We start from the raw sequence: 273129 nt of genomic DNA on the forward strand, positions 1-273129 counted from the left end.
GACCTTTATAGTGTGGGTCACCTCCACGTCCCTACAACACCTGAGGAGATGTTGGATAATCTCCTTGAGGATCTACTCTTGGACAGTCTGTGGTCCCACGTGGTGGTGGTAGAAGTAACAATATAGGGTCTCCTGGAGGTGCTAGATAGGATTCTGGGAGGCTGGGCAATAGCCACCAGGAACTGCTGACATGTTGAGGGAGAGGGAACTCAGAGTCATTGGCTGCCACTCTCAGACCATTATTACGAAACCATCACCAAACTTTTCACCCTGGAGGTTGCAGCATTTGCAAACCCTAAGTCCATCCATCACATATCAACTGTCTGGACCTGCTCTGGCAATGGGATCATCTCAGCCTATGCTTTACATTGAAGTTCTTGTGTGATGAATCTTCTTTGAAACCTCACAATTTCAGTTCCGTACATTTCATTTTGAAAGAAGCCGGAAGCTCTTATCGACGTAATACTATTTAAATGATGTTAACTTTACACATATTAACCGCATCGCTTCGCCACTTTATATTTTTTATCCAGTTCTCTTTTGATTCTCCCCATTTTCACTGGCAAAGTTTGATTACTTTATTCTAACGCTTCTGTTTCAGCTAATGTCGACGAAAAAAAATCTTTGCACTTTATTTAAAACATCGGTCACGTGTCATCATTCTAAATTGATGAGGGCGGTTGAATAATGGCGACATTTGTGATTGTGTCATTTAGACACAAAACAAATACTTTTAATGATCACAGACCTGCTACACGTGAAAGAGGTGCACACGGGAGGTCAACTTTGACTCTCCCGTGTGCACCTCTCACGCCCGCACACGGAGTCCTCAGCTTTAATATCACAGCGCCACCAAGTGGAAATAAAATACATTTTATTAACTCTGAACTTCAAAATTCGTTTGCCGATATTTGTTCTCTTGCAGAAAATAACATCAATGTTGAAACTTTCTTTAAAAGGTTGCACACCTGTCAAATGCAGTATTTATTATTTGCATTATTTGGGGCTCCAGTGTTCCCATTATCTGGTCACACATCTGTGGCTCTATCTTGTTGATATTTTGGTTGTTAAATGCAGAAAAAACAGTGTTGTGGTCACCTTCAAGGTCAGGAGAACGGCAGCCTCCGCATTTGACACGACTGTCGTCTGACATTGGGCCAATTGGGAAGTAACATTTTGTGTGGAAAAACAAATTAACTTTGAGCAGGTCAGAAAAGGGAAGCCGCTGGTAATTTCACCATCATCGTCTAATAATAAACATTTTACTGGTCCTTCATAATATTGAAACCTTGAAAAGGATGTTTTTTTAGTTACCTCAGAACCATTTTCTGCATTCATCCTGTTTGATAGAATCATTTATATGTTTCACTGCTCAGAGCAGAATCACCTTGCAGGAAGACCTGCAAAATCTTTCTTTAATTTTTGCAACTGTTTGCAACCTATCAGGGATCTTCACACCTTTAAGTGTGGATATTAGACCTGCAGATCCTTCTGAACAAAGATAGGATTTTTCTTTCCACTCCCTTGCACCACATCAGAAAAAGAAAGGGTGAAATGTAATTTCAGTTTTTCTCCCTGTCCTCTTTCCTCTGATGGGGTTTCTCCCGAACTGTAATTTCTTGGGCCAGATGCCGAAGGTCTTCCTGGTCCAGATGTTCAATAATTATCCTTGAACAATCTCACCAATAAACATTTTTATATCCATCTGAGGAAGCTGAAAAATGGAATAAAAACACTCCGGAGGTGGAGCAGCAGGTACAGAAGTGTGTGAAGAGAGAGGGATCATACACACTGAAATGGAGACAACACACACAGAATCTTCAGCAGTTATGTAGCAGTAGCATTAGCAGTAATGGCAAAGGACCACAGATCTCTGTCTATGGGAAGTTGAGATGGGAAATTTGGGAGAAATGTTAAGATTTAGGTTAACCTCAGGGTATTCCAGTTAAATAATCTGGTCAGTGTCAAATTTTTATTCCTTTATAATATCTCTGGTATTGTATTGGCACAGCTCTCCACAACCGCCGAGGTCAAACCTAAGAACCTAATTTCTGGTGAGTTATGTCATGTTCAGTGTTTCCATTCAGAGTTTGTCCCTGGACACCTCATGAAAAAGGCACCAAGCAGACAGAAACACCACCGACTGGTCATGATGGAGATGGTGGTGAGCGCAAATGAGCCGTCCAGATTCAGAGTTACAACCTGATGTAAACTCACTACTGATTTTCTGACATCCGTAACGTTGATATTAACATTTAGTGTTTTGGTGTTGCCAGTTACCACTGAGCTGGGGAGAATTAACATACCATGATGGTTTGAATGTGGTTGCTCTTTTAAACTGTAGGTCTTTCTTACACCACGTGCTGTGAAAAAAAAAGAAGTTTTATTGCACTTTTTTTCTTCACGTTAAAACTGTGGTTAGTCAGAGCAGTGGTGACATTAACATCCAGTCACGCGGTTTAAAAAAAACGCGTGCAAATAAAAATACGCTCACACAAAGCCCTCTTGAGGTGTTAAAGGTTGCTCTTAAGTGCAATTGAAACTGTAGAATTTCTTTAATAAAAAAAGAAGCATCTGAGATAACAGGGCCGCTCATCATGAAATAAAGTCACAGAACAGAATGTTGTGTCTGTTTTCATTCCTTCCCTCACTTCTGCCTAAAGTGGTTGATTAATTAATTCTCCTCCATCTCTGTTTCATGCAGAGCTTCATATTTTGTACACAACCTGACAAGTTCCATCTTCTTCTCGGCTATAAGAGCTTGTAGCTGCTCCGTTTTTGCCTCCCTTTGACTTTGCATTGAATTTAACATGAATTTATCCCGATTGCCTTCTTCTTTTCTCTTTCCACATCTTTGGCTAATTCATTCAGCACCTGAATCTGTTGTCCTGTAATGTTCTGAAACTCTCCAAAATCTTAAAGGAGTACTCTGCATTCTTCATTGAGCTCCACACCTCTCTGAATGACATCAGGGCCTATTATGTGTAGCCCACCAAACTCATTTAAATATAATAATTGGGTCTTTAGCCATAGTCACAGGGGTACAAAGGATACCGGCATTTAATCCACTCCCAAATAACACTGCAGGTCCGCAGTGCAAGCAATAGAAAAATATAACGTTAGAACATGGGGAGGTTGTGGTTCTTAAAAGGGAATACAGTATTCCATTAAAAGAGGTGTTAAGTGCTTCAAGGTGCGAAATGCTACAAAACTCCAGCATATGCTTTTCTTTGGTTCGAGGTTTTCTGCTTCGCTTTTTCATGTATTTATTTAGATCCAGTTAACAACCATATTAACAGATGCACGTTTGTTTAAATTGTTTCAACATCGTTTAATCTTATGTTAATATCTAACTTGAAAAAGTTTATCCTCTAATCGCTCCCCTGCCCTGTAAACCCGGAAGTGATGGACCCGAGGTGGTCAAATATGGGCCTGAATTAAATGATCCACAAAATTGGATTTACTTTTCGTTCTGAAATTAAACATTAAGGAAAAATGAGATCAAAACCCCTTTCAGTATAAAACGTGTTGTTTAAATTAATTGAATCGTATCTTCAAAGGGAATCCTTCTGCTATCAGGTTAATTAAAAACAAAAACGCTTTATTACCGCATTGTCACTTTTTCCCCCGACGAATAATAAAAATCGTCATATGAATGTAATTCCTGACATGCAAATTGCAAAGAGTACTGCTCTTTTTATTTTTACATGTCTTGTACATGACTGAACATTTGTAGAATAAACTTTATTCCATTCCTTTAGTATTTGGTTTTCCTTCTCTCCTCCACGATCGCAGACCTTTTGCTCCCACGAGATCACGTTTGGTATTAGTTTCACCGTTCAACAAAGAGAAAAACGAAACAGAAAATCAACAGCAGAAAAGTTAAATCGCTCCAACGATTGTGACGTCATTGAGCTGAACGGTAGCTGGTCACGTGATGTCGGTGTTCCTCGGATAAATCTCCAGCCTGTCTTCAGTTCAGAAACGGCGAGCTAAAATGTGCTAGTTGAAACGATTGTTTTGATTGTATTTTTTCCACTGACTGGATATCATCTCGACCACATGAGCTGGCCACATAGTTTAAGACCGGAAGTCAATCCGAATCTCACGGAGCTCTCTGGCTAGCCGGCTAGCCTGCGAGCTAGTTGCCTTTACATCCAGCTGGGTCCACCGGCTGACTTTGGGTTAGTAAACTCTGAGCCCGGGGCCTGAACATTTACTTCACCACGAAGCACTAGATTGTCATAAAAAAGACAATGATAAACAATGACCTGACGATGGCAGGATGGGCATTTAGCGAGGTTATAGTGGTAAAGCATCGGCTCCTGTCAGGACTGTACACACTGAAGGATCCTGGTTCGGTACAACCGGATTTGATCAAAATCGGTTTCATTTCAAATGCATAACATTTGAAATGAAATGTTATGGATTGAGAGGGTCTTGCTGTCAGTCCGGCTCCCAATTGTTAAACTAGCCCCTAGTTTCCATCGCAGGAATATTTCATTTAATTTTACATTAATTTAAGAAAGTCAACACTCAAAGCTGGGTACTGGTCAGAGGTGATAAAAATGACTTTCAAAAGTAATAAAATTGCAATAGGTTTAATACATTTCCCCCAAATTGCGTGATTTTTTTCTTTTATTGTTAGAGTGAGATATCATATTACATTGAACTGAAAATTCTAAATCTAATTATCAAGTGGACACATGACTGTGCCACACTGATGGGGTTGGTGAAATTATTTTGTGTCCGTGTATCACTTGGCCGGCTGTGTCTTGTTTCATCAGCATGGACACTCCCTTCAGAATCCCCAAGAAGAAACAGCCGTCTGATTCTGACCCGGCTCACACGCTCATGCAGTCGCCGCTGTCCTGCCTGCAGCCCTCCACTCCCAACGTTAAGGTGGTTCTTCTCCCTCCTTAGAGCACCTGTGTACCTGTTATATGTGGTATAATTAATCCCTCTTGAATTTTCAGTGTGGTTATGGAGAGCCCTCCAACAACGGCAAAGCAGAGAGAAGGCAGTCTGGGAACACTTTTAGCCCCTTGTCTAATAAACAGAGGTTTGTACGCACTTCTGTGTAAATGGCATCCCGACACAGCAAAGAGGTGACCTGAAACGATGCATTTTGTTGCTGTGTTTAGCACACCTTGCAAGCCTTTCTTTGGAGATGTGGTCAAAACGCTGCTGGGCCTCAATAATCTGACCAGAGCAGCACCGTCAGTCAATCAGAGAGCAGCAGGAAGTGGGAGTCAACGAGGGTCCTCCTCGGCTTGTTTCTCAAACGGGTATGTGTTAGAATGATTTTCATCCCTTAAATCAATACAGGAGTCAGTCTATGTGTGGCAGATATTACTTCTCTTAAGTTTTGACCCTTGGTTGAATAGGTTTTTATTGTAAATATTTTTTATCAGAGGAAAACATGAATTGGGCCATGAAACATTAGCAGCACAAATGGTAAACAGCAATTGGTTAAATAAATAGTGGGGAATAATCACAAACACTAGAAAATAATTTTTAGTGATATCATTGGTCCGAGTTTTCCCATACCTGCCTGTCTGCGTGCATTAGATAAATGAGATTTTCGAAGTATTTTTAACATTTGAGGTTGTTACGTTTCTGTTTAAAACTATGTGTCCACCAGGTGGCGCCCTAAGAGAGCGTCTGACCGCCTCCTATCTCCTGGGGTGACCTCGGAGCTGCGCTCTCCACCACTGAAGAGAACTGATCACAGTGGTCAGTTTTAAAACATTCATCAGTTCATATTTCAAATTGCGTTACTATTTAGACGTTTTCGTATTTTTCAGTCCACAAATAAATATTTTCAATATGCATAAATTAGTGTTTTGGGCATTTATTTAAAGTTAGCGATTGAGCAGAAGGGAGAGATAAGACCATAGGAATCCTGTTGTCGTTTAGCCTGTACTTCATTTATCTACTTTTGATCTTTTTCCAGGTTCACAACTGCCTGATAAACACATTTCTGTGGAGTCCTTGGACTCTCTAGCGGCACTCCGAGATGAAAAGCATGCTGGGAGTTTGACGCTTTCAGGATCACAGGGCCCAGCTGATCAAATGGTAAAAACCTTCTTCTGAAATTTTCAGCTTGACTTAGCTGATGTCAGAGTCACATATTTTAATCCAGGAATAGAAGGAGGAGGAAGAATGCAAAAATATCAAATGTACAAAATAATTTATTAATATGATTGTGTTGTTTCCTTCAGAGTAACAGAAGAAACTCCGGTGAACAGTTGAAACAGAAGAATTTGTCTCCATCCACCTCCACTCAGTCATCAGAAGAAGACTTTTTGTCTTCCCCCAGGACCAAGAGCAAACCCTGTGACATCATATGCGCCGTTTCCAAGGCGACCCCAACCAGGAAGCCTCCCAGTGGGAGGGCACGGCCGACTACCAGCAGCGACGTGAGAGACGACCTGAGGGAGGAGGAGAGACAGAAGTGGAGGAAGTTCAGAGAGAAGAAGGTGTCATACAGGTCGGCTGTTTTAAAGGTCCATCCTCGGAAACCCAGACAGAATCCCAGTGAACCGAGTAAGTACAGCGCTCCAACCAAGCTCCACTTCTTCACAATTCTAGGGTCAATGTTCTTCATTCATTCATCATTCAGTTGTGCTGTCCAGTGAAGAGGAAGACGAGGGTGAGGAAGAAGGGGACAGCAGCCGGGAGGAGGTGCCCGGGACCTCTGACCCTGTCCAGGTAGAAGACCTGAGATAGATGTTTTATCCCACTGACAAGGTGTTAACAAAAAGCCCAAGTTTGTCCTAAAACCTAAGAGTTCTGACAAACCTGGACAACAGCAGTAGAGCATAAACTTTCTGGGTCTGGATCAAATACAGATCCAGGACGTTCGATTTTAGCATCCATGAAAACCAGACATAGCCCGCCAACCTTTCAAAATAAAAACATCCTGGTCATTCTTCTGGTCCCCCAGACAGGTTCCGCAAGACTCTTATTTCACTTATTTACATCAATACAAGAAAATGGATGGAACGATCATCTCTTTTAACATTTACTGGTCGAACTTCGCTAAAATCCTCGTAGAAACATAACCTCTGCTGCAGTAGGTTCTGACCGCATTTGTCCCTGCGAAGACTTGTGTCACATGTTTGGAGGATGATGTGTGACCTGGTTTGTTTGGGCTTGTAAACAACAGTCAGACAACCCCCCATTGGGTTTAAGTAGACCCAGACTGGAGCGAGTGTTTAATGTTATTCAGACCAGCTGCATGTCTTTAAATGATTCTTGTCCTGTCGTGTGTGTGTGTGTGTGTGTGTGTGTGTGTGGGGGGGGGGGGTGTTAATGGTTGCCTAGAGCAGGAACTGGTGGATCTTTGTCAGATTCATACAGGTCATGTCTGATTTGTTTTTCCTTCAGCCATTGGAGGTGGTCCTGACTTCATCATCATCATCCTCACTCTGAAATTTTGTCTGATCCTACAGGATCAACAAGCTTCTCCCACAGTTCCAAAATGTGTGCGGTCGCCTTCCTTCCTGCAGCTGGAGTTCACCGCGCTTCATGCTGGTCTGATGAAGGCTGAGGCTAATGGCACGATGATGGTGGGAACTCTAAAATCTTTTATTTCTGAAAACAATCTCTGCATTAGGTTAACTCCCGCAATCAAGAAAAGCTTGGGAACAACATTTGTGTGACTTCTCAGTTTTTAGTTTTCACATTGTCTTCCAACACACAGCGCAACTTCTTTTACTTCTATCATTGTGAGGTCTTTCAGACATATAATGCATTTGTCCAGCCTCTTACCTAACTCAAACCCTCCAAACTAAGCTCCCAACACTAATACTGATCCTGTTCCTAAACCCAAGTCTAAACACAAACCTAAAACCAGGTTTTAACCCTCAAATTGTCCATTGTAGTTGTGAGGACTAGAAAAAATGTCCTCACTTTGCTAGTAGAATGTGCATTTTTGTACTCAATATGTAGCAAGTACAAGAACAGACACACACATACTTCTACATTTGGGGGGTCTTTTGTGGACATAATCCTGCTCCCAGCTCCTCACTTTAAATCTCAACTGTGCCTCTGACCTTTGCATAATTCTTACCTTTAGTTGTGAGGACCAGACAAAATGTCTACTTAAAATGCACATTCTGGTTCTCACTATGTTGTAAGTTCAAGAACACATCAAAACACACACCCACACACACACACACACACATGCTGAATTGATTGGCCCAGACTGAGGTTCTGTAACTTTTTCTGTAGTTACAATTGTTGACATCTGTTTTCCAGAAATTTAGGACACAGCTTTTCTTTTTTCCCCTCGCTGTTTGGTCTTTAAATGTATGCACAGAGAAGGAACGCCAGTGTTTAAACAATGATGCTATTTTTGCAGTTCTGTCAGATGGAATCTGACCCTGGTTCTGGGACCAATTTGGGCTTCATATGAGCGGGGAGAGGTGGTGGTTCATTAGTGCAGAACTCACCACTATACTTTAATCACAGGATGACTGATTAAACGTCACTTTAACAGCGAATGAGTGAACGGCTGCTGACGTTATCTTGGATAATTGACTGATCACAATCATGTGTAACTGTTGATCTGTAAACTTTTATATGTTAACAGAAGTTAAAGCTTTATTGTCCGGTATTATTTTGAAGTTTTTGTCTTCCTCCAGATCACTGAACATGGCATCACTATTCGTCTGAAAGGTAAAACAAATCTCCATTTTTTTTGGTTCCATTATCCACTGTTTTTCTAAGAATGAAATAAATGCATCATCTCAGATTTAAACAGAAAAGAAAATGTTTTCTTTGACTTCTGAAAACCCAACAAAGGTCAAAATGTCACCTAAACATCAGAAATCAATATATTTTCCTGTCAGGAGCGGAGGAGGGGGAGGTTGTGGTGGTGGCGTCTCAGTTACGTGGTTATGGCCTGTGGGACGGGAGTGTTGCTCGAGATGGGTCCCTGTTGGCTGACTGCGAAGGTCCCGCCCCTTCGCTGCTCTTCCTGTGGGTGACTGACGCTCAGGCGAGCCTGCTGCAGATGGAGCTGCGCGCCATCCAGACCTCAGCCACCGCCTCAGGTAACACCTTAAATACATTGTTTGCACTTGTTTGTGTACGTTTGTTTATTGTTTACGCAATAAAATGGTAGTGTTTAAGATTCAGAGCACAGCTTTAAATGAAGCTGTTAGGGTATGACCCCCAGACCTCACAGCCAAACCAGGAACGAGGATTTTGTGACTTGACCAAAGCTTGTCCCTTGTTTCAGCCCCTCCATGCTTCCTCCTCCTACTGGTGTTGGAGAAGCAGCTTCAGGAACTTGAAACAGCGATGCTAGCCTCCATCCTCGACATGACGGAGTACAAGAAGGGCCACTGCTCCTCCTCCTCTTCCTCTTCCTCCTCGTCCTGCCAGCTGTCCTCTCCTCTGAAGTGGACCGATGGTCTTCTGCTGATCCACAGCTGCCCGCCTCCTCTGGACCAACACCTCCTCAGACTGCTGGGATGGTCTGCGGTAAGGCACTTCTCCCAACACCTCCTCTTTCTCCCCTGTTTCTCAAATCATGGCCCTCTAAACCTGAAATCAATCCCCGTAGGAGAAACCCAGTCAGGTGCAAAACAGCCACAGAAGTAAGAAGATCAGCCTGAAATCCCAGAGGCAGCAACAGCAGCAGCAACTTCCTGCCAGGTCAGGGGGGTTTTAGTACCTGAGGTGATATAAATGACCTGAGCTGGGTTTCTGACTAAGAATGTGGGTTTCAGGTTAATCCAGTATCCTCCACCGCCTTGTCGAGGTCGGATCACCGTGACGAAGGAAGACCTGGCCTGTCTGGACGCCGGCGAGTTCCTCAACGATGTCATCATCGACTTCTACCTCAAGTCAGACACCGTCTCATCGAGCAGGCGTCAACGTTTAGACTCCATACGAACAGCCCTGGTTTTGATGAGTTTATATCGTTTTTTGTGTTTACACCTTTTGTGGATCACAGATTTCTGGTCCTGGAAGGAGTCGGCAGCCCCGTGTCCGAGCAGAGTCACGTCTTCAGCAGTTTCTTCTTCAAGCAGCTGAGTAGACGGAAAGCTGCCGGGGAAAACGATGCCCCGGCCGTCCCGTAAGAGCAAGAATTTCGTAATATTTGCAGGCAAAGGCTTTATTTCAGTGCAACGCAGACAAACGGTGGCCAAAATCAGGTGTTAATGGTAAAAAGTGTGTTTAACAGCTAGTTTGAGAAGGAAACTTTTAACAATTGTGATGAGGGAATCAAATGTCTGGGTTTGGTAGAGTCTGCTTGGTACCATGGAGATGAGAACGTTTGTGACGCCACTTTGATCCCTTCTGATGATGGTTCCATTGTTGTCTTTCAGCGATCGTCACATGAGGCACCAGAGGGTGAAGACCTGGACGCGCCACGTGGACATTTTCACCAAAGATTTCCTGTTCGTGCCTGTCAATCAAGAGTGAGTGGGTTTGTTTTCAAAGTTTGCAGCTGATCTGATCTCATGTGCAGGAACTGGTTTTATGACTTTAATGGAGCTGGTCAGCAAGTTAAATCCCTTGAGTCTGGAGTTCCCCGCAGTTTTAATGCTGCCGGATTGGAGTTGTGACCCGGGTCAGGGTATTAAATCCAGGATTCTGTGATGCAGCCTTAAATCAGGCACCTCATCACAGCATCCAGCAGCCAACTGGGTAACAAACTGACTCCAGTTCCCTCAGCTCAGCAGTTTCTGTCTCTTCCCAATGACTCCAGCAGATCTGCTTCTCTCTGCACTGAAATCTCCCAGGATGCATCAGCTGCTTGTCACAGTCACATTTGAAGCTTTGTCGCCAAGCACAACCTCTTTGTTTGTTTAAATCTTACAATGGTTGAAATTTCCAGTTGAATATTAAAGACTGTTTAAATATGGAATGTGTGGTGGCTCTTGTGTAACCTGGTGGGTTTGAGGAGTTTATTGTAGCAGAAGAGTCGGCCACGTTTGTACGATTTCGTTATTTTTCCTCTCAAAATGGTTTTGACTGTTTCAAAGTTTTTGTGCTGCGCTCTCTAAGTGACCTTGCAGATGCTCGGTTGGAGCTGGTGTTGGTAACGGACCGGGCCCAGCTCATTCCAGAACCTCCATCTTGTCATTCCTTTGTTGATTTGAAGGTGTGTTTCAGGTCGTTGTGGTGCTGAAAGGTTGAAATTCCTCCCGGTCTTGAGTTGTTTAACAGAAGCCTTCAGGTCTGTTTCATTGTTGCCACAAAGTTCTGGTTCTTTTGGTTCCAGCTGAAGAAAATCCAAATTTTCTGAATTTCAGCTGGCAGCTGCAGTCAGCTCCTCTCTGCTGTGTCGCCCCTTCTAATGGATTATTTTCCAGCGGTTAATGAAATGAGCCTCATTATGGATTTGACTTGGAAACAGTTTTTAGCAGCAGCTCTGTGCTGAGATCAGACTCAGAAGAAAATGTTCAGCGCCATGATCGGGCTTGATGTTTCTTGATGCTAGATGTCACCATTGATCTCTCCCATTATTTTTAGAGCTCACTGGTTTCTGGTGGTGGTTTGTTTTCCGTCTCTTGAGGACGTTCAGTACGAGAAGTTTCACAGCTCGACAGGTGAGATCTGCAGATCATTAATAAAATAAATAAATAAATAAGAAGAAATGATGTCACGACTCTGTAATTGTAAATCCTTTTTTGCGCTGTGGAGCACATGATGCATCGTTGGGCCCCTTTTCCGATCTCTGTAATACTTGAAGGACATGTTGCTGATCGGTTGATGATGTTTTGATCTGGTGCCTCAGGGCAATTTGAAGGAGCTGAGGGGAAACCAAACGTCAGTCTGAGGTCACAGCAGAAGCCGGTGAATATTCCAGCACCCATCACACCACACTGGCTGGTAAATGGAGAGTTTTGTGCATGTTTTCAGTGGGATCCTGTGTGTGTTCCTCTAGGAATGTCTTCAGCAGGACTGTCGCAGGGACACGGTGCTAAAGAGGTGAGTTGCAAGCAAACTTGTCAAGTCCTTCGGCTCAGCTTTAACAAGATGCTGGTGTATCTGCAGGCCGTGCATACTGGTCATGGACTCTCTGAAACTGTCTTACCACGAGAACGTCTGCAGACTTCTCAGAGAGTGAGTCCAGCTTTAATCTTTCGGATAAAAGCAGCGCCCGCAACCTCCAAGCTAGTTTGATTTTAAAATTAAAAAAAACAGCGTAACTGTCCAGAACTCGTGAAGAACACTTTTAACTTGTCACCTCTTCTGGTAACTGTCGCCCTCTGCTGTTTGATCATTAACTGACGATTGGTTGATGTTCTTTCTTCAGTTACCTGCAGGTAGAGTGGGAGGTCCGCCGGGGGACCCCTCGTCTGTTTACACAGGTCAACATGAGGAGCTCCAACTGTCGGGTTCCTCAGCAGGACAACAGCAGCGACTGCGGTTTGTATCTGCTGCAGTATGCCGAGAGCTTCCTCCAGGTAAACACACGCGTCCGGGCCCATAATAACATTCCTCTCTCGCTCTAAACTCCTAAATCCGTCCCAGAGCCACACAAAAACAGAAGCTCTTCAGAAAACTGATATTAAGGCGAACAATTGCAGGATTTTCTTGAACCGAGATGTCTGCTTGTCTCTGCAGAACCCAGTGGTGCACTTTGAGCTGCCAGTACGCTTGGACAATTGGTTTCCAAGGCAACAGGTGCGGCAAAAGCGGGAGGAGATCCGCAGTCTGATCATGAAGATGCACCAGAGTCAGATTGAAAAACGATGAAGGCTGGGAAGCCGCTGCATTCACGCATTATATTTCTGTTCTTTTTTTGTTGGTATCATCAAAAAAACAGAAGAGCTCAACTAATTCTTAGTTTTTTGGATTCCTGGCATGTAAAAACATTTGTACTTTTGTAAAATAAACAATTTAAATAAATAATTTATTGAAAACATCGTTTCATTTGTCTTTTTCTCCTTAACCATTTGACCTTTGTGAGGTGGAGTCTTCTTGAATGTGTGAATCTGTCCACTGTTATTGAAGGTTTTTTAAAATTTCATATTTAAAAAATAAAATCTTAAATTGCAAAATGAGGAACCTGCAACCAATAATTGTTTTAGCTGGATGCTCTCAAAAGTGCAGTTGCTCCTGAGATGCAAGAAGAGAAAACTAAGAGTTTTTTCTTCACAAATAAAGGTTTGGGGTGAAAATCTCCCCCATCTGATCTCATAAACAGCCCAGCGACGCCTTAAACAAACCTCTAAGAGTGTTTTCCTGTTGGAAACTCTGTCGGTCCCTCGCAGAGAATCAGCGACAGGAAGTGAAATTCCATATTTTCCCCTGATGTTTTCACCTTGACGTTTCAGGGATAAAGCAGCCTGATGGGGTGAGATGGAGGCCATCGTATTTTTAACTAACCAATGTGGTAACGCTCTTACCAGAGCAGGCGTGAAGAGAAATGTTCGAAAACAGGAAGTGAGCAGTTGTCATCCTGATGGTTTGTTGTCAAATACTAAATGAAAACAAAGAATATGTCGTATTAATATAGCCCTTTTCGTTTGTTTTGTCCCTCTCATCCTGACGTGTCCTTGTCTCTGCTGTCCTAGCGAGGCCATCACGGCTATTTCAGCACGAGTGACCTGTTTCTCTAACCTGAGGTCAAAGGTCAGTGGGGTTGTCTTCAGCGTTTGTTGAGCTTCCACACATTCATTTTGATGATATGTCCATGTTTTTTGTGCCTTCCTGTTGATTTGTCTTTCACCTCCGGCGTGCGTGTCTGCCACTGTGTCGGGGTGGCTTTGGTAATCTCGGGGTTAATCAAAGTGCCCCCTGCTGAGGACCAATCAGCTTACAGTTTGCTAACTGGATCAGGTGGGAAGAACAACAGGAGCAGCCCTCTTCATCAATGACGGGTAACATTTGCATCCATTTTTAGACCACATTATGTCATCCAATGCACATTGCACCATTTAATGAGTTTCTGGACACATTTGTTACAGATTTAAAGTGGAGTTTATGCGGGATTTATTACACTGTAAAGATCCGCTCGCGTGGAATCAGGTGCACAATTATATGCGTCATGGCTGTATGATTTACAGCTTTGTTGTGCTGCGTTAACGGGGATCACGTTTACAATCTCTCAACTGTCACCTTTAAACCCTCCCTCCCTGCTTTTATTAATGTAAAAGAAATTATTTATGTCAAATTCCAACTCAAGCTTCAAATCTGTGACAAAAAAAAAAAAAAAATCATTTTTCAATTTTCGGGATATATGTATCCACAGTTGGATTATCGATAGATTACTAAAACAAACCTGTCTGAACCACGTTAATCCAGCACGCCATCCTGGTTATCACATAAAGAAGCTGTTGTGCAAATACAAATCTATACATTGATGCTTTGTAATGATTTAGCAGTTTAATCCTAATCCGGTCCGAGACCAGTCTCGGGAGGGGGTCAGGTTTTTCTCTCAGCGTCGTCGATTTATCTAATTAGAGTACCGGGAGGTTCAGATAAAACAGCCAGAGTCCTTGGTGAATCCTTCCAAAAATAATCCCGGTGATTTCCGAGATACGGAAGAGATCCGACTCACTGCTGGAGACCTCTGTCTGGGACCAGCGGCCCCACCAGTATCACCAGTAAGAACATTGCTGAGATTTAATTAATTACACATTTGTTATGTCTCACAGCCAGTACCAAAGAATTGGTTTAGTGTAGTTTCCAGTCACTCCCCGCCCACACGCACACACGCACGCACGCACACACACACGGTAATGACTTCTCTTGTTCCTGTTAATCTCATTATCCAATAAAAGACGTCTGCTATTGTTGACGGTGTAATGCAGCAATGAAACAGATTAAGAATCCTGTTAGACAACCCTGAGTAAAATAGACCAATATACCTGCAATTACGTAATACAGTATACGTAATATCTGAGTTGTAAATGATAACAATGCAATCAAACTTGACTTATGTTTAATCACATTTTACTGTTCTGATATCAACTATTGAAGTAATCTCATCTCAACTGACGTTTGTGGTTCCATCATGAAAAACATGTGGTTTCTAATTTCTGTCATCGGCATTAACAAATTCAGTTGAAGGGAAAATGTTGAGCAGAATGAGCAAAACGTTTGAGTTGAAGTGGGAGAACTTCACTGTCACCTTTGACCTCTAGCTGCTGGCTCAGCACATCAGCCATGGTCGCTCTGCAGGAACAGCCACCTGGCTGGTTCCGGAGCGAAGAGATCCGAGGATGGAAGAATCTAAATTATAATCACCTCAGTCTCGCTGCAAATTCAACAACAGACTCGTTCAATCTTCTCCGCTGAGGCATCAATTGTTTGGAAGCCCATCAATAAGTGTAAAACCAGGAGGACTGAGTGTGCTTCTGACACTGAAGATCATAGAAAAATGACCTTTCTCAAGGTCCGGTTTGAAGCAAGTCCACCGAAGTTGAGCTTTAATGTCAAGTTTTCTGAATTCCGACGGTTTTGTTTTTCCCTGCGCTGATCAGCATCCTGTCTTGATTTCCACCTACCGGCACTGACCTGTTGCACGGAGGCTCTGACCGTCATCCCCTCCAGCAGCTTAACAAATAAGATTAGAGCGGCTCAGTCCCATCTGCTCACCTGAGAGGAGCAAGTAAGCCCGGCGACGCCACGTCAGGACCGTCCCGAGAAACATCCATCATTCGACCTGCTGGATGGACACATGGAGGGCTGTGAGACGGGAATGCTGATGAGCTGAAGCGGAGGAATTCCAGGCGTTACTGTTTTGAAGGAATGGCCCCAAAGTGGTGGATGGTGCTGTGGGTGTTGGGGACCCTGCTGCTGCTGCCAGGGTTCACCTACATGGAGTCAGGTTTGTGTGGGGCTATGCTGGGACTGTTGTTCCAGGAAATCCTTTGTCTTTGGTTCCGTGTCCTAAAAGGAGGAATTTCTGCTTCTGAAACGCAAACAGGTGAGATGGATTCTGAGCAGCAGGACGGACATTTGGCCGAGCTGTTGGACTCCGATCAGCTTCTATACAGACGACACGCCGTTCTGACCAGGAGAAAAAGGAATCTCTTGTTTCCCAGTGGAGTCAAGCTTTGCACTCAGGAAACCTTTGACCAGGCTGCTGCCAACCACCTCACCTTCTTTAAGCAGAGGGGTAAGTGGCTTTCTGTGGATTTTTAGTTCCTTTACTTTTCCTTCACCCATTTGGCAAAATTTCACTTTTTCCACAATTTCTCCTTTAACACCCGAGGTGTTACTAATCTGATTTACAAGCTTTGACCATCCGTCTACTGTCATTATAGTTAACCCAAAGGCTTAAAGGTCCAGAAGACCCAGATACACTGTAAAAAAAAACCCAAAAAACTTACAAGTTGGTCTGTTTTCTCAAAACAGCTGAATTCAGATGTTCTTCCCAGAAACAATAAGCAGTCAGCTAAAATTTCAATTTCTTTACTTATTATCTTTCCTCCTCCAGAAAGATTTGATCACATGATTGGGAGTAAACAGGTGATGGTCCTAATAACTCAGCTGGATATCTGCTGTTAATTTCTGTGTTTTAGTTTGTCAGGAGACCGTCTGGGAAGCCTTCAGAATCTTCTGGGACCGACTGCCAGAGCGAGATGAGTACCAAGACTGGGTCAGCGGCTGCATGAATGGCACCATCAGCATCAGCGACATTGGCACGTTCTTCAGCCAATCAGAAGAGCACAAACAGCTGATCAGGACTGTGAGTGAATTCTGGCCTTGGCTTTACATTCAAAATATCTGCACCAGTGTTGGAACGCCTGTCAATACTGAGGGATACTAAATACCAATGCTAGCTCTGCACCTTTGTGATGGTGAGTGTGTGTTTCTTTTAGAGAGTTTCCATGGCAGCAGCTGTGAATCGGTGAGTTAAATGTCTGAAATTTGTATCAAGCATGCTGAATTTTAGATTGATGTTCACATTCTTACATATCTTCTATTTAAATTTTTGAAAACTTCAACAATATTCCTTTTTTTCTCTAAACACATCCAATTCCTTTCCTTTTAAAAAAATATTTCTGGACATGAATTTTGTTTCTTCGGTCCAAGTTTATACAGAAAAGCTTTTTTCCATGTGTGTTATTTTGCTCCAGGTGAACATTTTACAAGATGTATAAATTCCATTTCTAATAATGTATGTTGTTGTGCTGTTTCTTTACCTGCTGCAGAGTTGCCGCCACCACCGGCCCTCCTCCATGCAGGTACCCCTGCAAACACAAACTCGTGTATTTAAATACTTTATAGAACACAAAACTATTCAATTTCAGGTTTGAAGAGTTTTGACTTTTTTGACTTAAACAGAAAATGTGTCTCTTGTTGTGAAAGAAGGGAAAACACATATATTTTTGTGTTTTGTACTGTATTTTTTCTGTGTGTGTGAGAGAGAGAGAGAGGCAGGGTTTCATCATAAACATTCGTATGTTTTTTTTCTTAAGCTCATGTAAAAAATATACAGCAGCTGCGGTTTCAATAATTTAAAGAATTTTAGTGTTTGTGAAGCATATTATCAAATATCTAATTTTCCATCTTTACTCTAATTCTAATTACACTAAATTATTGAGTAATTATCTTTATTTTCATGTTTTTCTTCCATATTTCCAGAGGGTCCGTGATGGAAGAGCTAACTCTAAATCCACTAACATTCAGTTTAGTCCACTTTTATTTACCCCTCTAAGCTAAGAGCATCAGTTAGACTGATTCTGTCAGGACCATTTTCACCACTAATGAGGAACCACTTCCTTGGTTTTTGCACTAGTTTTCTGAATTCTTCACTGTGTTTTTTTCATCCCTGCAGCTCTGATGAAGTGGCCATCCATGCTGGAGAATCAGTGGGTATCGAAGGTAAACACGCTCCTGAAGCTCCAGCGCTCAGTGTTATCACGATTCTTTATAGGTATCGATACCTCCCCTGAACTGAAGGGTGGATTCAGCTTCATGTGCCTTTAAAAACATCAAAGAGGTTATTGAACTTTAGATCCCTCATATAAAGCCTTTTTGGACCCAGGGGTGGTGGGGTGTGGGGGCAAACATCAGATCTTCAGTTCTTTCAGGCGTTTATCAAAGTTTGTATATCTGCTGTCTGTGGAGATCCCTGACCTTGCACCTATGTCCATATGTGACGGGTGGGGGGGGGTTGTGGGAGGACGACTGCCGTCACACGCTCTGCTCTCAGAATAGATCTATAAGCCTATTTGCCGACAGCAGTCTGGTCAATGGAGGGAGTTTGGATGAACGTGGAGACGTGGCAGAGTTACTGCAGGACATCTATCAGGGTTAGGGAGATCACAGCCATGGGAGGGGATGAGGGTGGAGCCTTATTAACACAGACCTAAAAAAGGAAAAGGCTAAATATATACACATTTACTTTACAATTAGAATTAAATAATGTCATCACGCATTTACTTTTCCTGTTCATGTCATTTCCCACAAACAGATGCTGTCATCAACACACCAGAAATTATTTTGACTCACATTCCTGAAGTTCCGAATATTTTCGAGGATGAGAACATTCCAGAAGGTCCATCTTCAGCTGACAAAGATGTTCTGGAATCTATATATATTAAAGATACTGAAGAAGACATGGCTGATATTGTGAACCACGAGTCCTTTACAGAGACAGTTGTCATCATCCCAGATACAACTGAAGAGGGCGTCATAATGGAAGCTGACCTAACAGAAAATAATCCAGATGTTCTGGATGTTTCTGAAACTGTGATTGAAGACAATTTCCTTGAAAGGGAGGAACCACCCTCAGAAACTGTGGCTAAAGAGTTCACCATGGGAAGTACCTCTGTGGTCCTTGAAAAGCCCACAATAGTAGCTTCTGAAGAAGCTAACCCAATGGATACAAGAGGACAGGAAGTAACAGAGGCAGCATCAAGAGATGTTATGCACCACATTCAGGACACAGCAGTCACAGGAGAGGAACCCTCAGAGATCACTGAAACAGGACCCGAATCTTCTGATTTGGCTGTTTTAAAAGAATCTGAAAGTGAAATGCCTGCAGAGCCACCTTCAGATTATCCTGCTGTAGAATTCATCCCAGATGAAACCAAACCCAGCCCCTCTGAATTTGACGACAGTGAAATGTTCATACCTGTGACGCAAGTTTCAGTCTTTGAAACAGAAGTTACAATCCAGGATTCTGTTCTGACCACAACAGCGCAGACAGCAAAAGACAGAAACAAGGACAGTGTAGTCGATGACAAACCAACAGTAGTTATCAAGGTTACCTCTGAGCCATCAATACTGATCCCAGAAGATGCTGCAGAGGCCACACCAAAAATCTCAGATGATGAAACTGAAGGAAAGGAAGAAACACCTTTGGAGAGAGAGGACGGAGTTCTTGAAGGTGAGACAACCGAAACTGGTGCTCAAGAGGAGGCTGCAAGTGTAGAAGAAGACAAGGGGACTGTTGTTGAAAATAATGAAGTAACAGAGCATTTAGCAAAAAGCGTTGAAATGCTAGAGCCTTCAGGAAGTGATGCAAAAGAATCATCGGAGGAGACAACACAAACCTTTGGGACACCAGCATATAAACTGGAACCTGAAGAAAAAATGGCAGAAGAAGAGAAAAACATTGAAGAACCAGCAAAAGAAGCAGATAGAATACATGTGGAAGAGTTGGAAGAACCCAGCAGAGAACGTGGAGAAGAGCCAGAGTCTGTTGAAGAGAGTCCCAAAAGGACTGAAAATAAGGTACCAACAGGAGAATCTCAAAAAGGATCTGAGGTCGAAGATGAAAAAGCCCCTGTCATACCATCTGCACCACTGGAGAATCCACAATTGAATCTTGAGGAGATGGATGGAGGTGATGTTGCTGAAACAGAGGAAGAAGGATTTCCTCCAGGTACTTCAGTGAACTCAGAGATGTCTGAGGAAACCACTACAGAGTCTGATGATGCAGTCACTCCAATTATTGAAGAAGTTGAGGGTTCGCTGCCTGGGAGTGGCGTGGAGGACACGTCTGAACCAGAAGAGGAGGTTCAAGTGATCCCTGATGAGGACGTTCAACTAGAAGCTACAGATACAACATCAGTAGTTGAACCTACAAGTGATGTTTTGGAATCCTTCCATGATTCTGAGAAGGAAACCATTCCAGAGGCTTCAAGCCTAGCACCTCCAGATGTTGTCCCTCATCTAGAAGAAACCAATCAGCTTCATGAAATCTCCTCAGATAGTCCACATGACCCGATCCTAACCACCTCACCTGCCAGTTCAATTGAGCTATTTCCCAAAGAAGTGGAGGTTATCTCTCCAGAAGATACCACAGAATATGTAGAAGAACCTGCCACAGTAGAAAGTGCTGAATCTGCTACTGATGACCCCATTGAGGAGTCGATCTCTGTTACTACTCTGGGTGTCACACCCAAATATGTGGTGGAGTACAACAATGGCAACTTTCCTGACCTTGCAGAAGGTCTATTTGGTGAAGATGATGGCCTATTTGGAAACAATGGCTTTGACCGGGACAACGAAGAGGACAACTCGGTAAGACAAATTATTTAGTAGATGCTGATTCAGGCTATGTAACATAATTCTGTCCACAGATTGGAAATGAGATCGATGATAGTTCGTTGTGGCCTCCGAAGTCCCCGAAAGACCAGATTGTGGAGATGACCGTCAAGCTGAGAGGCGAAACCTTCAACGATGCTCTGAGAGACCGAAGCAGCTTCCTCTACCAGCAGTTAGCCAGACACTTCACGCGCAGGGTAAGACGGTCGGTACTGGGTTGAGGTTCCAACCAGTGCCGCAAACAAGAGTTGGGATTAAGTTCGAGTAGATCCGATAAGTAATTCTTAGAAGTTCCTCTTATCCAGAAGGGTTTGTTTCAATTCACTTTCAGATATTCACTATTGTCCCACACGACATTTGTGTTTAGTTTCCTCCATGATCAGATTAATGTTGTTTATCTTGTGAGTCCATCAGCATTAGCAGCATAACCATCCTCCTAAATCAAGACAACATGAATATGCACAACGCAGTTCAAGTATGGAAAAACAGGAAAATGAGGAGCAACCTGAGTTTAAAGACAGAATGACAGAAAGACTTCTGTCTTTTCATTCTTTTGTCATTGAAGATACATGAGCCTGCAATTGTGGGCCAAATGTCTTTAAGAGACACAGATGATTGTTGACGCGGCACAGAGACGTTAATCATTTTTCGTCAGCGCTGTTGTCATCAGCGCCGTGGTTCGTTTGTGATCTCTGCGGTTTTCGGCTTAGACCTCCTTCTCCTCCTCTTCTTCACGCCTTTCTGTCATTTCTTCTATGTAAATCCTCTCTGATGTGCTGGATCCACACTTAATACCAGATTGATTTGGCTTGTGGTTTCATACAAACTGCAGACTCAGGAGTTTGAAGACCTCCCTTGTTTTTGTCATGCATTAAGGATCTTCACGCTTTACCCTTTTCCCTTGTCCTGCCAGCCAATCGGCTGTGCTGAAACAGAGCTGGAAAACATCAGAGAACATACAAAATACGAGCAGTGACTCACTCCACGGTGGAAAAACTAGCTGTGCCAGGAAATGCGAGAGTGTCGGTGTATTCCCTCTCCGCTGGGAGGTTTTCAGGCCCGGCTCCACTGGTAGTGACGTGGGAAGTCGGTTTATGGTTTGAATATCAGGGTCAGGGTTGTTAATGAGGGAATAAGAGGTGGATAACAGGTCTAATCGCAGCAGCAGGAGTTTGAATAAAATAGAAGAGCTCGATCAAGGGCCCTCGAGACCCGAAAAATGTTGATTTCTATTCCAAGTAGAAGCTTTGAGCAGCCACTTCTAACAGAAGAGAAGCTTGCTGTTTTTATTCACTTCACTTTTTATTTCATATGCATTAATCAGCATGACACATTTTAAGTCAGAAAAATCTGGATGTCCCTTGTTATGGGAGGCTCCTCCTCGTGTCAGTCATATCACAAACAGATGCTACAGCTGTGATCAGACAGTTTCCAGATTTTGATTAGTTTCACAACTGCAGCTATTTTTCTACAGAACAGCTCAGAACCATTTGACCTCCAAAAATTAGCTTCCCTGAAATCCAACCACTGGGAATTAAATGTATAACTAAGTGGTGTTCAGGTTGTGTTTCACATTCAATCTTCTGTAGTTTTTGAGCTACAACAATTGTGACCTTCTGGAGCTTCACTGTCCTTTTCATTTCCAGATTGAAGAAGCTTTTGAACGGCTTCCTGGTTTCAAAAATGTGCATGTTATCGAATTCAGGTAAAGTTTCCTTCATGGTTCACTCCAGGAGCTAGAAAATTACATTATGAATCAATAACACAAGTGAAATCTGATGCATTTTGGGTTTTTTTAGGCCACAGAAGGATCTAGAGCGGTGAGTTTCACTTCTTTAATGCTTCAATGCTTCTTCAACATACGCATAGATAAACTTTAGATGATAGATCAGATTTATATTTATATTATCTATTTTTTGAGCATACATTTATGAGACAAAGATTATTATCAGTGTATAATTTAAAATAGAAGTTTTCTCCATTCATGTACAGTGAGTGTTTATTTCAGGAGCTCTCCGTTGTCTCATTAGGAGGTGTCTTATCGCCTATTTGTAGTGTCCTCGCTGACTGTCTCCTCTCAAAGCCCCTTTCACCCGCCTGTCACTGTAAATAAGACCTCCGTTATTCTGTACGCATTTCCACTTAATGTCCTTAACAATACTCAATCACTGCTTAAGTGGGATAAGACGTAGGTTACTCGCCGGCCACCTGCAGCTGCCACAGGATTACCGTTAAAGATTTAAGGCTTGCACCCTCCCCCTCCTCACCCCCGTGTCCAGGAAGTCCCTCCCGCAACATGGTAGTATGTCACCCTGTTAAACTGAACTTTGCAAGCTCACAGGGACCCTGAAAGGCACCCAAAAGTCAATAAGAAGCCTGGAGCACCTATTAAACACGATATGGTCATAAAAGGTTTGAGAGTTTTCGGGTTTAAGCGAGGTCAGAAAGATGTCAAATAACTGACAAAATTAACAGATGTGGGTAGACATGATATTCTGGATATGGATGATATTCTGTGCAAACTGGCTCCTCTGCCAGGTTGCCTGCAGAATAAACAGGATACAATTTAAATGAGACCTTTTCACATTGGTTGCTTTAAAAAAATTGAATGCATTTAAATTCCTTGACCTGCACTTGTAAAACTCACAGCTGTCTGAGGCCATGTTGGACAAACCTTCTTCATGTTATTTATGGCATAATCTGTTGCTTATATCTGTAGGCAGTTTGTTTAACGAATAAAAACAGCCAAATTTCATCACTGGTATACAAAAAAATCATTTGCATAAGCGGACATGTTACTGTATTGGAAAAATACATGATAAAGTTACAATATAATTTTTATTACTGACAGTAAGAACGGCACCTCTTATTTCCTCTCAGGGGATTGGTGGTCCTGGTGCACTATGCCATCACCTTGGAGGTCGACAGTAACGGTATCGCCAACAACACACTGGACTTCATCTCCCGGCAGAACAATCTGGTGGAGAAAAACTACCCTGGAGCTGCAGAACAGCCCACTGTCGTCTACACCATCACAGACTTCCGCAACTACGTCACAGAGGCGCTGCACAAAGATAGTTTCATGACCAACGGTACCCTGGAGCTACAGCCAGACTCCATGCAGCCGGAGAATGGTTAGGACCCGGCCCAGCTTCCATTGTATTGAGTTAATGAATGTCGTAGTTTAAGTGTTCCTTGAATATGTTGTGTTTGATGCTTTGATCTGAGGTCAGAATTTCGGATATTGTTGTGGAAAAGCTCTAAAGCTAACAAACGTTGAATCCATTTTACAGTGGAGAACCAGCTGCCCACTGTGAAACCTACAAGCCAGTCAGCTGACGCCTTTAATGACATGGTTGGTTAAACACAAAGAAACAATTCAATTCCAATTATGGGTACGAAAACATATGGAAATGTTGTCCTTTCAGGGAAATGTCCTTGCTGCAGAAAAACCTCCAGACGCTCCTAGCCACTCCGAGGAAAGTGGCAATGGTTTCCCAAAGAAAGACGACTTCCTCTTTGATGCTTTCGACCAGTGGAAGGTCCCGCAGGACCTGGCTGTGAGTGAAAACGACGTCTTCATGTTTGATGAGAGTGCAGCTTCTCCGTCTGCTGCGGAGGAGAAGGCACTTGACCTGGTGCTGGCAACAGAGAAAAGTGAGTTGGATGATAAGCAAGGCAGATAATTAAAACAGTCAAGTGATATTTTCTATATGGGCAGACAACTCTTGCTCAAAAGTGAAGGTATAAAATAATCTGCATCATCATCATCAGAGCTCTGAAGACTCAACACTGTCCTTTCTGGTCCACAGGCATAGGCACCATTGAAGATGAGGGATTCCTCCTCAATAACACTCATTCAATCAAAGATGATACCCAAGAGGACCATACGTTCTCTCCTGGAGGCTCCACTGTGCTTACAACCCCTCCACCAATGAAACATGAAACAGGCTCAGAGGTTCTCCAGGCACAAGAGGATGAATCTGGCTCTGGGTTCTCTGGAGACAGCCAAGGTAGTGATTCCTGGTTCTGGAAACCAACGGCAAACTCTCACGGGCCCGGTGCCTTTGACAAGAGTGAGAGCAGCTTTGAAGTGCTCCCACCACCTGATCTGGAGGAGGCTGAGGATGAAGATGAGGCAGAGATGGCTACTGGTGTTGAGAAGCCAACCACTGAGGAAAATCTTTTTGGCACAGTGGTAGTTGAGTCCACAAAACCCCTTCCTCTGTGGATGACATCAGTTCCTTCTTCAGATGAGCCATTGTTGGAAGGAAGCCTTGAGGAACCTTTCTTTGATTCAGTGTTGATTGTGCCACACACTACAGACCTTCCATACTCCACCACCAGTGAGGTCCCGGCGTTCTCCTCTGAAGATCTCTCAGACTTCGAACCTTCAGTAGACGCATCCAGTGTTTATGACGTTGACTCTCTGACTCAACCCTCTAATCATCTCACTCATTCCACAGATTCTCCCAGACCTGAAACCTGGAAGTATGAAGCACCTGGTTTTGCAGGACCGACAGACACTGTAGTCAGGGTTCAAGAATCCTCCACAGGGATTGAAATGACTACAAAACCAGGAATAGATTTGTTTACACCTGGGTTTAACTTTGAAGATATCACTAAGACGTCTGCAGGCTACAATGTGCAAGAAGAATCTGAAATTCCACCTTCTTTACCTGAAGATAAGGAGGCTCCTACTTTTGCTGATGTTCAGTCAGTCACAGTTTCCAGCTATGGCACTATGACTGAAGAACCAGCAGAGGTTGAAGAATTCACCGAAGAATCCATATCAGTCCTGCCAGATAATAAAGACCAAGATGAACTCAACATTTTAGAGGAACATCACATTAGCACCACTCCTATGACAACACTGCCATTTGTGGAGCACATAGGAGATCTGGTTGTGAATGAAGTAATGGTTGCCACCACAACCACTGCTGCTCCTGTCTTTGCTTCTTCTGAAAGTCCAGATACCGAGGGCAACATATGGCTTTCCCCTGAGAAGGACTCGCCATTTACTCGGGTTTCAGATTCTGCACCAGAGGATGAGGATTTGGTTTTCCAGGACCATCCAAAACATGAAGACACCGACGATGCCCCAATGCCCAATCAGGCTTCAGAATCTCCTCTTTTAGAGTCACCTGTCATTTCCGTGAACAAAAGTGAGGATGCTCTGGTGGAGACTGCAGAGGAGATGCCTGGTGCACCATTGCAGGAAGAAATCATAGACACCACTTTTAGAAACATCTCAGAGCCTGAATTACCCAATGATCTGCCTAAAACTACAGGTGGAAGTCAAGAGGTCAAGAACAGCTCTGCAGTGGAGATTCAGCCCTTTGAGCAAGATTTTCCTGATGTGTCTGGAATCGATGTTAGCTTTGATCTTTTCCAGTATGGAAATGTGGGAATGGAAGGCGATACCAGTGGTTTCTCCAGTGGGGCACAGGGGTCGGACCTGGAAGCACTTGCACTGCCAACGCGACCTGGCAGAGCCTTGACTGTCTTCTTCAGTCTCAGGGTGACCAACATGCCATTCTCCATGAACCTTTTCAACAAGAGCTCTGATGAGTACAAAGCCCTTGAGCAACAGTTCCTACAGCTGGTGAGAACTCAGAAACCTCATGGTTAATCAGTCTTACCTGTAATTTTGACTAAACAACTGTGTCTTCATCTCAAAGCTGGTTCCATACCTTCAGTCCAACCTGAACAACTTCAAGAACCTGGAGATCCTCAACTTCAGGAATGGGAGCATCGTGGTCAACAGTAGATTGAAGTTTGGAAAGCCCGTTCCAAAAGGGGTCACCAATGTCATCTACCTCATTTTGGAGGACTTTGCCAACACTGCCTACCAGAAAATGAACCTGGCAATTGACAAATACTCATTAGACGTGGAATCAGGTACCAGAACCAAACTAAACAGGACCCTGTGAGCTAATCCCAACCTAAAAACTGATCGCAGGCTTCAAGTTCTCTGCTCGGCGTGTGTATGTGTGTACCTGTGTATATGTGAGGGCAGTATTACTGTAAGGACTCTAATACCAGAGATAATCTGTCTGGGAGGAACGTGAGCAGCAGCAGAAACCGCTCTGACTCACGGCAGTGATGGAAAGCTGCAGCCGTCAGTCAATTTGTGGTTGAAAGCATCAGATAAATCCAGAATGAATGTTCTCCTACTCATTATTTACACAAATACCCATAATACTCCAATTTCAGACTCTTCTGTCTGTACCAAAATGTTTTGAAATGACTGCATTCAATTTTATTTAACTGTGATACTTGGGACTGAGGTGGAAACCATTCACATTTCTTATTGGGGCGGGGGGTGGGGGGTCCTGTTGCCTCTGAGTGTGTTCATGTTTTCACCTTTGACTGAGATGCTGGAGAGGTGGGGTTCCATTAGCAGGGTCCCGTATGCAACTTGAGATTTACTGCAGTTTTTTTTTGACCTGCACGTCTCTGCCGAACTGCGCTCTAATCCGTCTGAGCCAATCAGAGGAGGTTCTCACAGCCGGAAAATGCTAATCTACAGCAGCGGTCAACGCTCTCTGTGAATGTGATAATCAGTTTATGGCTTCCAACTTCACTGTCCTCAGCAGCGTCATTTTCCACTCCCAAGTACCTCCAAACCGCTTTGTTGTTTTTAAGGACGCAACAAGAACCACAACTAATGCAGCGGTTTGCGTGACAACACTTTGTGTTTTATTTTGTGTTTATGGAGTTGATGGTTGGTTAAAAAAAAAAGGTGGGGAAACCATGGTTGAAACCGCCTTTTCCAGTCAAGATTCACAATTCAATCGGTAAGAGTGGTGCGCGTGACGTGAATGGGGGCCAATCAGAGATCGAATCCCTGCTGACATTTCCAACTGCTGACAACATCATTCATCATTGAACGTAGATTCCACTGGTCAAACTCCCTGTGTTTCTGTTATGGTTTTCAGGTGACTGGGCAGATCCGTGCAAGTTCCAGGCCTGTAACGAATTTTCCCAGTGTACAGTGAATCGCTGGTCGGGCGAGGCGGAGTGCGTTTGTGATGCTGGATATCTGAGTGTGGACGGGCTGCCCTGTCAGAGCATCTGTGAAGTACAGAGGGACTTCTGCCTCAACGATGGCAAATGTGACATTCTTCCAGGAAAAGGCGCCATCTGCAGGTGAGTGGAGGTTCACACTCATGCGCCTGAAGTACCAAAAGTATTGTTGATGGTTTTTCTTGGAGTTGACCCTGCCACCTTTGACACAGGTGTCGGGTTGGAGAGAACTGGTGGTACCGGGGCGAGCACTGTGAGGAGTTTGTCTCTGAACCTCTGGTTGTGGGCATCGCTCTTGCCTCAGTGGTGGGTTTTCTTACCATGGCCGTTTTGATCATCTACTTCCTCGTGAGGATGCTACGAGAGCAGTACAACAACGAGGACACAGAGGACCCCTACAGGTGAGTTCCACATCTTTGATCAGGCCATTGTTGCAAGAATAATCATTACAAACCTCAATGTTTTCCACCATCTAGTCAGATCGACCGCGCGCCACCATTACAACACGCAGCAAAGTGCAACGCCGCCTTTGAGAGTGACCCGGTTTCCGGCGAGTACTACCGTCGCTTTGATGACGCCATGCCCCAGTACTTCCCTCAAAGCAGCCAGAGCACCCAGTACAGTGATGGCTTCAAAGAGCTCAGCAATGATGAGATACGGCACATCTACCGCAACACCTCGCTCACCAAAGAGGTACATTTTTTATTTAAAAAAAGGCTGGGTCATAAAAGAGTCACCAGCATTGAGGAGGGTGGTAGTGGGAAGACTTCAGCATCCTGACAGCCTGGTGGGCAAAGCTATTCAGCAGTTTAGTGAAGCAGGCCTGGAGGTTTTGAGATGGGTGAGAGGTGTCGCCAGTGATGCTGATGGTCCTGAGGGCAGAGGAGCACCGATGTTCTTGCTGGTTCTAATTCACTATGTGTTGCAGACTTCATCGGGGGGCAGCAAACAATGATGCAGCTAGTTAGGACTCTCAATGGTGCTCCGGTAGAAGGAGGAGACACTTGTCCTCTCTGTTCAAAAAGGAAGTAGAGGCATTTTTGAGGCTTTTTTGCCAACAATGTAGTGTTGTTAGTCCGGGGGATGGTCCTCAGTGATATGTGCTCAGGAGCTTGGTGCTGCTCACCCTCTCCACAGCACCACCTTGGATGGTCAGCGGGCCATGCTTTGAATGTCCTCTCCTGAAGTTGACGACAATCTCTTTATTTTTCTCCATGTTAATGGGATTGTTGTCTTTGTGCCACTAATGCAGTTGGTTTACCTCCACCACTGTGGTGTCCTCTGAAACTGTGTCGATATGGTCGATGCTGTAGGTTGGTACACAGTCGTAAGTAAGCAGGGCAAAGAGCAGCAGGTGGAGCACGCACCCCTGTGGAGCCCCTGTTCCCAGCATGACGGTGTTGACCGAGTTGTTGCTGACCTTCAAATGATGTGTCCTTCCAGTCAGAGCGTACAGCACCCAGTTGCTTAGTTCAAAATGTCCTCACTGTTGGGCGAGAACTGTGTTAAATGTAAAACTGAAGTCGAGGAACCGCACTAGTACATCGGTAATGCAAGACCAGCCCCTCAGAGCTCATGATGTTGTAAATCAATGATACCCGTCCGTCATTGTAGCTGGACGGGGTTTCTGTCAGACTGGTGTGATCGTTGCAGCTCTGAAACACATGGGCACAACACCTTGGCTCAGTGAAATGTTAAAGACATCAGTGAGGACGTCTTTGAGCTTCTCAGCACAGTCCTTTTGCACACAGCCTGGTATGTTGTCTGGTCCGTCTGCCTTGGGCTCATCTGTCGCTCTTTTCAACTGTTGGCTTCTGAAGACACCGGAAGTATTTATTGAAGCTCTTGACTGTCCTGGAACTGTATTCACTCTACAACTTCTCCACTTTTGACCTCCATCTGTTGCATAAACATTTGTGTCTCTGACCTCTCACTCCAGGAGATCCAGGAGCGCCTGAGGATAATCCAGTTGTGTACCAGAGATCAACACTTTGCAGACTTTGTGCAACAGACTCAAGTGTGAGTATAATGGCAACAAGATATAAATACACACACAGACAGACAGACAGAGAGACAGACACACACACACACACACACACACACACATAGGAAGAGCTTTGTTGACCATCAGTTGAACCAGAATCAGCAGTTTCAAAGTGATTTAAATCCCCATCCACTTTTGTTCAGAGAGAATAAACAAGTAGTTTATTTGGTCCTAGAGGATCAACTATTTTGGACTCTTTTGGTCCTTTGATTGTACTTCAACAAAAATCCTTTCCCATCTTCACGCACAGGTGACATATTTGTGCACCTGTTGCTGAACTCAGATGAATTCTTGTTTGCATACTATGTCTGATATTTCCTGTAACTCAGCTGGTGCTCATAGGCATGCAGGCGGTGTGTGTGTGTGTGTGTGTGTGTGTGTGTGTGTGTGTGCCGCATTCACATCGATAAAAAATACTGCTTGAAAAATACCAGATTCAACAGCATAAGATCTCCAAAATGAATAATAATTTGTCCTATGGATCTGGTTGCTGCAAAGAATCGTGGCTAACATTAGCAGCATTTAGCACAAGATCGATAATACCAACTGGAAGTGGCAGTCAGTCATGATTTAACTCATCTGGCAAGCATACACACTCGTTTCTCCTTTGTTTCTTCGTTTTATCTCTGTTTACAGCCTGGTTCTTCTTCCACAACCCGGCTGTTAACCGTCTGTCTTCTCACAAGTTAGCCAAAGATATTGGTTTGGAAACAACAAACTTTTTCACTGCAGATGTCATTTAGGAGGCTGTGAGGCCTGAGAGCTGCAACTTGTGTGAAAATAACCTCCGAAACTTGTGAAAATGCTCATGCCTCATTAAAAATAACCTGTAGGTTCAGATGTATTTACAGTTCTGATTCAACAGAAAGACATTTCTCTCTTTTTTCACATACGAAGTTCCTCGAGGCTCCATTCTTGGCCCTCTCTGTTTCTTCATCGAGGAACAATTCTCAGGAAATTACGGCATTATATTCCATTTTTATGCTGATGATAGTCAAATACAAGTTCCACTTCCACAGAAAACTACTAGAACCACGTTTTTCATCTCTTGGACACTGGACATGTTTCAAAAAGTGCTGTATTGTACTGTGGAAAACTACAGAAACCACTAAGGCTAAGGCTAAGCTCGTGACTTTACAAACAGGAAACAGGAAATGATTCGTGAATTTGCTAACTTTGTTTTTAACGATGCTTGGTTGCAGAATTGATGGGAAAAACTCTTAAACTTTTAAAAATAGAAGCATTGGAGGCTCAAGGAACCTAACAAAGAGCAGTTTGATGTGAATGGTCCTTCCTCTCCCCTGTTTATGTTTTTAATCTGAGGTTTTTGTGGTTTGGATGTTGCCTGTTTCTACCACATCACATGCCAAGTGAAAGCCACAGACATAATCCAATATTCTCTTGTTCTGTGGAGCAGATACTTGGAGAGGAGAGGAAGCTCCACCACATAGCGACGTCGGAGACAATGACCTCGAGCAACAGGTACTTCTCCTTATGTTGATTTGTTTAAGACAAACCTCATCTGCACTTTTTACACAGAAACCTGGTGAATAAGAGTAATGCAGAGGCTACAGTTGAGTTTGTTGTTGTTCTCCACAGAAACCTGCCTTCATTTTGATCCTCTGGACTTCATCCTCCTGTCGCCTTGCTACTCCTTTTTGATCAGAGGTCAGGGTGACGAGACGCTGAATTTTCTGGAAGCTCTCCTTCACCTTTTTCCAGGACTGAACTTGACTAAATGTTTTATTTTTCTTTGTTCTTTCACCTGCTTTGAAACTACTTCTTGCTGCTGCCGATCTCTGACCTTGTCTTACATATTCTTAGCTTGAACTTTAAAAAAAAAAAAAAAAACTTAAATTCAAAGGCTTCTTTGGACCGATTTTAGCGCACTGAAAGCATAAAAAGGTTTGATAATGAATGTGTATTTCAATCCTGCAGCTATTCGTTTAGTTTGCAGTCTTTTGGTCAGTTCTGCGCTCCTCGTCATCAGTGCCTTCACCTCTCATTAGCTTCTTCTTAGATGTGACACAGAGAAACTCAGAGATCTTGATGTCGGCTTTTCTACAGTAACACTGGATTTTAATTAGTCGTTTATGTCACAGCGATGTTTACATTCCTCTTTCAGCGCTGGACAGCTACAGAAATGTTGCTGGTTATCAGCTCTGCCACTGGGGGTCAGTAATGAGTCGGTTCTTCAGCGTTTATAGTCAGAAGTCGAAAATAACCAAAGGAAAGGAAATTCAGTCAAAGATTTTGTCCAGAGTAGATGTTTAAAGATGCATCCAGAAAAAAGTGAAGCCCAGGACCTCTTTCATCCTCTAGTGGTGGGATGGAGTGGCGTTTGAAGACTTTCCCCCTGTCATCAGAGACGATCATGTCATGATTTTAACTCGGTGTTAGAACAGTGTTCCCGGCCCTGCTCATTTGCTTTGGTATGTCATGACCGACAGCTTTCTTCCCCATGTTGAACGGTCCTTCGTATGGGCTGGGCCTGTGCGGCAACACCTCCTGGTTGATTCCAGTTGATTCCATTTGACGAGCGCAGAGTGAGAAGGAAGCTCATGTTTGCAATGTGGCAAAACCCAAGAGTCACAAACCACAAAATAAAAGGATTTTATTTTCAACACAAAAGGCTTTTAATCAAAGACAGTTCTGAAACATAAGATATGTTGTTATTTGGAGTTGAGCTTCTAGTTGCATGTTTAGATGGTGTGTTTGAGTGTTTGTTTCTTCTTTACACTTTATAACAGTTTAAACCTCCACTGGCTTCCCAAAGTCCACATGCAGCTCTGAAAATACCTTTTTATGGAACTTGTTTGATATTGTTGTGGTGTCTACAGGCTGTCCTCTGAACTGTGTTTGGTGTTGTGTTTTTTTTCTGCTGTTTAGAGACCATGACAACAACAGTGAGATGTAATTGTGAGCTGACGCAGTCACAATTTTCTAAGATACAATAAAAATATTTTTTACGCCACTGTGTGATTCAATAAGTTTGCTGCTTCAACCGGTCAGTGTGGGAGCAATGGAGGATTCTCCAGTGATGGTTTAACTACCGATTCTTGGAAAACTGCTTTCTTGGTGTTTGACATTCCTGACGGAGTCGGACAAACTTCAGAGGCGCCGTGATAGGGAAGGCTGGAGGGGTGAGGCCTGTCAGGTGTGTTGGAACCCTCTGGGTGGTATTTGGGACCCTTAATCCCTGTCTGTATTCCAGGAATTCAGTTACATGGTCTCATCCCGAGGTTGTTTAGTGATCAGCACAGTTCAACACTCGCGGAGTTGCCACGTAATTCAGTCAACAGTATCCTGCCGTTTATTTCTTCTTTCATTATCTCCTTCACCGGGACGGCGTGTTGACAGACACATCTGTCGTCGGACGTCAGACAAAATAAAATCTTTTCTTGGCTTGTCAGCGTTGGAATGTTGGAATGTTGGAGGGTCTGATGTTGACACGGAGGGCTTCTGTTGCATAGCAGCGACAGAGTCGCCGCTCACGTTGACATTGAGCATCATCCAGGAAGACTGTGAGCTGGCGACCATGTGACAGGGACGCCGTAGGCAGCGTGGGCCACCATCAGATGGTCATCCGCCATCATCTCTTCATCCTGAAGATGATGAAAGGAAGCTTCTCTTCGGTTTGTAATGTGCTTAAATCTCCTTCACGTGTCTATTTGTGGGTTTTTCCAGAGTTTTTGGTTGCTGTTGTGAAGGGAAAACCGTCTCCACTTCTGCTTTATGTCCCTCGCTGACTGTTTGACAGCTTCAGTCCAACTCTTCTGTCATGTCTGCTTATTTTAAGTTGCAGCTTCGTCATAGTTTTCCTCAGATGAATATTTTCTGTCTCATAAACATAAAAACACTGACGCCAAATGCTGGCAATCATTGATTGAACATTAGAATAAAAGAATGCAAATAGTTTGAGAGCAGGTTGTTGATAATCTTTGGCTGTTTTTGGCTGTTTTTGATTTTTTTTTTAAAAAGACCAATTATTGCTCTAATAAGGAAACCAAAACACAAACCTGTGCTTAAAGCAGCAGCAGTTGGCATTCCTCAGGGCTTCATTGTTGGTCACCTATTTATTTATCTTCTTCTAAACAGGCAATAAAACCAATACAATCTTTCAACTGTTTAACACTAAAATAAACTATACATCTATCTCTAAAAGCTTGTACTTGTTTTAAAATCCTGTATTTGTAGCCCTGAACATCAGCCTTGTGTTTGCAGCAACGTCATCCGTGTCCACCGAATGTTGCTGCTCTGATTTTTAGAAAAAGTCTCCAGAAGTTGCTCTGAGGACGGCTCATGGAAACATCCATGTTTGTTGTTTCCTGCCTCTGCAGACTGTCGCCCTCCCACTGTTGTTTCTGTTTCTAAGGTGTTCTTGTGCTGTCGAATCCTTCAAGAGACATTAAACCTTGTTGTTTGTTGTCACGATGACAAAGAAAACAGTTCAACGTCCAACATTTGGAGTCAAACTGGGACCAGACACGTTTTCCTTCAAACAGGAAGTGACATCACCTGCAGATGGCGATCCGACAGAAACGTGAGTGAAGCACACAGGAACGAGCGATGAGGTGTCAAACAGAACATCCACAAGGTGGACTTGCCAACGAGACACAGGTGAAGCACATTAGCCACAGAGGGATTCAAAAAAGGTTCAACTGGATGACCTGCAGGCCTGAAGTCGTCCAGGACCTGGAGGAGTTTCTGATACCAGCCGGAAACACTGGCCGGAGGTGCTTCACAGGTCTGAGGTCAACTTAGATCATTGCTCCTCTGTGGTTGAGTTCAATTTTGAGCATTAGAGTTGACCTCTGAACTTTCTCTTTTGCAATAATAATGCAGCATCTGGTTTACTATCCGTTTTATTTCGGGGGGGTTCGATCAGTTTGTTTACTTCCTCTTTCCTCCATTGTTATTTTCTCACGTGTTTCACCTGTGTTTATCCTCTCTGCTGCGATGTTTTACTTCCTCAAATGTTTCTGTCAAACTTTGTGTTCTGAAGTCTTAATTTCTGGATTCTGCTGCTTCCTGGTCTGAAACGGGCGAGTTTCTTCTTCCAGTTGAATCCATTAGAAATGTTCTTCAACATTCCGCCCCTGGAATAACACCTGGGGGTTGTTCCTCTGGGGGTGTTCTGGACTCGATAACCAGAGCCGCTGTCAGACTCGACCGGCCCGTTTGTAGCCTTACGGTTCGTAAATACCATCAGGTTTTTACGTACAGGACGGCAGCTGTGGCAGGAGCCAGGATGCTGCTCGAACGCATCATTTCCAGGAGGAAAAGGATGAAGGTTTTCATTTAGAATGTTCTTCTCTGAAGTCGGACAGGTGCCTCTTTGAGAATCATCTGACAGTGACTGGAAAGTTTCAGGTCTTGGCCAACTGGGACCTTAATGGAAAACACAGTCGGGAGCGAGAACAAGTGCCCCTCAGATGGTGTGCGTCCTCAGTCTGGCTTCAGACCGGAGCTTCCTGTCAGGACTGCTCAGGTTCGGTTGCATAACCGTGCTGTCGAGAAGAGTGTAGAAAACCAAAGGAAGAAGCTCCAGTTTCTAATCTAATGGGAGACTGGTTGGGTTTCATCCCCTGGATCAGTGTCCGGTCAGAGATGGAGGAGCAGCTTGTGGGGGTGCAGCTGGAACATCTGAAGTCCGAAGGAACCTTTACTATCTGCCACCTGAGCTGAACATCACAGAAACCAGAAAATCCCTCAGATCTTCAGTAAAAGCCCTGGGTTAGGAACCATCAGAAGGGCCACAAATGGCCTTTACATCAAATTTTAGCTCCTTTGCACATTGTGAAACTAAAGAGGAGGCTTGAAGGCCTCTTCAGTTCCATCTGACCTTTGGTCCACCGTTTGTCACAGGGATGAGGAGGAGTTGACCTTCAACCCAAATTTATCAAGTTAAAATGACAGCTTAGCGAGACGAGCTCTGTCCTCCCTCGTGTTTCTTCTGAATATAAGACCGCTGTTTTTAGTCCATTTAAATTTGAAGCCCTTATATTGCAGATATACTATAGATATTTTGTATAAAACCAATTTTAGGGAGTCAGGTTTTGAACTAGCTGCTAAATGTTGAACAGTTTACTGTCAATGATGATTTCCTAAATAATTCTTAATTCTCTTCTTTGATCTATACCAATATTCAAGGTTCATTTTACAAGTATTTCAAATTTTTGTCATGCAGGCTGTTTTTCTGCTCCTTCTCCAAACGATGCTAACCCAGATAGCTCCCTGCCCCAATTTAAAGCAATGAAGAAGGCTGCACGTTGCACCCAGAGCTGATTTTAGGGTCCCGACCTGCCAGCTTCATTAACACCTTTCAACTCATTCAGGGAGCTTCATTGGTCAACTGCTCATTTAGAAAGGGAACGAAACTGGTTGTTCGGAGGGTTTCTTGATCCCTTTTGTGTCGTGGACTGAAGAGGATTAGCGTCGGCTCTCTAAGCAGGCGTTGGCTCCTTTGTGGGCCTCCCACAATTCTCTTCATGTAAGTTGGCATGGAAAATCAGCCCTCCGCTTCTCCGCTCAGCGTTCCAAACCTGAGACGTTCCAAGTGGGGGAGCTGACATGGTGGCGTCCAGCCGGCACAGGCGACATCTGCTAACACTTTCCAAATCACTGCTGCAGCGTGAAGGGAGGAAAAAGACAGAAGAGTTTCACGAAGTTCTCAAATTCCTGAAGATTCTGACCACCGTCACGGTCAGTCAATCAGAAGATTGTTTTACCCCGTGTTGTCACTTTCCCCCAGTTAGTGATACGATGGAATTAGCAACAGGCTAATGGCAATGCTGCAAGAGCTAGAAAATCCCTGGGACTTTCTGCTAATTGTTCTCTGTGTTCCATCTGTTTAAACATCACAGAGCTGGTTTGAGTCTTGTTTGGAATTGAGATTAATCTCTTTTTCCAGGATTAACAGTTTTCACCATCGTCATGGTCACATGGGGCCATTTTGTCACACTTGCCGTGATGTTAGCCTACAGCGAACTGCAATTTATGTTGGAAATCACGCAGGACTTAACAGCTTTGGCCAAAAACGTTGGATCAGATCATATTTTTAAATGAGCCCTGATGAAAACACAACAAAAGGGTTTGCATCTTTAGCCTGAGCTCTGAAGATGAGGAACTCATTAAAAATGCTGTTTTAACTCTAAATGCGACACACAGTTCGGACAGAAGCAATGAAATTGTACTAATTTGCTCCACAAAAACAAAAACAAAGGTTCAAAGTGCTGACACACTTTAAAAAAAACTGCTTTTATTCATAAATTGAGTCCTTCTTCATCCTGATTCAGTTAAAAAAACACTATTTGTCTTTTATTTCCAGAAATGAGTTGACATCATTCAAGTGCTCAGAAGTAGCCTTTCTAAATCACTATATTCTCTTTAAGTTTCTCCTGACAGACTATAAATGATGCACCTCAGGTCAGATTATTAATCAAAGTTTACATTTTATCCAGAAAGTCTGGAATTTCCCTCTTGTGCAATTGGAGGAAAACCTGAAATTTCGGCCGACGGCAGCCAAACGCCAGCATAAATTTTAGATTTTTAACCCAGTTGGACAAACATCTAATCTTTTTACAGGCTTTTGACGGAAATATGAAGAATACATGTATTTAAAATGTTTAATCGCCCCGTGAAAATGCATCAGAGGCTAAAGGAGTGAAAAGCTTTTTGTTTTTTTGTTTGTTTTTGTTTTTTTCGCCAGCGTTTCAAACGTGTCGAAGATTTGAAGCAGAAACAAACGTGGGCCATCAAAAGTCCTGAAAACCTGCAGGTCCACCTGGGTCTGAGTCATGGGCTTCGTCAAAGCGCCGCGTGTGTGACAGAACTAAACAAAACTCAAGCGTGGCCGTGACACAAGCCTGAGCTTTGCCAACGGCAGATTGAGGCGTAAACGCCCGTCTCTCTCTCTCGTTCTTTCTTTGCATATTTCTGGCCACTTGCTGCCCAAACAAAGGACACTTCAATGTGAAGAACAATGCAGCTTTGTTTTCCTCAGAGGTATAAACTGATGGAAAGTGTTCTGTCCGTTTATATGGAAAAGTCTTTTTACTGCTAAGCTAATCGCTACTTTCCAAGTTCACTTTCTTCCAGTTTAACTTTATCTAAAGATCTGTTGGCGCTGCTTCAGATCACCAGAAAAGTCTTTAGGGGGAAAAAAAAAGATCTCACCTTCAGATCTGGATGAGAAAAGCGCAGCATCATGACGATGGGCAAGGAAATAAAGCAAAGCTAAACGTGCTAACGGTAAAATTTAATCATGTCTGTCAGAAATGGGTCGCCCTCGTATTTTAGCCTTTTTATTTTATAGGTCAAATTTTAATTGAGGACAACTCCAGCGGGGAGGAAGATGGCTGAATGTTCACATCAGATAATTTCGCCGATCGCCATCCAGATACTTTCGGTTAACCTCAAAAGCCGTCGTCATGGTTTCCCTGCTCCATCTGCCAGATTCCCAGCCGCCCTTGAATGCGTCTCATCTTCCAGTTCATTTCCCCAATCGACTGACAGAAATCCCAGTTTCAGCACAGTCTGGCTCCAGTCCTGCCGCTTCTATAATGGGAACCCGTTCAAGGTTTTCAAGAAGAAAACGCCAAAAGAATCACACGGCTGATTCCTTCGTTTACCCAGCAGACACCTGTGGGTTGTGCTGGCACAATGACCACATGGAAGGGGATACTTCAAGCCACACCACTGTGACCGTGACTGAAGATCTGAAATAGAACAGGCTGAGCTTAGCTTAGCGTTATTTAGGCCTGATCCCACATAACTGAAGCTTGATGGTATTTATGATGAGTCTTTATGAACTGAAGACAGAAGCATCTTAGCAGCACGTCTAAAAATAACATTAAATATTGAAACTGTATTTTGTTATGAGCAGAAGATGGCAAAAACAAATGCTAGCAAGCTAAAGCATAAAACAGCAACTCTGACACGTTTCTGGAGAGAAGATGGAGATAATTGATGGATTAGTTTGGAACCTGTGCACAATATTTAAACGCATCTGCCAAGCGGCCTTCGGTGCCAGCATCTGTCACCTCCATTAATCTCAATGTGTGGATTTTTGGCGAGCAACAAAAGACACTTGCTGATCACCAGTAGTTAACATTGTACCTATCACAAATGCAACTTTTTGTCGAGCTGTAAACAGATCTGCTTATATTAGCTTCAAAATTAGATGATTTGATTAGCCTTTAAGCTAATCTTGGTCTAATCCATGGTCTTGGTTTAAAACAACAACAACTTGGTTTAAAACAACAGTAGGACGTTCAGGACGTTTTCCAGAAAATGCTGAAAATTAGTTCAGAATGAATTCTTGTTTTTGTGCACTGTTGCGTAAAGTTGACTTTGTTGCTAATGGAAATATAGCGTCTTTGTGCAGTTGTTCCATATGAGTAAGTACGTGTTGCATCCCCAAAATTACAATAACTTTCAGAAGGTTTCTGGGCCTTTTTGTAGCGTCGCTTCCACCAGAGTCCCGACCTGAGCTGTCAGCGATATGAGCGGATTTGCGTTGAACATCCGCTTTGAAGAACATTTCTGTTGCCATTTTTAGCTCTTTCTCTTTCCAGGTTAGCATCATGTGATGGTGGAGGTTGTGGGTCGAAGGTGGGACCTGGCAGCTTTGAGACGCTGGAAACAAACTGGTGCTGGCAGCTCAATAACAGTCGCATTGTTTCAGTCTGAGGGAGGAAAACAGCTTCTGGACGTGTGAATGTTTGTTTTTTATATGCTGTAAAACGGTTTAATGCCTGGAGTTTAGTCCTGGAGGAGGCTCCGTCGCTGCTAGCTGATGCTAATCGTGAGTTTTGAGGTGAAACATAATCACATATGTTGATGCTGTAAAAGGAAAATTTTGGATCAAAAATCTTCACCATCAGTATCATGTTGGGGAAAAACCAGTAAGCCCCGAAAGAAAACCTGGATCTTCTCAGATCTTTTCAGCTAAGGTCCTTAAACTTCTGAAATTCCATCCAACCAGAATAAAACCAATGTAGGTTTTCAACAGAACATTTTCCTTCTGACTGTTAAATGACATTAAATGGAAAATCAGCTTGTTCTCATTTGGAGCATTAGCCTAATTGGCTCCTTTAGCCTTGTTAGCCCGATTAGCTGAATGTGTTGGAGGCGTTGTGCTTGGGGCTGTGTGACCTTGATTAGTCCTGGCTCAACGAGCCGCAGCACCGTCTTTTGTGGGCACGTTTGACTTTTATGGGGCGAAGAACGAGGCCGCTCTGCTGCTCTTCGCTAACAAAACAAGCTTTATAAAGGCAGACACACGGAGCCCAAACAAGGGCGAAGATGAATGGGAGCTGATCTTTTCCTTTGCTGCGTGTTCTAGCTTGTTGTAAGCAGCTGTCTGACTTTTTCCTGCCACTGTAAAAGTGTCACTTCTCATGTCAAATAAAGACAAAGATCCTGATGTTATCAGTGCGTCCTCAGGATGGAGATGTTTGTTTCCGACTGTTCTCAAAGGATGCTTGAAATGGACCCCAAAAAAGAGCTGACTGTGCAAAAATGCTAATGATGCTATGAATAGTGTCCTGTTTGGGTCAGAAGGATTGTTGACACCCTTATCTGACAGCTAAATTCACTTATGTCATCAGGATCAAAGCTGGATCCAACCACAAACCTCATCACAGTTTCACTCTTTTACTCTTTACTTTGAGTTTTGTTGTTCAGCCGCTTTATATCTGTTTTTCATTTTAATCCTGTTGTGTACTGAGACGTGAGCGTCCCTGCTGCCAGCAGAACTTCCTCTTCCTGCCCTTTTCCCTCGTGATAACACCCGTTAACCTCCCGTTTCCTCCCAGAGCTGCTCCGCTCCTGGTTTTCCTGCTCTGAACCTCGGGTGCTCTGTTCTTTTCCTACTGGCAGCCCCTCGACTTTCCCCCATCCTGTCGCATGTGTAGGCACGTGCTGGACAGACTTTGGCCCTGCAGTCCGGGACCAGAGCTTTGGGTGTTCCCCTCTGCCCCGCCCCCCCCTCACCTTCCTCCATCATCACATTTTAACTGCAACTCTCTCCAACACGGAGAAAACATGTCAGCACGTTTGGCCTTGTGTGTGTGTGTGTGTGTGTGTGTGTGTGAGAACTGGGTTGGTGTATGTGTGCATTTCATTATCCCCTGTGATGAAATTCAGCCACCACGGACGCTCTGATTTCACAAGCTTTCCTGTGAGCACATGGAACAAACCTCAGTGACCCAAACACACAACACTGTGTGTGTTTGTGTGTATACGTGTGTGCGTGTGTATTTATGTGTGTGCGTGTGTGCATGTTTTTACGAACATTCTACAAATTGAGGACCAAAATATGAATTTCACAAGAAAAACAAGGAGACTTTTGTGTGTGAGAGCGAGAGAGAGTTTGCATGTGTGTGCGTGTGTGGGGGGTGGGTGGGTAACTCTTTATTCTTACTGTATACCCCCCCCACCCCCACGCACACACACACACACACCACAACCCAGCAGCTCTGCTGGCAAACATGTGCGCGGCTGGATTCTAAAGTTTAGGACGGCCACATGTGATTGGAAAACAACACATGAAGAAAAGGGGAGGAGAGAGGGGAGGGAGGGAGGGAAGAGGGGCTGCTGGGGGGGTGATGTCATCGAGGCCTCGCCCACCTGCACTATAGATGCTTCTGTTTTGGTGGTCCACCTCTCCACACTGAGGACGTCCAACGGCTGAACAAGTCCTAAGTCTGCAGGAGGAGACGCTTAGTGAAGTTGTCCAGCTCCCAGTCGATCCTCCTCACCCTCATCTGGAAGCTGCAGCCCCCGAGGTCATGTCGGCCATCGCTGTCCTCCTCCGCATCCTGGTTCTCCTGCACGGAGGGATGTTTCTCCTCAATGCCGGCCCCGCGCAGAGGACCAGAGGCAAGTGCACGGAAACACGCTCGGAAAGACTCTTCTGAGCGTTTCAGTGTTTGCAGAGATGCAAAGTTACAAAAAGGTGTTTTTTTTAACAAAACGATGCAAAACGATTGAGATGCCGACAGATATGCAGCTGGGAAATGTGCACGGTGTCGCGTGTCAGCCTTTGAGCATCACTCCAGCTGAGTTTCTCCAGCTTGGCATGTTCTTCTGGCATCCTGTCTGACACACGCTTGCTCTGGTGCACAGGTTGCGTCCCTCGACCTCCCGTTCTCTCTCTCTCTCTCTGCTGAGTCAGCACTTCTGACTCACGTTGTTCTGCTCTTTTCCTCACATTTTTTCATCCAAAAATTCCCTGGATGAACCCGTAACGCTGGGGTGGATTTCTGGATGTCGTGTTTCATCTGGTGCGTGCTGGCAGAACGTCGAGTCCCGCGGGCAGGTGTGTTTCACCCGCCTGGAGGGGGCAGGGCACTCTCATGATGTAACCTGTAATTTTCTGTGTCATTAAACATCTATAGGGGGGAAAAAGGGTGTAAGATTGACACTGTGGTCTAATACTGCCGCTTGGAGCATGACTAAAGTGAGATGGGAGGATGAGAGACAGCCAAGATCAACAGAGAGAGAGAGAGAGAGAGATTTGAATCTGTTCTTTCTGAGAACTGCAGAAATTAGCTGAAAGCTACGTTTGCTTGAGCACAGAACACGCCCGTATCCAGCTGCGATCGGTTTAATAAGTTCACAGTTGAAGTTGCAGGATGAAAAATAGTTGCACATGGATCCCTGGCTGCTGCGCAGACCTGCAGCTCATCTGCTGGAGCTTTCACAATCACGCTCCACCAAGCTGCTCGTGGCTCCAAATGACGACAGTAACTCAGAATCTGGACAGACGCAGTCTGCAGCCGCCTGTCCTAATGTCTCGAGTCCACTTTATCAGCAAACAGTACCAGACAAAGGTGGCTGGTCTCAGGTTTCTCAGGCTGGTGTTGAGCCACACCTGAAGATTGCTCGACTAAAATGGTGGCACGTGTGTGTGTGTGTGTGTGTTAGAAGAGTTGTTTAAATGTGCAGATGTACCATATAGTCCTCCTCCGGGAGTGAGAAGCATCATATTGAGCAGTGGAACACCATTTTCCCAGTGAAACCTGTAAAATCAGCGCTTTCTTCTCCACCTCTGTGTGATACTGCCATGTGGTGCCCTGTACTCCCTGTTCTCACTGCCAGTGTCTATGAATGCAAATATTATTAACAATAGCGGCTGTTGATGCTTGTCTTCAGTCTGTATGTTGCAGTGGCTGCAGGAACTTCTGACGTTCCACTTGAAGGTTCTTGGCTGTACTTGTTGCAGCCGTTAGTGTTCAGTTGTTTTTGTGCTATCTTATGTTTTCTGTCTCATAAATAGTCTCTTGTCCTATTTTGTGGATCTCTGCTATACTGTGTATGCAGCAGGTCAGCGTTTGACGCTTCGATGGGTGTATTAAAGCGCTTTTTAGTCCCTTTTTCTTGTAATTTTTCTCTTTTGTCCTTTGAGTCCAACGGTTTCGTCTCTGGTGGATGAAACGACGCGTGAACATCGTCCACTGCTGCTTGAACTTGACGCTCCTCAGGCTGTAGGGGATCGATGGGAGGTTCTGCGGGGAGGAGGGGGGGCCCTGAGGAGGGGCCCCGCTGCCTTTCATGTCATCTTTATCCGCTCCTCTTAATCAGCTGCTGCTGGTACGGCTCCGACAAGCTGCGCAGCCCTGCCAAGAATGAGCTGCATGATGACACACGTCCAGCGGATCAGCCTCTCCGCAGGCTTTCCCACACAGGCAGGAAAGAAAACCTGGACGTGACGAATGGATCCGCGACCCGGCGCAAAGTGGGCAATTGGAAAAGAAAAAGAATGTCCAGACTTGCTGAAAAACACAACGTTTTTTGGTGGGGGGGGGGGGGGGGGGGGACTCGCCGGTCGCCGCGGCTGCAGGAGGCCCGAATGCAGAATGAGGGCTGATTATTTTGCCGTGCACGGGCCTGAGGCGGTGCACAAAGCTAATCAGCTAAACAAACACAGGAAAGTGGGAGGAAAATGTTCCTGTGATGGAGTTTATCCATGAAGCGGACTGAAAGCTGCAGGCCATTAAAGTGACAGAGCACTTAAGCCAAGATCTATTTAAGGTTTTGTCCAATTTTAGAGAGTTGAATGGAAAGACTTCAACTCCCTCTTTATCATTAATTCGCTTTATAAAAACAGTCAACGTGGACAAATGTGAGTCAACACTCAGGTCAGCTTCTTTTATTTCACGCCTCACCACACGCAGCACGTGGGGCAGGTCCAGACCAAACTTTCCATGTGATGAATCTGTCCTTCAGGAAAGACGCAGCCTGTTAATAGGCAGAAACCGCCGAGCAGACCCGCGGCCAATGAAACAGCCGGTAGAAGAGCAAATGAAGGATAAAAATACTGTATGTTCACAGGAAAATGAAGATGTGAGATGCAGAAACGTGGTTAGTAAAATACACTTTTCATAGTTGCGCGGTTTATCCATCTCACGCGAATAAAACTGCTAATTCTTCAAAGGCTTGTTTTTTGTTTTTTTTGTTGGCATTTTGTGTTTAATTCAGAGGGCCCATTGTTGCTAAATATTAAAACAAATTTTCCTCTGTGGCTTTTCAGTCCCTGAAACCAGACTTAAATTAGGAGCTGTTGAAAGTTTTATAGAAAACACAAGCGAGCTCGTAAAGCCACATATAGAGCCTTACAATGGCGGTAACGATCGCGAAGCATCAAATATCTGATCATCTCCCAGCGCCAACTGGCTTTTGACGATCTGACAAACGAACTCTTAACAGCTTCATTGTGTTTCTGGGAACGCCGGAGAACAAACGACTCGATTCCTGCTGAATCGGCGAGAATAGCGCTCCTTTGAGGTCAAACGCCTGAATTCACAGATCCCGTAATGCTTTGAGGGATGTAAACAGGAAGTGCTGCTGTGGATTTGTGTGTTCTTCATGGTTGAAAAATCATAAAAGCTTTATAGTTCCTGCAGAAAACCATGCAGGGCTGAAACATTCCGTACTCGTTCAACTTGTAAAAGTTCAACGTGACACTGGGCGCCGAGGCCGTGAGGTCTGTGTTCATGTGCTGTTTGAACATGGTGATTAAAGTTTGGTCCAAATTACAGACGCGACGTGTCGGATACGGACTGTTTGCTTTTGAAGGCAGATACCATCGTGGGAATCGTGCGTTGTCATGAAATCAAACCAGAACTGTTTGTCTTCAGTTTTGCAGATAATCAACTCGGCAGTTTTATCATTGTCTAAATTAATCGTTTGTTTCCTTTGATCCCGAATAAAGGAAGCACAATATCCTCTTTGAAACATCATTATACTCTAAATATAATGGAAACATTGGAGACATTTTTTATGTCCTCCATCACTGCCAGACGCATCCATGACAACCAGATTAATCACCTCCCCGTATTTGATGCTAAAGTGACTTCAGGACAGTTTAACGATCCGTCTCACACACTCCCAAAAGAGACTGCTGGCGTGTCATTTTAGAGATTGTTGCCATGGTTGTGATCGAGTTACCATGCCGATGAGAAGCAAACACAATTCATCCTAATTTAATCTACCAAACAGTCGACGCGTTTCACTTGAACCGCCAAATCGAAACCTGATTCCTCCTCAGGGGAGCACGAATATCAGATGTAATCTTAATCCATCAAGCCAAGTTCTTTCAGTCTGGACCAAAGTGCTCGACTGACTGGACTCTGTAATTGTTGGACGGCCGTTTGGTGGTTTTCAGGCTGGTTTCACTGAACAAGTTTTTGCAAGACTGTAAATTATCCAGGAATTAACAAGAGGTTCCGCTTTAGCTGCAGTACAAACAGTACTTCATATTCTTTTTAAATCTGACTTTTAGTTGCACTTGAAAGCTTCTTTGTGCCAAAACAAACTCCAACGGGAAGAGAAATGTTTCAACAAGTCGAGGATCCAGAGACGCAAATTAAAGGCAAACCGTGGAGAAGTAACCAGAACTGAAATCTAATCTGGCAGATTAGTCTCCTCCTTTATATTCTTTGTTTCCTCTCTAAAGCTTGAAAACTACCTGTAATTATGTTTAATGGGGCCTGAGCGGCTTTAATTTTAGAGAATTTGGCCTGAAATTCAGCGGCAAAACTATATTAGGAAGGACAAGAGTTGGGGACTGAGCTTACCATTCTTATTTTCATCTGAAAGTTTTGACTTTTTTCTGCCCCAGTTGTCTAAAACCTTCCTTTTCTCTCTCCCCCCTCAGTGCGTCGTCAGAACATGAAGGTTCGGATCAACGCCACCGGCGACACCATCGTGATGAAGTTTGTGCGTCCGAGTCCCGATGTGAAGCTGGAGGGCTACATCCTGGGATACGGCAGCAGCATGTTCTCCAAACAGTTCATCCAGCTGCCCGAGAACGGACAACCGTACGAGACGGAGATGGGTACGGAGACACGTGTCGCCTTAAAGACGTCGCTTCAACATTTCAGTGAAGCTTTAGAAGATTCTTAGTGTTCCTCAGGAACTTCCTAGACAGGTTAATAGTATAAAAAAAATCCCCCCTCATCAGTTCAATGGCTAGATTATCTCCTCGTGTAGCACGCCTTAGCGTGTCTAAACCCTCATTTGTCGTGGGAAACAATGAGATCCTGGAGAATTCCAAAGGGGAAAATCCAAAACGTGAGAATATCTGGGAATCAGATAACAACAGCAGGTGGTTCTGATCTGCTTTCTGATTCCTCGCCAACAGTTTTTATCCAATCTGCATGCGGGAAGACAATAAAAAATGCGACGGCACGTTGTGCTGCTGAAAACCTGCTGTGAACCGTCCGTCAGCAGCGTTCCGGACGCACTGATTTTGTTTGCACTGCTGTAAATTATTGGATCAGTTTTATCAACTGTTAGGGCCCGATTTCCTGATGGGGGAGAGACGTGGTTTGTCGTAAACAACCTCAATATTCATAAGATGACAATCCCACACAGGGTCCTTTAGAGAACCTTCAATAGAATTTCACTGGCTTCATGGAAGCCACGCATCATTTTGAATCCAGGAAAAGTTAAATATAAGAACTCTAAGAACTTTGGCAAAGGTTCCCCCAAGAACCCTTTGTTTTGAACCATCTGGCTGAATGTGGAACCAAGAGTCTTCAAATGTTTGAAGGTTTCAATAGTTTGTTTCACCAAAAGACCAAAAAAAATTGTTCTTTTCTGACTGGTGATTCTAAAAGTGGTTGGGATTTTACCCAGAGCCATTTTCTTCTCTTGTTTCCAGGTTACTTCTCCATAAATTTTATATATTAACCGTCGGATCTCAACAAAAACACCTGCTGAAGCTGCTTTTTCACTCATTCAAATATCACATTTCCATCTTTTCTGGCGCGTTGCGTTCGGGTGTAAAAGGAAAATTCAGCAGTCCTGGCCTTCGCGTTGGCTGTACGTTCCACTGTGGTGACTTAATGTAAATCCAAAAGATAGATGATAAAGAGTTCAGCTATAGAAAAGCTTATTTTCCATTTCCAGGCTCTTCGCGGCCCAGCAGTCACCTGTCAGTCATCCTGTGTGGGCGGAGCTTTGATGTCAGGAAACCTCCATGTGGTGTTTTTCTTTCTTGTGAAAAGCTCTCTGTTAAGAACCATCCATCAGCACCTCGGGGAGGACCAACCGCAGTGTCAAATCCTTAAATCCTCCGCTGATCGACATTTCTGGTTCCTAAACCGCACGATTGGCCAACAGGAAATTGATCATTCACAGTTTCCTTGGTTGGTTCGTGTGTACATAGCGAATTATTACACTGTGTATGTTTCATATTGGGGGGGAAAAAAGCCAACAAAAGTTTAACGGTGGTAAAAATAAAAAGCAAAAGTAGAACTAATAGGTTTATAGATTATTTACTACTGAATCTAGTCGTCCCTGTTTGCGTTAATGCTTCCACACCATTAGTGAGTGTTTGTCACTGCCCTCCATACCAACATTGTTGGTGAGCGCGGATGTTTAATGTCCATTGTCTCGCGTGAACATTGTTTGACTTTATGAACGGCCAACTTCTTCTCCCACGTTTGGGTTTCTTGGCAGCATCTGAAATCACACCCTTGTCCCCTGTTCACGACTCACTAAACTGGAAGTTGGCTTGAGGGAACTACTCAATGAATTTCCGCTTTCGGACGCTTGTCCACGGAGCTTTAACCTGCTTCGTACGTAATAAATACATACCAACTCAACATCAGCACCATTCAAATCCTTTTATTTCTAAGTAATACATATAAGTTGGTTGCTAATCCATTCATATTTAATTTCATTATTAATAATTATCGTCTTGTCTAGCTTCACGCAAAGGAGGATGGGATATATTGCTTAGTTATGAGCATCAGTTGTTGCAATGAATTGTGGGATACAGTGAATGCACTATATAGGGTACCGCGACCCTCGCTTAGCATTGGGACACTCCTACAAATGGCGTCCCCTCTGCTGAGTCACCTGTGTAGTGTGTGATGGCAGGTTAAGACACAGCTCCTGTCTTAGATAGTCTATTGTGTTTCACAGATTCCCGTATGTGTGTGTTTTTGCGTTGCTCTGCGTGTAATCATTCCATCCTGTTTCTTTACCATCTGAAGCTGAATCAGATCGTCGCTGTTGCTCACGTCTAAAACTACAGGAAAAAGGAAAAACATGGTGTCGGTTGTGCTTGTAAATGAAGCCGTGATCGAACTGAACTCCATCCATGACTGTAACAGAAGCTCCAGGCTGAAATAAAGCGAAAAGAAACATTCCTGTCTGGGTTTGTGGCTGAGTTTTGAAGAATGGGAGCTCAGTTCAGATCGCATTGTTCAGAAACCTTTTGCAGCTGTCGCACCGTCTCCATCCCCTTGTAATCGCTCGCACGTGTTTGTGTGCCGGAGGGGTCGTTTCGATGCTCGCCGTGGCGTCGTTAGCGTCGCAGCAAAGGGGAGACCTCCTCACGGATCTGTGAGACTCTGCAGGTCGTCATGACGTCGTGGTTCCGTGCTCTTTTGGGGCTCGTACTGGACCTCCACAGCTCAGACTGAACATCTGCTCAGTTTTAAAACCTAATGAAAAAACCACGAACGCTGTGAAACAGCCGTGGGGTTTAATTTATCCTGAGTTTAATCAGCCTTTAACTGCAGTCAACACGTGCACCGAAGGAATCCTCCGACGTTCCCGGATGTTTTCCTCTGTGTCTGGAAAAAGATTTAAAACTATGCAGCTGTTTAGTGTCTGAGGCCTGATCCTCTGAACCCAACTGTGAAAATTTCCTTCTTTAGACGCTGAGCCAAAGTACCTGGTGGCCGTCCAGCCAATCCCAGTCAACGACGTGAAGAAACACTGCACAGGTACTGCAGAACCGCTTCCTGTTTGGGTTAACGCGGCAGTTTATGGCGACAGGAAGTCTGACTGTGTCTCACCTGTGTGATCAGGGAAGGTGAATCTGGAGAAGCCGCTGCACCTGGTGATCGACTCGGTCAGCCCCACCACGGTGCTGCTGTCCTGGGGAAACTACCTAAAGACCCCCTACGAAGGGAACATCCTGAACGAGTGTCTGGAGGACGGGTGAGACTATTCAGCCGTGAAAACATGACTTGCTCGATGCATAAATACATGAAACCACAGAAATCCTGAGAGACGTTTGACTGTTGGTAAACATGCGCGGCTGCACAGGGACAAGAAACACACGAGGAAATGTCACGTATGCTTTCTTCTGCTTCAGAGAAATATCAAATGTTGTAACGGAAGCAGAAGAAACTGATCCGGTGGAGCTGCGGCGTCTTTTGCTTTGAATTATTTTGGATCACACTCCGGTGACCTTCAGGCGCCTCCCACATGGAAGTGGTTTATTATGAAACCGTTCAGATGTCTTTCGTTGTCGGCAGAGTTTGCCGGTTGGTGCAGCGTTCAGCTTCTGCTGCTCCTCGTGTTTGAGTGTGTCGAGTGATGTTCCTCCGCCACGCACTGGCACTATTTTCCATCAGCTTTTTCTGCCTCCAGAAATCTTTATTTTGTGTGTTTCTGTCACACAAGTTGGAGACGCTGTCGGAAAGCTTGAAACCAGGCGTCTTCTGCCACTCTGGGAAATTTTATTAAGACTGAATGTTTATTCTGTCCTTGGATTCTGTGTTTGGCTGCTGCCGCACATTTATGTTGGGAGTCCTGCTCTGAAAAACACGAGTTTCGCCTGCCAGAATTAACAACACCTAATTCTAATAACTTTCCGTGCTGAGGTCACAGCGGCTGCGGTCGACCAGAGCTGGACCGCACCAACGGACGGAAACTCGTCAGTAACGTTGAATCTATCGGTCTTTGTTTGTTCTTAATTGTGACGTTGGCTTTTGGTTTTCCTGAAGAGTCGAGATGTCGTCGATCGAACATCGAATGGATCCCGGTCACGTGAAAAAATCAAACTGATGTTCAGCTGGTGAATTAGCTGAGGATCAAAAATAGAACCCTGAGGAACTCCCTTGATAGATCTTTGTCTCTCTGCATCCTTGGATCTTTCCATTTTCCTTCTTTTGTAATCTGTATCCTCTTGGTCTCAGGTTCTACACCATCCGTTACAGAGAGAGGAACAGGAAATGGATCTATCAGACCTGCCCAACCAGCGAAACCGTCATCGACAACCTGAAACCCAACACTCCCTACGAGTTTGGCGTGCGCTCCAACAAAGATGACCGCAGGGGCACGTGGAGTAAACCGATTATCCACAACACCAACATGGGCGGTGAGGAAGAGATTCTCCTTCTAAACTCAAACCTTTTAAGGCCTGTATTTGATCAAATCTGATTATATATTCTGGACATTTACAGATAAGAATGCAAAGAAGTCTTTCAAGCTGCATAATCCTTTGGCCAAACCAATGGTAGGTACCTGCCGCCTCTCTCTGGGGTCAGACTGAAACATCAATCTGGTACTAGCAGGAACTTTGTGTTTACTTTGTCATTTAACGACTTAAATGTTCCCTAAATTGTGCAATGTTGGACTTCAACATGGCGTTGACCCCATACTGACCTGGCAGCTTCCTGTGGGGGCCCCTGTGCATGTTCCACATGCTCAGCTCATGTATGTAGCGTGAAACATGCCCATGGCGTGACGTCCAATTCCCAGCTGAAGTGTTCTGGGGCAGAGGTCAAAGTCGCTCCATTTACGGAGCAAATTTATGACCTCATAAATATTCCGCCTGTGTGTGGACGCCTCTGACTGGCAAGATTGAGATTAAATGCATTAACCTGACAACATGTGTCACCACATCTGAGAGACAGCTACAGTTTCAGGACTATTTCTGATAATTTCAGATGCACAAAACTTAAAGATGATCTTTTCTATCCCTCAGAAACCTCTCGGCCCACTCTTCCCTCCTCGTCCTGGTAAGATTTGTCTTCCCTTTGAATTGCTGAATTGCTCTACTTTTTTAGGCAATGGTTTTGTTGCTGCCTCATCAATATTTATGGCATATCTTAAATGCTACTGGTTTGTACAGGCAGTTGCCTCCATGATGATGATGATGATGATGATAATGACATTAAAAACAATTCTGACAAACGCAACAGCAAGTTCAGGCGGGTAATAGAGCCGGCGTTGACACGCTGCGGCAGAATTTCGGAAGCTGAGATTAAACTGATTAAAGCGATTACAAGAGCTTTATTTCCAAATCAGGTGACACAAAGGTGTGTTTTGATATCAAGCGGTAAGTATTCCTTCTATATTTAAGGTTTTTCTCTCACAGGTTGCCGGTTTGACGCCTCTTTTTCACAGTTGGTGCTTTCGTTTCCTCTGACGTGTCGACTCTTTTGCAGCTCTGCACAACCGGACTCGACTCTCTCCTCTGCTCAAAAACTTCGCTTTCCCCGGAGCCCCTCGAACCTTCGGTGATTATCCCTTCTTTCCTCCGCACACACACTCATCACTTCTTGTTTTTAATCTGTTTTGGTCTTACTTAACCCCTTTACTGCAGGCCTGCACACACATTTTCCCCACATGGGCCGTAAGAAACTCATAACCTTCAACAAACCGAAACCTGAATGATTTATAATCACAGCCCAGATTTATTTTTAAGACTCAAGTCCTGATGAACACGCGTCACTTTGGTACTTAGCTAATATGTCTGCTAGCCGACGCTGTCCATCACGCTGGGAGTTAGAATAACAAACGTGGTGGCGGCAGAAGGAAGCAGCTGCAGCTCATTAATTCGCCTTTAACTGGATATGAACACTTCTTTCTTCTTTGACAGGGTTTTGAATTTAGTTCACGTGCAAGGCCCGTTCAGTGTAGAGCTCACCTGACGACAAACTATTTCACAAGTGTTTATTTTCTGGTTGCTGATAACTTGTTTTTTTCCTTTGTTTCAAAGGAAATCTGACGCATGACTTTCCACTTTCATCACTGTCATCATTCATCTTTTCTTCCAAATAACCAAATATTATTTCCCACAGTGCAACCCGAAAACGAGCAGGAAACGTTGCCTCTGCCCGACTCTGCTGAGCCAAAATGGCCTCGTGTGTCTTTCGGTAACACGGACGATGCTCTCTTATCTATTTACAATCATCCGCCTTTCTTGGCAGCCTGTGTTTACCTGCTTCAGCTCAGCCCCTGGGAAGGGGTCTGGTCTGGGAAGTGCAGCTGTTTTGATTGGCTGTTTGCTAGCATGCCTTGAGCCCAGTTAGAAAGTCGAAACGAGGCGTGGAGATGATGTCCGTGGAGGTCAGATGTGGAGAGTAAGTTCCTTTTGCCCCGCCCACTAAGAATGCAGCCGTGGCTGCCTTTTAACCATGCTGCTAAAAGTCATGTCACTGCACCCAAGCTTCCTTTCTGCATCTTAAACCATTTTCTTTTTTCTTCTTTTCCCTCTCTTCTCACACTTGAACATTAGTTTTTCGGACGGAGAACTAAATATGTTCAATATGTCACCATTTAATGGTCCAATGTGAAGATTTTTTTTAAAATCGAATTATACTTCCGGTTACAATTATGACAAACACACTTGAATAGGAATTTTAGCATTCTTCTAAAGCTAATTGATCTCTTTTACAGTATTTAAATAGTATACTCTCCAAACATAATTCCCCTCCCCCCAACCCTAACACACAGGTGTAAATAAAGTTAGTGTTGTGTGTTGTCTTAGCTCAAGATGTTGATACATTGTACATGCTTGAGCTTTTTAGTAAAAAGATATTGATACGAGCTAGTTTACTAGACACTAGTACAGTCAACATATTAAAATTATTATATTTATAACAGTACTCTTGCTAATATCAGTTAAATGAGTCAGCATCTCAAACTGAGGATCTCTCCCTTTATCTTCTGTCTGTGTCTTTTGTCCTTGTTGCTTTGAGATGTGGTTGCCATGTTCAGTCAGTCTGCATGATGAGACTGCATGTCAGCCAGTTCAGACGCAGACGTTGTTGTCGATCTCAGGAGGAAAGACAACACAGGTCGTTCTGCAGATCCTCCTGTTGTGTGTGATTGTGTGTCGTCCTTATCGTCCTCTGTCTGGACTTTTGTTGTTTCTTTGAGGCACAAGATCATGGGAATAAGAACCAACCCGGAACCTTTAGCTATTTAAGTAAACAATGAGTTCAGATATTTAATCTGTGCTACTTAAAACTAGAATAATCGAAATTCATTTAGTTTTAAGCAAATATCATGCAATCAAAGGAAGTCCCATCAGATTCCCATGATCATTGTGCCGCTCTGCTCTCTCACCTCAGACATGGAAAACGCTATTAGAAATGACTCCAACCCACCAGCGACTCCTCCATCTGCCCTCTCCCAACTCCTGCCCACCATTGCCCCACCAGTCACCACAACAGCCCCCATCTTTAAATTACTCTCCAATGATGACTTGCATCTCGGGCAAACTACTAAGGACAACAAACGGGCAGACACGGACAGACTAGCTACTCCCACTAATGCACCCGAGAAGTCTTATAACCCCGCTGGTAATTTCCCTCTTCAACCTTCCTTATTTTTTGTCTTCAGTGTTTTTTGTGGGGGGGGGGGGGGGTCAGTGATGAGAATATTGAAGCAGTTTTCAAAACGAAACACAAATGACACAGTCATCTGCTAACGGTGACATTATTCACTATATTCAATACCGGATACAGGTGGTTATCTTAGCTGTAGCATCTTTTCAGTTTCTCTTTCATTTCTGGTCAAACTGGGTCAAATCTTTGACAGACTTAATGGTTCCAGGTCCCCTCTGAACACAGTGGTGTCATCTGCAAAGAAAAGAAGGTTTCCTTCGATTCCAGGAGTGTTTCCTCAAAACATTTCTCATTCTTTTTTCAAACTCTTCTTAAGGAAAGATTAATTCCTCTGAATTTGAACTCAACAGGTTGTGGAGCCTCTTAAGAATTATTGGTGTTTGTCCACCTTAAAACTCTTCTCTCCCACGCAGCTTACGGCAAATCACAGGACGGATCATCTTTGCTGAGATCAGCTCTGGCCAATGAGAGAGACAAAACTAACTGGGGTAAACGTAGCCTCATCTTGCCTCTCCTCTCCACCTTGAAGTCCAGCTCTTCTGTTGCCACTGTCTCTTTACATCAAGCTTCCAGTGTTTTTGTTCACAGGGTTGGCTGCTCATTCCAGGAGTTTCACTCTGTCACTTACATTTCCTCCAGGATTCCCTCTATTATCATTTTTCACACCATCTTCCAGTCATGGCAACATCAGCAGCTTCAATTCATATATTTTCCGTTGATTTTGAGCACTTAAAGACTCTTTGATGAGTGTGAAAATATCACTACCATTGGTTTTTGAGGCCTTATCTATCTCCTAAAATCTCTCCTTAGGAGCTTTAGACCTGCACCAGTCGCTCCTCTGGGTAGCTTTCATCACGAGACTGTGTTTTGTTGATTTTGCTTTCAGAATTGTAATCGGAGCTCATAAACCAAAAGTAAAACACCCAAGCGAACAGCGCAGGCTACAGTACAGTAGCTACAACACTTGACGGATGACCACAAGAGTTAATAATCGTTATAAATTATCTTGTTTTAAGCTGATGAGTCTCAGGAATGGCGACAGCACATGCCGGGTTTAGATCCCAGCAGATGTGCTCAGCTGCAGTTCCAAAATGAGTCCCTTCATTGGCTGAACCCATGTTGGTGTGTTAGCGATGCAGAGTGCTGAATGCCGATGGTCAAACCTGCCCTGCTGTGCTTGGTGCTGCCATCACTGGAATTTAAATCCATGATTGAAAACATTTTCATTTTTCAATATGTTCCATGGAATTTCTCAGCTTTTTTCTCTCTGCAGTTTTCTTGTTTGTTTTTTGTTTGTTTTTGTTGTTGTTGTTGTTGGTTAATTTTATTCCTTCTCCACTTTGTGATTTTTAATTTTTTTTCACCTGCTAAGTGAACCGAACCCTGGAACAACCAGTTGGTGCTCCGGCGCCCCTTGAGATAATTTGGTTTGGAATGAAGCTAGAATGTGAACTCTCATTAATTCAGACAATTAACAAATGTAAGCTCATCATCAAAGGTGAGGCTGCCTGGTGGCTTCTTCACCACCACCACAGAAGCAGCTTGATTTTTCTAAGCTGTATGAAAAGACTGGATGAATTTGACTCGGGGTGCGTTTTCTTTGGTTGTTCCTGCGTCAGGTTCAGCTGTCAGTGCTGGTTTCTTCCCTCTCACAACACCTGGTTTTGTCCCAACAGTTAACGGACAGCCACACCGCGGCATTTCCCCTCCTAAACCCGCGTTATGGTCCAGACCTCAACTGGGTAAAAACTGACTTCGTTTGTCACTCTGTGTTCCATCATTAACCCTCCAGCCACTGTTGCAGCATCTCCACCGCCGCTGCAGCTCATGTCGGTGTTTCTGTCTTCATCCATCGTGTTTATTAATCCTCATCCATCCGTCCATCCATCCAGTGATCTGTCTGTCCGCGTCGCCTTTCGTCTGACATGTTTGTCTCACCTCGAGCTTCTGCAGGTTTTCAGCTTCTTGCCAGATCTTCTCCAAATAATCAAGCATCTGCTGGAGCGGCAGCTTGATTATTTGAGCTGGTTACATAAGTGCAGTAACGGCGGCAGATCACGGCGCTCTCTGCTCCATGTGGTGACGGTTTTAAACATCTGGACTCTGGTTTTCTCTGGCTTTGACCTGTTAAAACTCAGTTATGTCACAGTCTGTACATCAGATCGCACCTTGCTTTCTGTGGCGTGTATGTCCACTTTTGCAAATATCCAATCAGGCATGAATGACTTGAAATGGCGGGATTTGAAATGTGGCGCTCACCTGTTGCCTTCTCTATGAATGCTTTCAAGGAAAACTCTTTATTTTCACCTCCCTTTTGTGTGATATCACAACAGATGTCTGATGAACCTCTTTTGACTGATTTCTGAAATGTAAAATCGTATCGTTAGCGTATACCTAGCATAAACTACTGACACTGAGATGAGGAACTCTATTTGAAAATCTGAGGTAAAGGAATAAAGGCTGGTTTTAATAGTAATAAAACTCACTTTTGGAGGACGAATAGGTTGGATTCTCTGTGGTTTTTGTGGTTGGCAGAAGTCCGAGTTTCGCCTGTCTGCATCCACATCTGCACGTGCTGACTAGTATTTCAGTTACTCTGGTCTCCGCCGCGATTCTGCATGATTTGGCTCGCGTGCTTGTGTGTGCCGAAGCCAAGACGAAGGAACAATTATTCTCCATCAGTCAGAAAGCTAGCTTTGGCGAAGATGGTGGAAAATACTTTTCAGAAAGCGAAGTGATGCTCTGATCATTAGCTTATTTTTGTAAGAACCTCACAGTGCGTTGCACATTTTTCTGATGGCAGAATTTTAAGGAATGTGATGATTCTGGTTTGACAATTACAGGCGGTCGGCTCATTTATAAATGCTCAACAGATTCAGCGGCGACTGCTTAATGGCTGGAATAATAATTGCACTAAATGTGTCTGAAATGTGTTTAGAGTACCGTCACGCAACCAGGGCAAGATTGACGTGCATCAGGCCTCGGAATGTGGAAACTGTCCTTCATTTTAATTGCAGGATTGTTTGTGCTTGAAAAGACAGATTTGTGCTAACATTTATTTTGTTTAGTCTCGCTCTGGAACCTCCGACATTGGTCAGTGATCACAGCAGGTTCCACCGCGGCCGCCTAAAAATAAAAATCCTGTTTGATTAACCTTTGTTGATGGATGAAAATTTGGCCCAATCTGTTCAAGAATAACAGAAGCTTTTAGTCCTTGAGGACAAAACATCTTTAAAAAAAGAAGAGAAAAGAAAGAAAACAGCAGCAAAGTTCAGCACCGCAGGGAGCCTGGCATCCATCCCGCCTTCATTGGCGCTAACATTACAAGTTGTCAGGACTCCATCATGCTTGATGTTTCTGGCACCACATTTGTTCCATTTAGTTTTGGAACTAGGTCAAATCCTTGATTGTGAGGAATTTGGGCTTTTGCCTGAATGAGAGACGTGGGTATAATTAGATGCAGCTCCTCGATTTAGGCATAGCAGATTTAGGAAAACAGACAAATTACATGAGATTGTTGGTGTTTTCAGGTTCATTTGGCATTTGGAAACAGGTATAAAGTTCTATTTTGGGGGAGGAAAATAGATTTTCCAGTAGATTGGAGGGCACCTAGCATGAAAATTGAGCCGCAGTCGATGTTAAAGCTTTATTCGTTCCTGATGATGTACAAAAACTGTCTGCAGGCGAAAACATGCCTAAATCTGATCGCTAGCAGAGACATTGTGTTGTATAATTCAACACTTCAAACCACTGAAAAGCCTTGTCTCTGATTGGAGGTCCGTTATGGCTCCGTTGGTCCTGAAGAGTCTTCAGTTTCAGGATTAAATGCATCTTTGTGATCCTTAGAGATGAACATCTTGAACCTGCTGCTGAATATAAGGAGCTGAATGTTTGTTTATTTCAGGATCTCCTGTTCGCCCGTCCATTCCGCTCAACAAGAAACCAAATATGGTGGGGAAACCAGGAGAAACAGGTCAGACCAGCTCTTGTCTCGTCTCAGTGAATCTTCTTCACTCAGTCGACTGACTGTTTTCATCACGTTAGACAAACTGAACAGCTTGAAGCAGAAGGACAAGTTGCCCATTTCGAAGCCCAAAGTTCCCCTAGTGACCACCAAGCCCACCAAACAGGACCGGAAACAGACCACCACGTTCGCCCCAACAACAGCAGGTACAAGGACTTGTCTTGAGTCCTACCTGCTCCGGCTGGACGTTGATTGCTTATGTGCATTATTTTAAGGAATAATTCCTTTAAGGATGTTTCTCAAAATTGTCTTTTTTGTTTATCCAGCAAGTCGACAGGAATCCTGGGAAGACTCAGAGCTCTTCAAACCACAGCCATCTTCTGACCTTGATGCTCTAGGAAAGAAACGATATGTAGGTAGGTGGACCCACGGACCGAACCAAACCCAAACTAGTCCTGGGATTCTGACTAATTAAGCTCCTCCTGCTCCCAAAGCCCCTCATGTCATCTACCAAACGGGCAAGAAACCTGACGAGCCGTGCTCCATCACCTCCTCCCTCAACTACTTCCCAGAAGATGAACCTGGCGAGGTGAATGTGACTTCGCCACCTCGTTCTCCTCCCTCCAACCTTACTGTGGTGACGGTGGAAGGATGCCCGTCCTTCGTCATCCTGGACTGGGAAAAATCAGACAATGACACCACCGGTATGGAGGAGCACCGCTTCTGACCAGGTATGAATCCCTCTAACACCCAATCCTGAATTTGCTGTCCTCCCCACAGAGTATGAAGTCATCTCCACGGCCAAAGGTCCCGATGGTGAGCAGGTTTCTGTCCTCACCACCAACCAGACCCACACAGCTGTCGAGAACCTCAGACCAGAGAGCAGGTGTGTTTGTTGCAATTTACCCAAACAATCATATTCTGGTCCAAGAACGGGTTCACCTCAGCAAACATCAAACATGTAAAACAGTTCACTCACAACTAATTTCCTTACATTTAGCCTAGAGTCCAAAATCTGATATGTGAATATACATGTTAATTATAAACATTGTAAATGTAAATGTCTTGCCGAGTGTAAAACTAAATGTCCACCTCACACAGCCCACCCTGCTGCGCTAATGTTAGGCTATAGAAATGTTAGTTGGAGCATTTTCTTCTTTTTTCGTTTTTGTCTATTTTTTAGGGGAGCAAATTTGATACTCCTAGAGCGCCCCAATTTATTTTTTTATCAGATCTTCATGTTCAACAGCAAAGCCAATATGCAAACCGAATGTAGGCTACATATTAACTCTTACTGCCACGACCATTTGGGATGCACGGGCAAAAATGTATGGCCATGAAAACGATGCAGAACCGGAGTCTGACTTTTTCCAAAGGTAGCAGACAGAGACAGAACACTGGAGATGATGGCCAGGTTGTCCACAGATCCAAAGGAAGTTGTGGGTGGGGCTGTTTTGGATGGAGACCTTCAATAATTACAGTTAACATTTATATTTAACAATTACATTTAAAGTTTCTATTCATCTAATACTTGCATTTTAATTTCACATTTACTTTTAGATTTGTCTTGTTCATTTAAATGAAAGAAATCTAGCTGTAAATTACATTTTTACAGTTGGCTGCCATAACCTTAAAAGTGCCGTTGAGAAACCATTTTGACAAATAGCAAAAAACTTTCACATCTGCATAAAAGTTAGCTCATCTCTATTATTCCCTCAAATGTTTCACCATCAATGAGATCCTGAGATTCTCCTGGATCTGAAAAACTGAGGGAGTAAAATTCAAACGGCTACCGTTTCACCAAACACCTGGCAACATCTCGTCAGGCTAATTCAGTGGTGCATCAGCGGATGAAAGCATGAAAAATCACTCAATGCTAGCGCCTAACTCAGGGGGAGAACTGGATACGCCGCAATGAACCATCCACTGCGCCTCCTGATGTGTTCTGCTCTGACAAATATGGTCTGCTTCAGTGCTCAGACGGCTCAAACATGCCACATTCAGCTGTCAAAACAAGCCGAGCAGCTACAGAGTGGAGCAGGGTGTCGCAGCCAGACGTTCGGAGAGCAAAAATAAGCAGAGGGTGTCCGTTCTGCTCGCTGGGCTTAACGGTGTTGGATGTAGGAAAACTATTTGGGGTGAGGGAAAACAGCTGGACTTAAATCTGGCAGGTGCGAGTGATTCGAAACGCTGTTGCCGTCAAGGAGCCGCCGGGTATGTTTTCGAGACGTGGTTTAGGTCGGATTGTGGCAGATGGGAATGTTCCAGATCACGGAAGGTGAATATAATCATTAAAAAAAGTCAGGTCTTTTATTCATCTCACCTGTTTTTGACAGCTACGAGTTTACGGTGAAGCCAAAGAACGATCTGGGGATCGGCCCCGAGAGTGAACCCGTGTCTTTCAACACAGAATCAGGTACCATCACGCTCAACTGCTTCCGGGTTCAACCCCAAACTGGACAAATTCCTCAAAATGCTGCAATTACTTGCTGCTATCAGCACCACTTTAGACTCGCCAGATGTTAACTTCAGGGATCTTCCTTGTCTGTTCTGTGTTTAGCCGATCCGCGGGTGAGCGAGAACGTCTCCGGTAAGGTTGAATAAGAGCCGTACGTGCTAACAGCTTCAAGGCTGCGCGCTGAGCTTTTCCATCTCTGCAGGGAAAGATGCCATCTGGACCCAGTTCCCCTTCACCACAGACTCGCACTCGGACTGTCACGGCAAACAGTACGTGAAGAGGACGTGGTACCGCAAGTTTGTCGGAGTCCAGCTGTGCAACTCGCTGCGGTACAAGATCTACCTGAGCGACACGCTCAACGGTGAGCCTCTGGCCTGGGCCTCACATGCCTGCTTCATTCAGCCCGTCGCTGAGCCCTTCCTGTTTGTCTTTACTGGGCAGGTAAATTCTACAACATTGGCGACCAGTCTGGCTTCGGCGAGGATCATTGCCAGTTCGTGGATTCTTTCTTGGATGGAAGAACAGGCAGGCACCTCAGAGCAGACCTGCTCCCATCCAGACTCGGTAAACACTCCTCCCGGCAGGTGTTTGTGCAGCTGCGGTTGTTCTAACTGCAGAAGCTGGATGCATGGCCGTGCGTCATCACCAGCAAACGTCAGGCAAATGTTTAACTCAGAATGTTTTTGTTGAATGACTTCATCAGATCCAGGGATCTGGATCCCTCCTATATTTATTGTTGAAAACACGTGGTTGATGTTGGGCGCTAACTCTACCATCGTATTGTAACGTGTGGCTGTAGCAGTTAAGCTAACTGCGGCTAAATCGTACTGAAGTGTAGCTTTGTCTGTTGAAGGTTTCTACAGAGCCCTCCGACAGGAGCCGGTCCACTTTGGCCAGATAGGTGGACACTCCCATGTCAGCTACGTGTCGTGGTACGAGTGTGGAATCCCCATCCCAGGCAAATGGTGAACGGACTGAGTCCCCCTCAGAAGAATCGCCCCCCCCCCAACACCTAGCTGGGCTGGCGAGAACCCACCAGGGGCCCCTCCAAAGCCGACTTCTGAACTGCCTCATTTCACCCAGTGCTGTAAAATCATGTAGAGGACATTCGTGTCAGGGAATTAGCTACGAGAGCTTAGGAAACCATAAATGCAAACACGTCTCATCTTTACTATTTATCAACCAACAGGGCTAAACTGGTAGAAGAGCAAAGATTCTTTGAACGCTCTCTGCATTGCGTCGGGGAAGCAAAGTTAACACGAGATATATTTTATTTTATGTTAAAATAATGGGAAGCTGGCTCCCTGGATACTATTTTCATTATTGAGAGATGTTATTTATCAAAGGTCTTCCATTACATTTCTTACAGCAGGTGAGCTCTTTTATTCTGTGCTATAAAACTCTTTTACTGCTCCTCTGGTAGATGTTCGGAACGCGTTCTTTTCCACCAGTTGACACTCAAACTCATATAAATTGAGGCACGCGTGTCAGCGGTTGACGTTTATTAAGGTGAATTAATTCACGACTGAGTGAAACCTCGAGCATGTCAGCAGCGTCGTCTGCAGGTCTGACGGACAGGACTGGCGTCGGAATAACTGGCGGACGAAATTACACCGTTTCACTAAGTCGCACCGGCAAAACTCTCATTCCTGTTGATGGCAGGTCTCTGGGATCAACTGGAACTGAGTTTAAACCTCAGCCTGAAAGTCCACCTGAAACCAGCGGCGCCCGACATCAGCGCCACTGCCGTCGGCCGATTTCGTGTTTTGGCTGACATCTTGTTCCGGTCCACTCATGAAATCTTTTTCAAAAATTGGAGTTTTTTGACATTTGAGCTCTTTGCGTCACTCACAAAACACCCGCGGCCGATCTTTAGTGGAGCGGCGTGTGGAAATTTAACACAATTATGAAAGTGTAGCGCAGATGGCGGCGTTTAGAGGTTCGCAAAACCTGCAGGATTGAAACATCCAAACTAATCAGGTCCATAACAACCTCCAGATGTGTCGATTAAAAAAAAAAAAAAAGACCCAAACAGAGAACCTTAGCCAGCCACGGGCGCCTTCAGTTGCAATTTGCACAGAAATGTATTTATATGTATATGGAGAGAATGTTTGTTTTCAAATGCATTGCCATTATCCTGGCCTTTTTTTAACCATACTCTTCAGCTTAGTTATGCTAAATCACTACAGGTCAACAATGTGGACACAGACATAGAAAGCTTTTTTATTTTTTTAATTCATTGTGACAGCCACATGAGCAGTTTTGGCACATTAGTAGCCTTCTATTGCATCTATGCTAAGAGGTTAGCCATATATTACAACCCTTATACAGGAACTACTCGCAGAGAGGCTGAAATATCCACAAAGGTTTGCTCACTACAAACGCAGCCGGCTCTTTTGAAGTACAGCTATCGTTGACAATTCAAAGAAAATGTCATACGGGTACAAAACATTAGCCGCTGAGTGTTTGTGTATTTCAGTTGTCCTGAATTCCATTGGTGCTAACAGCTAATTGTGGCTCAGTGTGCTGCCAAACGTCACACAGCCAGTTGGGTTATTGAGGCAAGTTCAACCATCAAACTGATGCTGGGCATTTTCTCTCTCTTTTACGATATAGCGCCCAAATCAATGCTGTTTTTTTAACGTAAACATGTACTGTGTACTTTGTACTGTGCCTTTAACTTCCAGCTGGTGTCTTTTGACTGTACTCCTGCCTTGACCTTCTTATTAGAATGATCATTAATAATATTATTAAACAGGGACAAAGTCATTTAAAGCAGAAGCTTTGTAAAAAAAAAAAAAATACAAGATTGTACGTTAACATGGATGTTTTTCATCATGTTTGTTTATGTATTTTCAAAAATAAAGAAGTTTTGATGGGTTTTTTTAAAGAATTGTTGTCAGATTTGTTTTTTTAACTTCATTTCTTTAAAACGGAGGATAATCTATGACTGGAGTTAAAAGCTAAAGCTAAACTGAAGTCCATCACAAAACAATGGTGCTTGTTCATATGAAACTGAATGCATCAATCAATCAATCAATCAATCAATCAATCAATCAATCAATCAAGCAAGCAATCTTTATTTATATAGTGTCTGTTACAATCAAAATTGTTTCTAGGCGCTTTACAGAATCCCAGGGCCTGACCCCTAACAAACAACAGTGGCAAGGAAAAACTCCCCTTTAACAGGAAGAAACCTTGAGCAGGACCAGGCATGACATCACTTCCTGTGTGCTCGTGCCACAGGTGTGGAATGGGAGCAAAAGTTCTAAACAAGCATCTGAACTCCTCTCTGTAAGATTAAACTTTTAAATTTTGTCAGTTTAAGAACAATTTAATATCAGTGATTTTAATGTTTGTATTTGGATGTAAATGTTGGTTTATCAGAGGAAAGAGACCTTGTTCAGGACACATTAGCATCTGCTGTGACTCTTTGTTTGGCCTGTTAGCTCGTTAGCTGCGATAAGCTGTCTGATGTCTGTATTAGAGCAGGTGGCAAAGAAGCTTTCAAGCTTTTTAAAATAGTGTTTTTGAAACTCCAACTAAATAGATGAAAATAGAGCCTGTTGGGTTATTGAGGCGAGTTGGTATAGTAGAGATGTTCTATTGTTCTGAGGAACAGCAGAACATCTCTACTATGTGCTACATTACATTTAAAAAAATAAAATGATCAAGATAAAGGCCCAAATGTTGGCCACATGTAAAAGTGACAATATCCATTTCCATTCACAAAAAAACTAAATGTTAATAAATACCAAAAAAAAGGGAATTTATTCACATCATTGGCTGCAGCGCTACGATATATAACATGATATAAAATAACATAACAAAAATATTTAGCTGCAAAAAGGACAGTGTTTCCAAAACAGTTTCTAAATGGTTTTTCCAAAACCGTTTCTTTTCTATTTTGCGTCTTGACCTCCGGGACAACAGTCAGAGTCATGCATCATTTTGAGGAAACTCCTTTTCTGAAACCCGCAGCTGTGGTAACATTTTCCTGCCGAGCTCATTTTTCGCGGCGCCTCCGATCAGCCTCTGCATACGAACTCTCAAAGTGTTGCAGTGGAGAGTTGAAATGATGGAAAACAGCAGTTGGTTGCAGGCTTCCGCAGCACTCCGGTCCGACATATGAGCTCATTAAACCTTCTGGGGGGCAATATTGTCTTTGCAGCCCCCTCTCCATCTCTACTTTACCCACAATGTCGTAACTGCAGTCCGGTTTTGAAACACCAGAAACGATGTGAGGGATTACATCACTTTTCCAGACCGCCGCAGGGACTTTTCCTGAGCGACCACAAGGCAAAAATGGGTCCTATGTATCATCGCTATGGCAACTGATGGATTGTTCCACCATGAGGGGGGGAAAAATGTGACAAGATTTTGACTCGGTGAGGAGTGAAGTGATGGTTTATTCACCACAGAGGAGGAGGAAAAGGAAAATAAGAGCAGGAAATCTCCTTGGAATAAGCAGGCTGATGCCAGCTCTGCTGTAATTTCACACTGTTATGTAACGTTCGAATGGTTCCACGGGGAACCACAGAGTTCCACTGATGAGAAACGGGGCTGTCTGGTGAGGTCATGTTTCTAAGGTAAAAGTGTGTCTGTCGGTTCACGTTAGCTTGTGAACAGGAATAACATTATTCCGCGTTGGTGTCGCCGCCTCACCTCAGCGTGCAGGTTTTTCACTTTTGCTGAAAGAATCAGCTCGATTTTATCTGTGAGCGCATGACGTCATCACCATCGGAGGAATTTTTATACTTTTATTGTTGCCATAGTGACACGTGAGCGGTGGAAATCTGTCCTTGGACTTGAGAATGAAGACAAAACCAGGATGTCAGAATGACTGATCCGTCTTGTGGCCGTTGTGAAGCCTCATCTTCCTTCAGAATTCCCTCTCATTTCCACACTCCTGTCAGGTTACAGTTGGAGATTTCATTGCATTTATGAAAGATGCTTCAATGGGAATCTCTAAAACGGGGCATCGCGCCCAAACCGTGAGAAGTATCAGTTCTTTGTGAAGCTTCTGAAATCTGCTCTGTCAAATCACCCCGACGAGAGAAACAGCCCGGCGTGACATTCCCGTTTCACACTTTACACCAGGAAAGGTGAGAAGCGTGGGATGGCAAATCTGAGCTGAGCGCCACTTCACTCACCAAATTCCTCCAGTTTTTGTGAAGCTTAAAGAGTTTCCAGCCAGCAAGAAGATGATTTCATGGTTTCCACAGTGAAAACGTGGAGGTCTCGCTCCTGCAGGCTCCCACTCGTGACAACATGGATGCTTTAATTCCTCATTTCTCTCCAGTTTGGTGTCTTCCAGCCACAGACGGCGGCGTCTTCACATTTGCTTTAAAAGTTTCCAGATGTTCTGGTTTGGAGTCGCTGTGGTGCACGCATGACTTCACCTGTCTCATTAAATAACGAGGACGCTCGCTGAGATCGGATTTGACAGACGAGTAAACAGACGCGTTCAAGTGGCTTCGCGTCTTTTAGCGCGAGCGCTCTGTGGCTGTTTGATGTGATTTAAAACATTTACGTTGTAATAAAACAACGTGGATCTATGTACAGTTCAGATCTAACTCATGAACAACTGACTCATCCTTTCCTCGACATTCGCTTTGTTTGTGTTTGTTCATAATCAGGAGTTTCCATGCTAATGCGGCCTTTTGTTTACAGTGGTCGAGTGTCAATCATCCTGCATAAACAGTCCCATCGGTGCAGGAAGTGACGTCACAGTCAAGGGAAATGCATCTGCTTTTGGCGCTGTAGGATTAGCAGAAACCAGACAGGCAACATTTCTGCATGTTACTTTCATGAATCAGCAAAAATCTGGGAACATATAATTATTTTAGTTACCTCCGTTTGTTTTTTTTGTTCTTGTCTCTCACCTGAGCGTTCGCTTCTGAGTGTTCTATCTTCATGTTTCAAAGTTACACGTTGATCCTGGAATGAGGAATATGAGAATGAGGTGCTAGAAATTGTTAATTAGCCCTTCGGGAAAAATTAGCAGACTAGCCATTTGTGTGCTACGTCCTGGAGAGCAGTTCAGGATGTTAATCATCCAACAGTAAACGCTAACTGCTGGTTAAAAGAATCCACTAAGAATTAGGCTCGCTAAAGATTGAGCATCTGACATTCTTCCTTGATGAAAATGAAATTCATTCTAATCAGAGGAGGAAATTCCTTCATGCAGCGTTGCGCTGTTGGCTTCACAAGTGAAGCGACCAAAGGTTCGTGTCCTGACACGAGAAGAAAATTTCAGAATGTGCGGTAAAACACAGGAAATGATGTCAGACGCATAAGGCTGGCCTGTTTCTGCACGGTTGGGTTTTTTCTGTTGAGCAGGAGCTGCAGAGGTCAAACAAAGCCCACGGCGCCGGAGGGCCTGAGGTCAGAGATCACATGTTTTGACCTTGTGAACTCCTTTGTTTCGTAACACCTCAAACCACAGTTGCAGAATCCGACGTGATAGAAGAAATGTGCAGGTTGTTGTTGGTGTTTTTTTGACGGAACCCTCTCGACTTGCAGGTATTGGAAGTCAGCGGTTCTGAAAGTGAAGATGTGCGAACGGGTTTCGACCTCCAGCTCCAGAACAGGTAAAAACATCAGCCTTTTACCTCCCCCCTGAGGAGGGCTCCCAATGCTGCTGATGCGTGATTTACAATCCGCACAAAGCAATATCGCCAACAACCGAAGGTGCAGCTGGAGGAAGGTCGTAAATGTCACACGCTAATTAGCCGATGAGCTATAAGTTTAAAAAGAAGCTGGACTGAAACCAAAAGCCCTGTTTTCCATCTCAACACTGATTAATAAAGTCTGCATGGCTACAAGTCATCATAAGGCACTAAAAAAAATAATATATATATATATATATATTATTTTTTTTAGTATATATATATATATTTAAATGTTTTATTTACATTTTTTTCAGATTTTTCTGTCTTTTCTTTCAAGGTTCTTTCACGAAAGTTTTTCATAAAGTGTTTTCTCTAAAACTTTTGAGGTTCAACACAAAACGACTCTCTCTGTGTTTGATAACAGGCTTCAGCCTCTAAATCGCCCGATCTGGAAACGCTGATGAAAGTTTTGCACATGTCAAATTTACAAAAAAAATAAATACTTATTCTGTCAGAAGCAGCCGAGCCGGAGGTCGTGCTGTTTTACACGCCCCACACATGGTCGCACCGGGGGGACCCACAACATTTTCCAGCATGTTGGTTGGAGAACAAACCCCGTCCGGGTCCAGTAGAGGCTGGTAAATCCATGTTCTGGGCTACAGATCAGACAGACTTTGAAATAGCTGTAAATAACAGCAGAGTGGGGTTTTTTTGGTTGTTTTTGCCTCATGTTAAAGTCATTGACTTTAACATGAGGCAAATGAGCTGCTGCTGCATTTACAAACTCATACCTTCGGTAGAGGAAGCTGGTTTGATTACCGTAACCCTTTTAGCTTCAACTCATCTACAACTCGTAGCTGCATCTGGATCTGTCCAAACGTCTGTAATGTTTTGACTTTTTTCTGAATTCTGGATGGTTCTGCTTTTGTGTTGGTTGTTGCACGTGTGTTGTAAAGCACTTGGAGCGTATTCACACATGTTTCAGATTTTTTGGCTGTATCTTGTGGGCCTGGCCAGACAACAGAACGTTCCTGCATGTGGATCTGTGGATCCCTGATAATCCCTGGTGCCTCTCGTGTCTGCGTCTGACTTTAACTTCACAAAATTGCCTTGAAGCTGACATTTGAATTATAAAACTGGACAAAAACCTGATGCTAGCGACTTTAACGTGAAGCTTGTCTGATATGTGACTGAAACTGATCTACTGCGGGATCTTTCTGGGTCACCTGGCAGCCGTCAGTCCCGCCTGGTTCTCCAAATAAGCTCAAAATGACGATTGTCTGTCTGGAATTCTCTGGGCTTTACTGCGGATGAAGCCTGAACTGTGAGGGAGGACGAAGCATTACAGCAGATTATTAAAACACCACTGAGCTTTTCAAAATGTTCCCGGTGCTGAAAAGTGGCGAGAATCAAACAAATCCTTGTGCGGATTCAGCTCAGGTCATCGACCTGCACTTCACACCTGTAAAAAGGTTCCCGACCCTCAAATCTGAGGCCTTTTCAAAACCACAGCAAGCATTTAAATAAGACCAAGCATTCATTCCATCTGACCTGGAGGGGCTTGAAACCTGGACTAAACCTGCTCCAGGTCCTGGGGGCGTCGATGACGGCAAGCATTCAGGCCAGAAAGCTGCTGAAAAAGCGCCATCATGGACAACAAGTAACAGGCGTAACTGGACCCAAGCAGCTTCCTCTGAGGGAGCCCAGAGGGATTGTGGGTAATGCTCCATGCTAATTTCTTGCAAAGTATCTCACAAACACATGGAGGCTTTGGAGTCTCCAACTGTTGGTTTTGGCAGCTGGTATCAAAAGGGGAAAAAGCCTGGAAGAGTTGTTTCAAACATGATAAGGTGATGACATAAATACACAGATTAAGATGTGTTCTCTCCCCTCGGAGCCCAGAAGAGACTTTCGGATTCCTTCTGACATCCAGCAGATCGTAAACATCTGCTGCACTCCAGCTAACAAACATGCTGCTCCAATCAATTAGCACCGCTGTTAAAGCCAAACTGGTTCCTGGACTGTGTAAACGTTCCCTCGGGATTCCGAGTTATACCATTTCCAATCTGTTTTTTAGCAAAATAAAGAATATTCTTCTGTAAAATCTATTTTTATTTTTATTTTTTGCTGCTGCTGCTTCTGCCGTTGACCTGAGGAAGTCCCCAGGTATCATCGTAAAAGGTTTCAGGCTGCTCATCATAAATCCTTCGGTGTGTCCTTCGGTGTCGGCCCTCCTGGGGGGAGGGTCTGATCCGCCGCACATGTTCCTCACTAAACTCTGGAGGTTGGCTGTATGTGGCGTCCGTGGCAACACGATACCCAGACTTCATAAATCAGACCTGCTTCGGCTATCTGTCTCTGAACTTAAGAGACACCAATTCCAGCCTGGGACTCACCTGATTGCATCACATTTCCTCTCAGCTCAAGGCGCTGCTCATTAGTGTGATTGTCCACATCTGCCGAACCTTCCAGAGGTGCGCTGGATGTTGCCCTCCACCTGTCAACAGACCAACCTGTTGCTCGGCTCTGAACGCCTCCTCTGCGACTCCTCCATCTGCTCCGTGACTTTTCCACCCGACCATCCACCCTCTGAACGTCCTGCTTCTCTCCTCGCTTCCCATCCATACAGGAAGTTATTGCCCCCTGGAGGTTTACCTGTTAAGTGCTTTTGCAGAGGTTTGGAGTTGCAGCGGCTCGACCCTGAACGCTGCTCTGTTTGGATGTTCTGATGGAAGCTTTGCAGGACGCCTGTTCTTGAGGCGGAAGTCTGACTTTCAGATTAATTCTCCTGTTTTGTCCATGGACACAGAGTTCAGCATCGGTTTCATTGTGTTGGAGGCTTCTGTGAAATCAAATCTGGACGTGAAAAGAATGTCCGAGACACGTCTCAGGGTTAAGCTTTACAGTATTTACGGCTTCTTTGATATGGTTGGTTGTTGGAGATTGTACAATGGTTTTTGTACTTTGCGAAGAATCCCGTCTCACACTGGTCGCACTTCTCAGAACCTGATCCAAGCGCCCCAATTTAGTAATCTGGAATTTCGAATGTCTGTGCCTGAATAATTTAGATTGTTCAGTTGAACTTAACTTTCTTAGACTAAGTCGTGTCCCCTCTGGTCACCCTTCAAGTTTTGTTTTCTCCTGCTTGATTTGTGGTGTTCCTCTGGCGAGCCTCCTCTCGTGAGTTAGTGTGCAGCGGAACCCGCTGGATCGGGATTCCCTCATCAGGAAAGTCAGACTTGGCTGGACGAAGCAGGACAGGATGGGGAACACCCCGGGACTCTGCTGAAGAAGCTCAGAGATTGATAACATGTATGTATGATGACTTTTATCTTCTGGGTTCCCTTGTTGTGGGAACCATGTTGTGACATTCCAGAAGAACCAGTGTGCTCCAGTCTGACTGCTCTCTTCACTGGTCCAGCGGTGATTGTATTGATCACAAACACATGGGTTCAGCTGAAGGATTTAAAGCCGACCTCGGATCCCCTCCTCACACTTTTCTGATGTCCTTCACTCAGCAGCTGGAGAAAAGAACTGATCTCTGGAAACTGGCGTGTCGAATAATCAATCCCAGGAAGCTTATTTATCTGAAATTGTGCGTTCCAAATCAGAGTTTAAGGTTTTGTGTGGATGAAATGACCTCAGGTTTGCTCTGCAGTCTTTGCATAACAATGTGCATATTTGTAGACGTAGGATCCATATTTGGGAGTGCTGGTGCTCTCAGAAAAAAGAACACATGATACGGTTTCACCCCGACAGCATGTGGACGTGCATTGATCTGCAGAACTGCTCCCCTGGGAAACCGGAGAATCGGTGGCTTGTCGGCTGGTCTACACACGTGTGGGTGGAGTCAGTGTGTGTGACAACAGAAGCATGATGATGGTGGAATCTCAGACTTGTTGATATAAAAAAGCCGCTTTTAACTTCTGAAGAATCCTCCTTAATCATCGTGAATCACGACATCTGCAAAGCAGGCGAAGAATTTGGATTTATGGCTGTAATGAAGCGCAGCTACTGTGTCTGCTGCTTTATGGCTCCTCTGGATTCCTGCTGTCGTGGTGCAGGACCATGAAATGCTCATCAGTACTGAGAAAAGGGGACTCGTCAGATGAAGGAGAACTTTTCATGGTTTAGAACAACAGGGGAACGTTGGAGCTCAGGTTTAGGCTGGAGTTTATTTTTAGCTCAAAATCAGTGAATTCAAAAGTGAATTTGTTTTTTTTGAGCTACAAGCTAAAGGAAACGAAAGGCAAATCGTTTCCTCTCTGATCTGCGGATTAACACCGTCCTCGGAAAAATCAATTCTTTTAGTTTCATAAAACTGAGTCACAATCCTAATTTGCAACAACTATGCACCATTAAGTGATTTATGAGGGCAGATTTTAGTCCTGAGAAACTACTTCCCCTCGCAGCACGTGTGTGGGGGGGGGGTATATGGAGAAAGAACCCGAGACTGTCCTTGAGCTGCCGCACTGGTAACCATCAAACCCAGTTACATAATGCAGGGAGGAGCGCTCCGTGCCCTGGTCAAAGCTCAGTGGTGAGTCCAGGGGGTCGACCCAGTCCCCAGTTGTTCTTTGGTGGTGTGTTCTGAAATTCCACCAGTGACCTCCACCATTAAAGATGACCTCATGGATATAAAACACCTCATCAACTGTGGCTGCCAATCAACTCGCGCATTCCTGCCGTTCCTGACTTTCAAAAGAAAACCAAGCTTGTGTGAAATATGAAATGCACGTCTGTCCTGTTGTCTGTCGCTCTGTTTGGGGAAGGCGTTTAAATCTGCGCTTCTGGAGGAACGTCTGTATAAAATTCTGAATCTCCAGTCTGATACTGGGATCAGACCTGAAGAAGCTTTCCGATCAGAGAAGGTCCTACCGTCTTCAACCTGAAAGACAGAACCTGCGCAGACGTGCTGTTCCCAGATCCTTTATTGGTTTTTCCAGGGAAAGCTGAGCAGCCTAAAGTGAACCTGAAGCCCTTTGCCTGTTCCACATCTGCTCTCATGGTGATTTTCCTCTGAGTTTCAAACAAAAGCCCCAATCCCAACAAAAAGGCTCCACTTAATCAGCGCTGGCCCTCGGATCTGCCATCCGGGTCCGTCCAAAATGGGCCCCGCTGGGTCCAGGAACCTGATTGCTTAAGCAGACGAGAAGCAGAGCCAGAAGGAACGCTGATTGTTTGAGCAGATCCTGGATGTAGCCATCACAGGCTCAGAATGCCTCCGCGACCATCTGAAGAGGAGGTTTTGGCCCCGCGGTGCCGGGGTGTGTGTGCAGGGAGTGTTCCCTGCTGCTTGTGGTTGTAATTAGGCTTTTTGGAGGATGATGTGAGCCATTGTTGCTGCGACATGATGCCCCGGGATGGATCGGGCCAGTAAACATCCCCGCTGCAGGAATCTCTTTAATGGGCCCAAGAGTTTGTTCAGAAAGCCCTTTTAAAAAGCTAATTGTGGGTCCGCAGGGGCCGTCGGGGCCGTTCAAGGCCTCACTTGAGTTTGCTGCATGTTTTAATAGACAGTTAAAGAGCTGCAGCAGGTCCTGCGCTGCTTCCCATTAGCAGGAAAACCCCTGCCAGTTATATAACGGCCAGGCAGCCAATCAGAAACCAGGGGCCAGAGAAGAGTAACTGTACTCAAATGCTCAAATTTATTCCGTTTTTATGGTTTTTTACTGCTTTTCTCATGGTGTAAATCAACACACAACAATGTGACGTCGACATTTTTAACCAAAGCAAGGAAAAAGAAAAGCAAAATTTACACATTTAACAGCCTTTTTAAAGTGTGGGGTTTGCCCTTTTACTGGTCTAAAGGCGTTGAATCTTCGACAAAATATAGTTTACAGAGGCATTTTCAGGTTTTAATAGGGTACAGTTTGGCTTTGTTCTTGGAAGAACCAAATCTGTGGAACACCACAGATGCATTCCAGAAGTCTCGGACACAACCTTCTGATGGAGACCAACAGGGTGGGGCTGCTGGAATCGCACTCCTTCCCTTTCTCTCTGAAACTGAAGAGCCACGAGCTGACGGGTGGCTCTGAAGGAGCTTTAGGGTTCGATGTGACGTGTCGAGGGTGTGCATGTGTCCCCAGTCCCCAGTCACGTGTGGGTTGAAGAAACATGCCTGGAGGATGAACCCTATAGTCCTGTCAAAGTCCAGCAACTGAGGCAGCGTGAGAGACAAGACCATCCCGCACCGTTTCATTTAAATGAAGCTGGAGAACCTCATCAAGAGGACGTTTATTAGGGACTCTCGGTTGAAACCACTCAGATTTTCTAAACAAATTTCTGCATCATGAACGTGCTCACTTTGCACCGGGCAGTCACATACGATCAGAAGAAATTAAATTTGTTAACTGTAGGATGCTAACGTATGTTATTGCGTTGAGGCTGAAAGAGCTTGGACTGTTGGTGTGTTTATGGACCTCCTTGTGTGATTTATTAGCTTAGTAAACAGTTCTGAGCTGAGCTGAGCCGATGGCCTCAGACTGTTTCAGGTTTTCTATAATGCAGCATGACGTTCTTGTCAAAATATGATGTCTTTGTTCAAACGAGGCTCCAAACCCTCACGATGGAAATGGATCAAATGCCAAAGTCGACGCGCCACAAACCATAAAAACACACGCTGGCACCGGAGCAGCCTGTTGCACTGCGCCAAGTCGTGGCGGTCGGGTCGGGCAGCACATATGTGGTCTGAAATATGAAACAGGAACGCTTCAAAACGATCCACGGAAGACAACACTCTAAACACTCATCAAATGAAATCCCTTCACCTCAGAAGGTTTGCAGTTCAAGTCCAGAGGATCAGCTGAAAGCCTCCAGCTGAGTTTGTGCCCCCTGGACCTTCTCCTGTGGCGTTTGGAGCCCGCGGCTCCTGCTAACTGCAGCGTAGCAGCTGTGTGACGGCATGAGCCACACGCGGAGATGCTGACAGAATTTCGAGTAATTCCTCCATACTTCGGGCCTCTTCCCGCTCAATTTCAAGGATTTATGGTCGCGGGGCTGAGCGGGGGTTTAAGCCACAGACGTTGGCCCGACTTGATTGTTTAACTGAAATCTTAAATTCTGAGCCAATATAAGATTCCCAGGACTCATTATCACAGCCCCAGACACAAAAACAGCTCACTCATATTGTTACTGAGCTATTCGTCTGGATGGTTTTTGATTTTTCATCATTCAGACTCAATGTATGAATAACAACCTTTCTATTTTTCTCATTGCTGTTGTGGAAATATTATAGTTTCATAGACTGGAAGAGTCTTAATGGTGCAAATTCTGAGGTATAGACGGATCAAAACGGACTTAAAGCACTGCTACTTGCCCATAAATATTTTTTCAGGGTCTGCAATGGGGGGTATTGATTTCTCCCTGGTGGCCAGCAGCAGTATATATTAGTAATTAGCTCCAGACTAGCAGATAAACCAAACTAAAAGTGTGTCAAATTGAGGTCAGTTGAGGTCTGTCTATTTTTAGCATCGGTGTGACATTGACTTGCTCTCCGTCACCGTCGAGGGTTAAAGGTTCATGGTGATTGACAGGTGATCATATTCAGCTCCTTGAAGTTCATTTGCAGTTCATCTCATCTCCTTTCTCAAATGGCCCAGCAGATGTGCACAACGTGACCGGGCCAAACATCAGATCTCATTAAGTGGCGCTCGGCGCAAATCGGCTGACTCACCATTCAGTTGTCTTCGGTCTGTTTGTTGCTAAAACAAAACAAAAAAAAAAAGCTTCTGCATATAATTTGCAACAGATCTGCTGAATATTCCCCGTAGTTGTGTAAACAGTGGAGACTCTGGACGTCCAAAAGTTCTCCCTCACGTGTAGCAGAGCAGCGGGAAGACGGTCAGCGATCAGATCCGAGCGGCTTTGATCCTCTGTCCTTCGTTGAGCCCTCAGAGACGTGTGGGTGGTTCTCTGAACCCTTCCACCTTTAATCGCTCTGCATGGTTCCAATCAGCGTGCCGCCATCATAGAACTCGGAGCGCTCTGCAGGGGGCAGCACAAACACTGCTGATGATGATCGATCCTGCTGGGCCTGACCTGGGCCCGGTCCAGAATCCCATCCAAAGTTCTCACATACAGCTGAACATGCACATGTGCATCAGCGGAACCGCAACGGCCCAAAAGAAACATGGAAATAATGCATCAAATCTGTTAATGGTGCATGTCAGAGGGGTTATTGGCTGTTTTTATTTGAACAGTGGTCCACAGGTGACACATCTGCTGCCCCTCCATAGCGCTGCGAAAAGATTAGAGCTTGACCTGTCAGTCAAATACGCCCCCACCCACGTGTGGGACATGCAGGCACACAGGAGAAGCTCAATCTTCCACCCTTGAATAAATAAAGTCCTGCATGAATAAATGCAGGACTTTGTGCGTGACGGAGGGGCCTCCTGTGGTGTCCCAGCAGGTGTGAAAGAGGCTTCCATGTGTGAGAGGAGCAGATGTGTGAGCGCCTGCCTCCTTCAGGGAACCATGTTCACCACAGCTCCTTGAACTGCCTTTAATGATGTTTAAAGGGATTTCCCTCATTTATCTGGAGCTTTTGAGGGAAACAGTACCCACCCACGACCCTGTCAAGGGAAAAGGGATGGATGGATGGATGGATGGATGGATGGATGGATGGATGAGTGGATGGATGGATGGGTGGGTGGGTGGATGGATGGATGGATGGATGGATGGATGGATGGATGGATGAGTGGATGGATGGATGGGTGGGTGGGTGGATGGATGGGTGGGTGGATGGGTGGATGGATGGGTGGATGGATGGATGGATGGATGGAGGGATGGATGGAGGGATGGATGTGACAGAACCTTCCAGGAACTGATAAATATGGAAACAGGATCTACTTGCTGTATTAACGTGTTTTGATCTGTTCGGGGAACTTGGCTCCGCCTCCTCCGCTCCATAAACAACCTGCACCCAACTGATCAAACTCTTTTAGCATCTCTGCCTCTCCCTGCAAACATTTCCCTTTGTTTGATTTCTTGGATCAGGCTCCTCCTCTGACTTTTGCAGGTTTTGTTCTCCAGCAGATTGTTGGTTTCCAGGCTCCGTGATGAAGTCTATTAACGTGTTTATTCTCGTCTGAGTGTCCCAACTGGACTCCTTCACCCCTCTGGCTCCTTTATAAAAAACTAAATCATGTTCTGGCTTCAACCCTTCACGTCAGGGTACTTTATAGCAACGTGGATAATATTATTTTTTTCTGATGTTTCTTCCCCTGATTTTCCTGATCTGACTAACTCGTGTGGCTCCACAGGGTCACTGGGTAAGCGTTTCTACATCCGTGGAAAGATTTCTGTGTGCACACACTCTCAAGAAACCTGCCGATTATCTTGATTTGGGAGTTTCCATAAACAAACGGCAACAACTATATGATAAGGACAATGATTTACTAAAGATGCTGCTGCCAAGGACACCAGTTTCCACACAAACGGTCTTGCCAGTTACAACCTAACAAGCACCAAGAATACCAGTTAAACTGGTGCTAGCACACTGGCGCCAAGGCCCCGATTCACCGGTTTCAGATCGGATTTGGTATTGATCTTCGACTCTGTAATCAAATTATGGAAACAGCTGCAAAAAAGGGAAACTTAGACCTTTTTCGGGCACAGCTTTGGTTTGTTTGCAGCGCGCTAACTGTGAATATAAACATAGAAGCAGCTCTTCCCGAGACATGTGACTCTTGTATCGCTGCTATTTCAGGCCCGAAGCTCCCTCAGAACGTGAGCCTTTCTTCTCCAGCGGTGCATGCTGGGAAAGGCTCCAGCCCTTGGGACCCTGGAGAGGAACAGATAAATAGAGCAAAGACCAGCGTCTGGGGTTAATCTGCTTTTAAAGAGCCTCCACGTTTGCCCAAAACACGCTGAATTCCTTCAGAAGCTTTATTTGTCATGTTGGCTTTTATATCCTGTTGCTTTCTTGTGTTTCCCAGGCAGAAATCTCAGTGTGGTGACTTGCGTTCTTGTTCTCTAATAAAGCCTGCAGCATGAAAACCGCCACAGGAAGCACACATGGAAACCCCCGTATAGTCACTTTAGCGCCACATCTGCTTCCATTCAGGGCTCCTATCAGAACTCAAGGGTTTAATCCTATCCAGGATCCACATACTGTCCCCACCCGCCCCACCTCTGCACCCCCGCAGAGGAACCTAACACCCTGCAGTGGGTTGGAGGGCTCGCTTTAGGATGCGTTTATAACATGAACACTGCTTCCTGTCACCGGCCTGGCCTCCTCCGGCCTCTGGACGGGTTTGGGCCTCATCCGGTGCGGCGGTTGTTGCATTTGTGAGTGCGGGTGTGACGTGTTTCCGGGGTCTGTGGGTTTGCTGTGTGTGTTTGAAGATGCCGCAGAACATTCAGGAGTTGTTTGTGGCGTCTGAGTGTGACTGCCTGTCACGGGTCTGAGGGTAGACCACCTGACCCACTCACAAATCTCAACGTTTCTATCGCGGCGAATGATTTGCAGGGTTTTGTGCCCATTGATGAATCTGCGTTGCTCATTTTGAGGTTTGGTGTGCACAACTATAGCGTTTTGTGTGGTTGGCTGTATATGTTTGCATGTTCTGTGTGACTGTTCTGTGTGACAGTTATTTTGCAACGGTAATGAGCTGATATTTAGCTTTCCAGGCCCTGCTGTCGCCACATTTAGGAGTTGGAAACTGTGAGTCTTTTTTAAAAGTTGTAATAATAAGTTGATGCTGTCACACTTCCCCTGTGTTTATTGGACCACCGGGTCTTCGCACTCATACTCGTCGCTCGGTAACAGATGTGGGGAAGTGAATTTATGTTGTCGTGTTTGTGCTGTGGCGCTGCAGGGTTAAAATTCAACGACCAACCGTTCTACCAGAAGTTGTTCTGAAGCCTGTTGTTTACAAAGGGGGCCCTGTGGGGTCACGTGGGGGGTGGCGGGTTCGCAGCACGTGAGGTCAGAGGGTGACGGCGACGCTTTCAGTCTCAGCTCCATTCAGGCTCGGACCTGCTGCCTTCATTGAACGGCTCGGAGTCCAGTAAAAGCAGGTTTGGCCAGATTTAGGGTCACACGGCAGGTGTTTTTAAAGCTGCACTTTGCCTGAAAACTAGCAAAACTAGCATCCTCGGCACAATCAATATGTGATCTGTGCTCATGAATTATCCTGCAACACTGCCAGTCATTGCTTCGGATGATGAGTCTCCAGATCTCACTGATCTTCAGGTCACTGGATTTAAGTTCCTCAGTGTTCTTGGAATGCCGCCGCCGTTAGCTTCCAGAGGGGAAAGTCCAGCGAGCAGCTGTGGTTTATGGTTCAAGGGTTACTAAATCATGACGGTTCTTCTTGTTTAATGACAGCGCCGCGCGTGCGTGTTAAATGGCAGCACACATGGCCGCGTGCACGGCAGTAACTGTTGTGAGAACCCACAACAAACAGAGCCCAGGGGCCAAACGCTGAGTCAGCGGGAAACCCTCAGAGTATTCTGATGACTCACCGCGAGAGAAACAGGAAACACCTAAAACTGAGCTCCGCCCCAGTTTCCTTCCATCAGAGTGTCCCTCCATCTTTCTTCACCTCCTCACCTCATCAATCTTTCCCCTCTCCCTCTCTCTCTCCGTGCTTCTCTGCGGTTCTTCTTGGCGTTTGCCGGTTTGATGCCGTTGATTTGTGAGTGTGGGATTCTCCCTCTCTGGTGTTTCCTGACTCCAGTGACATAACGAGGATCTTTACCTCCTCAGAAAAACCGAGAGAAGCCAGGACTTTCCCTTTTCATCCCAGTTACCCTGAACTCCTCACCCTAACTTCACCTTTCTTGATTTATTGTCACTAATTTGGCTTTTTTTGGGGGTTTTTTTTGGTCCGTATCAGACGTGAGTTGCAGCTGTGGAGCTGCATTCAGGCTGCATTCGTCTCTCTTGGCGCTAACGCTGCGTTATAATTTGTGGGAATTTTCTATTTAAAAAAAATAAAATAAAATTTGTTAGTTGGATATGAGCGACTGTGACTCAGTGGACTCGACGGCCAAAAACAGATATAAAACTTAACTGTTGCTACATTTGGTGTCAGACTGAGATTGTTGTATTTTACAGAACCAAGCTGAACCAAAGCACCCAAGTACAAGGTTGAGGTACTTTAACTGAGATTTTCTCTTTATCATCTTTAAACTCCCCCTCTGGAAATAATTATAGTTACGCTAATTTAGGTTTCAATCAAGCGTTCGGCCATAATTTGATTTTATTTAAGTTTTAATACATTTAATTGTGTTGGAAGAGAAATGTTTTTCTGCTGCACATGAATATTTTATAGCAGGTCCTGATAAAATCGTTGAGTGTTGCTGGCTCGCTAGCTGACAGGCAGCTAGTGAAATGTGTTCTCAACCAAACTACGAAGCCAGAATTTCCTCTCTAATATGGTGGCAGCAGAACTTGTGATGTTAAATCTTCAATTCTTTCTGTACTGTTGACATTTCACTGCTGCTTTCGCGTTTAAACGATCGCATTGATCTGGTGTTAGTTAACAGTTTGGGTTTCTGTGGAATATTTTTGCTGCTGCTATCCGTGCTGATCAATCCTCGTGTTTGATCGGCTCAGCTGTGACCTTCGGTCAGCTGCAGCCGCTCTGACGCACCAGCAGTTGCCTCCTTTTCCACTAAAATCAGCTCATTTTCTTCCAGATGTTGGGACTTTTTTCACTTCTGCTGCCATCTGGGGGGAAAGTTTGAGAAACGGCTTTCGATGGAACATTGATCCTGAGCTTTATTGATCCTTCAGCTTGGAATTAAAATCCCATTTTTTTCATGTTGTCTTGACTCATGGGTTACATAACTGATGAAGTTTGACGCTGGTGGCAGGAAACCTGTGAATGTTTGGTGCCGAAGGGCCTTCATTAAAAACATGCCATTGATTTAGAAAGGAGACATTTTACTGCTAATTCTTTTTTCCAAGAGTGTGCAAACTGTGAAAATTAAAAAATTAAAATTAAAAATCTGTCAGTAGCGGCAACTAAAGCGAACTAGCGCAGCATTTGTAGCACTTTCAAAACAGCCAAGAATAAGTAAAAGCTTGACATCGGCTGCACAGCTGCCACATAATGCAATCGGTTTTGTTTTAGATTTTATAAAATTTTTAAACTAAGTACATTTATGACCTTGAGTGCTGGTGTCAGTGATGGTGGAGTCACATCAGATCCTGGTTATGGCTCCTGCTGGGAGAACCAGCTCCATGGTGCAGCATTTGCTGAACTCTTGAGACTTGTGTGAACTGTGCATGTGAAACCCCTGCTGGAGGCCTCAGGGGTCCCTGCTGAGCCGGGGCTGGGAGCAGTTGGGACTCAAGTTTCCCATAGTCAGTTTTACAATAAGAAACCAAATTATCTGTTTTGTTGACTCCTAAAGTTACATTTGAAGCAGAAGAGTCACTCGTGCACGATCAGTTACCAGGATGTTGCTCAACTAGCGCAGTTTGCGCCCTCTAGTGGCTGCAGCTATTCAACTACCAGACAGTTAAAACACCACTTTAATCACAATAAATATCTCATATTTAAAGCTGAACAACGTTTTGGTTTCACATTGATCTATTCACAGCTGCAGAGTTTATATCTCAGAACATAAAAAAAGACAAATTTTGAAAGTATTTCTGCCAGTTTGGGCTGAATCCTGCAGACCAGCAGCCTCCTGGAGGTCTTCTGCAGGGTTCTAGAAGTCGCCTCGGTCCTGCTGCTGGGCTGTTGCCCACCCACAGGGCCCTATAGCTGTTTTCCTGTTGCTTCTCATTTCCACCTGTTGCCATTTCCATTTCCACAAAATTAGTCATAATTGTGAAACTGGTTCACAATTATGACTATTTTTTAACCTGTCTGACGTGTGACTGACTTGAAGTAACCGTGGGACAGTCATGTGTCTCTTTTATTTATCTATTGGAGCAGTGTACCATTGCAGTGTTGTTAAGGATGTTTAACCGATTGTGAAGCGTGATTACCCCCAATATTACTATTATTGTGAAGGAACCGCGTGATGGCATAATATTAGTTAGCTTTGCTGCCATCTAGTGTTAGCACAATATCATCGCGTTTGTTTCAGTTGTATTTTCACAGATTTGTTCTTCTATTCTATTAAAACATGATGGTAAAAAAAATACATTTCACAGTTTGTATTATCAGATTTAAAATAAAAAAGACCTCCCAAAGTCGGCTCCAAGGTATCATGGGAGATGTAGTTTTTGCAGCAAGTCCTGCAGTTCATTTGAAGTCATTAACATTGACATAGAAATATTAGAACAATATTTCTAGCTCCAAAACCCCTGCTCTTTTGAGGATCCTGCAGTCGGGGTGGGGGGGACCCTGATGTTACCGCCTTAAAGATTTGCTGAACTGGTCTTCAAGGTCTCTGTAGGTCTCAGAGGTGCTCATGGATTTAAGGTTCTTCCACAGATGGTACGTTCTGCCATGGAGCTCGTTGTTGACCTCTGTTAGGCGCTGAAGTGACAGGGACACATTCTTTCTGAAGGATGGAGTTCTGGCTGTGAAGAGGATGAAAATTTGGAACCCCTGAAAACAGATGGATAGGAGTTAGTAAGTGGGGTTGAAGCAACCTTAAATTTCAAAGAAACCATGAAAACACATTAAAACAGGAGTTCTGCAGTACCGTTAGATTAATATCTTCATCTAATGGTTCCACACACTCACTATTTATCTTTTACCCCTCGTTAAGCTAATAACATTTGGTTCCTGGTCCATTTTCTCTGTCTTCCTTCTTGCTTGAGTTATTAACTAAGCTATGCTAATGTGTCCTCCAGCAACATTAAATTTGAAATTATTATAAGCACTGAAAAACCCCAAGCAAAAGTCACATTAAATGGTGGCAAAACTCCCAGAGCAGACTGGCTGGTACCTGTGTGGTTGTACAGATGCAGAAGATGATGCTGAAGACCAGGTGGGACTGTCCAGAGGTCACAAGCACCAGATAGCCCAGAATCCAGGACAGGCCAAGTAGCACAGCAACAGAGAAGCTGATGAGGACTTTCTTCCTCAGAGACAAATGCTTGGTGCTGAGGAAACAGGAAGTGGGTGTTATGGCTGGGATTTACATTGACGAAATATAATGGGCATCACCTTTGCAGGTTTTTGTTTGTCTTGCATGTCGTCATCGAGGTCAGGACCAACAGGACGATGTTGTAGATCAGAATCAGTCCAACTGGAAGCAGGAAACCCCAAAACATCGGCTTCCGGTAGTCAAAGCGTTTAGCCTTATCCAGAGCCGCGAGCCAGCAGCTACGAGGGTCAATGAGGGTCAAAAATTAGAAATGATTACCACTTCAAATGTTACAAATACCAGTCATGCACCCACAATTCCTCCTGACGGTATCCCAGAGGATCATCTGCCCTGTAAGTTATCGCCAGCGTGATCGCCGTGACGACGGCTGGAATTCCTGACAGGAGGCAGAAGTTCAAAGTGCTGTTAGTTAAACCAAATCCTACATAAGTCCTTGATAAGAGCTTGATGGGTGAGCTAATACTGAATTGATCTGAGCTTCGTTAGCATATATAATTGGAGCAGAAGAAAACAAGCCTTGAAAACTACTTTTTTGCAGAAGAAAAGCCAGAGGACTGAAATTCTTACCCCAGCCAACAGCATGACTGAGTTTGGTCCAGTAGGGCGGCAGGCTGCTGTGCAAGCTGCGGAGCAGCAGCACCAGCTGGGTGCCGTACACACAGTTCCACAAGAAGGAGGCCAACAGGAAGAAGTGAAGCAGCGCCGTCACCGCCGTGCACGGCCCCGTGTCTGGCTCCACGTACTCCTCGGAGAGCAGCACTGTGTTGGTTTCCCTGTTGGGCACCGTGGAGATTTCGTACTGTCTGCTGTAGTTTCTCACTCCTGAGAGGAAGGTGATGATGAAGGCCAGCAGGGTGATGTAAATGCAGAGGAGCACGACCCTCGCCTTGACGCTTCCTTTTGAGTCTCCGGAGAATTTGCAAAAACTAAGAAATTAAGAAGAAGAAGCTAATCACACAAAAATATAGCACACGTGCATAATATCCAGATTTAAATGACAACCTTTGTGCATCATTGGCAGTGATCAGTCTTCTTCCATGAGCTAACAGATGCTAACTTAACCAGCGAGCACACGTACACCAATGACGACATCTAGCTTTAGGAATGCTCATCCAAGGGTGATGTGTTTTCCTACTCGTGACTTTTTTTCCTACTGTTTTTGTGTATTTGGTGCCTCTGTGAAATAGTGAGCTAACATCTGGATGTCAAGGCTTTGGCAGCCGCCTTTTTTTCCCCTAATTGTTCTGTCTTGTGCATCACATATGCCATTGGTAAAACTCACTTGTATTCAAGGTGATGAACAATCGTCACCACTAACCCCGCGATTGAGAGACAGAGTCCAATGGTGGAGATCCAGTCCAGGGCTTGTGCATACTCATAGTTTTCTCTAAACGACTGCAACATAAAAATAATCAAACTGTCACCACCATGTGATTTTTCTTTCTTTTAAACATCCTTTTATAATATGCGATGCTGCTCTGAAGTTGATCATTACCCAAAGAGCTGCAAAGTTGGTGGTGTGGTTGCAGAAACACCTCAGGAAACCGTCTGAAGTGTTTCCTTTAGAGCAGCCGTCTGTGCTCCAGTCATTCAGTTCATAATTCCAGAAAACGCAGGCAAACTCGTACAGAGACGTCCCATTAATCATCTGAAACGGCAGACCGCGGTAGATTGAGTCACGTGTGGACGTCAACCTGACCTGATTTGGTTTTGTTTTGACCTGCCAGTGGCCATAAACACATGCGGGATTCGCTTCAACAATAAATAGGTTATCAGGTAGATAACTGCAGCAGAGATGGGGCGTGTGTTGCTGTAGCTATGCCTGTATGTGTTATTGCTTTGTGTTCGACCGCGCAGTGACCTCGTTTTAGCTTACACTGCAAATCCTGATGGAGAAACCACAAAGACAATCACTTGATAAATGTTAGATTGAAATTTAGTGGTCGTGGTTGAAAATGAAACATTCAAAGATCGGGTGAAATGGACCAAAATGAAAAAAAAAATTGCTTCAAACATCATCCTTACTTGTGGTCTGAACATCATCTCCAAGTGTTGTGGCACCAGGGGTCCCTGGACGGTCCCTGACAGGACTCGGATGGTGGCCCGTTGCCTTTTGTAGCGTCTGGATCTGAAGAAACGGTCGTTCTGGTACAGAACAAAGCCCAGCGAGACGTTTGATGGCGTCGCTCGTTCAACGGCAGCTTCTTCTGGCACAATAGCAGACAGAGTGAGGGATGGTGAGTTCGCGTAGCCTAGCCTAAGCAGCAGCAGCAGTATATTTCTATAAATTAAATCACCTTTGGGGAATCGCACAAAAATCAGGGCTTCAGGTATGGACCCTTCATCCACCACAACTGATGGTGTGTTGACATTTAGCTCAGTTCTATTAGCACTAAAAGTACCAGCTGTTCCTGTTATTTAGAGAGGAGACAAGTGTAACATCAATAAACGGACATAAAAATGACTTGAAATGGTTAAAAGTTTGTAAATTGGCATACTTGTTAATTAACCAATTCATTTATTAGCAATTCAAACATATTCCCGTTGCCTTTTCGGTTCCTGAGCATTTCCAGAAAAAACAGCAACAAACAAGCTCGTAAACGATCTGCCTGGCAGAACTCATGATGGGTTATGAAAACAATAAAACCACCACAAGCACCTGGATATGGATTTTGGACTCTTCAACTGCGTCATGTGAAGAGGGTGGACATTACTGATCAAATCTAGTTGAATTACACCAAACAAAATGGTGACCGACAGACCTGAGAACGAGGTGAACTGGACTCCCTGAGTGTTCACAGCAGGAATTTGTGCCGACTGGACCACCAGGTTCGGTTGAACCACCTGAGACGCAGAGGTGTTGAGACTGAGGCTAAGACTCACCGAGAGATTGTCCAAAGTTACTGTGAGACTGGACATAAGGGGCAAAAATACAGACAAGCACTTTAGCATCATCTGCATCGCTAGATAAACTCTTGAATTACCTGAGCTGAGCTGAATTTAAATAACGGAGCTTCTTTTCTCAGATATTCTGCTTAAATGTTGATATAAGACATGATTTCAACCAAATTAGCTTTGTTTACCCAAGAGTTGCGTTGTTTTGCTCAGTGTCATCTGTCTCATTAGCACTTAGCAGCTGGCTAACTGTAGCGACGGCTGCAAGCCTGACATTCTGCAAAGTGAACATTTAAGACACATAAACGAATATAAATGATTTTTTTTTAAAATACAGAATTTTAGCTTCTCAGACATTTTGGTATGTAAACATTTTTTCGTATGTCACAAAACCAGCAGAGACGCTCTGGTGCTACAGTATCTGGTGGGTTTTATTTGCCGTTGGTTTCACTGTCACTCCACTCACCTCGGTGACATTGGAGGACACCAGGAGTGTTTGGACAATCTGAGCAGCCGTTGTGATGTTATCTGGTGTCAGTTCTTGAGGGACGGAGGTCAGGATTTGGGTGTTGCTAGCAAGCGCCTCTATATTCGCTGAGTTGGTGAGCTAAGGTGGAGAAGAAATTCGCTTTATTTCTTGCCAGCCTGATTTGTTGTGACTGTTTGCTCTAAAAAAAAAGAGGGTGTTGTTTTTTCTGCATTTTCCTGTTAATTCTCACATTTTGTTGTATGTCAGTAAGCGTCTGCCCACAGTCAAGAATCTGTGGTTCCTCAAAACGTGGAAGTCCGGTCCTGTTTGTGCATCTGGCTGAAGCAATTGGCTTACCAGCTGAGTAGAAAGGATGGTCGTGGCAAGTGTGTTATACGATACAGGCGACAGACGTCCATATAATTGGATGTTAACTTGGAAGAAACTCACCATTACTTGTTCCGTCATCACACACTTTATCTGAATATGCAAACAGACCGATAGGAGTGCGTGGGAACCAAAACGAAGCAACCATCTCTTTCTCGCAGAAGTTTTCTGTTGGGAAGGTTTCCATTAGAATACGCCATAAACTATGTTTGTGTGAATTTTAGCTGCGGGTGAGTTGCTGTTGCTTAACTCACCCTCTAAACACCTTTCTCCGGTCCACTCATCAGGACAGATGCAGACACCATTGAACAATACCCCACCATTTTTACAAACTAGAACTGGAGGGGAAGTAGTAGTGGTAGTAGGAGGAGGAGTGGTAGTAGATGGGGTAGTAGTGGGAGTAGATGGGGTAGTAGTAGTAGTAGTAGTGGTAATATTAGTAGGAGTGGTAGTAGTAGTAGTAGTGGTAGTAGATGGGGTAGTAGTAGTGGTAATATTAGGAGGAGTGGTAGTAGTAGTAGTAGTAGTGGTAGTAGATGGGGTAGTAGTAGTAGGAGTGGTAGTAGTAGTAGGAGTGGGAGTAGTAGTGGGAGTAGATGGGGTAGTAGTAGTAGCAGTGGTGGTATTAGTAGTAGAAGTAGGAATATGTATAGTGATATTCTCAGTGGTTTTGGTTGTGGTAATGGGTGGAGTAGTAATATTGGGGGTAATCACACTTGGCTCAGTAGTAATATTGTTGCCGGGGAAAGGATCAGGAGTCGTGTGGAAATCAAAAGTAGTATGAGAAAGAGTTGTCGCAACAGAAGTAAAAGTAGTTGTATTTGAAGCAGTAGAAGTAATGGGAGTAGTAGCAGGAGGGGGGAAATCTGTAGTAACTACAGGTGGAGTTATAGGAATATCTGGATCTATAGGGGGCAAAGTGGTAGCAATAGAAGTATCTGGAGTAGTATCAGGAGGGGGGAAATCTGTAGTAACTACAGATGGAGTTAAAGGAATATCTGGATCTATAGGGGGCAAAGTGGTAGCAATAGAAGTATCTGGAGTAGTATCAGGAGGGGGGAAATCTGTAGTAACTACAGATGGAGTTAAAGGAATATCTGGATCTATAGGGGGCAAAGTGGTAGCAATAGAAGTATTGGGAGTAGTATCAGGAGGGGGGAAATCTGTAGTAACTACAGGTGGAGTTAAAGGAATATCTGGATCTATAGGGGGCAAAGTGGTAGCATTATTTGTCCCTGTGATAGTAGTTAAAAAATCATCTGAATCGGTAAGAAAATTTGGTTCTGTAGGAGAAAAAATGGCAGCAGTAGTTATATTTGTGGTAGATGAAGTAACAAAATTAGTTGAATTTCTAGTACTTGGTTTTGCAGAGTTAGTAGTGTAAGTAGAAGAACTATAAAAAGTAGTAGTAGTTTGTGCCATGGTAATGGAGTTAGTCGTAGTATTTGCAGTAGACTCATTCTGGGGACGATCACTGGACGGGACACGAGGACTGCTTGTGCCAGTGGTTGTAGAAGGAACAAAAATAGTGGCAGATGTAGAAATGGGAGCGGAGGACATGTTGGTGCCGGTGGTTTGCTCAGATGAAGGTGCTGTCTGTGCCTCAGTTTTACAGTTTTCCAGCGTAACAGCTGTGAGGAGACATGTTGTTAACAGCGGTTAAAAAATGCCTACAAAGTTTAAAAACTGCACTTAAACATGCCCAATATGGTTTAACTGTTACTATGTTGAGTTTAAATACAGAGCAATAATGACTTTTGGAAATCCGCAGGAAAATTACACTGAAATCCCATTTGACGTTGTAATGATGAGCAATGACATCCCAAACACCCAAAGCCAACGGAATTAGGATGGGAAGCCTCACTTGAAGTTTGAAAGCAATGAAACAAGCTAGTAATGTAACCTACAAATAACCTCATATCCAGTCAGAAGAGATTCTTACCCAGGCTGAAAATCACCGTAAACCAAAAGGTCATCTTGGCGAAGAAATGTAGATCTCAGGAGACTTAGGAAGCAGACTTGTGATCCAGCTGAATACGCAGACTCATAATATTCAGGTTCAGCTGCGGCTGAGGAGTGTGGAGGAAATACCAAGGCAATAAGGTTGAATTGTGTTATGGTGTGTCATAAAGGCAGTCATAAAAAAGCTCAAAGTTCAAACATTCACGTGTTTCGGTCCCTTTATTAGATATTATTATTATAAATATTAATATACCGGTACTCTACCTCTTTATTTCTTTTTTGAGGGGGGTTGGGGGGTGACAGGGGTTAAAGAGATGTGAAATTAGTTCTAAGAATGTTCTTAGATAAAAATGACTGATTGATTTCTGGTCAGTGCCAATCAGCTGTCAGTCATCCAATGACTAATGATTGTGTTTGCTGGAACTGGACTGGTAAAGGATGGAGTTCCAAAAACAAGCAATAAAAAGGGAATTTTAAATTGTCACCGGAGAGAAACATTGAGAGGGATTTATTTATGTGACCCTGAGCTTTGATCGTTCCACTGACAGTCAACCACAAATGGATTTTCTCATGTTTGTTAAAGCAAAAATGGTGGACTATTAACAACAAAATCCTTGAGCAAAAACTAAGTAAGTCATAAACTTGTTGTGTTTGCCAGTAACATTTAAGAAAGTGAGATCATAAATATTTTTTTTAAAAATACTCCATTAAGATAACGGGTGAAGTTGTCTTCAAAAATCCAACATTAGATAACTGCTCAAACACAGAGGCCTACCCTTAAATCATGAATAAACAGCAAAATTGGTGGATAAATGTAAGATTGTTAGAACGGAAATTTAGAAAAATGAGCAAAATTTGAAAGTTTGGTTAAAACTATTTGGAGTAAATGGATGAAAACAAATTAGCTGTCATGTCCACCGACGTTAGTGGATAATGTGTGAGCACGTTAGCTATGCTGCGCGGAAGGGAGGAAATATTGACTTAAATATAGTTAATATTTGACTGCAGGCAAATGTAGCCAAGCTACTTTTTAATTACTTTTTAAAAGTTAATTTTCTCTGAGAATAATACAGAAAACATTTTTTTGACATCGTCATGAACTTGCCCAAAATGATTTCCTCATTGTTATTAGTTCCCACCTCAGTGGTTTTTCAATAGCTTGCATTTTGTTTCCCTGGGGGGCTTTATTGGTGTTGCACCTTCCTGCCCAGCTTCAGGGCGCATGTCTGCTCAGAGCAGAGTGGTGTGTGTGAGATACCTGCCTTATCTGATCTTCAGTCATTCACAACACAGCACAATGCAAATTGAGGGCAGAAAGTCGTCCGCTGCACAAACAACACAAGACAGAAAAATAGCAATGGATCAAAGTCAAAGCTAACAAAATGAATGACATTTAATTAAATATAAAAATCATATATATCGCACTGTGGTTTAATCAATGAAAATGTTGGTGATGTGTGAGATGTGTCAGCATTTAATACTGAATAGTTACCATTCCAGGTGAGGATAAGACACCAAAGATATCTTTGAGAGCAGTTGCAGCCCCCAAAGGGAAAGGATGTTAAGCATGTGTGAAGGAAGAAATTGTGTTGATGGAGACCTCGAGGAATGTGTTCAGAGACAGGAAAGTGTCCACCCCCCCCCCCCCCCCCCCCCACCCCCCCGGCTGAGCAGAAATGCAGTTTTGTTTCATCAACACTTAAAAAAATAAATACACATCTGTCAACTAATGTTAGATCAAAAACCGTCAGCTGACCTACATACAAACCTGCTACACAACTGTTAATGATTCAGCGCTGCTGCCGTGGATTCTTTGCTTTTTTTGGGCCGTAGGATTGACCTGTGGACCGTGAGGTTGTTGCTCTTTCTGGAGCCATGGCTCGGCTGGTGGAGTGCGTCCCAAACTTCTCTGAGGGCCGAAACCAAAAGGTAAAACCTTCCTGTTCATTTGTTTTCCATATTTTCAGTATTTATCTGCAAGTGATGGCCACTTTTTTTTTAAGTAAGAAAGTTGCCCGTCTTGTAGGACATGTTTTAGACCCCTCCTCCAAAAAGAAGGACTCAAGATCTCTGAAATGGATCTTTTTTATCTTATCGTCGATGTTATTTTTCTCCCGTTTTAGGTCATCGATGCCATTGCTGCAGCGATCAGGGACACCTCAGGGTGCAGCCTGCTGGACGTGGACCCTGGAGCCTCCACCAACCGAACGGTTTACACCTTTGTCGGGTCCCCGCAGGACGTGGTGGAGGGGGCACTGAACGCCGCCCGACAGGCCTTCACCCTTATTGACATGAGTAAACACTCTGGTGAGCGGCGTCCTGCAACAAGGCCGTGATGCCATTGGCTCATGGAAAAGATGAATGTGTGTGTTGCTAATTCAGGCGAGCACCCTCGGACTGGAGCGCTGGACGTCTGTCCCTTCATCCCCGTCCAGAATGTCTCCATGGATGATTGTGTCAACTGTGCCAATATTTTTGGAAAGAGACTCGCAGAGATGCTTCACATTCCAGGTGAGACGATGAAATTTGGCTGATCTGGTTAAAAAACAAACATACAACAATGAGGCTAATCGTGTGAACCTCCTCTGTTCAACACAACAACAACAACAGTGTATCTTTATGGAGAGGCAGCACGAAAAGAAGCAAGGAGGAGTCTGCCATCGGTCCGAGCCGGAGAATACGAAGCGTTGCCAGAGAAAGTGAGAGGCCAGCAACCAATCAGAATGCAACCAGATAAAGATGAAGACCTGGAGGGTCATTTTCTTTGTTTTGCTTTTATTGCATTTGTCTTTCAGTTGAAAATTGAATCTTGGGCCCCCGACTTTGGTCCCGCCACCTTCGTGCCATCCTGGGGTGCCACGGTAACCGGTGCGCGCAAATTCCTCATTGCCTACAACGTGAACCTGATCAGCACCAAGGAGCAGGCTCATCGTATCGCTCTAGACATTAGGGAGCAAGGTCGAGGGAAAGACCAGGTGCATGCTGGGAGTCGCTTTAGTGTTTCTTGTGTTACGTGCAGCTTCTTTGATCTGGACTAACGTTTGTTTTGAAACAGCCGGGAGTGCTGACAAAGGTGCAGGGGATCGGCTGGTATCTGGACGAGGCCAACATCGCTCAGGTGTCCACCAACATCCTGGACTACGAAGTGACGTCGCTGCACATGGTGTACGAGGAGATCTGCAGGGACGCCAAGGTATGACCATAACAACGCAGTTTCCTAAAAATGTACCAAAAACTGCCCCTGGAGTCATTTTAAAGGAAACTGACTGCTGAGTGTCTGTTCAGGGCCTGAAACTGCCAGTGGTCGGCTCTCAGATAGTAGGTCTGATCCCTCTGAAGGCTCTTCTGGACTCCGCTGACTTCTACATCCAAAGGGACGGCCTCTTCATTGTGGACGAAGAGCACAAGATCCGGCTGGTTGGAATTCACTCATGCTTTTTTCCCATTTCTTTTTTTTTTAAGTACTAAAGGACGGCGGTGTGATTTTCATCCATGTGCAGGTGATCAGCAAACTTGGCCTGGACTCCCTCGGTCCATTCAACCCCCAGGAGAGGATCATAGAGTGAGTTTCACCACAAAACGATGCGCCCTCACCCGGTTGGTTTATGGCAGCATGAGAGAAATCAGAGATTCTTTAACCCGAGTCCTGAGGCAGATGAAGTGTTTGCACCCAGTTTGAACTGAGCGGTATTCAAACCTGTCCAGGTACATGGTGAAACCACAGGACGAGAGCCGCCTGGTGTCTCTGTCCATGCAGCAGTTTGTCAAGAGTGTGGGAGCTCGGACGGCGGCTCCCGGTGGAGGATCAGTGTCTGCCGCTGTCGCTGCCATGGTACAAATGTGTTTCCACAGGAGCTCCAGTAGCTCCAAGCATGTGCCTGTGATTCTTTTGTGGTCCAGGGGGCAGCACTGGGAGCCATGGTGGGGCAAATGACATATGGGAAGAGGCAGTTTGAGAACCTGGATGGTGTGATGCGAAGGCTGATTCCCCCATTTCATCAGGCCATGAACGAGCTTCTGCTCATGGTGGACACGGACGCATCTGCCTTCAACAGCTACATGGTGAGGAAGATCCCACAGAGCCTTTCATGAGCTCTTCCAGCAGTATTCCACAGCTACAGCTACTCTTTTTATCTTTTTTTTGTTGCAGGCAGCTCTGAAAATGCCCAAGAACACAGAAGATGAAATAAAAAGGTCATTTTTAAACATCTTACAACACATTGATGGTCTTGATCAAATGTTTAATCATTTTAATCACACTAATTAATAACTCTGCTACACCTTGGGCTGCAAATGTAACACAGCAATTTAGAAAACATCAATTATCCCCTGTTACAATAATGCAGACCCAAAGTTGTGTAGCAGCGATCCTTGAATGTTCCACCATGTAAACGAGGCTGTTATGTGCATGCAAACGTTTTGTCCTTGTATGTTAACGATGGTGCCGGTCTATCAGGCGTCAGGCTGCGATCCAGGAGGGTCTGCAGCAGGCAGTGGGGGTCCCGCTGGCCCTGGCTGAGAGGATCAATGTCCTCTGGCCCTATTTGAAAGAAATGGTTGTGTATGGAAACATCGCCTGCAAGTCTGATGCTCAGGTATATTATCAATTGCGAATCATAAACAATTAAATGAGTTATCTTGATAATCTTGTTAATGTATGAATGCTGCATTATCTATATATGGTAAAGAACTACAGATCAAATACCCAACAGATTTTAATTGGAATTTCTGTTTTTTCTTCACTGCATTTCCTGTTTAGGTGGCGGCTAAAGCTTTGGAGGCAGCTGTTTTTGGTGCATATTACAACGTCACCATAAACCTTAAAGACATCACAGATAAAGACTTCAAGGCATCCGTGAGCACATTCATTCACTTTTTACATTAGCTGCAGCCTTTTCAGCAGAACAGTCAAATCCTTTGCATGTGGGCTTCAACCCCAGTGAGCTCAAACCCAAACCCGAATTTGTTTGTTGTCGTAGATGCAGAAAAGAGCATCAGTACTACTGCAGGAAGCAAAGGAGAGCGCTGCTGCTGTCCTCCACACTGCAGAGGAAAGGAAGTGAAAAACTCAACGTAGTTTTGTTTTCCTTATTTTTTATTTTGCCAAGATGCTCCTGACATTAAAAATGGCAACACTGCGTGTGCTTTTTGTTTCTGATAGAGATTAAACAACAGACAGAAATAAGTACAAGTGACCCACCCCCTAGTTCTTTAACTTCACAAAAAATAGGCCACAAAAACCACAACATTTCATGCTACAAAGCTCGAGTGACCACATCTGTGACGGTGGAGTCCTCCAATAATGGTGTCGCTGGTGCACCTGCTGCAAAGATACAAAGCCTAAAAAAATAAGTGCATGTCTATTTGGTAGATCTAAAGTTGCTCATTTCAACTCAACCACAAGTGAACATTGCTATCAGACCTGAAATATGGTTTTTACTGTGTTCATGAAAGACAGCAATAATATGTGGAGGAAAAGGTGTTAGTGTGTTGATTTGGTCATTTCCATGGAGCCGGTGACTGTTTCGTATGAGTACAACCACAAATACTAAAAAGAGTTTGGTTTTACATCGATTTACATCAATTATAGATTATTTGCAAATGAAAAAAACAAACAATTCCATGTTTAGTTGTGTGTTTTGTTGCATCATTGGGTTTGAGTCACAGGTTCTATCTGAAGCCACAGGCCGCCTTCAGCACGTAGGACAAGTTGGGGGAGACGCCGGACTTTTTCAAAGGGGGTCTCGCGTTTTGGGTCGTTCCCTGGCAACAGACGGAACCTGAGCAACGTCAGGGCCACAACGACGCGCAGCTCAGCCAGAGCAAATTTCTGTCCAATGCAGTTCCTAATGGAGAAAAACGGTGCTCATCAGATCTCAGCTGCCTAAAAGGTTCCACCATCATAAAGACAGTACCTGGGCCCTGAGGAAAAGGGGATGAAGGCGTGAGAAGACAGACCCTCCTGGTTTTTGGGGTCGAATCGCAGAGGATCAAAGTCCTAAGGAGAAGAAACCATCTAAAGTAAGATGCAAAATAAGAAATGATCTAAAAGAACAAACCTTAAAAAAGAAAATCTTACATGTGGGTTTGTCCAAACAGCAGGGTTGTGATGGGTTCCATAAATACTGACCAGACAGATGGCACCTTTGGAATCATAAACAATAACGAATATTCTTTTAATTTCACCTGTCTGCCGATTTGGAGCTAAATATGCTCATGCTAGCTGGGCTTATTTTGCTAGCTCTCCTTACAAACAACTGATCATAAAGTGAAGAAATCTTCATGAAGTCATTCTCAAGTCTTTGTCACCAAATTCAAGGCAGAAAAACTGTGGCAGATGATAATTTGATCATTGTGTAAAGTCTTCTCACCTTTCGGGACAGTGCGCTCCCCAGGCAGCTTCACGTCTTGGATGTACCGCCTCGTCACAGCCTGAACAGGAGAGTGAAGCCTGAGGGACTCTCTGATGCACATGGTTGTGAAGGGAAGGCTGGACAGATCCTCCCTGACCAATAAAGCACACGCAAATAAAACCATCCATCCCTTCTAATATGTTCCTATCTGGGTGTGTTTTCTTACCACTTTATTTCATCGACATCTCGTCCTTCCATCAGATCCATCACTTCCTGTCTGCACTGCTCCTGGTAGTGATTATGGTGTGCTAAATTATACAGGCTCCAGCAGATAGCGCTGGCTGTGGTGTCGTGACCTGTGAGGGAACAGGTGGAAAGGTCAATTTTCTGGACAGCAACTGAGTTCCCATTTGCTCCTCAGAGAACTGGATTACAATTAGTTTGAGTGGTTCGAATCAACAACATTTGGTGGTTTATTATACTGAGCTGGATTTCACTATTGCTGTGGGTCTTCTTCACTTGGAAGATGGACAGCTCTTGCAGCTTTCTATTGGCTAATAAACGTTTTGTTTGTAAAAATGTGAAAGCACACCAGCAAACATGAACGTGTTAGCCTCGGCTTGAAGTTCCTCATCCGTGAGCCCTTTTCCATCCTCATCCTGTAAAACCATATCACAGATCTTTATCATTTTTTGTCTTCTCTGTATCCCATTTATTCAGCTTTATTTCTCCTTCTCTACCTTTGTCAGAAGTATGATATCAACAAAATCTCTCTTTCTATGTGCCGCCAATTCTGCCACACCTTTTTGGCTAATCAGGGCCAATCGCTTCTGCACCACATCCCTGGTAAACCTGCAATTATCATGCAATTATCTTTCTGCACGATGAAATTAATTTAGTGAAGATATTCTTAAGGAACATGTACTTGTGCACGATGCTCAAGGCCTTTTTGAAACGTTTCCCCTGCTGGGTCCTCCAGTAAATCCAGTCCCAGTGGTGTAAAATCCTTTGTCGGCGCTCTATGATGAGGTCACTCAGCTCAATGATGGCTGACGCGTACTCGCTCGAGGACCTGGACACAGAACAGGATTTTAAAAAAAACAAAAGTAGAAATACAGGATGTGTTTGAAATATTAGCATTGCTCTCACTGCTGACAGTCACTGTCGTAGCTGAAGGCACATTTCAGTAGACTGTCCAGTGTCATCAGCGTAAAGTGCTCAAACACCTCGATGTTTGTTGTGCCCTCGACCAACAGGCGGTGCCACTTGTCCTACAGGACAGAAACATGCTCAGCTTCTTTTCTGCGCAGTCTGACAAGTCAAATGTTAATATTCATTGTTGGGAATATGCTGTTTCAATTGGCCCATCCACATACGTAGAGGGGGAGTTATGACTGGATCCACCCACTAGGGGGCATTAAGATCTTTGTGATAAGATTTCATTTGCTTGTGACTGTCTCTTACGTGCAAAGTGTTTGTTGATGTGTTGAATTTGGTCACATAGTTCTTCAGAATATCAAAATGAAATGCTGGAGTCAGCAGCCGTCTCCTGCGAGACCACGCCTCCCCGTTGCTTAGCAACAGACTATTCCCTGCAATATATGGCAAGATTGCAATTAAAAACCTCACATAAAGGCAACATAGTTTCGTCGCCCTGGCAACAATATCACATTAGCAAGAACCCATGCTGTCGAATATCTATGAATAAGGAGAGGTGTCGCACTGACCGAGCCATGGACGCAGGTGGTCGTAGATGAGCTCGTCTTTCACCGTGATGCTGGCTGCAGGGAGGCAACAGAAAACAGCAGAAAACAAGTGATGGTGAACAGCTCCAATATCATCATTATCACTGACAGTCACAAGAACACATGGGCCAGAAACTGCAGGTTAAATAAACTTATATAAGAAAGCGTTTTTCATTTTAGCTCAGGCTAATGGGAGCAGTCTGGCGGAGTCATACCAGGCGCCATCAGCAGCGGTTTGACATAGTCAGGGTGGAAGACTCTGACCAGGTGATAAAATGGGCCGATGAACCAGCTGCAGCAGTACGTGAACATCTGCACCAACTCATCAACTTGCAGTAGACCTTCTTCTGTGCTCTGCATCTGAGGATGTTACCACAAAGGAAGTGTCATAACATCCAGAAAAGTTGCACATACATACTTTAAGCATCTTTTTCTGAGATGTGTCCACTCAAACTTTTTATTTACAGGAGCTTTGAAGCAAAATTTTGGGGAGAAAAAGTTGGATTGAGAGTCTAGAACAATAAATCTCTAAATAAAAAGTCATATATTCAGTTTTGAAGTCTGAATTCTGCAGTTAAATTCATTTCCACAGCTGTAAAATATTCAAGACAGAATTCTTGAACATATACATTTTTTGAGATAATTCAAGTTCAATAAAGTTTAAAATCTTAATTTTGAGAGACACAAGTGCAGGTTTGAGAGGAAGTCTGAACGCTGCAGGGGGAAGAAGGGTAAAATTACAAAATATGAGATGGAAAACATACATTTTACATTTACATTATTCCAAACAAAAGATATTTATCTACCTTTACAAATGTGTATTTGCATCAGAAAGTTTTTTATCTCCCCTCTGAACGCAGGTTAGCTGTGCAGTTATGATGAAATTAGTCTCAAATCTTTTTAACCATAGTTTCAACACTCATCACATTCCGGACATTGTTTTACAAATCAGAAACTGTTAGACTTCCATTTGCTAAGAGTTACCTGACCCAGGTGGCCTAGTAGCCAGGAGCGGGCATGAGGCTTGCTGAAGCATGCCATCCTGTGTGTGTACCAAGCATGTCGCACCAACAGCTTTGCCGTCCAGAAGGTGAGCAGAGCAACAGGTGCTGCAGCGAGCACAGCCAGGAGCGGACAGACGCTCGTCCAGCTGAGAGCGAGCTGGAGGACAGACATCCTGCAGGACAGAGAATGACAGATTGCGGCGATGGTGGCTGGTGGCAGTTAAGTGGAAACAGGTCCGCCCAGTATTTCTACAGAAACAAATGCCGCAACAATTCAAGTTAAACTTCCCCTGACAGATCTTCAACAGATATTGCAGGAAGTTCTTCTACACCCACATAATTGTGCATTTAAGACAAACAAATTTGCTCCATTTTTCACGCCCAAATCCACTGAATTGTTTGTCATTTCTTATTTTTCATTTGCTTTGTTGTTATAGTCCCACTCTTTTATAAACTGCATTTATATTTTGTTTTAGATGCGTGCATTTAGCAAAATCAATTATTGGACAGCTTTATTTTTCTAGTTAATTCCTCTACTCTGACGTCTCATAAAAACAACTGAATTGTAATATAAACACCTTTGCAGTAACTTGACAGGTTGTGTTGCATTTTCAAAATGGGAATATTTAGCATTTTTGGAATCCGTCTCTATTTCAAACATTTTTTCGCTTTCTCGCGTTAATTAATTAGAAATAAACTTTATCACGCGGTGTCGGTGGATCAACGTGGACGTTTTTTTTAATTTTCACTTTTTTCTTGAACCTAATTTGTTTTAGGGATTAACTTTCCGAGCGACACGTGAAGGTCTCACTGATTGCCACCGGGTGCGCCCGTGTTGACCTGTCCGCGTAAACGTTGTTCTTGTTGGAAAACCAGGTAATAAATCCCAGTCTGACCTAGAAAACCAGGTGATCAAGGGCTTTTGCCTACGCTGTGATGTTTCTTTCCGTCCCCTTAAGGTAAGATTCTTTTAAAATTGGAGCATGATAAACACAGGCCAACGAGCCAATTGGTTAGTTTGGGCGAACTCAAATGTCTTTCAAGAGTTAATTTGATGGCAACCACCACTTTTATTTAGCAACCACTCAATAATCGTTGGAAGTTACAGTTCCATTTTGTTTTTTAAATACGCAAATGAAAATGATTCATTCTCACATTAAAAATGTAACTCTCGGCTGCTGTTAAGCACAAATGGTGAATATATTTATTTGAAATTCGTTCTATTTCAATTGGTAAAAAAACAACCGATTTATTAAAGCTAAAGATCTGATCAGTGAACGCTACTTGTTTAAACAGCAAATGCTCCTTTTAGATTGAATAATTAATTGAATGATTAATTATACAAGTAACAACCAGAGGTCATATTCATATCGATATATTCATGATTCATTGCCAATGGAACGTGCTTATTGATCGGTGTAATTTATAGCAGCCCAATAAGTAATTTTATATGTGTATTTGGAACATTTTCAGTTTGCAATGGAGGAAAATGCCGTAGACCACAACACAAAGAGCCCTGGACCTTCCAACGGTACCACTCTGTCCCGCATCAGCTCCAACCAAGCATGGGAGTCACCTCGGTGTCCTCCCCCCTGGATCATCACCCACCAGGAGGAGCAGAATTCTCAGGACCACCCTGCTGGGTTGCACTCAAACCCGCCATCACAGTTCACTGAGGAATTTTTCTGCTCCAGCCAAACAGCCACATCTCTGATTCCTCTGGCGAGTACCCTTGTCATGTCCTCATGGCAGCAAAGCGACGTGGTGAAACAGGGTTACCTGGGGAAGCTGGAGCGCAACCACAGAAGATATTTTGTCCTTAGAGCAGGAAGTCACATGGGACCGAGCCGACTGGAATGGTACAAGAACCAGCAGAAATTCGCAGCGATGGAGAAGTCCGGTAGCAAAGCTGCACTCTTTGGCTCCAGCAAACAAGGGTTGTTGTGAAATAATCATTTTAAAGGGCATCTCCTAAATTTTTCATTTATCATTGTTTTCTATTTTTAGATGTAGCAACAACTAGTCTTGTTTTCTGAATGAAATTGTTTTATTAGGGTGATCTATCTGAGGTGCTGCCTGGGTGTGAGCCGGATCTGCAGCGCTAGGAGAGGCCACACGGTGGCGTTGTATGCCAAGGATCAAACCATGGTGCTCGTGGCAGAAGACCAGTGGGAGCAGGAAGAATGGTACCTGGCTGTGAAGAAGCTGATTGAGGAATGGAAGGAAGAGGAGTGCAGGGAAGGTTTTAGTGAAGAGGATGACGGTTACTGTACTCTGCCCCCAACACCGTATTTCAGGGAGGTATGAACAGGGTTTTATTATTTTTCCCAAATTTTCCCCCCTTTTCCTGTGAAACGTGTGTGTTTCCGCTTGATTTTGCTGTTTTGACTTGGGTCTTGCTTTACTTCCTGTTTGAGGTTTGGCCTGTCACTGTGAAGCCCAGAGGTCTCGGCTGTTCCAAGTCTCTAACGGGGGAGAGCCGGCTTTGCCTGACAGTGTCGTCTCTCATCTTAGTAAAAGTGGGTGTGTCCAGCGACCTGCCGTCAGTTACAATACCGCTCCTGAGCGTTCGCCGCTTTGGCCACTTGGATGGGTCTTTTTACTTGGAGCTCGGCCGGTCGGCACCAAGCGGAGCAGGTGAAGTCTGGATGGAAGCAACAGATCAAGGTGATTGTAAATGAGGTGATTTTCACCGTTTCACTTGGCACCAATGGTGAGCCTGTCCCTCTTTATGTCCTAGCAGCCGCTCAGAACATTCACGAGGCAGTTCGAGAAGCTGTGAGGGCAATGCGCGTTCTGCCCACTTTCAACGGCTCGCCAACCTCCACCCATCACTGTCAGACTCTGGCGTCACAGCGCTGCCGACCCAAACACAAGGACAAGCCGGTAAATGTGAGATCACCGGGTCCACGTGGGACTCCGCCCACCAGGAAACCAGAAAGTCCAACTCGCAGGGAGTCCCACAAACCAGAATCTGCCCTGAGGCCTATTTTGCACTTCAGCCCTCCTAAGTCCCATCCAATCACCATGGAATCAAAACCAGAACATCATCCCAGTGGGATGGAGGACTGGGAACCTGAGGAAGAAGAACAGGGCCTTGGATACGTGATGATGTCACCACAGGCGAGCCAGCCTCCAGATGATTATGTCGTCATGGTGAGCCCACACAAACACGATTGGCCAGCCTGCTCGACTCTTCAGACATCGATCAACAGGTAAGTTGATGGCACATCTCCCTGGCGCACATGCACACATTTCTGTTACTGAAAACCCACTTCTTGTCTTGTAGCTCCACCTCCGTGTGCTTTGCTCCCCTTTTCCCATCACAACCTCAGACAGAAGAGCACATTCAACCATGCAGACTGACATCCATGTCGAGCCAGCAGTCCGAAGCAGGAACCAGCCAATCGCAGCTGAGCGTGGGCTGCGGGGAGCAGAGAAGACCTCCAAGACAGACCTGGACCACATCAACCCCTGTGAGAACCATCCATGGTCACGTGATCGGTTCTCCTGTCATGAGGCGGCAGGGAGGGTCCAGTTCAGACTGGAGTCCAGTTGGACCGCCCGTCAGGAGGAGCCTACTGTCATCATGTCTGCTTTCGTGTCTTCAAGACAACACATGCTGAGAGCTGGTTTACGTCACTAATCTGGTGCAGGAGATGATATAATCCAACAAAAACGGGGCAGAATTTACGGAAGCTTTCACATCTCCCAGATTTTGTATTGTGGATTTAATCAAGACTCTGTTATGAAGACTTTGATCTAAAACTCCACAGCACTTAAAGAAAAATAATAAAGTCAAATGAATGCATCATTTTCTGCATACTTGAACAGGAAACCATTCGAAGTTGCAGTTGAAGAAGCCTTTCCCTGGCTGCAATGAAACAATAGCGCCCTCTACCGCCTGTAGTGTTAAGCGTCACACGTTAACCTGGTTGTTTGCAGACTTGACCTTGACCCAATTTATTGTTTAGGATTTGGCACAATGATAAAATCGCTTCATGAGTGTTTTTATATGGAAATTACACAAACGGTGCTGGCAAGGTTTCCATTTCTGCATCGAATGTTTGGGTCATAAACAGCTGTCAGAGTTGATTCACAGTAAATAAATCAGTGAATTCTAATCTCTAGCACTCAGGAAACCATTGACTAAATAATTACACAATGGATTATATCATTTTATTATTTGTGAATGTTTTGGATAGTAACGTGTTGAACCAAAAGCATAATTGTTAAATGAGATATGCAGCCGATGTGTTGGCAGCAACAAATGGCACTGCCTTCCTCGAAGTGAAAGTAAACACAAATCAGGATTGGGAAGGGAGAGTCAAGCTAAGCTCATTCTGTGCCAGTACCGCCCGAATGTTCGAAACCTCAGCATAAACCAGCTCTTCATTATTTTTATTTATTTGTTTATTTAATTTATTTTAAGTTACACTTAACTTTAGCACTATCATTTTGGCCTGAGGCTGTCCAAAAACTTGACGGTTGGAACGAAAGGCTACAGAAGCCATTGCTCGTGTTTTGTTTATTCTCTGTGGTTCCAACGTTGCGCAACCTTTGGAATTAGGTTTCTCAGTGGAACTTTCCCATCCTCCACCCTCCCCTACAGGTGCATATCAAGTGCTCAGCAAAGATGTCCAGATTTTGGAAGTGTGTTCACAGGCATGACACGACTATGATTAACCTGCTGTTCAATGGGAATTCCCCTGGAGCTATGCACATGGTGTAACTTCATGCAAGCCGTGCGTTCAGTGGGTATTAGAAGAAATTGTGTATTCACTTGCATAGTGTTCCCAGTCTTGTGCTGGCCTGCACTCATATAGACAGGACCAACAACGTGAGAAGTCTGGATTGTCTTGCAAGCGATCGGGATAAAATATAGAGCTCATCTTTTTGTGTGTTTATAGGAGAAATTACTGAAATGAAATGCTTAATGCTATATTTGTTAGAAAGAAAATAGACTCGTGATTGGAATTCGCGTCCATCAGCAAACATATTCAAAGTTTCGAAGTTTGTAAACAACACTGTAATAGTCGCACTTCCGAAGAGTCGATTCCAAGAAAACATGAAGTCAGCCTAATGGTTCCTTCAAACTCTTAGCAACTATTGTAAAATGGAATTATCCCGCTCTGAATACTTGCTTGCTCTGGATAAAGGTGTTCTCTGTAAACAGTACAACCGTCATAAACTGTGCTTATTTTAAGGGGGAAAATTCATGTTGGAATATATGTTACCAAAAACAACGGATGAGACCTAAGAGGTCAATTATTTATTGTTGTGCGAGTTTGTCCGATTGTTCGTGAACCTACCACCCAGCTGAGGCGTCGGACACACATGCGCATGCGCGGTCGCAGTGTTTGCGTTCCTCCTCCCTCCTCTGAGACTGACAGCCCGTTAGCTGCTCCTGCTCACCGGCAATGATACAGCAAACACGGACTCCATAAGAGACACCGGGATGGAATTATCGAGCGCCTTTTACCACCACAAAGACTGCTATTGTTCAGATTCCAGTTCTCATTGTGAATGCTTGGAGTTAATTCTTCGTTAGGTTCATTTTTGGTGCGTTTAAAAAGACACTCGTCGTCCGGGAAAAGATGCGACGAATGATTTCCTGCGACATTCACCGGCCAGCTAAGGAGCCTCCACATTCACTCTAAACACCGACGCTGCTTTGGACTTGACCATCTTATTAATGCTTTTGTGACACTAACGCTTGAAAAAATAAACTCGATCGCGAAAAGAAATGTAGAAGACTGCAGCGACCAGCGCTACTGGCGAGCCAACACAGTTTAAGCTAACTGTCAGCTTGTTAAATTTCTTTTTGTTGTTTATCTTTTTTTTTTTATTGCTCTTTGCATCAACCTTTTACGTCTTTATAGAGTTTGGAGTGATTGGTGTGTCAAAGAGAACGAGGCTGCTTGCAGTCTGTCGAGTTCGAGCCCAGAACGCTGAACTTGATTTGTAGAGGACATAAATCATCTGACTTCTCACTTATGGCTCTTTAGTATCGCGGCGCTGCAGCTGACCCAGCTAGCTAGCATCTCTGTTAGCTAGTAGCAGTTGCGCAAAGAGCTGTCCTCTTTTAACAACTAATTGACGGTAACGATGCACCACCAGGACTTTTCTGGAGACCCGACCGGGAGCAGAAAAACAGCGTTCCACTACAGGAAGGGGAGCAGCGGTGCGTCCGCGTCCTCCTCCGCCGGAAGCGGTGGCGTCAACTCGGGCGACGACAATCCAACCCAGGCTGGATCCTCCTCTCCGGCACTGCACCACCAGCCGCTGTCACAAGTGACTGGGGCCCAGGTGAAAAAGAAAAGTGGCTTTCAGATAACGAGCGTAACTTCGGCTCAGATCAACGTGAGTGGAAACAACAGTTTAGCCGATGACACGGAGAGCTACGATGATCTGGACGAGTCTCACACAGAGGACCTCTCTTCTGACATGCTGGACGTTTCTGTACCAAGAACCATGGATACTGGTTTGCCGGAGAGAAGCTCATCTAATGAGACCTTGAACAGTCTTTATGGGGTTGAAACACCTGGACTTGTGTCCCCTAATGAGCCCCTTCAACCCCATGGAACGCATCAGCATACCTCAATGGTAAATGGGTCTGTGCATCATCAATATTACCCTCAACAACACAGCCATCATCACTCTGATAGTTTGGGAGGGGGAGAACCTTCGCTACCAACTCTGACTCCCTTGGGTACGTCAAGCCCAGCTACGGCCTCCCAATCCGGGCTGAGCCAGCCACACAGGCCAGTTTTGTTGGAAAACGCCAAACCTCCAGTTGGCACGAACCACGCATCGGCCCCCAGCGTAGGTGGGAACGCCGCTGAGCCACATCAGCCAGGTGGTGGGAACATTTCTAACATGGCTGCAGTGATTCCTCCTCCCACAGCTGTTGATATCACTAATGTGGCTGCGCAGGCAGCTGGAGGAGGGGCCAGTCTTTCTGTAACTGCGCCTCCCAACAGCCAGATCCACCACACCCAAACTCAAACAGCCACCGCTTCTCGTTTTCGGGTCGTAAAATTAGACACTAACTCTGAGCCTTTCCGCAAAGGTAGATGGACGTGCACAGAATATTATGAAAAGGAGATCCCCCATCCCACTGCAGCTGAGGCACAGAAAGGTGCAGATGTGGCTGGAGAGCCAGAGACAGGAACTGCTGGAGTCAGTCAGAGTGTACCTGCTGTCCAGCTGCCCCACACGCTACAGCCCTATCAACCACCGAGCCAGGATTTCACCAGTCCGCAGGCCGTTCAGAGCCCGCCTCAGGGGCTCACCCAAACCACTCCTCTGAGCTACGTTTCCCCCCCGGAGGTTGTTGGTGCGGCCCCCGCACAGAAACCAGGAGCACCGCTCACTTTCTCTGCAGCACCGCCGCAGAGCGTCCTCAGTCAGCCTCCGCTCATGTTGCCCCATCAGTTGCCCGGTGTTGTGGATCCCCAACAAGCAGAGGGCGGTTTCAGTGCTGGCCCTCAGCTGCATGCAGGACTCATGGCTGCAGGGGGGGTCAGGCAGCCGGATTTCATCCAGCCCACTGCTCCGTTCCAGACGCAGGTCCAGTCTCTGCAGCCGCACATCACCGGCGGACCCCCGGTAACCCCAGGCCCAGCCATCGCCGCCGTCGCTCAACAGTTGCCGACTCCACGTCAGGCACCACCTGCCCAGGCAACATTTACTGGACTACCCCAGAGCATTCCAGCTCAGATCAGCCCTCAACCACAAGTCCATGCCCCTTCCACTGTCACCCCCCCAGGCGTGGCCGCCCATGGTGCCCCGTCCGTCCCCCTGACTGCTGTCCTCCAGCCCCTTCTCACCCCGGGTGCAGCGTTTCCCCATGTTCCTGGAGCAGTGACCTTCAGTAAGTCCTCCCACTTGGAGGACGCCCAGAAGCTCCTGTTCCAGCACCAGGGCCTGCTGGGTCTGCCCAGGCTGTCTGGAGGAGAGGGGATGGTGGAGGCGGGCGGCTCTGTTGGATCACTGGCCCACATGGGCATGTCAGCGGAGGCAAGTGCCTTCATGGCTGCTGCCGCCGCGGGCTTCAGGGCTCAGCACGAAGGAGGAGAAGACAGGTGAGCTCAGCCAGCCTCGGTCGCCATCACTCTTGATCTTGATTGTGTGGTTTTAGCCTCGTTATTTCAACAGCCGTCAGTTTCTGCCACCGTAACTGAACTCTGCAACTGTGCGCCCAGATGAACGCGATTGGTTTCCTGCCACAGGCTTAGAGGGCAGCAGGTGAACAACAGCTTGCTGGACATTCTAATTCCAAATGTGTTTAAAGTCCGCGTAAGAGTTTAGAGTAGAAGCAGCTGACTCACATTGGAGACGTGGCAGATGTCCCGGTTGACCCCTGCATCACCCAGACTTGCTGAACAGTGTTTCCATGGCAGGACATTTTTCCGGTTTGTCGCCCAGTATTTTTTCCCAAGATTCCTGGTACTTATCAGCTCAGCTGCATTGTTTATTTATATGCACTTGTGTTCTGCACACTGGGGTCATATCAGCTGCTGCTAATGTCAAAAATGCTAAACTGATTTCATCTCTAGAGAAATGATGTCCCGTCTTCTGTTTGTCAGGGGACTGCTGCTGTTGCGGTGCGTTCAGGTGACAATCGTGTCTGTGGCGAGAGGTTTGAATGTTCGGTGTCGCCCGAAGACCACATCTGAGATGTGAAACACATTCTTGGCTCTCGGACGCCAACACAAACAGTTGAATGAGTCGCTCCCCACTGGCCGACAGATGCATCGCGAGACCTAAACAATGAAAGCAGCAGTCGCTTTGCAAACTCGTGAATACGCTCCTGATTCAATAAGCCGCCCAGCAGGTGAGCCGGAGCCGATCTGGGGCTGTTTCCAGCTGCCCGGCTTCAGTTCGGGAGATCGAAATCAGGTGCTGCTCCTGTGTGGACGAAGTCTGTGGTCACGCTCAGCTGCAGACACAGCTGGGTGGGGGACTGCTGCCCTTTGTCAGCAACTACCAGCAGGCTGTTAGGAGCGTGTGTGTGTGTGTGTGTGTGTGTGTGTGTGTGTGTGTGTGTGTGTGTGTGTGGCATTTCTGTCTCTCTCCATTGGGTTGGTGTGTTTCCCTGCCATGAATCAGCCACTGTCCTGCAGTCCGTGCACCAGAAACGTGGCTGCTTTTGTAACGCTGGTGTCACGCTGCAGCCTGGCTCTGCTCTCTTCTTCCCTCCTTATCCTCCTCCGCCTCACCACTGCTCCACTTGTACCTCAGGCCAGTTTATCCCCCCCCCCCCCCCGTCCTCTCCACTCTCCTGCACGTGCACCAGACACCCGTATTTACCATTGAGGAATTCCGAACCCCCACGTGCATCAGCGGTGGCGTGGCAGCCCACAGTAAAGAATGTTGATTCTCCTCCTGTTTGATCTCAGGCGTGCGTGTTTAAATACACCAGGACTGAACACGTCTGTAACTCCGCTCATCTGCGCATTATTTGAGTTGTGCTTGAGAAGGAATTTGGGTTTGACAGCTGCAGGTTTGACCTGCTGTCAGTCTGAATCTGTCAGTGAACCTGTCAGTCGTACTGGAGCTTCCACTTGAGACGGCAGATAGAAAATATCTACTTGCAGGGTGAGTTTCCCCTCAGCAGACAGATGTGACCTGACCTGGAGGTCTGGAATGAGTCCAGCAGAGTCCCAGACCCAGACGGTTCCACCGTGTCAGCTGGCTGATCAATATTGTCAGTATTCGCTCTGATCGGTGGCAGCCGTCTGACACGCTAATGGAGATTCCAATCATTGCAGTCAATAATTAAAGCCTGCGTTCAGCACGTTCTGTTGAAGTCAGGCATCGATCATTTCCAATCGCTGGATGATGTCAGCCCAGTATTCTGGACTCTGCTGTTGACCGAAGCAAAAAATAGACCTTTTGAATGCTTCTGAATGTATTGAGCTGGAATTATTTACCATGGCAACATTAGCCCTCCCAACACAACGCTGGGAAACATCCTGGTGTTGACACTGCAAACATTTGTAAGGCCAGGGTTCTTAATTGTGTTATTACACTTTTACAGCTCTTGAGGGTGTGTTGTGAGTGAGCATGACTTCATCCTTCCATGCTGTAATCATTCACGGATATGAGCACAAAACACTTTTCAGTCTTAACAATCAAAGTTGCTCTGCAGCAGTTGAAGCTCGGCCACAAATGGAAGTGGGACAATCAACGTGGTAGTGAAAAGGCGCGTGCACGTTTGGATGAATGTTGACTCTGTTTTACAGCTACAATAAACCAGACTGCAATTTAATGCTCCTTTTATGGCTTAAATATCCGCCCAACGGTTTGATTTTACGGACCGAGAACCTGAACGTGTGACTGGTAGCCGCTGTATTTTTCGGACTCGGCCCGATGTTGTCATGGAGACGTCTGTGGTTATACTGGTTCTGGCTCGTACGTTGTGTTTTGTTAATATTGACACTCCTGTTTTTGATTTACTGTGTGCCTGTCAGCAGTTAACCAGTTTGAGGGCCTCTCAGAACTTGGAATCGGGTAATTAAGTAAGGAATCCCCTGTATTGCATCAACCTGCATTGACCTTATTTAAAATACTGAGCATTCAGCTATTTTACTGCAACTCTGTGGATATTTATTTTTGGTATCCAAAACAAAATCATGGAGTTCCTTCAACTCCAACAGAATTATTTAATGGCACACCTTCCTATTATAAATCCATGCACCAGCCTGCACAACGCCCACATTTATTAGAAATGCTTGGACTTGATTGAACAAATAAAGCTTTGAACTCGCCGTTGGAGGTGGGATTTGACAGGTACTAAAGAGTTTAGTCTGAGTTTGTCCCGCGGCTGCTGCAGCTTTGTGTTGGTGCCGTGTCTCATTTCCTTCGGGGCAAAGCTCGTGATGCGAAGAGCAATAAAGCTCACCTGGAGAAACTGGATCTGTCCATAAAGGAGAGGTGACGTCATCATCTTTATAGAACATGTGAAATTCCTGACTCACGCCCTTGGAATGGATGGACAGATTATTTTTCACGTGTTTTTTTTAACCATCTTATGGTGTTATTCGCCATAAATGTCATTCATTTGTCCCGATTAAATGGGAGTGCTGCAGTTCCCTGTCCCACCACGCGGTGGCGCTATGAGCTCGTAAACTCCCTGCCTGCTGTTCGTCTTGTTCTTTGAGCAGTACTGACCTCGAATGAAGTTGAGCAGAGAAGTGCACGCAATGGTTGTACCGACGAGCTGCTCGTGATGCATGATGGGGATTCGGTTATTAACTGTCCCGGCCTGAGGAACGACCAAAATCTGTCGGGGAACAGATTTTTGTGGAAAGGGTGACATTTAGAGTGTTAATTTTGAAATTTCTGTTTTGAAAGCCGTTTAAAAAGCACATTTTTTTGTAATGAATAGATTTTTTACTTGCCAATTTTAGAGATAACAGATTATGAGTGACAATATTGCCACATAATTCTTTTTTTTATTATTATTTGAAGGATTGACTCCAGCTTTCACTTCAATTTCTCAGTAACAAATAGCATGGAATAATTGATACCCTGGAGAATGTGATGTTAACTTTAACTTTGATTTTTATTGTTTTTATTGATATTCATCAAAACAAAATCACTCCTCATTTCTATATTTTTTCCCAGCATAATGTAAATGTGTGGATGGAGTTTAGCAGCTCTTTCTGTCAAAAAATGGACAATTTTATTTAGTTCAGATTATTTTATTCTTTTTAACATTTAATTATTTTATTTAATTATTTTATTTTATTTAATTATTGTGAGAAAAAAGTGTAAATATTTAAACGTTTAAGGAAAAGAAAAACATTCTGAAATCTATATTTTTTTTCCCTTTTTGAAGGATTATTTTGCAATTTAGAATTGTCCTAAAATTCTTATTTTATTTTATTACAATTGCTCCACTTTGTAATTGCTTTTGTGTCTTTGACTTTTTAATCATTTACATCAAGGAACCCCGGTTTAAGTGGGAATGTCGGCGTTCCTGGAGATAACAATCCAGCTCTGACGCCTTTGTTTTCTCATGGCCTTTGTTGGTGGTTGGGAGGAGAGTAATTTGTGTGTGTGTGTGTGCGCGTGTGTGTGTGTGTGTGTGTGTGCGTGTGTGTGTTTATGAGCTCAGACTGGATGACTGTGGATCCCAGGCTTCCCTTTAGGCCAGTGCCATCAATCACTCCTCCTTTGACACCTTTATTGATATTTTATTTTCGGCCTCAGCCTCCCGGCCCTTCTGGCGAGAGAAAAGTCGTTCTGTTTCTTTGAACCAGGGAGAAACTTGAAATTCCTGATGGAACCAACATGGCAAATATCCTGCTGAGCTCGGAGGCCTTACCTCAGCTGTAACCTGTAATTTCATGTGACAAATACAAGTGGGAAATTCTTCCCGGTGCCACTGCACATTTCCAGGAGGCATTGTCGGCATTGTTGCTGGAGCTTTCCGATTGGTTCCTGACAGGCTGGACTCAGCAGGAACGGCGACATCGTTGACTCTGGTTAAATCAGAAAGACCATCAAAGGAACCTTGGAAGCGGTTCGTTTGATTAATTAATTTTCTTTTGTTGTACTTCCAGGCGTTCCGACGTTCCTGCAGGTTCCGAGAAATTGTACCCGTTTGTTCCAGAGGTTAAATGAATGTTTGTCGTTTGTTTCACTTCTAATTTGATCTTTCAGCCCAAACGGTTTTTGAGTCCACTGTTTCAGTTTCACCGTGTGTGACCCAACTGTGACAGAACCTCTGGAACCTTTGACCCTTTTGGCTGATTTCTTTATTTTAAAAAGCCGGATTTTCTGCCAGTTGTGTTTGGTGCTTCTGGCAACAGCGGTGGGAATCCCAGAATCCGTCCTGTTGGCACATTAATATTGTAACCGTGCGTGATGATGCTTGGATCAGATTTATTCGACGACGTGATGCCTGAGGAGGGAGCTGCCAGACATTCTTTTCCGGAGAGATTGAAGCAGAAGGAGATAATTGTTGTTTTCAGCCAGATTTGATGTAATTCTTTAATCTCTGCTCCTCACGCCTCAACATGCTGTCTTTACAATTTAGTTCCTTCTCTGTTAAGAGGGGCCCCTGTCATTAATTCCCCTGCTTTAGAACGTAAGCATTCATTCATCAGAAAACTTTAAACCCCGTATGTGATAATAGGACAGAGCTGCTGCTTGTTTTCCCTGGAAAAAAATATCTTCTTTTGATTTTTAAAATGGATGCAGAAGTGGGGCAGATGTTAAAAGGTGGTGATGTTAAAGCTTTAAAATTTCTTTTTAAAAAAGTCTGATCTGAAGGTGTAAAATGTCAGAACCGCTGTTGAAGCGTTTTAAATCTAGAAACCCGGTCTTCTCGGGGCCCTAAGCTAATCTACCAGGGGGCTGAAAGAAAAATCATTTTATCAATTTACTTCTGTCTTGTGGCAGTGCATCATGGGTAATCGCCATCAGAACAGTTTGACCACATAAACGGCTCTGACGACAGTAGAATCGATCCTTCTTGGTGAATCGGGGAAATTATTTTAATTCTAATTTGCAGTCTCTGTGCTCCCTCCTCTAAAGTGGAGATGAAGCCTCATCCACCCCATAAACGAGGCGTATTCCCACCTTTTTCGAGCTAACATTCCCGCTCCTTCCTTCCCTCCTTTGACCCATATGGCACAGAGTCTGGTTATGTAAGGCATTGCGTGCGCGGAGGAGACCGATTCTCTCACGCTTCATGGACTGGCTGCCCCGTGGCAGCACTGACATGAGAGCTCTCAGGACTTTCTGCTCTTTGTTTTGTCTGCGAACGCCAGTGGAAGTCTCATTCTGATCGTGACCTTGCTGGGAATTAAATGTTAGAAATGGAGTTATTCCACACTGCAGGAAATTTATTTTCTCCTCGGATGTTCATAAATACTTCGTCTTGCGATTTGTGGCTTTCAAATTTATATGGCAGAATTCCTGCCGTCGGCCTCGGCTCTCCTGTAAATGCCAGCGCTAGGAGACGCTGAAACCGGATTTCACCAGTTTGAAAACAGGCACACACACACAGACACGGACATGTAGGGACTCTCGTTAGCTCACATCGCCCCACTGCTGCAGGACAAGTGATGCAGAAGGCTGCTGGAGTGATTAGCAAAGCATAAGATGCAGGATTTGGAAACAAATGAATAAATGTGTGGTCGCACAAGCCGGGATTCTAATCAGGGCTGTTGCCTGAGAGCTCGGGCTGTAATGGCGTTATCGATCCTCTCGCCTTGAGCTGGCAGGAAGCTGCCTCGGTGGGAGGACGCATACCCCAGAGTGGTACAGGACAGACAGCGCATGCACGAGCCGAGGAATATTCACCCCGATAGGCCTCCTTTCTCACGTCATCACGAGCAGTTTCTGCAGTCGGTCCGCCGACAAATGAACTCGGACCAAATTTCCGCCGCTTTTTCTGCAAAGTTGGACGCGAATCAAATGTGTTTGTGTCAGGCGGAGCAGCACAAGTCGCCCCAAATGTTCCCGGTTATGTTCCCGTGCTGCCTCTAACTACTGTTTGCTGAAGACTTGGCTGGATCTGAGGACCACACACGGCAGCCTGACCAAAGCCACCCTCAGCTCCAGCTTTCACTGGCGCTGCGGTAGATACTTGCACCCAGCTTTTTTCTTTTTTGATGGGGGTGAATTATGGGAGGGTTGCTTTGCATTCCAGCACGTGCAACGACTGCACGAGACGTTTGCTGGTTTCAGGCCTCTCTGACAGGATGGAGGTCGTTTCTGCTGTTTGTTGGGATAAGCTCCGCCTTGTTTTTTTGGTGGTTAAACATGGAAGCCGTCCTGTCTAAACTGACATTCGGGGCCGCACCACAGTCGCTGTGTGGGTCTGTTTAAACCTCTCCACAGGCGGGGAGACAATTTCAGCCCCCAACCCCCACACCCACACCCAAAAATATTAGCACGTGTCCGTTTTGAACAAAAGCACATAAAGCTGTAAGGTGGCCATTGTGGTGAGAATGAATCATCTCTGCCTGATTGTTTAGTCCCCGGCTTAGTGATGCGTTTATGGACCAGCAGGATTAACATGGATTAACTGTAGACTGAACAGACGTGAACATGTCAGGTAAACAAAGCTTGAGATGGACGTAAACACATCATGAATGAGTAATGTCGGGAACGGTGCTGCCATTGGCTGAGTCAGTCCCTGCCGCCGTCCTTGATTGGCTGGACCTTTCCTTTAAAGGAAGTAAAAGACGTCTATAGAATCAAATATCTTCTGGTCTTACCAGCTATTGGGTTTGAGCTTTCCGAACCCTGGGTGCCGTCTTATTGACATTACATATGCGTCATGGCGCCTTCGTGACCCGACTTACATGAGTCAACAGTATATGTCAACACGCCTACTTTCTGCTGTCTAAAAATGGTTAGTGCTGACAACATGGACGTATGGACAACGGAACGTTTCTGTCACGTATCGCTGATCCGGATCTTCTCTACCTGATTCTGAGCATTTGGGACACATCCCTAAAAAAATGGCTTCAGCTAGATCCATTTCTGTGCCCTCAGTGGTCACATGTCAGGCTGTGGATTGTTTGGGGGGGATCAGCGATGCGTAAACTGAAGCGAGGAACCGAAGACATGTCCTTCACTAAGCAGGGTTTATTATTGCTCTGCGTGCAGTGAGCTGATGCCACCAACCAGCGCTGCTCGCTGCAGCCGTTTCTTTGTCCTCCAAAGCTGTGGGGAGGATGTTTACCGCCGAGCTACAGTCCAGCTCAGCTCGCCATCTTGAAAAGTGGGGCACTTTTATTGGCAGCGTGGAACTGCACGTGAGCCGGAGCGGAACTATAATGTGGTGGTCAGAAGCTGAAGGATGATGGTACTTATACAACGCGACCCCCGCAGGAAGTGCAGGGAGGGGCTCAGGGGTGGCCAGGGGTGTGCCCGTCAGGGTGTGTGGCCACAAGGAGATCATCCTATTGGAGGAATCAGCATCATCTCTCCTGATCATTTATGTAACAGGGACGAGGAGGAGGTGACGTGATTCCTGCAGGCAGTGACATCACAGCCCCCCCCCCTCCCATATCTGATACTGGCTCAGCGAGGACTCGTCAGGCGTGCACGCACACTTCCCTTCACACAGCTCTGCTGTGGCCACCTTTGTTTGTCCCTTATGTGTAACTCAGCTGAGGTGTGGCAGGGGGTCCTGGGCCGAAGGCCACGGGTCAGGAGGACGGAGGCAGTGGTGGCGGGGGTGGTTTCTTTCGGGGCTGTGTCGATGGGGAAGTTGCTCGGTGGGAGTGTTTGTGTAGCCTGAGAGCATCAATGAGAGAAAAGGGTCTGTCTGAGGCGGGAGGAGCAGGCAGGACGTCCATGGCTGTAAAACTGCTCTTCTGGGAGCTCGAGAAGCATCTGAAGAGGTAACCAAGGCTGTGGTGTTGTTGTCAGCGCGGCGGTGGTGGCGGAGTGACTGTTGTGGTTGTCGTGTGTGGAGTTCTGTCCATTGAATGTCGTCAGCAAAGTGAAAGAATCGCTGCGTTCACCCAGGAAATGTAATCTGAAAAACCCGAGTCCATATGCGGACGCCACGAGGACTTCGACACCATGTTCTAGCATCCACACATGCACCATACTCTGTGTGTGTGCGTGTGTGTGGGCGCGCATGTGTGTGCGTGTGCGTCGGTTTAAACCTGTCAGATCCAGACCAAAAGGAGGAGTCTATCCTGGCATGTTCCAGTTTTTTTTTCCTGCCCCCCCCCCCTCAAGAAGAAAGAAAACTCCATCAAATGTACAACAAACGCACTTTTCCTTCATTTTACAGACATTTTAGTCTTTCTGCACACAAAAGACAACACGGCTATTTTTCCGTCACCCCGTCGGAGTTCCCATGAGTGCTTGAGGACAGAAAGCCCCTCTCCTGTCCCGACACTGCTGACACACAGATGTGTGCTGATGCCAGCAAAGCCACACCCTTTAAACCACAACCATCATTTAAATTTGATCAGGCAAGATGATCGTGATAATCCTGTTCTGCTGCCTCCTTTCGCCCAAAACCATTAATCATGTTTTCTTTTTACTTACCTGAGGTTTCTGGTATTGAAGTAATTGCAGTTGGAACTTTAATATTTCTTCTAACACAAAGTGATGTATGAAATATAAGGGATTTTTGAAATATTATACATTTAAAATGATTTCAAATTAAGTATTAGAAGACATTATTTCTACATTTATGAGTGTTAAAATACTTTTAAATATCAGTAGTTACTGGTAGAATAATCATTGCTTGTTGTTTTCACAGTTTAATAATGATAATAACGATAATAGTCACGGTTGTCGTTATCAAGTGTTTTTAATTCAATCATTAAATTCTATACATTAATGTTACTGCATCGAAATTTCTGTTCTCTCACTGTGAAATTTCGGAAAATAAAGGCCAAATAAATGATCTTGTTACCGAAGGAGGGTAAAATAGTCCAGCCGCTTGTCACCCTTAACAGCGTGGAACGCTGAACTAATTTACTTAAATAATTACGTAAATTCGATCAAATCATTGTTTGCTGACTAATGTACACAACTTAAAATCAAGTGTATCTAAAAATACATTAAGTACATTTCTGAGTCCTAGGTTTGTTCTTTGATAATTAAAATAAAGTTATTTGACAATAAAATAAACCGTGACCGCTTTAATATCTAACTGTTACCGACAGGGGGAGACAATCCGCCCACAATGATGCCAAAATGTAATTTTCTTTGATTAAACTGGTCAGGATCAAGTCGATGTTCTGCTCTTTAGGACTCCCTCCTGTATTTTCTTCCATGTGGACCAGGCAGATGAGTGTTTATATACCGGCGGGCTCGCTCTCCTCGCTTTCCCGCAGACTTTATGATAATGAGCTTCCCTCCTCCGCCAATCAGCTGCGACTGTGGCTGCGGTCCGCATTAATTATGCGCAGAGGCGGCCGCGGTGCGCGGAGCCGCAGCGGTGGCTCCAGTCTTTGTGTGCTCTCCTCCGGCTGCGGGCGCCCGGAGTCTCCTGCTCCCAATGATGCGCGATTTTTCTACTTTTCTACCGCTGGAGCTCCGGTTCGCGCCGCCGAAGTCTCGCCTGTGGGGGTGTTAATGGCAGCATGAACTCCCAATGCTACACGGTGGCGATGGATCTTGGCGTTTGTCAGCTGAGGAATTTCTCTATATCGTTTCTGTCCTCTGTGCTGGGGAAAGAAAGCGCATCGGTCCGGGTCGACAATAGGTAACGGCCGCGGCGAACCTCCGCTCGCTTCACGACCTCTTGCTTGCTGCATCATCAACATGATTGCTTGTCTTCTCTTTCAGCTCATCTGGCGCCAGTGTGGTGGCCATTGACAACAAGATCGAACAGGCGATGGTAAGAGTGCGTTTGGTCCTATTTGTTACGTAATCCAGCTGCATCCACTCGGGCTTTTATTTTGACACCGTCGCCCATACCTGCAGCATGACGTCATGTTTGTGATTGGAACGCGTTCGTGATCAGGTGGATTGGTCGATGGCAGGATGCGTGTGCGCGTTTGCACCTGCTGCTGCAGGACTTTTCCTGCACTGTCACGATCTGGACCCTCGGCCGGTTGGCAGCCCGATGCGGGCCGGGCTAACGTTCACACGCCATCATGCCGCCCCCTCTCTCGCTCTCTCCCATGCAAATAGATAGTCTCTCGCCCTCTCCCCCTCTTCTGCTCATCTCAGGCCCGTGTTGCTAGGCAAGCGGCAACCTCCACACGGGTCGGTATAAATAACTCGGCCGGTGATAGGCCCCTCCCACCCCGGTGCGGGAACATTTTGTTCCCTGGCTGCATAAAGGAGGAGGAGGAGGAGGGGGAGATGCTCAGATTATTCATCACAAATCCCCGAGACTGCTCCAGCACATCTCGGACTGTCAAAATATAAAATGAAGGCAGTAAAAATAAAGCCGTTTCCATGGTGACATCCCATTCCAGTAATTTAGGATGTAAAATGTATCTTTTGCTGTGTTCTGTTTGGGGCTCCGCTGCAGTTTTTGCAGCTTTTTAGAATTAATGTTTTAAAAAAAGCTGTAAATTCTGCTTTGATAGAAACAAACTATTTAAAATACACCCGACTGATTCAGTTAAATTACTTGCAGTGGATTTGTGGTTTTGTGTGTCACAATACTAAAATTTCCAATTTTGATTAGTCGTCTTAAGAAATCAGTTTTAAAAGAAATAAATACATTTTTTGGTACAGTTGACTGAACACTGTAATTGCTTAATTATAGTGTTTTCTGTGTTTAAAGCGCAAATGTAGTTATAAAACCAAATAGTGAAGACAATCACGGTAAAGATTTAGTCCAATTGTTGAGGGAAATGGGATATATTTGTGGAATTCTGACGAGTCTCCGTGTGCCCACCAGGATCTGGTCAAGAGCCACCTGATGTACGCTGTGCGTGAGGAGGTGGAGGTGCTGAAGGAGCAGATCAAAGAGCTGATGGAGCGCAACACGCAGCTGGAGCAGGAGAACAACCTGCTGAAGAACCTGGCCAGCCCAGAGCAGATGGCCCAGTTCCAGGCCCAGGTCCAGACCGGAGGCTCCCCCACCTCCACCGCTCAGCCTCCCATCTCGGCCCCGCCTGGGACCACCCAGCTCCTCCCCTCCTCGCAAAACTCGGGGACGTCAGCGTAAACACTGGGGAAAGGGGAACCCCGGAAGGAGGCGGAGTCTAACTAACATACTGTGAACTGATGAGCATCTGCGCGCACACGCGCTCACACCTGAAGCGGAAAACCCTTTTTGTTGCACATTTTATTTAACAGCCGTTGCACCAGTGTGTGTGTGTGTATGTGTGTGAGTGTGTGTGTCCCTGCATTGTCCTGCTTCAGACAATCGAGGAAGGACGAGCTGACAGGAAGTAACATCAGCCCCTGTCGTCGTCTCAAGGCTCCGCCCTGATGCAGCGCGTGGTCCCTGGCTGAGTGGAACCTGTGCCATTGTCTCGTTTCCCTCTTCATCCCAGCACCGTCCACCTGCCCCACGGCTGATTTTTACTTTTTCGAGCTGCGGCCTGTGCACTTTTTCCTTCTCGGACGACAACGGACGACCTCTGATCCCTGCAGCGAGGGTCAGACCGTCCAGCTGACTGTGTTCCTGTTTTGTCTTTGTTTTTTCCAGCATCTGGGGACTTTTTGAACAGACCACCCTTGTTCTGGAACATAAAAATCATGCTGGGACTTTTTTTTTTAGTTGGGGGTCGGGGGGTTATTTCAGTTGTTGATGTATTTAAGGCCCCGTTAACACAACGTTTTCAGAATTCATGATAAAACAGTTCCGCGGGCGCGTATTGAAAACGAGCAGAGCACCAGTGCGCTGTAGTACACAGGTCGGGCCAGTAGTTGGCGGTAGCGACCCAGACGCGCGTACGCGGATCAAGAAGCACGTGATCACAACGTGAACACCTTAGCAACAGCAGCGATTATCATGCCAAACACCAAAGTTTTCCAGTGGACCGATGGCGAGGTTTAGCCCCTTCTTACGGGGAGATAATGAATTTGAGAGCCGCGCCAGTCTTCTTCTACGCTCAGAGTTCTTCTTCTACGCTTACGTAGGGTCTAGGACTGCGCGTGCCTGAAAACGCTCAGCTGTGGCTGTTCCAAAGGCTCCGCTCTGGAGCCCATTTTTATATTGTTTCCGGGCAGCAAAAACGGAACTGAAGCTTTGCGTTTTCACCCAAAATCGTCGTGTAAACGGGGCCTTAAACGACGTGACTGTTTCCTGGTTGTGAACTTTGTACAGATACAAACTCTGCCAAGTGCCTGGTTTCTAACCATAGATACATATATAAAGTTTTTTAGTCCGATGGCGTACGTGTGCACGTGCAAGTGCATATATCTATCTATGGTTTGCCAGGTTTTTTAGAACTACCTGCGATGTCATGACTCAGGCCGGGCGCCGTCTCTCCTGCAGCCGTTCTGTTGGTCCACTCGACTTTGTTCAGACTTTCCCGCCATCTTGGAGACGCCCGGGTTTCCTTTTCTCTTCTTTTTAACCAACAGTGAATATTTCATGTCCTTTTTTAAAAAAAAGAAATAATTGTTTTGTACAGCCAAGTGCTCGAGTTGCTCCCAGGTGCAACTGGAGCGCGGAACACTGAGGAGGCACTTGGCGTGAGACAGAATTTAGATGAAAGGGAAATGCCTGGCACATGTGATGTCGATGTTTCGTGCATGTTCCTCAGCCCATCACTAATGTGACGTTGCATTTGCACTAGACAGTTGCACCTCAAAATAAAAACATCAAAAGGCAAAACTGGCTGGTTTTTATTCTTATTTACCAAATTTCAGGTGGTCGTAGCCCCGAAAGTCAAAGCTGCCTTCTCTCCCAGTCCAGCCGGGAACGTGTGTATGTGGGGGCCATTGCTCCGTCCCCTCATGTGGATGAACAAGCTGCCTGTGGGGCCCTTTCAAAATGACGTCATTGGTGCTATTTTATGTCCCTCAGATTTTTAAATGAGGTGCATTAATTCAAACGAGACCTATTAATTCCCCCCTCACTGTGTTGTGCTTCTATCAAGATCAGTTCAGTTTGTTTTCCTTTAAAGTGTAAAAATGTTCCTTCCATATTCAAACAGCTTCCTGCTCTATTCAGATGAAAATGTGACCGGATGAAGACTTTCTCTCTACGTCCTCCTCTTTGATGTTGTCGTCCTTGCTTTGATCTGGCCCGCGTGTCCGGTCGGTGACCTTGGTTCTGTGGCGCCGCGCTGCTCTCGATCCAGATGGTGTGTTTATAAATCCAGTGTTCATTCACAAAAGGTGTTTTCTTCAAGCTGCCTGCCATCAGGACAGGATGTCCTCTAAGACGGATGGATTAGCCTCGTCTATTTGCGTCTTCTGTGGTGTCGGAAGGTCCAAATATAAACATCGCTAATTCACGTCGCGTGTTCAATTAGCAAACCTTTGCTGTAATGAAACGTTTCACCCTGACATGTTTAACCTGACAACCTTCCTGGTTATTTTGGGATTCTCCCTAAACATAACAAAGACCATTGTGCCCCAAATTTGACCCCCTAAATCCTCTTTACGCCCCTCTGTGCAGCCCTGTGGGCTCCTTGGTGCTGAGAAAGCAGGTGGCCTGCTGCTTAAACCTTGAGCGTCCAGACTGTCCTGCGGGGTCCCTCGTCCACGGGATTATCCCGTCCGCCGCGCTATGAGCGCAGACACGGGTGATTGTGAATGTGCAGAGGAAAAACTCCCAGAGGTTGATTGGAAGGAGACATCCTCACAGCTGAAGTTAGTTTCCTTCTTCGAGAATTCATGACCCACTTGGGTCCAAGACCAGGTGTGATTCATCAAACTCAGTTTCTGCCATTTCAGGTCAGTTGTGGTCATTTCCTGATCCATTTTGTTTTATCATTAACTTTCTGCCATAAAAATGGGCTGAGATTTGGGCTCATTAGCATCCAGTTATGGGCCTTTTCCTGCCTGTTCATCAACGTATTTTGATATAAAATTAGAAAGAAGGATGGAGATAAGAGTAAATGTGTTGTGTTGATTTATGTCCACAACCATTAAAGACATTTTATTTCTGTTTGTGAGAATATGTCAGGTGAAGAACAAGTCAAGTGTGCGCCACATACATGCACGCACACGTGCAAATGCACACATGGGGTTGGTCAACATCAGCTTTAAACACGTCAGCTGCCTCTACGAACCTGAGGAGGACATCGGATAACACCAAGGTGAGTCACACAGTTAAACCACACGATGTGGGTGGGGGTGGGGGGGTGTGTAAGTGCGTGCATGCGTGCGCTCATCTCGTCAATCAGTGGTTCTTACAACGCCCACCACGTTTAATTCAATCAGGCTGACCCATGACATGGGGCAGCCAAGGGGGGGCCTGAACGCATCACGCTAAAAATAGCGCAAATTTTGAATGGTTCTTTTTAAAACGGTGGTGAATTCGGCTGCTACCCGCTTGTTCGCATGTCCTGTTGCATGTTGAATATTTGGGGTCGGCGCTGTCTGACCAGTGACCTCTGGGGTTGGGTCAGGAGGTTGGTTCCTGCAGGATCGGGTCGATCACCTGTGACACCCGGGATTCAGAAAAGCAAAAGCGATTTGATCCGTCTTCATTTCTCTTCGTCCAAGGTCACATTTCTGCGAGGCTCAAGCCGCCGTGACCTCGTCGCACATTCAAAAACAAAACCAACACAGGCTCGCGTGGAAAGGGAGGGGCCTGCTGCTGCTGCTCCCGCCGCATGGGGAGAGAAGGGGATTATGGGGGATTACGACCTTCTCTTGTCCTCCACTTTTCCTGCGCTCGGCGTCTTCTTGAACTCTTGAACGCAACAGAGCCGAAGCGGAAAGGAAATGGAATTAAGCATAAACTCCAGACGACCAGCTGATTTAACCTGATTTTGCACCATCAAAGGAACGTTCAGGAGCGCTCCTCCTCTTTCTTCAAACACAGCTAAAAAAGTTATTCAGTAAAAAGGTCAAACTGCTGCTGCTGCTGTCTAAACAGAAAATCTCTCAAATCTTTGCCCAGTGTTGCTGCAGTGGAGTCGCCTTTGTGCCGCCGTTGTGCTGCTCGGCAACAACAGGACGGAGCCTGCGTGGTTGTCACGCAGCCGGCGACCTCATGCGAAGCAACGTGACCTTAAACCTCAGCGACCTCAATACCATATGATAATAATGAGAATTCTAAAAGAAGAGAGCACAGCAGGCCCCAATGATGCCTGTTACCGGGTGGTTAATGAAATCAAAGCAGAGCCTGTACTCCTGCAGACGGCACGGCCTCATCTGGAGGACATGTGCTGGAGGACGTGCTGGAGGACATGTGCTGGAGGACGTGCTGGAGGACGTGCTGGAGGACGTGCTGGAGGACGTGCTGGAACGTGGGACGCCGCTCACAGAAACGGAGAAATCCTCCTGGTTTTGTTTGCAAGCAGAGCCGTGGGTGTGTTGGTGTCCAGATGAGCTGAATTTCCTCCAGCGTGTTTGTTCTGAGAAGATTTCTGCCTCTGGATCAGCTCAGCAGGTGTAAGAAAACATTCATATTTTCATTTTCTGGTCAAGTTTCCATGTTCTCTCTGTGTGTGCTAAACACACACAGGCAAAGTTGTAAACGAAAGGACCACTATTGGAATTTTAAATCACTACTGCAAAAGTAAAATCATAAGCGCTACTTTAGTAGCGGTGAATTCAACAGGCCCTTTTTAAACCATCTGTTTTCCCCACAATTGCAGTGTTTAAAAATGCCAGCGTGGAGAAGGAAGAGGCCTTTGGCGTCTTTTAAACCATCGTTATACTGAAGCAGAGAAGATGTTTATGTAAGTTCCCTCTGCTGACGCAAATGTGAGCAGAACACAAACATCCTCATCTTAGCCAAGCGAGCTCACGCGCGAGCAGAACCACGTCTGTGATCACGTCACGGTCTTGCCTAACTTTGGAAGTTCGGGTTCTGGCAGTGTTCCACGTGACCTTCATCTGTCGATCTACTGGCAAGAAGACAACGGTGGGTCGTGGGTGTGAGGACAGACTGGGTGGAGGTCCGACCTCAGGAAGTGTTCGTTCATCTATAATTTACTGCAACAATCTTGTCTGGATCGACACTCAGATCTCAGATTCAGGACAAACTGAGCTGAGACCCCCCTCCCCCCCAGAGACACACACACACACACACACACACCCACGCACACACACACACACACACACACATTTGTTCTGGTTCTGCTCCCCCCTACCTGTCCTACTTTCATGCAGCACGCACAGCAGCTAACTCAGCCTTCTGCTGTTGTTGTCGTCATCATCATCATCATCATCATCATCATCATCATCTAGTTCCATTCCAGCGTTCATGAGGTGTTTAAATTCCACCACAATAAAACACCTTTGCAGCGACAGCCTGAAACACAGAGGAGCACCCGCCGGTGAATGTAGGACACCGGGAATGAGGCTGCGGGTAGTTTTATAATCCAGATCACCACATTTGCCAGATTACAAAGGGAGATTAGCTCCATGATGGAGCCGCTGTGTCCTCAGAGCTGGACGGAAATGTCCACCAAATATTGAGGAGCTGAAAGAACCCATCCCAACTGTTCTGCCGATGTCGCCTTTCCTAGCGAACGCCGCTGGATTTTGCTGGTGTGTTTTCTTGGCGGGCGGAGCGGCAGGTGTGTTTATGGGATGGCAAGTGTTTAAACTGGGCCTGTTTTCACCTGAAAAGTTTCCCTGTGTGTCAGATCTGAAGCGTCAACAGGCTCTGTGGAAAGAGCGACTTGTTTAGTCTACCAGGGTCCAGCTGGCTCGCTGTGCTCTCCCCTCCGGTGCAACGCCTAACAAGATTACAGCATCATTTTCTGGCTAATTTGAGGGAAGCATGTAAACATTAGAAGGAAAATATGTCTGTCAGGCGACCGGAGGTTAACCAGGTCACCGGGACTGTTGCCGAGGGGACCGTTCATCTCTAAGCTTCTTCACCCCAGAGTAAAAACAGTTGCAGGAAGCGATGAGTGGAAAACACCGTTCAGGGAGGTCGGAGATTCAGGGAATTCTTGTTCCCATGGCGATTCTTCCTAGCATGTCTCAGCAGCCGATGTCACAGTGGAATATTTGTGTTGAGGCACGGTGACGTGCGCACGTACACGTACACTAGAGTGAACAACAGGCGGAAGTTCACAACAAACATGTTGGTGGACTCTAAGTCTGGGTCCTGTTCGCATGTCGGTGGGTCGAAGGTCAAACCTCTTAAGTTTCCTGTGTGTTGTCGCCAGTGGTTCCTGGTCTGTGACTGGTCCGTGGCAACAAACCCGTCCACTGTCAGGGAAAAACGTCATCCTGAAGCAAAATGTTTGCTTGTTTGTTTGTTTCACTGTTTTGTTTGTATTTTCCAGCAGTCCACGCTAACGCGGTCGGTTGGTCGTCAGGCGTCCTCCTTCGTTTACGTTGCTTACGTCGTAACCCGACACTGTCCAGAGTCTGTGTTCATGAGCGTCAAACAGCTGCTTTTGCAGCACGTGTGTGTGTGTGAGTGTGTGTGTGTGTGTGTGTGTGTGTGTGTGTGTGTGTGTGTGTGCGTGTGCGGCGAACATGAGGAGGTGCAAACGGCCACGAAGGTGCCGGACAGACGGACCACGATCCTGTAATAGCTGCTGCTGTGTGAAACCAAATGTTTCCGCAGAAATTCACCGATCTTTTAAGGATTAAGGAATTTTGGATTCCCTCTCACAATGGGGAACAAGTCGAACCCCCGGATGTTTGACTGGGGGCTTTCTCAACCCGGAGCAGGTGAAAATGCAGCTCACCGGAGGTTAAGTCATGATATAATGGGCCAACTTTGTGCGTCATGATTTGGTTTTTGGCCAGAACCCTTCACGAGCGTCACTTTGCTGTCTGGAGGCAGAACAGTCTCTGAGCTGAGCTGACATATGTTCATCAGTTTATGTTGTTTGGAAATCCCACCCGCCCCCACCCACACCGCCTCTTTGTTCTCCATTTCAGCAGCCAAGTGCAGTTTTAAAGCGGTGCCAAACTGGAGCAGACAAATGCTCCGTGGTCCAAATAAATAAACCCAGCATGTGGTGGGAAACTGGTATGAAATTCATCCCATAATTAGCTGTGGCCTAATGAGCCGGGACTGGGCTTCCTGACAAAGGCTCCAGGAGCTGCAGCTTCCCAGTGGAGACTGTAAAGAAACCCAAACCTGTGCCGCTGGGAGCATAACACAGCCGCTGTGATGAGAAGCCATCTTCATTCCTCAGCTCCAGGGTTGTGAGGCCAGCACAGTCACGCCCGCGTTAGCCAGCAGTGATGCTGTCGCCTCCCATCAGTGACCCAGTGAAGCGTGAGCTGGAACAGCGTGTTCCCAAACGCCAACCGCTGACGTTGACAGCGCAGACAATCGCTCTGGCTTTTGTTCCCCATGGGTCGCCGCCGTGGACATCTCAGTTCGCCAGCGCCTCCTGACCTAAAATCCCATCGCACGTATCGATGCTGATGCCCCTAATTTTGTCATACGTGTTACTCCACCGGTCAAGGAAATTAGTCAGTGCATGATGAAAATGTTATTATTTTATTTAATTTTTTCAAAAATGCAGCATTAACACCTCCAGATCTTCAAACTTGGGTTTTCGAGTCAGGCAATGCGCTTCAGCTTCGGCGTTGCTGCCCCCTGCTGTCCGGACGCGGTAGCGCCACTGGTTCTTCACAACATGTAACAGGGTCACAAATAATTTTCGCGGTTCATCTGACATCCCATTTATTTTATTTTTTTTAGAATGACACACAATTATTACTTGTGTTTTGTTCATTATTGTGGCCTTTAATTTGATATGTTTGGACACAGGGAACGTTTGTACCAGCTCTTGTAGCCAGAATCATTATTAAGAGGACACCCTATATAACCTGCCCACTCCCTCAGCCTCTCCCCTCTCCCCCTTTTGTTCAGGAGAGGTAGGCTGGACCACGTCCGTGGACGTGCTTGCTAGCTTGCGCACAATAGATTTCTGGAGGGGCTTCTGGTCATGTATGGTGATCAGAAGCAAAATGATGTTCCAGAAGTTCACTTCTGGTTTCAATCCCAAACACAGAGGCATTGATCAACAGTTACAAACACAACCAGAAAATGAAAACTGGCTCTCATAAAAGTGATGGTTCCCTGAACTTTGACTCCTGCCGGGCTTCAATTCTTATCATTATTAGCATTTAGCATCGTTATTTCAGTAAAAAGGTGGAGCGCAGTTCTGGGTTGGCAGTTCTTGGTCTGTACCTGTGTGCATCCTGAGCCCTGCTCAGCTGGAGGTGCAGGCGCCTGACGATGGCCTCAAAACGTCTGTGCTGGATCTGAAAAAAACACACGTCCAAAAAGTGTATTTGCTCCTAGCCTTGCATAGTTTTAATTTTGGACACATTTTGGAAATACAATTATGAGCTGCTCTGCAGTAGGGTGTAGATGTGAGGCTTTTCTCACCTCAGTATCTTTTTTTATCTGAGTATGAGTTTCAGTCTCCTTCAGCAGTTGCTTTCTCTTTTCAGATGCCGTCTTCTTCATCACAGAGATCTCCACCTTCAGCGCATTGATCTCTCTCTGCAGGTAAACAGAAAACATAAATAGCAGTAGATATTTAGCATCCAAACAAGGAGCACTCACAGAGGATCCTTTCTCCACCTTGGCCTTCTCCACCGTGCTTCCATTTGGGTTTTCCAGATCTTGCCTCAGCTCCTCTCTCTTCTCCCTCAGCTTCCCAACAAAAGCTCTCTTATCCTTTAGTGTCTGCTGTGCTCCCGCCTGGCTCGCATGCAAAACAGCCACTCTGTGGCCTCCCATCTTTTTTCGGTAGCTGCTGAACTGTGCCTTCATCGTCCGAGTGGCCTCCTCCTCCTCTCCTATTCTGATCTTGAGGCCTTCATTCTCTTTGCTAATGGAGCCACAGCGCTCATGCAGGACTTTTTTCTGGTGCTCTAGTTGCTCAATTTCAGCCTCCTGAACCAATATTTCTCTGATTTCGGACCTCAGATCCTGCTCGATTATCGCGCCTTTCTTCTCAATCTCTGAAAGAGTTGCCTAGAGATTAAATTACGAGCATTAATGATTCAGAATATAGCCTGAGTGAAGGTGTTTTAAAGAAACCAGTGAGAAATGTGAACCTGCAGGGAGCTCAGGGTCTTCTGCTTCTCTCTCAGGTTCTCAAGCTCAGCACACCAATGTTGACTGATCTCCTCCACAATCTTAGTTAAGGAACAATCTGGCACCTCTGATCTTCCTGGAGGACATTTAGTCCAAAGTATAAAATATTTAGCATGTTACTACATTATTCACACCATTATTGAGCCTTATCAGACGTAGTCAAAGAATCACTATACAGTAAGAGCATTTAAAATAATTTTCAACAAACCTAAGTAATTTTAAATAGTCATTAAATAGATGACATATCAATGCTTGTCTACAAGATTGTGTCTCGGTATAATTACTTAAGATTTTACCGTTTTCACTGGCTTCGTAATCTGACATTTTGCTGATCTGACAGGAGAAATATATATTATTTTTCCCAAGGAAAACAAGTGTCGGTCGTGTGCATCTGTATTAGCTGCTAATTGTGAGCCACATTTTAAAGCTAGCTACATTACATCAAGTTCAGTGTCAGTAAAGATGGCATCGACGGTTAAAACAAAAAGTTAAAAGCAGCAACTAATAAAACGTGTGTTTTAGAATTAAACCCAGATTAACTGTGACGTTTCAGTTACTGGTACTCAAATTTTCAAAGTTAAACTACATCTCCCATAGTTCCTTTCTGCTGCCCTTCCTTAACTACATCCGGTGTCATTAGCGCGAGTCGAGTAGCCAATTCTTTGACAGGTGTTTTCTATACTTCAGCTCAGGATTTCACAATAAATGTTTTAACTTTCAATTGAGTCAGATGTTTCTTAATCGCTGCTTTCGGTTGTGTAACGGGTGTTGCCGCGTAGTTTACAGTGGAAGAAAGAGAGAATGGAGGACACTGACGGGATACAGGACTGCGAAATATGCTAACACGACTGTGGTGGGACTCTGCGCTACAGTCGTACCGAGACACCACTTTCACAGCGATCTGGGGGACTTGCACAACAATGAATGTGTCCAGAAATATCTTCAGCAACTCGTGGAGGAATACAGAGACCTCGGCAGGAAGCTACAGCATGATCACCTCAGCGAATCAGACAGAAAAGTGCTCTCAAGGAGACAGACAGAGCTGCTGCCTGTCGCCCTTCTATTTGAAAGTGTTCAACAAGCCTTAAAAGACCAAGAAGAGGTCACTTCACTTCTGCATAGTGAGTAAAATTTGTAAGAATACGAAATTCTTTGGAAGCTCTATCAGTAACTAGGAGTCAAAGAGACACTACTGTCACATTTGATCTCATTTTCTTGCGTCCATCATCATTTGTCATCCTCCCACCAACTGCAGGTTGCACCGGTGTCAAAGACGAGGACAAACTATTCGCTCAGCAGCTGAAAGAGGAGGAAGAACAGATTTCCCAGAAGCTTTTGTCTTTAAGGAAAGATGTAGGTGCACACTTGGAACTTTGGAGAACGCTAAAAACTGTATTTCAGAATATTTTAATGGTTTCAATCTTTCCTTTCAGCTGGTTAAAGCTCTGGTGCCCACTGACCCTCTTGACCCAAGTAATATTTTGCTAGAGGTTGTCTCTGGACGGACGACGGGAGGTATTAGTTGTCTAATTTACAGCCTATTGGTGGCACATAAAGAATGTTTTCTTCATACTCAGTTGCTTTTTTTCAGGTGACATCTGCCAGCAGTTCACCAGAGAAATGTTTGACATGTACCAGGGCTTTGCTTCCTTCAAGAACTGGGATTTTGACCTCATCAACTACACAAATGCTGAATATGGTACGTATTTGTTGGTATACCCCTGTTCTTTCATGACATTAAGTTTGTCAAAGTTAAATTATTAGTTAACGTATGTGGGGTTGGTCTCAGGTGGTCTGCATCACGCAGCAGCTCGAATCACCGGTGAAAATGTCTACAGACATCTTAAGAATGAAGGAGGAACCCACCGGGTTCAAAGGATCCCCGAGGTGGGCCTCTCTTCCAGGATGCAGCGTATCCACACGGGAACCATGACGGTCATCATCTTGCCTCAGCCAGCAGAGGTAGATTTTCTCCACCAATTCAGCAAGTTTTTTTCTTAATCAGTTTGCAGCAAATCAAAAGCAGTCACCCTTTTTGCTCATAGATGGACGTCCACATTGACCAGAAAGATCTGCGAATCGATACCTACAGATCCCGGGGCGCCGGTGGCCAAAGTGTCAACACAACCGACAGCGCAGTGCGCATCGTTCATCTTCCCACAGGTTAACCTAAACTAGGAGTTCCTGTCAGAACTCAGTCCTTTCTGGTGCTCACTTTCTCTTGGGTCATCTTATCAGGCATAACAGCTGAGTGTCAGCAGACCCGCTCTCAGCTGCAGAACAAAGACACCGCCATGCGTGTGCTGAGGGCCAGGCTATACCAGAGCATGCTGGGTAAAGAGAGCTCGCAGAGGCTCGCAGCACGGAAGCAGCAGGTGACTGGGCTGTTCCACGCTGTTCTCCACCAGCTTCCTCTGCCTTAAATTGTAAGTTGAAAGACAGACAAGAGTGACAGATTTTTGTTTGTCTGTCTGATGGACAGGTGGGCTCGCGTTCCCAGTCAGAGAGGATTCGTACATACAACTTCAGCCAGGACCGTGTTACAGACCACAGGACTGGGTACACTACCAGAGACATTAAGGTCAGTTTGTGACAGTGAAACTTCACTCCGCTCTCGAGTCTTTGCTGTGATCTGGTTTATTTCTGATACTGTCTTACATGTAGGAGTTCATGAGAGGAGGGGAGGCCCTCCAGAACCTGATCAGTGATGTTTTGGAACATGCAGAGATGGAGGCTCTCCTTGAGGAGGTGGAGAACAGCAAGCAACCAAAAGCCTCTGGACAGTCTGCAGACCACGGGTCCCAGTAATGAAGGCAGTCTGGGTGGAGCAATGTCACTGAAGTTGCACCCATGTTGGCCAAATAATATCCTACTGCAGCTAATGCTGCCTGGCTTTATAAGAAAGTATGGACTATTTATTCAAGTTTAAAGCTTACAGCTTTGTAAATGATTGCAAACTCAAATTGTTCTTTTTAACCTCCTTGAAACTGTATCAGTTGTAGAGGATGTGGATATTAAAAACCATGCCCCAATATGTATTTCATCATTGCATCTGTGCTTTAAGCAGAAGTTTATTTCCCCAGATATTCAGCAGTTCTGTAGATGAATGTGAACATGATCTGTTCATCAATACAATGCTTTCAGGAGGACGAAACGACTATCAGCGCTGCACCAGCAGTCAACGCCCTGGTTTGTGTGCCAACTGAGCAGCACAGAATCAGCCGTCTAATCTGCACCTAAACAAATTCAGCTGGCTGTAAATTTAAGTGGTATAAAAGAATCCATTTTGTACACACCTGGATCAGAACAGACCATCAGCAACATGTTTCAACATATTGCTGAAAATACATAGAAACAGACCTCAAAATAAAGCTTTTTTTCTCCAGTTAGCCGGAAAACAGGGCCAATTTGTCAAAAAGCAGTTAAACAGTGATAATTGTACACATGTCAGGAAATGTAAATGTCAGTGTGTTTCAGTCGTCATCCCTCTGTCTGATGTTCCTGGATTTGCCATTCTGAGTCTTGCTTTTCCTGAATGAAGTGGGCCCGCTCTGGTCTCCGAGTGAGGTGATGACGCGTTCCTTGAACTTCTGTTTGGGCTCTGGTGGCAGCTCAGGTGTAGCACTGGAGGGGATTTCCTCCACCTGTGGTAACTGCAAGTCCACATTGGCACTGAAAATGAAATCAGGAATGGTTAATGGTCTTCCAGGTGCAGTTGATGAGGATCATTGTGGTCTTGAAAGGCTTACTAGGGATCCTTCTCGACTTTGATCCGTTCCCAAGATCCGTATGGATTTGCTGCTTTTGGTCTTTTTGGTTGTTTCCCACATTGTGTCAAATTCTCTTGTTTCTGCCCAGGCTCAGCTGGTGAGCTTTGGATCTCTTCTTCTTTTTTCACCTCTTTAACATCATCTTCAGGAGCATCTTCATTTATCTTGGTGTCTCCCTCCTTTTCTGAGGGCTCTGCCTCAGCTTTCCTTTTCTGAAAGCAAGTGAATAAAATATATTAAAGCTGTGATGACAGGAATCTGCCATCTCACTGTAGCTGTATCCCTCACCCTGAAGGCGATCTTCGGGGTGCTGGACTGCTGTTTGGGTTCTTCTGGCACTTGGCCATCCACACTGGAGCTCTTCTCTATTTCAGACGGAGTCTCTGTCTGAGGGGGAGGGGGCTCCTTCTGACTCTCCACTTCTTTGTTGGGTTCAGGCTGCTCACTGGAAGGAAATCCTGCTGGCTTCTCCCAACTGGACTCTTTGATGAGAGAGAGAGAGAGAATATAATTGATCACTGATTAGTCCATCAATGAAATCACACATTAAGATGGTGGAAATTTTGTTTGTTTTTATACCTCCGGTCTCTGAGTTGTAATAATACGTATATCCCTCAGGACTTACTGCCCCTACCCAGGGGCAATCTGAAAAGCTCTACAGAAATGCAATATTAACAAATGTACAATAACATTTGAAATACAACTGATTTACGCGAAAACAAAAATTATTAACCGGTGGTGGTGGTGGTGGTGGTGGTGGTGCAGAGGCTGAACTTCCTCCCTGGAACCCTCCTGGTTTCTCCCATTGAGATTCTGTGAAAGAAAAACAAAAATGGAGTATTTTGTATGGGACAGGTCCTGTGATCACATCAAAGGTGTAGTTTCAGATGAGCTTCACCTCCTGTTAGTGAGTTGTAATAGTATGTGTGTCCTCCATCCGTCTGAGCTTCCACCCAGACCTGTACTGGTCGATGTTCTCTGTGCTTCTGGTTTGCCTTCCATTTTTTTTGTTGTTGCTGTTTAACTTTGGGATGCGGTTGAACTTTGGGGTGCGGTTGAACTGTGGGTTGTACCTGGGGTTGAGAATGTGCTTTTGGTGGCTCTAGTGAAGGTAATCCTGAAAAGACACACATTTAGAATGTTAAGCATGGTTAAAAGACCAGACTGTCGGTTGTACATAATTTTGAAAATGTACCTGCTGCCTCTCTTTCCATCCTCTTGAGATCTTCCTGATATGCCTTCATTGCAGCCTCTTCCATTTTAGTGAACTCTTTGGACATACGCTCCTCTTGTTTTGCCTTTTGCTGGCTCTTCTTTTTAATCTGCAGAGAAGTTAAGAGCTTGTTGCTACTGTCCAATAAGGAGAGAGCTGCAGAATCAATGTGTTCCATCTGTGGCTTATCTTTCATGCCAGTCGTCAGTACTGGCACTGATGCCAAATATACCTCCATTAAGACTGAGGCGTGGTGAAAAGTTGTTTTGTTCATTTTTTTTTTACATGCAGGCTGTCTGAGTTTGGATAAATAGATATTCCAGAAGAAAAAAATGTGTTTGGCATGTAACATAATTCCAGTCACCTTGGCGGTCATGTGATTGATCCACCATCTCCAAAAAGGAAAATAAAAACAAGAGACAGAAACGTGATGCATCGAAATGGTTGGTATTTTTACACAAATTAATACCTCTGAAATTTTTGCAGCCACATTTTCTTTGTGATTCTTTCCTCTTTCGTGGAAATCGATGCTCTGTAGAGACATAAATGGGAACCTTAACACGTTTAGGACACGATGGACATGACCGGTAATGTTTATTTGTCGCGTACTCACAGGCTTGTTGTCCGCAATCCAGCACTTACAGTATTCACAGAACTTCCTTGGTTGTGACTTCCAGTAGTCAGCCCTGGACAGAGTTTATAACATTAGTTTATAAAGATAGGTTAGCAAAATTATCTTTAGCCGGTGGTACTGGGACAGCGAATTCGCCGGGTTTCCGTTAATATTTCACGTAATGCAGACTGTTTCAAAGTGCACGTTATCTCCAATTACTTACATTTTATGTTTTCCTGTATAAATCGACGGTAGATTTGTTTAAAACGACCCCCCAAAAGTCTGCCGCCTTTCAAATTTCAACAACACTGTCCATTTTTGATGGCGTCATCAGTGCACGACTCAAAATCCACGGAGTGCGTGACTGCGCTCCCTGGTGGAATTACATTATTTATCCTATTGGGATTTTTTAATAACTATTTACAAAAATGGAACACAAAAATTTTTCAAATTAAGAGGAACCAGCTAGGTTCAACAGACATCATGCTCCAAAACGCTGGATTATGAAGACCAGTCCTAAATGTATATATATATTTGAGAATGTACCATCATGTCATGGCGCGAAAATGTCACTAATTATTTGAGATAATAAGGAAGTGTTATGCTATTATTATTGACATTAATATTTCAATCTATTATTATTATATAAAGATAATAATAGGGTAAAATATTGAATTTTCAAAGAAACGACCGCTAAATGTGTTTGGGTATGTTTCGGATGGGTTAAAATTAAATGGACCTGGCCACTTTTCCCGGCGACCGGTTCGTTATTATTATGCGACAACATTACGTCATTTTACGTGCGCCGTAGTGTCCGTAAGCTAATTTTGAATTGAGTGCGCTACGTAGTTCACTCAATCCATGTCCCCCATGTAGTGAGTAGTGAATAGGGAACGAGTGTGTGGTTTCGGAAACAGCCCTTGATTTTGATATGTGCCATTTGAACGTTCTTTCACAACAATGCACGCTTTTCACAGCGTCCATTACTTAAAAATGTCTAAACTTAAAAAAAAAAAAAATTCAAACAAGAAATGTGGTTTGAAGATGCTCTACAGAGTGCAGAAAGGGCAGTGGAATTCTGGTGAACTGAACATAGGCCAGCATCGCCAGCAGTCATAAAACTTATTTGAAAAATAAAGTTTTGTTGGCAAATAATGTGTCTGCGAGCATCTCAAATTCCTGCTGGGATATCTGCTTTGTTTTCATCCCAGCAGTTTTAAATTTTCACGGAGTGTAAAAGCCAAGTGGCCATATAACTATTAATATGCAAATTTCATAATAAGGTCACTTCGTGCGTCCCAGACTACGATTAAACACATACTCACACTCAATACTAGCGTGTTCTATAGAGGTGGTGGTCAACTCATAGAAATACTTAAAATAGAAAAAGACTTTTAAGTCAAATTGGAGTCATGTTGCCTTCATGTACAACAGGACCCATATGTGCTACAAGGACAGACGAGTTTGCGCTTTCAACCAACCCGACATGGTTTGTCTGCGTATGTGGCGTCGTGAGTTGTTTTGTTTTTAAAATTTATATCGATGTTTATATTTTAAACTAAACACCGATGTGTTTGCCTTTCAAACAAATATAAATTGTTAATGTGGGAAACATATATTCACGTTGCAACAAAACGCGATATTTTTATTAAGGCGCCCTTTCATGACGTAGAATCCAAGACAACCAACATTTCCGGATGCCTGAAGGCAGCAGTAACCGACAGCCACTCAAACAGACAGGAAATTAAAAAAAAAAAAAAAAAAAGCCCGTTGGCCCCGCCCCCGTTAAATTTATCTAACGGCTTGCCCGCCCAAAGCTCAGAATTTCCTGAACTGCCGATCCGTTGTCTTCGGAGGAAAGGAAGAATAGTTTGAAAATGGTGAGTATTAAGATATGAGCGATTTAGAGAGCGTTCTTTTCCCCAGCTTTTTTGACTGCATATTGTGGCTTTTTCATTTTTACGGAATTTATCTTTTCCGTAGTTAGAACTTGCTAGTTTTAAACTAATATATCCTAATTGAATACCTCATAATTGTGATAATTTAGTGTTTGTCAAGCTATGTTTTTCGATGGCGTAAAACTGCGTATGTCGTGCTGACGCAGTTTCAAATTCATGGGGGAAAGCAACAGACGCCATTCACTCTTAACCTTCCGATTTACCGTTTTTATTAAAACATGCCGTCTCAAGGCTTTTTTAATTTTGTCTCTTAGTTTTCTATTCCTATAATATATCCTATTCCTAAAATTGTAACGTAAGAAAAATCGTTTTTCAGTTCGCGCCTGAGAAGGCGCCATCAGATAATTGTTCTTGAACGCACCACAATGCTGGTCTTTGCACGTGTGGGGGAAGGGAGGAATAGCACTTCCGCCCTGCATGGCCGCGCCCCCGAGTCAGCAGGGAGGGCTGGCGTGGGGCCTGCTGAAGAACTTTAGTCAGAGAAAACCATTATTTTTAACATGACCGAAACGGCCGACTAAAATAAACACAAACGCTATTTGGGTTAATATCTGTAGGGGATTATATAAAGTCGGTGTGTTTGACCTCGTATTAAAAATGTGGCATTAGTCTTTTTTTAGGAATTGAATCAGGTCATGTCCTGGGAGCAAATGTGTGGGGTTTTTTTTGAGGACGCTGCTAATTTCCAACATAAGATTAGAAACCACTGACTACAGCCAGTATTAAGTCTGAGGCTGACTTGTGAATAGTTCTAATGTATATTTGGGGTTTTTTTGCTTGTTTTTTCAACAGCGTGAGTGTATTTCAATGCACGTGGGCCAAGCTGGAGTCCAGATGGGCAATGCCTGCTGGGAACTCTACTGTCTGGAGCATGGCATTCAGCCGGACGGTCAGATGCCAAGCGACAAACCTATTGGGGGTGGAGATGACTCTTTCAATACCTTCTTCAGTGAGACTGGAGCTGGTAAACATGTTCCCAGAGCTGTCTTTGTTGACTTGGAGCCAACAGTCATTGGTGAGTTTTTGCACGTCAACCATTTTCCTCCTCCACACAACTGTGGCCATCTTCTGTTTCAATAGACTTGAATACAAAAATGTCCCCGTTTCTCCTCAGATGAAGTACGTACTGGAACCTACCGACAGCTTTTCCACCCTGAGCAGCTGATCACTGGCAAGGAGGATGCAGCCAATAACTACGCCCGCGGTCACTACACTGTTGGCAAAGAGCTCATTGACATTGTCCTTGACCGGACTCGCAAGCTGGTGTGTTGTTATTCCTCTCTTTGCTGTGTGTGTGTCTCCTGTGTTGTTTCCTGTTATTCAATATGCCTTTAATAAATTCCAGGCTGACCAGTGCTCTGGACTCCAAGGCTTTCTCATCTTCCACTCCTTTGGTGGAGGAACTGGTTCCGGCTTCACCTCCCTGCTGATGGAGCGCCTTTCTGTCGACTATGGAAAGAAGTCCAAACTTGAATTTGCTGTGTATCCAGCTCCCCAGGTGTCCACCGCTGTGGTGGAGCCCTACAACTCCATCCTGACCACCCACACCACCCTGGAGCACTCTGACTGTGCCTTCATGGTGGACAACGAGGCCATTTACGATATCTGTCGCAGGAACCTGGACATCGAGCGTCCCTCGTACACCAACCTCAACAGGCTGATCGGACAGATCGTCTCATCCATCACCGCCTCTTTGCGTTTTGATGGTGCCCTGAACGTGGATCTGACAGAGTTCCAGACCAACCTGGTGCCCTACCCTCGCATCCACTTCCCCCTGGCCACCTACGCCCCGGTTATCTCAGCAGAGAAGGCCTATCACGAGCAGCTCTCAGTGGCCGACATCACCAACGCCTGCTTTGAGCCGGCCAATCAGATGGTCAAGTGTGACCCGCGTCACGGCAAGTACATGGCCTGCTGCCTCCTGTACCGTGGTGACGTGGTGCCCAAAGACGTCAACTCTGCCATCGCCACCATCAAGACCAAGCGAAGCATCCAGTTTGTTGACTGGTGTCCAACTGGTTTCAAGGTGGGCATCAACTACCAGCCCCCGACCGTGGTCCCTGGAGGAGACCTGGCCAAGGTCCAGAGGGCCGTGTGCATGCTGAGCAACACCACCGCCATCGCTGAGGCCTGGGCTCGACTGGACCACAAGTTCGACCTGATGTACGCCAAGAGAGCCTTTGTCCACTGGTACGTGGGAGAGGGGATGGAGGAGGGAGAGTTCTCCGAGGCCAGAGAGGACATGGCTGCCCTGGAGAAGGACTACGAAGAGGTGGGCACCGACAGCGTCGGGGAGGAAGACGAAGGCGAGGAGTATTAGAGGTTCCCAGTTTAAATCCCAAAGGTTTGAATGGGTTAAATGTCATTCCAAATGTTTCGAATGATTCCGTTTACCTTGGCCTCATTTTTGGTTTATAATATTCATATTATAAACATGGGTTTCAGTTGATTGAGTGCAAGTAGCTCATAACTGCTTGCGGGTTCAATTCCCACTACCAAAAGCCTGCAGTTGTCAGATTCTTTTGAAGCTCAGTTCCAGTTGAAATACCAAAGGTTTGAATATTGTTCCAATAAATGTTTTGAATGATTCCATTTATCTTTCTCGTGTTTTTATTTGGTTTATAATTGTCATTGATGTGTTTTTCAGTAGGAATTTAGAGGACAGGTGGGAAATTTCCTGGAAAACTCACCAGAATGGGAATGTTGGATGAATAACAGGAAAAAGGTCACAGGGGTGATTGCAGCGCTTAACACAAAAAGATTTATTTAATGTTTCACATATACAAAATAGCCTTTGTTTTCATAGATAGCATTTTTTTTAATCATTTTCTTGCATGAAATACAACAATATATCATTTAAAATACAGCAACTTCTGTGATGGGAGTTTATCCAGAACACTTATTTAATTCTAAATTTACAGATTCACGTTCAGTCGGAGCAAAATCAACATGAATTGTCAACAGCACAATGTTGGAACACGGCAACCACAGAAGAGGAACATTTGGCTTCATCCTGCCATTAACTTGAGCTATGAGACAGTTTAAAGGAAAATCTATACGTTAATGACATCACTGTTGCAGAGATGAGCACACCGCCAGGAGTCGGGGTTGGAGGGGGGGGTCAGGTCTTCACTGAGGCAGAGCCTTGAGGATGGCGTTGACCTCCTCGGCAACAGCTGTCAGGGCAAACTCAAACTGGTCCTGGAAACCAGAATAAAGAGCTTCAGATGCCTGAAACTGTTCAAATCATCAACAGCAGACAAATATATACATAAAGGCCAGTTCCCAAATAAAAGCTCTTCACGTGGCTCAGATGTAGGGTCAGTCCTGACTCCTGAGGAAATAGGATTCAATCAGCGGGGACGTCTAAGATCCAGTTCCCAAATAAAGACTCTGACGCTGGAGCCAGGACACAGTAGCTCAGTGGAGCTGGTGTCATAGCACCAGTTCAGAAGGTTGTGGGATCAAATCCCCCTCAGAACTTTTGACGTCACTGATGTAAAGTGAAAACTTCAACTTTTCAGAGCTGGTGGTGGGTTAAAGTCCCACAATACCAGACTTTCTGAGGCCCGCTTCTAAAGCGCAGGTGACAAAATGGACTTGGATGCTTAGGTGGGTGGGCGGCCTCCGTAGTACGAGGGACTAACACACAGCTCCTCCAGGACACCATGTCAGGGCAGAGCTCTGGTTCAGTTCCACCCAGTTCCCAGCATCACCAGACCCGGACCTGACCTGATCTGGTGATCCCTGGACCAGGGGCCAACATTATTCCTTGCCCATGAGGGGGACCAGGGGCTGGCATCACCAGACCAGGTGCAAACCACCTCAGATCCCTGGTCACAGACATGCCAGAAAAAACACCATTTTCCTCTCCGAGGCAGGAGCAGCACCCCCCCCCGGATACCAACCTTGGTGCGAACCATCCCAGGCCTCTGGTCACGGACATGCTCCAGTGTGGCAGCAATGTCGATCTCCTTCACCCCTACAAGACAGACAGCATGTTGGACTCTGCAAACCCTTCAGGAGACACAGTCACATGATCAGAGGCTGATAGCTCACCTTTAGCCATGCGATTGAGGACCATGTCAATGAGGATGTAAGTCCCAGTCCGGCCTGTACCATCACTATGGAAACAGACTAAATTTGACACTTGAAGACGCAACACTGCAGCAAAGTGAATCAGATGAAAGGGCAAAAGAAAGATCCACCTTCTGCCACCAGGCTGCTGCTCCAGAGAGAACTCACTTTGGAATCAAAGGTTACATTAGCATTTAGCATCAGGACATACCTGCAGTGGACAATGATGGGACAGGACCGTCCTCGGTAACACTTATTCACCTTCCTGAAAAAAAACACACCATTTTCATGACTGTGTTTAATCTTGTGAAGGGTGTGTGTGTGTGTGTGTGTGTATGTGGGGGAGGGGCTCTGCGATGGACCTCTTGCTGCAGCCACATCAGTCCGTGATCATTTTTGTGACTATGCAACTGGACCCAGATTACTAGCTGCAAACCACAAGAATGACACTGAAAGATGTGTTTAAATTTTATGCGCTGACCTCCATCGCTCTGGGTGGGGGGGAAGGGGGGGGGGGCAGAGGGAGAGAAATAGTCCCATGTCTTCAGAAGCAAGTGATCATCAACTGATTATAAGTGGACTAAATTCCTACATTGATTTACTTTATTTGAAGTTGAGCTTCATCGTTTACATCAGCTCACAAGTTGTGGTTCAAACTCTTGAATTAAACCAAACATAATTAACTAAAAGTGATGAAAGAGCCGACACGCAGTTGTTTGTGCAACAGATTTGCAAGTGTGTTGCTTTTGTGCAAACGGAGGGCGGCGCAGTACCGGCGGAAGTCCAGCAGGGGGCGCGTGGAGGTGGGGATTCCCTGAGCCGGCCAGCTGAGGAAGTGGAACTGCGTGAGCGTGCGGGTCTCCTGCGTCTGCACGTTCTTCAGGTAGAAGCTCCGCACCAGGAAGTCGTTGCACCAGATGTGCTCAGAGACCAAGTTCACCTGGACGCAAAGCAAAACGTGCGAGGTTAAAAATGAGTCCGAATCCCGCAGGGAGCCGGATCTCACCTCGTAGATGTGGTAGAGGGAGGAGCCTTCGTCCGGCCAGTAGCGGTCACACTGTTTCTCTCCATCCTCCACCAGGGCGGTCATCATCACGATCACAGTGCAGCCGTTCTCCCAAACCATCTGCAGCGCAGGCCACACGTTATTTCCCTGAATTTCAACTATACCGCTTTGACTCAAACCCTCTTTTACTCAGATCAAAGAGGATTTCCCGCAGCTCTGAACTTGATCAAACATACTCCCAGACGGTTTTTTTTGGATTCGTCAACGCAATTGTTTCGTTTTCTGTCGCTGACCTGCCAGAAGTCGGAGATGGTGTGCGACAGCGGGCCCTGTGTGGCGATGTAGGCCGGCATCCGGGGGTCGTGCTCGATCTAAAAGGGGAGCGAACAGTGACGCGGAGTCAGAGGTCAACCCAGAGTTGACCCAGCTGTGATCATTATTTTATGAAACTGATGTTGACACCACAGATAACTTCAGAGACCAACGGAGAAAGTCGGGGTGCAGCTTACGATGGTACTGGCGTTGATGTAGTCAGAGCGTGAGGGGTTGATCTCTGCCTTCAGCTTTACTCTCGAGTGGTCATCTGAAAAAAAAATAAAACGTTCCGGCATTTGACGTTTATTTCAATCAGATTGAGACATTTGGACGTCCAGGCTGCAGACACTCACAGGGCACCGAGTCGGGGCACCGGTTCTTCTTGGCGTTGGCGTCACTCTGGGCCACAGAGACGGCGCTGGGCTCGGCCTGGTAGGAGCACAGAGCCTCCCACTCCTTCATCAGACGATTTTTGTTCCTCAGGTGGTCCTCCATGTAGGCCTGGGGGCGCCGCAGCGACACCATATTAACGTCACGACGCCGCACAACGGTCACATGAAGACAGCGGGTACTGACCAGGATCATGTGACCGGTGGAGATGTCCATGTTTGCCTGTGCGGGCTCCTCGCACCAGGACGGCGTGCTGCTGTGAGAGCTCGGACTGGGCTGGGCTCCGTCACTGAACTGGGACGACACGCTGCTCACCCTGGAGTCCACGCCTCCTCCGACCGAAGCTCCTCCTCCTGCCGCTCCACTGACGCCAGCTCCACCACCTCCTCTTCCGCTGGCTCCTCCCACGGCGCCGAGGGCAGCAGCTTCCAGGCGCCCGAAGGCACCTTTGGAAGCCATGTGCTGGCGACACAGGTCCTGGTGAGCCAGTTATACAAATTTCACTGCTTCATCTCACTGTTTACTTTGATCTCTTGCTCCCACGGCTGGAAAGGTTGACATCCGCTCCTTCCTGCTTGTGCCCCTCACCTGGTACTCCTGGTGGCTGAAGCTTCCTGCCTCTGGTCCCAGACCCAGCTTCTTCGCTGCCAGCCGGTGGGCATAGTGACGCAAGCAGGCGATGGTCATGCCCGCCACCAGGACGCTGCCCAGACACGCCATGAGCACCAGCGTGGTGAAGGCCCAGCGGGAAGGAGGCTGGACTCTCGTTGCTAGGGGCAACGCTTTTCCATTGCCACCCTGAGGAGGAAAAGACATCAAATCAAATGCAAGCAGTGTGTTTAATCTCCTCACCTGTATAAATTAAGCAGCGTTTGAATAATTTACAGTGTTTGTCTTTTGTGATGCGTTCAAACCCTCCGTTCTTTCTTCTCCCTGGAACGCATCGTCCTTGCTGACCTTTCAGACCTCATCTTTCCTCTCTGTGAGCCTCAGGAATGTGAGGTGCTCTGTGCTCTGTGCATGAGAGAGTGTGTGTGTGTGTGTGTGTGTGTGTGTGTGTTATATGGGGGGTGGGGCTGACTTCACCTGCTTTTCTGAGCCCAGCAAAATTGAATGTGTGTCAGACGTTTATCACCATTTCTCTTGCAGGTAAAGAAGAGGTTTTTGTTCATCATATATGAATATATAATTCCTCTTTAATCCCAACGGTGGGTTGCTCTCCAGGTGCAAACATTCTCCAGAGCTGATGTGTTTTCTTGCTGATCACAGATAAATGACTCCATTAATAACGTGGGAAACGGCTAACATACCGTATATGTGTCAACGTTTCCCTCGTAACACCTGATTAGTATTTCAAGAAAACTGTAAATCACCTGTACAAACGCAAACGTCTACTTCATTCTTCCTTTTTGTGATATCTTTATATATTTTTCAAGAACTTCAAGTGTTCAAAGTGCAGATTATATCACGCAACACAAATCAGACGACATAAACGAAGGTATTAAAACACTTTCATCTCTTAAACTCACCAAACACTCGCTTCGTTTGTTTCGCCGTGTTTCTAAATGGACACAGTTGTAAAGTACGACGGAAGCGAAACACACTGGACTTCCGGTTGCGAACCAATAATTATATAAGTTTCCTTTCGTCTGTTTACACACTTAACGGACGAACATTCCCTTAAAGCTTTGGATTTTATTTAATTTTTTGTATAATCAGGGGTATGATAATGTTTTATATTATGTTATATGGAGAGAAGAGAGAGAGAAATTCTCTGACGCATAAGAGCAGGTGCTGTGTTGTATCAGAAACTGTTCTTCTGGAAAATGACTTGACAGATGTGTCATTAAGCTTTGACACACACACACACACACACACACACACACACACACACACACACACACAAACCTCTCCAACCCCACTCTGCAGCACTTTTAGTCCTGTCTTCGATTCCAGAATGTTCTTTTCTGCAACTGCACAGAGACATTAAAAATAAAGAGAGGATTTTAGCTGCATAACATATTTATGCATTTCCAGAAGAAAGAAACCTGACGTATTTAAAAAGCTGCACGGCTGCACTTTACCAGCTTTCTCTGCAACATCTGCAGACGTCAGGTTCTTGGAGTTGGGCCTGATCCGGAACGTGACTGCTGGTCCGACAACGCTGCCGGCAAAACACACAGCAGACACACCATCACTTCCTCGAACACTGCACGTTTGGTAATGGCATCACGTCTCATGATTGGATAGCTGTTGGTCATAGGTTGAAAAACCAGCACCCATTCATGCAGGAAACCGAGGAATCAGAAGGTGTCATGGCCGCCGTCTCCATCATACCTGATGTTAATGAAAGAGCCAGCGGAAAAGCCCATCCTGTCTGACAGATGCTCCAACAGGCGCCCCCCCACCATTCAAACTGAGGGGGCTGTTGTCACATACACACACACATACAGACACACACTCCAAAGCTCACATTGCTTAACTCAACTCTAATATAGTTAATGCAGGCTGTTGCAATGAATAAATGAATATAAATTTTAAAAAAGAACACTATCATCCATCCATTCATCCATCATCCAACCATCCAGTCTGAACCAGGAGAAGCTTTACCTCTGGTTCGTGATCACGTAGCCAAACTTTTCCACCTTGGCCTCTGGTTCTTTCTTTCTCGCCTCTTCCCGGTTTGAGTCTTTCTGCATCTCTTCTGACTTGAGGGACTTGATGCTGGAGGGTGGAACTGCAGCTGCAGCCATTTTGTGTGTTGACCCCTCTGAGATCTGACAGGTGAAAAAGAAATATATTGATTGGGGGAAAAGTGCTTTCTTTCAAACAATCAATGTGTTTCACTGCATCTTTAGAATCTATTCTCCTTCTGTTATTTTTTCCCACTGTTCTGTGTTTATAAGCAGTTTAAGTTGACGCCGTAACAGATGTGATTTGGACTTCACCTTTTCCCCTGTGGCAGCCTTGTTTCCATATGTTTGATGTTTGGACGCTGTCAGACCTTTGGACTGTTTGTAGCCGTAGGGGCCTTCCAGCTGCAGCTGCTTCGGAGTGGCCAGCGGCTTGTTTTCCTGCTCAGGAGACGAATCCTTCGCATCCAGGTCCAAGTGGTCGAGCAGCAGCGCCAGTCTCCGCAGAGAGCGATCTGGAAGAGACCATCAGGAGAGTGAAGAGTTCAGATGTGAAACCGCTCACAGACAAAGTTCTGTCAATGCAAGCACTTTAATTTAGAAACCAATCTTCTGTAGCAATAATCCAAAACTGGAGTCAGTAAATTCATCTTTAAGAAACTGAGTTCATCCTCTCACCATCCAGTCCTGACAGGGTTCCGTACTCCTCCTGCATCTTATTCTTCTCCGCCTGCTGCTGCTGCTGCTGCTGCTGCTGCTGACGGAGCTGAGTCATCTGGGAAACGTAGTCTTCCCCATAGTCCAGTGGGAAGTCCAGGTTGTGAAAGAAAGAGGAGGAAGATGAGGATGAGGGAAAACCTGTCCTTCCTCTGTTGCGAGAGAGGGTCTGCACAGGAGAGGAGGAGGATGAGGAGGAAGATGGGGCAGAGAGGTAAAAGGACACCAGGTCTTGGAGGAGCTGCTTGTCCCTGTCCCGGGAATTCCCTCCTGATCGGGAGCGAGAGGAAGGGGCGTGCAGATCATCCAGAGAGTTGATCGAGCGTTCTTCTTCATCCTGGAAGCCAAACTGCTGCTGCAACACCACATGCAACACAGAGAACAGCCGCTAGGGGGCAGAAGGCAGTTTCACACCGTACAGCGTGTTTTCAGCTGAGATCTTTTTTTTACACTCACACGCTCCACAAACTACACAACAATTACAACACATCAAAACATCAAAAATAATAAAATGATGCTTTATAAATATTCTATATGTAATATTCTTCTTCTTTTCTTATTTGAAATCCGTGAGACATCAGATACATCAGACATAATCACAAACCTTCAACCCATGTTTGATTCGTTAAGGCCTCAGTCTTACTGACTTTCAGAAAAAGCTACTTTTCTAGAATTATTCCTTTTTAGGTTGTGGGCATAAATAAATAATATTCAGGCAGAAATAAAAGAAATGACTGAATCGTCTGTTTTAAAGTGCCTTGGTCCCACCTGGCGGTAGGTGTACGGATCGAGCAGGGGCGTCTGCATGCGGACAGAGGACTGGGAGGGGTCAAGGATCATGTAGTCCACATACTGCTGCATCACATCAGGATCAGCGATGTTCTCCACCAAACGAACTCTCTGCTGACTTGGCTCCAGTTGTCTGAAATGAGAGTTTGGATTAGTTCCAGCACACGTTTGTGTTGGTCTTGAACTGTGGCTGTGCTGCGAATCCTCTAACCTATTAGTCATTTTTTCATGAGGTTTGAAAGAGGAGCTGACGGTGGGAATGTGGCTCAGCTCCCGTCCGATGATATCCTGGGTGAGGTCGTCCCTCCAGGTCAGACCTGCAGGGCCACAGAGGCGTCAAACTCCTCCCTGTTAAAATCCTCTTCCCCGGGGAAGATTCTGGGGCAAAAACTCACCCTGCACCATCAGGTCCTTGAGAACTTCCTGAAGTTTGTGCAAGGTTTGCACAGACACCTGATACTGGACAGGCTGCTGGTGAGCAGCCTGACATTCTCCGAACAGACCGTCTGTTCATGATGACAACAAAAGTCAGACAAAATTCAATTACTGCACTCAGGGGACACTGAAATGAAACCGAATGGGTCTTAAGCTCTGATTTCTACACTTGAGTGATCACATCCCATATAGGACTGTTTTTTATGAGGCGCCTGCTTGGTTCCACCCCTGCTCCTGGCAGCAGGAGCTCCAGCAGCATTCACGGTTGAAAATTCTTCTTATTTCCATGTTTTTTCCATCTCTTTTATGTGACACGTCACAGTTGAGATCATCATGAAAGGGAGTCTTCAAGATATATGGTAAACTGCTGTATTGTTAAACTCTGAGCATGTAGTTTTGGTAATGGGAGAATTTTATGAATTCAGCCAGAGGTCGTGTTGCAGGAATTCCCAGATGCACGTGCAAAAAATTTAAAAATGCTCATGAAATCAGCGTGAAAAACAGCGTAACTGTGTCTCCCGCTCCTTCATTTGTGTCATTGCGACAGCAAAAACGAGGAGAGTTCTGCGTGAGCAGTGACGCAGCAAAAGTATGAAACTACAAGAGACAAAATTATGAAAGTGCAATGAATGATTGATTAGGATGGCTCGGTTTAGGGAAGTGAGCACATTTTGGCTAGTCCAAACAACTTCAAAGGATTGACGGAGGAGTAATATGTGGTTTCAAGGTTTAGGTTTGGGTTTCCTGAGCATTAGATGGTTAGATGTGATGGCTGGGTTAGAGTAGAGAGCTGGGTAATGTATTATATCCATGAAAGTCCTCACAGAGACAGTAATACAAGAATGCGTATGTGTGTGTGCGTGCGCGGTGTGGTGAGTCATCGTCGGCATTTCTTATCAAACACACATACGAGGGAGACACACGGTCGTCAGGCAAGTGATGTCACGGTTGTCATAGAGACGGCAGGACTGGTTTGGATTGGCCCTCAGCCGCTGACGGAGGGAGCGCTTGTTTACGCTTCCCTCTGTCTCTTTGTTTCTTTCACTTTTCTCTGGCTGTTGCTTATCCGTCTTTCTGCTCTGCTCATCAAGAAATCATCACACGCACAGACGGACGGGCGTCGATGAAACAGTCGCAGACATCAAATTGAAATTTTCTTCAGGTTTATGCATCCAAGATGTTCTAATGTGCACAAAGCGAGAGGAATTGAAGGCTCATTTTATGGAGAATCTTTGATATCTCTCATTAAAAAGGTTTTATGCATAAAAAAGAAACAGATATGTTCCATTTTTAAAATGAAGAGTGGGATATTCTATGAAAAATCTGGATTGCCCACATTAGAATGGAATCTAGAATATTTCTTACCAGATTTTATGAACATAAATAAACGTATAAATAAAGACCTGCGGCTGTTCCATCACTGAATTAAAATGCACATGAAGCTTTTGCATTTCATCTATTTGTGGTCCCAGCAGTTCAGATTAAAGATATTTATATTTTGTTAGGCAGCCTGGATTTATCAGTTTCAAATGAAATCAAACAAGCTGAGATCAAAAGCAACACAAAAACGACACCTCTGACTGACTGGAAGTTCCTAAAAATGTTTCCATCTCTGGAGTCAGGGAACAAAACCTCCAGGAGGCAGACGCAGAAACACAGCACCATCAATAATTCAACTGCCTCCGAAGGCCGAGACACAGGTGCACAGTCGCGCATGTGCACGCCGGTGTAATGACAGCCCAATAATGTTGGAGCAGACAGGAAGGAAACAGACGCCTGCTGAGGGATTACAGACGATGACGTTACAGACAGGCGGCGGAGGCTCCTGATGTCAGACAGACAGACAGACAGACAGACAGACAGACAGACAGACAGACAGACAGACAGACAGACAGACAGAGGAGCTTCACAGCTTTAGGAGGCATGCCGCACCAACCCCGGCCTGCAGGGAATACTAACCACCGGCTGATTTACTATTCTCATCATGCTGTGTTCAGGAAGCTGCAAAAAGTAACTTCCCACGGGGGCTGAGGGCGTCGGAGTTAAACCAAATTTGTCATGTCTTCAATTAAAAGCCGCTCATGGCCAAACTGGGAGGGCGTGTCCTGCTGGTGGCCATCCCAGCGGACTTTGGACCGGTCACATGTCCAACATCCTCCATAAAAATAACAAATAAAAAAGAGACATGATGAGATGTCTGCATCTACAGAGCATCCATATTATAGCCAACCACCAGGGGGACGGTGAGCAGAAAATAGAAAAATAATATAAATATAATCAGTAAAGGAAATAAAATGATTTATTTTTGAACCAAAGTTAGTCAGTTCAGGAGCTGAGTCTCTGTTTTCCAGGCAAGGTTAGATGTGGGAAACCTGGCATCCAGTGGCATTAGCTCTTCATTAGCATTCAGGCCAAAGCACAACTCTTGCAGGTTTAATCAAAGTTCTCGCTATGGGGCAACCAAATGTTATCAACACGCGCCGGACTGAAAATATATCATTCTGTTTGATCCCAGAAATACGGCATGTGAGCGTGAAAGGTTGTCGACAATGAAAGCAGAAGGCAAACGACTGGTGAAGGACTGACCATTGCTGCACAGCTGATCGCTCCGGCACAGATTCTTCTCAAACAAACAACCTGAAAAGACACAGAGAAATTAAACCCAATCACCCCCTTGGAGCATTTATGACAAAACAGCCAATTAATACCAGACATTCCAACTTTAAAGGCATGAAAAGATTAAAGAAATCCCTCTTGCAGCCAAAGTCAATAAAGCCTCCAACGGTTTTTCATTTTTTGGAAGATGTTCTGCTCTGTGCAGCTCCGTGCCTCTTCTCCCATCGGGGCACGAGACGAGCCAGAACTCTCGCTGACTTGATTAGCATCACTCCTTCCTCAGATAAATAAATGGAAAACGAGTGGAGGTTATTAAGATGTTTCTGTTGCACTGGCAGCAGAGGAAAGTAAATAAAAGGGATCAAATCATCTATGATGACCTTTTATTTGTCAGTAACAATTACTGACTTAAATATATGGCCCGATGTAATCTCATACATTAAGGCAAAGAACTCTAGCGCCACTCTGGGTGTCAATCTGTTGCCATGTTTAAAGTGCATGTTTGTGTGTGTGTGCACGTGTGTGTGTGTGTGAGTGTTTTGTGTGATGCAGCTGACCTTTTCCCAGGTCCTAATCTGTTGCGAGGCAGCAGGTGGTGGGTGTGTGAGCTTGCTTTTCATTTACCACTTATATAAGGCTGAGTGTTCGTCCTGTGTTCTGACCAGTGAAACCTGCTCATCAACAACGCTCTTCATCATCTGGACGCTGCGAAAATAATCTCCCCTCCGGTCGAGTCTGGACACGGAAAGTTGGATTTCTCATACACGCACAGAATGTGAGACAAAGGGGATCGATAATTCAGTGATCTGGTGCTCTCGGCCTCCTGTCGAAGGAGGTGGTTCTCCCCTCCGAGTTTGTTCTTCCTTCCATCAGAAATCTAAAAGCAGTGAGACAGGTGAACCTAGAGGCGACGGCACAAACGGGTCAGACGGGGAGCATCCATTAAACAGAAACCAGAGATGCTGCTAAACATAGATGCAAGAGATTCTCCCTCCCTCCCTCCCTTCGTCCCTCCGTCCCTCCATCCCTCCATCCCTCCATCCCTCCATCCATCCACCCCTCCATCCATCCATCCATCCCTCCCTCCCTCCGTCCCTCCGTCCCTCCGTCCCTCCGTCCCTCCATTCCTCCCTCCGTCCCTCCCTCCCTCCATTCCTCCCTCCATCCCTCCATCCCTCCATTCATTTGTTCCTTCTGACTAATCTCCAGTCTCTCCTCCACCCACACATTAATTTCCCCCTGTCTGTCCTTTTCTCTTTTCCTCCAACTGCAAGGTTCCACAAGATGGTGTCCAGATCCTGTCGCCTGTCTGATCAGGTCAAATCATGCCATACCTGTTCCTGAGCAACCACAGGGAGAAGGAGACTGACTGGAGACCAAAGAATGTTTAGACCACAATTAAAACAATATTTATTATCAGCTAAAATTTAGAAAACTCACCACAATCTTTATATTGTCTTTTAATGTCTAAGGCTCATTTAACACAGAGAAATCAATGCAGTGATGGTCAAACTACTCTTTTTTTTAAACAAAAATTGGAACTGTGCTGAAGAAAATGTCAGCCTTTTGTTTCCCTTACATCACTGTTGTTTCCACACAATCTGAGCACTTTTATTGATCCTCTTTTCCGGTGGACGACTCCAGACCTCATTTTATGAGAACATCAACACACCAGGAGATACTTTAACAGACAGCAGCAGCATCGTCTGCACAGAAGACCCAAAACATACCCCGGTGGGGTAAAACTGGCTGCCAGTGTCCGTCCCCTCAACCCAGAACTGCTGAACAGTTCCATCAGACTGGTTAAATCTTTCCTTCGGGGGAGATTTAAAAGTGTATTTGCAGCAATAAATGAGTCAGCGAGTGGGAGATCTTTGCAGGGAAGTTGATTTAGCATCAGTGTTTAAGTCAGGAAGCCATAGAAACCAGCCGGGCAATGAGCTCCATTATTCAGTTTAGCCAGCAAAGCGGAGCCAGCAAAGTTCTTAACACGGTTCTGATTGCAAATTACCGGATAAAAGCTTCTTGTCTTTTTCATCTCGTGAGCTCTATTTTTAAAATAATTGAAACAGCACGTTGTTTTACACCGATTTCCCCAGCCGTTGATGGATAAAAGCTTTCAAACTGGTCCCTTTGGTGAAGGAGCCACATTGCAGGAAGACGTCTTGCTTTAATAAGGAACATTTCTGCTGAGTAACCATCCTATCAGAGATCCGATCCAGCCTCCCATCATCATCACCGCCATCACGGGCTCCATCTCTCGCCTTCTACCCTCCATTAACCGTCTGTCACATTGAATCTGGAGTCATTTTCGTAATGGTACTGCTGGCATTTGCTGCGCGAGCCTGTCCTCAGCTCCAGCGATGAGTAAGGTGGGATGAGTCAGCGGCGACAGGCTGGATGACCCTGAGCAACAGCACAGGCAGCTGGACCACAACCCTCCGCAGATTCCATAAACCTTTAGGCTTTGTCAGACACAGAACGCCTTAAACAGGCCGACTGGGAGCCAAAACAGGAAAAATGTCACTGAAAAAAGCCGTTCCACAGCTCTAATCTCCACCGGATTTACTGATGTGTTTGACAGTCAACTTTGGGTTTTCTGATGATGATTATTACTATTACTGAGCACTGAAGACATACAGAAGCTCATAAAATAAGAGAATGTTGTGATCGTCACTATCTTTGAATCATTCTGCGGAATAACTCAAGGACCGATATGAGAGCAGTGAGAAATATAAAGACGGTGGAAGGATTCCCTTTGGGATCTCAAACAGCTCCTGTTTTCACCATAAATCCCTTTGCTAAAGATATTTACTAATGAAAGGTCAGACAGGTTCCATCCACATGCTGCAGCCGCTCTCCGTGGTGCTGAAACACTCCAACAACAGGAAGCCATAGTAACCACGAGCAGACGGAGCTCTGGAGTCAGTCATGACTCATAGCTGGGAGGAAAACATTTGATAATACTGCCATCATGCTCAGGTCGGGATTCACAGCTGATTCTCTCTTTTATGGCGCAGCTTTCTGGACTTTCCCTCTCTTGTAATCTAGACCAATGGCCCCATTCTGGGCCTGGACTTGTCAACGCCTCAGAGGATTATGGCTAACAGAGCGTGGAGACGGTTGATCAGCTTTATTACTACACGTATGGCACTGACGGCTGCAGGAAATACTGCCAACAGGCAGCCAAACAGAGATGCGAGCGGCAGTCATTGTGATTTGAGCATAAAAGCTTGGCTCAGATTGGATTTGCTCCCCCTTCTTAATAATTCCTTCACAACAAACACTCACACACCGTGAACAGTATTGGCTCAATGATTTGAAAACAAATCAGCTGCTGGCTCAAAAACGTGATCCGCAAAAGACACAAATTCAACTTTAAGAAGGATTTCATATTCCTGCCTGGGGAGGAGAACGTGGGATAACAGGCGCATCCTGAAGAAATATAAATGAACCTCTCCAAAAGGAACCACAACAAAAGCACAAACCACCAACCCGTCTCGGTTTCCACCTCATGCTCCTCTCAGGCTGAACCATTGCAGCAAATAAACATGTATCGTATTTCTTATTCTAACACAATACTGGTGGAATAAAACACACCTCAGCCAAATGTTTCCCTGCTTTAATTCAACCGGAAGCTGACAAAGCGCTCACCAGCAACCCTGACACCTAATTTACACTAAAGAAGCAAAATCCCTGAAAATCTTACAAGATAATAGTTATAAAGTGTAAAAAGTGCCATCCAGCCATCTCAAAGTAGCTGCTGAGCGCAGCACGAGCACTTCAGGAAACCGCCAGCGGGGACTTAATCGGGGAAGTCGTGATTTACGCACCGAGCTGCGCCTGGATGCAGCCACTTCATTAAAACCAACTGCACCCGTCTCTGTCAGTCTTACCGTGTCGGGCGGTCTCGCAGAGCGGGCAGGAGGCAGTGAAGAGGAGGAGGAGGCGGCCCAGAGCCGCCCAGAGCCGCGGAGACAGCATGGTACGTCCAACATCCACCGGAGCGAAGAGGAGGCAGGAGGGCGGCCGCTGCTGCTGCGCGTCTAACAGCTCTCCATCTCGGAGGAGAGGCGGCTCCAACTGCTGCTCCCTAACAGGAGCGACGAGAGGAAACCTGCCAGAGAGGCAGAGAGAGAGGAGCGAGCGCCAGTCGGCTTCAAAGCCACCACAAGAGGGCGCCTCTGTCAGCAGAGGCCCCGTTTTAAACGTATTTTCTTTACCGGTTTTCTAATTCTGATTTTTTTTAAAAGTCAGATTCTGCGCCAACCTGGAGACATCTATAAAGGCACGTTTTATGATCAAATCCAGTTAAAGGAATAGAGATTATCTCTACATTAAAAAAAACCAGCATTCTAAACAAACAATAATCTTGTGTTCTTTAAAAGGAATAATACTTGCTGTCGAGAATACATCAACTTTGAATCATTTAGTCTAGTTCTGAAAAATAAGGAGCATCAATTAATATCCATAGCAAGCATGAGCCTGACGGGTATGAAATAACCACTGTCACGAGAAGGGACAACTGAGGAAAGAATTGATTGGTTTATTTATTTTGTAGAATTCAACTTTCATTAGAACAATACAGATGACTTCATTTTTTTTCTCTGGTTACAAAACTGCAGCACTGATCATCCAGCAGAGTTATCATTTAAAATTTTAAACAAACGAGGCCATTTCCATTAATTGACGACTGGATATGAAGCATCAAAGGAAAACAACAGCCTGGGCCGGTTTGTCCTCGCTGCATTAGTCCACGACCAGCAAGCTCCTCACGGTGGGGAACAACTCAAAGAAACCCTGGAGGAAAACACAGGAAATGGGAGGAAATGTCTTTAAAAAAAACAAAAAACAGTAAAAGCAAAGGCTGAAGAATCTGGAGAAATTTACAATGCTTCAAAGATTGAGTGATTTAAGAATAGCTCAAATACTAGACTAGAGATTCTCCATCGTTCTCCAACACATACACACACACTTCAGCTAATTTATAAATTAAGGAAATTTGAGATGAATGACCCTGTTAGTAGAGCTAACAAATAGTTTAGTGCTGTTTTATCAATTTTTCCATCATCAGTGTTTCAAAATAAATACTAAACGTCAGCCTGCCCTGAAACACGCGACACGAGAGTGTGTTTGCCTCTAACACACATCAAACACACCTTGAAAAGCGTGATGCTCTGCAACACGCTGGAGGTGCAGCACATCTCTCTGATTGAATGCATGGAGAGCTGCGGCGCTCCGATATCCAGCACAGGGATGCCGAGGCGGGAGGCCAGGATGGGCCCGATGGTGGTCCCACAGGGGCTGTCGTTACGGACCATTACATCCTGCAGGAGGAAGGATCAAACTGTGAGCAAACCTTCAACAATTTCATCTTTTTTCCTTCATTTAGATGTGTATTTTTCTTTAATCCTTTCTTCAAACAGCTTCATGCTTGAATTATTGGGTTGTGTGCTTGTTTTTTTTTCCTGTTTCCATGATAATGTTCCTTTTTACATCGGTTGTTGAAAACTTTGAGAGTTTCGTTTAGATACACAAGTGAAAATACTAAAGATTAAGTGAAAAATTGGAAAAAAAAGTTAAACGAAGTCAGAGTTAATTTTACCAAAGTCCTTGGGTCACTGCACACACGTTTCAGCATCACACAGCATCAGAAATCCAGCGTGTTGGCAGAGGTTATGTCATTTACAACCTGACATGCACAAACAGGCACACTGTACCTGCAGAGGCACCCCAACTCTGCTTCCAATCTCTCTGACGACAGAAGCCGTGACAGCCGTGGTGGCGTAGCGCTGGTTGCTGTTAAACTTGATCACTGGACCCTGGGGAGAAAAGCATATTTCGAAATGCCATTAATATCATCATCATGTAGCTTTTGATCCTAGAAAAGATGGTATTTTACAGAAAATCATCTCACCTTGTGGAAAGCTGGTCGATGGTTCTCCTCATGTTTCTCCCTGACAAGAAAATTATAAACCAGATTCTTCTCAAGTCGAAAGAGCAACAATGAGAATGCTGGTGTTTGTTGTGGTTAACGCGTGAATGCCGATACTGACTGGTAGTTAGGATGCACGGCGTGCGCCATGTCGGCGCTGATCATGAAGGAGCGTGGGGCAGCCTGCTGGAAGGCTGTGATGTTGGTGGTGGAGGAGGCCAGGCGGCCCAGGATGAGCTCAGTCAGGTTGGATTGGGCTCCCTGAGCGCTCTCTGACCCCACCTACAGGCCACACAGCAGAATTACCGGCTCTGCTGTGATTTTCTATACATTATTGTCAATAACCTTGTTTTTATTATTCAGCAATAATGATCTTTTCTTGTGTTTAGAATCATTTTTAGACATTCAGTTTAAATGTTATAATGTTTCTTTTAAAGAGCGCAAATAAGTGAATTAAAAAAAAACCAACAAACCTCACCTCTTCATTATCAAACAGAGTGATCATTCGGATGTTGGGATCGTGAGCCAAAGACTCTCCTGCGCAGGACTGCACCAGCCCCTGACACAAGTCACACACAGGAATGTTCAGGCGAGAACAATATTGCCTTTGAAAAATTGCAAATATTTGACTGGTGTTTGTGTTATCAGGGAAGCGATGAAAGGCAATATGTGACAAAAATATTGTTTCATTATCAAATTCTAGTGTGGCATCTCTACCTGCAGGGCGCAAAAGCAGCTGTGGAGGTTGTCAAGACGAGGAGAGAAAATGAACTCTTCATACACACCTCCCAGTGCCTGAGGGGGCAAAACAGAGTCTTGGGACAATAACATCAACCTGATAGCTCGTAATCAAGAAAGATTGCACAAGCTTTATCAACATCATTTGCAGTTGTTGCTTTGTGTGATGAGACTCTAATCCTTCAGGTAGTAAAACTGGGTTATCAGCGGAGGCAGAACATCATCGGTTTATCTGCACACTCACCGCCGGCTGAGTGTCAGTCAGACAGAGCTCAAAGTCCAGCAGAGCTTCAGGCTCCACACCCAGCTCTGCACACAGCACCTTGACCAGAGCGGGGTGATGTTTCTCTGCCTGCAGGGGGAAGACAGAGCAACACACCCTCAAGTCACGACTGTCACCTTTAATGGATTTGATAAAGTGTTCATTGAAAAACCAAAAACATGAGATAACAAAAGGAGGCAAGGCTGGCTCCCGGGAGGAGGAAGTCCTCAGTGGAGCACAGACCTCGTTTCCTCCAGTTCATCACCCAGATACTACCAACGATTGTTATCCTTTATTCACTCCCTTTTTTCTCTCCACATTTTAATCCACATCTCAGCTAATCAGTGATTGTTTATGTTATTAAATAAAGCAGCATCTATAAACGATGACAAAATAACTACAGTCACAGGCGAGAACAGGTCATGCCCCCTTACCTCACACTTTTCTAACTCTGAGCTGTGCTTAGCTCCATATTCTCTTACTTTATTCCTTCATTTCTCTTCAATAAGAACACTCATTTCAAAGTAATAGAAAACCACAGCTCTTGATTTTTATGGCTAACATCTTTTAAAATTCAAGACAAAAAAGGTGGTTTTCTATTTAAACTAATTGCAGCAATAAATTGACTGTCAGGAGAGCGGGCACAATACTGTCGTAGTTGCACTGGAAGCATCTCCGGATGATGCAGAGCCCGTCTCCAGCTCCTCCTGAACGGCAGTGGCGATAATGGGCACCCTGGTGGAATACAAATGAGAACACTTACTTTTAGAAACGAAGACAATTTTCTATTTCTGGAGGACTAACACAACAGGCGACTACATTTAATTCCAAGTCTTGCAAATGAACGTTTTATGAGTTTTTTCACTGACAGGTGGTTCTCCTTGTTGGGGCCGAACGAGTCGTTGATGTCTCTCTGCAGGTGGATGGCCAAGTGGGGGATCCTGAGCATTGGCCTGGGAATGTGAACCAGCCGGTGAACAAGCTTGGCGTCACTCTGCCAGCACAAAAAGACAATACAAATTTGGAATAAAGGAGGACATCCCTTTTAAAACACAAAAGCTGCGTTCTAATTTTCTGGGCATATTTATGCAGACTGTAATTAGATTCCTTTCATGCACTCACGACATTTTTAAAAGCTTTGGATTTGGTAGCCTCTGATACAGACACGACCAACTGATGCAGCTACCTTGACCATGACGCGGCCAGCAATGGTCAGATCTCTGTCAAACCAGGTGTTCCAAATCCCACCGCCGTAACACTCAACACCGACCTGGAGGCAGCCCTGCTTCGTCCTCTTAGACCTCGGCTTTACCTGAAATATTCAGACAGTCTGAAATGAACATCTGAGGAACATGTGCCTTTGTTCATGCTGCCACATCCTCAGAAATCCAATCCTCTTTGGCGCTCACCCTCAGGCAGGGGCTGTCCGTATGAGCTCCCACCATGGAGAAGCCATTTCCCGGCTGGTAGCGTCCGCCCACAGCGAAGGCGATGATGCTTGAGAAATTCCTGGTCAGAAAGTACTAAAACCAAGTAGAAAAACAAGTTAAAATATCATGAAATACACACACAAACACCTCATTAAAAAGTCAGCAAACTTTACTTATTTACTATTAATAATCCACCATTTGGAAAATGTGACGGGTACTGAATAAAAAGTGTATGAATCACTTAAATTAAGAAAAGGTTCTGTGTATAAATATTGCCTTATTTCCACTGTTCAGCTTCACTGACCAACCTTGTTGGAGGGCTGAATGTCCCACTGATCCACCTCCTTCAGCTCCAGGAAGCCTGCCTTCAAAAGACGCTGCCTGCATTCTTCAACAACTGAAACGATAAAACAGAACGGCTGACACACGTTTCTCCCCGTGCTTGTAACTGTGAATTTCAACTGTGTGAGGATTGTGCCGTATGAATTGTTTCATTAAAGCACTCAAGAGCTGCACTAATGCAACTAAAATGATTTTGCTGCCTATGAGCAGCACATGATGGATCATGGTGCAAAGGCCAGGGTATTATGAAATAAGCACTTCCTCTTCAGCAGCTGTTTATCTTGAGCTCAAGGTTGTCCGGATTCTTCATGCTGACACTGGCAAATGCGTTTGTTCTGCTTTTGGACAAACTACTGAAGTAACACAAAAGTGGGAAGATCAGAGCAAATTTCGCAGCAGAAAGCCTTTTTCTTTTAAAATTATACCTTTTAAACAGTCAAGATGTTAACAGATGATTGACTCGGGCGGCATCCAAATCTAATGTAGAATAAATAACTGAAAGCTTCGCAAGCAAATTTGCATATTAAAGGAAAATTGGGGGAGAGAGTCTCACATTTTATTTCCACAGAGAACCTTGAAGAATACCAACGTTTCCGCTGTATTCTGATCAAAATTTCATCAATGGCAAACGGAATACAATTTGAATGCAGAATAGTGTAAAAGGGTTTTAATCTCACCGTGATATGGAGAAACTCCTCTGTTGACAAACTGGAGGAATTCTTTGGCTGCTGCCTGCACGGCCTCCTTAGATGTCTTCATGATTACAGACTAGAAGAAAGCAAATAGACATAATAACGCATCTAAAACGCAAACAATTGAAAGGTCCGAGGATGCAAAGTGAGCGATGTGTTCACTGTTCTTAAAATAATTATCAAGAAATATAGTTTGATAGTCAGAACATCCGAGCGCTTGTTTCATATTAAGCGCAAGAGAAGCAACTGTCCGGAAAACCACGCACCGGTAACGAGGTATCTTTTGCTAGCTAAAGTGAAAGAAAAAGTCCAGACGTGTTGCGCTTCTTCGTGCTTCAGCGACCAATTCCAAGAGCAGCCTCGGGGAGGAAGAAACACCTTCAAATGCACCTACAACAATAAACATTTTATCGCACTTACCTGCATTAACTGCACTTTCGAACTCTAAGCTGGGGACAGTCCGATGACAGCAGCAAAAAAAGAAATCCCCGAGTAAGAGAGCGGTCCAGAGCGCCTCTAGTGAACAGGCGACGTTACTACAACACATTTTAATTCTTCAAGATTGTTCAAAAACTTTCGTATTAAAATCTCCATTCGAGGGTCAGTAAAACTATGGCTCAGTCAGGTCTACTAAAATAACTATTTCATGTTCTATGGGAGATCAAAATCAAGGGAAAAGGCATTTTACAATATCATTCACACAAATCACAGTATCAGGATGAACATTTGTACATGTGAAGACAGTTTTTACATTGTTAAAATCACAGTAATACAACAGGAACGTGGGAATTGGCTGATTGTTGAATTGATTCTATGTCCTCTCACTCATCAGCCCTTACTATGACAATCCTCGACACTTTCCTCACACAAGGTTTCATTAAAACAAATGATCTGCCCTAAACCTGTCCAAAAATGTTTTCAGGTTAGAAAACTGTCTTTATTTAGTCTTTATTTAGTAGCAGTCTTTTCATTGTGTAATTCTGATCCCATCTATCAATTTCATTTGGTTTTGTTTTCTTGACTGCTTTATCCCTTTCAGGGTCACTGGGGGTGGGTGAAGGCAGGATCCATCCCTGGATAAATCGCCAGCTCACGCAAGCTCTATGGGGCCCAATTTGAGCATTTTTCTACTTTGCTCAAGGGTACCTTGGCAGTGCTCTCTGAAGGTGTTCTGGCACCTTTAAAAACACCCTCCATGGTTTGTTCGCACCGGTTTGCAGCCTTTGCCTCTCAGCCCAGTCTCCTCCAGACTGAGCTACCACCTCGCCATCTGTCTTTCTGACTTGTTTATTGTCCAACATCTCATTTGTGCATTAATTTATCAGTGAAGTCTCACAGGAACCGGCCTTATATAGTCCTCAGTAAGGCTGGAAGACGCTGGACGCAATGGGGAGAAGTTTAGATCAGCTTTCCCTTCGCGGTGTCTCTCCTTCGCCTGAGGCATCACATGAAAACACACACGCATGCACACTTGAAGCAGTGGGCATGAAAAAGCACAAGTTCACTTTTCTTTTCCTTTAAATCAATTTAATTTTAAAATGTTTTCCAATTGCAGTGTCCCAGAAGGTCACAGCAGTAAAACATCCAACACCAGGAACACAAACTCAGAATAAAATATTGCCTTTACTACTGAGCTTCTTACATCGACATCAGGGCCAGCGAGGAGAACGTTCCATATTTATTTAGCGCTCCAGGAAACAGAGCCAATGATACCAAAGAAGAGTAAAACCTTTTTCCCCTTATAATGACCTGGTGATATAATTAGTTACGATGAGCCAAATGATGTTTGGTCAGGAGTGTTTGATGGAGGGAAGGCAAATGTGACTTTCGGGGTTTCACAGCAGCCGTCATCATCCGCCAACGGGGGACTTTTTGTCCTTTCCAACACGTTTGTCGCACAACTCCAACAGTCTCCGTTGGCAACGCTAAAACTTCCTTCAAGCCCACTTCGCTGTCACACGTTGTGATGAGATCATCATCATAGCAAATATTGTTTAGGAATGTAACCTTTCTGCTGCTGTGGGAGCGCCTGCAGGAACAGGCTGAACCTCTTCCTCTGTCGGGATAGTTTTCCTTTTTAAGGCAAGTTTGTCGAAGCCCCCCCTCCCACGGCTGCTATCAACCTGGTCACCACACCATCTGAGGATGTTGCAGAGTCCTTGCATCTACACATCATTATGCCATGAGGTCACAGATCCTGTCGCAGAAGCTTTTTTCCAAATCTGAGGTCCGATCGCTCATCAGGTCCCACGGTGGCAACTCAAAGTGTTCTGCAGCCTCAATGAAAGTTCAAACTCTTCTCTGTTACTTCAACTTAAATAAAAAAGAATATCTTCAGACACATGGTACTTTTGCTCGCCGTATTTCAGTTTGTGTTTCACTTAAATCGGTTTCCAGGATTTCTGAGGAAAAATCAGGCATTTTTAAGCTGAATGAGACAGAGAGGATGAGGAGGAGAGGAAGATGGTGCCAAACTGGTAAACAGCAGCATGGACGTAGAGAGACAATGAAAGCCGAGAGGCGACGAGAAGAGAGGGAAGGCAGAGTATAGAACGAGAGACAGAGGAATTTTACAGGGAGGAGGGTGGTACAGAGCAAAGGAGGGGGCAACTACAAATAGCCAGGGGCTGGGAGTTCTCCTTCAGTGCTCCTGGCCGCTGCAGTCTCCACCAGGCTCTCCTCCAACATGGCCTCCTACAGCTCCTCCGCCCAAACTGCCTCCTCGTATCGCCGCACTTTTGGCCAAGGCACTTTTGCCTCGCCCTCTCTCAACCGCTCCATGCTGGGCCACGGCCGCAGCAGTGGCGGCGGAGGTGGCCACGTCACCTCCAGGGTCTATGAGGTGACCCGCAGCAGCGCGACGCCCGCCTACCGGGTCTCATCCAGTTGCTATGGGAAGCCCCTTGGGGCCTCCAGAGTTTCTGTAGGGCGCTCCTACGCCGGCATGGGCGAGATGCTTGACTTCAGCTTGGCCGACGCCGTCAACCAGGAGTTCCTGACCACAAGGACTAACGAGAAGGCCGAACTGCAGCACCTCAATGACCGTTTTGCCAGCTACATTGAGAAGGTCCGCTTCCTGGAGCAGCAAAACCAGGGGCTGACGGTGGAGGTGGAGCGCCTGCGAGGACGCGAGCCCACGCGCGTCTCCGACATGTACGAGGAGGAGATGAACGACCTGAGGAGGCAGGTGGAGATCCTGACCAATCAGAGGTCACACATCGAGGTGGAGCGGGACAATCTCGCCGATGACCTGGACAAGCTGAAACTCAGGTGGGTGGGGCGGGAACGGGGTTCACAAAGATTGTTGTTTTTTTTAAAATGTTGGAAAAAGGGCAACATAGAAGGACAAAAATGTTGACATGCTGTCAAAAAACCAGAGAAAAATGTCTGACCCATGCCGAGGGAAGACAGGTGCGTGGGTGGAGAGCTGGATGAACGGAGGGATGTGATGATGCACAGGCATGTCAGCAACAGCCGATCTGCTCGATTTAACCGTCCATGTGGGAGAGGAACGAGTCCAATATTATCTGCTGTTTGTTGTGGTTACAGGAAGCATCTGCAGGCTCCGTCCAGCTCGCTTGGTTTTTAAAAACGGGTCTCAATGGGTCTAAATCTGAGAATTTCCTTTTCAATCTGCTATTGATTTTAGATTTGCGTCTGTTGTCAAGATCTTCAGACGTCTGGATTTTCTTTGTGAGGTCGAGCCCCAAGAGCCAAAATGTCACTAAAAACGTGTTATTGAAGTTTCACCTAAACAAAGCGTCACTAATGGATTTTCTGTGCTGCTGCTCAAGTTTGACCCGAGAACTCATCAAACGCACGAAGACACAACATGTTTACACAGATATCTTCTATAAAAGGAGAGGAAAGAGCGTCCACGGCTGAAGCATCTCGATTGTCTGTCTTTTCTCTTTCCCTCCCCGAGGTTCCCGTCTGATTTATATGAGTTTAAACAGCAGGCAGAGCTACTGTGACTCAAGTAAATATTGAAGGGTAAGAGGCTTTACAGGGAGCTAAAGTGTTCCCCCCTCAAACAAACTGGCTTTTAGTGTATTAAAGACTTTTCCATCTCCTTTTTCTTGGTTTATTTTCTTTCAAGGAAGGCCGACTTGATAAGGAAAGTTGAGTTAATGAGAGAACAATCTCAAGTGGTTCTGGGAAAACAATTAGTCCCTTACTTTCATCTTTTCTTTTAAAAATTAACTTAAGATGTAATTGTGTTGTTGCCAGTGGCAAAACCTGAGGGACTATCTGCCTGTCTGATGTTCTTCTGTCTCTCGTCTCCACCAGACTCCAAGAAGAAATCCTTCAAAAAGAGGACGCAGAAAACAACCTTGCAGCTTTCAGGGCGGTGAGTCCGTCCGGCCCGTGAATTCAACAAAGCTCGTCATTGATAGTTTTGTCATTTTGGAGCAGTATTCTGCTGAGTTATAATTAAAATGATGTGCATGTAAAATGCTGACAGACTGTCTTTAAAGTGACCAAACTGTTGCAGGACGTGGACGCTGCCACTCTGGCTCGTCTGGACCTGGAACGACGCATCGAGACGCTGCAGGAGGAGATCGCCTTCCTCAAGAAGATCCACGAAGAGGTCCTCTCCTCCTCTTTCCTTAAATTCTCTCTGATTTTAAAAAAAGGGATAAGTTTCTATGAGATGTAATGTTGTGTTTGGGATTTTCGCATCCAAAATGTGAACATTGCAACTTCAGGGGGGAAAAAAATTTCAGATTGATTATTTAGAAAGACTATAAAAAATTTTAAGCACAGACTAAAAATTAACCCGGAGGAATTTAGTTTGTAAATCAGGAGTATGAGGAGTCTAAAGTGTCGCTGCAGAGCTGCCGTCAGATCAGCGTTGAGATCTCCCGCAGCAGATGTGCAGCTATAATTACTCCATGTCTCAACAGAGGAGGCTTGTAGGCTTAGATATGCTCTTGTTTGTGTAACCATGCTGGACACTGACCAACCAAGTGGCTGCTACAGTTAGTGCAGTCAGGTGATCTCAAGTGACCACATGATCACCCAAAACCAGCACACGCGCACCCTCTTGGCATTACTCCGTGGCAGATTTTAAAACACATCATGGAAGTACTGATTTAAAGAGAAATCTATGAAAGAAAACAGATTTAAAAGGTATCAAGCCATGCCAAAATGGATGATAACAGTTTACCACAGATTCTAAACCACGTCTCGGCTGTTTCGTCCTCTTTCTTCAGGAGATCCGTGAGTTGCAGATGCAGATGCAGGAGACTCAGGTGCAGATCCAGATGGATATGTCCAAACCAGACCTGACGGCTGCCCTGAAAGACATCAGAGGACAGTATGAGGACATCGCTGCCAAGAACATTGCAGATGCTGAAAACTGGTACAAGTCAAAGGTAAACAACGGAGAGATGAGCCAGAGATTAGCCATGGTGGTGTTTAACACCTGACCTTTGTCCCTTCAGGTGTCTGACCTGAACCAGGCAGTGAATAAAAACAACGAGGCACTGAAACAGGCCAGACAGGAGACCATGGAGTTCAGACATCAGATCCAGTCCTACACCTGTGAGATTGACTCCCTCAAAGGCACCGTATGTCTCGCAAACACGTGATTTTTAAGCTCCTTGTGTGCTGTTGAAACTGTTTTTATTGAATACCTTTTCCCCTTTGGCCAATCCAGAACGATTCCCTGATGAGGCAGATGAGGGACATGGAGGACCGCCATGGACTGGAGGCCAGTGGCTACCAAGACACCATCTCCCGGCTGGAGACGGAAATAGCCAACATGAAGGATGAGATGGCGCGCCATCTCCGAGAGTACCAGGACCTGCTCAATGTAAAGATGGCCCTAGATGTGGAGATCGCCACCTACAGGAAGTTGCTGGAAGGGGAGGAGAGCAGGTAAACCTCCGCCTTCACTAATGAACAAATAAATTACCAGATGCCCTGAAAACATTACATCCTGAAAATAATGTACTTTTGGCTTTTTCCTTTCGATACATCGTTGCAGGATTGCATTACCAGTGCAGAGCTACTCCACGCTGAGCTACAGAGGTAACCCATCGGGCCGTGTCCTGAAGGCGCCAGCAGAGGGCGCCCATCGCCTTAATAAGCAACCGCAACAATCCTCAGAATTCCTCTTGGAAAATCTTCAGTTCAAACTGAAACAGTTCAAAACACCTCAATAGATCCATAAATAGTCGTAACCATTCATATTCGCGTTGCTTAGAGTGTACTACTTGTTTTGTGACTCAAGATGAGGAGATAACGACTGAATTTCTATTTTTATTCAGGGTTTGTTTTTTCAAGATACACAGGATTATAAACGTATTGATAAATCTAAATAGCTAAAGGATTTCCGGTGATGTGTTTCAGAAACCAGCCCTGAACACCAGCGTTCCTCTGAGATGCACTCAAAGAAAACTGTCCTCATCAAAACCATCGAAACCCGTGATGGAGAGGTATTTGGTTGTTTTTGGTGGATTTGTCTGCCTGTGTTCTTGTACAATGAGACAAAAATTCCACTTCCGTTCACATAGACCTTTGCTCTTCAAAACATAATGGATTCTGTACTCATTTCTGCAAAGGATCAGTTTCAGTGCTTATGTTAAAGTGACATTTGTGGAAAAAAATAGCTGAGATTGAAAGAAAAAAATGTTGAGAGAAGGTATCTCAAATAATTCTGAAACCGAGGCCAAAGAATTAGATTTAACTTAGTTCCATCCATTAACTCTGCTGCGACTGCATAAACGGAAGCGGTTAAATATTCCTTTTTGCACATCTGCATTAAATTCATCCACCCAAACAACTTCTGGCAACCGAGTGGAAACATGCACCACAACAGCTGGCTGAGAAAATATGCATCAGGCATGTTGAGACAGAAGCGAATTATCTTGTACATCTGCCTGGAAAAGAATCTCTTTTGCAATGACACATCAGTCCAGCTATCTTTGAAGAGCAACCTTTCTTTAAATAATCACGAGAACCTCAAGAAAACGATATGAGAACAAAATCTCATCGGTCATGACGGAAATGTGGTGGGGAATAGTTTTGACAGTTGCTGGTTTCCATTTTTAAGAAATGCACTCCTGCCCTCCAGGTTGTCAGCGAGTCGACGCAGGAGCAGCAAGACATCATGTGACCATCTGGGAGCATCTTTCCCTCAGCTGGGGCAGATAAGAAGGGCAAACGAAATCTGAGTAAATAAAAACACTTTTCAAACCCACGGCGATGACCTGTTGCTGCCTGATGAGCTTTATTTATCAGGACATAAAAATTCTGTGACTGAGAAATTAGTGTTTGAGTGCAAAATGGGGTTATTTTTAAAAGCGGTGGGACACAGGTGATTCACTATTGAATGGTGTAGTTGTATTTGTCTTTCCTGTCAAATATCAAAGACAATCAAGCAATTTTCTGTCGTCAGGAGTTTATTTCGAACGCAAACACAGGGAAGTTATTTTTACTCTAATTGGGCCAAATGAGGTGAGCTGAAGGTGTGATAAAAGAGAGATCGAAGGGAAATGAGGACAAGGGCGGAAGTAGGAAAGTTCAGGAAGAGATTATCCCTGACAACCAAATATGATTTGCTAATAAAATGTAATTTCGTTTTGGATGAATGATGTCTGTGTGTCTTTGCATCAATAAACAACACATGATCATGTACAGGCGCACGGACACACATGCTTTAATAATCATCGTCAGAATTGTCTTTTTTTATTTTAAAGCATGGACTTGTTGCCCCACACAGAAGACGGTGTACTTTAAATTTACAGAAATAAATAAGCTAATCAGTACATCCCACTAGAAAACAGTCTCAAGTTAGTTTACTGACAAAATAGTGTAAAATAGACAAAAGAAAAACAACTTAAAAATGAAAAAAGTAAGTGCTTTGTTTTCTGTACAAATTTCACATTGATGCACATGGAGAAGGTGGAGGGAGCCAAAATAAATCAGTCAGCGGAGATTGAGGACGTACGGAGGGGTGAGGTCATGCATTTAACCTTGTCACAGATGCATAAAAAGTAGACTGAATCACTCCATCCCCTAAACTTCCCTTCACTTGCTTGCCTTCCTTTTGGAAAAGTAAAGACAACAATTCACATTTTTACCGGTGAGGAAAAACAGTAATTAAAAAGAGCCAAAAACAAAGCAATGCACGTAATGGAAGGAGCTGTTTTTAAATAAAAGTCTGTATGGCCACTAGTCCGCCTCTTTCCTCCTCTCAGCCTTATTCACACTGGTGTCTCAGCTGGATCTCTTTTGTTTACAAAAAATAACCATGGTAACTGAGATTTTAGTTCAAAGTGAACTAATTGTAATGGCTCATCACAACTATTTTACATATCTAACAACACAATCTAGTGAAATGTGTTTTATTAGCTGCTGTTTCTACTTTTGACACCATCTGAAACCAGTTCTCCTGCTTAAAAGTCCAGAAAAGGCACTGGCTTAAAAAATATATTAGATTTGGCTTCATTCAATACGCCACTTGCGCCCATGGTCGCCCACTAAGTGGTTTTACATGTCACAAATAAAAACCAGCCCCAACAGGCTGAAACTGACCAGCAGCATTTCCAAACCTCTTCAATAAGGACTCATTTGAAACAGGTTTTTAAAATGTAGGTAGTTCTTCATGAATAAATTGAACCTCTGGTTGATGAAGTAAAAAAGATTCTTTTTGGATTGAGATTTATTTGAGCTCCAGCTGAGTTCCAGCGTAAATGTGGCTGCTTTGTTGTCTTCTTCCTTGTATTTTAGGCGTCTGTAAGGAGCTAAAATAGTCAACAAGTAGCTCCTCAACAATATTATATATACTTTATCTTTATATATTTATATATGTATATATATATATATATGTATTACCCTGCTAACTGTAACTTTATGTCTACCACCTTGGAAAATCCTTTCATGTTCCCATTTAATGCAAAAGCCTTTTTTAGGAGATCTGCCAGCAACCCCCCTCCTACTGCTGAATGGTACAGTCTATGGAGAGGCAAGGCACCCATGAGAAACAGATTCTCCATCTGCCATCGAAGAGGAGTCCGATGCTAAAAGATTAATTCTGTCGAGCACCAAGTGTGAAAAAGTTTTTTTTTTTTTTTTTTTTTCAAAAACAATGACGATGTCTTTCAGCGTTTCATCCAGTCCAGATGGCACAGAGAGCAAGACAACCCCAGTTTGCATTTAAGGGCTCTAAATTCCCTTTGTGGAGGAACTTCATCAGACTTCTCAAAACAGGTCGAGCAGCCGGTTTCTTCATTTGTGTCAGAACGTGGGCCGCGCTGGGGTTTGATTTATGCGTGTGTCTGCACCTGAGTCAGAGCTGCACTGACAATGCATTCCCTGAATGACGTGAGATGGTGGCGTACTGGTTCATCTGGGCTTTAACAGCAACCTCCAAGACCTGCTGCTCCTGTGTTTGTACAAATTCATGCATGCATCTGACTGAAGGACTGAAAACTTGTGCATCACACCAACTGGCTCCAGAAGGAGCTCTGAAAAAGGCTCGTGACCCAGAATCCCTGCTTGGATTTGCCCCAATCCAGGCCCAATATATTTTCATTAAGTCCGGCTAAAATGGAATAAAGTTCCTCCCCACAATATTTGCACTGAGGCCCAGAGGTGGTTTGACCAAAGATGTGGTTACACCCAGTTGGAGATGTGATTGTGGAGTCACTGTGACCATTGTATATTCCTGGTTAAAACCGCCTGGAGGAGAGGCAGACTCGTAACTCGATCAGACTCGTAACAAAGGACCTGTAGCTCCAGTCAGGGGTGACGTGGCGCCACAGTCATAGCCAACATCCACCACCGCGTTGGCGTCGCCTGTGAGCCGGCCGGGGAAAGGCTGCGCCTGTACTTGTCGGTCCCGAAAACTCTGGATATAGCTCTGAATGAAAAGGGCAAAAACATTGGCAATTTACAATAGAGCACTTTAGAAACACACACACATATACAGATATATTTTTCCCCCCCCGCACCGGTGAGAGGACGTCTGTGTCGTAGCGGCGGATGGGGTTGGGTTTGCGACGGTAGACGGGCTCGGCTTGAAGCTGCTTGGCCTGGTGGTGAAGGTGAGAGGAGCCGTGCTGCTGCTTCTTCTTCTTCTTGCGGTGGCGATCGTCCCTCTGACGGATCCGCATCACTTGCATCCTCCTCTGCTGCCGGCTGATGATGACTAGAGAGAGAGAGACGAGCGTGAGGAGGAGCTAACAGACTTGAGGTTACCGCTGGACTCAGTTTCGTTGAAAATGTTCACCTTTTGTATGGGAATATCCTTCAGCCGTCACCGTCCACTGGATAATGACCCCCAGCAACGTGAGGGCAGGCCACACCCCCAGCACCACCCACGTTATCCAACACACAGGCTTCCCGGGTGCCGCCTTCATTCTCTCGTACATGTACAGCACGAGGGCAAAAAGCTCCACAAAGTAGTCCAGCGCCACAGTGATGACTGCCGCGCCGAACACGGCGGTGGAGAGCGTGGTGAAGAAGCGCTGCCACTGCAGGGTGAGCACGGCGAAGATCATGCCCAGTCCGAGCAGCACGCCCAGAGGCACCCAGACGGAGCGCGGCGGGCTGTTGGAAAGCTCCTCCATTCCCACCAGGGTGGCCACAGCAACCAAGAGGCCCAGCAGCAGGCCCACCATGAAGAGGCCCACACTGCGGACCAGCATGGTGACGAGGCCGCAGAGCGTCCCGATGCCAAGGCCGATGCCCACCGAAGCCTCCACGCTCAGCTGCGTGTCCAGGACACGCTCCTTGTAACAGAGCATGAAGATGACAACAGAGCCAAACATCAGGCCTGTGAGGAACATCACCGCTTTAAAGCAGCGATAGCCTGAAACCAAGGAAGAGACGTGGTTGGCAAAAGGAGGCCCTGGACACCGTGGAGAAAAATAGAGTTTTCTGACTCACCAAAGAAGCAGTAAATGATCCCAAAGAGGCAACACATGGAGCAGACGACAGAGGGAACCACCTTGTAATGTCCGCCGGACTCCTCGCAGCCATCCAGCCACTCAGGACTCAGCTCCTGGTCCGGCTGAGCAAACAGCGTCTCCACGGTGGTCGTCATGGTCGTCACTGAGAAGGACCGCGAGTAGAGGCGCAGAGAAGGAAAGGTGAACAGACGGGGGGCGAGTGGGGGAGGCTAGGGAGCAGCACCCAGCCACAAGGCTTCACCTGGAGACAGAGGAGAAGAAGAATTAGGAGGGAAATAACCCAACGGATTTATGTTTCGCTGCGCCGTCCCTTTAAGTCCGACTGCTGTTGAGTACATAATGAGGACGCGTCATTAAATGCACCATCTGTGACGCTGGTGACAAACACTGAGAATCAATAAATCTCTGTTACTTTAACAGGCTCCAGAGCTTTAATGGGGGCTGCAAGATCACAAACCTGATTCGAAACGTCTACCTTCATGTTAAAAGGGGGCAAAATACATTTAGCAAAAAATAAATAAATCACAAAGCTGATAATAACAGCTCATTTAGGCCTGGACACATGAGGACAATCAGAGCTTGGCTGAGCTCTCCGTAGACGGACGGACGGACGGACGGACGGACGGACATCTTTACTGAATCTTTTGCGACTAACTTGTCAGTCCTGCGTTTCTTTTAAAAGTCTGGACAATAATAGTCATTGTCCACAGCTTGTGCTTCTCTCCTCCCACCAACCTCGTCTCCCACTGACCTTAACTAAGTGTCCCCTGACTAAATGTCTCTCTCACCGTCTCCAACCATCTTCGCTTTGTTGTGTTTTTTGCGCATCGCTTTGTGGACAGCTGTTGAAAGCCTGTGACAACACCACGATCCCGGACACCTTTCCTGGGATCCCAAAAACACACCGAATCAGCGCCAACAGATTCAGTCTCGCGCAGATGCTAAAGCGGCAACTTGAAAATGAAACCGTAGTAGACAGAATAGGCAAAGTGCACTTCTAGAGGGATGAATGCACAATACAGGAGTGCAGACAGGAAACAACACTAAAACAGAGGAGGAAGCCAACGCTCTGTCGCTCACTCTTTTCCTCTTTGACCTCCTTCTCGTGCATCCTCTGCCCTTCCCTTCGGGCTGTTTTTGTTCCCTCCATCTCTGGGTGACTTCAACCCAACAGCAGGTTTCTGGGTCAGAGGTGCTTATACAACTGTCTGGAAAGGGACAGTCCCCATAACATCACCTTTCCTTATCTCTATCAAATCCCACTGATCCTTGCTTTTAGAACCAGACCAGCTTGTTGACAATGGAGAGGCAAACGAACACAGAAGTCAAGCGTTAAATACACATTATTGGTGCTTAACATGTGACATTAATCCATTTAATTGTCCCTGCTGTTAATTAACAGAGGTGAGGAGTCTTTCACTGATCTTGCCCTTTCCGATTTAACGAGCAAATCTCTTCTCCCATAATGTGGACAAATAACTCATCAACCCTTCTCTGTACATAATAACCCCTTCACACTCTTGAAAATGCACTGATGTGTTATTGTTGAGAGTGGACAATAGAAGACAATATAAACAAGCTGTGCAATGAATGGATGCAGCTGACTTTAAAAAAAGGGGTCTTTGGAAGAACCCTCTACAAGCCCCTGGTAAACGCAAGCTTATTCTTTGTAGAATTTCATCCAAACAGCATATAATAATCATCTTTTGGTGGAGGATTAACAGGTTGGTGCAGGGTAAACTCATGTATGTGAGCACGCGCACACGCACGTAGAGGCATTAAGCTGTTTAGTATCAGATCCAACCCTGCAGAGCCTTTTCATCATCTGACACAGAAACAGGCTGAGAGAGAAAAACAAACAGTTTCTTCTTCTGCTGTCAGCATCAGCAGCAGCATCAACACGCTTCTCCACCTACCACCCTGCTTCATGTCTGTTGCCATGATGATGCAGAGATGCTGACAGACAGCAGGGACTAGGATCTGGTACATAGCCTGACCAATGGCAGAGCAGTTTAATCTCCCATAGCAACAGCCTGAGAGCCAATCAAGGGCACCGTGTGCGCCCCCTATAACACACAACCTTCTTAGCATTAGCACATTAGCACATGTTCAAAAACATCAAACCTCCACAGTGGTAATGTTGACTCATTGGGAGAGTCCAGGTTAATTTCTTATCCTCTCCTCTTGCCTGGTTTTGGTCTGCGTCTAACGTCTGTGGAGGAATCTGCAGATCTTCAGGGAGGGAATGGTTTTCCAACTGCTGCACGGCGAGCCGCCGCGTCGGCCGGATGTGTGAAGAGACTCACTGTCTCCCAAGTGCTCCACGTGCAGGTAATTACAGCGGGATTTTAGAGCCCACTCATGTCATAGAAGAAACAAGGAGCTTAGGCGAATCAGTCAGTAACACCCAGATGTGCAGCTATTTTCAAGGCTGACATCATCAGGTCTGAATGGACTCGGCGCCTTTTCATGAATAAACAAACTGGATCTATTTTTACACCCAGCCGCGCTGCGTCAAGTCTGGCCTACATGTTCAGGTGAAGCATTCCTGGAGCCATCAGCATCTGCAATAGTCTGATGGCGGGGAGGCCGCTTCTGTGATCAGAAGGTTGTTGGTTTGAGCAGCAACCCTCATGCTGTTGAGCAGCTGTTCTTCACGCCACCGTTTCAGCCGATGCTCCAGCAAAGCAGCATTTTTAGCTCCAGCAACATGCAAATGTGGAGCTCTGCCCAATGTGCTGTGATGATCTGATTTTTTAATCTTTAATCTCTCTCATTTTCTTCTTGACTTCGGAGGCGGCGATGGGAGTATGATAAAGGTCTGACAGCATGCGGCGGTTTCAAGCGACTCGGTTTTAAAGCTGAACAGTGAACACATCCAGCTTCAGCCTATAGGAGGGCAGAAACACTGTGACCTCAACAACATGCGTCTGAGCAGCCATTTGTTATCAGTACAGTCCTGCTTGATGAGGCTGTGCATGCGTTAGATTCTCCCCATTGGCTGCTGCTGTCGGGGTCACGGGGAGGGTGCACATATGGGCGAAGGCGTGGTCCATCCCCGGATGAGTTGCCAGGTCATCGCAGGGCCCTATGTGAGCATTTGTGGGTTCGGCACCTTGCTCAAGGGTACCTCAGCAGTGCTCTGAAGGTGTTCTCATAGTAGGGGAAGGTGCCATGATTTGTCCGCACTGGAGCTCAAACCCAGAACCCTCCGCTACTCAGCCCCACCCCCCAACATGAGCTACCGCCGCCCCTGACTTAGTGCATCGATGCCGAAAACCTGGACTTTGACGTCAGCTGCTTCACTGACCGTCCCAGTTTTCCCTCTCACACCGTCTCCCCTATCTGTCCTAAATCCATCCTCAGGAGTGTCCTTGCTCCATTCAGTGGGAGGGAGCAGCCTGTCCTGATGTGTTAGCGCTCCGATGACGAGCTGGTGTGGAGGCTGTCTGGGTCTCAGGTCAGAACACTCATCGCTGCAGTGGACCGCACGCACACTCACACGCACACGCACACACACAGCACAGCTTGAGTTATTTTGACATTTATACACAGACGTGTATAAAGACAAATTGGATAATCCAAGTGTTAATGCATCATACCACAGATTTCATCAGTCAGGGCTGACGCCAACGCCTCTGTGGCGGTGACTAACAAGTGCAGCGATGAGTGATACGGTACAAGACACCGCCAGGAACAACGGTTCCTGCAGAATCCATCTGTCAGTCCAACTTCCTGTTGGGAACAAAGCACCCGAGCGTTGGCGCATATGAAAAGCTTGAAATAGTGTTTGAGTAAATGGCTCCCCGAAGCTTCTAAAGATGCAGCACGAGAAATAAGCTGATGGGGGGAGAAAGGTAGAGAGGGAAGAACAAAAATAAGAGCAGTTCCACTCCCACCAAGTTACATAACAGCTTTATGACACATTACTCACTGCACTTCTGCTCCTGTTCAAACCTCTTTGTGGACACACGTTGGTCTGCGTCGGCCTTTGTTCTCAATTCTCACAATTAAATACGCTCTCAATCGTTTGACCTTAAATGTCTCCACTTCATGAATATGTATGACATGAGTGTACATGATGCTCAACCTTAATCACAACGAAGCTCAACAGATTCAAAAAGAAATTAAAACTAGAATATTATTTACTCCTTTTATAGATATCTAGAGATTTCGGATTATTAATAAAATTTCCCGCTGCATGCACGAACACCTGGATGAGAAATATCCAAATCATCTGCAGTAGGTTAAGCACCCCTCTCTGATCAGCATGAGAAATTTCAACATTTATACCGAGGACACAGAAAAAGACCATTTAAAATATCAGACAACAGCTCCTATTTTTAACCTGCTCCTTCTCTCCATCACCGACCTGAGAGCTGCACCGCTCTGGCTGCAATATGTCCACATTCAGAACCTCCTTACGGTGTCTGAGCGCCGACGGATTCATGAGAAAATGAGCTGAAGCACGTGATGCGGGCAGATCTCCCTCTGTCTGGCTGCTCGTGGGCCATCCGCGGTAACAACAGGCTGCTGGGTGAGCTGCCAAAAACAGGCCGCCCCCCAGCAGCAGCGGAAGAGCGACCGTGTCACCGGCTCACATGTGAGCTTCCGGCTGCGAGAGCCAGAGAGTGAGCGAGAGGTGCCGGTGTCGTCAATCGCCCTTCCGATAACCTGGCACGCCATCCGCCATCCCTCGGGACGTGAACACCAGTGACGGCTGTGGAACACGTGAGCGTGTGCAGGGTCGTTACACGTGTGCGCTTGCGTGTCATCACAGTTCAAACACCGAGGCCGGTGAAAACATGAAGAAAGACATTTGTCAAAGGAGAATAACTGCTGCTGGAATTCTGCTTTCCAGCAAGCAAGGCCACCTTTCCCACAAACAGAGTCTGGCTGAAGTTGTCTCTAGTTCACATGCTGGTGAAAGCTTCTCAGAAAGGCCTTGATGAGGTCATGACGGCAGCTGAAATGTTCCCAGCGGACTGGAAAATTTGTAAAATCAGCTACAGCCAGAAAGTTTCAACTGTACAGACAAGACAAGTGTTTTCTTCTTTTCCCACTAAGCACCAATGTGACAGCAGTCAAAATCACTTAAGGGAACCAAGTTTGATGAATTAAAACAGAGGAAAACACAAGCAGCAGGGCGGCGCTACCTCAGTGCCTGTGGAGCTACTGAGCTGTTAGCTTAGCTTCATAAGCTTCACATGAACAAAAGAAATGAAGGGAGGGAAACAAGAATCCAGTCAGGTTTGTGGCAAGTTCGCCTTTCGGCGTGTATATAACTGTTAAATACTCGGGTCAGGAACCATTCCTCTCACTCAGCCCTCTCAAAGGCCGTGTCTCCACGGCGGGTCAGGACCCTCTAGTGACCCCACGTGTCACATGATCGTTGTTCGACAGTTCCACAGTCATGTGAGCCGGACGAGCCGCCAAATAGCAAAAATAATAATGTAGAAAACAAGGATGAGCATGAAAGCAGCTGAGACGGTGAGATATTTAAAGAGAATATGATTTCCCACAGGTCCCTGAAGTGTACAGTTCCGGAGTTTTGCCCATGTGACTTTTTTGTTCCGATCTATCGCTGCAAGATGAATCAGTGTGCAAATAAATATTAAACAGCATGTGTTGTGATATAAAATACAAAAGAACACAGGTGGTTGCCATGTTTCTGGGTTGTGTGTTGGCGATGGATGCTATAAATGAGAAGAGAAGCAGAGTCGGCTAGGCTAATGCTTCTCTTCTTCTGGTTCCACGTCACATCGCGCTCTCGGTTTAGCCCATCGAGTAAACCTCAAGCCCACCCAGGAGTTTTTCAGGCCAAGCTCAGTTCCAATCCTGGTACTTTTTTTTACCTGTTTAGACCAGGTAAAAGTTCCTGTGAATGGCTGTACAGGGAAGGGTCCTGTGGTGGGGATACCCACCAAAGGCTCCTATAAAATTTCCCAGAAGTTAGTGGAGTGTGAACACGCATAAAAAATATCAAGGGAATTCTCCAACAGTAGCACAACAACACAACATGCTGTTCAGGGGAGTTTTATCTGCAGCCTCTCTCAGCCGCCAACACCTGCACGACTCAAGGAGACTCAGGAGGGGAAGGCCGAGGTGCTGGGGCCTCCTCAGACTCAGACTCAGCAGCTTATGTAAGGCTGAGAGGGAGGACGTGGCTCCGTGTCCCTTTCAGCTCCGATTGGACAGAGCGCAGAAAATCTGCTAAAACTGTGAAATGAGGAGGAACGCGCGACGTGGCTAGTTCATCACATATTGGATGAACATTTGGAATTCACAGGGTATTTTCCAGCTGTTTGCACTGAACCTCGGGACTGTAACACAGAATCACAGACTGAGCTTTGAATCGATGTCTGGGGCCCCGAAAGTGCCCGATGAACACAAGCCTTCGGTAATCCTTCACCACTCTGCACTTCACAAATGTTGAAATCAATCACACAAACGGCGTTTCCGCCTTCATTCAATCACTTGCAGGTTCCGCTCCGCAGGTCCAGGACCTGCTGCCGCACATCTGAGGACTCCTACTGACAGGAACGTCCTCACAAAGCTGCCACAATAACTGCATCTACTTATCAATCCATCCTCGTGCTGCTGGTTCACAATGGTGACCAAACAGCTCACTGTTGTCCTCGGCCACTGCTGCCCTGAGGCCGACGCAGGCGGAATATCAACGATGTTTGCGCCAGTGGAGGAGACAGATCCACCTCCGCAACCTCACCACCTTATGGAGCTGAAGTCAGGACACCATAATGATTAAATCATTATGAGTTAACTTTTGGTCGCACGGTTGCGGCTAAAGTCCACTTTTAAATAGCAAAACCCAAAACCTCAACCACTTTTTCTCTAAAAGACAACAAGGAATCACAGTTTCATGCCTGTGGCCTCAGAAACATCACACCAGGATAGCTTTGAATTGATGAATTGATGTCTGCCTATGCAAAAACCGCACCGCCCTCCCTACCGTTCCCAACCAAAGCCGCGTGACCATGAGACTCAATACGGCTCACGGGGCCTCTTCCACGAGCGGCAGCTGCAAACGCTGGCAGCCGCCAACCCAATTACTTCGAGCTTTACCGCAGACACACAAGCAAATAACCTGCAGCAGAAGGTCGAGCATCCTCTAGAGTAAATAATACACAATCTAAAGTCAATAAGAAACATTAAAGTGGTTTGAGAGGTTTAGTGACCATCACACATCCTTTCTGACATCATAAAACGCGTTATGTCGAAGAAGACGTGATGCCACACATCTGGCGGTCACAAATGCAGCATCGAAAGTCCGTAAAAACCAGCTGATGGTGAAACTGGAGCGAGCGTCCCATCCAGACCGCCAGTGCGCCCCCCTAAACCTGTCAGCTCCAATAAACAGGTCGGGCGCTCCGAACAGACGTGTGCTGCCCGTCCTCGCTCACAGCCCGTCAATGTTAATTATCTCAGGTCGAACCCCCCCCCGTCATCACTGTGGACCATGAAGTCATTCAGGGAGACGGGACACACCGACCCACGACCAACTCCTGACTGTTATTAGCTTACTTCTGTTTTGATTTTCCTGAATCCTGATCAATTTCAGCCGTTGGAAAACGAATCAGTTTGTTCTTATATATTTTTTATTAGTCGAATAACATATTTTATGATCTCGTTTTAAAGCCTGGCATGGTGTTTCAGAGGGGGCGGCTGAACGTGCGCAGCAGCCGACCGCGGCGCCGCAGCAGCGCCTGCAGAATAAAGTCTTCCTCTGCATCAGATGGGCTGGAGGAGGTGAGCGAGGGGCTGCAGGGGGGAGGGAGGAGAGCTGGAGGCAGCGCCGTGGTGGAGAGATGCTGGCCTAAATCACTGCGCTCTGGTATTTGAGGCACGCCGCCTGAACGCGCTGATAAAGACGGCGCCCCGACAGACAAAGAAGCGGCTGGAGGTGTCATTCCAGACCTCCAGCCTGCGATGCTCCAAACATGTCAGCACCAAGACCAAACGCTGCCTTCTGCTTCGCCGCCATTTCCCAGCATTCCTTCACACGTGAGACACGACCCGTGCCGAGCATGGCCACCGTGTGAGGAGGGGTCCTTAGGCAGGTGTAAGAGCTTCCAGAACACCTCTAAAACCTCCCACACGTTCACGTCCACAACCCAGATACTGAATCACATGGAGATCCTCAGATTCCAGGTTTGTCTCTTTCCTGATGAAGTTGTTGACTATTCATTGCCGATCAATCCCTTTATTTAGAAACCCACGCTGAAGAATGCTGCTTCCTTCTAACCTCGAGGGAGCTAATCTTCACAAATGTGAAATGTCCTGGATGTCCTGGGGGGCGGAGCAATTTAACGCTTTAAAAATAAAACAAGGGGGAGAGAAGAGAGGCCAGAAAGAGTGTAATGGGTTCCTATTTGCCAGTTTCCGTTAAGAGACAGCCAGCGGATGCTTGATTAACCGTAAATGCAGAGAGGAGGCCTGGTCAATACCATTAGGCATGAGCTACATTTCATATATCTGCTCATCAGGTTCAGACAGAGAAGAAATGGACCACTTCTTGTCAAAGTGACAGGTTGACCTTCCCCTGAACCCGCCCACACCTGTTCCCCCCCCCCCCCCCCCCCGCCTCCCGCCTCCCGCCTCCCGCCTCCCGCCATTCTCCCTTGCCCGCCTTTTTTTTAAAAAGGGAGGAGGGTGGATCCCCCCCCCCCCCCCCCCCCCCCTCCTCCCTTTCTCCCTCCCGCCTCCCGCCTCCCGCCATTCTCCCTTGCCCACCTGTTTTTAAAAAGGAATGGCGGGAGTTACAAAACAGTTACAAATCAGTTTTGCCATAGTCCTGACATATCCATCTGTCGGCAACATGAGTAGTTCTACATCCGTGATTGGTGAGACGGCTGTGACCGTTATAAGAGAATTGTGTGGAAAAGTAGTTGAAAAATCCACGGTGTTTGTACAGCGTTCTCAGGCGTCACCTTGTGAGCCTTTGCAGCAAGAATGGTCTTTGGAGCCTTATAGTCAAACAGGGAGTTTTGGGTATGTGTTCCGTTACAAGACGGGGGAGTTGATTCTCTATCAGCGGGAAGAATCTTCCAGTGAGGGGTCTATGTTGTCGGCTACGATGTCTTCCAATGACTGGGGTGTGTTGAAACTGATCAAACCGGGAATGGTGTGTGTGACTGAAGAAGGCTGTGAAGAAAGAAACAACACAGAACAGAAACCTTCCACAGAACAAACATTTTGTGAAACATTTGTGAAAACTATTGGAGAAAGTTAGACTGTTAGAACCCTAACACTGTGGTTCAGAAGAAAAGAGAAAACAGTTGGTGGCTTCAAGTAAGAAATTTAGGGGCCTGCGTTGTCTTCCGGTGTCCGATGTGTGTAACTGAAGAAGCTTAAATCCCCTGGAGACCTGGAGGCCCTCCTGGAGAAAAACATTCTTAACATGAGTTATATCGCCTGAACCTGTTGTTTGGTAGAGTTCCCGTGTAGGGACTTATCCCCATGGGAGCTACATCACCACCAGTTGGTCCATCGGGGCAGTCGTCAATATCAGACTTTTCGGCGCCAATCAACTTTTTTTTTTTTTTTCCTCTCGCCAAGCATTGTAAAGCGAATATATACATGATCATCTCACAGTCATTAGCTCAGTCCTCCAGAACTTCATCGGAAGCTTCACCGTCTGCGAGCGCGTGTAACAAACAAAGATGGCTGCAAAGATGACTACCGGTAAGCCTCAAATTCTTCCCAAACTTTTTCTCTGTAGTTTTCTAAATAGTTTTAGAAAACTATTAATGAATGAACTATTAATGATTAACTACTATTTACGAATAACTGTGTTTTAGAAGTTACAGTAGAGGTTCACCATATGCCAATTTATCCTGGTAAGCAATCCGTGATCTTTTTAACCTGAAAGTTGTTCTATTTTTATTCTAGATTTTTAAGTGTAACTTTCTGTATCTTTAAAGTCAGCGCCGATGAGTTTGAAGGAATAACCCTCACGCAAACAGACATTGGTATTTTACATACAGTTTTGTTTTGTTTTGTTTTTTATGAACAGCTCAGTTGTTCATAGATTGCTGAAATATAACTTTTTATGATACATTTTTCAGATCTGTTAGCCAGGGCTGAAAGATTGGTATCCGAAGACAACCAAGAAACTGAAAAAGCAGTAAAATCATTGCTGTGTTCTGAAACCCCACCCCCCGTGCAGGGGACAAATTGCTGTGTAACTGAAATTGGTGAAATTGAGATTGAGAGCAGACCCTCGGCACTTCAACATGGGACTGACTCAAGTAAGCAGACGAACAAACTCTCCAGAAGACGTGTGAGACAGCCAGGAGGACCGAAGTCGACTGTACAAGGTAATATATTTATCTGTGATTAGAAGTATATACAAAATATGTGCCGTTTTGATGATTTGTATTTTAACGATTTTCCCCTCTGTCTAAACAGAACCATCAAAACAGAACCTTCAAACGTGCGCCTCTCTGAGCACTGTGACTCCCCCGGCAGCTCCACTCTCCCGTGAACCTTCTGCCCCTGCGAGGAGACGTAGAATACGGCAAGCGTGTACCACTCTGACCCCTGTACTTACAGCGGGACCAGATCCTTTCGAACCTGCGAGGCCGATAAGGAGACGTAGGAACCAGAGACACAAGTCTAACATTGTCAGGAGATTGTTTGATGGTATATTTTATACTATATCTTCTTGACTAATAATAATAATAATATATAAAAAAATAATAACTCATCTCTCATCTAATTACAGATTCAGGGGTGAGATTAAACGAGAGCGTTCCTGAACCGTCCTTCAACAGGGTGGACGGGGATACAGCCGGATACAATCATCCCCAACAACAGCACGAGCACCACGAGAGCGTTCCTGATCCGCTCTTTGACAGGGTGGAGGAGGATACAGGCTGCTACATTCATTCCCTACACCCCCAAGACAAGGTAGTGCTGGAGATTTTCAATAATGTCATACGGTATATTGTTTCCTCCAATTGTAACCAAAGGTGTACTAAAACAGTGTTGAAAAGCTGTAATTTTTTTTTTTTTCCTTTTTCTGTCTTTTGTTTAAGATATGGATGAGGATTTCAATGTTGAATATTTTAATCAAGTACCGATTGTTTTACAAATAGCTGTTGATCAATTAAGTGATGAGGATTTCAATGTTGAATATTTTAATCAAGTACCGAATGCTTTACAAATAGCTGTTGATCAATTAAGTGAAATTCCAATCTCCATTCCAATAAATTTACATTTTACAGAGCAAAATGAAAACGTCCTAGAACTTGACACCTTACAACTCATAAATGATGCCCTCGAAAACCTTAATGCAGTTAATGCAGTAGAGTTTGAAAATCATTCTCCTTCATCAGCTCTCCACACGCAAAGTGATCATGTCTTACACGCGGTAACAATCAGATCAGAGACGGATTCAGCAGAGACACAAGAAGGGGGGTCAGAGAGCAGCCCCTCAGCCCTTACACACATGGCCCCCCCTAAACTTTCTCCTCAGCAAGGGGGAGGAGGGCTAGGAGAAAATCCACCCGATCTCTCTCCTGAGCGGGGTGAGAGGTTTTTTAATGATTTTATCACATGGAGAACAAGACGCTCCTTTAACATTCCCACTCGGGGAAATGTGCCTGACATTGCAACATTCTATCGAGATGTAACAGGGGTTATCAGCGAATTGGTGGATGTTGCCAGACGACATAGTAGTCGCAATGATTTAATACAGTTGGAGGTGGTGGGTGAAAACGTACACAATCATGTTACAGTTGCTGTGGATGAACAAGGTGAAAATATTCTACCGGCTTTTAATGGAATGCTAGATCGGATTGTGCAGTCAAACGGTATCATTTCATCGGATGAGAATATAGAATTCATCCTTCACGTGGTGCAGAACCCAGGAGGAGGTGCCAAACGTAAGATGGAGAAAACTCTAGACTGTGAAATCATTGACAAAAAAAGACGCCACTTATTTATCGTAGACAACAGAGACAACCAGCTTTGCTTCGCCATCAGTCTAGCTCACGTTATCTACCCGAAACTTACTGAAAGAGGATGCCTTGATATTGCGAGGAAGTTGCAGCATCAGGCTGGTTTAAATGATGAGACCCCCGTCACTTTCAGTGACATTGGTAAATTTGAAAATATTCTGGGGCGTAAAATTGTTGTGTTTTACAGAACATGCCACAGTAAACCCCTCTCACATTATGAGACAAAATTCTCTGATCGTTCCAATCAGTTGTTTCTCTTTTTACTACAAAATCACTATTATGGGATAAAAAATCTCAAAGCCTTCCTGGGGTCGTCAGTCTGTAATTATTGTTACAAGACTTTTAAGCATCCCTATACCCACTTTTGTAAAGGTTACTGCGCAGTGTGCAACGATCCTGCCTGCCCCACAGAAGGGTTCAACACAGTGGTTTGCTCTGACTGTAACAGAACGTGTCGCTCACCCTCTTGTTTCACCAGACACAAATTGGCCGGTTCAAGCAGAAAGTCCAGCCTCTGCGACCAAATCAAAAAATGCGCACGATGCGAACTATACTACAGTGTCAATTTGTCGTTAGACGATGCAAAGCATCGCTGTGCGGTGAAAAAATGTAAAATCTGTGGTGAAAAACTGCAGAGCGACTCTAAAGTCGATCATAGTTGTTACATTCCTACCCTCCAACCAGACATCTCACATCCTGATTTGGTTTTTTATGATTTTGAAACATTTGTGGGTCAAAATGGAGAGCATGTTCCTTTTTTAGTGCATACAAAAACATCCAAAGGTGAAGAGAAGGCGTTTTATGGTCTTGACTGTGCTAAAATGTTTATTTTGCATTTCAGGAAGCCACGATACAAACAGAACATCTTTATAGCCCATAATGCCAAGGGGTTTGACAGTTATCTGGTGTTAAAAGGTATGTTGGAACTGGATGTGACGCCACAACAGATTCTGATGAACGGGAGTAAAATCCTCAGTTTTGAGGAATCCCATTATGGTCTCAAATTCATAGATTCCCTGTCATTTCTCCCCATGCGTCTCAGCGCTATGCCCAAAGCCTTAGGATTCACTGACAAGACCAAGGGGTATTTCCCACACAAATTTAGCTCAGAAATTCACCTCAATTACGTGGGGTCCTATCCCGTTCCGTCCGACTACGACGTAGATCACATGACGGTGCGCGAACGGGAAGAATTTGACCCATGGTACAACGAGGTCAGCCGCGGTACCTTTGACTTCAAAAAGGAGGCCTCGCTGTACTGCAAAAATGATGTTGACATTCTCACCCAGGGCAGTCTTAAATTTAGAGATCAGTTCCTAGGTGAGACGGGGGTAGACCCTTTTGGTTCTATCGCCATAGCCGGAGCCTGTATGAAGGTGTTTCGCACCAATTATCTGACTCCTAACACTCTGGCTATCCCCTGCCCACACAACTATTTGAATCAGAGCAAAAGATTCTCTAGCGCATCGGTTCAATGGTTAGAATGGTTGATGCACAAAGAAAAAATCTTTATACAGCATGCTCTAAACATGGGTGAAAAACAGATTGGTGCATTTTTCGTAGACGGATATGCTGAGATTGACGGTGTAAAACATGTCTGGGAATTTCATGGATGTTTTTACCACGGCTGTCCCAGTTGCTTTGATCCCACAGTACAGTGCGATATGAGAGGCGTCACCTTTGGTGAACTTCACTACAAAAGTGAGAAGAGGGTGAGTGAGCTACAGACCACACATGGGGTTCGTGTTGTAGTCATGAGAGAACACACGTGGAACCAGATGAAAACAACATGCACGGAGGTTAAAGAATTTCTCCGTTGCTTTAACGCTCCTGAGCCTCTCAACCCCCGAAAAGCACTTTTCGGAGGTAGAACGAGCGCTTTAAAACTGCGACACACGGCAGCGCCCGATGAAACCATCCACTATGTTGATGTCACCTCACTGTACCCGTTTGTCAACAGTACTTGCTCTTACCCCTTTGGTCACCCCGTGATCATCTACAAAGATTTCGAGGACCCACGCAGCTACTACGGCTTCATCAGAGCCACTGTGTATCCTCCTCGAGGTCTTTTATTCCCCGTGTTACCGCACAAAAGTGAGGGAGGTAAATTACTCTTTACACTGTGTCGCACCTGTGCCGAAACTAACAATGAGGGTGGCCCCTGCGAACACGACGATGAGGGCAGAGCTCTGACGGGGGTCTGGGTCACCGTTGAATTCATCAAAGCTCTGGATGTGGGGTACAGGGTGGGTAAAATTACAGAAGTCTGGCACTTTGACAAGAGCAGCGACACTGTGTTTACCGACTACATACACACCTTTTTGAAAGGAAAGCAGGAAGCCTCGGGTTACCCCGCTGAGGCGACGGACCGAGAGAGCAGGGAAAAATACATCAGGGACTATCAGGAGCATCAGGGCATTCTTTTAGATGCTGGCAAAATCGAGACCAATCCTGTGAAAAGACAGGTTGCTAAATTGTGTCTCAACAGTTTGTGGGGAAAGTTTGCACAGAGAGATAATTTGTTTAAAACCACCATTGTCTCAGATCCTAAAGAATTCTTTAGTTACATGTTTTCAGGTAAATACAAAGTCGAATACTTTTCCGTTCTCCACAGCAACAGAGCTCTCATCAGGTGGAAATACACCGACAGGTACGTTCAACCCCCAGGTAAACAGAGTAATGTTTTTATTGCAGCATTCACCACAGCACACGCACGACTGAAGCTGTACAGTTATCTGGAAAAACTACAAGACAGAGTGTTTTACATCGACACAGATAGTTTAATCTATCTGGTCAAAGAGGGTGAGAAACCTCTAGAGCTGGGTAACTATTTAGGTGACCTGACGGATGAACTGGATGGTGACAGCATTCAAGAGTTTGCAGCGGTGGGTCCCAAGAGTTACGCGTACCAAACACAAAATAAAAAGAAAGTCGTCATGCGTGTGAAAGGTATCACTCAGACCCGGGAATTTTGTGAGCGTGTGAGCTTTGACAGTGTCAGAGAGCTGGTGGAGGGTTACCTGAGTAATAAACAAGAGGGAAACACGATCGAGATCCGTCAACACAGCATCAGACGTGATAAAAAGGGTTTCGCATTGAGAAATGTGTCATTTGATAAAAAATTTAGGGTGGTGTATGACAAAAGACGACTCTTTGCTGACGGAACAACTCTGCCTTTCGGGTATTAGAAATGCAGGAAATTGAATTTGATCCTAGGTTTATCTTTCCTTTTTCTTGTTTAATCGCGGGTCCGAGCGGGTGTGGAAAGACCTATTTTGTAAAAAATGTATTGGAAAACTGTGACCGTGTAATAAATGTTGTACCTGACAATATCGTGTGGATTTATACCTCTTTTCAACCTATGTACGCTGAACTGCAAAAGATGATTAAAAACATTAAATTTATCAAAGGTCTGCCCGATTCTTTTGAAGATGAAACACTGTTTCCTCCTGATCAAAAGCATTTGATTATTTTGGACGATGTTATTTTTCAAGCCTCTGACCATCCTGAAGTGGTAAAGATTTTTACACAGTATCGCCACCACAGAAACATGAGTGTTATGATGTTGACTCAAAACGTGTTTCACCAGGGTAAACACAGTCGCACCATCAGTTTGAACAGCAATTATTTGGTCATGTTTAAAAACCCACGGGATAAACTACAAATGAATATATTGGCTCATCAGATTTTTCCATCACAAAAGACATTTTTCTTGGAGAGTTTTGAAGACGCCACAAAAGACCCTCACGGGTATTTAATAGTGGATCTCACCCCCGTCTGCCCAGATCCGTACAGACTGAGGACGGGTGTGCTTCCTCACCAGCAAGCGGCCGTTTACATCCCCAGAGCGTCGACGTAGATCATCATGTCAGCGCGTATAAAAAGAAACGCACCCCTGCTGAAGGCCCTGTACCGTGCCACACCCAAGAAACGTAGAGACATTCTTATTCACAGCTCCCCGGATTTTATCCAGACACTGTGTGAGATTTCTTTAAATCTTCTAAAAGGAAACCTCCCCCTGACTCCTTCTCAATTTAAAAAACTGAAGAGACAGAAAAAAATTATCAAACTGTTGGCTGATAAAAGAACCAGTTTAAAGAGGAAGCAACAGGTTCTAAAGAAGCAGACGGGCGGATTTCTTTTACCTCTCCTCTCAGCGGTGGTACCTTTGATCGGGAACCTCGTCGGAGGATTGATACGAAAATGACTTTGAAAAAGGCCCAAAAAATGTTTCTCGTCACCCCTCATCAACTCAACCGCCTGACGCGGCCCTCCCAGTCCATCAGAGATGTCGCGGAGGACGATTTGGATGCTAGGATGAGAGCCATCTTAAACGAGCAGGGGCTGAGCTCTCATGAAAAAATTAAAAAATATAACGCGTTACTGCAAAGATATCTGACCTTTGTGAAGCAGGATCAGACAGAGAATCTGACAGAGAATCTGACAAAGACGGAGGCAGAGGCAGATTCTGGGACGGACGTACGGACGTCCGATAGCATCATCGACGACGTGTTGCAGAGCCTCCCACCGCGAGATCGCAAGAATGCCGAATACGTCTTAAAGAAATTATCCGACCGTCACGATGTTTGGAATACAAAAGGGGAATTTGTGTACCGGGGCAACGTTGTAAAAGGGTCTCACATGATCGATCTATTCAAACGACTCTTGTTTCCTTTTAAAAAGAAAAAATCAGAGGGTTCTGAACCTCCCGGATGGACACATTTTTTAAATACTCTCTCAGAATTAAACATCCCTTTGTCTTCTATAAGTAACCCAAAAGCGCGTAATCAATACCGACTCCTCAAGATGGATGCGATCGGATCTCAAGACTCTGAAACACCTGCGGATCTACCGTCAAAAACTAGAAGACGAACAAATGACCCCCCGCGTTGGATTAACATTTCATCGTGAATAAATGTAATACACAAAGTTTTGTCTTTTACCAATAAAGCGTTTATTAAACATTTTTTCGAGCGTACAGTCATTCATTCAAAAACTTTAAAAATCTTTAAAACATTGCAAAAAACAACACCCCTGCTTGGAGGGACCATTGATTTTATTTCTAATACAGCGCTGATATTTCCTCACATAGTCGTACACCATGAAGTCATTCTTTATTACATCATCATTGTACAAAGACAGTACTTGATCAAAAGATAGCCCGCACGCGCGGTGACAGAGGTAATAGATGCAATGTTGTCCGCAGACCGTCGACATGTGGTGCTGCAACTGAACGTCGTGGTACTCAATGTTTTTAGAACGTTTTTCCAGAAACTGTAAGATGCTCGGGGGGTAGTGATCAAAGTCCGGCGGAAATCCATAAGAATCAAAAAAGGTGGCTATGCCCCCATTTTCCAGCGTCAAAGCTAACCAGTGCTCCCCCGGCATGTGAGCCGGATGTGTGTTGACGATAAAGTAGGCCGGGGTTCTAAAAGAGGGATTCAGCATGGGCAGTTGATCGGACGCCCACACCCCGCAAAACACATCTCCCAGCAGGCTATGCAGAAGGTTCTCTAGTTGAACGTTGTCCATCTTTTAATAATAGTCCACCAGCACCTGCCTCTTGGCGTTGATCTCCAGAATAGAATCGTAACAGGCGTAGACGATAAGGGTCGCGGTGTGCTGCAGGGGTGTTCTAAATCTCAACTCCAGCCTGAGGTTTCCGTTTGAGACGGTAGACAGTGCGTCGTTGTCATCGCTCGGATTGAGATTAAACACAAACAGAGAGTAGCCGTCATTAAAGTCATCACGGCTGATACTCAGGGGTAAATCTTTGAGATGTCTCCCGGTAGCCAGGAACATGTTGTAGAATTCTCTGACGGACACCCCGTTGTTAAAATCGGGTTGGAAAGCTTTAGCCGGAACTTGCCGGCCGTCCTGACAGAGAGCCAGGTATTCGATGTCATAGTGTCTGAAATTAAAAGGCGACAGGTCTCGTCTTCCTGTGAAAGCTTCGTGGTGTACCATACCCAGAACCACGTACTTTGGTATGCTACCCAGAAACAGATTCTCCTGGTTGCAAACCCTAGAGTTTGCCGGAATAGAGTAAGTTTTCACATTAACGCGTGAAAGGGGGTAGAGAGCGTTGCCCTTCATTAAGGCGGCGGCGTGACCTAACCTGACTGCAGGGGACACGGCTACTTTTTTAACAAATAGGGAAGCCCCCAGTACTTTTAGGCTAAAAGTAGAGTCACGCGCCCCCATGAGGCAGAAAGCATCGTTGGCTCGCATCAGTTTAATTCTCAAATCGACAGAGTTGAGCAATAGTCTCTCGCAGAAAAAGATGTCCCCGTGGAGAGGACCGAGCAGGTGTACTTCTCTGGAACGGGCTGTGGACGCGGCTCTCCTCGTTAACCCTTTATTTGGACCGTTCACGAGCACGATAGAGTCCACTGACCCGGCGGTATCTTTGTAAAAAAGACCCCCGGTAAACTGACTGGAGAGTGTGTCCGGTGAAAAGTTGAGCAGGGTCTCAATCATGCAGCGATAGGGGTGGGTAGCGCTCGACTGAGAGATGAGTCGATCCCCCAGGGTCACGTCGCATTGACTGAAAATTGTATTTAGAGGATAATTGATAAGACCCACCGCTGCGTCATTAGCTAGGTTCGATCCGTTAGCGTTGGTGATTTTTACACGGAGATGCAACAGAGTGTCGTTCAGATCCAGATACCGGTCCCCGTCTCCGGGGATGAAAAACTCAATGGGTCCCCCGTCGGTGATGGCTGACAGGGGAGAAATTTCCGTGTAGGTTTTTTCATCGATAGACAGCTGCGTCATAGGTGCTGAAAATAAATCCAATTCGGCCAGAGTACACTCTGGAGATTTCTGATGTACTAGAGCCATTTTCTTTTTTCTCAAAGAAAAGATATTCTTAAAAAATATCAGAGCTCCGGACGGACTTCTTCTTCACACGACGGCCTTTTGCAACTGATTTCTTCCTTTTACCGAACGGCTGTTTATTAAAGCTCGAGGGGATGCGTTCTCCGGGGGGTCGTCTTCTCTTCCTACGCGACAACACCATAATGCCCCCGGATCCTTCTTGCTTCATCTCTTGATCATCTTCTTGATCACCGGCGAACCGTTCCATCACGTGTTTGACGGCGTTGGAGGCGATGTTACTCGCAGCGGCTTTAAGATGAGGTTTAGCTATTTCGAAACCTTTCTTGGCCAAAGGGCTGATGAAACGAAATAATTTAGAAAACAAAGATCCTATCCCCCGACCGTACATGACCGGTGCACCGTAAAACCCCGGCAAATTCCCCCCTACTTGACTCTCATAATATTGTACAAATCGGTGAGGATCTTCTCTCAAACCTACCCGAGCCATTTTCTTTTTCTCTATTTTTCTCTTAGCCTTGAACACTTTGTGTGTGGATAGCTGATCAGCCTCCTGAAAATGAATGATGAGGACGCGGGCGATTGGAATATATATAACCCTGGGGTTCAAGTTCTAGGTCTAAAGTGGAGAGTCGCGATAGTCTTGCCGTATGAAAATTTTACCGGTTTGTTTTGATCCGTTTTTATCTCCACCTGAATGTTTTCAATGTGTTTTTTGGACACCGGTAAATAGTAAGCAGGATTGAAATACTGTGTGACGATTTCACCGAACGTTCCTTTTACATCAATCGTTCTCAAAAGTGGCGCATAAACGTCGCCGACCATCTGCGGTGCAACTACGTCGCTGTAACAATACATGTGATAAAACCCAGCTCGTAAATCGCAGGGATAGTACGCATACCTTTGGTCAAACGTAAACCATTCCCCTGATTTCATACCCATCAAATATGCCAGGGGTCCTTCGAAGAGTACGTGGGTTTTACCTCCCGATTGGAAATCAAATCTTTTCAGAAGACTGTCATAGACGAGGTAAATATCAGACTTTATTCTTCTAAATTGTCCGTCCATCTCGAATCTAAAGGCTGAGAAGCCGTTGAAATATGATTGTTTCATCTCTTGACGATGCACCTTGCTCTCCGTGGCCGGTTCTTGAGGGTTTTCCCTCCAGTAAAAGTAGGCATCCTCCTGAGAAAGGTGATAAAAGGTGTGCGGGTATGAAATCTGCGTTAAAGCTACTTCCCAGCTTCCCTCTAAATCGATATGTTGAGGCAAATCCACGCGGTAACTGGAACTCGTGTTTTCTTTAAAAACATCGACGCTGGCGTTGGAGGGTAGGGTAATAAAAAAACCCTCGTCCTTCGGACCGTACATGATGAAATGATATCCGTTGCGATCGCGAGTTGATTTTTATACGTTCTTTAAATCTGCGGCTTTGATCCAGCTGTTGAATTTCTCCGGCCAGTTTTTCCAACTTACAAAGACTTGCTTTTCACCCCTGACGACGCGATGCTTCAGAATCTTTTCTACGTGGAAAAGTCTGTCTTCCCCCATCGTTACCTTTTGTAGCTCTGGCTCATAAAATGACCCTTGGATGGGTTCTCCATCGTAATCTTTTAACTTGTACACTGGAGGGTCGCGAGGGATGCGTTCAGATACCGTAAACACCTCGTTCGTAAAACTCTGTTCATATTTTTTATCAAACACTCCTCTCAGTTTTGAAATTCTAACTAGGTCCCCCTTCTTGAAATTCATCTTGGTTTCAACCTTCCGTCGGTTTTCAGATTTACCGTACAAGTTTTGAAACACTTTAAAAGTGTTCTCCGAGGTTACCTCAGCGGGTTTCATCTTGATACTGCTGTGATAACTGTGATTATAGCTTTTCACCAAGTCTTGTAAGACGTCGGTGTATCGCAGAGTGTTGTTTGCTGTAAAATATCTCCACATTCTACCTTTTAATGTACGATTAAATCTTTCAATCACAGAGGCCTTAAGGTGACTGGCGGTGGAAAAATGAACGATATTGTGTTTTCTCATCAAAGCTTCAAAACTCTTGTTAAAAAATTCTTTCCCCGCATCAGTTTGTATTTTTTCAGGCGTCTGACTTGACTCAAAAATGGATTCAAACGCCTTTACCACCTCAGCCGCTGATTTTCTCTTCAGAGCCCTGACGTAAGCTTTTTTGGAAAATATGTCTATGACCGTTAATAAATAATTATATCCGTCATTATGCTCCGACAGGGCTTGCATATCGCACAGGTCCGCTTGAAATTGGTTTAAAGGGCGGGGGGCGAAAACCCTGTTTCTTGGAAAATGTATCCTGGCCGGTTTGTGTAGAGTGTAAGCGTCCTGTCCCTGTAGAAATGTTTTAACATTTTCTCGAGGAACCGTCTTTCCCATTTCTTCTTGCACCCCCTTATGGAGCCGCTCTACACCACCGAGGCTACCGGGATGCGCGGGATCATAGTACACTTTTTCCATGAAGCGTGTCTCAGACATGTTGAAAACAGAATGAGAAGGGATGCTCGTTTGAGAGGTATTTATTTTTTTATTAGCTGTTAAGAAATCTTTAGCATACACATTTTGTGAGTAACATGAGTAAATACATTTTGTGAGTAACATGAGCAAATACATTTGTAACATTTGTAATGTGAAAGTACAGATAGTCAAAAACTAGTCTAAGACCAATGCGTTATCATCAATAGAGTTTGAGTTAAGACTTTATGATCTAGACTGAGGCAGATATCATCGTGAAATTTTCCAAGTTCTTCCAAGATGCTTACAGAATGGTTGTTTTGCACAAGTCTGCTGGTCACATCAATGAGCAAAGCATAAAAGGCTATCATATGACATGGTTTTACAACATCGTTGGACAGTTCTTTAAAAATTACTTTAAAACAATCCGACAATCCAGATTTGCTCATAAGCATCGTGTCATTTACCATCTCTTCCCAAAGTGCGGGTCCTGCACACGTTCTGGTTTTTTCCAGCAAGATGTTTTTGTTTGAAGCCGTTTTGTTCTCAATAGCCTGGTACAAGATGTTTATTATCTGACCCTTGATCAATTGGATCTTGACACCTTCTACATCGTTTACAACTTTTCCCCAGAAGCTCCCCATTTTATATCTGAAAATGGTGTTTTCAGATATAAGTGTTTTCAGTCCAGTACTGAGTCACCGTGTCCAGATGTTCCTGTTTAATCTCGCTGTCGTTGTCGGCGATACTCTCGTACATTTGTTGGATGGGAGTGTAGATTAATTCGCTGGATTTCAGCTCGAGCAAAAGGCTCTCTGCGGCGATCTTGACTTTCACGTAGTCAGCGTTGACACCGCACGCTTTCAGGAAATTTTGAATAGCAGGAATGAACTTGGGTGTGTAGAGTCTTTTCATCAACATGTAAAAGTTGTTGCGGTAGAAACCCGGTTCGATCACATCCAAACACTGGTGTTGGCGCTGGCTGGGGTGGTCGATCCGACATCCGTTGCAAACCTCACCCTTGTACAGGTCCAGGACGACGCTAAGTAGATGAAGAACGCCTTTTTTTACCAGACCAAAGAATTCAGATGCCCAGCCGTCAAGCTGGTCAGCACCGTTACATACAGCCCCGGGGAGATCCGATGCGTCGTCGGGCAAAGGCGGATCAGGGGTTGTTGAGCGTGAAGGACTCTCCACACCGCTCACAGAGATTGGAGAACCTGGACATGAAGAAGCCGGAGACGGCGCAGGATCTCTGCCTTGGAGAAGAGACTCGGACAGCTCTGGAAGTGATGCCGAGTCTCTGACGGGTGGTGTCAGTGAGGGTGAGTGAGGACTGGACACCCCAGGATCCGATGCCGAGCGTCCGAGGGGTGGGGTTGGTGGAGGGCTTAGCCAAGGAGTGAGAGACTCGTTAGAATCCGTGGGATCCGAGCGTTGGATGAGTGAGTCAAAATCCAGCCTGCGAGGCCGAAGCCGACGTTGACGGCATTCCGCTTGTGTCTCATCCTCATCCCACAGATAGGAATTGCTCGGATTGTCAGATCCGCTCTTGACGCTTCTGTTGGTAGACATGCTCTCCTTAGTGTTTCACTCCGGTAGTGGGTAACGTATGGTTCAGACGAACGTCTTTTATACATTTGAGATATGGGTGTGGGCTTACACGAGGGAGGACTCTTTTTTTCGTCACCACAGTGTTGTTCCAAAGACGACAATGGTGAAAAAATTTTGTGATTTTATCATCCATTTCATGCATCTTTTCGATCCATGCTGCAAGAGGTAGAGTCAACACGTTGCTGAAAACCCCACAGTCTGAGTTAAAAAGATCCAAGACAAAATACTGTCTCGGTTTCCCTGACATCTCTTCCATCTGCATCTTGTAGCTAGCACGATAGAACCATCTTCCCGTACCCGAGGTTTTCGTCAACCAAATGCTCACAAATGTTTGTTCTGTGGAAGGTTTCTGTTCTGTGTTGTTTCTTTCTTCACAGCCTTCTTCAGTCACACACACCATTCCCGGTTTGATCAGTTTCAACACACCCCAGTCATTGGAAGACATCGTAGCCGACAACATAGACCCCTCACTGGAAGATTCTTCCCGCTGATAGAGAATCAACTCCCCCGTCTTGTAACGGAACACATACCCAAAACTCCCTGTTTGACTATAAGGCTCCAAAGACCATTCTTGCTGCAAAGGCTCACAAGGTGACGCCTGAGAACGCTGTACAAACACCGTGGATTTTTCAACTACTTTTCCACACAATTCTCTTATAACGGTCACAGCCGTCTCACCAATCACGGATGTAGAACTACTCATGTTGCCGACAGATGGATATGTCAGGACTATGGCAAAACTGATTTGTAACTGTTTTGTAACTCCCGCCATTCCTTTTTAAAAACAGGTGGGCAAGGGAGAATGGCGGGAGGCGGGAGGCGGGAGGGAGAAAGGGAGGGGGGGTGGGACCCTCCTCCCTTTTCAAAAAAGGCGGGCAAGGGAGAATGGCGGGAGGCGGGAGGCGGGAGGCGGGAGGGGGGGGGGGGGGGGGGGGGGGGAACAGGTGTGGGCGGGTTCAGGGGAAGGTCAACCTGTCACTTTGACAAGAAGTGGTCCATTTCTTCTCTCTTCAGACACTCTGGTGCCAGGGCCACAGATGAACATGGGCTTCACTTAAGGCCGAACCCAGTTCTGCTGGCTGAGAGGTTGGGTTCTCTCTGTGTTCCAGCGCTTTTAGGGCTAACACCTGAGATTTAGGGAGGACCTACCTAAATCTACATAAGCCAACCATGAGACAAACATGTGACAACGTGAGGGAAGTAGGCCAGCTTCTTTAGCTGTGTTTACATTATAATTTACCTTTGCTACATTAGTCTCGTGTTCAGATTTGAGTGGGTTTCAACAACCAAATGAGGGTAAAATCCCTGAAAAACCTTATAATAAAGCTGAAATGACCACCGGGGACATGTGATGACCCAAACTGACGCGGTCCTCCTCATCCGGGTGCTTCCTGGGGGAGCGACTGACTCGGGGTGACCGACCCCGACGCTGTGTGACACGGCTGGGCTCAGCAACGCCACACGGGCCCGGCGGACCTCCATTACATCCCCAACATCCGAACCTGCTCTGTCCACCTGCTTCATCCACCCCAGAGACAGAGAAATACCCCCCCCCTTCAGCCGTTCTGGACAGCAGGTGTGTGCGCGCGCACGCGCGTATCGGAGACAAAAGAGACCACGTCGTGCACGTTTAATCGGTCACTCACCATCATCCCCGGCGGGTCCACGCAGCTCGGCCGCGCTCACATGACGGTAAAAAGAGCCCCGTGAGGTGGAAACAGCGACCATTTCTGACGTTTTCTGCCCCGACCCGCTGCTGTTTCCGCCGGGGTGCTAGTTCCGTCAGCATGCGGCGACAACCCGCAGAACGACGCACGCCCAGTTCAGACCCTTCATCCAGGGACGAACATCCAGGGACCGGGCGTTAGGGGCCGATCACACAGAAATGTGCGAGACAGGCGTCGTACCTGCGGGGTTCTGGACCGAGCGGATGCGTGGATGGAGGAGATCGAGTCCGGTCTGGTGAAGAAGGTGTCGTGCGCTGCAAAAAGTGACGAGCCTTCACGCCAATTTGAGCCAAATTATCTGGCAATAGCAAACGTGAGAAGAGAAATAGGACTCATAAGGCCAACAGCAACCATTGGAGACCCTCCATAGCTGAAATAGGTTTGAGGTTGATTAATGTTTTCGGAAATAAATCCCTATTTTGTTGGATACGCCACTGACACAGCAACTGGGACGGTGTTGCTAGCAGCTAAACGAATAAACACCTGTTGCCAATGCCAGGGGCTGTTTTATCGCTGTATATTCGGTTTTTCCAGAGTATTTGGGGTGAATTGTCGCGTATCGTCGTTGGCACGACGTCTATTTTCGACTCTAAAGTCACATGTATCTGATGTTTTTTGCAGTGGACGTAGCCGCAGTTTTAACGTCCTCACGCAAACCCTCCGCGAAGTGACGTCAAGTTGATCGAATTTAGCACGCCAGGAAGTGGGTTTTTAAAATTTCAAAATAAAACATTAAAAAAGGGATTTTAACGTTTGAAAAATAGATGCCATGTTTTGTTTTTTTGGTCACTTCTTGACATATTCGTGACGGTGGCAGCAGGGGATTATCCCGACTCTTGCCTCAATTTCTCGTCATTTCCCCATTTCCCCTGAAACCGAAAAAATCTTCAAATGGACCCTGAATGGAAATTCCAGATTAAGTCCAGATTTGCAACTGGATGTCACTTATACACTAAGTCTCACTTCAGAAAACAAAACCAACAATGAAAAACAGATCAACTTTTGTCATTTAGTGAAAAATGAACCACCACAGGATGGACATCAAGCTGTCTAAATGGACTGATCAGACATTAAGAGAGGAGTTCTTTTGACAATATAATTAAATCATATGTGAGAAAAAACTAAAGTAATATTTTGTGCAAATATTGAAATTACAGAAAGTACATTAAACCAAATATATATTTTATTGATTTGTTATTAAAGTTTGATAAAATATTCTAAGGTTTCTTTTTTTTCCCAACATGAAACTGTCCAAGTACGCCACAGTTTGTCAGAGGGGCCACTCTTGGGAATAATAGTAAGTAAAATAGAGTAGAAATGCAGCAGGAATTCATGCTATTAGTATTTAAACTGCAAAGCAAAATCAAAAACAGGTTTCTGTTGTTTCCATTGTGTAAAATCAGCCGCTGAGGCCCGTGTTTCTCTTCCTCAATGATCAAACTCAGCAGCGCTGCTCTCCGGGTCTTCTCAGGAAGCGCAGGTTGATGGGTTTGGAGGGGATGAGCAGCGTTCGAGTTCTGGGCTCCACCACCATCGTGTCATCTTCCAGCTGAACGTTGTAGGACTGCATCAGCTGCAGGACGACACAAACGGATCACTTAACGATCCGTAACGTGTGTCACGGAGGTCAAATTTGTCAGTGAACCAGGTGTTCCTTTCACCGTTTAATACAAAAGCTTTGAAAAGGGGCCAACAGCACAAATGCCTAAAATGCTGCACGCACACACACACACACACACACACACACACACACACACACACACCACTAATCCCTCCCTGTATCCAGCCAGGACAATGGCGGGGCTCCGATTTCAGAGAATTGAAAGACATTTTCCTGTTTCTCACCCGAGTCAGAGCGAAGTACATCTCCAACTCTGCCACCCTCTTCCCAACACAGGCCCGCACGCCCACCCCGAAGGGGATGAAGCTGTAGGGGTGGTGCTGGTAGTAGCCGCTGAGCGGAGCGCTGTGGCGCAGCCAGCGCTCCGGAAGGAACCTCTCGGCGTGCTTGAACTGCGTCTCGTCGTGACAGACGGAGTAGTGGCACAGGTGGAACTGAGTCTGAAAAGACAAACGACGTGATTTCAGTCCCGCCTCCTTGCAGAGTGGATTTGCTCGTGGCGGCGACCTTTTTCGGAAACCAGTAGTCGTTCAGGATCACGTCATTCTCAGAAATGAACCTGGCATTTTGATGGACCACGGGATAGAGCCTGGCGGGGGGAGAAACAAGAGGCGAGGGATGAAACCTGGACCGTTTCACCAGCTCAGACTTTCACAACTGTCTCTGACCGTAACACCTCCTTGATGACGGCTTTCAGGAAGGGCATGTTGGCCAGGTCATCCGTGGTCGGCTGGTGGTGGTTGGGACACACCGAGTTCACCTCATCGTACAGCCGATCCTGGGCGACAGGATCCTTCGCCAAATGGTACAGCGCCCATGAAAGTGTGTTGGACGTCTGAGAGAAATTGGGAGAACTTAGATTGTTTGGTAATTTGCCTGCGATTGTGGTCCAACTGGTGACCAGTCAAACGGAGCCACTTCTGGCCCAGAATGCATCGTGTTTGGTGTTTCACTGGACTCACATCAGGCTCAGGCTTCAGCAGCAAACAGAAACAAGCCTCAACCTGATGCTGAAATGCAGACAAACAAGTTCCACAAAGCAACTTTCTAAAGGGGCGACTGAATTTCGCTCCAGCATCAATCTGCTCCACTGACCGAGACGTTCTGCGGTCAAATTTTCACATCAAAAATGTTCAAAACAGCACAAAATGTAAAAGAAAAAAAAAAAAAACTAATCTGAAATTGCTCCACACGAGGTCGACACTGGCCACAAAGCAACAACTGTGCGGGAAGTTAAACATTGAAGATGCCAAAATGAAAGCTAAACGTGACGGTGGCCTCACGTCTGGGTTTAATATTTGGAAATGGTGTCTTTGGCTGCGCTTGGGCTGGTGTTGTGCTTGGCCTGCAGAGGGAGCTGTTTGGGAGGCCACCACTCCAGGTGTGGCTCGTTAACCTGATGAGCCAGGCGATGGCTTAAAACCCGTGTTCGGGGACGGAGATGGGGCTGATCGGGCCGAGGGGCAGCTGGGAACCCCTGCCGAACGCGTCCACTTGAGAGTGCCAGTCCCGTTGCTCAAGCCTCGTTGGGTTTACCCTCGTTGGGTTTTGTTATGACCTGTTGCACCTCACGCTTTCACCTTCACCACTGACTTTTCACTTTACTTATTCAATAAATCCTAAATAAAATCCTTAAAAGTGCCTGGTCTCCCCGTTTATGTTGTGGCCATTCGGAGCCAAGTGGCCATGACAACGTGTAAAAGTGACCAACAGGAGCAGAATGCCTGCTCATCAAACGTCTGCCTCAATATCGCCACCAATCCTGTGAAGTTCTCCGCTGAGTCTGGTGGGATCTCACCGTGTCGACTCCTCCCAGCAGCAGGTCGGTGATGCAGGTCGAGATTTCCGCTCTGCTCATCTTGTCCGAGGACAACAGGTACGTGAGGTACAGCCCCTCCACCGACTGTCCGTTGGCCACCCGAGCATCAATTTCAGCAATTCTTCTGTCGATGAGCGATGAGGCTGCAGGTGGAAGACACAGAACCTGAGACTCATCGTATATTTGGAGCATCCATAGTCAAAACCGCCGCCTCCTGCTGCACACCAACGTCTGAGATGTCGTCCCAGGCCTGGACGAAGCGTTTCCACACAGGGACGAAGCTGCGGGTCCACCGAGGGAAGAGGTAGGTGATGTCGGAGAGAGAAAGCATGTCGTTGACGCCACTGATGAAGCGCTGAACGTTTGGATCGACCTTCTCTCCCAGGCAGCCCAGCCTGGTTTCAAACAGGATTGCTGAGATTCCTGCAAAAAGAAAAGAAACAGTTTCCAAAACGTTAAGTTAGGAGACTTCCTGGAAACGCGCGGGCGTTCCCACCTTCAAAGCCAAACTTGTACAATTCGGAGGCGATATCTGAAACGGTGACCCCGTCCTGGCTGCCGCTTCGGAGAAACTCAATGCGTCGCAGAAGGTCCCCAACAACCTCGTGGATCACGGGGGAAAAGGCCACCACCTCCCGCAACTTCAGCATTCTGGGGTTGAGGGCGCTGCGGAGTCTGGACCACTCAGGTCCCGTCCTACGGTCAATGGAGATCAGGACACTTTAGGTAACAAACCTGAAAGGGAGCCACGATGGAGCCCTGAGGAACTCCTGAAAACAGCAGCATCCACTCACTCCACATGCAGACCATAAGCCTGCCCCCTCAGGTCCCGGTACTCCTTCCAGTGAGGCAGCTGGACTCGAACTGGGTAGCGTCCCTCCTGCTGGATCACCCGAGCAATGAGCTCTGGAGATGCAACACTGACAAAGTCATAAGGGCCCAACTTCCAGCGCCACATGGGGCCGTAGATATTCTTCAGTTTACCCTGCAAAACATGTGAGTTTACGTAGCAACGTAGCAGCCACTTTACTTAAGTTTCTTTTTTTTTTCTCTTTAACCTCCACCAATGACAACACAACGCAAATGATGCAACCTAAGGGACGTTCAAAAGAAGATGAGGGCAGTTAACCAGGAAAACTGTTGCTCAAGTTCCAGAGAACTTGCAGCAGCACCATGGAGGGGAGGGGAGGGGAGGGGAGGGGGATTCTGCATCGTTATCTTATTTAATAGAACTGGTTTAAACCTTTTCTTCCTTGTTTTTCAACACCGGTTCTACTAAAGAACAGAATATGAATACTTTCGCCAGACCAAAGACAGCCTCCTACTTCATATTTACTTTTCAATCTTTATTTATATAGCGTCTTATACAATCAAAATTGTTTCAAGGCGTTTTCCAGAATTCCAGGGCCTGACCTGACATCTGAAACAGATCGACGCACTCACGGAATTTGGGAGTTTCCGTGAATTATTTTGGCGCAAATCTTACAGACTACGACGTGCTTCAGAAAGATGTTAACCCTGGAATCAGTCCGATTTAACTTGCACCGCGTTTCCAAGCACAACATTGATAAACACTGGCGGCAGCAGCAGCAGCACCGACCTGCAGTAGATGGGACCTCTCTCCGTAACCTTTAACAAACAGCCAGTATAGAATTTTGTAAGTATTGGGTCCGGGCAGGTCGGCGATCCCTTTCAGGTTGGCAGCCTCCGAGGTCGCCTGGAGGTTCAGGTTTCTGCTCGGGAGAGTTGCAGGACGCAGCGCCGAATTCCGAGCGCCGATAGCAGCGCAGCGCAGAGCTGTGAAGGAGGCCATGATGTCCTCAGATATCCCAGAGGTCTGGCACATTTATAATGTGGGTGTTGCTCTCCGTGCGCGCCTTTAACGGTTCCTTTAATTTGCTCAGTTTGTCCTTACGTACCTGGCAACAACGTCTTCACCAACAACAAAAAAGACAAAAGTAAAGACAGAGTGCTGGCAGCTTCGATGAGATTGATTCTAACTGTCGAAGTTAGATCTTTTAAACTGACTTGTATTTTTAAATTTAGCTTTTGGTATTGAAAAAACATAGAATATAGTACTTTTTTTTTTTTTTAAATAATTTTTTTTCATCTCCACTTCTTTTAAATTGCCCATTACAATGTCTTTTCACGCTATTTATTTCATGTAATTTATTGTACTACTTATTTTATTGTACTACTAACATCATATATTGTCTGCGGTCATCCACTCAGGTTTGCACGCAGTTTACTACCAACTCATAAAGCCATTTCACCCCTGTAGGTCTCACTCATTTATATATAACATGTATATTTAAAAATGTGTCAACATATATTTCGTTTTTGTTGTTTTTCTATTTTGGTTTTACGCACAGAGTAAATTGATAAAGTCTTATTTTTAAAAAGATGGCTCTGCCCGTCAGTGGACTGGCGCTGTTGTTTTATAGCGCCACCTGGCGGTCACCTGCAATAACAGCACACGTGTTATATTTTTGAAAGATGTATCAGAAGTTAGACGACACAATTTGTGCTGTCTCACTCTTTTGAAGCATCATTCATTTTTCCTCCCCAAAACTCAAACTTAACTTCAATTTATTCCCATTTGTAAAACATTTGCTATATCCTTTTCCCTTCATTTAAATGACCACGATCAAATAAATATTTTTATTGTTTTTAATAATCATAGTCATAATTATAATTATGAACAGTTTTTGCATGAATTTTTTTGAAAACAAACCCAAAAACATTCAATGGCACCGCTGCGTCTCACAGGACTCAACCATGCATAAATCTCATATTTAAAAAAAAGAAAAATAAAAAATATATATTAAAAAAAATATGCGTACCACTGATATACAGATTTGATATAAACAGGCATATTGGTCACAAACCAATTACAATTATAAACATGGCTTCTTTTACAATACACAACCAATTGTGAGATAAGAGGATTTTTAGAAAAAAAGAAAACATTTTGATTTTATACATTTGTACATTTTTTTATGTCCTTTTTCGTTTTAATTTGTATATTATTTCAATGTTCAATGCACAAAGAGTGTTGGCATTATGTCCAACGCTCACAAACTGCAATTTATGCATTCCCTCTCTCTCTCACACACACACACACACACAGACACACACACACACACACACACACGATACAAGTGTATCTCAGTGTCCTCAGGTACCTGTGAGTGAATCCACGGTGGTGAACGAGGCCATCTGGCGGTCAAAGCAATGACACATTACATTCATGTACCAAATTGTTGCTGAACACACATTTTTTTGTACAAATAGAAAAAAAATGTGCAAAGAAAAAGGTCACTGCCCAGAGCGGTGCAGGTGACAGCCAAGGAGTGTTGGAGAAAAAGCATCAGTGAATCGTAGAAGTGCATCATGGTAGTGCGAATCAAGGTCAACCGGTGCCGGTTGGACCAAAACTGAAAATACAGCAACGTCACCACTTTTGTCAAAGTATTCCTCTCTCAAGGTTCTGCACGGGCACCTAAATTTGGAGAATGTGTACATTCTAGCGCAGATGAGGTTTGTTTCAGTCAGTCTGACAAAGAGCGACGTCTCCAACACCGAACACCAAAATGGAGCTGGAATTCCACTTTGAAAAGATTTCTGTTTGCATATTGAGAAAAAAATCTAATGGACAATACAGGAACAACAGCGCCATGTAAAAATAGTCTCTAAAAACTTTCCTTAAAATTTAAATTTGGGGCTCATTAAAAAAGTAGAAGTGCTCTGGATCAGTATTCAGATAATCATGCAGAATCTGGGGGGGGGGGGGGGGGGGGGCAGAAATCCGAGTACCAAAATTAGACCAGACCTTTAAAAAAGAACCGTACGTCTCATTGTACCAAAACTGGGGTAGTGTGTTTGGCCGAGCGAGCGTGCCGAGGCGACAGTAAAATGGGGCTTGGATATGAAGCCAGTGTGACACGTTTGGCATTTCAGCCCAATGATTGGCGGCCAGGACAAAGTGAGGCGTTAACCATCGAGTTACTGTAAACATCTTCGCTTTTACATCACCTGCAGTGCCTCTTTAAAAAGAACTGGTTGCTATAGCGACTTTGTGTGCATGATTTTTGGTATGCGGCTCTCCAAGCTTTACCCATCAGCCTCAGCGACTGCAGCCTGACATACTGTACCGCGTGAGGAACTTTAACGATGCTATTAGGTATTTAGCACCACGTTCTACCGTGACGTTTTCTTCGATGTCAGGTGTACATTGCCACTCTCGAGGAATCAGTTCCATGTCCCGTCGCCATGGTCACAGCGGTTAAACTGAACGTCGCTGTTGTATATAAGTTGTACCAAGTTCCACAAGCCATCCCGAATGAATGTTTGCAAGAGCAGAGGAGAACCTGGACCCGACCGGGATGTCAGTCAGGTTACAACGGCAAGAATAAGAGCGGCAAGATTCTTTTTTTTTTAAAGCAGAAGATGTGATAAAAATGTTATCGGCAGCTGGAGGCGGAGGGAAGAGCGCATGAGCTGGGATCCAGTTCAACCCCAAACTGCCACCGTTACAAAAGAAAGGCAAAATCAGGTGTTGGCGCTGGACTGAGATCAGCCTGGTTTGGGTGGACCGTCTGAAGGCAGGGAGGCACAGACAGCCCGCGAGACACGGACCCTTGCAGCTCAAAGCCAGGGAGATGATCCGTGAGACTCGCTCCCACCACGCACTGACCGAACGCAAAAGGCACACAGCAGAAAATGGCAGAGAAGGAAGCAAATGGAGGAGCAACGGAGGTGAAGGGCTGCGTTTTGGGGAGTGCTCTTCTGTGGGGCGCCGCGGGCCCAGGCCATCGCCGGCCCTCGCAGCCTTGAGAGGAAACTACATTCTGGGGTCAGGCTGCGCTACGTCACCCCTGTAGGTCCGCCGTGTTTGAAGGAAGAAACCTAACAGACATTTTAAAAGGGTTTGCGGAGGACGTGCTTGACGACTCCTTTTAAAAAAATTAAGGTGCAACTTGTGGAGAACAATAAAATTAAAATCTGTGTCTTTTATGGCAGTCTCACACAAACAGAGACAGGAGAAGCAGGAGCCGACACACCTTCTTCCAGCCACTCCTCCTACTGGTCCAAGGGCAGAGGTGGAGACGGGAGGGTCAGAGGGCACATCTGGTAGTCCAACAGGGAAGCGGGGAGGGTATTAATGTACGAAAATGTGCCTCAGGAGCTCGTCCGCGGACGGCCGCTGCTTCGTCTCTACAAAGATCCGTTTGAGGAAATCTCGGCAGTGGTCCGACACGTGAGCGGGGAGCACCGGGTTGGTGGGCTGAGTGGCGATCTTAAAAATGGCGGCCATGGCTTCGAATTCAGCCCAGGGCGGTCGCTGAGTCAGCATCTCCACGACAGTGCAGCCAACACTCCTTAAAAAAATAAAAATAAAATAAAAAAAGTGTGAAGTAAGTATATCAAAAACCAGCTGCGAACCTGACGTCACACCAGACGTCTCACCATATGTCTGCCTTCCTGCCGTAGCCTTCCCCGCTGATCACTTCTGGACTCATCCAGTAGGGGGTGCCAGTCACAGACATAATGCCCTTTCCTGACAGACAGATGGTCTGAAGTCGCCGACTGGCCCCAAAATCTCCGAGCTTGACATTTCCCACAGAGTCACGGAGAATGTTGGCCCCTGGAAAAGACAAAAACTGGAACTCACCTGCGGCCGTTCACCAAGAGCTCAAAACCCAGCGCAAAGCGGTGGACTTTACCTTTGATGTCTCTGTGGACGATAATGTTACTGTGCAGGTAGGACACCCCCTCCAGGATCTGCCGGGTGTAGCGCCGCGTCACGTTTTCCGTCAGCGCTCCGTACGACTTCAGCTGGTCCTTAATGGAGCCCTTGGGGGGAAAAACGCGAGAAAAGGCGGCAACAGTTTAATTTCATCTTCGAGAAGCCAGGTGAATGGTCACCATCACCATGGCGATAACGCAGCATCTCCCGTCAACCTATAAACGCCACATTCGAAAGCACTCACGCCAGGCATGTACTCCATGAAGATAGACAGCGTGCGCTCCGTCGTGTCTCGGAGACAGCCGTAGTACTGGACGATCCGCTCGTGACAAAGGTTCTTCAGCAGCTGGATTTCACATTCTAGCGCGCTCACCTCCTAGAAATAGATGAATAGTTGTACGTGCATCAAAAAAGCAGCCTTAAACGCCACGAACCTCAACTGTGAAAAGCAGCAATCTGGCTGACTCTCACCTTGCTGGTCTCTGGACTCTCTGGATCAAACTGGACCTGTTTGACCGCCAGTTCCCGTCCAGTATCGGCATCATAGCAGAGGTACACGCGCCCAAAGGCTCCCTGACCCAGCAGCTTTCCAAGCCGCCAGTTGGTTGGAGCGCGCGGGGCTGGTGGTACAATCGTCACACAATTGAATCACCAGAACAAAACAGACAAGAAGCGCCGTAAAATCAATATTCCGCTCACATCGACTCGGAGGACTGATGTCCATGACCGACAAGGTTGGGGCTGCAGCTGGGTTGGGAGCAGGTTCGATGTCACTGCCCCGTCGAGGCCTCCTGGATGGTCCTGGAACCTCTTCCAGGTCAGGGGTGAAGACGCTGCTGCCGCTGCTGGTACTGGGCGACTGTTCAGTCGGGCTGAAGTTGACCGGCGATCGAAACCCGTGAACCTGGGTTCTCCGAGCCCGAGGGAAGGTCTTCCTCCCTGTTGGGCGTAGCACAGGTGTGACACAAAGAAACCACAGTGGCTATAGAGTCTGGACGTCGGTACAAACCGTCGCTGTAATCCTGAAGGCCGAAGGGAATGCCGTATCGCCGAGGATATGTTCCGCCTTTCCCTGACTTCTCAAAAACTGGGATGTCGTACTCTAAGGAGACAGGAAAAAAAACATGTTCTTAGGTCCAGAAAGGGGAATAAGCACCCTAAAACTAAAGGTAGACAACTCAAATCATCTGAACTGATCCCTCATTTACCTGGAAAGTCCTGATGGTTGTCGGGGTAGCTCTGTGCTCGAGGCATCCTGGACTTTGGATAATCACTGTAACAGATCCAAAGCGCAGTGGTCAACAACACTGACGGTCAGAAAGGTGGCTGTGCGAGCATGCGGGTCCCCACCTGTCCAGCGGGCTGTCTAACGAGGGACAGCTTCCAGACGCAGAGTTCTCCGGACTACTCATGGACAGTGGATCCAGCATCTGAGAGGAGGAAACAAACAGCACCCAGAGTGAAGGACAGGAACCTGGAACTTGCTTCTCTTCAGATGTTGCTGTTTTTCCCTCCTTTTATCATCATTCTAAACATGCTGCAGCACTGCTTTCAAATCCCGAGAGGAGGTACCTGGTCCATGCTCTCGGGAATGAACTCTCCCTCGCTGTTGATGCTCGTGAAAGAGCCGTTCCTCGCCACCTGCTGCAGCGCGTCAGGAATATATCCCGGAGGAGGGGAGCTGCGATCTGTTGAATGGGAGCCTGGGAGATGAGAACAGATTTTTATTCCTTTGAAGTGATGGCTGAGTTCGTCATGGCGATGATGAGGTAAAGGGCCCGTCTTCACCTATCAAAGCCAGCATGCTTTTCTTGTCTGTCACCCGGAATCCGGTGTTGTCCAGATCCTCGTGAGACGGCAACAGGTCCATACTGGAGGAAGAGTTCTGGAAAAAAACACATTTTAGTGACACGCTTCAGGTTTTTTGCCGTTCGGCATCGACGCGTCAGCTCAATCTGCCGACCTGAGACAGATTCTGAAGCACCAGGAGGATCTTCAGGCTCTTCATGTGAACGCTTCGATCCAGCAGCTCCACTGCCTTGTCGAGATCGTCCTGAGTTGTCAACGGAATCACCAACTGCAGGAAGAACAAAGAAAATATTTTTAATGTTTAAATGGATCAGCTCTGGAGGCTGCTATCGTTCAGCCACCCACCTCATTGTTGGTGTAGTGAAGGTCCATTGTCTGACCGAATGCCACTTTAGCCTTGGCCTTCAGGTCGTCCAGCTTGATCGGCCGGGGGAACTGTAAGATCCTTCAGAGACAAAGAAGGGAAAGAAAAATATGTCAGTGACACAGAACTGTGCAACAGAAACACAGCAGGAAAGTGATTGAAATCCTCACCGCTTCTCCCCTTTGAACTCAAACTTCACTCTGATGTCGTTCTGATGGAAAGATAGTTGCAGACACAAAGACGCATGAAAGGTTTGACCCCCACGACCCTCAAAACATGTGGATAATATAAAATAACAAAATGATTCCAACATGTCCAAAGAGAGTAGGAAGAAGCAGAAAGCTGATGAATCCTATTCCTTCTCCATCTCTTAGTCTTAAAGAGAAATTTCCTGTCTGTCATGACCTCAATTTCTGAACACAACCAACTTTGGTCACTTAATGAGCCTTCGAGAAAAAAAATTAAAATATACATCGATGAACATCACACGAGACGCCTCATGTCAGAACCCTCCTTCTTCCATCTACCATGAAAACACCAAATGTTTGTAGCGGTTTAAGCTACCTCGCGCTTCCCCACAGTCTGTTCCACACCGCCAATGGAAACGCTGACTGTTTTTAACACAACGTAAATGTTTAAAGCTATATTGGCCCCTCATTGATAAATCCCTTCTCTTCGCTGAAGTTTCTGAGTATTTCCTGGGGTTATCTTCTTGTTTCTGCTGCCTTGTGCAACATTTATGCTGTTGGTGATGAATGGATGAGAAATAGCCCCACATTTGCTTGACTCCAGAAAAGACACCCAAAATCAGTCAACTCCAACTGTGACACCCCCCTTTTGAGAGGGTCGTACCTGATTCTTGGGCGAGGAGGCTTTGGGTTTTCCCAGATCTGACGGGAACATGGCAGGACGGCTGGAGCGGTGCAGTTCGGCCAGGTCCTGCATGATGGAGTTCAGCGCCTCCTGCTCATCTGAGCGAAAACATCAGACTTTATTTGACAGACTTGTATGTTTTCCTGGAAGGTTAGAGAATGTGTCTAATTGTTTAACGTTGGTTATGTTACATTTGGTTTGTTTGGAGCTTTTCAAAAATGATTCCTCATATTTCATAAGTACTTAACATCATTTTCGTCGGTTCTCTCACAATCTGAGGGGGGGAGTTCCCACTGACAACTTTGGAAAATGAGGTCTTAAATAAATAGGAAGAATATCTCTAAACAATACACAAACATACCCATCATCATGGCACGACGTTTGAACCAGGAGGCCAGGAAAGAGGAGTCTCCCATCAAAGGAAACCCTTTCTCCTACAAAAGCAAAAAAAGAAAGTTGGTCTTCGGAGTTGTGACTGCGCTCATCTGACTTAGTTAAGATCATACATATAGTAAAATATATAAGATTTAAACATCAGAAATATCTTGAAATATGAACCCAATATTGTGATACCTGTGGTGCTGTCATCTTAACCGTGCACAACGCCACATACGACGCATCAATCAATGAGCAGCAAAGACTCATGAATTAATCAGAAGTGCAAATGTTCCAGCCCAAATAGAAAGGGAAAGGAAATGTTATGAGTTAAAACATGTTCTCTAGTCATACGACAGTAAGACCACTTAAGTGTTCTATTTCACAGTCCTGGCGTGACAAAGCACAGACTTTAAAATATATATATACATACATATGTGTAGAAATTACATTTTGCACAATCAAGATGGCTTCTGCAGAAGAGCTGATCACATATAAGTGATGAGACTCTTTGAACGCCACTGAAGGACCAGAAAGCCTGACAGATGCATCAGGTCGATGACAGAGATTCTTTAAGGAATCCAGAACAAGCCAGGCGTGTTGCAGAACGCAAGTATCTTGCAAAGAAGCAACCCCATATCAGAACTGTTGGCAGCAATAACATTGCCACTGTTGTGGCCTCATCTGGTAGATAATTACCTCGCAATTTCTTTCCCAGCAATGACTAACCTCAAACTAAATTCGACAATTCATGTGAGACACTTTTATCGCCGCGTTATATTGTCGATCTCCCTTCCAAAACGCGCCGATGGACGTGGGTTAATCGCGAAACCATCAATGTTGATACAACCCAGCGTTGGCTGGAAGGAGAAGCTAAGCTAATAGTAGCGGAGCATTCCATCTAAATCTTGCTGTCAGGCCAGGGAAGTTGTCAAGCTATGCTAAAGCTAGCTAGCCGCAAAAGCTATTTACACCTCGCAAGCATTGCACGCCCTTAAAGACCAACAATTAAGCCAGTAAACGCGAGATTCAAAGCCAAATATGCCGGTCTTGTTGATCTACCTGGTGGTTTGTAAGTTTTGGGTCAATTCCTCATCCACAGGGCCGGTGACAGGAGCCCCGGGCCCCGCGGAGAGCCGACGTAGGAAGCAGAAGTTTGGCAGTCCGCTCCCAACTTCACTCGAGCCCTCCTGGCCACGACGGCGAGGCCCGACAGCTTTCAGATGAGCTTACCGGATCTTCCCAGACAGAAAGATGACCCGGTAATTGTTGAAACAACACAGTATTCACGCACTGGGCGACGGTTCAAGCGAAGTTAGCCGAGAGCTTTCATTTGTTTGGTCTTTACAACCCGGTTGACGGCTGCTACGCTCGCTATTACCCAGTTTCGGGGGGGGAAAAGTGTTCTTCGGAAGAAAATGTTACCGGAAGTTGACAGATGTGGCTGACAAAGTAAAAGCTCCTCTTCTCGAACGTGGGAATTCCCGTAGAGAGGTAGATTTATCTTTTATTTTGACAACCTGACATTCCGTGTGACTTCATTTTTTTAGGAGCTTGACAGGTCTCAAACCCCCAAATCGAGTTGCAAGAGTCCAACCAAAACATTGTCTGAGAAATCTGTCAGTTTCAAGATTCACACGCGAAACTAACCTGGCATATATTTGACATTTAAGAAAACACATTACACACTACACATCTCCAATTATGGAACCTCCCTTCCAACTGTTGTCTCTGATCATCTTTACCCCATCTATTCATATTCGTGTACTATTTTATATATTTCAGGGGTATTTCGCCATTGCAGTAATTTAGTCAAGGAAATGTATGTATGTACCAATAATGAATTGGAAGTGTCATAAGACCTCGACTTAAGACACAAACAGTGCCCTCAAAGAAGTTATGGAAACAAATCAATGAAGAAAAATAGTCATTCGAAAAATTCAATCTTAAATACAGATCAACTATGTTAGAACAATGGCAGTCTTGTTCTATCAAGTACATGACCTAATTATTACAATATGTTTGTATTTCAAGACAATTTCAAATGAACATTTTTCAATGGATGAACGTTAAAAAATTAATTTTAATTTATTAGTGGAAATGACTGATAAATTGCGAAATGCAGTCGGGTTTCTGATAATCTGTTTAGAAATCCTGCCTGTTTAAAAACTGATATGGCGCGATATGACATCAAATGTATCAAATGCATTTATATCACACGTAGAGGGCGATTAAAACACTCAATAATAAGTTTAAAAATTAAGTTTGATCAATATTTTTTTTTGGTTGTTTCCAGTTCTGTTTTTTTTTAACGATAATGAAAACAGCGAAGAAGTGGTTCGTCACTTCCGGTTGATGTCTCATAATATTAAGTGAAACCTGCGACTGGAGGCTAACGGTACATCTATTGTTAGTGTTATATTCACGACACATAGAGGGAAAATATGTCCGATACGGTAAGATATACATTTTAACATTGGGGTTTCCTCGAAATTTAACAAAATCTACATTGTGCATTTGTCGGTAGTAGATCGTGTTTAGCTATTTAATATGCTAACCATTAGCTAATGTAGCTTTAGGCCCTGAACTGCTTATTTGGCAGCTTATCCTTACAAGTAACTTTGGTTCCAGTTAAATTTTAAAGTTCGTTAAGAGCACATAATCAAGCAACCAGGAGTATGTAGGTAGGTAATGAGTTTCTTTTTTTACTCTGTTGTATTCAAGTGCTTTGGTTTGTTTACCTCCTCATGTTTTAGGAGACAAAACCATCCAGCCATGATGTGGGAGACAAGAAAGATGGGGAGTACATTAAGTTAAAAGTGATCGGCCAGGTAGGCATGAATGAAAAGGGTCTTGAATAAACGGAATATGGAACAAAGTAAAGTTATCTCAAATTAGTCTCCTATAAGTAGGGCTGGGTTCCAATCTTACGTTCTTTGGGGCGTATGTGGGTGTATTGACTTGGAGACTGCTATTACTAATTTATTAACTGTCCAAAATTTTAACGTCAACACAATAGGTATCTGATCACGCATATCCACGACTCCAAATTTCATCATCTAGCTTGTTTTAAATATGTTTAAAGGGCAACGACAATGTGCAATATACACAGAATTAAATCAGCACCAATAGCATATGAAATTGCCATATGAAGTGCTCATCCGACACACAGTTTGCTTTGGAGTTGGAATTAGTTAACCTGAGTTATAATAACAGTTAAGTGTTCTTCATTATCGCGTGCTTATTGTGCACACAGGATAGCAGTGAAATCCACTTCAAGGTGAAAATGACAACACACCTGAAGAAGCTGAAGGAGTCGTACAGCCAGAGACAGGTAGGAGCAAAGAGAGAACCTGACACTACCTGCCATCTTTTATTTACTGATAGTGAAATTGTCCAATCCCCAACCTCTAAGACGAAGCAAAGTTGTATTTTTCACTAAAATCTTGGACCTCTTATGACCTTTATTGGAACTTCTGCCTTGCACCAGTTACTGTTACTGATACGTGTGCTTCTTGTAGGGTGTCCCAGCAAGCACGCTAAGGTTTCTGTTTGAAGGACAGAGAATTGCAGACAACCAAACCCCAAAAGAGGTAAGCTCACCTCTCGCAACTTCAGGATCCTTGAGTTCCCTTCATGCATAAATATGATTCATGTACTACCCTGTGATATATTTCTGAGAATCATAGGGGTTTGTTCTCTGACTAAACTTTTCCCTTTTTCTTCCTGATCTTCATGTCAGTTGGGGATGGAGGACGAGGACGTCATTGAGGTTTATCAAGAACAGACTGGCGGACTTTGGAAAGATTAAACCTGCTGAATTTCTAAGTCCTATTTTTTTTGTATGTTATATTGGTCTTATGAACGTATATCTTGTTTTGCCTCAAACCATCTGGATCAAGATTGTCTCTATCAGGGCTTCCATGAGTGAGTGTAGGAAGGTGAAAAGACTGAGCTAAGGAGTAGTCTGCCCGCTGAGCTACGCCTGGCGTGGATGCGCAGAAGTTGTGAATGCAGATCGGGGATGTATTGAGATCTAATGGCTCAGATCACATTTGGATCTACACTGGGAACAAATGCTGCTCTATTTCTTAAAAGAAAAATCACTTTGGATATGCAAACTTTCTTCTAGATGAATTCTCCCTCTGATGTGGAGCCATTACAGGGCAGCTACCTGACTGAGACCTCAGTGTCCTCGTGATTGTCAAGCGTTAATGTCCACATCAAAGGTACAGTTCGGATCCAAGTGCTCAATAAATTGCCAGCAAACAGTACTGGTAATTTTGACAACTGTTGAGCGGATAATCCATCCAGAGAATATCTAATGTAACTACTCCCGCCTCATTGAGGTTTTAGTTGAAAAGGTTTTACTCCGAGAATGTTCTCGGCTTCAAACTCGATTTAAGACGAACCAGCAAATTTTGCTCGAGAAATGATTTTATAGAATTTTCTAGGGATCCTCAAAATCATGAAAAAAATGCAACCTCAAGATGATTGAGTTAGGTCAGAAATTTGGACACATCGTTGTTGTTTTGGTTTAAAAGACTGCATTCTCTTTTCCATTTCTCTTCGTGTTGTTAGGGAAACATCACAAACACTTTAATAAGACAGAAGTACATTCCATGTGTATCAGGGCATTTAGCAGACATTATTAATGGAGTTCACCGTTGCGGAGTTTGTCACAATCATAATTCTTCAGATTCAGACCCCCAGAATGTGTCGTCACTAAAGAGTTTGAGAATTAAAAGGAAAGTTTTCACACAGATATTTGAGCTTGCAAACATATTTTAAAATACTTGTTGACGACTTGTACGTGTTGGACTCCATGTCAGCGTGTTTGAATGATGTGCTCCATTTATCACAGCCCATTCATCATCCAATACCGTTGCTAAATATTTTGCACTTTGTGGAAATCTTCTGCTTGTTGGCAGTTGTTCAGCATTTTGTTCAGTATTGCCACTGTCCTCCAGCAGTTTTTTGAATGGTAATAGAGCAGTGGCCTGTTATTATGTGTGTAGGTCTTTGTTTTTTTTAGCTGTTGTGTATGTGAGTGAGTGAGCGAGCATGCGTCTGCCACACTGCTCTACTACCATCTGTAAAAGATTCCAAAAAGGAAATATTTCATTGAATAATTCCAAAAATTGATTCTTTTAACATGGCTAATCGTTGTTATCTTTCCTTTGTGGGTGGTGGAGCTGGAGCTCAACCCCCCCCCCCCCCCCCCCCCCCCTCCTCAGGGCAGGACGGGCTGTGATTTGAGCCATCATGCAGATCTGTGAGGGAATTGTTAAAAAATAGAGAAACACTGATACAGATGGTTTGAAATTCTGGAGATGAGCTTTTTGATTTTGTTTTTTTGAATAAAATATTTAAGAAAAAAAGTCAAATGTCTTTTTGTGTTTTCTATTGTGGTTGAGTGGCATTGTTTTAATTCACTAACACCATAGGAGACCATACAGAAAGAGACTCCAAATCTCATTTTATTAAATTGAAAGCGGTGAATGAGTGCACTGCATGCATAAAGTGTGTGGGCCAAACACAGTACCCTGGGGCACACCCATGTCAGTCCAGAAAGTTCACAGTGGAAGGATGCCACAGCAGGCAGGTCAAACCAAGTGTAAAGTGCTAATTTGTGGATGGACCCCCTCTGAGGCCTTGACCATGTTTCAGATCTTTAAATAGAAATGGAGCAGCTGTCACAAGTCCAGTGGTGATGAGACCATCCTCGGTTTTTAGGTCTGAGCTTCAGCTAAAAGCACCAAAATATTGATGAAAACCTGTGAGTTTACACAGAATATGAGTCTTGTAAAAAAAAAAAAAAAAAAATTTGTATTGCTGGAGCAAATCAGCATCGTCTATACAACAAAGAGCTTCACTCCAAAATAATATATTACGCAAGAGTGATTCGTGTTCCGGAATAATGTGTTACATGATTATAGGAATGATTTGTTGAAAGCAGATAAATTAATGTCACGATTGACGAATCAAATCTAAAAATAATTTACATAATTTTGAAATCAAACTCATTACTTTGATATGTGTGTGACGAGTCAACATAAATTAAGGGGGAAATATGTCCTCTCTCATCAGAAGTTTTCCCAGAAAAAAACAATAAATTACTAGAAAATATTAAAAACGCATATGATTACAAACCCATCAACATACTGCTAAAAGACTCGGCCATTAAAACAATTTTAAATATTCAGATACACAAATAAACACCCTGTCTGAAACAAATAATATTTGATTAAATTCATTTGGTTTCTGTTCGCTTTGCTTGTCCATTTGTGTCTTAAGGAGTTATGTCATATTTTCATAGAATGATCAAATGTCCAAAACTGGGCCGCTGACACTGAAAATTTGCAGCGTTACTGTTTTGCAGTATTAGAAACTTTGTGTAGGTCTGTACTTAATTCAAACCATTTGAAGGATTTTACAAGCCCAAAAGAGACTGTCAGAGGACCGGATTGATCTTAAAGAGGCTGTAAATGTGACACAATTCAACAATAATAGCGACATTAAAATGCTACATGGAGCTCTGTAACGAGTAGATCGAGTCCTTCCTGCGGTCCTGATCCAGCATTTAGCCCAAACCCCATCTTTGTTTTCCGCTATCACAGCAGCGGCCTTTGTTCCAGCGGCAGACTGTCCAACAGACATTTCAGCTGCTCCTCACCCAGTTTGATCTTGTCCTCCAGTTTTCGCTGCTCGATGATGAGAGCCGACTTCATCTTCACAAAATGTCGGTAGTCGTCCAAACTCTCTGCGTCCAGGTGCGCCTCCATGATGCCGGCGACCAGCCGCTCACGACGGTCCAGGTTCTCCTTCAGCTCCTTGGCATCCTCATGCTGGCGCATCAGCAGCTTCCGCTTCTCTGTGAGGGTTCGCTATTGGATGGACATTGGACATTAATAAATCCATCCATCTCTTGCCGCTTCGTCTCTTAATGGGGTCGTGGACATCTTTAAATCGATAGAAGGGTTTTCCAAAAACCACTTTGTGACCAAAGCTCCTACCTTCTCCTCTGGTGGAGCTTCCTCCTCCAAGCTGTACAGAGCGTTCTCCACCCGAGCGAGTCGCCCGGACAGTGACAACAGCAGGCTGACCACTTTATCCAAGTCTCCAACAAACATGCGAAACTTATCGAGCTGGTTGGGCTGACAGAGGCGCTGAACCGTGGCCTCCACCTCACGCCCGAGGGCCTCGTTGTCCTCCACGTCGTCCTGCAGGCTGTGCCGCGCCTCCCGCAGCACCTCCAGCTTTCCCGCCAGGCTGAAAATCAGCTCTTGCTGGCAATTTAGAAGAAAATAATGGGGACATGTGCATGAAGTTTCCCCACTTTCGGTGAAATAAACTGAAAGTAGTTGGTTGAACTAAGCAGACTGTAATAACGGTTACATCTGCATGTTACCTTCTTACTGGCGAGGTCGATGTCCAGCTCATCCTCTGATTCCTGCTCCTCCAGCTGGTCCTGCATGTCCTTCATCTTGATCAGGAGCTCGGCTTTGGGTGCCGAGGTGTTGTAGTAGGAAGAACTGGGGACCAGGGACACGACTGCTGCAGATGCTGACATGCTGTCCTCCTCCCTCCTGGCACACACACACACACACACACACATGTGAGACTGAGAAATCCATCCAGTAGATGAGAGACTAACTAGGATAAATGATTTCTGAACTGTGAATTAAAGCTCAATAAATTCAAGATGCAACAGTCAAGGTGAGTTTAATCTCACCTGTCCGTACTCCTGGGGGATGAGGTAGGCGGTCTGGAGCCCACAGAGGCCCTCCTGCGCTGGAACACTCCCTCTAATAGCTGGTCTTCCATGGGAAAGATCCCTTCCATCAGGTCCATGGTGGTCATCCTGCCGCTCTGGTCCAAAATATCCACCAGGGTCCTGTCCTTACCCATGATGTCCCTGGCCAGTTCCTCTCTCTTGGCATCCTCTAAGGACTGCAGGGGTCCTGCTGAGTTCGACGGGTGCTCTGTGGCGCTCACTGAGGAGACGCAGGGTGGCAGCGGGGAGCCACCGCAGCTCTCTCTGCCCTGAGGAAGCTGCGTCTCATATTCAGAGCTGCTGTCAGAGTGGGGGATCATCACGGGCACTTTCCTCACTGCACTGATGACATCCATTTCTGCTGGGAGCTTCAGATCATTTTCTGATCTGGAAGAAAAGGATTTTTATTATCAATGAGGATCAGCTGATTCTGGCTGCAACACTCATTCTGTTTAAATCATACACATCTAGAATTTTATCATTATTATGTTGTTTAACTGAACATTAAAAAGATGCAGTACTTTCTACAATGAACAGTACTCATGGCGATGATGGAGAGACAACATTCTGACTATAAGGACATTTTCTGTCCCGAGAAGGGAACGCAGACGGTGGAGCAAATTTTGTAAAAACATATCCAAGCTACAGTCGACCGTTCATAATTAAAGGACAGATAAGCAGCCATATGGCATGAACAAAATTATAGCCTTGACTTTGATTCATCTCAGACCACAGACGGGATCGACAGCAAACACCATCAGACTCGGCTCTCACAACAACAATAAGCTTCCTCTCATTTATTGACTTGAAACTATTTCGGTTTCATTGTTGAGACATGAGAAAAAGCTTCACTTTGCCTCTCAGTGTGTTCATCAAAGCCTCCTCTGTGTGTAACACGTCACTGAGGCCAGAAGAACTCTTCCTAAGCTGCTTACCTGAGCGGTGAGTCATCCTGCGCGAACGCGGCCGGAGGTTTGTCGGTCAGTCTCTGCGCTCCGAACTGAGGTGAGGGAGTCCGCGCGCCATCTGCAGACAAGGGCGGCGAGGGAAGCGGCCGCGGTGGCTCCGTTTCCTCTCCGCCCTGCGCCGCACCTCTGCCTGTGTCTGCCCCCGATGTCATGCTAAGTTGAGGAAACCCAACCGGGGCGGTGCCGACCGGGGAGCGCGACGCTGTCTGTTGATGGGTGTCAGTGCTGGACAGAGGCTGGAATGAAGCGGAGTCTGCCTGGGCACCAGAGGGGAATTTCTTTTGAGATGAAGAGAGGGAGGTGGATGTGGTTTCTGGGACTAAATGGGACCTGGGTGTTGGCAAGGAGTCCTGAGAGCCTGCACTGGGACTGAGGCTGCGAGGGACTGAGGGGTGTGTTGCGTGGGCGGGACTGTCTTCTTCTGCTTTAGTCTTGTGGTCAGCGTGGATTGGGACCGGGCCCTCGTTTTTGGGGGCTGATGGGGCTGGCTCTGAGCTGTGGTCATGCTGGTATGGCAGCCTAGCAGTCAAAATAAGGTAAAACTTCATTCGTAACAATATCTGTAGACTGAAATCAAATAATCTCCAAATTCTCCATTTAAAAGAAAAACGAATCTTCAACAGACGTACCCGCTGGAGCCACTGCTCTGCTGGCTGGGAGGATCTTCCCATGATGAGGGAACGTTCTGCAACAAGCGGAAAAGTCACCTTTTATCAAGTCTTGACAAATTTACTCGGATAAAAATCTCTAAAACATTTCCTTTTATGCCTCAGTAGCTACGTAGTGTCACATCGCACCGGAATCTGAATATCTCTACGATTGAAAGTCAAGAACTAATTCAAAGTACTTGCCTGTGTGTAGAAATCTGCAGAGGGAGACGATCGCGATCTCTCGTGGATGCACAAAGACGTCTCTTCAGTATCTGTATCCAGGATGTTCTCAGTAGAGTGATACCTGCCTTGTGATTTCACGTCTGAGCACTTTTTATATTTGTTCCACGTGGCCTGGTATTCAGCGAAGGTGCCAAGCCTCTGCTGCTCTTGTGGGGCCTGCTCATGTGCCACACTGGGGTCACTGGTGTGTGCAGCTGCTTTACTCTCCTCGGTCGGGGTTTTGTCCTTGATTGCCTCAGCAGAATCCGTGCTCAGATTAGCACTATGACTGGATTTCAACACAGGTCTGGAAAATGCCGGCTTGTTCTCAAAGAACTTCCTCCGCTCTCCAAAAGACCCAGTTTGAGGTTCTCCCTCCACTCCCACTTTGTCTATCTTGTCGGGCTCGGAGAAGGAGTGTGTCCTCTTGGCCAGGGGGAAGCGCTTACGTCCTCTGATGCGCCCGTTTGAGGTTTTCCCAACCAACGGCTCTGGCCCAAATGGCTCAAGATCTCTTCTCTGGAAGGAAGTAGCCTGGAGGACCTTGGCCTGGACCTCCTTCAGGTGGTCTTTGTAGGTATTTGAGAAGGACACACCAGAGGATGCAGACGTCTTTGGGGCTCTCGTGTCCTCAGCTTCTTCTTCCTCTGCGTCACATGTTAAGGTGGCGGCACTGCGACTCTTTTGCAGCTGGGCTCGCTTCTGCTGGATCTCATTGCGGAGAGTGGTGGCGTAACGGTCACTGCGGCGATTTGATTTTCCACTGCCGGTCGCCATGATGTCACTGTTTTCCAGGGCTGACTTTCCCCCTGTGGTGGCCGGTTGTCTCTCAGTCAGAATGATACTCTCCTGGGCGAGAGAGTGGAGAAGTGGGGTTTTCAGAGGGGAAATTCTGTGATCTTCCTGAGGTAACCAAGGGTCTTGGTGTCTTGACAGACTGACGCTATGATTGATGCTTTGATAGGCTGGAAAGTGCTTTTTCACATCATTAGGACGTCCTTCACATTTCTTTGTAGAATCCTCTGGACTTGGAACAGAAAGCTCGGAGGACTTGTGGTCATAGTGCAGCCCAGTCCCCAGATGGGAATGACCATTGTGCTCTTTATTTACACTGTAAGGCATCTGGAACTGAGGTAGAGAGTATTTTGATTTAACGTTTGTCTTAAAGGAACTTTGATAGCCTGGTTCGTTGTTGTTTAGCCAGTGAGGTTTATCTGGTTTCCCTCTCCATCCCTCTGCTTTGCCGGGCCTGGCCTGAAGCTCAGCACTCTGTGTGGAAGGCGTGCTTGCTATGCCGTAGTATCTCTTGTGCCCCTCATTCTCTGTCTTTGGGTTTACAGTAAAGCTTGACACAGATGCTGTGGAATGGCGGACCTGTTTGTGGCCGAAAGCATTTTTAGGCAGATCCTGGAGGCTACGATAGTAGCTTCCGACACTCTGAATCTTTGTGGGAGTGGATGTCCTGGTCTGTAGGTAGCGGGGGCTTTCGTCGCTGTATTGTCTCTGGTGGGCAGGTAGAGTGCTATGATGAGAGTGCCTGACATCATTACTGGACAGAGAGAAGAGTTTGTTGGTGTGCAGCTGCTTTTGGTTGTGGTCCGCTGCAAAGCTGGGATGGAGGAAGTCATTGGCAGACAGGGGAGTAAGACTGTGTCTAGACTCTGGTGTGGTCTTCTGGTAAGACCTGAAACCGTTCCGGTCACTGTTTTCTGCCAATTTGTCTGTGGATCTTCCTTTGTTCTTTGTTGGGCCAATGGGGCCTTCGGAGTAGGGGAACACCTTTGTCACAGCAAAGCTATCACTACGCAGGGGAGGAGGTGGAGGAGGAGACGGGTCTTTTTTGTTCTCTGGGACCTGCCACACTGGGCCAACATGAGGCCTCACTGCGACAGACACCCGGGATGGTTGTTCACCCTCCCAGCCGCCGTTCCCCATTGTTGGCTGCAGGTATCTGGGTCGCTCAGCTGCCTGCGAGCCTTCATTCTGAAGGCCTTTATAGAAAATATTTTCCGAGCTTGTCCCCTTCCAACCAATGGGACTTGCTTCAAGACCGGGAGAGCTGGAACCAGTAGAAAAACAGCTCAAAGTAGCATCTTTTTTCCCTCCCAGTCCGCAAAAAGGCTCAGTGCTACCGATGTACTTAGTAGGTGAAATGTGGCCTGTTGGGTAAAGAGCAGAAGGATGCTCCAATCTCTCCATATTGTTCAGTGAGCTGGGCTGGCTGGTTAGCTGTTGGTGACTGTCCTGGTCCCGGCGGTTTGAGGAATCTTTAGGCCTGTAATATTATTTCAAAAATAAAATATTAATTTTTGTCCAAAAACATAATCTAATAAAAGGACATTCAATTTATTTACTGTCACATTTAACAAAAATTTTACAAAAATGCCGAAAGAGTCCCAGTAAGTCTCACCTTGTTTCATTGTTTGGGGGCCACACTGGTGCTGCAGTGGCCTCTCGCTTGGCAGGCTCCAATTCCTCTTCAGTCAGCTTGGCGGAATACCACGAATTGGGGCGCGACACCGGATCATTCTTCCTGCAACGCAACACTTTCTACAATCAGCAGGATGCATGTGACGGTCCATCCCCCCCCCCCCTGTTTTTCTAAATTCCGTGCTAATTAGATGGTTTGTCACCGCTTCTCTTTCCCTCACGAATGGAAAAACACTAAAGTGATTATTTCAGATGACAAGATGCATTCAAATAAAGGTGCACATACCCCTGCCTGAAGCGATGCTTCCTGGAGAGCGTGTTGATACAGAAGGATTATATGTGCAATCAATTAAAGGCTGCATTTTACAAAATAATTTAAACTATGTTTGTATTTAAGGAATGTAAGCCACAACACCACCAATTCAGGAGGAAAATAAACACTAAATGAACACGAAATAATATATATTCTGGATGAATTACAGTGCAAAATACTCCACAGGAACACCAAACACAATGACCACAAGTTCACCACGAATGACCTCTAGAAACTACAAGCTCACTACATGATTGATTAGTACCTCATAGAGCTTCGCAAAATCTTGGTGAGAAAGTTCCTCGCCACGCGCACCTCAGTTTCTGATGGCATTGTGCGTGTCGAGACAACATCGACCATTTTAGCCCTGATGGCCAGCGAGTGATGGAAGGAGAAACAAGGGGATGGGAGGGGACATGTTGGAGTTAACTTTTACAATAAAAAAAGATGGCTAGGCAGAGAACGGAGAGTTTGTTGAAGGCTAACTTCTCAACCATATTCAGCTCTGCCGGCGTCCCATCTACAACAGTGGATTTGGGTAGCATAAGTAGCTGTTTACGCGAGGGTCAAAGCACAAAAGTCTGTCCGTCTCACTTTGATGCAAACAGGTTTTGAGTGTAAAGTGAATATTGTCTGCAGGACGTCAACTGTGCTCCATCTCTCCTCCTGCCAAGCTTTCACAACAGATCTGTCACAGCCATATGGCTCCGTCAGAGCTTAGGTGCTTAGCTTTTAGAAAAATTAGACGGACGTAAGATGGATCAGCAGGCAAAACCTAAAGAAGAGGAGAGCAAATTGTTCATCCTGAAGTTTTCACCAAAGTTCCACATGCTGATATTAAAACGCCAAGTTCAACTATCAGGTCTACATGAAATAGCTCAAACAAATGAGACCAGAGTCGTCTTAACCTGAAACCTTAACCCTGCCAGGCGTGATGGAAACGCAGCATTCTTTCAGTGCAGGAATGCAGAGAGGTCGTACCCTTGATTTAAGTGGGATGGATACGTCACCAACGTCCCAGGACGGAACGTTTCTGAGAAATTGTGGGGGAAGTTCTGAGACCTTCAATGCTGCATTTGGCTCTGGACTTCTCACAGAGGTCTTAACTCCTGGAACATGGATTTTAGGAATTCTGTACTGTGGCTCTGCAGGAAGGACGACGTTCAAGGTAAACAACAACTTTCTATTCAAATTTTCCAACTACAGGAATTTGAGTAATGCAGGGGGAATTTTTACCGTAATTAATATGATGAGGGGGGAAAAAAGCAAATACTATTTTGGTTAATATTGGCAATCATTACATATCATACTTCCTCATTTTAACAGTTCCACTCATGTATATGCCCTGCAGGCTCTAAAACATAATACATGAAGAGAATTATTTATACTGAGGTAAACTTATCACTCAAGCGTAACTATTTTTGCCAAACTTTTTTGTTATTATCTACTCAGATTGGTAGCTGAAATGATGCTCTGCTGCTCTGAAGTTCAAATAAAGTCCTACAGCCATGGATTCTTCAAGGTAAAAACCTTCACTCTGTCCGGTTGGTGTCACACACAAAGTTCTGTTGCCTGCAAACAAGATCCCACACAATAAAAATGCAAATGTGCTTTTTTGTAAAGGCCTGAAGGTCTATTGTCAGGGATACAGCTGGTCTGTCACAGATATTCCAGAGAGGAGGGGACTCTACCATTCTCTCCCAGGATATACGAGCCAAAATAAGGCGACATCATGTAAGAACATGAAACACAAACATTGTTCACACTGTTCCAATTTTACAACTGAGAGGTGATTAATGTGGGTAAGTAAAACAGCTAAAAACCAAGCTAGCAGCACATTTTTCCAGAAACATTAAACTTCTACAGGCAATAATCCTCAGAATTGTGAACCAAAAACACTTACATATGACATAACTGCCTCTGCGAACGTGATTCGGACAATAAAAAAGTGGACACGGCTGACCTGCACGTGTGTTTTCAATGAACGTTGACCAGAAGCTGTGATAATCAACAAATAGGGAACTTACCAAGTACTTAAAATGGTTTTGTGTCGCGTAAAACTCAGTTCTGGTTAAAGAAAAAACCAAAAAAACCTGACACTTCTTCACTTCACTTCATGTGCCACCATAACTCCAGCAGTCAGTTCGAGGCCACCGCTGAGGAATCTGAGAGCCCCTCCTCCTCCTGTGATGAACACAGCCACAAACACAATCCACCTTGTGCAGAGGAGGAGATTTCTTTGGGGATTATAAAGGGGGATTTGAGACACGGGGGAGGAGCTACTGTGCTCAGCGTCTTTGCTATAATTTAGTGTTTGAACTGCAAGTGGCAGCGAGGAGGTTGTGCTGAGAAAGTGGAAAATGAGGAGTGCAGCCTGCACAGATGGAGAAGTAACTAAACAAAAGCGACACACTTTACAATCCGAGTAGAAGTTAATCCATATTAACCAACATATGAAATCAATTCATTAAAAATTTGAACACGGCTTTTTTCTTAAATATTTTGATGCACTTATCCTTTTGATTTTAAAATGATTGATTCATTTTATTCTGAAACATCGGATTATTGCTTTAATGTCCAGCGTGCATGATTTTAAAAAAATAATCTACAGGTAAAAACTAAACACAAAATAAATTGATATCTTTCTTACAGCGTTGAAATAAAAATGGCATATCAACTCTAATTCTTTTCCATAAGAGAAAGTATAATTTATAAATATATGTAGCATCAGGAACTCCTGAGCTACAAATACTTGTGGAAAGGTCTAGTTTTCCAACAACTATGATCTCTAGCCTTATAAAGAAACTGAGTTTTTTAAATCTTGCAATGCTATTTTTAACCACCAGATGGATACAAACTGCACACACACTTGATCAATCAGGGTCCCAGGACATGCTGCTTTTGGGGGCTTTTATATGGGCCAACGCGATCCCCTAATATTGTATTGGAGGTATCTTTCCTCATATTCAACCTTGGTGCAGAATTACTGCCGCTACATGCCACAATGATTCCTTGAATGCAACATTTAACCTTTAAATGCCTAAAAAGTGCCTAATTTATTAGTTTACACATTTAGCCATGTGGTTATGTTTGTACAGCTCATGTATATCAAATAAACTTGATTGATAAACTTAGTTTTATAGTGTTTCTAAAACTCAGTAACTGAGAGGTTAAAAGCTGACTGTGACTAACTAAATTGCAAATAATTGACCCTGTATCAAAAGAGATTGTAAAGCTTTGACACATTTTGAGCACAGTCAGAGATTGATGCTTGATATCATTACCTTAGCTTGTTAGCATTCCTTATTATAAACAAACGTATAAAGGAAATGTTACTTTTCCTCTCCAACACATAGCTGGCTCTGAATGGAGACCATTTGATCTCGGTACCATTTACTCCATGTTCACACTGGTTGTATCACGGTTCTGACCGACATGGGTTAATACCGGTAAACGTCTGCTACCAACCCTAGTTTCAGTAAACAGAGCGTCACATCTCAGTAAACATGCAGATAATCACAGCTCTTCATCATTGAGATCTACTCTGAAGTCACAGCGCAGATGGGAATGCTTGTCCTGCTCTACGTCTGTTTTCAGAGATAGCAGCCAGGCCGAGGGGGCGGAGGAGTCAACTCCACCGTGGAGGAACTCCTCCACGTAGAGCCTTAAACATCAATCGTGCATGTTTGAAAGGAGCCGTGATTAAAACATCAGGCCTAAGCTTACTGTCTCAGCCTGGATCTTCTCCGTTCGCTCAGAATGGTTTTCATTCCTCATCTTAATGTGCAAGAGGAGAAATGTGGCTAAAGCACAACACACAAAACTAACATTTAAAGAGAATCCAGGTATAAATTGGTACTTTTTAACTTAAGAAATTTGGATTTCTGGCTTAAATCCTGGAATATGAAAGAAAGAATCCAGATGTTAGGCTTGAATTCATGACATTTACCCCACAAAACTCTGACATTAACTCTAACCTGTTAATAATCCAGACTTTATGCTCAGGATTATGAGGATCTCGGAATACAGACAACAAAAGAATATAACTCTCATAGATTTGAGTGTGTCATCATTATTGTGTGTTTATTCCACTGTGTTGATACTACTTAGTTCAGGCTCATTAAATTGAAGTTTGGAACCTCATTCTGATCTATCATTTGATGTATTTTTATCCGTGTTCATCTATGATCTGGTGCTGTAGAACCACAGCATTGCTATTGTGCATCCCTCCTTTCATTCCTAGCGGTTGTCAGACTGCTCTTGGTGACACATCTTGCTGATTCACCAGCGGATTGAAGCGGCGGCGGCAGCGGGAGCATCAGCCCATCTCGCCCCGCTGAGCTCTAAACATGTAAACCACAATAGAAAGTGCCAGTGTCATCACAGCTGGGCTTATAGCCACTGCAGTCAGAACACATGCAGAATCAAATACGCTGGGGGAAAACGTATAAGATAAAGATCAATGAACCAAACCAAAGCTGAACTGTGTGTTCCTGCTTTGCCTTTGCTCCCACCTGAGCGGTTTGGCAGCCATGAAAGTGTGAGATGATTACGTTTCATTTCAAAAATGACTGCAAAATTTTACATTGGGAAGGTCATACCAATTGAAATTTGACTCTTTATGTGCTTATTGATAAACTCTCTCAATAATCTCATTTTTTTAACAAGGTTTTTGACATTTAAAAAAAAAAAAAAGAAAACTCCCCCCTCCTTCCCACTGAGTTGCTTATTTGAAACACAAGAGTTCAAATCACCTGAAACACAGGCACAATAAAATAGTTTTTCCACTTTGTTCTGAGAGGCAAATAATACATTTGAAATGTGATGATCTAGTCTGATAGAACTTATCACAGGACAAGGCTGTAGAGAGTTCTTGCACTAATTCTGCCATATTTATTGTCTAATACTGAAAGATGTTAAAACAAGAGCAGTTTGGAGGTTAAAAACACCTGTTATCTCAAACTTATTTGCCTGTGATCCGACCAGGCTTTAAATAACTGAGCTGACATGAAAATCCAGGATCGGAGAGCACGGGGAAGTACCTGAGAGTGGAAAACCGTCTCTTTGTCTTCTAAAATCCAAACATGTCCAGAGAGAGAAAAGACACGGCGACAGGAGCGCCCACTCTGTGCTGAAAGCTCCTGGAAACAATGGGCTCTGCTGATAGCACAGTGTCAACTCACCTAGGCAACACGGACCATACCACTCTGCAAACAGGGGGGTGTGGGTGTCTCCTGTCCTGAAACAGCTCTGACAACAACCCAGTAATCTCAGAGTGACTTTTTAAATTTCCTTTGTCAATATGACAAAGGGACATTTGCGCTCAAGTTAACAGCAGAAGCAGCAAACTGAAAAGAGCAACCCTTTGCCCTCTCCTCCTGTTGACTCAAACCACCGTGCAAAGCTTAGCCCACGTCTCTGGCTTTGCAACAAGTAATTGGATTCAGGCCTTAAGACTGTTGCCATTTGCCAGCCAACATAATTCTGACAAGACAGGACATCAGCAGCACATGTAATAATAAGAGTTTAAAAAGGTTTTTCTTGTCAACTTTAAATGGTTTGGGTGAAATCCCACAATCAACTGCAGTTCCCCAAAAAAGAATTTAGTTTACTTTAAAAAATCTCACTGAATTCCGACCAATAATGTTGTAATTCCTTGTAGATTTTGTATATAATGTGTCACTTCTGATAAACATACTGAAGGAAGCTTTGCTGTGATACTGAAGAATTATGGGTATTGTAGTTAGTGCAAAGAAGTTCAATTATTATTCTATCATTAATATGCAGATTACTTGTATTGTAAACAAGGAAAATCTCCGTATGCAAGTTCTCTGAGCCTTCTGGACATCTGATTTGGTCAAAGGTGATAACACAAGAGATAATTTCATCTCACTCTGAAATGTTTGCTGCTCCTGTCTCCCTGCTGCATGTAGACATGAGGATTTTTGACATCGAGGGAGCCAGTTTCACACCGGCTGATGGACAGGACTCCTTTCTGTGTTGCTATCTGCCCTCTAAAATAACTCGCCCGCCCACACAATACCCGCTTTTGTTTCCTCCCAGGGGCAAACAAGTGGCGAGAGGCCCACATGTAAGGCTGTCAGGCTGCATCTCCATCAGCAGACCCTCCCTCATAACAGAATTAGACAGGATAAGACATTTATATTATATTTATATTGTTATATTGCGTCAAATCTCAAGCTGAAAGCTGTTTTCTGTCAAGAATCATGGAATATTCAGTTTTAAATCATATTTTTTTGTTACTAATATCAGAATTCACTGTATAGGACTTCATTATGTTATGGTACCTTCGGACCACCAGGGTCAACTTCTTATGAGAGCTCTTCACCAGAGAGATGGCCTCCTGGCGGGAGCCGCTGAGGGGCACGGCGTTGACGCTCACCATTTCATCACCGGCCTGCAGACAGACGGCGGCCGCCACGCTGCCCTCCTCCACCTGAGCAAACACAGACATCCCCAGCAAATCTACCTGCAAATCTGCTGCTCACATGCAACATCTTCCAGGTCAGACATGTAGCCAAATACGTTGGCGGTATTCTTTGAGTTTTTACTTCATTTTCTAGCACTACACTGCAAACTGGTCCGCAAGTTGAGTCTAGGTCAGTTTATAAAGTGTTTTTTTTAACTAAAAAAAGATCTGCAATGAGCTGCGACTCCTCGAGGAGCGTTCACTGCCTTCACCTGTATGTAGCCGGGATAAACTCCAGCACCCTCAGCCATGACCCCAAAAGGGAAGCAATTGACTAATTTTCACGTCAGTGATGACTTCAGAGATAAATGAAGCTGTTGAGAGCTAAAACAAAACTTCACACGAACAAATAAATGCAGAAGCACTGAGGGGAAGTAGTGATGCGCCGCTGAGCAGGAAAAGTTGACTCAATATAAGAATCTGCGCAGTCAAACAGTTTCATTTGGTCAGAAACACGAGACTTCTAATTAAATATTAAATCCTGTAACCTGAGGTGGCAGCCAGTGTAGCTGCAGGAGAAATGACTATTTCTGTTGACAAAAACTCCAAAATACTCAGAACGGAGACAAGAACTTAAGTCATATCTTGCACATCGAGGATGTCAGTGAAAGGCCTCAAATTAATCTCAAACTGGCAATCGCGGTGGCATTTTTGTGACATATGACATCATCGAGTGTTTGTGCTCCAGAAAAAAAACAATTTGACTTTTTAGTCCCGACGTGAAAGAAGCCGTCACCTTTGTGATGATCAGAGGTTCCCGGTGCTCGGCGCCACCTCTCAGCGTGAAACCCCAGGGTGCTTTTCCCTGGAGCAGCACTTCCACCAGCTCTTCATCCTGCGAACCTGCTGTGCTTCTGCATCTCTCCACCTCCCTCCACCACCTTCTCCTCTCTGCTGGAACTCTCAGGTGGTCTCTGGGATCCACGGAGTCCATGGCACTCGCCGTTCAGCCATTAACATTAGTTTAACCTGAAAGCTTAGAAAACAGATGGAAATGTCAAATTTCCTCGACAATGTTCAATATGACATAGAAATGTACCCAAATGTATATAAATATTAATCTTTTGAATTGACGATTGTACAAAAACATTTTAACAGCAGTTACATTTGAGATGTTCTTGCCCAAATTATTTTCCAATATGACTACCAGTTTTCTATGGCTAATAAAGAGTAATTAGTTCTAATTTGTATGTTTTGCTGATTCCTGGTACATGTAGAAACACAGCAATGGAAATTAGCAGCAGTTTAATTAACATGAAAGCGCATAGGTAATGCTAATTTCTTCACAAAAAGCTCTCACCTGTCCCAAACGGCTCACAACACGCGGAGTCCTTTGTCGGTGTGCTCCCGAGCACTGTTTGGCAGCTAAACTTCATTAAACGGACACTTTTATTATTCTGTGAGGGATAGCAGGCATCTTTTCGCTGCTCGACTCTTTTAAAGCTGCTTCTGTTTGTCCAACAGCAGCTTACTGACATCGCCATCTGTCAAACAGCGCTTTATAATGTGTCAGCACGCCGCCTAGTGGCGACGCAAAGTTACCTTCAAATGCATCTGTTTGTAAAACAGCTGTTGAAACGTGGCTTTTGCTAAGTCTTAGTTAGGGTATTTAATAGTGTTTTCACATTACACCATGACAGATACCAAGTTATTGGCTTGATTGAATTCACACGCACACACAAATTCGTGCGACATACAATAACGTAGATTGCTGACAGGAGTATAATTTGATTTGTTAACGCTAGTACACTTCCGGTTTAAATATTGTTTTATGTATAATTTATAAGAAATTATATACGCTTTTATATATCTTCAGAAAAAAATCAAGGACGGGAGAAACCTTTGAAAACGATAATTACCAAACAGAAATGGGCATGAATGAAAACAATAAAGCCAACAACTCGCACCGGAGCCCTCTTTCCTACCCTTAATTTGAAAGGTTGTTCAGGTCGTCGCATGTTTTTGACGTCATCACTGCCCGCGTCCCAGAGTAGAGCACGCGTGAGCTCGTTTAAACCTTTAGCAATGGCAAGCGCATTTTCTCAGCAACTTGAGGAGTTGTTAAATCCTCTGCCTAAATTTCATGATCCAGAGGATGAAGACGACGAGGCCACTAAGGCCAAAGTGATAGAAAGTTTTCACGAAGACGACGACGAAGATGAAAATGTGGCAGCCCCCAGCGCTCTGCGGAAGGGCACATCTGGGCTGTTAGAGACGGACAGACGGTACGTGGGGAAGAAAGTCTCTCGGAAACAGCTGTTGATGGATCTTGAGGGATCAGCTGATAGTGATGATGACACTGATGAAGATGGTGAGCAGGACGATGAAGATGACGGCCTCGAAGAGCTGGCAGAGGAAGGACGATCTGAAGAGGCAGATGTTGAAAGTGATGGAAATGATTTAGATGGAGATGATGAGGAGTTGATTGGCAGTGAGGCTCCACTAAACAGTGCTGACTTGATTTTTCCTCGGGAAGTTGACTTGCACAAATTGACAGATGGGATGGATGAGCTGGGGGTGAGTGAAGATGATGACACCGCTGGTGAAGAGACTGTCGACAGCGACGAAGCTGGCGGCTCTGACGAAAGTGAGGCAGAAGATGAAGATATTGTTGAGGATGAGGGAGCTGTGCAGACCTTTTCTCAGGATAAAGCGGATGAGGAGGTTGAGAAGGGGAAGGCAGTGAAAAACCAGCTGGCCCTCTGGGATCAAGTGCTGGAGGGCCGCATTAGAATCCAGAAAGCCCTGGTGACAGCCAACCAACTTCCACAGCCACAAACATTCCCAGATTTTAAGAGGAGTGGTGGAGAGAAGTTTGCAAGTGAGTTAAAGAATGCCCACAAAGCTCTAAAAGCTCTTCAAAGATCTCTGCTAGATCTGCAGGATCAGCTGCTTTTCCAGAAAGAGGAAACCAGGGCCATTGCTCTGGAGAAGACGGCAGCCCAGAGCAAAGACATGGAGATGAAAAGCGATGACAGTCAGGACGAGGGGGAGCTCAGGCAGGAGGCCACTCTGCCAAAACGAAAATTGGAGATGGCAGAGTATCCGGACTTTATGGCCAAACGCTTCGCCGCTTTCCAGCCTTACCAAAACGCCACCTTGCAAAAGTGGCACGACAAAACAAGACTGACGGCGGGTAAAGGTGGCAAGGGCTTCGGGGCGTTTGACAGGAACATACTGACGCAGGTGGAGCAGGTGCTGCTGGACAGGGACAGACTGGTGCGCCGCACACAGACCCAACGCTCCGAATACAGAATCCTGGGGAAAAGAGAGGCTCCCGCGCTCACCCCTGAGATCTTCACAGAGGGAGAAGAAGCAGAACGGCAACTGAGAGCAAATGCACATCTAAAGGATCTAGATGAGCACATATTTGACGACGATGACTTCTACCATCAGCTGCTAAGGGAGCTGATCGAGCACAAGACGACGGCAGCTGACCCCAACGACCAGGTGGCCATGGGCCGACAGTGGCTGACCATACAGAAACTGCGCAGCAGGATTCGGAAGAAGGTCGACACCAAAGCCAGCAAGGGACGCAAAGTCAAATTTCAAATCCACAATAAGCTGGTCAACTTTATGGCTCCCGTTGACCACAGCACGCTCGGTGACAAAGGGCGAACCGAGCTGTACCGCGGCCTCTTTGGTCAGACGTCCACCGCCAGGGAGTGATGTGGACACACAGCAGACTGGCAGTTAGGAAATATACGAAATATTCGCATCATCTCGATGTGCTGTTGCTCAGGAGAAGTTTGCAATAAAAAATGTACTTTCCCAAAAGTCCAAAATGATCACTTTTGTGTCACTCTGAGTTGGTGATCACAGGCCTCCACCAATTTAAAGGAACGGTCGGTTTATAATAATTAAAAACTGCCGTATAGGATGTTATTTATGCACTGATAACATTCTAAATTAAAGTGTTTTAAAACAGCTGATTTATTTTTCTCATTTGTGGATAATAATTCAGACATTGATTTTGGTCAGCATTGTACACGACCAGCATGTGGAGCACCTGTGGATTCAGACGGGTCTCCAGTTACTGACATCATTGAAAGGAACATGACCGAACAGCAGCAAAATACCAGTTGTGTGAGGATTTTGCTGGCCTTCACAGAACACATGAAAACTGGATGAATCATAATCTCTTTGTTGTGAACACTGAAATGCTCACAATAGAATTTGTACAATGAAAATTTGGTGCTGATGTCATGAATCACGAGTTAGTTTGAGTGAGGAAAATAGTTCCTTCCTTCTGTTGAAGTCCATCAGAAACGTGAATGCAGCTTATAGCATGACAGGCTACAAGGAACCGCCCTGTCCAGAGTCTATTTCATGTCACCTGAATTTTCCAGACACTTAATTAACAGGAAACATTCTCTCAGTGGAGAAAAGGACAAACACCCGAAGTGTCCACGCGTCCCCACCACCCATCCAGCGGTGTAAGACCCATGTTATGAGTAAAATGGGAAAGGCCTCAAGACTGCTCTGACTGGTTTTTCCTTTTGGCTGGACATCAAAAACCTTTCAAATGTTCTGAGTGCTTATTTCAGGTGACACCGCCTCTCACCCCGCCTGTGAGACAGGAATTCAGTTGTTGAACATTCTTCCAGAACTCTTGTCTCCTGACACAAAGCGACACTCGTCGACTGCGCTCCATCTCCTGTAAGGACAAAACTTGTAAGTTCATATTTGTTCGCACCCTTTCTGTAGAGGAGCTATGGTACGTTATTCATTTTGATAGTTTGATTCTTTGTTTTGGTTTTCTTCTTGTTATTATTATTTATTGCAAATGCCAATTTCTTTTTAACTTCAACATGTCTAATTGAACAAAAAAAGTTGTAATTATAGTAATAATAGTGTAACAATTCTGAGAAAAACATTTTGTAGAAATTAATCTTCCCATTTCCTGACTTTGCTTTTTAATATTATTCTTGCGCCAGTTTTTCAGTCAAACTGGTTCAACAACTGTGAACTAATGAGGTTCCACCCTGTTGTTGTGTAATTAGTGCAAAAACATCAACTGTCAAGACACAAGTCAACATGTTCGGCTTCGGCACAGGTAGGAATCTTTGTGGTGGAACATTTGAGCCCAAACATTAAATCCATAGATCTTTTTTTCCCCTTCTCATTGGTGCTCCAGAAGACAAGCCTGCATCTGGCTACAACTTTGACAACCCTTCCTCTGGTTGTGACGGGGGGGATCGCAATAAGAACGACCGTGATGACATGAAACGCAGCAAGGACCGCGATCACGGGGACCACCGTGACCATGGTAACGATCGCCACGGGGAGCACAGCCCTGACGATGGTCACAGGGACCACCGTGACCATGGTAACGATCGCCACAGGGAGCACAGCCCTGACGATGGTCACAGGGACCACCGTGACCATGGTAACGATCGCCACAGGGACCACAGCCCTGACGATGGTCACAGGGACCACCGTGACCATGGTAACGATCGCCACAGGGAGCACAGCCCTGACGATGGTCACAGGGACCATCGTGACCATGGTAACGAGCGCCACAGGGACCACAGCCCTGACGATGGTCACAGGGACCACCGTGACCATGGTAACGATCGCCACAGGGAGCACAGCCCTGACGATGGTCACAGGGACCACCGTGACCATGGTAACGATCGCCACAGGGAGCACAGCCCTGACCGTGACCACAGCCCTCATGGGCGTAGAAGAAGCACTGGAGATGATTCTAGTGGCAGCAGTGAGGATGATGGGAAGGGTGGTCGGCGTAAAAAGAACAAGAAAAAGGGACGTGGTCACGGCCATGGTCACGGCCATGGTCACGGCCGTGGACGTGGACGCTGGTAGAAAGGTACACAAGCATTAGAAGCCTGTCAAATGTATTTTTGCCCCTTATATGCCCACATATAAATCTTTTGTCTGGTTCTTCTCCTTCCAGCAGACCGCCTGACCAGCCTGCTTACATCATCATTTAGAAGAAATATAACAAGAACCTTGTTAAAATATAATTAAAGATGCAAACCTAACATGTTATTTGACTGTATTTACCCACACTGGACGGTATTACAGTCACAGTGTCATTGAATAACATTTGATTAAACTACTGTCAATAAAGAAAGAGCAGGTGGAAAAATGAAACTCATTTTCTTGAGAAATAAAACTTGTTTTTATGAGGAAAAACTAACATCATTTTACCTCACAAGCCTGAGCCTTTAGTGAACAGGTTTAAAAGATTACACATCATTATATGAACACATATTGTGCATCTCTGCTCCAGAAAATTATTTTCTGTCTATTTTTATTTGTTTTATGTTAATATTGGACTCAAACATACTTGTGTATTGGCAAAGTTTGGCATGATAAACGTGACCTTCAGTGGGAGGATGATGATATTCAAGCCCTGCTTGTTCCTCATCCTGACCTCCAGGGATCTGCCCTCTCCCCCAGGGTTGTTTTTCCATGGACTGGTTTGCTCTGGCAGCCCGGTGGGAGCAGGAGAGTTAATCAGCAGAGACGGTGTTGGATCACAACATCCAGGTCACCTGACAACTTGGTCCCTTCACTTCCTTGGCTGTGTCATGGACGGAATTCCTACTACTTGGAAAATTGTGGCCAACGCAAACTGGTATTGAGTCGACTAACAAGCGCACTTATGGGGTCCTCTGACACAGAAGTGCCCCCCCCTTGACCCCAGCCGAGCCACTGCGACAAAAGTATCCTTCGCTGGAACCGAGTGTGCAGTCAGGTTGTTGGTTTAGTGTCTGCGCCACACGTCAAACTGGTTTCACTTCAACCCCGCAATGAATCCTTAAATGTTTAACGAGTCCTTTTAAGTTGGCTCCAGCTCAGGGACCAGACTAAAGCATTATCAGACGTGTTCTGTGCCAGTTTGACAGAATTTTGACAGCTTTTTAAATTTTATTTACGTCATTATAATATACATTTTCTGTCAATCCAGATTAGACCAAAAAGGTCGTTTTATAGTCAGTAATTGTGTAACCATTGAGTCATATTAGGACTAGATTAGAAAGCTTTTAGCTGCCGTAGCCTATAGCTTTGCAGCTCTCTCTCTCCCTTTGTTATTTCATGGCTCCACACCAGAGGGTGTTTGATATAATTAACACCTTTTCTTTAGTTTCTGTAGTTTTGTGAGTCTTTTTCTCCAATCTCTCTCTCTCTGTATCGCTGAGTTTTAGCTGCTCAGTTTTAGCTTTGCCTACTCCATATAATTAATGTATTTCCACATGTCTATTCTGGACTAATCTTGTCTTTCTGTCTGTCCCTCCCTTCTTTGTCCAGCCAGCCATCAATAGGAGTGCCCTGGAGACAATTCTGAGTGTAACAGATGCTATATATGAAAAAGGAAAAGCACAAACACATAAATGTTACTGATTTGCTCAGATTCCCGAGTACTTTTGTCAGGCTCTGCACATTGTGCAACCTGGGATTGATTTATGAAAATACAGCAAAAAGGATTGTTCTGCATTACATACTGTAACAAATAACGCATCTATGTCAATAAAAGGAATAAAAACATTACAAGCACAACACTCAAAGCAGTCCCTGTTCTTGTATCCATAGAAACAGCTTTAAGATGGTAAACGCGGATAATGGCTGTCATCCGGTTCCACAGGTGCCCGACACCTGTAATTTTCTCACTGTGTGATCAGTGTTGTGACTGAAATGTATCATTAAAGTACTAAAAACATATGAAACGCAAGCCAAAGTTTCAGCTTTTTCAAAAAAATTTATTCGTTGTGATACACAATTAAAAAAACAACGAAATAATTTCAGCTTTGAAACGCTCACTGCGACATCTAGTGGCCGCAAGAATGTACTGTTTTAAACCTCCAAGCTTTATGGCGACTATTTAATTCATTGTTTTACATTTATGCAAACAAGTCAAAAATAAAAGCTAATATTAATTAATATTATCAGCTCAGATGGTGTATTCCTGCTCAATGTCCATAAAAGGAAACTCTTGATAATGAATCTCTTTCTCCCAGAAGAGCAGAAGAGCCTGAGAGATGATGTCTTCTGCCATTTTCTGGGCAAAATCCAGCATCGGTTTGCAAACTGGGATCGAGCCCTCTGAAGAATCGCGTGTTGGAATCTCCTTTGAGCCACCAGTTGTCTCCTTCACGCTCTGCAGAGCCGTTTTGGATTCTTCCTCTCCTTGTTTGTCGATGGGAGTCTCCCTCTGTCTGCGTGTGCAGGCCAAGGACGAACACCTCGACTCGTGCGTTCCCATTTCAGGTGGATGCCAGAGGAGGTTTTTAACTGTTGACACATTTCATGACGGCTGGAAAACAAAAGCAAATGCATTTCAGTCTGTTACCCCCAAAATAAAACTCTTGTTAAAACTCATAACATTCAAATTGAGGACATCTTCTATGGAAAATCAACAGTTCATCTTTCAAACCAGAAGTGTTTGGTTTGATGGAACAAATATAAATATGTGTAGTTTTTAAAAAAAAACAAGAAAATTTCAGTATAGTACAGAGTTACTGTAGAATTTACCTGTTTGGAAGTCTGTGCTTCGAGGCTCCAATGTGGACACTCGAATGTGGTTAATTTGGTCTCAACAACCTTTAAAGCTGCAGATAAGCAGGCCGCTGAACCAGTTTGCTGGTCCTGCTGGTTGGTGGGAGGAGCAGGTCAGACCCACAAACAACGGTGTGTTCCTTAAACACGGTTCATCACCCGTGTGAACAGCAGTTTCCAGAGGAACTAAGTAAGTTTACACCAGTAAATGGATGAAAAAGAAAAACACCAAACAACAGTTGCTTAAGATCATAAATGATCCTAGTTGGAATTCAAAAAGATTCATTTTATTGTAGAGTATGTGGGGGGGGGGGGTACTTTGAACTATAGGCACCATATCGTTCAAAACCATGACCTGATAGAGAAAAACTCAACAAAAATTGTACTGCAATAGATGACAAAAAATGATCACATCACTAACTTGCTTGTATCAGTTAAGATGCTGTTTGAAATGATCCCTCATTATTCATCTATCATAAACCATAAAAACCGTGACAAATATACCGCTCAAGCCAAAACTATATGATATAATATAAATATATAAATATCTATATATATATATACTTTTTTTTTTACATAATGAGTAAAATATCTTTGAGGGAGTCATTGCCACTTTAAATATCTCTCTGGTCAAAAAAGATCCTCCTTTATCAGCCATTCATAAATTCCTGAGTTCTGGGGCCGGACCCAGACGGCGTGATTACACAGTGCTGATCCTCTTCTCTCCAGGATGCTGGTCTTAGCTGTGCTGACCGTCGTCTCTGCAGGGTTTTCCATGGAGATGAACCAGACTTCCAGGCTGCTGGCAGAGAGCGGGGAGCAGTGCTCGGCCTGCGACTTCAGGGAGCACAGCAAGCAGATGAGGCTCCACAGCATCAAGTCCCAGATCCTGAGCATACTCAGACTGGAACAGGCTCCCAACATCAGCCGAGACATGATCCGCCAGCTGCTGCCCAAGGCGCCTCCGCTCACGCAGCTCCTGGACCAGTACGATCCGAGGGTGGAGGACGAGGACCACGCCACCACGGAAACCATCATAACCATGGCCACTAAGCGTAATGAAAGCCTTTTTCCTTTTCACCCCCATTTTCCATTTGATCTAATTGGATTTATTGTGTTAAACCCGTTGCGTAAATCATATATACGCAAAGTTTGGTTTGGGGTAACGTAAAGAAGCAATTTTGTCTAATGAATTCTTCACTAAACAACCACAAGAAATGCTTCATTTGAATACAATATTAAATAGTTCAAAATATAAATATTTCCTTTCACTGTTTGTGAATTAAGAAAACTTTTGCTGTAAAGGAACCTCCTATTTTCTCCATTTTTCTGACCCGGTAATGACTTTGCTACTCATTTTGTTCCTTTTTATGTCCGTGCACTGTCACCCAAACACTAAACATTCATTCCCAGTACTGTAACACATACAGCAAGTGTAGAGAGTTTGTAGTCTGAAGTCTGAAATCCAGGTTGTGTCAGCAGAACGTCTCTGCAGACACCTTCAGCTCATCATTGTCATCCATCCACAAGGAGAGTGTACATCTAGAATTCCTTTCCTGCCTCTTTCAGCGGTCACATCATTAGTGTGTCCATGTCAGTCACATGATCTTCAGCTCCAGCTTCCCTTCTCTGCACTATTGATTCAGGTCTATCTCGATTTAATTTGCCCAAACAATCTGATTCCCGGACTCGGGCTTTTGTTACATGTACTCACATTTTAAACCCACATTCCTGGTCTCTAAAGTTAACTGTAAACTCAATTTGTTTTGAATAATCGACTTTAATAATTAGTTGACTTCTAGTTTCTTTTTTACCCTTTCCTTTAAAAAAAAACCAGAAAAACCCCAATTGTTATTTTAAAATGTGTCACTGTAAAATAAACATTTCTGGACCCCAACTATAATTCTCAGGGGATGTCTTTATCTGGATAACCACAGATAAAGTTTTTCAATATTCTAAAAATGTTGTCCAGATAATACCACCGCTAATTTGGCTGTGACTCTGCTTGTTAAGATTTGTGCTCTGGAAACCTGAAATCTGCAGGAAATGAGATGGGCTCACACTTTTCTGACTGCTTCCAGCTAATCCCATCGCCCAGGACGCGCTGTCCTCCTGCTGCCTGTTCAGCCTCAGTCCGAAGATCCAGCCCAAGAACATCCTGCGCGCTCTGCTGTGGGTTCACCTGCGGCCAGCTGACACGGTCACCACCGTCTTTCTCCAGATTTCCCGCCTCAAACCTGGAATAGAGGGAAACAACACGCGGGTCAGAGTCAGATCCCTTCGGATTGACACCGATACGGCCGGTGCTGGTTCCTGGCAGAGCGTGGACATCAAGTCTTTGCTTCAAGCTTGGTTGCGTCAACCAGAAACCAACTACGGCATCGAGATCAACGCCTTCGATTCCAAGGGAGAAGATCGAGCCGTCACCTCATTAGAGCCTGGAGAGGAAGGGTTGGTGAGTCGGATGAAATATGGCCCATGCACCTGATCCAAGCTAACGCCAGACGGCTGCTAATCGAGACCTTTTCATTCCTTTCCAGCAACCCTTCATCGAAGTGAAAATCCTCAACAGCCCAAAGAGATCCCGCCGAGAATCGGGCCTCAACTGCGACGAGGAATCCGCAGAAACACGCTGCTGTCGGTACCCGCTCACAGTCGACTTTGAGGAGTTTGGATGGGACTGGATCATCGCGCCCAAGCGCTACCGGGCCAACTACTGCTCAGGGGAGTGCGAGTTCCTGCACCTGCAGCAGTACCCACATGCACACCTGGTAAACCAGGCCAATCCGAGGGGCACCGCAGGGCCCTGCTGCACGCCCACCAAGATGTCACCCATCAACATGCTGTACTTCAATCGCAAGGAACAGATCATCTACGGAAAGATCCCCTCGATGGTGGTCGACCACTGCGGCTGCTCCTGAAGACGGTGAAAATTTCAACCCCAGCGAGGAAAAGAAATCCCAATTGATCAGAACAAACGGGACAAAAGAGGCCAACAAAAAAAAAGCCCAAAAAGTATCTGATATTAAGTGGACTCGAGGCTGCTTCCTAGCCCTGTAAACCCTGTCCTGGATTGAGCTTTGACCAGAACATTCCCCGCAGGGCATCCTGCGTGCCTTTATTTTGAAAAACATGAACTTGCTGACTGTGCTCTGATGGACTGCCCTTCCCTGTCCCCATCCGTGTTTGCAAACTCCTCGCTGTGATCTGTTCTCAACAGCATTTTCTGAGAGATGCTTTCTTGTTGCAGGTGCGTCGTGTGATCGTATGGGAAGTATCATTTCTGAGTCCTATTTTGCCGATGGCGTAGCACGCAGAGGCAGCTGAATGCCGGAGGCTGACCTCACTTTTCTTATCATTGAGGCCTTGTTTTATTTAATGGTTGAGTCACGGGTTCAGTTCAGTTTGATGCCACAAGGCCCCACACACAGAGGACCCAAATGACCTTCAGCTCTTAATGTGTCCTGCCCTGTCAGACAGTACAATGCAACAGGTTCTGGTGGGAGGGTGAAGCTTTTTTCCAGACTTTAAGCTAGCTGAGAGACAATCAACCATTGCTTTTACATCTTATTTGGATTGGTGAATCTCAAGAACTTTAAAAAAAAACAAAAAAAAAAACCCCGAAGTGAAATCAATTTATACACATTTTAAGATGAAATAAAAGACTCCTTCACCTCGGTAACAGGGTTGGAACGTTGCACCAATGAATGTTGCACAATGGTATGACGATAGTGATGTCACGTTGAAGTACATTGTTACGGTCGGGTGAGTAGCTGAAGTGACACCTTAGTGAACGCTGAGTTAGCGTTTAGCACAAATCCTGCGACAGGGTTTTTAAGGGCCAAGGATGACTAGTTGTAAACACTGCTTTGTTCCTGGTTTTCTGTCAGTGATTTTCAATGTGAGGACAAGAACTGTGATCTCGGAGGAAGGGTCGATCTCAGTTTGACGCTGTGTGCAGATGTGCTCGCTGTGGGGGTTTCTGACCCAAAAGTTATGCTGCTGGCAACAGAATGTCCAACAGTGATTGGCTCACATTTGTTTTCTGCAGATATTGTTGAGCACTTTTTATTGTTTTATCATAGTCTCATACATGAATCCTCTATATTTGTAGATCGGTAAGAGATTGCTGACCCTCTTGCATTGTATCAGAAAAAAATATTGTTTCATTTGACATATTCCCACATTTTTATGAAAAGAGTTTTGCATGGTGGCAACAAAATGTTAAAAATGTTCAGACAACTAGTTCTTACCACGGCTTGTGAATGCATTTTTAAACGGTATATTTTCCACACAATAAAACCCAAACAGTTCTGCGTCTTGAAGTTGAAACGTGCAAATATATTATTTTGCCACGAGGTGGCGCCAAATACACACTATTTCCAATTTGAGGATCTGACGCTTTTACTGTGTATTGTGTATGTAGCTATATATTTTTTAAATAAATAATCACAAAGATGATATTGAACTTCTACCCTTTGGATTCCTCTGGGGAAAAAAAACATGCTTTATCAAATGAAAATGCCGGAATACTGACATAGTATCGTTCCAAATACTTTGGATTAAAATCTTTTTTTTAAAACAGGTTTTTTGGAAATGTCTGGCCTACTATTAACATGTATTTTACATTCATTTATATACACACTATATTTCCAAAAGTAGTCATAGTAGTAGTTCCAAAAGTCCCTCACCTGCCTTGCATATGAACTTAAGTGACATCCCATTCCGAATCCATAGGGTTCGATATGACAACGGTCCACCCTTTGCAGCTGTAACAGCTTCAACTCTTCTGGGAAGGCTGTCCACAAGGTATTTTTTTATTTTTCACCATTCTTCCAGAAACACATTTGTGAGGTCACACACACAGAGGTTGGACGAGAAGGCCCAGCTCAGTCTCTGCTGTAATTCATCCCGAAGGTGTTCTATTGGGACTCTGCACAGGCCAGTTAAGTTCATCCGCACCAGACTCCGTCATCCATGCATTTGTGGACCTTAACTTGTGCACTGGTGGAGAGTCATGTTGGAAGAGGAAGGGGCCAGGTTGAAACAGTTCCCACAAAGTTGGGAGCATGAAATTGTCCAAAATGTCTTGGTTTGCTAAGGCAATCAGGGTTCCTTCCACTGGAACTAAGGGGCCAAGCCCAGCTCCTGAAGAACAACCCCACACCATAATTCTCCCTCCACCAAACATTACCCTTGGCGCAATGGAGTCCGGCAAGTATCGTTCTCCTGGCAACCGCCAAACCAAGACTTGTCCATCAGATTGCCAGATGGAGAAGCACAGTTCATCACTCCAGAGAACGCGTGTCCACTGCTCTAGAGTCCAGGGGCGGCATGCTGTACACCACTGCATCCAAAGCTTTGCATTGCCATTGGCGATGTATGGCTTGGCTGCAGCTGCTGGGCATGGAAACCCATTCCATGAAGCTCTCTGTGCACTGTTCTTGAGCTAATCTGAAGGCCTCATGAGGTTTGGAGGCCTGTAGCGATGAACTCCCGAGAAAGTTGGCAAACTCTTCACACTATGCGCCTTTTACATGGCCCACCACTTCCTGTCGTTCCCAAACGTTCTTATAATACAGCTGACAGCTGACTATTTTGGAGTGAAGAAATTTCCTGAATGGACTTGTTGTCGAGGCCCTGATATTGACCCATTCTTTCACAAATGTTTGTAAGAAGTCTGAATGCCTGCTTGATTTTATACACCGCTGACCATGGAAGTGATTGGAACACCTGATTGTGATTGTTTGGCTGGGTGAAGGACTACTTCTATAATTTACGTGAACCATAACAGGAACAGAAATAGCTGAAATAGGAAAATCGGTTATTACAAATCTGTGGCTTTGAGATTAGACAAGGTTGTGACATTTTAACCTTTGGAAACGGTTCAGATTAACCAGAAGTTACGACACTGTGTTCCATACCTTAAGTTTCAGATTCGGAATCGGCGCTTGCTACTTTCGCTTTCTTTGAAAACACGTGATAATGCTTAGCTGTTCTTGTCATTGGCTCTCCTCCCCTTAAGAGCTCTGCATTTTGGCATTCATGCCAATTAGGTCACCTTATCGATAATTCGGCAACGTTGTTATATTCAAAAAAATAAAACATGTGGGTTTTTTTTCTTGATATAACGCCCTTATTAACGGAACACTTTCAATAATTAAAGCGCCTATAACTGTTTATGTGGGTGTGCTTGCCAATAGACGGAACAGCGAGCGTTCCTCAATCTGATTGGCTGTGCCAGACAAGAGGCGGGCGCATGTTATCAAGCTCAAATCCTGATTGGATGAGCGGGTCCTGCTCATTGTCGCTGCACAGACGAGGTCGCAGCGGAAGAGCTGGACGAGAAAGAAGCTGTTCGCTCTAGAAGACAACGCTACATTCTTGTCAGATATTTAGCACGTCTTAGTAAAATTAGAGGTAAGTCGGATTTCTCGGTACCTCTCGCAAAGACGAAATGCAGTCCTAATCGGCTATTTGTTGTCATATTGTGATGGGCTTGCTCAGTCAGTCTGACTTGTAAAACTTAACATTGAGGTCACAGTTACTTCTGGACTAATACAAAATTCCATCAAATGTTTTTGTTTTTACCAAATTCTTGTAAATATAAAGCAGGATATTAGGAGAAATTCGGCGGTACCATTGTGCATTCAACATGTCAGCTTTACACTCTTAGTTGTGTCATTAAACGAAGCAAAGAGCTTTCTGTAAATATTTTGAGTTGTGATGGTTAATGTAAGGTATGCATATAGAGGTGCCAGCTGTCAGATTACACAGCCCCGAATCCCCCTCATTTCACCAGAAGATGTCTCAGTGGTGCCAGCTCCAAATGTTGGACTGTAAGTACCTGGAGCAGGTGGACCAGCTGTATGATGACATGTTTCCCATGGACATCCGTCAGTATCTGAGCAGGTGGATCGAGAGCATTGACTGGTAAGAACCCCACAAAGGTGCTATCTGGACTGGGCGTGTGGTGCGTCTGGCAGGCTTTTAAAAATGTTGCGTTCCAGGGAGACGGTGGCGTTGCAGGACTCTCTGGCGAGGGTTCGATTCCATGACCTCCTGGCTCAGTTGGACGATCAGCACAGTCGTTTTGCCCTGGAGAACAAGTTTCTGCTACAGCATAACATCCGTAAGATCAAGAGGAACCTGCAGGTGAGACGACACCTTCTTTCATATTGACTTAATTAATCTTTTTTTGTGGCGTTGAATCACGCTGTAGCTACAGTATGTTGAATGCTTGGAGTGGATCTCTCTGCAGGATCGGTTCCAGGAAGATCCTGTACACATGGCCATGATCATCTCCAGAAATCTGAAGGAGGAACAGAGAATCTTGGACACAGCAAAGAGCACTGAGGTAAAACCTGCAGCCCAGCAGGCGTTACATGATATTTATTACATGTTTGCGGAATATGAACATTGTAACACATATTTAGCAAAGGCTGATCTTTGCAGCAGGAAGGCGTGGGGTTGTCATCAACCATGCTGGTGGAGAAACAAAAACTGGACGCCAAAGTGAAAGAGCTGAAAGACAGTGTTCAGGTAGACGTTTCTTCAGCTGTGCTGCTTAAAGGTCATTAATGTAACTTAATCACCCTGGCCTCCTCGGTCTCAGATGGCAGATCAGTCCATTAAGAACCTGGAGGACCAGCAGGATGAGTATGACTTCAAAATCAACACGTTGAAGAACAGAGGTGAGGGAGGGGCGTCGGGGGGGGGCGGGCTGCATCAGACAGAAAAAGACGCCTGAGATCTTTTTAGAGATAAAGCTGAAAAAATCCGGCAGTAAATTGATGTCCTTGTTTTTTGTAGAGAACGAAATGAACGGCATGACGCCAAAGGAGCTCGAGCAAGAGAAGTTAACAGTGAACAGGATGTGTTTGGAACTGAAAGCCAAAAGACAGGTGAGCAGAAACAGACCAGCAGGTGGAGGAAGCAAGCGCACAGGTAAAGTAAACACGCTCTGATTAACAACCTGTGTGGAACTGTTTCCGGAAAAGAAACCATGTTCCTGTGGTAAAAGCTACTGTGTGTAGAACAATAGTTCCGATCAGAACAACTTATCCGGTGGTAGGTGGGGTGAATCTGGTTTCCTCTGCTGTCTGTCAGGACGTGGTGCTCCAGCTGACCGATCTTCTAAACATCATCCATGCCTTACTGACGGACCTCATCTCTGAGGAGCTGCCAGAGTGGAAGCAACGGCAGCAGATCGCCTGCATCGGCGGTCCTCCCAATGCCTGCGTGGACCAGCTGCAAAACTGGTGAGACATCCTGCGGCGTTGTTATTGACGGGAGAGGGGGGGGAAAGAAAGAGCTATTCGATGACCTGCTGTCTTGGTCCGTCCGTGGCAGGTTCACCGCAGTAGCAGAGAGTCTGCAGCAGGTCCGCCAGCACCTGAAGAAGCTGCAGGAGCTGGAACAGAAGTTAACCTACGAATCCGACCCCATCACACAGAAGAAAGCCATCCTGGAAGCACGAGCCTTGGAGCTACTCAAAAACATCCTCTCCAAGTGAGGAAGGATCTTTAAAACCTTTTTTATTTATTTTTTGGTTCACTGATCGGTTCGGCTCTGCTTGTTAAAACTCCTGTTTGGTTGTAATAATTCTGCGTGTGTGTGTGTGTGTGTGTATGTGTGTGTGTGTGTGTGTGCGCAGCTCTCTGGTGGTGGAGAGGCAGCCCTGCATGCCCACCCACCCACACAGACCCATGGTGCTGAAAACAGGCGTCCAGTTCACAGTCAAGCTACGGTGAGACCAGTCTCAAAAACCTGTTTGACACCTGCATGAAAACAGTTAAAAAGGAGCTGCTGCTACTGAATCGACTTCCTGTTTCATTGGAAGATCTTCATCTGGGTTTCAGGTTCCTGGTGAAGCTGCAGGAGTTTAACTACCAGATCAAAGTCAAGGCTGTGTTTGATAAGTAAGCCGCAATTTAAGGTTTATTTCTGAAAACGGCGTTTGGACGTGCTCATGAAGGTCTTCTGCTTTTTTGCAGAGACGTTACAGAGAAGAAAGGGTACGTCTCCTAACCAACCGCAGCAGGAAACACTGGGTCCTTACTGATAAATGATCAATAATCCTAATCGATTTTGTTGATGTCAGGTTTCGGAAGTTTAACATTTTGGGCACAAACACGAAGGTCATGAACATGGAGGAGTCAAACGGCAGCCTGGCCGCAGAATTCAGACATCTGGTGATTCTTTAAGTCAAATTTCCTTCTGAACCTTAGAAACATGTCTCGATTTGATCCGAGTCGGCCTGTAGGAGGCTTTATTAAAATTGCTCTCGCTCTTCTCGCAGCAACTTAAGGAGCAGAAAGTTGCCGGAAATCGAACAAATGAGGTGATTCATCTGATCAGGAGTTAATCTAACAATTTATCAGGATTTTTTTGGAGCGTTGAGAGTTGCTTTGTGCACGCAGGGTCCTCTGATTGTCACCGAGGAGCTCCATTCGCTCAGCTTCGAGTCTGAGCTGCACCTCAACCAGTCTGGACTCAACGTCAAGCTGGAGGTAAGAGAGGGATGCATTTCCATACAAGCACTGGACAGCAAAGGCTGTTTATGGGCTGTTGCCGTCGATGCTGTAGGTGTCAGATCAGCTGAGAGCATGACGTTGTCGCTCATTTACTATAATGTTTATTTCATGATTGTGTTTTTGAATACGATCGATGGATTTTTGTATTTACATGGTTGTTGTTGTTGTTGTTGTAGGCCATCTCGCTGCCTGTTATTGTCATCTCCAATGTCTGTCAGCTGCCCAGTGCCTGGGCCTCCATCCTCTGGTACAATATGTTGACAACTGAGCCCAAGGTACACACACGTCCTTGTAACTCTGTCTTTGTGAGGACATTCATCAAGATAACACATTCCCCAGCTCCCTCCCCACTAAATGCCTAACCCTGACTCTCACACTAACCAGAATGCAGCCTTAACCCTCACACAGCTCTTCAACATTGTCAGGACCAGACTACAATGTCCTCACTTTGTTCGTAGGATGAGTATTTTCATCCTAGATTTGCAGCAAGTACAAGAACACTCACACGGGCTCTAATGTCTATCCTGCTTTATGCTCAACACAGTTGCCAAGTTCACCACAAATTGCGTAATTTCAAAACGTGTCGCAACGTGCACTCGTGTCGTTTAGGGCAGAGCGTGGTGGAACTAGTTGCATTTATACAACCCGTCATCGAATACAAGGACCATCGAATGGCCCAAAACTGCAGGAGGAAGAAAACGAGGAAGAAGAGGACGGTTTTGTCAGCACCAGAGAAGGAGCACAGAATATGTACGCAGACAGCACATTAATCCACAAAGTCTAAACGTTAAAAAGTTTTACTATTAAGATGAAAAGTACCTTTATTACCTCGCGGCCCTGCGTCAGGTTCAGGCGGGTTGCCCGTTGGTGGCAGCTCAAGAGTCCCCTGCAGAAGTCCTGTCCCAACCCAGCTGTGCTCCCTTCCTCCCCCCCCCTTCCTCCCCCCCTCCCTTCCTCCTCCCTCCATGAGCCACATCCATCAGGACAACAGATTGAGCTCCTTTATAATTGAAACGGCCACGTCCGGCAGGCGGTACATCCCAAAGTGTTGAGTTCAACAAGTCCCTAGAGAACTTGGACCTATTGTATTTGGTGTTCCCTGCATGCTTCTACTTCTGCTGTCTTTTACCTGCTTCTACTACCCACTATGATACCCCCCCCCCACTTCAGGGGTGAATACTGCAGTGGCAAATGCACCAGGCAGGAATGTCTTCACCTGGAGTCAGGCCTAAGCACAACCAGCCTTCCTACTGAAATTACCGACCCACAACTATGTTTTTTTTGCATTAATTCTTTTCTTTTTTTCCCCACTCCTCATCCTCAGAACCTGAAGTTCTTCCTCAACCCCCCGCAGGCGATGTGGTCTCAGCTGTCCCAGGTTCTCAGCTGGCAGTTCTCCTCCATCACCAACAGGGGCTTGAACCAGGAGCAGCTCAACATGCTCGCTGACAAGCTGCTCGGTAAAACCACCCAAGACTAACCCAAATATTCCCATGTGGGATCTGTGACATTAAAGCAGACGATTCCTCACAGGAGCGAGAGCCCAGAGGAACCCGGAAGGACTCATTCCCTGGACCAAGTTCTGCAAAGTAAGTGTGTGTTTTGTGATAATGTGTGTAATTACATGAGGTTCAATAAATGTTTCTTGGATCCTACAGCAGAGCGCCAATGAGAAGGCGTTCCCCTTCTGGCTGTGGATCGAGGGAATCCTGGACGTGATTAAGAGACACCTGCTGTCTCTCTGGAATGATGGGTGCGTGAGGACACGGAGGTGGATGTTTGTGTTTTGTTCTTTAAAGGCAATGTATTGTTTTCCCTGGGAGCAGTTCCATCATGGGCTTCATCAGTAAGGAGAGGGAGAAGGCTGTGCTGAGCGACAAGTGTCCCGGGACCTTCCTGCTGAGGTTCAGCGAGAGCAGCAAAGAGGGGGCCATCACCTTCACCTGGATAGATCACGACATCCACTGTGAGTGGATCTGTGGAACCACATCTTTAGTATTATATTGGTAGCATACTGGCAATTGAAAGATCTGTATGTTAAAGAATATATGAACCGTTTAAAATGAATTCACGGTTGTCTATAGGAAGTGAACAACTCCCAGAACCCTGCGGGACTCCAGGACATGCTTGGGTTTTGTTAAATCTATTTAGGATCAATAATATTTAAACGTGTAATATGTGACTCACTGAATGCAGACAAGCCGGCCTTCCACTCGGTGGAGCCGTACACGAAGAAGGAGCTGTCGGCCGTCTCTTTGCCCGACATTATCCGCACCTACAAGGTGATGGCGGCTGAGAACATCCCTGAAAACCCGCTGCGCTTCCTTTACCCCAACATCCCCAAGGACAAGGCCTTTGGGAAGTACTACCCTAAACCTTCAGAGGGTAAGTCGCGCAGTGGGCACCTGCTGAGCACAGCACAGCAGGTGTACACAGATTTATGTTTATTACCATAATTTCAGCTCTGGAACCGATGGATGTGGAGAACCCGGAGAACTCGGGCTACATAAAGACGGAGCTCATATCCGTTTCAGAAGTGTAAGAGTGTTCATTTGAAATCAAAATGAGGTTTGCGGGAGCCCGTTGAAGAGTGCTTGATGTCCTGTTGCTGCAGGCACCCGTCTAAACTCCACGACAACATGATGCCCATGTCCCCCGATGACTACAGGGCCCTGACCCAGATGGTCAACTCCGAAGACATGGCTGCTGTGGTGAGCGCCGCTGCTTTAACACATCGCTGTTAACCGTCGAGGCTGAATTGTAATTTTAAATGTGCGATCCAGATGATTAAAGCCCGGCCTTTGTTTCGATTCTTGATGTCCTTTCAGGCCAACAATGTGATTCAAGGATTTGAAGCTTTTGATGTTCAGGTAGATGCAGATTGAAGCTCTACTCTGACTAGTGTTACTAACTTGCTTTGCTTGACCTTTTCCCTCTTGAGGAAAGAATTTGTTGCCACATGCTATTTTTAATTGTTTAATTGTTGGACTTTTGCTTCCGAGTGCAAGAAAATATCACAGAAATCTCTTTAAAGCCCAAATCTGAAGCTATTCTTCATGGTATTTGTCATGACTGAGCCATTTTTACCGTATCCATTTAATTAGCACATTGATAGCATACAAACGGTATAACTTTGTCATCTCCTAATGTCATTTGTTTTTCTCTTTCCAGATGAATGAATTTCCAAACCCAAACTGAAAGCCTCCGAGTTTTCCCCACACCACCTAAGTATCTTTTTAAACTTAATTTATGTTAATACTCATATTGTTACTCCGGCTGTCAATCATCAATAAAGCACTTGTAATTTAGTCACATGCCTTTATGAAAACCAGTCAGCTGCAACAGCAGCATCTCCTATTCCTCCTTCGTGTCGGGGGATTTCTCTTTCATACAAATAAAAACCTCAGAGCACCAAGTAGAGTTTAAAATCTTTTATTAAAGGTTAAATCTGTGAATAAATATTTGAGCTGCTACACTCAGCATAAATACACGCGAATAAACGAAACGACACCGATTACATTCAGAATACTTCCAGAGCAGATCGGATCAGATCGGCTGAGTAAGCAGAGGTCAGGATCATTTCTACCTACAATCAAAGCTTTACTATTGCTAACTTCACTTCCTTCAATTTGTGCTTCTTTTCAGTCCAGAAAATTAATTTAGAACTGATCCTGATCCGAGGGCTAAATGTTCCCACCTTTGGGTAAAATATTTGGATAATGTGGATTGTTAATATCTCTGATGCCAAAAACACACAAAACTTCTGAGGAAATGAGCTGAATGCAGAGGAAACAAAGTTGCTAGTTTTCCTCCCCTCACTGTAAATAAAGAACATGATAAAGCTCCTGCTGTGTAATTAATGTGTCCACAGACTCACTGACATCTTGAGCTCTAGGAGAACGAACTGTGACAGCCTGGACCGGCCCTTCCTCAGGCTATGATGGGTGCATGCAGGGTCACGCGATTTTTCTCTCAATAATCAGGAAGCAAACAAAACTTTGGCTCACTCGCTTACATTATTGTTGTTTCACATAATTAAAATAAATACCAGACCATCCAGAACCACAATAAAAGAAAATAACTTTTGGGGTAAAAAAAAAAAAAAAAAAAGCAAAACAAATAAAGCTTTGAGCTTGTGTTTACCTTTTTAAGCTTAATATTTAACACTTAAAGAATAATTAGTGTTCTAAACTGTGATCAAGTGAAATCACAAGTGAATAACGAACTGAGAACTTTCCCCATTAGAGATGATTGATAACTACATTTATACATCTGTAAGTGTTTACACTAAATAACCCTCACGCACGCACACACACACACGCACACACACACACACACACACACCAATGTACAGCTTATCTTAAGACAAATAAACACGCACACACGCCAACAAGTGTTTGGGGGAAGATACATTCCACCAAAAGTAAAACTGGCTGGGCCGCCACAGCTAAATTACCCAGCATTCAACGGGCAGCCTGTCGCAACCTACAAAGCTACAAATCTGATGATGCAGTGCAGAAGGACAAACGGAAAGAACAAACATCTATAAAGTACAAAACACCTACACACACAATACCGAGTTTTCACATCAGGTGGACGGTGACTGTCTCCGTCTTAATGAGGATTGTAGAGTTTGTTCAGAGTTTCTCATCACAGCATACCGTCCAGGTTCTTCTCTGCGCTCTGCTTGTCAGTGGCCGGCTCCTGGGGGCTGTACTTGTTGTGGTAGTCTTGGAGTATAGTCACCACGTCGTGGTGTCCGAAGTGAACCGCTTCATCCATGGGTGTGTTTCCCCACCTACAAAAGAGGGAAAAGGTCAGTGGTGCCTTCCAGGACCTGCCAATTCTTCACTACTACAATGAAATACGTTAGGATCCATTAAGGTACCTGTCTCTGGGCACTGGGTTGACTTTGCAGGCCTCCAGAAGGAAACGAACCACCTCAGCATGTCCTGAAACACACACAGACACACACACCAGATAATCAGCATCATGTTGAAAATGATCCTCAGTATCTAACACACTTACTGCCTACATAGTTTAGCTATGGTGAAGCATGCCCAGACCACTCAGGGCCTCCAAAAATGGACTTCTATTAAATATTTACCTGCCTTTCATTTTTCAGATAGTTTTTTACCTTCAGCAGCAGCCACATGCAGGGCCGTCCTTGAGTCGTAGTCCCTCTGCTCCATGTCCATGGATGACAAGGCAAACCTGAATAGCATTTATATTACGTATTAGTAAATGCTAAAGTTGTTGTTTAGCAGACAGCAATGAGAAGAGACACTTGTTATTGTAAATATTGCAGGGTAAAGTCACCTCCTCAAGGCAGAGACGTCTCCAGTGTAGGCAGCAAACAGAAGATTGATGACCGACTTCACCTGAAACACAAATAACAAAAGATTTAAAAAAAATAATCATCAAATCACTAATCAAAACCAATGAAAAACTAAACAAATAAATACAATATCAAGCCAGAAATGAAAACGGCTGTACCACTACTTCCCACTAAACGGCGCTGTGACCTAAAATGTAATTTACAAGCTTGAAGACAGTGAGCGCAGAAGGTTGTTAGGCCAACTAACAAACAGTAGCTTTACACAACACTTGAATTACTGCCTAAATCCAACTGTAGCTTGACAACTGAAACGCATGTAAAGGTGCCAGTCCGACTGATGTGGGAGCTCTCCGTAAGCGACTAAAACACACAGCTAATGGGATTAGAGATCGATTTGCTCCGGAACGTATAGGCCTTACCCTCGCAATCACACTATACAATGCCTGGAACTAAAACAGCTAAGAAATCTGGTCAGTAAAGGCGGCACCGAGGGAGAGCGTGCACCTTATCTGCACAATAAATAACACATACATTTTGTATGAAATGGACAAAGCTGTATTATTGTCCATCTTCCCGCTGTTGCTGGCGTGCCACATGACTCCGAGTGTTTTAAAGGTGTATTACATGACAAGGTAGGGACTAGAAAAGGGGCTGTATTAAACACACGTATGGCAACCTACTGCTGAGGAGGACATGTTCCCGTCTGTTATCTGATTTTTCTCCTTTGCATTTAAACTGGGACACAGAAGGAATTCCGACGAGATGCCAAAGTCCACTTTTGAGCATAGCTCAATTAAACTGTGCAGGTATATGTACTGAGTGATTTACCCCATGAGAGTCAGGTTTAATGCTAAATATAAACCTAAGAGCAAGTGAGGAGGAAGAAGTTAAGGGGAGAAAGAGATGGAGGGGAAGTAGGATGGAGATTAGGAAATGAAGTCTGACCCTCTGGTCGCCTCCCTCCCGTCGTGGATCCAGTTTTTTAGCAAAGTGTCTCAGATTATCATAGTTGTGGAAGTTACACAGAGAAACCAGGTCCTGAAAAGAGGAAACCACAGTTTTTGTACAGTTTTAACAATAAAATATTTTTTATGGCTAAAACTGAGGACAGATTGGAGAAGTGGCGTTTACTGTGCAGAACTGGATGCCTCTGACACTGTTGCCCAGCTTGTCAAGTGGAGGGGACCAGCACATGATGCCCATCACATTGGGAACAACCAGCAGAATCCCGCCAGCGACGCCGGATTTAGCAGGAAGCCCGACCTGGAAGAGACAAAGGACAAATCAATAACCGGAAGTCTGACGTGTTTGCATGAAGAAGGAGCGACGGCGACGGAAACTGACATGGAAGGCGAACTGGCCAGAGAAGTCGTACATGCCGCAGGAGTGCATCAGGCTCAGAGTGTTTCGCACCGCCTCGGGGCTCAGCACGCGCTCGCCTGTGATGGGGCAGAAGCCGCCGTTGGCTAAAGTAGCCGCCATGACGCTGGCGCTCTCGCAGGTCACCTCGATGGAGCACAGCTAATGAGGAGGGGCAGGAAATACTAACTTGTTAAACACAGAAGAGCGACGGAAGCCGGGGCCGTTCAGGTAAAAAAAAGTTGTTGTTTTTTTTAACTTTACCTGGAAGTAGAAATCAAGGATGGAGGTCATGTCTGTTCCTTCTGGAAAACACTGAAAAGACAATAAAATCATCATCATCATCACTCAAATACAGAATAACCATTAAATTTTGCAATCATTTCTCTTTTCATTTGGAGAATGAAGCCGTGGCTCGCACCTTTTTTTCCTTCAGGTAGTAGCCGATGGCAAAGTTTCTGTCTCCGGACTCTCGCTCCGACTGGAAACTGGGACGGAAAAACATCATGACTCAGCCGATGCTGCACATGAACTTCTCAGCAAGGTCACGACCGCTTCCATAAACACATAAATTATGGATGCGTTTGATCCGCACTCACGTGGCGTTGCTGAAGCCCACGTACTCATTTCCTGCCAGTTTGTTCATGAAGTTCATGACCTTTAAAAGACAAAGATAGTGATCTTCTGACCTGACTGTAACTGGTGCTGTGCATTACAGTAAGATGGATAGCGATTTATTTACAGAAAGCAAAGTAAACGAGCAAAGTGCCATGACCTTTGGTAATTAGGAAGAATAAAAAAGACTCAACGATACTCACATAATCAAATTTTTCTGCATTGCTCGCTCCTTGCTGAAACACAAAATTACGAGATCAATCACGATTTTACATTTCACTACTAGCATTTATCAACCACTCCACATTAATGCTACTGTTAATACATCTATGGTTTGAGATGGCACTAAAAAACTGTGCAACCTTTTATCACTACACATCATCAGTTATGGGATCAATCAAACTGATCAATGAGTTAAGATTTGGGGGGGTGGGGGCGACTAGAGATGAAGGAGATGGGAAAAAATCTGCAAAAATTCTTAAATGATTACAGAAAAAACTGAACTGTACATCAAGGGTGAGAGAATGACAGAAATGAAGTTAATGCAGCTGATAACTGGGTCAACTAATCAGTCCAGTGTTCAAATTACATACAGAGAATTCTGTATTTATGTATTAGCAATTTGTATTTAGCAATTTGGAATGAACGAATTTTAAATAAGTTCAATTAATGATATGATTGGGTCATTATTCCTTTTCATTATTTGTAATAATTTGCCCACTGATGTGTTTTCAGTTAGTGTTTAGATAATCATCAAAAGCTATTAGATAAGATTTAAATTACCTGCATTCAATGATGTTGATTTAATTATTCCTGCTATTTTAGGCATATTCCCACGGCAAATCACTGGATCAATAACAGGTAACATAGAGACAGACTGGAAAAGATGTTTTTTTGAACAAAAAACTAAATATTTTTCAGTTTAAAATTGTTTATGTTGTTTTTAGGATGATTCTGCAGATTAAGCACCACCAGGTTTAAACTGGAAATGCTTTCTCGTGATTTGCAGTGAGAAAATATTTGAATTATAAACGAATGCGGCACCTCAACTTATTCTCATCTCTGGTTCAAATGGGTGATTGATTAGATCAAAGAAACTCAGGTTTAATCTCAGAATACAACAGAAACATGACGAAAATAAAGCTGAGAGGTTCCTGTCTGAAGGATAATGGAGCATGACGTAAAACCAGAGTTTGCGTTGAGCTGTAACTGTACTGTTTATAATTCAGACGTATAAACAGTTCTGGAGAATGCAGGTGAAATTAGAGCATTTAAACATTCATAAACAGCCGTGCCAAGGCTAAAAGCTTGTCACAGATCCAGACAGAAGAGGGAAAAAATAATAATTAAAAAGGAAAAATTACCAACGTCATTGACCTGTTGCAGTGGTCATAATTTCCCAAAGATCCTAATGCTGTAAAATATGCAACAACACAATAAACCACACAACGAGCCTTGAAAAGGTGCATGCACACAGTCCCTTCAGGAGATTATTCCCACCAATGGAAATGATAAGCTTCATTCAGAAATCTCTAAAATGATTGGCTGGCACATTAAAAGGAGAGCAAGGATTGGCTGGCACGTGCAGAAATGATGGACAGGATGTGTGGTCCAAGTCAAATTCATTTTTACTGTATTATCCCTGAAAACAAAATTTAAATTTAAAGGAAAATCTTCCTCATATTGATTTTTTTTCCCTTCCTGGACATCATTTCTGTATGATGTGAATGTGATTAAAGATGCTGGATGATTCCTCATCCAACTGGAGTCATGTTAATTTAAAAAAACAAACAAACATTATTCTGAGGATTAAGCAGCATTAATTTCTACTCTCAAAGCTGCATTATATGCTGTGGTGCCTTTTGTTTTAATTAAACTGAAATGTGTAGGTCAATAAGATCCTGAACTACATGTCTTGCACAACACAACCCTCAGGGTTGTAACAACACTGTTGGGATTTTTAAAGGCAACTAACAAGCACAAGACAAATGTAATAGCAGATCCTCTCTCAAGGGATCCTGTGACTGTAATTATAACAATTATTCAAAGAAGCCTTCCAGATCCTCGCTTATATTTATGCGGCCAGCAGGTGGCGCTCGTGTGTAATCTATTTATCGAGGTGGTGGACCTGATATCCACCTCCACCCACTCCAGAGAGAGAAAGAGAGAGAGATGCTGCTTTCAACCAAATCCACTGTGATTATCCATAATCTCTACATCTACAGATTATAATTCCATTTCACATCATTTCTATTTGGAGGCAACTTTACTACACTTGAGTGCTGCAGTCCAAACCAAGAGTATGAATGAAGAAAATCCTAAATGAGCTTTTTATGAATCTCCATCTCCGAACTCTATTTTTAGCTGGGACCTGTAACTGCAGCGTACCTTGATGAGGGAGGTACACACGATGGCGCCGGCATTAACCATGGGGTTGTGTGGTTTGTCTGTGGGACACAAAACAAAAATCAAGGGAATTAAATGGCCATTTATGCGTGTTTATGGTGGAGATGTGCAACAGCTGCGCTACTAAAAGCGTTACATCACTTCCTGTCTGTGAAATAATCTTCTTATCCAGCAGGCTGGGACGCTGAAAAACTAACTGAAAATGAAGAGGGTGGAATATTTACGCCGTTCTTCAAAAACAACAGCAGTTCTATTGCGCCTGTTCTACTCTGCTGTTAAGTCCCCTCATTAATAATTGAACACATCGCCATGGCAACCAGACCAGGAGCTGGCCCTGTCACGCTGAGCGTGTCACATCCTGATCTTGGCTGAGAGTGTGTGATAGATGCGACTGGAGTCTTTTTCTGACCGTCTTCATTCAGGAACAGCTTGTTGAAGCGCAGGCCGCTGGGCTCTTTGCCGATGAAACGGTGCACGTACTCCGTGCCATGGTCGTGTACGGCGATGGCGTATTTCAGAGGTTTCACACAAGACTGCAGGCAGAATGGAACCTTTGTGTCGCCAACAGTGTGCCTGGGAGACACAAACAGACGAACACCTTTGAATCCTCGGCATTTCTTTTATTTTGTGTCCGAATCAGAGTTTAGTGAATTCCTGTGCAGATTTATACCAGAATTAAGTGTAAACGGGTCAGTGAGACCCAGCGTTTCTTTTGGAAGTGAAGAGTCAACAACCAGAACCTTGTGAATGCATAAATACAATACAAACAACAGCTCTGTCAGGGGTACCTCTGTCCATCTACGGTGCACAGGGCGACGCCCCACAGATCTGGGCTGAACCGGGCCAGCTGAGGAATGTAGTCTGCCACCTGGGATGTAAATAACACAATGAAAAGTGAAAGCATGTTTTTGAGGGAAACGTGTGTTGGCTCTGTTTAGTATTTACAACAGCAACCGTCACTCACCTGACCTCCAGACAGGTTTTTGGCAGTGTCATAGAGGTCATCAATGTGGGCGCAAAAGGACTGGAAGTCCGGGATAACAAACTTCTTCCTGAAGGCCTGGGTGAGCAGAACGATGTTGCTCTGAACACATCTAGGAGAGGAAACAATCCAAAAGATTCAGCTTTGTGCTGTGGGAGTCGTTCTCACTCTGGGCGGGCGAGTTTAAGCCTGATCACCTCAACTCACACCTCTGTGAGTGATTCAGTGATTCAGGAGCACACGGCAGTAATGATTGGGCACTCAGGTAAAAGCTTCTGCAGCACGGCAACAAACCCGTCTAATCCCTGTAGCATGGGATCCCTGCGAGGCTAACACGCTACATTCCACCGCCCACTCGCATGCCTGCTCTATAAATAAGCCCCGGGAGCGGATGTGACGGATGCTAGCCAGTGAAGAGGTGGGGGGTGGAGGTGGTTGTGGTGCTGCTTCCTGCTGGGCTGTCATATGCCCCGACTCACCACGCTGCATCCTTGCAGGCTGTCTCAGTATTGTTTACCGTGGGGGGTCATACATTCAGCAGTGCCAGTGGGTTCCGATTACAACATAAACCCCCGTCCTCTGAACACTTCTGAGAACTGTGAAGAACAACTACGTGTAAAAGATGCTGCGGAGGTCCCAGGGGTGCTGGGTGATGTAAACATCCCTGAGCCATCCTGAAGACACCAGACCACAACAGCAGAAAACACAAGCTCTACACACATCGGCTGTCAGACTGTAGCATGGAAAGCATCAATTAGTGACGGGATTGATCATTTTATTGTCTGTGTTCTAATCCGAGGAGGACTGCCGTGATTCAGCTGAATGGAAACCTTGCAGAGGCACTCACGTTGCCTCAATAATTGAAGACCCGCTGTGACCTTTCTCTGCTGCAAGGACACACAGCAGCACAGATGTCCAATAAATCATGTTTCCATTTTGCGTTTTCCACAACTAAATGAAATTCTGTAAGTATGCTCAAGTTCATCGATGAAAACTGCAAATTTCTAATCTGCAAGACCTTTCAAGACATTGGAAAATGTGTGCTGTTTCCAAGGCAATGCAGGGAGGAAAAATCATCTTCCATTTTCCAAAAATAAACACCCACTTTTTGAAGAGATGCCGGTCCAGCGCTCCATCAGAGGTTGTCTTCAATGTCACCTTCAGCATCTCCATACATTCTTTCAGACGAGGGTCTCCCGTGCGAAGTCCCGTTGATTTAAGAGCCTGCCGGGGATTGATTGAGACAACATGAGAGGAAATCAATGAAGCTAGGAGGTGTGATGTGTTTCTGCAGCACTGGTTCACTGACTAGCAGCCAGTCTGACATTAATCCTACTGCAGAAGCTGTTTTATCGTGCTACATAAATCCTAATTAACCAGACTGAGACTACAGCAGCAGTTGATGGACTCACTGTGGTGAATTTGTGCGCTGGGATTTTATCCTGGCCCTCTGCGATGGTGTAGAAGAGCAGGTCCTCCAGACTGGGCAGGATGCCTGCCTTCCTTCTCCTGCAGGAGAGCAAATTAAACATGGGAAATTGAGGAAATAACATCACATTAAAATAAAAGAAACTGCAGCAGAGGTAAATAAAGGTACTACTGTAAAGGAGAAGCTGTGAGTAATAAGTTTAATATTGTGGTGACCTCACAATGACCTCAGCAGTGTTGTAACCTGTGAAAATGCTCTTTTCCACAGGTTATTGCAGGCCACTGTAAAGTAAACTCTACTGGAACACCAGCCAGGAATTTTTATTTTTAAAAAAAGAAAAAAAAGAGCGATTCGCAAGTAGGCTAATATGATCTGAAACCATCTGGTAGGAATTAAACTTTGCATTAATACAGATTTAATATGGGTTCATACTGCCTGCTTCTGTAAATACTGACAAAAAAAGTTAAACTTATTATAAAAAAGAAAAATGTTTTAGTTAAGTTTGGGAGAGAAGTTATTCTGTCTCTGTGTGTGTGTGTGTCACTACAGAAGATCTAAATTACACCAGTCTGTCAACCATCATGACTGGTTGCCAACTCCGACTCCGTCAGTGGCTGAACCTGCCGTTTAAAAATAGATCAGCCTGATTTGAAGAGTAAATTTAAAATAACTTCTTCTCTCCCACACAAAGACTTGTAAAAAATTCCTTTTCATTCATTATTGAAATTCTTCCACTGTCTGATCGGCTCCATTCTGTAATCTGCAGTAACGTTCGAGTCCCTTGGCAACCACCAAATTAAACATGCCTGATGGTTTCCCTCATCTGGTACTACAGCCTGGCTGGTATTCTCAGCAGGGCTTCTACGCCACGTCGTCTCTGAGAGGAACGTTAGTAGTGTGTGTGTTAGGAGGGGATGAGCTGACAGCAGGTTCTCTGTTATGAATGATAATGAGAGCAAATTGGATTTGTTCAATGCTTTGGGGGCCCGCAGTGCTTGATGGGACATGATGTTTGTGCTTGGGGAAGATGGCTGGACGTACAGCTTTAGGCATTGCAAAAAATAAAAGCTATATTTGCATCCTGCGATGTCCAAGAAAATATCAGACATGTCAACAAGAATCATAAAAATGTATATATTTTAAAAATTGCAAGACTGATGGTTAAAACATTTCTTAACCTCATACAGGATGAAAACACCACTTAATGGCCTTAATGAATTACCAATATTTAAGCTTTTTGTCCGTCTTTTGATACTTGACCCTTTTTCTCCCGCTGGATTTATAAGTGTCATGCATAAACTTACTGTTGCAGCCTTTTCATGTGTGGCTGCATTAATAAAGGTCAAACTCTGTGTGTGTGTGTGTGTGTGTGTGTGTGTGTGTGTGTGGAAGGGAGGGAGGGATAGATTGAGGTGAGGTAGAAGGGAGGGGATTCAAGCCAAACTGCTGAGAGGAAGTGAGGTAAAGAAGTCGGGTGGTTTTGGTTTTCTGCAGAAAAATCTCTACGTCTACAGGGAAACAAAGAAACAAGTAAGAAAAAAAATAAGTAAATCAACAATAGTAACTTAAGATACTTACAAATGCAAAGCAAGCAGATCAACAATAAGGAGAGAGTGTGCAGAGGGAATAACACTGCATTAGTAACAGTGAAAATGACATTTACAGTTCAGCATGAACACATCAGAGCGTCTATATTTAAGAAATAAAATCACAATAACATCAGATTCATGGACAACAAGCACAAGTACACGAACAAAAACAAACCTGGTCTGTGTTTGAATTTCAATAATTAAATAATTTTGAATTTATGTTATTTTTATTCTATTTAATTCCTTTAAATAGTTTCAGATTAGGAAACGGCACCAATGCTGTCTGGTGGAATGGTGAGTAACAGGAACATGGTTGTGTTCCACCTCTGGAGCGATATCAGCTGACGATTAGCGGTCGTTAAAACATCTGGACTCATTAATCTACCTCACATTCTCGTGCACTCGCTTCTGCCTGTGAATGCTTTTCAAGGTCAACAGATAAAAATAGCACAATTGTGGAGCGGCTCGGGATAATTTACATCCCGAGGGGCGAAAACACAGAAACATCAGTGTAACTTCAGAGTTCAGCGCTCGCTACACAACTAGCACGTAAATAAACAGGAGCCTCACAGAACTACCCGAGTTTAGAGCGTGAACAACCTCCAGTTGGGCGCCAGGGTTTTCACCACCTCACATGAAGATGGTCAGCTTCAGAATAATTCCTGTGACTCTTTGGCTGCATTTTGATTTTATGAATCAACGACTTTGAACTGTAAACACCAACAGTCTTTCCTTCCTGTAAACTTCCTCATCCTTGGGTCTAAGCCACTGGAAACCCACTTGCAAAGATAAGGTTATTTTCTCACACTGACACGATTACAGGTTTAATGATTTTAATGTTTGATTATTCATCTTGTGATTGAAGCACTGGAAAATATTTTAATAAATAGATTTGTGGTGATTCATCAATCGGCCACCAATAATAATAATAATAATAATAATAATAATAATAATAATAATAATAGGTGAAACCAATCTGTACAGTTGTGGAAAAGACAAAGCGGTTAAAGGTTATTAAAAAAACTTTCAAATGAGATACCATTACCGCCTTTTTGATCGTGCCATCTTCCCCCACAGCACTCTATTGATTACCATGTAAGCCGTTATCAGTGAGCTGATGCTTTATCAGAATAGAGTCCTCTCCACTGCCCGCCAAATTTATTCAATCGATAATTCGGCGTTCACACTCTCACAGATGTCGTGGTAAATTGGCTTTGGAGGCGGGAAGGCAGACGTTAAATCGGGCGTGTTGAGAGGCGGTGCTCCTCAAATCTGTCCGTTCGAGGCATTCGTGCTCCTGGAGGCCCCGACAAGTACTGGGCAGGATGCCAGAATCCAAGCTTTGGTGCAAAAACGCCGTAACGTTTGACGTGGGCGAGAAAAGCTCCCTGCACTGCTAACATGTTTAACCCCTTATTAGACGCAGCGCAGCCTTGGGACCCGCGTAACCACGACGGCGCTGAGCCCGAGGGTTGTCGGGACTCCAGGGAATTCCAAAGATGACGCATCTTCCAGCCTGATTCATGTTGCACCAGCCTCATCTACTGACGGCTGGATCAACTATGTCAGGTGTTCTGCCCAATCAATACTTTTCATTTTACAAATACAGGTTTGCGCAATAGAAGCAAGCTAATTAAGCTAATTGAGGCATTTTGTTCAGCCTGGTGGAAACTGCGTAAAATGAGGTCTGTGGACTTTCACCCTGGGTGAATGTAATATCAAATGCAGCTTGCTTACAGTTCCAAAACAGTACTAATAGAGTGAGTTTTGATGGGACCAGAATTAGTCTCTTGGGTTCAGACAAACATGTCTTAAAGAAAATTGCCTGGGAATGAGAACAAAATAAGAAATCAGTCTGCAGGGGCATTTTACTACGGAGGAAACTCTCTGAAGAGATGAGACATGCTCGGCTGGTGACAACAGCATCTGTCTTTATCGAGTACAGCAGGTCTCTGGTTCAGCAAAGCGAGGACCGATCAGGCTCCGCAAATGCAACCGTCGATATCGTGTCCAATCGCTGTTTATGTTATGAAGCAGTCTTCAACTTCAAACAAAGAATCATTATCCTTCGCATTGCAGTTGAATCAGAGAGGCCCTTTTAACTTCTTAATGACATAACATAACATTCAGAGATGAGATCTGATCCTCACCTCTGTTGAACAATACCTCAGTTTAAAGCCATGTCTGCTCAACTAGCAACACTAAAATGGATCACACTTAATGATAATTTACCATTGCCTGTTATAGTGGTGACCAGTTCTTACCATACAGAGCAAACAATTGAATTTTTTACAAGTTCTACTCTAAATATGTGACCTTCACCATACATTTAATGAATACTCACCCGGTGCAGAGATCTAAACAGATCTTGATCGCAGGTAAATTGTTTGCATTGGAGTAAAAAGAGGCTGAAAAAGCCTCAGTGAATTTTAAAATACCGAAGGTCAAAGTGTCCCTGCAGTTTGTTACGAGCATGCAGCGTGCACGCAGCATGCTTCCATTGTCGGACAAGTCACGACATACTTTCTACGACTGTCACGTGATAAAATGAAGAGGATTTATAGATGCAAATGGATGATCCATCCTCTGTATTTACCGATCATTCATTACTCACCCTAACATTCGTAACTTCTGACTGCATTCCCTCTGTTTTGCCGCAGAGATGCTCACCGAGGCTACTTTCAACATTCCATCAAGGCATTCAGGACAAGCTAGCTAGTTAGCCCCACGACGCAGAACTTCAATAAAGAAATCTCACAAGCGAAGAGATTTTAGCTTGGAACAAAATATATAGATCGAACGCTATGGCGTTCAATTCAAAAGGTGTTATTCGGATCAAGTCTTGAATTCGGCATACATAAGATAGGCAAATACATATTTATTCGTTCGAATTAAAGCCAAAAGTGTGGTTCCCGTGCGACGCCACATACTTCAGCCATCGGTAATCTGCACAGAAATTTAGATCGTAGTCTATTAAATCAGAGGCGCTAGCAGCTAACTTTTCCATGGATTATGCTTGACGTTACTCACTTCTCAGTGTCCTTAGCGGCATCATTCTGTCCGTCACCTTTGGTGCAAAATTCTCTCCCACCCTGCCTTCTGGTGAAATGTGCTGGAACTCTCCACCCGGCGAATGCCCTCCCTCTTCCCGGCGACCTCCCATCTGCGGCGCTGGTGCTGAAGCCGGCGGAGGCTGCAGGTGCCGCTTTAACGCCGACTCTGCCTGTCACAGGGCGTTTCAGCTGGCTCTGAAACAACTCCCTGAGCACTACCGTTGACCGAAAATGTAACATTTCACTCAGCCGAGAAGAGTGCGAGGATGGTTAAAAGACAGCGGTGATGCGTGTCGGCTTCCTCGGTCGAGTAACGGTTTTTTTTCCCGGTGACTCAACAACAGAAAAAAAAAAATCCTTATTGGACGACAACCTAACTACATGTTACAAAGCTTTTGATTGGACTAGATAAACTCATGCCGGCAAATGATTGGTCGTAGAGGACGTCAATCATTTGGAAATACCCCGTTGAGAAGATCTACTATTTTTTTTAAAAAACCGTTTCACTGTTTTACACTTTAAATGTAATTTTTTAATGTGTAATTTTAACTGGGATTATGTTTACAAGAGCTTGTTTAAGATACTAGTTGTATAAAGAGTATACATTTCATTTTAAATAAAATAAAAATACAAGTATATTCTATATTAAATTGATCGGTGAAATATTTCATTTTGGGCTGTTAATCAATATTAGACTTTGTGACCCCCCAAAATCAATATGATTGTCTCTAAATGTATTCCCGCTATTTTCTTAGAAATCTTATTCAATTTATTTAAGAATAGCTTTCACCCCCCCTAAACATGATGCGTTGTCTCATATGTAATTATCCCGTAATCGATCTGCAAACAAATAATTCCCCTTATCTTCGGCTCCAGACGTGAGTGTTGCTTCGTCCTGTGTTTGCATGACACCCTTTGAATGACTCTGGTACTGCACATATTTAGCCTTGTCAGGAAACACAGTTCTAGCGCCACCTCCTGGTAGGACACTGTTTTTCGTGGAGATTCCGATTCGGATCTGGACTCGTTCCCCTGTGGTAATGTTTTATCTGTGAATCGTGTTTGCGCACGGCGGGGAAAATACAGCTGTTGAGGTGAATTTTAGTTTAATTAAAATAGATTACAAGTGACACACGATTGCCAGACTGCAGGCAGTTAAAGCCAGATCTGATTCTAATTTTCCATTCCACTAAAAAACAAGAAAATAACTTTGAATAAAACTATGATCGTGTCGGGTCTGAGTCAGATGGCATTTTAACTCTTCTTTTGGTCTCATTTGCAGCTTCGGTGGGTGGATCTTGACACCCCATATAAAAGAATGACCTACAAAAGAGATTACTCACTGGAAAATATCTTGTGAGTTGCTTCATTTTGCTTTTTTCTGGTTGGTTCCCAGTCTTGATCAAACGTTATAATTTTCTCCAAAAACTCTGGGCAATCATATAAACAAATTTATTCTGACTAATGAGATGGACTGCGAAACACTGGTGAGGTGAGACTAACTTGATGGAAGAAGCCCAATCAAAATGATCATAATATAGTGTTGATTCAAGGCAAAATACATTTTACTTTTTTACAAATCTGATCTTCATCTTAATCAAAGTAAAAAATTTACTTTCTGCAGCATTTCTCAAACTTGGGTCCTCAAGGTGTTATCGTGCAAATTTAACTTTTCTTATTTTTAAAATATGCACATTTGAGCAGATGTCCAATATTTTTGAAGAGGAGTAATGTGTCTAATAAATAACATAACTTATCTTGCCCCCACCCCACTGTCACCCATGTTATGCCAAATATCCTTAAAACAAATGATACGCCAGCTTAAGCTATGCTCTTCTGTATGCTCGAGTGTTGTGTGCGATCCCTTTTCAAATACACAATGTCACATCTTATTTTCCAATTTGCCTCAACTTTGAACATCTTTCTTGCATCTGCATGTGTTCAGTGCATCAATATACCAGAGCTGCAGTTCCCAAAGTTTAGTTTATGCACAGAAATCCCCTGCGAGCAGCTGCAGCTTTCACATCCAGCAGCGAAAGCTGAAAACAAAGGAACGAAGGAAAAGGAGACAAACAAGGCGATCCCTAACGAAGCTGCATGGAGGAGAGGTGATAATTCACCAACACCCACACCTTCTCAAAAGCAGTCAGCTTCCTGCTCCTTTTCAAAACCAGGGTGATGGCTGCGCTCGGCAGATCCCTCCCACGCTGCTTAGCGGCTGGCTTCCGCCCACTGCCCGTGGAGCCACCCACCACCAACCGTTGCCAGGGCAACACATCATCAGTGACTTGCACTGGAGGAGGTGGACAGGGATGCGGAGAGGTTGGCCGCATGGGCGCTGAGCATGACTGCCACTGTGAACTGGAACTAAGCTATTCTCTAGAGGAAATCTGAGTCTGTGTGCGTGGGTGTGTGTATGTGTGTGTGCGTGTGTGTGTGTGAGAAAGAGAGAGAGAGGGAATGGTGGGTATGTGAAAAGGACCTGCGTCAGAGTGAGTCATCAGCCAGTTTCACAACGTGTTGATGTGACGCTGATGCAAATGACCAGCGTGGATTCGAATCAGTGAAAAAAGGAAAGAGAACCTCCGTTACAGGAACCTGAGCTACCGTGGCGTGAGGACGTCATCCTGTTCAACATTTCCGTCTCCCGTTCCCAAATACAGCACAGACGCTGCTGTGCCCAAACGCCCGTTTAAAGTTCCAGTTTGACTACAAATAAAGAGATGCACGAGCAACAGACTCCACCAGACACAAATGCATAATTTGCCAAACATCATTATTATTATCGTCACAATCTAGTGCTAAAACACTGCAAGCTGAAGCAAGACCCTCTCTGCTGCATTAGTCACGGTGTAGTTCACTGTGCATCATCTTCATTAGTGATTCCACGAGGTGTTAAATGCTGTTTCTAAGGACAAAGCTGCTTTATTGTTGTGTTACGATCGAAGCCTGTGACTCAAAAGTGAATTTTTAATTGTAACCAGCAGTTTCACTACTAATCTTTCAATAGTTTTGACAGTTATAAGCGTTTTTATGGCTCAGAGTCAAGGTCACCATAACCTCATCTTTGATTTATTATTTTTTTCCTGGTTTCGAGGGATTTGTTGTAATTGGTACACTGGATTCAAAGATGAATCCTTGAGGTCAAAGGTCACTAATGCGTTCCGAGCTACAGCAAGAATGACATTGTTCAGAGAAAGCCCCTCACAATAGAGTTCAAAAAAATAAAGTTTAATGTTTATGTGCTGTATAACAAATAAAATATATTAGTGTTTAAAAAAAACAGGTGCATAACTAGGTGAAGCCTAATCTATCACTTTACAATAAACAGAGAAGAGAACAGTGATCAGTGACGGCAGGTCAGACATGCGATATTCTCTGAAACAACAGTCGCACTCACAGACCAGGGTTTCAAACTCCACTGGCTCGTTTCGCTTTAGCAAAGTTTTTTTTTTCTCTCTCTCTTTTTCTACAACAGATCACAATTCCAAATCCTCACAATACTTGTCTCCCGGTCGCACGAAAGTTTTGTGAAACGAACACAGCGTTCCTGAAGTAACAAACAGAGTGCTGTGCAGTAAAAGTGAGACAACACAAACATTTACAAGGTTTGTAGGTGAATTCCCAGCTTGAACTTCAAGACAAACACACGGCTTCAGATAGATCCATACAGAATGCAAACAGACGCCTCACTTACTGTACATAAATATTGCATTGGTCTGTAGGAGTGAGATTGAACTAGCTGCAGGAGAAATGAGAGACTGTCTCGACGTTATTAGCATTTTGGATCAAACAGACATATTTACACAGAAACACAGTGAACACTTATTTGTTATGCAATTATCTTTAAACAGCAAGAAACACATTTTTGAAATATGCACTGATGGTCATCACAGGAGGAGTCCACACTGTTAAGAGCTAAGGCTATTCAACATTATCATCATGTAAAGCATGATTTTTTTAAATACCAGACACTTTCACACTTGTATTTTTGTCATTGACACTAAGTAACCTTTTTTTGTGTTTTATTTTTTAATATTGTACGTACATGAACACTGTATTGTCACCAAAAAAAAAAAATCTACAGCAAAGTTACACCTGACGAAGGTCAACCCTGGTTCAGAGATTAGGCTAGCACTAATTATGGTGGTACTATTTACAGACCCCAGGCTGATCCATCCCCAACAGCAACAAATGGCAGTTTCAATCTGCTGCTGTTCTCTTAAACACACACCTGTGATCTTTCATCAGCTCCTGTGCTCATCTGATAACATGTGGATTTATTGACCTGCACGAGTCAACAGAAAGCGGGTTTCTGAAAAGCATTCTCTTTTCCTGAAATACTACATGTTTGCCGATGCGTGGTTTCGCTTCGGCAACAGTGTTTTGCTCAATTACAAAGTGAAATGAACCAATTAGCCCGGCTTCCAGCATGCCAGCCGTCCTGCCAAGACAACGACCCAGAGCCTAAGCTCTTATTCCACAATAGGTCCTATACATGCTCTTCTTCACAAATAACAAAAAAGTAACCTATGGATGGGGCATCTGACAGTGCTTTTACAGTGCACATGGTGCTGTTTCAGTGATGCAGCCAAATACTGAAAGCGTGGTTATAAAAATGCCGCATGAGATTTCTTCAGTTTGAGCAACAACTGGAGCAAAAAACTCTGGTGTTAATTAGCACTGTCAATATATATTAATCCAAAATACGAATCATAGTTTTGGAACTTATCATATTCAAAGACAAAGTGCATTTATTTAAATGTTAGAAAGGAAACCGACAGGACGGTAATAGGTGAGCTAGCAGCCCTAAAAATATGCGTAAAAGAGGGGTGATACAGCAAACACGCCGACTTGATTGAAGCCAACTCACAGAATCACAATTAAGAACTTGCTCGGGTGTCCACTATAATGAGCAGAAACATGCCAGACAGGAGCACGTGGCTGTCTAGCATGTGGACGATATTCTACTCCTGCGCAAAGCCTCTGTGCCAGTAGGGGGCGCTACCGTTGAGAAATAATTTGCCCCTCATTTAAGAGGCCAATCATGGGCCATGACTGATGTCGCCAAAGGTCACACTAATGACCAACGCCAACACAAACGAGCCAACACAGTGATGACTCCCAACGAGAACAGATATCTGGATCAACGCTTTGTGCCCCCACTTCACAGCTGCAACGTGGCTGTTCAAAGAAAGCAACGGAAATGCCAACCCAGCAGAGGTAAAGAGTATAAAAATGTCTACAACTGATCACTCTCAGGTTACATCTGACATGTACAAAGACAAGGACCTGCAGAGCAACCTGTCACACAGACAAAACAAACAAAAATAACAAATCAAAGAAAAATAAATGCTATTCATGAGGCAACATTGGTTGTTAAGGCTCTACTGTGGCTGTGCTTGCTTAGTATCTAATATGGGGTAATATCTGCATACTGTCAAGTGTGAGTGGACCGAGGTGTTGGGGGGGGGAGGCACTATGTGGAGTCTTCTGGCTCTGACTTTATGGTCTTCTTCTCTGTGTTGCTGGACGTCCGCTGTGTTGTCCCGTTTTCTGAAGATGACGGCAAACATAGAGGATGGAATCATCAGCGTAAAAAGCAGTGGACCTGCAGAGTTTATTTAAAAGCCCAAAATCACGAACCTGTTGCTGGTGTTTTGCTCTCATCTGTGTGGTGGTGGTGGTGGTGGTGGTGGTTGCTGTTGTTGTTGTTGTTGCTGTTGTTGTGGCTGTGGTGGCGCTTGAGTTCATTTGCTAGCTGCTTGCCCAACGGGAGGTCGCCCTCTTGCATGTTCTGACTAACCACCCGCAAGTTGATTGGTCGCTCATCTGGAGGAAAACACAGTTATTTTAAAGTGGTCCAGAGTGGAAGGATTCAGTATGTTATGATGTTCAGTGCTGTATGTACCAATAACTGATGTTTAAATGTTTCAATAATAACATAGGGGACAGCCCTGCTAATCTTCTGTCTTCGTTTTACTCCATCCTGATCACAACCCAGTCTGCAGGTGTGAGCTCTGATCTACCGTTTGTGGTTTATTCCCAGCAGAGAAATTTCAGAACTAAAGAAAGATGCAACACCAAAACTACTGACATTGAGACTCAGAAAGAATCTCACAGATTCTGATGAGGTCTGTGAATGTTTTTCCTTTTCTTTCCTGTTTTACGTTGTTACTTCTACTCGCATTTGCATCCACATGATTCCAACATGATGCAGGGTTCTGATCATTTGTGCCCGTCTCAGCAGCAGATGTTCATTTTCATTTTACTGTCTTTCACTTCTTCTTCTGTCATCTTATTTTTGTCTCTCACACTGACGACTGTGCAGCCCTTTAGCGAGGCAGCTGCGCACAAAAGGACTAGAATCCGTCCTTTATCGCATTTGCTGCAGGATGTCATCTTAAAAACAGAAGCTTTTAAACTCGACACGACTGTAACGAGTCAATATTGAGTCTCGTATCAACAGCTTCTAAAACAAAGAGTAGAGATCAAAGGAAGACAAGCGATAAGAGAGAAACATGAGGATAAAATGGGGAAAAGGAGAAGTTTAATGTAGAAAATGAAGAGAAGGACAAAAAAGACAAGTAATGGGAAAAAGAACAGCAAGGAAGAGGGGGAGGAAAGTGAGAGAGGCAGACAGAGAGAAAGAGAGAGAGACGCCCCCCTCCAGGCAACTGGCTTGAGGTAAACAGGCGTGGGCGTGATAATTACAGGTGCATTGTGGGATTTGTGGGAACAGTGATATAATGAGCTGTCGAGAGTGGGTGAGGGAGGAAAGGGATGAAAATGAGATGAGGCCTTCAGGAGAAGTAAGATAGATGATGCATGTACCCCCCCCCCACCCACCCCCCTCTGTTTGAAAAGTCATAGTTGCAAAAGAAATGCTGATTAAAATAAATGAGTAAACAAAAACAGACAGCCGTGGAAATCGGGAGCTGGGTGTGGTTTCCATCCACGGTCGGTGCGACACACGTCATGTTTCTTAATATTCAGCTGCCACGCTCCAAAACAAAAAGATCACGGCTGCTTCAGGCTGCTTCCTGCAGTGTAAAAGTCAACAGCAGCTGACGGCTGCGTCCACGGCGGGACATCAGCTTTGCTTTTCATACAGAAAATGACAGTTTTCGAGATGTGACAACAATAATCTGATTATCCTGAACAGTTTAAGACTGGTTGGAAGCAAAAACAGAATTGTGAACTTAAAAACCAAAAGTCCAAGTGAATCATAAGCCCCTCCCACACACACTCTTTAAGACAGGAACATTACTCCTCTGCTACTCCAACACTCTTCTGTGTGTAAACACGGGGCATAATGGGGGGTTCAAGTCATTCCGCCTCTCAGGGAGTTAAAGCCCCCACTTTGCTGTCTGCATGAGCAATCTGAGGTTGCAGATGAACCTGATGACTTATCGGTGAGATTTACTCAACTCAAAGAACAATTGTAGAACTGTAGAAACTATATGAGTTTAGCACGTGAGAACTCATCAGAACATTGTTGCTCATTTTTAATTGCTGCGTTGTTCCGCAAAACGTGCAAAAGCCAACAAAGTTGGAAAACTATTGAATGCGCTCTGCTGCCACATGTGGTCATAACCCGTAACTACAGCGTCCTGTTTTTGTGCTGAAGCGCCGTCACCTACCGTGGTTGTCTCGGCTGGCTTCGGCAGCGGTTCCATTGGTGTTCTGGATGTCGGTGAGGTACTTCAAGGCGGCCGGGGGGATCCTCCAGTCCAGAGCCTGGAGTCGCTCCTGTACGGCGGCATCCTGCAGGATCTCCATCTGCCGAGCGAGGAGTCGCTCCAGCTGCATCTGACAGACAATCAAGGGATCAAATGAATGATAAAGAATTACAATTTTGTCAACCAAGCAACCATAACCTTTTTATTGGATGGGGAATCGGAAGCATGCAGGAAGCAAGGAAATCCCGGTGCAGATCCAGGGGGAAAAAAAATCCAAACATTTTGATTTTAGCTCCCAGTAGAATTCAACAGCAGGTCAACCCAACATCCTGTCAAGTGTTTACTTAAGTACACTTGTCTTCTCACAGTGCAGCTGTGTCCCAGTCATTTAGATACATGCATGTATTGGCTCACTTTGATCAAGTTAAAATACAAAGGAGAATCTAATGCACAAAAAGAAATTTGGGAGGGGGGCGTGTGAGGTCAGCATAAAAATCTCAAACTAGACTGTTAACACTTTACAACCCCGGTAACACAAAATTGCTAGTTTACACCTTGATAATGAAAAGATCTGCTGTTTACGGTATCTCGCCACACTGAAATTCTAACAGAAAACAAACGGCCATATTTGCCCATATTCAGCCTGCAGCAGAGCAACTCCACGCGCAGGTGTTTGTGGAGCATCTCAGTGTTCCACACATGTGTGTGTACACACAACGATGTCTGCTTAGTGTCGGTCTACACGTCACTGTCAGCTCACATCGTATCCGCGTCCCGCGTCTAATCTGATGGATGCTGATGTGCACGTGTTGACAGCCTGCGATGTGATTCCTGCTTCCCGGACTGTTGGCGATTGAAGATGGTTGCCGGCGACTTAAAACGAACCGCCTGAGATCAGACGCGCTCACATATGAAGACGCGTTGCGTTCTGCAGTGGCACACATGAACATGCTTCCTGCATAATTAGCTGCCATAATGGCCTCCTCCTACAATCCGCCACTAATTAGGAACAAGCCTCGGCAGCAGAGATTCTGGAAAACCAATGAAGAACATTACTGGGATCAAACTAGGTCCTGCGGCCACAAACATCTGCTGCCGAGTTGGAAATCTGTCGGTTCTGCTGAGGAGACTCGTTCTGCCTGGCAGCTGACGAAGGTTTGGCGTCTGATTTTTTTTTCTTTTTGAGTTCTGTCTCATCAATATTAAACAAAATCTATAAACTCAGAAATGGACTTTTTTGTGCTTTTTTTGTGCGCCTACCTGCAGATTTCGCCCGACCGTTTCTTCACCTTTGGATTTGGCACAGGCCAACTGCTCCCTCAGCATTTCCTGCCTCATGTGGATAGCCTGAAGGGCTTCCTGGATGTCAAAGAAATTCTCCTGGAATACAGGAATAAGGAGTTTCAACTAACGAACAGCATATAATTTTCCCCCTGCTTTAAGGACAATTCTTCAGCTTTTATCCCAGTTGTATGTAAAAGGTTAGAATTGTATCTGCTGATCATATACCACCAGTTTAATTTCTTCCATTTTCTTCTCATAATAGAACAACTGATAAAACAAAGTGGGTTTCCTGTTTCTTCCTGAAAGTGAGTCTGACAGGAATTCCCCCAGTTCAGGAGTCGGCTCTGTCAGCAGGTGTGCAGCTCTCTCATCTCCCCGAGAATCCCCGTAGAGTTCAGAGCCGCCACATGTTTTCCATCACGTCTTTACAAACTGAGAGGATCCATTCAGTCAAACCGCGCCAGGAGACGAGCGCTGACAGTTCGCTCTGTGTTCTGGCCATTGTGGTTCAGGTTCGTGGTTCACTGGATCCAGACTGGCTCCAAAATGAAGGTGATTTTGGATAGTAACATGGCTAATTGGACCATTTTCAAACCAAACTCCCCTTTTCCGGCTCTGTCCTCTGTGGTCGATTTTAATGTGCTGTGTGTCGCCGTTCCTGCACGAACGGCATCTCTTCTATACAGAATATTTTGCATATTTTATTTTATTTTCCTCCAGCCCAACATGCATGTTACCTTTTTCTGTGTCAGCACTCTGGACATGTCAATAAAGGAGCTCAAATCAAAATAAAACTCTTTGCTCTGCTCATGCAGTTCATGGGATTGTTCACGTACCTCCGTTTTAATCCTTTTGGGAGACGGCTCGTCTCTGTCTCCGCAGCGGGACCTAAGGTGAAACATCAGGAAAATTACTTCCTGTTAGCTGGACACAACCTTCACTTTGATTTAAACAGATGAGGAATAAATGTTGTTACATAAAAAATATATTTGAAAAGACTCTTACTTGCTGGTGCGGTAGGTGTATTTATAGGTGACCTCTCTGGAAATCTGGCGGGCGAGTCCGAAAAGTTCGTCCCGACGCGTCAGCAGAGCCACATCCCTCATACAGAGCTGAGCTGCCGCCTCGTTCACCGTCAGCTGCACACAGGAATTCAGTTTAGACGAGACAAAAGGAGACCTAGAAGTGTCGGGGAACAAATAGTGGCACGAACCTCGTGCAGCGTCAGGTGTTTGCCATCCCTCCTTTTGGAGTCAAAGCGTCCGTAGATGGCGCTGTATTTACGAATCTCCTCCTCCCTCCGCGGGTCATCGTCATTCATTTCTAAGATGTGTCCAATCATCTTTGCCAGTTTCTTGTTGTTCTTTAGTTGCTCTTTGACCTCAGCTAGATCTGTCTTAGGGAGTCCGGGTGCCATCCTGTCCACGCACTCCAGGACTGACTGGACGGCTGCCGCATCCAGAGCCTCTAACACGTCCCGCGGTGACGATGGTGAACCAAGGTCTGAGGGGGAAAGACTGTGCTCGCTGTCGTTGCTGTGACCCGACCAGAACCGGGCCTCGCTGCTGCCCTGTAGGGGTGAGCCCGCCGACACTTTATCCCGCGCTACATCCAGCTTCCCGGGGTCTGAGCAGGCAGCGGCGACGGCTTTGGGGATCTTGACACTAGCGGTGTTGGCTCGGTCCTGTCCGCTGAGCAGGGTGGGCGAGCCCTCCGGCAGCTTGTAGACGGGGATGCTGCAGACGGGCAACGAGGTCAGGGGCTGATTGAAAATGGCTGGGTTGGTGACCCAGTCTCGTAGGGCTTTCTGCAGGCGCCGCACATGCAGCGGCTTGCTGGCCATGCCGACGAGGGCCATGATCTCCAGGAACTCCTCCTCGCCGGCCTCACAAAGCTGCTGCACATCGTCGCCGCCCTGCTGAATGAAGGCTTCGTAGTAGTAGAGAAGATTCGCCCGCTGCAGGATCCGGTAGAGCTGCAGCTCACCCAGGGTCCTCGGCAACACCGCCGCCATACCTGACACACAACAGGTGTTATTGTCGACAGTCCGGGTCAGAGAGGAAGAGCAACAGCTATGCTGAGAATGAAATAGGTGGTTAGGTAGCTTAGCACAAGGACTGGAATCTGATAAAGAAGAGCGATTCATGATTTTCTCACGATGAAATCAGTTCAAAAGCAGCTGTTTTTTTAAATTATTTTTACATGGAAAGACAAAGATTCATCATATAATGCTTTTCTAGAAACATGTCTTTAAGAGTTCCTTGGAATCCGAATAGCATCCATCAGATGCAGAGCTGCCAGTAAGTCAGAGTGGATGGCTGAATTCCCCCTGCTGAGAGCCAAATGGTCAGAAATCAACAAGCTGTCCCTCTATGGTTCAAACAGACATCTACTCTTGACTCTCATTGCATTTGCCTTTTTATGTTGTTCTACTTATTTTAGCTTTGCCTTGATGTGCAACTAGCTGCCTGCAAGGCGAACTATTGAGATTTTATACTCGCGATAAATAGAAAGCTGAAATTCGCTCATTTAAGTGGTGTAATTGGTTAAAGCCTCTTGTACTGTTGGCACAAGGATTCCATGTTTCTGAGATGATAATACTGAATAAAGTACCCATCTTGTCTGTGAAAGGGGAGCTAATGGTGTTCTTGTCATTAGACAAGTAAAGTAACTGGAAAAAACATTATGTGTAAATGTATTGACTGTGTGAATGAAGCTGCCTCAGGGGTGTTTCTGAAGTCAGAAAGTCACTGAGCCCCTCACAGAGCGCTCACCACGGCTTCACGGCTCAGCGCTCTGCGATGGGCTCTTTTTTTTTTTTTTAAGGAGTTCTAATGTGCATGTGAGGTCCTGCAAAGGCCTTGCGAACAGAGAGGAGTGGCAGTCAGCAGGACTGGGTTTCTGGGAGGACCACATGCCTCTCTCCACCCCTGCAGGATGTGTAGGCGGTGGGCTCGCCTCACCCAGAATAGGCCCAGAGAGCCTAAAGCCCAGGGAGCCAGGAAGGCCAGGACTCAGCCTGGCGTAGTTTGGAAAAAGATAAAGAAAAGTGCAACTGAAGAAACAAATTAGACACAAGAGACCGACCAGAATCTCTTATACTGCCGGCGTTGGTACTCGTGCATGTGTGTAAAACCAGAAGCACGAGGACATAAGAAATAAACGCAAATTAAATACTGTCCAAGGTATTTAATACCGTCCAAGGTACCGAGGTTTCATTTAACTGGGGTCTGAAGCTGCATTGTGCTTCTGATCTCCGGATTTACGGTGTAACGTTTGAATAATGTAAAACCCCGAGTGTTTGTATTTCCCTGCAAAATAAGGGTCAGCAAATGTCCCGCGATGATTAACTGGATCATCGTGACATCCTGAGCTGAGGGTTGGAGCTTTTTAATGTGGCGATATCACCAAACATTTCATCGGTTTGGGAAGGGAGACGTTTGGCACCCTCGGGTCTGATACCGAGCACAGCCGGTCCAATAATGGCTGGAGCCAAAACCAAAGCTGTCTGCTGATTGGCTGAGGAGAAACATCACTCTTTTATCACAAGAAGCTGCTGATAATGAATAAAAAACTAGCTTGAGCTCGCTATTGGCTTTGTTCTGTATGTACGATATGTGCAGTCGTGAAGGGCTGAAGTATTTTTGGTTGTTTGTGATGTTCTCAGCAGAGGCAACTCTCTGAACGGCAATTTAGAAAACTATGATTTAACTGACTGAGCGACATGGAAGCAAGAACCAAAATACTTTTACCACACATGAAACAGATGATTTCAATGGACTTTTAATGGAATGTTTTTTGCATTTCTGATATTTTGCTCTATTATTTCCATTGAAATATGCTTCAAGCATGCTGATTTCCAATATTCATTTTGAGGAGTCGAAAAAGCCTTGTGCTTTTGACGTGTTTCCTTCTGGTTTTTCACAATAAAACGCAAGAGTATCTACACTTATCCGCGCTTTAGAATAAAAGAGCTGAAACACCAAAAAGTGTTCCCACTAACACCAACCAGCTCGTGTGTTTTCACCGTCTGCACACCAGTATATAAACCGCACACATGCCCGCGCGTGTGCGGGCAGAACAGCAGCATTGAACCTGCACCCCAGATTGAGTTTAACAAGTTCCTTGATTCACCTGAACACCGAGACGTGCACCAGTGGCGCCGCGCACGTTTGCACGTAAGCGGCTTGTGTCAGTATCCAAGCAGCGGAGCGGGGACACCGCAGGGTCTCCTCGACTCCGATGAGGGTGGACAAATGTCCACATCTGTCAAAGTCCAACAATAATCACCCAGTCCGGCGCGCGTGCGCTACAGATCGGACAGAAATGAGCCGGGACGAATTAAAGTTGCTTCTCAACGAGTTTAAATTCGCTAATAATAGCGGAATAGTCGCGCTATTGTCTCACAGGCGGCAAATGAGAATATTAACGGCAGAAGAAAACATGCAGGATTACCTGGTGGGTTTTTGGACACCTGATCCAGCTCTTCCTCTTGTCGTGTCTCCTTCCTGGCTAATTGGCAACACAAAGCCCAAGTGCAGCTCTGTGCAAAGGAACCGCAAACAAGAGATTCCCGCAGAGAGAGAGAGAGAGATACAGAGAGAGAGAGATAGATACAGAGAGAGAGAGCGCGCCCGGCGCGACAAATGAAGGAATCAAAGGGAAGGATTATTCCCTTCACAAAAACAAAAAGATCGACTTCCTTCTCCGACCTTATTCTTCCTTTTTCCCTATTTTTGAAAACTTTCTCCCCGCTGCCGTTGAGAGGGGAAAAGCGCAGGTTGGCAGGAAAACGCCGCTGACCTTCGTGCGTCTCTTTGGTGCCTCTTTTTTCCTCCAAGTGTGTGTTGCGTGTCTGAGCCAGTAGAATATTTGTGTGTCTGCGTGTATGTGCATGCGTGTGCGTGTGTGTATAAGTCTTCACCCAGCGTCTCTCCACTCCCCTGCACTGTTCAAGACCAAACTACTTTAAGTTACGAGTACGCACTTCCGGCTGGTCACCAAAATAAAGGCACCGTTAAAAAAGGCCTTAACCTTTTTACCACTATACAGACCAGAGTGAATAATGTATTTATCATTGTAAATAGACTTTGAAAATGTTGTTCATTTTTAAAAAACACTTCTGGCGAATTAATAGTTTGCTTCTTTTTGTTTCAAACATTATTCAACCTTTTTGTGTAAAGTCATCCGACAACGGCTTTGTTTAAAAAAAAAAACGTGCTAGTTGTCGACAGACGCTAGTTGTGGCCTGGCTTCCCCTCACTGCAGGTCCAATTTAATCAAAATAACACTTGAAAACGAACACCGGGCACTTTAAACGCGCATCCATTCTGTACATTTGATTTTTAAAAAACACCCTGCCCGCCTCAGGTTGCGCCGATTCGATTCAGAACCACAGTTTTTTATTTTGTCAACACTTCCTGTCTTGTCACGTCGTCAATGCAAACAACGCGCGCGCGGGCAGCATTGTGGGATATTCCGCGCGGTTGCCACAGAGCCTCTCTCTCCCTCTCTCTCTCTCTCTCTCGCCCACGCAGCTCCCTGCATGACGCAAATCCGCGCGTGGGCGGACACACGGGGCGTGGGAGGCTTTCTGCACGGAATACCAAACACAGGCAGGTTCAACACCCACAGAGGCGGGCAGACACGGCAGCTTACGCACTGCATGTTCCCTCATCATCATCATCATCATCATCATCATCATCATCATCATCATCATCATCATCATCATCATCATCATCATCATGCAGGCTTTATATGATCCCCAGAGATCACTGATATTTGCATAAATAAGATTGAATTTGTTTAAAGCAGCAACACAAGATTTTTTTTTTTTTTTTTCACTCATCAAAGTTTAATTATTTCACAGTTTAGAAGCCGCGGCGTTTCCACACACCCGCGCTCGCAGCTGCTGCCTGCAGACGTGTGAAATAGGGCGCACTGTACATTTGGTCTGGAGTTTGAAAGGTCAAAGGTCGACCTTTGCGAGGTGTCAGAGGAGGGTCTGTTACATCACCGCCCATTCATTTTACTTTTCCAGGCTCCCCCGATAAAAATCACGCATATTTTCTTTGAGGCTGAGAAGAAAGCGGCGCCAGCAGCTGCAGGATGAGATGCAGTTTGCTCGTTCGGGCGTGAAACTGGTGTTACCAAAGAGACGATTTAAAAAGTTGGCAGCACGATGCAAACCGTTGCGCTTTAATGTACGTCCCAAAGTAACGACTCTCTCAAAATGCAGTTTGTACAGCAAATCAGGTCCCAAAAAAAGGTCAAAGTTGCTGTTTGATCTTAAGCTGAGGAATTTTCTATTAAAACACGAGGCAGCAGTAACCTTGACCTTTGACCTAAAGCTAAAATATGAAAGGTACGGATGAATGCAGACGAATTTCAGTTGCGCCACTGCTTTATGTAAATATCTTAGGGCCAAATCGAAGGAAACCCAGCTGACCTTGAGCACAAGGAAACGAAAATCCGATCTTATCTTTTGCTTTTATGCATTTCTTTTTTTTTTTTAATTCCTCTGAGTCAAATTAAACTACAACTCCTGCGATTTTTGACAACCCAGCTTTGTGAACGCCTCTCCATGCAAAGTGGTCACCGTAGACAGCGGTAGCTGAATTATATCTGTGAAATCAGGTCGATTCCTGATCGATCGCCCATTTTTTAGGGAATAAAGCCAATCTCCATCAATTTTGGTTCTCCAACATAATGGCCCCGAGCTGCCCGAACTCAGCAGCCAAAAAAATAAAAGTAAAACTGCTGCTCCTTTTATGTATCTCCCAAATGATTGCAACACTGTTTGGAGTGTGTGTGAGCGTATTCTCTCATTAATTTCAGAATAAACTAAAACAAACATCAAACAAAACCTGCAGGTTTGGCAGAAATCTGAAATCCTGCAGGAGAGTTCAGCGACCCGGAAGATAAAACCAACTCAGAAAAGCTGATTATTTTTCGTCTGTACAGCAAATAATTACCCTCGACAAGGCAGGCTAGCAGGTTCTAGCTGCGCCACATTTACAGAATCTACGACAAAGGGTGCAAATCGATCCTTTTTTCAATGCGATGAAGGGAAATGCTGCGTTTTGTGACGTGGTTTAGCATCGCGCTAAAGTTGATCTAACGTGACCGTTTGCTTGAATTTCGTCAGAAATTTGACAGCTGCTGTGTGAGAGAAAAATCAGATGAGGAAACCTGAGATGAAATCATAGCAGCTATTTCCAAGGTTATAAACCGTCACCTTCCCAAACGTCCATATGATGTCTTTTCCAAATGCACACATGGAGCAGGTAGGCAGGTAGGATTGCTGTCCGCCCACCAGCAGCCTCTAAATCCTGCGTGTGTGTGTGTGTGTGTGTGTGTGCGTGCATTATTATGCAGAAGTGACCTTCTCACAGCGTTCCCACAATCTGCCTCCATACAGACGGGGATCAAATTAAATTTAG

At 45.0% G+C, this 273129-nt stretch overlaps 27 protein-coding genes and 1 long non-coding RNA gene across 55 annotated transcripts; 15 read left to right on the forward strand and 13 right to left on the reverse strand.

The window, feature by feature from the left end:
- The first annotated feature begins 3899 nt into the window (after positions 1-3899).
- senp7b (SUMO specific peptidase 7b) lies at positions 3900-12887 on the forward strand. Its single transcript, XM_011606306.2, has 22 exons — positions 3900-4184; positions 4788-4902; positions 4977-5062; positions 5145-5288; positions 5645-5736; positions 5957-6078; positions 6225-6549; positions 6626-6714; positions 7458-7574; positions 8652-8685; positions 8859-9062; positions 9251-9495; positions 9578-9669; positions 9744-9860; positions 9971-10093; positions 10347-10439; positions 11497-11573; positions 11762-11820; positions 11912-11955; positions 12022-12090; positions 12284-12434; positions 12595-12887. Exons 2-22 carry the CDS (start codon positions 4789-4791, stop codon positions 12724-12726), a joined length of 2529 nt encoding a protein of 842 aa, XP_011604608.2. The 5' UTR covers positions 3900-4184; position 4788; the 3' UTR covers positions 12727-12887.
- Positions 12888-13796: 909 nt separating this feature from the next.
- LOC101072469 (interphotoreceptor matrix proteoglycan 2-like) lies at positions 13797-31775 on the forward strand. Its single transcript, XM_029840968.1, has 22 exons — positions 13797-13853; positions 15459-15805; positions 15905-16096; positions 16503-16669; positions 16803-16831; positions 17136-17168; positions 17762-17808; positions 18401-20457; positions 20517-20678; positions 22128-22186; positions 22281-22301; positions 23362-23615; positions 23775-23836; positions 23910-24138; positions 24294-26086; positions 26163-26382; positions 27423-27633; positions 27723-27911; positions 27987-28203; positions 29450-29529; positions 30972-31036; positions 31154-31775. Exons 2-21 carry the CDS (start codon positions 15727-15729, stop codon positions 31003-31005), a joined length of 6135 nt encoding a protein of 2044 aa, XP_029696828.1. The 5' UTR covers positions 13797-13853; positions 15459-15726; the 3' UTR covers positions 31006-31036; positions 31154-31775.
- Positions 31776-41219: 9444 nt separating this feature from the next.
- Positions 41220-62760, forward strand: abi3bpb (ABI family, member 3 (NESH) binding protein b). Of its 7 annotated transcripts, XM_011606302.2 has the most exons (22): positions 41220-41440; positions 45720-45899; positions 48736-48804; positions 48889-49021; positions 50005-50186; positions 50272-50324; positions 50796-50829; positions 51259-51330; positions 51895-51969; positions 53170-53400; positions 53859-53933; positions 55122-55187; positions 57350-57418; positions 57490-57615; positions 57736-57825; positions 57904-58113; positions 58190-58295; positions 59746-59825; positions 59970-59999; positions 60070-60228; positions 60309-60431; positions 60721-62760. In XM_011606302.2, exons 1-22 carry the CDS (start codon positions 41350-41352, stop codon positions 60834-60836), a joined length of 2370 nt encoding a protein of 789 aa, XP_011604604.1. In that variant the 5' UTR covers positions 41220-41349; the 3' UTR covers positions 60837-62760. The 7 variants fall into 7 exon arrangements, with proteins under 7 accessions (XP_011604604.1, XP_029696324.1, XP_011604605.1 ...); XM_029840464.1 differs by lacking the exon at positions 51895-51969; XM_011606303.2 differs by lacking the exons at positions 51895-51969; positions 53170-53400.
- Positions 62761-80277: 17517 nt separating this feature from the next.
- Positions 80278-85646, reverse strand: adgrg7.1 (adhesion G protein-coupled receptor G7, tandem duplicate 1). Its single transcript, XM_029840246.1, has 15 exons — positions 85511-85646; positions 85320-85424; positions 85120-85229; positions 84867-85007; positions 84589-84677; positions 84268-84416; positions 83803-83916; positions 83531-83709; positions 83001-83153; positions 82788-82900; positions 82073-82431; positions 81800-81881; positions 81565-81723; positions 81344-81500; positions 80278-81000 (listed from the first exon to the last, which is right to left on the reverse strand). Exons 2-15 carry the CDS (start codon positions 85402-85404, stop codon positions 80800-80802), a joined length of 2091 nt encoding a protein of 696 aa, XP_029696106.1. The 5' UTR covers positions 85405-85424; positions 85511-85646; the 3' UTR covers positions 80278-80799.
- A 147-nt stretch (positions 85647-85793) lies between these two features.
- Positions 85794-89122, reverse strand: LOC115250668 (mucin-2-like; the record flags this gene model as incomplete). The annotated part of the gene is made up of 4 exons (XM_029840249.1): positions 88987-89122; positions 88477-88543; positions 87199-87325; positions 85794-86887 (listed from the first exon to the last, which is right to left on the reverse strand). Coding segments are annotated over exons 3-4 (1128 nt in total), but the record flags the coding sequence as incomplete, so codon positions are not given.
- On the forward strand, positions 89061-92356 carry ftcd (formimidoyltransferase cyclodeaminase). Its single transcript, XM_029840247.1, has 14 exons — positions 89061-89147; positions 89342-89525; positions 89601-89729; positions 89829-89917; positions 90014-90193; positions 90274-90411; positions 90504-90635; positions 90719-90780; positions 90924-91050; positions 91119-91280; positions 91369-91412; positions 91675-91813; positions 91978-92073; positions 92198-92356. The coding sequence occupies exons 1-14, from the start codon at positions 89094-89096 to the stop codon at positions 92279-92281; spliced, it is 1620 nt and encodes a 539-aa protein (XP_029696107.1). The 5' UTR covers positions 89061-89093; the 3' UTR covers positions 92282-92356.
- On the reverse strand, positions 92296-96536 carry cyp4f3 (cytochrome P450, family 4, subfamily F, polypeptide 3). The gene is made up of 13 exons (XM_029840248.1): positions 96301-96536; positions 95532-95676; positions 95299-95352; positions 95036-95163; positions 94721-94842; positions 94497-94643; positions 94312-94423; positions 94164-94230; positions 93798-93927; positions 93590-93723; positions 93298-93362; positions 93134-93216; positions 92296-93064 (listed from the first exon to the last, which is right to left on the reverse strand). Exons 1-13 carry the CDS (start codon positions 96490-96492, stop codon positions 92866-92868), a joined length of 1578 nt encoding a protein of 525 aa, XP_029696108.1. The 5' UTR covers positions 96493-96536; the 3' UTR covers positions 92296-92865.
- Positions 96537-97112: 576 nt separating this feature from the next.
- On the forward strand, positions 97113-100154 carry LOC105416781 (insulin receptor substrate 2-A-like). Of its 2 annotated transcripts, none has more exons than XM_011606299.2 (6): positions 97113-97279; positions 97794-98257; positions 98375-98621; positions 98738-98987; positions 99061-99535; positions 99610-100154. In XM_011606299.2, exons 2-6 carry the CDS (start codon positions 97800-97802, stop codon positions 99944-99946), a joined length of 1767 nt encoding a protein of 588 aa, XP_011604601.2. In that variant the 5' UTR covers positions 97113-97279; positions 97794-97799; the 3' UTR covers positions 99947-100154. The 2 variants fall into 2 exon arrangements, with proteins under 2 accessions (XP_011604601.2, XP_011604602.2); XM_011606300.2 differs by having other exon boundaries at positions 99064-99535.
- Positions 100155-101693: 1539 nt separating this feature from the next.
- On the forward strand, positions 101694-117567 carry zgc:65895 (TSC22 domain family protein 1). Of its 3 annotated transcripts, none has more exons than XM_011606298.2 (3): positions 101694-104407; positions 114609-114660; positions 115678-117567. In XM_011606298.2, exons 1-3 carry the CDS (start codon positions 102429-102431, stop codon positions 115945-115947), a joined length of 2301 nt encoding a protein of 766 aa, XP_011604600.2. In that variant the 5' UTR covers positions 101694-102428; the 3' UTR covers positions 115948-117567. The 3 variants fall into 3 exon arrangements, with proteins under 3 accessions (XP_011604600.2, XP_029695990.1, XP_029695989.1); XM_029840130.1 differs by lacking the exon at positions 101694-104407 and adding an exon at positions 108394-112696; XM_029840129.1 differs by lacking the exon at positions 101694-104407 and adding an exon at positions 113604-114525.
- Positions 117568-123312: 5745 nt separating this feature from the next.
- Positions 123313-125524, reverse strand: ccdc122 (coiled-coil domain containing 122). 2 transcript variants are annotated; one of them, XM_003966609.3, is made up of 6 exons: positions 125244-125524; positions 124908-125023; positions 124411-124824; positions 124231-124347; positions 124030-124103; positions 123313-123463 (listed from the first exon to the last, which is right to left on the reverse strand). In XM_003966609.3, the coding sequence occupies exons 1-6, from the start codon at positions 125269-125271 to the stop codon at positions 123397-123399; spliced, it is 816 nt and encodes a 271-aa protein (XP_003966658.3). In that variant the 5' UTR covers positions 125272-125524; the 3' UTR covers positions 123313-123396. The 2 variants fall into 2 exon arrangements, with proteins under 2 accessions (XP_003966658.3, XP_011604598.2); XM_011606296.2 differs by having other exon boundaries at positions 124429-124824; positions 125244-125518.
- Positions 125525-125539: 15 nt separating this feature from the next.
- mtrf1 (mitochondrial translational release factor 1) lies at positions 125540-127979 on the forward strand. Its single transcript, XM_003966608.3, has 9 exons — positions 125540-126068; positions 126203-126300; positions 126381-126462; positions 126539-126646; positions 126737-126909; positions 126993-127110; positions 127186-127322; positions 127430-127528; positions 127612-127979. The coding sequence occupies exons 1-9, from the start codon at positions 125678-125680 to the stop codon at positions 127753-127755; spliced, it is 1350 nt and encodes a 449-aa protein (XP_003966657.2). The 5' UTR covers positions 125540-125677; the 3' UTR covers positions 127756-127979.
- A 4-nt stretch (positions 127980-127983) lies between these two features.
- wbp4 (WW domain binding protein 4) lies at positions 127984-130919 on the reverse strand. 2 transcript variants are annotated; one of them, XM_011606295.2, is made up of 10 exons: positions 130767-130919; positions 130544-130616; positions 130400-130462; positions 129913-130039; positions 129616-129834; positions 129455-129530; positions 129297-129373; positions 129006-129199; positions 128697-128929; positions 127984-128619 (listed from the first exon to the last, which is right to left on the reverse strand). In XM_011606295.2, coding segments are annotated over exons 1-10 (1263 nt in total). In that variant the 5' UTR covers positions 130769-130919; the 3' UTR covers positions 127984-128420. The 2 variants fall into 2 exon arrangements, with proteins under 2 accessions (XP_011604597.2, XP_011604596.2); XM_011606294.2 differs by having other exon boundaries at positions 129297-129372; positions 129451-129530.
- A 1364-nt stretch (positions 130920-132283) lies between these two features.
- LOC101063283 (tubulin alpha chain) lies at positions 132284-135094 on the forward strand. The gene is made up of 4 exons (XM_003966574.3): positions 132284-132423; positions 133294-133516; positions 133616-133764; positions 133847-135094. Exons 1-4 carry the CDS (start codon positions 132421-132423, stop codon positions 134819-134821), a joined length of 1350 nt encoding a protein of 449 aa, XP_003966623.1. The 5' UTR covers positions 132284-132420; the 3' UTR covers positions 134822-135094.
- Positions 135095-135298: 204 nt separating this feature from the next.
- On the reverse strand, positions 135299-149611 carry LOC101070434 (receptor-type tyrosine-protein phosphatase-like N). 3 transcript variants are annotated; one of them, XM_029839556.1, is made up of 21 exons: positions 149376-149609; positions 145450-145500; positions 142824-142934; positions 142640-142745; positions 142408-142561; positions 141601-141994; positions 141238-141437; positions 140900-141066; positions 140374-140453; positions 140198-140262; positions 138878-139087; positions 138476-138766; positions 138253-138400; positions 138094-138167; positions 137878-137955; positions 137585-137704; positions 137352-137518; positions 136790-136843; positions 136561-136625; positions 136410-136483; positions 135631-135702 (listed from the first exon to the last, which is right to left on the reverse strand). In XM_029839556.1, the coding sequence occupies exons 1-21, from the start codon at positions 149461-149463 to the stop codon at positions 135631-135633; spliced, it is 2769 nt and encodes a 922-aa protein (XP_029695416.1). In that variant the 5' UTR covers positions 149464-149609. The 3 variants fall into 3 exon arrangements, with proteins under 3 accessions (XP_029695414.1, XP_029695416.1, XP_029695415.1); XM_029839554.1 differs by having other exon boundaries at positions 135299-135702; positions 141601-141991; positions 142408-142745; XM_029839555.1 differs by having other exon boundaries at positions 138476-138751; positions 141601-141991; positions 142408-142745; positions 149376-149611.
- Positions 149612-150004: 393 nt separating this feature from the next.
- Positions 150005-155308, reverse strand: dnpep (aspartyl aminopeptidase). Of its 2 annotated transcripts, none has more exons than XM_011606293.2 (15): positions 155299-155308; positions 154864-154954; positions 154153-154241; positions 153824-153937; positions 153601-153726; positions 153284-153408; positions 153065-153149; positions 152397-152504; positions 152132-152209; positions 151893-151973; positions 151536-151696; positions 151397-151436; positions 151200-151301; positions 150639-150806; positions 150005-150279 (listed from the first exon to the last, which is right to left on the reverse strand). In XM_011606293.2, exons 1-15 carry the CDS (start codon positions 155302-155304, stop codon positions 150229-150231), a joined length of 1425 nt encoding a protein of 474 aa, XP_011604595.1. In that variant the 5' UTR covers positions 155305-155308; the 3' UTR covers positions 150005-150228. The 2 variants fall into 2 exon arrangements, with proteins under 2 accessions (XP_011604595.1, XP_003966622.1); XM_003966573.3 differs by lacking the exon at positions 155299-155308 and adding an exon at positions 155145-155270 and having other exon boundaries at positions 150229-150279.
- Positions 155309-157527: 2219 nt separating this feature from the next.
- Positions 157528-162476, forward strand: desmb (desmin b). Its single transcript, XM_003966572.3, has 9 exons — positions 157528-158148; positions 159169-159229; positions 159374-159469; positions 160095-160256; positions 160326-160451; positions 160541-160761; positions 160871-160914; positions 161236-161321; positions 161960-162476. Exons 1-9 carry the CDS (start codon positions 157565-157567, stop codon positions 161999-162001), a joined length of 1422 nt encoding a protein of 473 aa, XP_003966621.1. The 5' UTR covers positions 157528-157564; the 3' UTR covers positions 162002-162476.
- A 44-nt stretch (positions 162477-162520) lies between these two features.
- tmem198ab (transmembrane protein 198ab) lies at positions 162521-190666 on the reverse strand. 3 transcript variants are annotated; one of them, XM_003966605.3, is made up of 5 exons: positions 190351-190666; positions 165778-166041; positions 165119-165700; positions 164841-165037; positions 162521-164749 (listed from the first exon to the last, which is right to left on the reverse strand). In XM_003966605.3, the coding sequence occupies exons 2-5, from the start codon at positions 165932-165934 to the stop codon at positions 164597-164599; spliced, it is 1089 nt and encodes a 362-aa protein (XP_003966654.1). In that variant the 5' UTR covers positions 165935-166041; positions 190351-190666; the 3' UTR covers positions 162521-164596. The 3 variants fall into 3 exon arrangements, with proteins under 3 accessions (XP_003966654.1, XP_029696267.1, XP_029696268.1); XM_029840407.1 differs by lacking the exon at positions 190351-190666 and adding an exon at positions 170173-170358; XM_029840408.1 differs by lacking the exon at positions 190351-190666 and adding an exon at positions 169403-169651.
- Positions 190667-191668: 1002 nt separating this feature from the next.
- Positions 191669-195766, reverse strand: cyp27a2 (cytochrome P450 family 27 subfamily A member 2). Its single transcript, XM_011606289.2, has 9 exons — positions 195472-195766; positions 194666-194856; positions 194368-194567; positions 194097-194294; positions 193851-194014; positions 192721-192887; positions 192560-192641; positions 192277-192492; positions 191669-192004 (listed from the first exon to the last, which is right to left on the reverse strand). Exons 1-9 carry the CDS (start codon positions 195715-195717, stop codon positions 191873-191875), a joined length of 1596 nt encoding a protein of 531 aa, XP_011604591.2. The 5' UTR covers positions 195718-195766; the 3' UTR covers positions 191669-191872.
- A 761-nt stretch (positions 195767-196527) lies between these two features.
- On the reverse strand, positions 196528-204237 carry map3k2 (mitogen-activated protein kinase kinase kinase 2). Of its 2 annotated transcripts, XM_029840774.1 has the most exons (18): positions 204104-204225; positions 203240-203306; positions 203028-203100; positions 202646-202764; positions 201964-202004; positions 201775-201874; positions 201584-201697; positions 201409-201505; positions 201193-201323; positions 200971-201050; positions 200829-200893; positions 200630-200722; positions 200320-200559; positions 200092-200240; positions 199865-199996; positions 199598-199727; positions 199341-199518; positions 196528-199252 (listed from the first exon to the last, which is right to left on the reverse strand). In XM_029840774.1, exons 2-18 carry the CDS (start codon positions 203252-203254, stop codon positions 199033-199035), a joined length of 1977 nt encoding a protein of 658 aa, XP_029696634.1. In that variant the 5' UTR covers positions 203255-203306; positions 204104-204225; the 3' UTR covers positions 196528-199032. The 2 variants fall into 2 exon arrangements, with proteins under 2 accessions (XP_029696634.1, XP_011604589.2); XM_011606287.2 differs by lacking the exon at positions 203240-203306 and having other exon boundaries at positions 204104-204237.
- Positions 204168-208422, forward strand: sumo1 (small ubiquitin like modifier 1). Of its 2 annotated transcripts, none has more exons than XM_011606288.2 (5): positions 204168-204303; positions 205798-205872; positions 206298-206375; positions 206563-206634; positions 206784-208422. In XM_011606288.2, the coding sequence occupies exons 1-5, from the start codon at positions 204265-204267 to the stop codon at positions 206850-206852; spliced, it is 333 nt and encodes a 110-aa protein (XP_011604590.1). In that variant the 5' UTR covers positions 204168-204264; the 3' UTR covers positions 206853-208422. The 2 variants fall into 2 exon arrangements, with proteins under 2 accessions (XP_011604590.1, XP_003966620.1); XM_003966571.3 differs by lacking the exon at positions 204168-204303 and adding an exon at positions 205322-205497.
- An 81-nt stretch (positions 208423-208503) lies between these two features.
- LOC101069517 (protein Shroom2-like) lies at positions 208504-223364 on the reverse strand. Of its 4 annotated transcripts, none has more exons than XM_029840771.1 (11): positions 223192-223364; positions 222628-222860; positions 221710-221858; positions 215069-215191; positions 212638-214933; positions 212416-212471; positions 211754-212305; positions 210777-211205; positions 210453-210630; positions 210058-210330; positions 208504-209928 (listed from the first exon to the last, which is right to left on the reverse strand). In XM_029840771.1, the coding sequence occupies exons 2-11, from the start codon at positions 222823-222825 to the stop codon at positions 209656-209658; spliced, it is 4527 nt and encodes a 1508-aa protein (XP_029696631.1). In that variant the 5' UTR covers positions 222826-222860; positions 223192-223364; the 3' UTR covers positions 208504-209655. The 4 variants fall into 4 exon arrangements, with proteins under 4 accessions (XP_029696631.1, XP_003966651.2, XP_029696632.1 ...); XM_003966602.3 differs by having other exon boundaries at positions 222628-222867; XM_029840772.1 differs by lacking the exons at positions 222628-222860; positions 223192-223364 and having other exon boundaries at positions 220444-221849.
- Positions 216439-223074, forward strand: LOC115250772 (uncharacterized). The gene is made up of 5 exons (XR_003889356.1): positions 216439-216569; positions 216854-216923; positions 217025-217135; positions 221689-221926; positions 222604-223074. It is a non-coding gene; the product is annotated as an uncharacterized lncRNA (long non-coding RNA).
- Positions 223365-223836: 472 nt separating the features above from the next.
- Positions 223837-225670, forward strand: aatf (apoptosis antagonizing transcription factor). The gene has a single exon (XM_003966601.3). It carries the CDS (start codon positions 223848-223850, stop codon positions 225558-225560), a length of 1713 nt encoding a protein of 570 aa, XP_003966650.3. The 5' UTR covers positions 223837-223847; the 3' UTR covers positions 225561-225670.
- Positions 225671-226476: 806 nt separating this feature from the next.
- Positions 226477-228004, forward strand: LOC105416780 (sarcoplasmic reticulum histidine-rich calcium-binding protein-like). The gene is made up of 4 exons (XM_029840775.1): positions 226477-226550; positions 226895-226947; positions 227029-227721; positions 227809-228004. The coding sequence occupies exons 2-3, from the start codon at positions 226929-226931 to the stop codon at positions 227715-227717; spliced, it is 708 nt and encodes a 235-aa protein (XP_029696635.1). The 5' UTR covers positions 226477-226550; positions 226895-226928; the 3' UTR covers positions 227718-227721; positions 227809-228004.
- Positions 228005-231144: 3140 nt separating this feature from the next.
- LOC446040 (myostatin 1) lies at positions 231145-233375 on the forward strand. The gene is given in 3 exon segments (NM_001032671.1): positions 231145-231469; positions 232496-232869; positions 232955-233375. Coding segments are annotated over 3 exon segments (1080 nt in total). The 3' UTR covers positions 233336-233375.
- Positions 233376-236706: 3331 nt separating this feature from the next.
- On the forward strand, positions 236707-243365 carry stat1a (signal transducer and activator of transcription 1a). 4 transcript variants are annotated; one of them, XM_003966599.3, is made up of 25 exons: positions 236707-236834; positions 237217-237347; positions 237425-237569; positions 237676-237771; positions 237870-237956; positions 238030-238108; positions 238227-238318; positions 238524-238675; positions 238767-238925; positions 239071-239163; positions 239276-239335; positions 239411-239431; positions 239518-239608; positions 239716-239757; positions 239837-239926; positions 240127-240225; positions 241275-241410; positions 241484-241539; positions 241609-241703; positions 241777-241916; positions 242147-242335; positions 242413-242488; positions 242565-242661; positions 242779-242820; positions 243122-243365. In XM_003966599.3, the coding sequence occupies exons 2-25, from the start codon at positions 237220-237222 to the stop codon at positions 243146-243148; spliced, it is 2292 nt and encodes a 763-aa protein (XP_003966648.2). In that variant the 5' UTR covers positions 236707-236834; positions 237217-237219; the 3' UTR covers positions 243149-243365. The 4 variants fall into 4 exon arrangements, with proteins under 4 accessions (XP_003966648.2, XP_011604583.1, XP_011604581.1 ...); XM_011606281.2 differs by having other exon boundaries at positions 237873-237956; XM_011606279.2 differs by having other exon boundaries at positions 236723-236834; positions 237220-237347.
- A 3-nt stretch (positions 243366-243368) lies between these two features.
- glsa (glutaminase a) lies at positions 243369-257061 on the reverse strand. Of its 4 annotated transcripts, none has more exons than XM_029839939.1 (19): positions 256699-256820; positions 256283-256614; positions 252063-252153; positions 251756-251874; positions 250633-250762; positions 250457-250536; positions 250078-250241; positions 249651-249709; positions 247466-247498; positions 247247-247305; positions 247069-247135; positions 246912-246962; positions 246633-246809; positions 246420-246551; positions 246234-246326; positions 245270-245331; positions 245088-245164; positions 244839-244902; positions 243369-244748 (listed from the first exon to the last, which is right to left on the reverse strand). In XM_029839939.1, the coding sequence occupies exons 2-19, from the start codon at positions 256354-256356 to the stop codon at positions 244601-244603; spliced, it is 1680 nt and encodes a 559-aa protein (XP_029695799.1). In that variant the 5' UTR covers positions 256357-256614; positions 256699-256820; the 3' UTR covers positions 243369-244600. The 4 variants fall into 4 exon arrangements, with proteins under 4 accessions (XP_029695799.1, XP_029695798.1, XP_011604586.1 ...); XM_029839938.1 differs by having other exon boundaries at positions 252063-252159; XM_011606284.2 differs by lacking the exon at positions 256283-256614 and having other exon boundaries at positions 256699-257061.
- A 4138-nt stretch (positions 257062-261199) lies between these two features.
- LOC101068377 (NGFI-A-binding protein 1) lies at positions 261200-270665 on the reverse strand. Its single transcript, XM_011606278.2, has 8 exons — positions 270143-270665; positions 266901-267703; positions 266693-266826; positions 266524-266575; positions 265664-265783; positions 264365-264533; positions 262368-262553; positions 261200-262277 (listed from the first exon to the last, which is right to left on the reverse strand). Exons 2-8 carry the CDS (start codon positions 267699-267701, stop codon positions 262201-262203), a joined length of 1539 nt encoding a protein of 512 aa, XP_011604580.1. The 5' UTR covers positions 267702-267703; positions 270143-270665; the 3' UTR covers positions 261200-262200.
- Positions 270666-273129: the final 2464 nt, after the last annotated feature.

The sequence above is a fragment of the Takifugu rubripes genome, chromosome 8 (assembly GCF_901000725.2).
Source record: "Takifugu rubripes chromosome 8, fTakRub1.2, whole genome shotgun sequence".
In the NCBI taxonomy this organism is placed as follows: Eukaryota; Metazoa; Chordata; class Actinopteri; order Tetraodontiformes; family Tetraodontidae; genus Takifugu; species Takifugu rubripes.

What these genes read in the sequence shown, in the direction of transcription:
- abi3bpb (XM_011606302.2), top strand. Translation starts at nt 41,350, where the DNA reads ATGTCGGCCATCGCTGTCCTCCTCCGCATCCTGGTTCTCCTGCACGGA. An exon ending in ATGGCCTCGTGTGTCTTTCG is followed by an intron (nt 51,970 to 53,169) that starts GTAACACGGACG and finishes CTCTCACCTCAG; the next exon opens with ACATGGAAAACGCTATTAGA. An exon ending in GTTCGCCCCAACAACAGCAG is followed by an intron (nt 57,616 to 57,735) that starts GTACAAGGACTT and finishes TTGTTTATCCAG; the next exon opens with CAAGTCGACAGGAATCCTGG.
- LOC101068377 (XM_011606278.2), bottom strand. Translation starts at nt 267,701, where the DNA reads ATGGCGGCGGTGTTGCCGAGGACCCTGGGTGAGCTGCAGCTCTACCGG. An exon ending in TACACCTACCGCACCAGCAA is followed by an intron (nt 266,576 to 266,692) that starts GTAAGAGTCTTT and finishes GTTTCACCTTAG; the next exon opens with GTCCCGCTGCGGAGACAGAG. An exon ending in CGGTCGGGCGAAATCTGCAG is followed by an intron (nt 264,534 to 265,663) that starts GTAGGCGCACAA and finishes ATTGTCTGTCAG; the next exon opens with ATGCAGCTGGAGCGACTCCT.
- mtrf1 (XM_003966608.3), top strand. Translation starts at nt 125,678, where the DNA reads ATGTTTCTTAATCGCTGCTTTCGGTTGTGTAACGGGTGTTGCCGCGTA. An exon ending in TCTTGCCTCAGCCAGCAGAG is followed by an intron (nt 126,910 to 126,992) that starts GTAGATTTTCTC and finishes TTTTGCTCATAG; the next exon opens with ATGGACGTCCACATTGACCA. An exon ending in TCGCAGCACGGAAGCAGCAG is followed by an intron (nt 127,323 to 127,429) that starts GTGACTGGGCTG and finishes TCTGATGGACAG; the next exon opens with GTGGGCTCGCGTTCCCAGTC.
- ccdc122 (XM_003966609.3), bottom strand. Translation starts at nt 125,271, where the DNA reads ATGTCAGATTACGAAGCCAGTGAAAACG. An exon ending in AGATAAAAAAAGATACTGAG is followed by an intron (nt 124,104 to 124,230) that starts GTGAGAAAAGCC and finishes TGTTTTTTTCAG; the next exon opens with ATCCAGCACAGACGTTTTGA. An exon ending in AGGGCTCAGGATGCACACAG is followed by an intron (nt 123,464 to 124,029) that starts GTACAGACCAAG and finishes CATGTTGTGAAG; the next exon opens with AACCAGTGGCGCTACCGCGT.
- adgrg7.1 (XM_029840246.1), bottom strand. Translation starts at nt 85,404, where the DNA reads ATGGTTGCTTCGTTTTGGTTCCCACGCACTCCTATCGGTCTGTTTGCA. An exon ending in TTTTGTGCGATTCCCCAAAG is followed by an intron (nt 83,710 to 83,802) that starts GTGATTTAATTT and finishes TTGTGCCAGAAG; the next exon opens with AAGCTGCCGTTGAACGAGCG. An exon ending in ACAAACAAAAACCTGCAAAG is followed by an intron (nt 81,501 to 81,564) that starts GTGATGCCCATT and finishes CTGTTTCCTCAG; the next exon opens with CACCAAGCATTTGTCTCTGA.
- zgc:65895 (XM_011606298.2), top strand. Translation starts at nt 102,429, where the DNA reads ATGCACCACCAGGACTTTTCTGGAGACCCGACCGGGAGCAGAAAAACA. An exon ending in CACGAAGGAGGAGAAGACAG is followed by an intron (nt 104,408 to 114,608) that starts GTGAGCTCAGCC and finishes CTTCTCTTTCAG; the next exon opens with CTCATCTGGCGCCAGTGTGG. An exon ending in ACAAGATCGAACAGGCGATG is followed by an intron (nt 114,661 to 115,677) that starts GTAAGAGTGCGT and finishes TGTGCCCACCAG; the next exon opens with GATCTGGTCAAGAGCCACCT.
- tmem198ab (XM_003966605.3), bottom strand. Translation starts at nt 165,934, where the DNA reads ATGACGACCACCGTGGAGACGCTGTTTGCTCAGCCGGACCAGGAGCTG. An exon ending in GATCATTTACTGCTTCTTTG is followed by an intron (nt 165,701 to 165,777) that starts GTGAGTCAGAAA and finishes CCTTGGTTTCAG; the next exon opens with GCTATCGCTGCTTTAAAGCG. An exon ending in AGGATATTCCCATACAAAAG is followed by an intron (nt 165,038 to 165,118) that starts GTGAACATTTTC and finishes CTCTCTCTCTAG; the next exon opens with TCATCATCAGCCGGCAGCAG.
- desmb (XM_003966572.3), top strand. Translation starts at nt 157,565, where the DNA reads ATGGCCTCCTACAGCTCCTCCGCCCAAACTGCCTCCTCGTATCGCCGC. An exon ending in CTGGACAAGCTGAAACTCAG is followed by an intron (nt 158,149 to 159,168) that starts GTGGGTGGGGCG and finishes CGTCTCCACCAG; the next exon opens with ACTCCAAGAAGAAATCCTTC. An exon ending in AAAACTGGTACAAGTCAAAG is followed by an intron (nt 160,257 to 160,325) that starts GTAAACAACGGA and finishes TTGTCCCTTCAG; the next exon opens with GTGTCTGACCTGAACCAGGC.
- wbp4 (XM_011606294.2), bottom strand. An exon ending in TGGCTGCAAAAATTTCAGAG is followed by an intron (nt 130,040 to 130,399) that starts GTATTAATTTGT and finishes ACTTCTCTGCAG; the next exon opens with ATTAAAAAGAAGAGCCAGCA. An exon ending in TTACAACTCAGAGACCGGAG is followed by an intron (nt 129,200 to 129,296) that starts GTATAAAAACAA and finishes CTCTCATCAAAG; the next exon opens with AGTCCAGTTGGGAGAAGCCA.
- stat1a (XM_003966599.3), top strand. Translation starts at nt 237,220, where the DNA reads ATGTCTCAGTGGTGCCAGCTCCAAATGTTGGACTGTAAGTACCTGGAG. An exon ending in ACACAGCAAAGAGCACTGAG is followed by an intron (nt 237,772 to 237,869) that starts GTAAAACCTGCA and finishes TGATCTTTGCAG; the next exon opens with CAGGAAGGCGTGGGGTTGTC. An exon ending in CTCAAAAACATCCTCTCCAA is followed by an intron (nt 238,926 to 239,070) that starts GTGAGGAAGGAT and finishes GTGTGTGCGCAG; the next exon opens with CTCTCTGGTGGTGGAGAGGC.
- senp7b (XM_011606306.2), top strand. Translation starts at nt 4,789, where the DNA reads ATGGACACTCCCTTCAGAATCCCCAAGAAGAAACAGCCGTCTGATTCT. An exon ending in GACCTCAGCCACCGCCTCAG is followed by an intron (nt 9,063 to 9,250) that starts GTAACACCTTAA and finishes CCCTTGTTTCAG; the next exon opens with CCCCTCCATGCTTCCTCCTC. An exon ending in GACTGCTGGGATGGTCTGCG is followed by an intron (nt 9,496 to 9,577) that starts GTAAGGCACTTC and finishes CAATCCCCGTAG; the next exon opens with GAGAAACCCAGTCAGGTGCA.
- cyp27a2 (XM_011606289.2), bottom strand. Translation starts at nt 195,717, where the DNA reads ATGTGCCAGACCTCTGGGATATCTGAGGACATCATGGCCTCCTTCACA. An exon ending in AGAGGTCCCATCTACTGCAG is followed by an intron (nt 194,857 to 195,471) that starts GTCGGTGCTGCT and finishes CATGTTTTGCAG; the next exon opens with GGTAAACTGAAGAATATCTA. An exon ending in GTACAAGTTTGGCTTTGAAG is followed by an intron (nt 194,295 to 194,367) that starts GTGGGAACGCCC and finishes TTCTTTTTGCAG; the next exon opens with GAATCTCAGCAATCCTGTTT.
- LOC101063283 (XM_003966574.3), top strand. An exon ending in CTTGGAGCCAACAGTCATTG is followed by an intron (nt 133,517 to 133,615) that starts GTGAGTTTTTGC and finishes GTTTCTCCTCAG; the next exon opens with ATGAAGTACGTACTGGAACC. An exon ending in TTGACCGGACTCGCAAGCTG is followed by an intron (nt 133,765 to 133,846) that starts GTGTGTTGTTAT and finishes AATAAATTCCAG; the next exon opens with GCTGACCAGTGCTCTGGACT.
- ftcd (XM_029840247.1), top strand. Translation starts at nt 89,094, where the DNA reads ATGGCTCGGCTGGTGGAGTGCGTCCCAAACTTCTCTGAGGGCCGAAAC. An exon ending in TGACATGAGTAAACACTCTG is followed by an intron (nt 89,526 to 89,600) that starts GTGAGCGGCGTC and finishes TTGCTAATTCAG; the next exon opens with GCGAGCACCCTCGGACTGGA. An exon ending in ACGAAGCGTTGCCAGAGAAA is followed by an intron (nt 89,918 to 90,013) that starts GTGAGAGGCCAG and finishes TTTGTCTTTCAG; the next exon opens with TTGAAAATTGAATCTTGGGC.
- glsa (XM_011606282.2), bottom strand. Translation starts at nt 256,961, where the DNA reads ATGTTACATTTTCGGTCAACGGTAGTGCTCAGGGAGTTGTTTCAGAGC. An exon ending in GCCGCTAAGGACACTGAGAA is followed by an intron (nt 252,160 to 256,698) that starts GTGAGTAACGTC and finishes GCTCTCCTGCAG; the next exon opens with GAGAAGGAAGGCAGGCATCC. An exon ending in GGGAGGGAGGCGACCAGAGG is followed by an intron (nt 245,332 to 246,233) that starts GTCAGACTTCAT and finishes TTTGTGTTTCAG; the next exon opens with GTGAAGTCGGTCATCAATCT.
- LOC101070434 (XM_029839554.1), bottom strand. Translation starts at nt 149,463, where the DNA reads ATGCTGTCTCCGCGGCTCTGGGCGGCTCTGGGCCGCCTCCTCCTCCTC. An exon ending in CAAGGACCTGATGGTGCAGG is followed by an intron (nt 142,746 to 142,823) that starts GTGAGTTTTTGC and finishes GTGGCCCTGCAG; the next exon opens with GTCTGACCTGGAGGGACGAC. An exon ending in CCTCAATCGCATGGCTAAAG is followed by an intron (nt 136,484 to 136,560) that starts GTGAGCTATCAG and finishes TCTGTCTTGTAG; the next exon opens with GGGTGAAGGAGATCGACATT.
- LOC105416781 (XM_011606299.2), top strand. Translation starts at nt 97,800, where the DNA reads ATGGAGGAAAATGCCGTAGACCACAACACAAAGAGCCCTGGACCTTCC. An exon ending in TTTGGCTCCAGCAAACAAGG is followed by an intron (nt 98,258 to 98,374) that starts GTTGTTGTGAAA and finishes TTGTTTTATTAG; the next exon opens with GGTGATCTATCTGAGGTGCT. An exon ending in GATGGAAGCAACAGATCAAG is followed by an intron (nt 98,988 to 99,060) that starts GTGATTGTAAAT and finishes TTTATGTCCTAG; the next exon opens with CAGCCGCTCAGAACATTCAC.
- LOC101069517 (XM_029840771.1), bottom strand. Translation starts at nt 222,825, where the DNA reads ATGGACTCCGTGGATCCCAGAGACCACCTGAGAGTTCCAGCAGAGAGG. An exon ending in CAGAGCAGTGGCTCCAGCGG is followed by an intron (nt 212,306 to 212,415) that starts GTACGTCTGTTG and finishes TTTGACTGCTAG; the next exon opens with GCTGCCATACCAGCATGACC. An exon ending in TCGACCTCGCCAGTAAGAAG is followed by an intron (nt 210,331 to 210,452) that starts GTAACATGCAGA and finishes CTAAATTGCCAG; the next exon opens with CAAGAGCTGATTTTCAGCCT.
- map3k2 (XM_029840774.1), bottom strand. An exon ending in ACGTCGTGCCATGATGATGG is followed by an intron (nt 202,765 to 203,027) that starts GTATGTTTGTGT and finishes GTTTTCGCTCAG; the next exon opens with ATGAGCAGGAGGCGCTGAAC. An exon ending in GGCAGGAAGGCAGACATATG is followed by an intron (nt 199,253 to 199,340) that starts GTGAGACGTCTG and finishes TATTTTTTTAAG; the next exon opens with GAGTGTTGGCTGCACTGTCG.
- cyp4f3 (XM_029840248.1), bottom strand. Translation starts at nt 96,492, where the DNA reads ATGTCTGTCCTCCAGCTCGCTCTCAGCTGGACGAGCGTCTGTCCGCTC. An exon ending in ATATCATACTTCTGACAAAG is followed by an intron (nt 94,231 to 94,311) that starts GTAGAGAAGGAG and finishes ATGGTTTTACAG; the next exon opens with GATGAGGATGGAAAAGGGCT. An exon ending in GATGTCGATGAAATAAAGTG is followed by an intron (nt 93,724 to 93,797) that starts GTAAGAAAACAC and finishes TTTATTGGTCAG; the next exon opens with GGAGGATCTGTCCAGCCTTC.
- LOC101072469 (XM_029840968.1), top strand. Translation starts at nt 15,727, where the DNA reads ATGGCCCCAAAGTGGTGGATGGTGCTGTGGGTGTTGGGGACCCTGCTG. An exon ending in CCACAGAAGGATCTAGAGCG is followed by an intron (nt 22,302 to 23,361) that starts GTGAGTTTCACT and finishes ATTTCCTCTCAG; the next exon opens with GGGATTGGTGGTCCTGGTGC. An exon ending in GACACAGAGGACCCCTACAG is followed by an intron (nt 27,912 to 27,986) that starts GTGAGTTCCACA and finishes TCCACCATCTAG; the next exon opens with TCAGATCGACCGCGCGCCAC.
- dnpep (XM_011606293.2), bottom strand. An exon ending in CTCTGTTTGATAATGAAGAG is followed by an intron (nt 151,697 to 151,892) that starts GTGAGGTTTGTT and finishes TGTGGCCTGTAG; the next exon opens with GTGGGGTCAGAGAGCGCTCA. An exon ending in ATCGACCAGCTTTCCACAAG is followed by an intron (nt 151,302 to 151,396) that starts GTGAGATGATTT and finishes TTTTCTCCCCAG; the next exon opens with GGTCCAGTGATCAAGTTTAA.
- aatf (XM_003966601.3), top strand. Translation starts at nt 223,848, where the DNA reads ATGTTTTTGACGTCATCACTGCCCGCGTCCCAGAGTAGAGCACGCGTG.
- sumo1 (XM_011606288.2), top strand. Translation starts at nt 204,265, where the DNA reads ATGAGCTTACCGGATCTTCCCAGACAGAAAGATGACCCG. An exon ending in AGTTAAAAGTGATCGGCCAG is followed by an intron (nt 205,873 to 206,297) that starts GTAGGCATGAAT and finishes TTGTGCACACAG; the next exon opens with GATAGCAGTGAAATCCACTT. An exon ending in AGTCGTACAGCCAGAGACAG is followed by an intron (nt 206,376 to 206,562) that starts GTAGGAGCAAAG and finishes TGCTTCTTGTAG; the next exon opens with GGTGTCCCAGCAAGCACGCT.